At 40.8% G+C, this 257,635-nt stretch overlaps 20 protein-coding genes, 1 pseudogene and 3 gene segments (V, D, J or C); 14 read left to right on the forward strand and 10 right to left on the reverse strand.

Moving 5' to 3' along the window:
* The first annotated feature begins 5,908 nt into the window (after positions 1-5,908).
* Positions 5,909-42,018, forward strand: LOC125880038 (dedicator of cytokinesis protein 7-like). Of its 3 annotated transcripts, XM_049562247.1 has the most exons (50): positions 5,909-6,095; positions 8,170-8,257; positions 9,683-9,861; positions 10,085-10,153; positions 10,313-10,439; positions 10,925-11,137; positions 12,740-12,825; positions 12,940-13,006; positions 13,258-13,407; positions 13,571-13,651; positions 13,889-14,045; positions 14,191-14,321; positions 15,392-15,485; positions 15,606-15,768; positions 18,857-18,974; positions 20,612-20,682; positions 20,770-20,908; positions 21,031-21,132; positions 21,238-21,324; positions 21,518-21,749; positions 24,295-24,459; positions 24,597-24,769; positions 25,564-25,665; positions 26,082-26,168; positions 27,460-27,555; positions 27,714-27,854; positions 28,059-28,172; positions 28,285-28,455; positions 28,566-28,705; positions 29,846-30,015; positions 30,149-30,300; positions 30,604-30,786; positions 31,128-31,254; positions 31,368-31,452; positions 32,872-32,968; positions 33,054-33,188; positions 33,407-33,559; positions 34,595-34,753; positions 34,845-34,945; positions 35,033-35,225; positions 35,355-35,498; positions 35,641-35,772; positions 35,871-35,885; positions 37,369-37,494; positions 37,583-37,672; positions 37,771-38,007; positions 38,356-38,499; positions 38,671-38,777; positions 38,874-39,047; positions 40,593-42,018. In XM_049562247.1, exons 1-50 carry the CDS (start codon positions 6,046-6,048, stop codon positions 40,633-40,635), a joined length of 6,360 nt encoding a protein of 2,119 aa, XP_049418204.1. In that variant the 5' UTR covers positions 5,909-6,045; the 3' UTR covers positions 40,636-42,018. The 3 variants fall into 3 exon arrangements, with proteins under 3 accessions (XP_049418204.1, XP_049418205.1, XP_049418206.1); XM_049562248.1 differs by lacking the exon at positions 26,082-26,168; XM_049562249.1 differs by lacking the exon at positions 25,564-25,665.
* angptl8 (angiopoietin like 8) lies at positions 16,434-18,129 on the reverse strand. Its single transcript, XM_049562274.1, has 4 exons — positions 17,644-18,129; positions 17,009-17,152; positions 16,783-16,893; positions 16,434-16,701 (listed from the first exon to the last, which is right to left on the reverse strand). The coding sequence occupies exons 1-4, from the start codon at positions 17,947-17,949 to the stop codon at positions 16,684-16,686; spliced, it is 579 nt and encodes a 192-aa protein (XP_049418231.1). The 5' UTR covers positions 17,950-18,129; the 3' UTR covers positions 16,434-16,683.
* A 4,681-nt stretch (positions 42,019-46,699) lies between the features above and the next one.
* kank2 (KN motif and ankyrin repeat domains 2) lies at positions 46,700-69,777 on the forward strand. 4 transcript variants are annotated; one of them, XM_049561384.1, is made up of 13 exons: positions 46,700-46,816; positions 53,795-53,879; positions 59,894-59,976; positions 60,271-61,635; positions 61,781-61,990; positions 62,089-62,197; positions 62,798-63,391; positions 63,474-63,561; positions 64,676-64,895; positions 65,121-65,263; positions 65,436-65,636; positions 65,773-65,871; positions 68,265-69,777. In XM_049561384.1, the coding sequence occupies exons 3-13, from the start codon at positions 59,940-59,942 to the stop codon at positions 68,319-68,321; spliced, it is 3,123 nt and encodes a 1,040-aa protein (XP_049417341.1). In that variant the 5' UTR covers positions 46,700-46,816; positions 53,795-53,879; positions 59,894-59,939; the 3' UTR covers positions 68,322-69,777. The 4 variants fall into 4 exon arrangements, with proteins under 4 accessions (XP_049417341.1, XP_049417342.1, XP_049417344.1 ...); XM_049561385.1 differs by lacking the exon at positions 46,700-46,816 and adding an exon at positions 51,965-52,100; XM_049561387.1 differs by lacking the exon at positions 46,700-46,816 and adding an exon at positions 52,161-52,179.
* A 3,684-nt stretch (positions 69,778-73,461) lies between these two features.
* On the forward strand, positions 73,462-86,184 carry LOC125879846 (hemoglobin embryonic subunit alpha-like). Its single transcript, XM_049561947.1, has 4 exons — positions 73,462-73,466; positions 85,439-85,555; positions 85,643-85,850; positions 86,008-86,184. Exons 2-4 carry the CDS (start codon positions 85,458-85,460, stop codon positions 86,134-86,136), a joined length of 435 nt encoding a protein of 144 aa, XP_049417904.1. The 5' UTR covers positions 73,462-73,466; positions 85,439-85,457; the 3' UTR covers positions 86,137-86,184.
* Positions 73,462-89,948, forward strand: LOC125879844 (hemoglobin embryonic subunit alpha-like). The gene is made up of 4 exons (XM_049561946.1): positions 73,462-73,466; positions 89,204-89,320; positions 89,408-89,615; positions 89,772-89,948. Exons 2-4 carry the CDS (start codon positions 89,223-89,225, stop codon positions 89,898-89,900), a joined length of 435 nt encoding a protein of 144 aa, XP_049417903.1. The 5' UTR covers positions 73,462-73,466; positions 89,204-89,222; the 3' UTR covers positions 89,901-89,948.
* LOC125879841 (hemoglobin embryonic subunit alpha-like) lies at positions 75,670-80,447 on the forward strand. Of its 3 annotated transcripts, none has more exons than XM_049561944.1 (3): positions 75,670-76,627; positions 79,950-80,157; positions 80,315-80,447. In XM_049561944.1, exons 1-3 carry the CDS (start codon positions 76,530-76,532, stop codon positions 80,441-80,443), a joined length of 435 nt encoding a protein of 144 aa, XP_049417901.1. In that variant the 5' UTR covers positions 75,670-76,529; the 3' UTR covers positions 80,444-80,447. The 3 variants fall into 3 exon arrangements, with proteins under 3 accessions (XP_049417901.1, XP_049417900.1, XP_049417899.1); XM_049561943.1 differs by lacking the exon at positions 79,950-80,157 and adding an exon at positions 76,715-76,922 and having other exon boundaries at positions 76,418-76,627; XM_049561942.1 differs by lacking the exons at positions 79,950-80,157; positions 80,315-80,447 and adding exons at positions 76,715-76,922; positions 77,080-77,270 and having other exon boundaries at positions 76,450-76,627.
* Positions 77,991-78,963, reverse strand: LOC125879839 (hemoglobin subunit beta-2-like). The gene is made up of 3 exons (XM_049561940.1): positions 78,658-78,963; positions 78,236-78,458; positions 77,991-78,142 (listed from the first exon to the last, which is right to left on the reverse strand). Exons 1-3 carry the CDS (start codon positions 78,747-78,749, stop codon positions 78,014-78,016), a joined length of 444 nt encoding a protein of 147 aa, XP_049417897.1. The 5' UTR covers positions 78,750-78,963; the 3' UTR covers positions 77,991-78,013.
* LOC125879840 (hemoglobin subunit beta-2) lies at positions 81,739-83,128 on the reverse strand. Its single transcript, XM_049561941.1, has 3 exons — positions 82,398-83,128; positions 81,975-82,197; positions 81,739-81,881 (listed from the first exon to the last, which is right to left on the reverse strand). Exons 1-3 carry the CDS (start codon positions 82,487-82,489, stop codon positions 81,753-81,755), a joined length of 444 nt encoding a protein of 147 aa, XP_049417898.1. The 5' UTR covers positions 82,490-83,128; the 3' UTR covers positions 81,739-81,752.
* Positions 87,448-88,891, reverse strand: LOC125879838 (hemoglobin subunit beta-2-like). Its single transcript, XM_049561938.1, has 3 exons — positions 88,116-88,891; positions 87,693-87,915; positions 87,448-87,599 (listed from the first exon to the last, which is right to left on the reverse strand). Exons 1-3 carry the CDS (start codon positions 88,205-88,207, stop codon positions 87,471-87,473), a joined length of 444 nt encoding a protein of 147 aa, XP_049417895.1. The 5' UTR covers positions 88,208-88,891; the 3' UTR covers positions 87,448-87,470.
* A 3,526-nt stretch (positions 89,949-93,474) lies between the features above and the next one.
* LOC125879837 (hemoglobin subunit beta-2-like) lies at positions 93,475-94,781 on the reverse strand. Its single transcript, XM_049561937.1, has 3 exons — positions 94,144-94,781; positions 93,720-93,942; positions 93,475-93,626 (listed from the first exon to the last, which is right to left on the reverse strand). The coding sequence occupies exons 1-3, from the start codon at positions 94,233-94,235 to the stop codon at positions 93,498-93,500; spliced, it is 444 nt and encodes a 147-aa protein (XP_049417894.1). The 5' UTR covers positions 94,236-94,781; the 3' UTR covers positions 93,475-93,497.
* A 122-nt stretch (positions 94,782-94,903) lies between these two features.
* On the forward strand, positions 94,904-95,832 carry LOC125879843 (hemoglobin embryonic subunit alpha-like). The gene is made up of 3 exons (XM_049561945.1): positions 94,904-95,251; positions 95,339-95,546; positions 95,704-95,832. The coding sequence occupies exons 1-3, from the start codon at positions 95,154-95,156 to the stop codon at positions 95,830-95,832; spliced, it is 435 nt and encodes a 144-aa protein (XP_049417902.1). The 5' UTR covers positions 94,904-95,153.
* A 7,101-nt stretch (positions 95,833-102,933) lies between these two features.
* Positions 102,934-103,828, reverse strand: LOC125879836 (hemoglobin subunit beta-2-like). The gene is made up of 3 exons (XM_049561936.1): positions 103,573-103,828; positions 103,179-103,401; positions 102,934-103,085 (listed from the first exon to the last, which is right to left on the reverse strand). Exons 1-3 carry the CDS (start codon positions 103,662-103,664, stop codon positions 102,957-102,959), a joined length of 444 nt encoding a protein of 147 aa, XP_049417893.1. The 5' UTR covers positions 103,665-103,828; the 3' UTR covers positions 102,934-102,956.
* A 5,236-nt stretch (positions 103,829-109,064) lies between these two features.
* Positions 109,065-109,908, forward strand: LOC125879847 (hemoglobin subunit alpha-1-like). The gene is made up of 3 exons (XM_049561948.1): positions 109,065-109,223; positions 109,310-109,517; positions 109,689-109,908. Exons 1-3 carry the CDS (start codon positions 109,129-109,131, stop codon positions 109,815-109,817), a joined length of 432 nt encoding a protein of 143 aa, XP_049417905.1. The 5' UTR covers positions 109,065-109,128; the 3' UTR covers positions 109,818-109,908.
* A 1,354-nt stretch (positions 109,909-111,262) lies between these two features.
* Positions 111,263-112,086, reverse strand: LOC125879835 (hemoglobin subunit beta-2-like). The gene is made up of 3 exons (XM_049561935.1): positions 111,927-112,086; positions 111,580-111,802; positions 111,263-111,490 (listed from the first exon to the last, which is right to left on the reverse strand). The coding sequence occupies exons 1-3, from the start codon at positions 112,016-112,018 to the stop codon at positions 111,362-111,364; spliced, it is 444 nt and encodes a 147-aa protein (XP_049417892.1). The 5' UTR covers positions 112,019-112,086; the 3' UTR covers positions 111,263-111,361.
* Positions 112,087-115,578: 3,492 nt separating this feature from the next.
* Positions 115,579-134,577, forward strand: nprl3 (NPR3-like, GATOR1 complex subunit). 2 transcript variants are annotated; one of them, XM_049561933.1, is made up of 14 exons: positions 115,579-116,048; positions 117,316-117,385; positions 122,918-122,956; positions 123,722-123,854; positions 126,873-126,947; positions 128,586-128,739; positions 128,908-128,989; positions 129,088-129,225; positions 130,894-131,050; positions 131,571-131,677; positions 131,976-132,105; positions 132,696-132,885; positions 132,981-133,173; positions 134,218-134,577. In XM_049561933.1, exons 1-14 carry the CDS (start codon positions 115,853-115,855, stop codon positions 134,381-134,383), a joined length of 1,830 nt encoding a protein of 609 aa, XP_049417890.1. In that variant the 5' UTR covers positions 115,579-115,852; the 3' UTR covers positions 134,384-134,577. The 2 variants fall into 2 exon arrangements, with proteins under 2 accessions (XP_049417890.1, XP_049417891.1); XM_049561934.1 differs by lacking the exon at positions 122,918-122,956.
* Positions 134,578-135,307: 730 nt separating this feature from the next.
* On the reverse strand, positions 135,308-137,917 carry mpg (N-methylpurine DNA glycosylase). Its single transcript, XM_049561210.1, has 3 exons — positions 137,430-137,917; positions 136,654-136,858; positions 135,308-136,470 (listed from the first exon to the last, which is right to left on the reverse strand). Exons 1-3 carry the CDS (start codon positions 137,694-137,696, stop codon positions 136,019-136,021), a joined length of 924 nt encoding a protein of 307 aa, XP_049417167.1. The 5' UTR covers positions 137,697-137,917; the 3' UTR covers positions 135,308-136,018.
* A 14,833-nt stretch (positions 137,918-152,750) lies between these two features.
* rhbdf1a (rhomboid 5 homolog 1a (Drosophila)) lies at positions 152,751-194,904 on the forward strand. Of its 3 annotated transcripts, none has more exons than XM_049560879.1 (19): positions 152,751-153,169; positions 180,019-180,163; positions 180,282-180,421; positions 180,945-181,052; positions 182,991-183,204; positions 183,533-183,739; positions 184,191-184,313; positions 184,443-184,606; positions 185,678-185,929; positions 186,028-186,139; positions 186,259-186,333; positions 186,457-186,618; positions 186,725-186,825; positions 186,920-186,983; positions 188,498-188,592; positions 188,701-188,776; positions 188,932-189,032; positions 192,871-193,024; positions 193,947-194,904. In XM_049560879.1, the coding sequence occupies exons 2-19, from the start codon at positions 180,047-180,049 to the stop codon at positions 194,364-194,366; spliced, it is 2,685 nt and encodes an 894-aa protein (XP_049416836.1). In that variant the 5' UTR covers positions 152,751-153,169; positions 180,019-180,046; the 3' UTR covers positions 194,367-194,904. The 3 variants fall into 3 exon arrangements, with proteins under 3 accessions (XP_049416836.1, XP_049416837.1, XP_049416839.1); XM_049560880.1 differs by having other exon boundaries at positions 180,948-181,052; positions 193,947-194,903; XM_049560882.1 differs by lacking the exon at positions 180,945-181,052 and having other exon boundaries at positions 152,752-153,169; positions 193,947-194,895.
* A 244-nt stretch (positions 194,905-195,148) lies between these two features.
* Positions 195,149-201,136, reverse strand: aanat2 (arylalkylamine N-acetyltransferase 2). The gene is made up of 3 exons (XM_049560883.1): positions 196,410-201,136; positions 196,016-196,170; positions 195,149-195,912 (listed from the first exon to the last, which is right to left on the reverse strand). The coding sequence occupies exons 1-3, from the start codon at positions 196,573-196,575 to the stop codon at positions 195,607-195,609; spliced, it is 627 nt and encodes a 208-aa protein (XP_049416840.1). The 5' UTR covers positions 196,576-201,136; the 3' UTR covers positions 195,149-195,606.
* Positions 201,137-206,208: 5,072 nt separating this feature from the next.
* mgrn1b (mahogunin, ring finger 1b) lies at positions 206,209-218,954 on the reverse strand. 2 transcript variants are annotated; one of them, XM_049561515.1, is made up of 17 exons: positions 218,571-218,954; positions 216,896-217,014; positions 216,672-216,760; positions 216,409-216,555; positions 215,605-215,722; positions 214,501-214,567; positions 214,252-214,295; positions 213,711-213,758; positions 213,046-213,114; positions 212,799-212,958; positions 212,602-212,711; positions 211,993-212,207; positions 210,919-211,030; positions 210,786-210,831; positions 210,573-210,677; positions 210,137-210,182; positions 206,209-208,058 (listed from the first exon to the last, which is right to left on the reverse strand). In XM_049561515.1, the coding sequence occupies exons 1-16, from the start codon at positions 218,656-218,658 to the stop codon at positions 210,142-210,144; spliced, it is 1,578 nt and encodes a 525-aa protein (XP_049417472.1). In that variant the 5' UTR covers positions 218,659-218,954; the 3' UTR covers positions 206,209-208,058; positions 210,137-210,141. The 2 variants fall into 2 exon arrangements, with proteins under 2 accessions (XP_049417472.1, XP_049417471.1); XM_049561514.1 differs by lacking the exon at positions 210,137-210,182 and having other exon boundaries at positions 218,571-218,951.
* A 2,469-nt stretch (positions 218,955-221,423) lies between these two features.
* LOC125879205 (immunoglobulin lambda-1 light chain-like) lies at positions 221,424-232,816 on the forward strand. 3 transcript variants are annotated; one of them, XM_049560877.1, is made up of 4 exons: positions 221,424-221,578; positions 221,671-221,990; positions 231,379-231,412; positions 232,274-232,810. In XM_049560877.1, the coding sequence occupies exons 1-4, from the start codon at positions 221,539-221,541 to the stop codon at positions 232,609-232,611; spliced, it is 732 nt and encodes a 243-aa protein (XP_049416834.1). In that variant the 5' UTR covers positions 221,424-221,538; the 3' UTR covers positions 232,612-232,810. The 3 variants fall into 3 exon arrangements, with proteins under 3 accessions (XP_049416834.1, XP_049416833.1, XP_049416832.1); XM_049560876.1 differs by lacking the exons at positions 221,424-221,578; positions 221,671-221,990 and adding exons at positions 226,160-226,343; positions 230,738-231,063 and having other exon boundaries at positions 232,274-232,816; XM_049560875.1 differs by lacking the exons at positions 221,424-221,578; positions 221,671-221,990 and adding exons at positions 230,560-230,652; positions 230,738-231,063 and having other exon boundaries at positions 232,274-232,816.
* Positions 232,817-237,498: 4,682 nt separating this feature from the next.
* On the forward strand, positions 237,499-242,583 carry LOC125879206 (immunoglobulin lambda-1 light chain-like; annotated as a pseudogene).
* A 799-nt stretch (positions 242,584-243,382) lies between these two features.
* Positions 243,383-243,996, forward strand: LOC125879575 (immunoglobulin lambda variable 3-21-like). The segment is given in 2 exon segments: positions 243,383-243,569; positions 243,662-243,996. Coding segments are annotated over 2 exon segments (375 nt in total).
* An 833-nt stretch (positions 243,997-244,829) lies between these two features.
* Positions 244,830-245,383, forward strand: LOC125879207 (Ig kappa chain V-VI region NQ2-6.1-like). The segment is given in 2 exon segments: positions 244,830-244,912; positions 244,998-245,383. Coding segments are annotated over 2 exon segments (372 nt in total).
* Positions 245,384-248,716: 3,333 nt separating this feature from the next.
* Positions 248,717-255,353, forward strand: LOC125879576 (T cell receptor gamma variable 4-like). The segment is given in 2 exon segments: positions 248,717-248,795; positions 255,016-255,353. Coding segments are annotated over 2 exon segments (378 nt in total).
* Positions 255,354-257,635: the final 2,282 nt, after the last annotated feature.

Consider the following 257,635-nt stretch of genomic DNA (forward strand, 5'->3'; position numbering starts at 1 on the left):
TACCACAACATCTTTAATGTTTTATCCATGCAACACTACCAGAACAGCAGAAATATGCCAGTAGTACAGCATGCGAATTACAAATTCATTATGTGCTTGAACTCTGGTTAGTAAATATATAATTAAACTTAACTTTGTAAATTGCAAAAACCCTTTAGGTCTGAATTCCTTAGCCTGGCCTTTGCTGTTCTCATCTCTATTATTCTTGTAGTATTACGTCAAAATGAATGCCTGTTGCCATTGCCCTGCGGTAAGGTAGTGGCCTTGTATGTGTGTGTGTGTGTGTGTGTGTGTGTGTATATATGTGTGTGAGACGGAGAGAGCGAGGGAGAGCAAGGGAGAGAGGGAGAGACAGTGACACTATGACAGTGTATCTGGGGGATGGGTAGGATGATTCAGCCTCAGGTCTGGTTAATTCGGTGGTCTCTCCACCAGGCCTGGCTCTTGGCAATTCAGGGTTTTTGTGGCAGCAGCAGTGAAGCAGTTATTGCTTTCAGGAAAAGATCCAAAATTAAATTAGCCTCTTTTTAAAAAGGACATTTGTTGATAATGGCAACTGGCCTAATCCAACCCCTTTATGTATTATTTGGCAATTTTCTTGTGGTCTCCCTCATGGGTTCACTCTTGCACTTTCTCTCTGTCTCTCTCCTTCTCTTTCTCTCTCTATCTTTCTCTCCCTCTGTCTGTCTGGATGTGTTGTCTCTGGGCTATTATTAGAGTAGACAGGCTGGTGGGAGGAAGTCTCTGAAGTAGACGCTCTTGTCATCTTTTTATTTATGGATTATATTCTGCTTTCCATGTGCCTTGTTTAATTCCCGGTGAACAGTTATCTGTCTTTTGTTTGTGTGTATTCAGTGCGGTATGAGATAGGTTTCATCTTTTCAGGCAACGTTTATGTGCCACATCCTTCTTATTTGACTAAGGCAAAAAAAAAAAACAAGGTGCAGGTATATATTAATATGTATATCATACGATTATATATCTTGGTGACTGGGTTCATGTGGCTTTGAGGTTGGGCGAAGCAGGACTAACCTCCTTTACAGAGACCGTGTTTTACTGAAAACCTTTTTAAATATAAAGCCGTAGTTATTAATCTTTCATCTTGTCCTGTCTGAGTTGGTATCTAGGGAGAGACCTTAAATACACAAAGCTCTTAGACATTCTCTTTGTTTTTTCTTCCTCGCTCCTCTTCCTGCTGCTTTCTTTCTATCTGACGTGAACAAAACACACAAGTGACAGACACAAAACGAATAAAATTGGTACAAGGACGCCTGCTTCTGTTAGGCTGAGCTGTTTTTAGCTCCATGAACTGTGCCAATGCCCTGACTTTTAAGAAACAATAAATAATATAGTACATATTTCCTGCATCAACCTGAAATTTTAGACCTGATTGTGCTTTGACGTAGAATTTGAAACATAATTTCTTGACAGAGATAGATAATATGGGCTGTCCAAATACAGTATGATGATGTTTCTTAGAGAAACTTGCTGGTTTAACCATTGCACTCAATTTTCTCCCCTCCATCTTCATCCCTCCTCTCCTATTTCAATCTCTTTCGCTCACTCCCTGTAGTCCAGCTCTCTCCCCATCATGGCCCTCCCCGTTTCAGTAATAGGAGACTTGAAATCAATAGCACATTAGTCTGGCCGGAAACTCTTGTGGAATTAAATATGAATGACTGAGATTGCAGCTCTACCTGCTGCCGAGAGAGATGCACGATGGCTCTTGGGGATATGGGTTTTAGTTTTTTCGTCCTTTCCCTCCAGTGAACAGTCAAGCCATTTTGTGCTGTGCTTACAGCTTTCTGGATGGCTACCTTGTTTTGTCGGAGATCGGCGTGCAGCACTGTGGACTTGGTTGTCATTTTCGCCCTCGGCACTGAACGGTGACCAGTCCGATAGCATAATTTGATAGAGCAAATGGGATCGTGGACGTCACAAAGCCGCGACAGCTCAGGAGGCAAGAAGAATCAACGGGCCACACCCATCTTGCAAACACAGCAGCAGCACCATTTAAATATGAAAGAGCTCTCTGGTTATTAGCAGATTGCATCTTACTTTTTTTTCCTCTCTCCCCCTAGTATTTCCTCCAAATACAATATGTGCTGTCTCTTTCATTAAGCTTTCAGGTTCGCTGCTCTGCACATTCATTCTGGAACTTTTTACATGCAAATTTCGTTACTTGGTAGTCTTCCATTTTCATTAACTGGTTCAATGTGTAAAGTGGAATAATTTCTTTTAACATGCTGTTTGGCTTAAAAGCATAATTTGCAAGGTGGTTGGAGAGTGCGGGCTGGTGGGAGTAAAGTAATATGAGACAAAAAGCCACTGCGTATGCTTCAGGGAATTGATCGAGGCTTGGGCACCGGTAAGCTAATACACATAGATGATATAGAGGTAGATGTATTTGCGAGCTATATTTCATCCCATCAGAGATGAAACGGTTTGTGACAGATGGAGTGATATTGTTCCCCTGAACGGCCCATGAGTGTGGCCCCTCCTGCTTTCCCTCCCTGACAGATGTAGGGGGAGGACCACAGTGCACTCTTCTTTCTTTCAATTGATTTGGGTGCTCGAGCCCTTAGGGACTGGAGGATGGTGGTGGGATGGGGGGTGGTGGTAACGGTGATGGGGTTTTAGTCGTTTCCTGCAGCACGTAACCTGTAAAAAGTCTAAAGCAAGTACTGTAAAGAAGTCATAAACATATCGTATGCATATATCTGCATACATTCAAACCCTGAGCACATTAATAGCAGTGTACAATGTGCACTGCGCCGAGTGGAGCTGGAAGGGAATATTTCCATAAATCTTGGTTAGTGAGTGACAGCATAGCATGCACCCATGCATGTAATGTAGGCAGAGGAGAAAGTGTGGCTGTGCATGCTGGTGGCTGAGTCTTACATGCTGCTTTTCAAGATACATTCAATTGATTCTTTACAGGTTATTAGTGAATAAGATGAGAGAGATAGTAGAGACTTCTTCTGTCTGATTAGCTCACTATACTGTTTTGTCTCTGGAGGAGGAGTGAATGCCAAAAGGTGTAGATTTCTGTGTCTTTAGCAATTAAGCAGATTTTAAGTAACTCGGTGATGATTACCTTTTAAACCCCCTCCCCCCAAACCCTGATTGTCGCATCAACATTTGGAGACTTAACAGCTGTCTTGTAGCAGATGTGTCCTGTTGCTACACCTCACTCTCTGTCCCTGGAGGGGAAAGGTCAAGACAGGGGTGGAGGTCGAGGCAGAGATTCTCCTGAAGACGCTACATGTTGATGCTTTGAGGGAGGAAAAAACAAATGAGCATCTGCCTGCCCCCTTGTATGTGACACCACCACAGGACAGAGATTAGAATTAGCATTATTGATTACAATATTCAGTGTGGTGCAATTCCTCTGTTCTGCTTTAAAAGCAGCGGAACAAGGAAGACTGAGAATGTGCAATATTTATTTTTATATATACATAAATATACATAAATACATATATGTATCACATAATGTTGCAGGAAACCATTACTATTTTTAAACAGTTAGTGCGTGTATATTTTTCCTATTAATTGTATTTCCTTTTCATCCTGGAGATAGATGGTGAGTTTGTCCTTCCTTTTTGAGGAGTTAATGTTGTTAAAGTTTTTACTGCTGGCGGAGTAATGTCCTGGAAGCAGACCCCAGTAAAAAAAGTGGTTAATGATTTTAATAGGACTCCCTGGTGGGGTGGGAGAGAGGGGACGTGCCCTGGCCACAGGCGCGTGGCGGCGGAGCAGGTGGATGACGGGCAGCTGAGTAGTGGGCTCCAGGGGGAGGGGGGCTTCCATTTTGGAGGACTCTTGGGGTTGAGAGAAACCCTGAAAAAAAGGCAACCCCATCTGGAACTGAGGTGGGGGCTCTGGTGTGAAAGAGATCTAGTGGGTGGTGTCTGACACTCTCTCTTTTGTTCTTTGGTAACACAGCAGTGATGGTGGTGGTGGTGGGGGCTCTCGTTGCCGTGGGGGCTGGGCGCTCGAACAATAGTGCCGATCTAGGAATTGAAAGCCTTCGATGAACAGAAAGGCGAGGAAGCAGGCAGGGAAGGTGCAGACAGAAGGATAAAGCAGGCATGGGTTCAGCCCACTTATAGTAGGTGGGTTTTCCAACTATGCAAGGACGTTGCAATGTCACACACAAACAAACACACAATCACATACTATGTGTGTGTGTATATATATATATATATATATATATATATATATGTTGTGTAGTTACATTGTATATGTCTGAGAGGTATGTACACTTCATACATACATATTAATAAACAAATTATGGACCATTGCACAATAAATTTTAATTTCCTGAACCTTGGAGCAAAAGAAAAATACAAGATGAGTTTGGGCATTGTGATGGAAGTGTGCCTGTAGCAGGGAGAGATGGAGAGTAAGCTTCATTTATTTTCATTAGCAGTGTCCATGCCCGCTGCGAGCTCTGATGCCGCTCTGACTGCTGTTCCATGCATAAACATACATCCCTGAGATGCCTGTCCTTGCTCAGCTACAGCCAAGCCTCAGTCACGCAAGGTTAATTTTACCTCCGTCTCCCTTCTTTTTATTTTTCCACATCCCCTCCTATACAATTCCTGCCATTCATCAGCCATCTCACAGAGGACGGCCGAGTACCTGCAGCAGCTCTCCAGGGTGCTGAATAGGACGACTGTGGGGTAGAAGGAGTGAGCAGTGGGGGGGAGGGCTGCTGCAGCGAGCATTGCTATATTAATTCCTCATAGTAGACATGGGGGTATGGAGTGATTGCAGGCAGGGAGGAGGGAGACGTAGACCTGCCATTACAATAAACTGACAAGTCCTCCATTAGTGGGAAGACTCACTGACAGTGTCATTCGTCATTTGCTCAAACAGAGAAAGGGCCCTGTCAAACATACAGTTTCTGATGTTTTACCCACCCTAAGGAGCATCATTTCACGGCTACTTGTTTTATAACTGAAAAATATTTCACATCAGTTGTCCCACTGATCTGACTTCCAATCTCTATCAGGCAGGAGGCCAGTAAACAAAGCTGCAGCTATTTCTTGTGTCCGTGTAGAGGTCAAATTCTAGGACTGAATCTTAAACAATCACTGATGAGGCCAGGCTTTCTTTCTTCTCCAATCATGGTGAACAGCCCCACCTGCTGGTGTGAGGTGGCAACAACAAGCTCTGTTGTCTTGTAGAGACATGATGTACTGCAAGCAGTCCTCTAGATGCTGCTGTTGTGCATTTGTTTTCTAATTAGATTAAAGTTGACATCAACAATTAGGCCTATCAATGTGAACTAAAGCTAACGGTAAAATGTGAAATGTCAAATCCAATGCCACTAAATAGGACGTTTTACACCAATTGTTTTTAGTGTCAAGTCAGTGTCAGTGTCAAAGTGGAGTAATCATCTCTAAAACATGACACTGAGAGTGACTGAGAGCTTAAAACGTATCTGTCCTGCTTCCTTAATTCTACACAGAAATGAAACCAGTGAAACCCTAAACTGAGGTGGATATGAGCCGCTTGCAGGTCGCTGTAAACCGGTCAGGTGAGATTTCTGCATGAACAGATGGTGGATCTAGTCAGCCAGTGCAACCTGGTCAAATGATTGGGGAGGAATAGTAGGACCGGAAGTAGGGTAATGACTTCCATTGCAGTGTGGCATTTAAATATATTAATACGCTGATTTGAAATTGCTAATATCTGTAAAATGGCACTGTGAACAACATGCCACAAAACTAGTGTCAATGTAATGTGTGTAACTGAATAAAGAGTTAATAATGAAAGCGAATCTGATTTTACGTAGTGTTTTATTTTGAAGTGACACCGGATGTAGTGCATGTAAAATGGCGGACTTGACGCTAACTCCCGGCTCCCAGCCGCTAGGAGGAACAAGGAGGGATCCATGCCCAGTCCCAGCGTGGAGAAGGAAGCGGTCTGAGAGAGAGTCCGCATCCCTACACGACAAGACGGGACGTAGCCAAGGCGCAGCAGGAGGGGAGTACTTTCAGTTTGACTTCGAGGAGTTTCTTTACATGGGGACGAGAAATGACATCTACGGCGAGCGAAAGGAGGGCGTTTGCTCATAAAATCAACCGGTGAGACAGTAACTGAAGTTATTGTTTAACAGCTACAGTTGTGCCGCTCGCGCTGCGTGAGAGTGACCTGCTGGACAGACGGCACATATAGCCAGTATGCTAGGATTTAAGGTATCATTCCCTATAAACCGGTTAGTGTAAACACAACTTTACTTTTCTGTTATTAAACTAATGTTAATTGAAGCAGTTTGCGCTCGTGTAAACGGTCTCCGGCTCTTTGAAGAGTTTACTAGCATGTTTTGTGTGCGTTAACGTAGCGTCGCCAGAGCATTGCCATCAACAATGATTGAGCTACTTAACGATAACATTAACACGCTCATGGCTAATCTGCTGACTCAGTTTTGCCGTTTGTGAGTATTAAAGTATAGTAACACCGACTTTAATGTCTCACACACACATTAAAATAGCACCAAGTTACATTCATCATGATGTTTTGTTCTTGTGTCGTGTGAACGCCTCGCAGCGTTATTGTAGCAACCTGTTTCCACATGTTGTAAACTGGTTTGCCCTCCTCGTGAAAGGGTATAACGTTAGTACTGCACGGACTGGATATCTAGCATGTTATTGTACTGAATAAATATTGATCAGGTTCCAGGAGAAATCGTAAAGGCATGCCACATCTGTCAACTGGCTCTTTGAATAGCATGCTTTAATCGCCCTTGAGTGTGTGTGGAAGTATGTGCAGCCAAGTGCCTCCCTGTTTGATGCAATAGACCTCTTTATAAATGGGGCTCCTTCAAAACACATCGACACAGTTCATTTAATGAAAAACAGCTTAGTATTGCAGTATCTGCTATCTTCTCCAGTAGCTTGTGAGAAAACAAATAAGATGGCAGATTCTTATCATCACCTCTTAGTGAATATCTTCTCACCCTGATGAAAACCTTGCTGAAATCATGTCTGCACAGCAGTTATTATAAACTTAAGACCAGGCTCCATCTCATGGTGACATTATTTTAATTCGTATATTGCACTATTGGTAGCCTGTCACTTTGTTTAATACTCCTTGTTGGTTATCAGTAAAATGCCATGTAGGGATATTAGCTATATTGACCATTCTCCCACTGCATTCCCCAAGTCCTGTATGTCCTTTTCCTAGTGGGACCCAGACCATTGTTTGGTGCAGGATGCAGGAAAGGGTGGGAAGGGGTGTTCTGGCTATTGCCCTTGCAGTCGATAGCTTTCCTTTTTCCTGTTTCAGATTGAAGGCTGCAGAAACTGTTTCCACATCTTCAGATGATAGTGCACATAAAAAGTTAAACATGCAAAAAAAAGGTTGCTATGTCATCATCAGGAAGTCTTGCTACATCTTGGAGATGGGAGTCGAGGTCATAGGTCTTCATGTCTGTCTGATGGAATGAAGGCATGAACCATAGCTATGTAATCATGAGGACCATGGTTTGGGAAATGTTGAAGCCTTTGCAGCTGTGTATATGAGAGAAACAGACATTTTGTGTGGTTCTAAAGGAGCAGCTGTCTGCTGTCACTGTGAGAGGATTTTTTTTTCCTGCTTTGTCTCGCTCTTTAAGCCTCCATTTGCCGTTACTCCATAAAGGCCATGGACAGAGCTCTGGCTCCGTGCCTGCTCCCTGGAGCCAGCTCGCCACCTCTCCGTGAGATCCGCTTGAGTCCCTATTCAGAACAGCTGTTGGCCTTGAGCATCGCTACTAGTAGCACCAGAAGCTGAAAACTTCTGCTTTACAGATTGTGTAGGACATGTATCTGAAACTTGGAGGTTGAGATATGCAAGCTCAGATTGACTTGGCACTTCCCTTTTACAGTTTTAACACAGAATCTGAAAACTGTAAATGAGAATCATCAATTTAAAAAGCATTTCATTTATGCAGATATCCCCACCAAGTCTTTTTGAAGTGATTTTAGTTCTGGGATCCTTAAGTGAAGCATGCAAACAATGGCATGATTATGAGATTCATGCATTCAAATTAGTCACTTTGTATTTTGATTTATCTTGACCATTAACTGTATTTTAACAGCTAGCTTTCATGTCTGTAAACGTGTGCTTTTCTTCTCTGTTCACCAGCTAACAAATCTTTCATATCTCTTTCTTTCTCAGGACGGTAGCTGCAGAGGTCAGAAAACAAGTGTCTAGAGACTATGGCTCTCCTCAGCTGACTAAGAAACGAGGAGGCGCACACCACCCTGTGAGTCACCCTGTGTTTAACTTGCCAGAGTTTTAAGCCAGCAGGTTTAAAACTCCAATTAGCAAGGGTCAGAGGTTGATGGATGTAACTTTTTGAGTTAGGTTTAACTTTAGATACAAGGAGTGCACATGAGTGTAGTTTTAATTAGTGCTGACAAGCAGGCGTGACTTGGTTTTGAAACATGATATACCTACTCTTTGCTCACCTGTGTTGTTTAACAGCCAGGCAAGGTTTCTGCATGGATGCTCACCCAAAATAGAGTATAAGATGCTGTGTTTTGGGAAGTGTCTGCTGTCACATTACAAGGATGACGGTGGAGTTTTAAATTAGTCCAGCAGACTCTGTGGACTGTAAACCAGAAACCAGAGCAGAGACTTTTAACTCAGTGCAGTCTAGAGGTGCATGAGGGCAAAGACAATGAGTGAAAATGTTTTTTAGAATAATATTTCTGAGACAGTGTATTAAACTGTATTTTAGATAAACACCTAGTGGCTTTACATACAGTAAGTGATTGCTAGCAGCTGTGTCTGTGGCAGATTCTTTGGCTGTAACATAAACAATGGAAAGTAAATAGGTGCATCAAGATTTGAAGGATTGAGAGCCGAAAATTGACACACCATTCAAACATAACATTAAAGTTACCCTTTGGTATCTTGTAACGGTGAACATGTAAAATGTGTTACAAGTAGGAATGAAAATGATTTATCAATTAGTTGATCCGTGATACATGAAATTTAAATGATCAAAAAAAGATCTGGTTATTCAATTTAAACAATGTGTAGTCTCATATTACATTCTAGCTATCAGAGGAATGGTGAATTTTGAGAGCATGTTTCAAGTAAACAAAGAACGCAATGTAATTACTTTGATGATAAGGCAGCCATCATGGGGCCTGGAATAAGAGTGCGGTGGCGACATTGGAAAATTAAGCAAGCAAAGCAAAGCATTAGGCAGTTACATTCAGTGTGTTTCATATGTCTAGGCCTCTACATCTATATATGTTTCATAGGCTATGCTTTGCCGTTAGAGAATATGCAATATGTTGCTGTGAGCTTTGATTCAGGAAAAAAAAATGCATTTACTATTGGTTGGTATGAGCAAAGTTTTTATCTTTGGCACTGTGTTAAATGAAAAGCCCATGAACTTTTGAATTTACTTAACAGTAACTATTTTTTTGTGTTATATTCATATATATTTACAAGGCCACTGTAACTATAAGTGTTGTTTCATGACTCCCTGTCTGTTTTATTTTAATTTTCTTTGTGTCATATACAAATGTTAAACATCCCTTACCGGTCTATCATGACCTCATGCTTCCTTTTACTACTCCCTGTAAGTCCTTCTGATCCTGCTGATCAGATTAAGACCTGTCACCATGGCCATGTCACAGTTATTGGTACATAATAGTCTAATGTTGATTGACAGCTGCCCCTGACAGAGGTGGTTGAGCCGGTGGACTTTGAGGAGTATGTGAGCAGCCATGCTCCTGGGGTGGAGCCTGGCCCGCTCAGGCAGTTGATGGAGTTCCCCCAGGATGACCTGGAGCTCCTCCATCTGGACAAAGAGTGCATTACACTGGAGCCCCCACTGCCTGAGGAAGAGGAGTGAGTCTGAGTGCTAATGGGCGACACAACTCTCATACTGTAACACACACATCCCTCTCTGATTTTTACACTACCACACACACATACAGAGGATTAATATTACTGTAATGGAGGACACACTTCATCACAGATAGGAACAAAGCCTCTCTCTCTCTCTGACACTGAAAGAACATAAATATTAAAAGCATGCTTTGCTCAATTATTAATGTGTTTTTCTATGTAGCTCTCTAGATCCCAGAGTGAGAGACGCCTTGGCAGTCTACACAGATGACTGGCTCGTCATTCAGAGAAAGTAAGTGGTTTCAGCTGTCAGTGTGGTACCAGCTGAATTAACCTACAGTACATGTTTCATTAATTGTTTAATAATGTGAACCACTCTTCGCTCTTCACTGTACATGTGACTGACGGTTACATTATTACTGAGACAACTTTATTTGTGGATTTCCTGTAGATACCAGCGCTACAGTACTGTATACACACCTCACAACTCTGAGCGACAGAGGGAGAGGCAGCGAAAGCTGGTCAAACAGACCTTTGAACTGGACGAGGCTGCTGCTGCTGAGCGCCAGGATGACCAGGTAGATGGTGGTGATGTTCAAAGGACTTGTTATCGGAAACGCTGAGTGAGCAATCAGTCATTTTGGGTTCATTAAACAAATTTTATTGATCTACTGTGCACAGTAATGCCAAGTAAAAGCTTAGAGCATTATCACTTTACTGAAACTCCCATCATTTGATACCTGGGCAAAGAGATGTGGGGAATAGCCAGCCAAAGAAGCTTGAGTCTTGTTATGATGGGAAAGGCAGCATGACTTGTATTCTGCTCAGCGAATTCATCACATGGAGAATGAGTAATGGATAAATGGATATATACCTTGTCCATTATCCATTACACAGTCTCCATATGAATCATCTTAGATGGGTAATAAGGTAATGGGATCTGTAGCACATTGTCCTCATGTTTCTAAAACATCTGATGTGACCACTTAAAGGTGACATCTTTGCCTGGAAGGAAAAAAAAACACATGATCTCACCTCTTCGTTTCACTTTTATGTGCTTCAGGATGACGCAAAGCGGCGGTCGGTCAGCCTGGATGAGACTCCTCGGGGCAGCTGGGCCTCCAGTATCTTTGACCTGAAGAATTCCTCCCCAGACGCCCTCCTGCCGTCTGTGCTGGAACGTGCAGCTGCAGAGGACATGGACCGGCGTAATACTGAGGCACGTCTGCAGGGGCGCCACTGTGACCTCCTGGGCCTGTACCCTCCACCCGATGAGGTTTGTATTAATACAACTTGTATCTGCCTGTGTTGTGGAAGAGGGTGTGTTAAAGGAACATTTCATCGCCAATTTTTCACTGTTGTTACACTGAATTTGTGAGGAGGGATCCCCCTTCAGTTGCTCTTCTGAGGTTTCTACCGTTTTTTTTCCATTAGATGGGATTTTCTGGGGAGATTTTCCTTATCTGCTGTGAGAGTCCAAGGGCTGTCACATGCTGTAAAGCCTTCTGAGGCAAATTGTAGTTTATGATATTGGGCTTTTCTACATGAATGTCACACGGGGTTATAAACAAATGATCATTTTGAGGTTGAATTATTCCTTTAATGTAAACAAATCCTAACTTTATCATATAATTAAGTACTCTTTATGACTCTTTATTACTAGTTCATCTTCAATAATGCAGTTCAAGCTTAAGCTTTGCAAAGTTAATAAGGAATTCTAATAGCTGAATATACTATTACAATTTTAAAAATATAATTCAGGCTTAGTAAGCAAAGCAAAGGCAGCATAGCTGATATAGATTGTTTTTTGGCGTCATTGGGAAAAAAAAAATCCATAATAACCTTTCAGCATATTGTAATTAAAGTACTCTCTGAGAACACTAGACTTCTAAACTGCTTCTTGACTCTGTTTTGAGGCTCTAGAAAATCCAGCTCCTGTCGGGAGACTTTGACCAATCACAGTTTGTTTCAGAGAGAGGGTGTTCCTATTGCCCCTGTAGATGTGTGTGCACGTCCCATTAGATACTGAAAGCCTGATTCAATGGCAGAAAGTCCTGCAGAAAACATTGCTATTCCAGGATTGGCAACAACTACCGACACTGCAGAGCAAAGATGGACTTGTCAAAAAGAGAGTCATAAAGAGAGTCTGACAATAAATGCAATACATGTGTCAGTATCGGTGAAGCATTTCAGATATGGAGAGAAAATGGTGGCTTACACCTGCAGCTAATTCAGATTCATGTTGATGTAGCCAATGTTAACTAGAGCCTCAAATCACAGTGTCATTTAAAGAAAACAGGAAGGTAATTCACATAGAATTGCCGCTGTATAATGACACCTGAATCACGATCAGGATGATTAGAATGAATCATCTGTTGTGAGAGACCAGAGAGCTGCAGGAGGAGAGTGTATTTTCAAATTCTGCTTGTTTCGTTTTTGTTTGTTTTGTTTTTGCTGCTTTAATATGTGAGGTTATTGTCTTAACCTTCATGTAGTACCTAAGTATTACTATCTGTAATGTAAGCATTTAACAACAGAGCTTGATTGCAACTTAATCTCAGAGATCACAACTTAAAACTATACCCAGTAGAACATTTGGTTGGAAATGTTGGCAAACGTCGTCGCCATTTGTTCAGCTCAGAGTAACATTATTGAATGTTCCCATGAAATGAATGTCTATACTGTCTGCAAACCCAACCACTTCTGCACAACTGTTTGCTTTTCTTTCCTCCATGTTCTCCTTTTTGTACTCCATTCTTCTTCCTTTTTATCTGTGTACACACTATCGCTTTCCCTGCTGCTACGTTGCCATGACATCTGTGTAAATGTTATGCTGGTGTGTGTATTGTACAAGGCCGTCTTTGTGTGTGTGCGGCAGGATGAAGCAGTGGAGAGATGCTCTGTCCCTGAAGTGCCCAAGGAACACTGTGGCCAGAGGATCATGGTCAAGTGTCTGTCTCTGAAGTGAGTAACATTTAGAGTATAAGGGCTGACATTTATGTCCTTACACTCTGATTCATTTTTTGAAACATCCGCAATGCTCTCCATATCTCACTATTATATTTTATGTGTTTTCAGGTTTGAAATAGAAATCGAGCCAATATTTGGAACACTTGCTCTGTATGACGTCAAGGAAAAGAAAAAGGTAGCAGATCATTTTTTATTTGATAAAATGAGTGGTCTTCCAAAGACTTTCACTCTATAAAGCCACTTACGTAATGCTGAGCTCATGCTTAACTAATTGAATTTCCTTTGTCTCAAAAAGGTCTAAGTGGTCTTGCGGTTTAGATCACTGAGTCCAAACTGAATTAAAATCCCTTGACGTGCATTTCCATTATCATCTTTCCTTCCCCTCCCTCCGCCGTTTCCCGCTTATCTCAATCTTTCCTCCAACAGATCTCTGAAAATTTCTACTTTGACCTCAACTCGGATCAGATGAAAGGGCTGCTTAAACCCCACACGCCTCACATAGCCATCTCCACCCTGGCCCGTTCTGCCATTTTCTCCATCACATACCCTTCGGCCGATATCTTCTTGGTCATTAAGGTACTGAGAGAGCCCACTTTACTCTAAAGAGTCTGAGCTAATGTTAGTGGTATAAAACAAGTATTTATTTTTGGCTTTTAAGCTCTACTTTAATTTTAAAAACTCATGTGAAATCCTAGTATGTGATTAAAGATGTGTTAACACTTGTGTGCATGTATTTCAGCTTGAGAAAGTCCTTCAACAAGGAGACATTGGAGAGTGCTGTGAACCCTACATGGTTATGAAAGAGTCAGATTCCACCAAGGTAACGGAGCCAAAAATGTGTTTTAAACTGTTGCAATGCTCAGGGCAGGTGGCCAGCATGCACGTGGGATCCTTTTTCTGTCTAGTCATAAAAATTACTCAATTCTGTCTGGGTAAACTGCAATATTTACCCTCCTCTTTGACAGGCCAAAACTGTTGGCCGCTGCACATAATTTAATCCTGTCTTCATCTTTTGATTTCTTTCATCATATCGCATCTGCTCTCTGGCCCACTGCAGCACAAGGAGAAGCTGGAGAAGCTGCGTCTGCAGGCAGAGCAGGCGTGCAGTCGCCTCGGCCGTTTTCGCATGCCTTTTGCCTGGACGGCCATTCATCTTCTCAACATCGTCAGCAGTGTGGGAGGTCTGGATCGGTCAGACCCTGACTCAGACTCTGGTACTGCTGACCTCAGACATGTCCTCAGTTTCAGTGTCACACATGCATGTACACAGGGCATCCAGCCGGTTACAGTGACAAAACATATTGCAAAATTAACATTCATGCACATGCCTCCCTAATTTATGACTTCTCTTATTGCTAGAGCGAAAAGGTCTTGGCACATGGAATGAGAAAAGGAAGAAGGGCTTCGAGCGGATGAGTGTCGGGGATGACATGTGCAACTTTGCCACTTTCCGTCCGGCAACATTAACTGTCACCAACTTCTTTAAACAGGTCAGACTTAGTCTTATGACTCATTCATACAGTTATGCTGACTCTAATGTACTCATCATTTCACTGGTAAAACTGAGTGTCATCGCTGCAATGAAGAAAGCTAAGGAGCCGACATTACTAATGTTTTCATAACAAAAAAGTGGAGTTACACCACGTCACTGAGGAGGGAGGGGAAACCACACAAGTTAAAATGATACTACTTTAACCAATAACCTGGAAACAAAAATTAGAAGAGGCTGGACACTTGCCTTCATAAAAATGTAAGGGTAAGAAGTGGCAATTAGAAAGCTTTTTACGTCAGAGAGAATCATTACATTAGGAAAGTTAGGGAATATTTTCAAAACTATGTTTATTTTTCTAATAAAATCCATTATTTCAACATTTTATGTTTATGTTGTTCTGTTACTGTGATAAGATCAAATGCACTTTCCGCTCAACAAAGCACAAGTACTGATATCAGACAGAACAGCCAACTGTACTCTCCTTTTCCATCTTGAGTCTGACGTTGCCTCCACTTGAGCCGATTTGTGTGGAGGTGGAGGAAGGGCATTCAAATTTTCTATTCAGTCACTGGAGAACAACATATCCACCTGACTCTAACATCATTTTAAGTTCACACTGATGCGTAGCCATGCCTACATACTTGGTTTGCCGGGTTTAAGTAAAAACAAAGTACAATGCCAGGCAATACTAAGACACGTCAATTTGGAACAGCCTCGATAGCAGCGTCTATCTTTTCTAGAGTGCTTGCAGTTGTTGTTATTACTCCTCATTGGTCCCAGCATTTTGCTTCATAATGCTTGGCAACAACTTGACAGCGGCGTTCATCCCTCCTGTGGCGCTGATTGGCTAATCAGTTCCCCGTGTGGCGATTATTTGTCATTTTTTATTTTAACCGAGAAACAACTGCCTCGTGTCATGATGCAAGACAAATCAGTCACCTGGAACTCTGTGGAGTTTAGGCTGGCTGTTGTCGTTCTATTTTAGAAGTGACAGCTATTATAACTATATTATAATTTAATGTATGTAATCCCAATAGACACTCTGCTCTTCTGTTTGTTAACATGAAGGAGGGGGACAGACTGAGCGATGAGGACCTCTACAAGTATCTGGCAGATATGCGCAGACCGTCCTCTGTTCTGCGACGACTGAGGCCCGTCACAGGTAAATGCCATGAATAGTCGAGGTGTTGATGAGAAATTGTCTGAATTCATGTCGGAAGGTTTATGGAGAATTTGTGATGAATGATTTTTCTGTCTTGTTGTGACTTATTTTGTCCTTCAGCCCAGTTGAAGATTGACATCTCTCCAGCTCCAGACTCGCCTCATTATTGTCTGTCACCAGAGCTGCTGCACGTGAAGCCTTACCCTGACCTGCGTGTTCGCCCAACCAAAGATGTTCTGGAGTTCCCCGCTCGCTATGTGTACACACCACACACCACCTACAGGTGAGTGTTCACCTCTCACAGACACACACATGCGCACAGTTGACCCACAGGACAAATACACAGTTACGTTATCATTGCATGCATGGCTTACTGTGTTTGGGTATTGATTTTTGACAAAGCCATACTCGTTCTGCCTTCACCTTCATGTGTAGTTTCAAAGGGGAGCTCCGCCCAAATTAAGAATTACAGTATGTTATTTCCATGGCTGAGAAAAGCTTAATCAATATTTGTGAACATGTGCTACTCTCTCTCAAAGCTCAAACATGTACCCACATAGTCTGAACACTCCCCTGCGTGCAGTGTCATCTATAACATCTTTATCAATATACTGCCTATGGAGCATCTCCAAACTTTACACCCTATGACGTCACGAAGTAGAGTTTTTGCACTCTAGTTTTTGGATTGGGGAGAGAGTTGTTTATGTTTACTCATGTTTTTAGATAGTCTTAGATGATAGGAATAACATGTATGAATTTGCAAAGATGACAGCAAGTTCTAAATTTCAAATTGAAACTCATTTTATTGATGTCACTGTTTTGTAAAATATATAAATACAAACACAAGTTATTATCTTTAATGTGTTTTTTTCTACACACAAGCTTACAAACTATACAAGACACTTAAAAAATCTTAAATAATTAAATAACTATTTTAACGGTGAATAATTTAATAACTACAGCTCAAAGTTTACAAACTACATCAAAGTCAAGACAAACAGAAGACAAAAAAATCACAAAAATATGAGACGCAGATAAGAAACAACAAGCACATAATCAGAAGAGCACTAACAAAAACTATGTTCTGGGCATACAGTAGATCTATATCACACATTGCAGGGTTTGAAGGGAGTGCAGTGACGTTACAGAGTTGAGATCTGGGTGGACTGGGAGACTTCACCGGTGAATCTCGTATAAATTATGTCATATTTTCACTCTGGAAGAAGGAAACAAAATTGTAAGTCTAATGAAATGAAAACATTAATGAAACATTGCATGCTTCCGACAAGTGACTCACCATCTCCTGCAGTTTTGAGAGTTGCTCATTCAGTGTCTCAATATTCTCTTTATGGAACTGGGTCAAATGCTGTAAACTTTTCAAGACGTAGGAATGCTCCTCTGCTCTCTCCTAAGGAACAGGAGTATAATTAATTAGGCATTAAGTGTCAGGTGTTCAGACATGTGCTGTTGTGACAGTGTGGCTGTTTCTTGTATCTATAGAGAGACTATCATATTTCTGTTACCTGCAGCTCTTTGATGCTGCTGCTGGTGTTGACGTATGTCTCCAACTTCTTCACTTTTGTTCTCAGCGCCACCTCTTCCTGCTCCATGCCGGCCAGCCAATCTTTAGTCATCTTGGTCTCAGCCTGTTGCTTGGCCATCTGGGCCTGTCAAAAGAGCATCTGCCCATATTATCCTCTTCCCCCAGCACTGATCCCAGTGCAGCTGGCAGCTGCCTGCCCCACAGTGTGACATGCAGCTTTCTAATGACACTCTCTTATCTCAGATGAAAGACTTACATTTATCCATATACATCAGGAAGATAGATGAAAGAATCGTATGATGATTTCGTGTCTTGCAAAAGAAAACTGGGTCTGAGACACAGTATAGGCATTGTTGTGTTTAACACTTTTGTAAATCAGAAAAACGCTGCTTTGTTATGTCTGTTCAACATTTTTTCTTTCGGGAGCTGAGAATCACAGAAGTTTAATCTGGTGGGGATTTTACATACTTGAGATACTGCCTCCATCTCCCTGTGCTCCTGCATTTAGATCTGCAGTATGATTGTAGTTCTCAGTAGTTATCTTTTTTTATAATAACACAACCATTCAGCAGCACATGGGGAATCTGCTGTTTGCATATTTCTGTGTTTTCTTACCTGTAGCAACTGTATCATTTCTTTCATCTGTTTCTCCTCTTCCGCGGCCTGCTCAGTCTCCTCTCCCAGCTTTTGCAGAGTCCCCTCATGGCTTATCAGAGTCTGGCTGATTTTAGCTATCTTTGCCTCAGTGGTTTCAAAAGCATATTTCAAGGATTCGCTGAACTGTATGATACCAAACATGAGTACATTGACGTCTTCCTGTTGCACAGTGTTGTCTTCCGTCTTGCCTGTTTTCCTGAGTGGACCCACATGGGCTGCTCCTAAACCCCCAGCCAGACAAAGCAGGCACAGACCCCAGATCATCTTCAAAATATCTGTTGTTTACAAACTGTAGTCTAGTTGTCTGTTTCACTCAGCTGTTCAAAAGTTTGTGATTTTCTTCCCAGCCAGTTAAGGAAAAAGCTGGCGTTATGTAAAAGCTCAAAAATGAGAAAGAAACGCTATAACATGTATTTGTCTATCGCAGCTGTGCAGATATCAGCATCATCAGAATATCCAGTGAATGATGAATTTGGAGGGTGATCAGTGCGCCTTATATTGGATGTGTACATGCAATACTTGGTAAAACATTAGCTCAGCTGTGGTTCGATCACAGGTCTTTTCCATGGCCTTGGTCTCAGTGACCCTGCCTTGAAGTTTAACCCCTGAGGGACTCATTTTGTCATTTAGGTCACAAACACATGCGACATAAATAACAACGTGTGTCGCACTCCTGTGTTTGATACAGAAAATGTATAAAATGTACTGCATAGTAAATGTAATTTAATGTTACTTTAACAAAGTCGTCTTGTGCTGCATTGTTGCCTCTTGACAGGTGAATAAAATCAGCTGATTTAAAAGATGAACAAATGTTACCTCTGATGTTTGCCTTGGATAGGAGTAAGGTGACTTTCACCAAGCTAATCCAATACTGGGTCACACTTTTCCCATGTGCACACACTCTTATCTTTTTCTTTTTCCAAGAATAAGACTGTCAAATGTTTTCGAGGGGTTGTCAGGAACAATTGTTGCAGAGTAACGTGGTACACTGTTAACACATGTTGACAACATAACAAGCTTCAACCAGGTTGTGAAACGGTCTCCCTGCAGCTTGTTTGTTATGATTGTGACTGTTCAACTACCAGCAATGTTTCTCTAACTGTGTAATGGTTTGGGGATTTGTTAATTTCTCTCTGTCTTATTCTCTGCCCTGCCTCATTCTGCCTTTCAGGAATCTGCTCTATGTTTACCCCCAAAGTCTGAACTTCAGCAGTCGTCAGGGCTCGGTGAGAAACATCGCTGTGAAGGTTCAGTTCATGGCAGCAGAGGACCCCAGTCAAGCTCTGCCGGTGAGTCACACTCAAGGATAATAAGTGACTGCGATGTTCTGAAAATGAAACTCCAGTCACAAAGAATGGCTTGAGGCAGTGAAATAATATACGATGTATTCTTGGAAGAGTGAACTTCTTCAAAGGGGCCTTTTATTTTAGCACAGAGGGAAGCAAAGTGGAGTTACATTTTGGGATCTCTCCTTTTTTTAACTGTAACTACTTGGGGTTAATGAATATGAAATGGTTGATTCACACTATGCATTACTAGCTACAAGTGTTACTCCATCCAAAAGCTATATTTTGAGTATCAAACACTCACCCCACCCCTGTACACTTTGAAGGCAGGCATTTGTGGTTTGCTCATTTGTACATACAGAGGCTGTGGGCAGACAGCAGTGGCAAGTTGAAACAGAAAAGGTGTCAAAACATCCATAGCACCTACAACTTCTCCAACACAATCCACCTCAGGGGTGTCCCCGACCATGAATCTGATCTGTCAAATTTGGCCTTTTGTCAACTGATAGTCAAATCATTCATTTTATTTTTCTTCTTGCTGATCCTTATTCTCATTTGTGACATTAGTTTCCATTTTCCACACCAGTCAAAAGAGCTGAAACAGTCAATTAAACAAGTTGTCTTCTCGGTTTGGTGCAAGAGTTTATTTTATAAGAGGATGCACTCCATCCAGCGCTGTTTGTTTTGTGTTGGGGGTGCATGTGTAGGCACACAAAACAAACTGTGTGTAGGTGCGTCAGCAGCGTTGTCCGCATCACTGAAAGGGGTTGACCTGCAGACAGCACACATATTTTGTTTTGTACTTCTTTATTTGGCTTTTTGCCTTTTATTTGCGAGGACAGACGTAAAGGGGCGAGAGCAGGGATGACATGCAGCAAAGGGCTTTGTACATGGGACTCTCACTCTAACCACTGAGCTACTGGGCGCCCCGTGATAGAATTCTTTGCTAAGTTCGGTTCCTACTCGCTTTCTGTGGTTGTTAACAGAACTTTCAAACTTACTCCTAGAGTGAGAGATGCAAGCTGCACACAGTCGTTTCTACATGCCTCCACCCTGCTGATTTTGATGAAAACTGTTCATAAATTATTTGATATTTACTACTTTGTGAGTGCTATTTTTAATGTGAGTGCTCTGCTTAGCAACTTTACACCAAAATAGGATATATATCATGATATATTGGGAGAAACCAAGCAATTCTATATAAAATCAGACAATCAGCACCCCCGTATAGCCCCAATGGGATGATCCTTTGTTTCATTACCACATTTTCCTGCACCGTGACAATTCCACTTTGAGATTGGCAGTCGAATCAGGCTCCTTAGATCGAATCATTGAATAGTACACTTTACAGGGTCACCCTTAATCCACTTATCCTCTGTTGTCCACATGGTCAGTGTATTTAAAATTCTAAAATTTGCCGAAACACTGTAATAGCCCTCTGTCCAGTAGTTAACAAATGTTTTGAAATGAACATTATCTCCATATTCATAGATTCTGGATTTTACTGTGAAGGAGAGTCATTTTTTCTGATGGTGAAATCCTTTGAATGATTGATGAGACTACTGTGAGGATGATTATATCAAAGGATGTCTTCGTATTGGTTATGGAACTACTATATTTAACCTCTGCTATTTGACCAGGTAATTTTTGGGAAGTCGAGTTGTGCGGAGTTCATGCAAGACGCGTACACTCCCATCATCTACCATAACAAGTAAGGCTCAATCCCCTGTTTGCCTCCCACTGGAGTTTGTCCAACTTGTTTCTTCCTTAAACATTGTGTTTAACTTTTGCTCCAAAGGTCTCCTGAGTTCTACGAGGAGATGAAGATGAAGATCCCTGCCAACCTGACAGACAACCACCATCTGCTGTTCACCTTCTACCACATCAGCTGCCAGCCCAAACAGAACACCCCTCTGGAGACTCCTGTGGGCTACACCGTGAGTACTCTCCTTCAGCTGGCCCACATTGAAAACTTCCGCCCACACACTGACTTGTCTGAGAGCTCCTTCTGTTGTCTTGCCATCGCTGAGCGTTCGCGTGTCTTTCTTTCCACCGGCAGTGGATCCCTCTGATGCAGCACGGCCGACTACGCACCGGCTCCTTCAGTTTGCCTGTCTCGGTAGAAAAGCCCCCACCTAGCTACTCTGTGCTCACCCCTGACGTGAGTGTGTTTAAAAAGACTGTGTTAACATCAGTTTGGCTGCTATTGCCTACTCATTTGTGGTAGGACGGAGTGTTAAATGAGTTGGGTGTCACTCTGCGGCAGGTTCAGCTCCCAGGCATGAAGTGGGTGGATAATCACAAAGCAGTGTTCAATGTCGAGGTGACGGCCGCCTCCTCTGTTCACACTCAGGTACACAAATATGCCTTTCATACTATGGTTTCTACCTGTTCATGTGCTTTATGAAGCCCTATTGGAATTATGTTAGCATTGATAGGACAGTTTCTGAAATTTTATCAACAAAATTTTTACTGAAAAATTTCTGCCACATTAAAATTCACCCAGTTCAAGTGACACTTAATATTTTATCTTTTGTTAACTCCAGGACCCCCACCTCGATAAGTTCTTCACTCTAGTGTACGTTCTGGAGGAGTACTCCTTCCCCTTCCGCCTGAAGGACGTCATCATCACCGAGGCAAACATGGAGGGGGAGCTGAAGGCCAGCATGGCTGCACTGAGAGGGGCTCTGCTGGATACCTGCGTCAGGTTCCTGCACCAGCTGCTCAACAAGCTCATTCAGCTCATCGTCTACCCGCCGGTCATTGCGGGCCAAATTGGTGAGTGAGTTCTGAAGGACAGCTATTTGAGATTTGAAGTGCACTTCCCAGAATGAGGCTAAATGCTAACTCTGATCATTTGAGTAGATAATGTGACAATTATTAATAATGACTGTTGTTGATGGTTTGGGTAACAGAACTGTTTGATTTATGCTTGTTACTGTGAATCCTAATCCTAGTTACATTTATTCAAATATTTAAATTGTGTCAATGTTCTGGGAAGCAGTATGTGTTTTTTTTGTTTGGTTTTTTTAATGCCTCCACACTAGTGACAGCAGGTTGTTTGTCTGTCCGTCCTATTCTTGTGAACATGATATCTCAGGAACACCTTGAGGGAATTTCTTCAAATTTGGCACGAACATCCACTTGGACTCATTAATGAACTGATTCGATCTTGGTTGTCAAAGGTTAAGGTCATTGTGGCCTCACAAAACATGTTTGGTGCCCTAATTCAACACAAATGTCTTGCAGGACAAAATGATAAAGTAATGACATTGTATATCGAAAAGGTCAAAGGTCCAAATCACTGTGACATCATAATGTTCTGCAAAAACACTTTTATGGCCATTACATGACGCCATAACGTCAAGGAGTAGAAGGGGAGACATTTGGTTAGATACTAAATTAGTGACACTAATCTTGGGTTCCCACCAGACTGTGCTGATTGTAGAGATCTTCTGTGCTATCATGTTGAAGATGTGTATGTAGCATCCACGTTTCACCAAAAAATACACTTACCTTTTCTTAAATTCAAATTCTTCACTACATATAATGTATGAGTCTGGTCAGACATGGATATAAACTACAACTTTGCTGGTTGGTGAAGGCTAGGGTTGGACCATATCGTAGCCTTCATGATAATACTGACACAGTTTTTGGTATGATATGAAAAATTCATATTGTGATACCTGAGGTGTTTTGAGTTGTTGACTTATTGATGTCATACTATTACATACGGCGACAACAAGCATGGCTGAAAGCGAAATTATTACAGACTCCGCTGTGGTTCTAAAAAGAGGAGCAGCTTCATTAGTGTAGAATAAACTGTGGTGACGTTAGACCTTGGTGTCCTGAATGTTTCTCAGACTCTTTTAGCGACTTACCGCTCAGAGGGAACTCATTCAGCGGCTCCTCTGGCAGCAGCACAGCGTCTCCTCTTCTACTCTCTTGCTGTTTGCACACAGGAGTTGTCAAGTGATTTTGTCATAAACCTTTGCTAATGTAAACCCATGTGATGCTTGCAGCTCAACAAAAACTACATATATGTGAATGTGTGATATTTCTGGTATCATAACAGCCTGTCACAGGTTATTAGAGGAGAAATAAAGGTCCAGGTGGAAAAAAACAACTCAATCATTTAGGACTTTGCTAAAAGAGAAGGAAATCACCTGTTGTTTTATATATACAGATCCAAGGGTACATTTTTTGTATGTGGTAGTGAAGAAGCAAAAATCGGTGCCTGGAATTGGGCCTGTAGGCTCCCGACCTTGTCCTCAACGTTGCTTCTCAGTTGTCCTCTGATGTCAATCTGGTACCTTGGATTCAGCCAATTAATACTCAAAGAAACACTGGAGACAGGCAGAGTCCGATGCAATCGAGTTTAATGTGTTCACAAGCTTCAACACATACAACTCATGAGTCAAGCCCCAGAGAGTCTCCACCTCCTTCTGCTAATCCATCCCACTTCAATCTAAAGCTATTGGTGGCAACCTTTTTCTTTTTGTCCAATCATGAACAGGCCCATTTCTAATGGTGTATCACTTTCATTTTGAGCCTGGAATTTCCCAAATCTTCCACCCTTAGCTTTAGATTTGCTTTCACTTTATTTTTTAAAAAACATGTGAATCTTAGGGACTTTTTTATGCAGCCCCTTGTGCTCTAATGCAATATAAACCTTTAAATGTGCATCTGGTAATACAAACATTTGAGTGTGTGTGTGTGTCATCATTATACAGAACATGATAGGTTATATTGTGCTCTTTAGTGTGGATACAATGTCAGCTCATAACTCTGTATCGTGAACACTTACATGTATAACAGTGCTTTAACACATATAGATGCATTTCAATCGGCTTTATAGGCCCTTATTCAACTTATGCAGTATAACACTTTTACTTGATTAGGGAATAACTCTTTACACTACAGGAGCTGTTTAAATGTGTAATTTGTGGTAGATTTTATTTTGTTGGACTATTAATATTGCATACAGAATCTGAATTTTACTCTGAGTTACTATTGTTGTTTACAGACTAAAGAAATGAGAGATCATTTCTGTTTAGTTTTTACTGAATATTTGAAGGCAAACTTTAAAATGTTATCACTTATTTTGTTGCAATTCTATGTTCTTAAATTAATAATACTTTTTTTATTAATTTGTCATATCATCAAGAATATCATTATTGTAAAAATACCCTGAAATATTGTGAGATTGTTTTAGGGCCATATCGCCCACCCCTAGTGGAGGCATACAACTAGAAGGCAGTAATTTTAGTTTTCCCAGCAATAGTTCTGCCTCTTGCTGAGTTCACTCTAAATTTGCCCACAGTGAACCTGGGTAGGGCTGCCTTCGAAACCATGGCTTTATTGGTCAACCAGATACACAAGAACCTGGAGGGGAACCAAGACCAGCACGGTCGCAACAACCTGCTGGCATCCTACATCCACTACTGCTTCCGCCTGCCAACTGCTGAACCCACATTGCCCCCGACAGGTGAGTCACCTCTCTGAACTGTGGGCAGTCTGTATCTGTGAAGCAGAAAGACTGGCAGTCATTTGATCAGGCACATGGCTGCTGACTTGCTTATATTTCACCATGTGACATTTCTATTCGTCCATCTCCGTGAGTAGCTGGCACGCAGTCCTATGAGATGCCTATGCAGTACGCCACCATATCGAGAGCAACAGCCCGTCCAAGCAGCCTCCACCTGTCCCGCTCCAAGAGCATCAGCAACTCCAACCCAGATCTGGCCAGCACTCCAGTTTCTCCTGATGAGGAGGTGCAGAGGATCATAGGGAGCAAGGTTAGCTGCACCTGTTTTTCAAAATGTGTCATTCCTATTGGAGCTGTTTCTGTAGTTAATGTGTGTGGAACTTCTGGAAGTTATTTTGAAAGTCATAAAAGCAGTAAAATACTTGGTTCTCGTTTTAAAGCTGAGCTTTTAAAATGATATATTTCTTGGTCTTCTTATGTTTTGTTAGACATCTGCTGTGTATTGACGCTAACTTTTGTTCTCACAAGCATTTGTTGTTTAATGTGCACATTCATTTCCTTTGTAAATCGTCTCATCTCATCTTGGTAGAGTAGATTTAAAAAGAAACGGCAGCACAAAATGATCAAGTCTGTTTTATGGTACCCCTTGTGACAAATTCTCACTCTCTGTTTATCCAATATCAGTCTGTTATTTTGTTGTAATGACAGTGTCTCGGCTCTTCACAGCAGATTCAATAAGCTCAGGTTGACTGATGACTCTGTGCTGACTGTTAATGATGCTGCTTGTGTCAAAGATGCAATTATGCTTTGTGCCTCTGTCCCTTGTGTTTCATTCAGTACCTCCAGCCCTTCCTTTGTTCTCCCCTCTCCTGCCTTCTTTGCCGATTCATTCCTCCCTCTCCTACACTCCATGTCCCTTTCCTTACTTTGTGTCTTCCCGTTTTTATTCTTAAAAAAATAATGTGTGGTAAAAACCTTCCCTTTACTCACTGTGCCCTTGCCTCTTCCTGCACTGTGTGTTTGTGTATGTGTTGTGTGTGTGTGTGTGTGTGTGTGTGTGTGTGTGTGTGTGTGTGTGTGTGTGTCTCTGGTGGCTTATGGCAGGGCATTGATCGCTCCCACTCCTGGGTAAACTCTGCTTATGCCCCCGGGGGCTCCAGATCTGTGCTACGCCGAAATCCCAACTCCAGCTGTGAGCTCAAGCAGGTGCCACATCCCTCCTCCTCCTCCTCCTCCTCCTCCTCCTCCTCCTCCTCCTCCTCCTCACCTTCACCACCTCCATCCTGAACCATCTCTGATCAACACTCATGGGTCATTTCCTACCTCACCTGTCAGGCATCGTGTCTGTGACTGCTTCTGTCTGCCCCTCACTCTACTAGACATGTGCTAGCCGTCTCACCTTTTGCATCTTGTCCGTGTTTCACAATTCATCCTCTAACCGCCGACTAATACACCATATCTGTTTGTTGTGTGCGAGAGACATACTCTCTGCCTGGGGCTCGTCAGATTTCTTTCCAGAGTTCATAGAGAGTTCTCTGGCCACCCATCCATTTCCATTCACCCATTTTCACATCACTTTGTCCTCATCTCTGTGTGTTCACCTCACCGTCACTCCATGTCAGGCAAACGACCGCAGCTGCAATCGCATGTCTGCCTTTCTGGACAGCGTGGCCTTGTTTTCAGTTCCCACAAGGCAGATTACCAAGAAGGTAAAACTGGTGATAACAAACTGTAAAAGTGACATTCTTCATGACTAACAAATTTCTGATGTCCTAACATTCATCAACCCTCAGTGCCATTAACATTCATCATCACTCATGACATTTTAACAATTGTGTCTCTCTGTAAGATGGTGTGATTATTTTGTTTGTTGAAACACTGACATTTAATAGTCTTTTGTCCAAAGATTTCAGGACTCAATCTTTGGCAGATTTACTGATGAGTGTGTTAGATTTATTTTTACCATCACTTTGTTCACTTAGTAATTTATCACTTGATAAAACATTTTAATTAAGTTTTTTAATTTCAGGCTGTTTTACCTGAATTAGTGACTAACTATCAAACTATCAAAAAATTGCACTGTCATTGTTTACAAACAACAGATAAAGCTCATAGCTTGCATCTCGTAAAAACAAACACACACCAGTTAACAGAGACGGTTCACCCCCAAATCAAAAATACATTCATTTCCTCTTACCTGTAGTGCTGTTTATCAATCTAGATTGTTTTAAGGTGAGTTGCCGAGTGTTGGAGATGTCTGCCTTCTCTCAACTAAAATGGAACTAGATGGTACTCAACACCAAAAAAAAGACATTTAGAAAACTCAAAAGCGGTGTCTATTTCCAGAAATCATGACCCGGGAAATCAAGCAAATCTAAGACCTTGTTGTGAGCAGTTTCACTTGGGGGCTGTAAAATTTATACTAAACCACACCTGCGGACTGTATCAGAAGGAAGCATGCATCTACTGCTTCCTCACCTAGCATCACTTGGCCAGCTAATGTTACAGCTCAGCCAAGGAGGACGACATAATTGTTTACATCTCACACTGTCACAAGCACGAGTATTTCGTACATGAGTAGATGCACACTTCCTTCTGTGGGTGGGTGGGTGGGTGTAGTTGGGTGTAGTGTAGTTCCTACATGAAACTGCTCACAACAAGGCCTGTGGATTATCTTGAGTAAACAGGTCATGATTTCTTGAAAGAGACATTGCTGTTAAGTTTTTCAAATGTATTTTTTGGCGCTTTCAGCACCACAAGCCGAGTGTCGTCTAGTTCCATTATATTAGAGAGAAGGCAGACATCTCTACAGCTGATATCTCCAACACTCTGCAACTCACACCAAAACAACCTAGATGGATAAATAGCACTACAGGTAAGAGGAGAATTACGTATTTTGGATAATGGCATGAATAGCCACTTAAATCTTACGAGTTCATCTAGTTTCTAAAATGGTTTGCCCATGTAAGCTAAAATTAGCTCTGTGTTGGTCCCATGTAGCTGCTCCATGAGGAGCTGGCTCTGCAGTGGGTGGTCAGCACCAGCACAGTGAGGGAAGCAGCGCTGCAACAGGCCTGGTTTTTCTTCCAGCTTATGGTGAGTATGTGTTTGTACATTTATATTAATTTTACACTACGTGATTAAGAGTCTGAAGAGAACACTACAAAAACAAGCCTTATACTATAGGAACTACTGTAGCAGGACAGGTGATATTTTGATTTAATGACTATTTTTCTTATTTGCCCTTCCTTTAGACAAAGAGCATGACCCATCACTTGTTCCTGACTTCCAAATTGGACATTGCGAGGCGTCAGCGTTTTCCGGACCGCTTTGTGGATGACATTGCTGCTCTTGTGTGTGCCATCAGTGCAGACATCGCCAGTCGATACCACAAGGTACACTACAAGCAATTCAAGAAATCAACTGCTGGAAATCCATTTGTTTTCACTCAACCTTGTTTCTTAACCAATGCTTGATTATTATTGGTATCATTTAAATAAGCCAATGTACAGTGACCAGATAGCATATCTTCCTTTTTATCTTGCTCATTCCCATCCTCTTCCTCTCTCCCCTGATGAATATCTCCCTCTGTCTCTCAGGATGTGGAGCTTGTGGAGAGGTTGAATAGCAGTCTGGCCTTCTTCCTGAATGACCTGCTGTCTCTCATGGACCGGGGCTTTGTGTTCAACCTCATCCGCACCTACTACAAACAGGTGCCTCTTGCTCCACTTCCCGTTTTCCTTTCATGTCAAACACTTTAAATCCCAATCCTCCTACACATATTTCGCAACAGCTTTTACAGTCTCAAACTTATGTGTTAAACAGATTGCCAACAAGCTTCACACAGCACAGAACCCCAGCTCTCTGAATGCCCTGAGGGTGGACTTCACTCGTATCGTCTGCAGCCACGAGCACTACGTCACCCTCAACCTGCCGTGCTCCACTCTCAGCCCTCCAGCCTCCCCCTCCCCCTCCACCTCCTCCACCACCTCTCAGGTACTGGAGCAGGCTGGAAAATACAAAGCAACTGATTTAATTGGCTCCTAAATGTTTTCATACTCTTATATCCTTCTAGCTCATCTTCACCCTCCTATCTGTATCCACAGAGTTCAGCGTTTTCGAGTATGGTGCAGGATCAGGGTGTGGCCACCATGTTTGAGCTCTCCGTCCCTTTCCGCCAGCAGCACTTCCTGTCTGGCCTGCTGCTTACTGAGCTCTCTCTCATCCTTGATCCTGAAGGAGAAGGGTAGGCACTGATTAGTGTAATTTACGACGAGTTTCTTTCAGTTTCCCCGCAAGGATCATCACAGTTTGAACTTTAAAAGGACATACAGTATAGCATAAAGCAGCCAGGGCCTCAGAGTAACATTTAGCTACTGGTTTGATTCAGTTAAACAATTTTTGGGGGGTGTAATTTATAAAGCTAGTTATTTTGTATTTTTTGTCCTCAAGACTTCACATAAATGAAAAATGTCAAATCGAACTGCATAATTTCAGTGACCAGTCAAGTTTGAATATCATCATGCCAGTCATGACCAAGCGGCAACCTCTGAGGCTGAAAATTGAAGCCAATGCAGGAGTGCCAAAAACTGCAGTTCATTGAATGGCCACTTGAGGCTGGCTTCAAAACAGAGTAAAGAAATATATACCACCATGTTAAAATGCCCATCTTTACAGCAGAAATAAACATATCTATGAGCTGGTACAAAAGCAGTTTTGGTCTCTCTAGTGAATTTACCTTCATGCCACTGTACGGGGGTGACTTTTTATATATCTCACCCATTTACATTTTTTAAGGCTTAAAGTTACACATAATTAAGGGCGGACTGCTTTGAGTGACAGGCTGTCTGCCGATAGTGTCCTCGGCTTCTCAGTCAGATCCACCCCTATGGTCACCTCTGGCTCCAAAAAAACATAATGGCGACGGCCAAAATGTCAAACTCGAGGCTTCAGAATTGGTGTCCACAAACCAATGGATGCACAATAGCTACGTCCATTATTTTTACAGTCTATGCCCTGATTACATTAAATCTGGATTCCTAATGGCAGGATGTGATGCTGAGCCGCAGGCACAATGTGTTGAATGCAGTGGAATCCTGTCAAATTAGGTGCTAAAACCATCAAAGCTCCGGAGACACAAAGCAGCCGGAGTGTGTTGGAAAGTCATTTCATAAGGAAACAGCCGACAGTGGCATAACACATATTTACAGCCCAGTTTTCATCTTGTTTTTTTGTCATGTTGTGATTTTTTTGAGGGTGGAAGTGGTCATCAGAGCTTTCTAATGATCAAAAGTAGACCTTTAAGTTAGAAAATATTGAGCACCCCTGGCATAAAGTTCTGAGAACCAGATAAAATATGCTGATATACTTTTTCTGTCACCCGCAGGGTTTTCTTCCTTCATAAAAAGGCCATTAGTGCTGTCCACTCCCTGCTGTGCAGCCATGACGCAGACCCTCGTTATACTGACCCTCAGGTTAAAGCCCATGTTGCCCAGCTCTACCTGCCTCTCATCCCCATCGTCATGGAGACATTGCATCAGCTCCACGACTTCTCTGGTCAGCGGAAAACATATGCACTCCACTGATATTGTTATATCTATCCACCTTCTCTGCACATTTATTTCATTTGCCAAATGCTTTTATTTTCAGCACTATTGTACCTGAGAGTGCTTCTCTTCTTTCTTTCTAGACTCCTCGCCTGCTCGGGTCCGCCATGCCTCAGCCCACACTGACGATGCTGACCCAGACAGCGGCAACACTATCAGTCAGTCTGTTGCCATGGCGATTGCTGGCTCCCCTTTGCCGCATGTCAAAGCCAACCCGTTTGCGCTGCCCACGGTGGTGAGTGATAGCGGCAGGGGTCAGGCTGTTCCCCCGGGCCCTACACACTGACAGGTCACAGATCAGCCTCTGTGTGGGAGGCTGCTGCCTCAGCTTAACAGACGATCACTCTCGTCTCTCTCTAACTCCGCACAGACAAAAAGCGTTTACATTCTTCACCATGTTTTTGTTCTTCTCTGAAGTACAACTGCTCCTCTAAGCCTGTAGGTGGCTCTCTGTCCTTTATAGCTCTCTGTAAACAGCCATTTTGTACTGAAGCAGATTAAAAGACTGGCACTGAGTTTGTGTGTTTGTCTTCACCAGGCTGGGCGCCAGTCCAGCTCTCTGTCTGCCGAGTGCAGCAGGACTCTGCTGGTGTGTTTCCTGTGGGTGCTGAAGAATGCAGATGCTGCTCTCCTGGAGCGATGGGTGTCTGATTTGTCTGTACTGCAAATCAACCGCCTGCTGGATCTGCTGCATCTCTGTGTCTCCTGCTTTGAATACAAGGTACACTAACCTGACGGTGTCACTACCATGAGAGTCTTTTACTCCTATTGGGTGTAAAAGACTCTCATGGTCGAAACCAATTTAATCTGGACGTGCCAGAGCTACAAAACATCATCACAGATATGTCAGTTGTTGTTTCAATAAAGTTGCTTGATTTATCAGCAGTGCAGCTTGCTGTAGTTTTGTTGTTTAGTCGAGCTTGTGTAGATACACAGTTGGCTTCCTCTCATTTCTGCTGGAGGTTTTTATTTAACTGAAATTTATTTGACCAAATAATCTTCTTCTGTAATCTGTTTAATTGTTGTTTGTCCCTGTCCTGTGATATTCAATGGTTGTTGTAGGGGAAGAAAGCTCTGGAGAGGATCAACAGCCTGACGTTTAAAAAGTCTCAGGACATGAAGGCCAGACTGGAGGAGGCCATACTGGGCACCATTGGGGCTCGTCAAGAGATGGTCCGCCGCTGTCGAGGTAATTACATGAGAGCGCGGTCGCGTGTGTTTGTGTGTGTGTCAGTAGCTGTGTTTGTTTGAGGTGTTTCTAAATTGGTGTTCATGGAAACTGTTATTTGTTTACTCTTCCAGAAAGGAGTCCCTACGGCAGCCAGGAGAATGTTAGGTGGAGGAAGAATGTCACTCACTGGAAACAGAATACAGACAGAGTAGACAAGTATGTTCTTTACATTAATTGTGAAGAGATTTCGGACTTGCAATTTAAAGATATTTTCGCATAAAAATGTCTAAAAATAACCGCACCTCAGTTAAATATTTTGTCGAGTTGTGTACTTACATTATCCCAGATGTTTCCAGCGATGTTCAAACCCAGAGAAATCTGTAATTTTATTGAAGACATGTTGCATTTCACTTGGTCCCCTGTCAGTGGTGTCATATCCCCTCTATCCTCTCTAGTTGCTCGTAACTTCTGGGGAAACACAGGAAGCACCTCATGATATGTCAGAGAGGGAGGAAGAAATCATACAATGTCACAAAATTATACTCGGTAATATAAATACAGCATTGTTTTTGCAGTGCAGTAATCTAGTCGAGACCTAATACACTGATACAATATTTGAATTATGATCCAGCGGTCTACAGTTTGTTACTATGAAAAGTGGCTCATGCCAGACACGGAGCTAATGTGTATGGTAGTGTTACACACTGGTTTCCCATACATTGAGCTATTTACAGCAACACAATATAGACATTGATCGCCACATATTGGTTATCTATTTCCAGCCCTTCCTTGCCCCACTCTTGCTCTATCTCTCCATTTATCAGATCACAAATGAGACAAGCTAGATGAGCTAAGCTAGCTAGCTCACCCTCCAATACCTCTGCCTTCCACCTCCCACCTAGGAAGCTATTTTGCTGGTGTAGAGTGGACCACAGCTCTGGAGACGGACCTCCAGAACTGTGGAGGCTTGGCTGTAGCAACTCCACTTCAGCAAGCACAAACCCCAGTGCAGGGGGGCCAAAGCGAGCTAGTAGCCAGTGGCAGCACTGAGTCTAACTTCTGTAACTGAAGGAACAGTAAGGTTGCTGATGCGGTGGGGAGTCAGAGCAGTCCTGGTCCGACACCAGTGTTTATACTGGCTGAATTGGAGTTGCTACAGGCCTCTGACACAGTTCAACACGCTTTTAGAGATGATTGTTTTGACTACGAATAACAGAGCCAGGTTGCCCCACTATTGAATTCACCACATAACGTTAATGACAGTAGCTGTGTGGGTAGTTGACTCCTCTAATGCTAATGGAAAATTAGTTTGTTAATGTTTTATTAGTTGCAGCTATGTCATCAGAATGAAATGACATAACGTGACTAAACATGAACTGAGTAAATCTATAATACATTTCCTCATCTGTGAACATGATTTTCCGTCCGAGTCACGTCATATAGATTTACCATTAAAACAACAACTCCCATGATCCCATGCCATTTCACATCATCATCAAAGTCTGTCTTTGGTTATTGTTTTGATTCAGACACCCCTAGCATCAGAAATTATATATTGTGTATTTAAATCACTATCAGGGTATAATGTGCTGTGGTTTCATCCATCTGATGGTTGTAAAATAACACCTATTCCAGGACTAAAGCTGAGGTGGAGCAGGAGTCTGTGGTGGATGGGAACTTAGCGACTGAGGCCTCTCTGATAGTTCTGGACACACTGGAGATTGTAGTGAAGGTAAAGAAGTCATCATCGTCACCACACACAGTACTTTCCATTTCATGTAGGATTGGCTTGCTGTAATTTGATGTCTCTCTGTCAGACTGTGGTGGCGTCAGAGCTGAAGGAGAGTGTTCTGGGTGGAGTACTGAGAGTGCTCCTCCACAGCATGGCAGGCAACCAGAGCGCCCTCTTCCTGCAGCACTGCTTCACTACACAAAGGGCTCTGGTCTTCAAGGTACAAATGTCTCTGTTACAGTTTTTTTTTAACAATCTAATATTAATGCAGCTTGAAAAATCACAATAACACACCTGTAATTTTTCTCCATACTTGTAGTCACTCTTAAACATTGAACTATAGAGTCCTTTTAACACTTTCTAGCGGAAGCAACAAAATTATTTCAATTTATTTCTGTGATGAGTATACAAAGTGAGAGAGTGTGTTTGTGTGTGTAGTTTCCAGAGATGCTGTTTGAAGAGGACACGGAGCTTTGTGCGGACCTGTGCCTGCGTCTCCTGCGTCATTGCAGCAGTAGTGTCGGCTCTGTCAGAAGTCACGCCTCCGCCTCTCTCTACCTGCTCATGAGACAGAACTTTGAGATTGGAAATGTAAGTCTGGACATTATCAAAGATATAGTCATTGTAGAGCTTTTGTATTTTAATGTTCTTTTCATAACCAGGGACATGCCAGGGTTTCCGGTAAGTCGGGAAAATTTGTTTAAGTCCAACATATTGATTAAATATCTCAGGTCAAACTGCTTGATCAAAATAATTCCCATTTATAAAGCAATGTCCTAAATGAATGTGCAGCCAAAATCAGCAACCAAATTAGTTTAATTGCAAGTTTTGTCAGACGTTGTTTCTGACCTGTTCCTCCTCATTTCACGATGAAAAACCAACTAAGGTGGCAACTGTCACACTCTCACTCCTGTTCCTAATGGGTCATCTTTTAGATTGATGATAGCTTTAAATTTCTTGGCATACACATCTCAGACACCCTCACATGGTCAACTAACACCAACTGCATCCTCAAGAAAGCACAACAGAGACTGCATTTTCTGAGGCATCTTAACAGTTGAAATAAGTACCAAACTCCAGTGAACTTTTATCGCTGTGGTATTGAAGGTGTTCCAACATGCTGTATTACCGTGTGGTTTGGCAACCTGACTGCTCAGGACTTTAGACGGCTACAAAGGACTATAAAGACAGCAGGAAAAACCATTTGCACAGAGCTATCACAACTTCATGACAATTACTACACGTGTTGCGAAAGGAAAGCTCAAAACATGATTGAAAACACCTGCTGCCCTGCTTATGCTTTGTTCTTGCTCCTTCCATCGAAAAAATGTTACCAGAGCATCAAATCGCCACCCCTCTCAGTAAGAGCTTCTTTGATCAGACAGTTAACAGTACTTTCAGTTGTTTTTAAGCTCAATAAACAAAGATGATATTTGACTGGCATTTCTTCCATCTGCCGGGGACATTGAAATCTTTAGGACACGTGGACCAGTGGCAATTTTTTCAAATAGAAACCCTGGCCAGTAAAAAAAAATGTATCTGCAGGACACATACAGGATGTTTGAGGAATAGGTGCTGTATTAAAATTTTGAATTATAATCTGTCCTGATTTTTCCTTTGAATCAGAACTTTGCACGTGTAAAGATGCAAGTCACAATGTCCCTGTCATCGCTGGTGGGAACGTCACAAAACTTCAACGAGGAGCATCTTCGCCACTCGCTCAAGACAATCCTGACGTATGCTGAGGAAGACCTGGAGCTACGCGACACGCCCTTCCCAGAGCAGGTATGTAACAGCCTCTGTGGAAAGTCCCATCTGGAGCTGCTAGAGTGGATGAGACTTGTTTACTAATGTGCTGTGTTGCACTTTAAAAAAGGTCCAGGATCTGGTGTTCAACCTGCACATGATTCTTACTGACACTGTGAAGATGAAAGAGCATCAGCAGGATCCGGAGATGCTTATTGACCTAATGTACAGGTACTGTTATGCACATTTATAAGGCCTGCATACAACAATGAAGTGTCACAAATAAAATATGTGATATTTACTCGTTTTTTTCTCCAGGATTGCAAAAGGCTACCAGAATTCTCCCGACCTGCGTCTGACGTGGCTCCAGAACATGGCAGGAAAACACTCTGAGAGAGGGAACCATGCCGAAGCTGCCCACTGTCTGGTCCACAGCGCAGCGCTGGTGGCAGAATACCTCAACATGCTGGAGGATTGTCGCTACCTGCCAATTGGTTGTGTCACGTTTCAGGTCAGTGCATGCTGTTTTATATGAGGACTCACAAAACTGGAGCACTGCTATTGGTGAAAAAAAAAACATAACACATAAAAAAACATAAAAAGTTTTATGTTTGTTCCAACTTCTCTGTTTCTCTCTCAGAATATTTCCTCCAACGTGCTGGAAGAGTCGGCCGTATCCGATGACGTCCTGTCTCCAGAGGAGGAGGGAATCTGTGCTGGGAAGTACTTCAGCGAGTCTGGTCTGGTGGGCCTCCTGGAGCAAGCAGCTGCCTCTTTTAACATGGTACGACTCATATTCTCCAACCGCATGGTGACAGACTGTATGTTAGCACAGCGCAAGGTTACAGTATTAACATGGCTGAAGGGAGTGATATGTGATCGGGCGGTATGTGTGAAACTGGCTCTCTGTTGTGTTGTAACACCAGGCCGCCATGTATGAAGCCATAAATGAAGTGTACAAGATTCTGCTGCCCATCCACGAAGCCAACAGAGACTTCAAAAAGTTGGCCACTGTCCATGGGAAGCTGCAGGACGCCTTCAACAAAGTCTATAACCAAGTGAGTCGACAGTTTGACCCAGGGCTGTGAGTGCTTGTGAGAAAATGAGATTTATCCTGGATTCCTTCTTACATGTGTCCTTTTTTTAACTTTTCCAGAGTTCAGGATGGGAGGTAATATCTTAATTTGTTATATTGAGTATATTACATTTTAAGTAAAGCTAATTCAGCCCTGTATTTTGTATTGACAGTGTTTTCTTTCTTCCCCATTGCTTGTTGTCTCCTCCCGCTCTGTGTGAATGACTTGTTTCTGGTGAGTGATAAAAAAAAACCTTGCCTTCACACTTTGACATAGTCAAACCACTGTTGCAAAACAGTTTCCATCCCTTTTTTCCACCCTTCTACTGTGGGGAATTACATTTCAGCCCAGATATATATATTTTCTCTTTGTCTTACAACAGCTGCTCTTCTATCAGAAAATATTCTGTCATCTTTTTAAAGTAACAAGAGATATGTCAGTGTAGCCTCTTCATCTGTGTTGCTTGAAAAAATGAGCAACAGGGTGTAAAATCTAAAAAAACAAAAAACATGTAATGAGTAGGGAAGTCCTGGTTGAGGTTTTTGCTTCCAATCCTAGCACATATAATATAAAAAACAAACTCTCTTAAATCTTTTTGGCCTTGTTGCTGTCTCGAGGAAATTTCTCAAGGCTGTCTCTTTAAGAGAGTATCCTCTAGTGCACTGGTTCCCAACTGGTCCAGCCACGGGGTCCAGATTTCTCCTTGGCCATTAGTTCAAGGTCCACACAGTTAAATACATTCAGCGTCATACTTGAGTTTGCCCATGTCTTTGAGCCAGTTTGCTGTCTCTGTTAAGTAGCTGTCTGTTAGTCACTCACTCTACAGCAGAAAATAGTGCTAAAATAAAAGCTCTGTGTTGTTGTTGTTGTTGTTGTTGTTGTTGTTGTTTTTTGTTGGGTTTTTTTTGTTGGTTTTTTTTAACAAATGACACAGTTGGGAGTCACTTGCGGTCCATTCAGAATGGACCTGCGACCCACCAGTTGGGAACCACAGCTCTAGGGTTTGTTGCTTCAGTGCAGCCTTTGCCTGAGTTACCTGAAAGAACTGTATTCCACTGAGTGTTTATCGTCTGTACATCTTTTGCGCAGATTACGTTAATGAATTTCCCTTATTGGCTTATTGTCATAAACTCTGCACCACTTTCTGCCTCTCCTCTGAGCAGGGCAGTGAAACACCGTGCGCCATGAATGACAACAAAACACAAGAGACTCTTACACTGAGCTGAAATTAAATGAGTGCTCGTAACTTAAGTAAATAACAAAAATGAACAGTCTCGTAGTGCATTTTGCAGTCGTTTCTGGTGTGGTGGTGTTTCGTTGCAGGCGGGATGCAGCCTCTGCTCTTATGATTGCACTCCCAATTGCAGTCTACATAGCTCAGTATACCCAATTCCGATCAGTTAGAAAAGGCATTGATTGGCCCCAATACTGATCTTTGAGATCTGATAGACAGCAGCTTCTCTGCATCAAAAATGTTATTATTTTTCCAAGTGTTGCTTTTTTTTTTTTAGCATATTTAAACTGTCCAAGGTTCCTCAGGAAATAATCTCACGTTTTCATCCCGTCTTTAGTCTTTAGAGAATGTTCGGGACCTACTTCCGAGTGGGCTTCTATGGCTGCCGCTTTGGAGACCTGGATGAGCAAGAGTTCGTCTACAAGGAGCCATCAATCACCAAATTAGCCGAGATCTCCCACAGACTTGAGGCATGTTAACTCATCAGGATACTAATAAAGATGTCCTAGTGATTCATGGTAAAACATATTTCTAAAGATGAATCTCTTTGGTGCGCAGGAGTTCTACTCAGAGAGGTTTGGGGATGAGACGGTTGAAATCATCAAAGACTCCAACCCAGTGGACAAAAACAAACTGGATCCCAACAAGGTAGCATACATGTATTGGCACTGTGTGACTAATAATATATCAATAGAAATTTTGCAAAAGTTATAAGTGCACTGATGACTGTATTGTGCTTGTTTCAGGCCTACCTCCAGATCACCTACGTTGAACCATACTTCGACACATACGAGCTAAAGGAAAGAATCACCTACTTCGACAAGAACTACAACCTGCGTACTTTCATGTACTGCACTCCCTTCACTCTGGACGGCCGAGCCCACGGCGACCTGAATGAGCAGTACAAACGCAAAAGCATCCTCACAACGTCTCACGCCTTCCCTTACATCAAGACACGCATCAATGTTATCCACAAGGAGGAGGTAGGTGTTTGCCCTGGAGGGATTTTTGGCCGGTTTTTAAAGGGACAGAATCAAAAATACATATTTTTCCTCTTACCTGTAGTGCTGTTTATTACTCTAGATTGTTTTGGTGTGAGTTGCCGAGTGTTGGCAGATATCAGCTGTAGAGATATTAGAGTGGACACAATATCAGGCTGAAGACGACGGACACAGAGTCAAGCGAGTTTACAATTTTGTCTAATATCAATAGAATAAACAGCACTACAGATAAGAGAAGAAAATATGTATTTTTGGCTCAACTGTCTCTTTAAATTAATGTAGTGCATAAGGAAGGAAATTAAAGTATTTCTATTGTCTTTGGTTCTCCAGATCATTCTTGTTCCGATGGAGGTGGCCATTGAGGACATGCAGAAGAAGACTCAGGAGCTCGCCTTCGCCACAAACCAAGACCCTGCTGACGCCAAGATGCTGCAGATGGTGCTGCAGGGCTGCGTTGGCACCACTGTCAACCAGGTTTAGATTCTTGCAACTGATGATGTATAACCATAATGTATTAAAAATGTCCAAACTCCACATCCTGCTGGAATATTAATCCATTCCAAATGAGGGTGAAAGTCTGGGTCAGTGTTTAAAGCAGCGACAGACATTCCTCAGCAGATATGTAACAGTTTCTCCCCCTCGCAGGGCCCCCTCGAGGTGGCGCAGGTCTTTCTCTCCGACATTCCTGATGACCCGAAGCTGTTTCGCCATCACAACAAACTGCGCCTCTGCTTTAAAGATTTCACCAAGAGGTGATGACACACTCCACGGCCCAGACGCAGACTGCTGTGTAACTAATAAAAACAAACCCCCAACTGCCTGTGTCTCCTCCGCTCTTTCTCGCGCAGGTGTGAGGATGCCCTGAGGAAGAATAAAGCCCTGATTGGACCAGATCAGAAGGAGTACCACAGAGAGCTGGAGAGGAACTACAATAAACTGAAAGAAGCTCTGGGTCCTCTCATCAACCGCAAGATCCCCCAGCTATACAGAACCCTGCCAGCTCAGACTACGCAAACACAACGGTAACTTGAGACACTAAACACACACACACACACACACACACACACACTCGCCTACGCACTGACACACACAAAAATGAGCTCATGCTGCCGCTCCAACTCCATCAGACCAACAAAAGAGCAACCTAAAACCAAACTTTATCACACTCCAGGTCACAGACTCATAGACATGTGTCTGTGCGCACAAAATTCAATGAGTTAGAAACTGACACTTTCTCAAAGAGTTAACATTCATATATAAGAGAAATGCCGGTGCAGTTCTTGAGGTATTGTAGCCTGTTTGACCACGGAAACTATCACCATATGTTTTTTGTTTTCATTTGCTTTTGGCATCAGCTCTGTGTTTGCATGTGAAGGTCTGAGGACTGCTGCTTCATAATCAAAAGCAGACCTACAGTCAACAGCACCTGCCAGAGAGATGCCTTCGTACTGAGGACAAAATGTGTATTTAGGAAGTAGATGCTCTTTCAGGCTGATTAAACTAACTCTAAATAGACGCTTAAACATTATATTGACACAAAATGTCTCTTATATTGATCTGAATTAAATGATGAGGTGGTTTTAACTCAGCCTGACTCACCAGATGTTGACAGTGGCTGTAAGCCTGCTATTGGCAGACTGTTCAGGCCGGCTTTCTCTTTTCCTTCCGCTATCTGCATGTCACCATATTTACAATCCCTTTTGCTACAGGAAACAAGCTTCAAGCTGAAATGGCAAATTTTGACAAAGATTTGGATCGTGCAATAAGGCAAAGATCTACAATGGATGTAACAATTTTGAAAAGCTCATATTCCAACTCTCAGGACCGTCATGCCTGATGCTGATGCGTTTTCAGACACTTCCAGTCGGTGTTGATTTGCCACATCTTTTTACCCCGTGCCCCAATGACACTGACTGTTTTGCAAGAGCCACATGCAGCCACCAAATCAAATGTGGTCTTAACTGGTCCAGTGAGTTTGTCCAGAGCTTAAGCGTAGTTAGGCTTCACCTCTGGGGCAACAGTTATCAAATTATGTTTGTCTTCTTATCAGTAACAGTTGAGTCGCACAGCTGACATACTTTTGTCACTGTTTTTTAGCCATTTAAATTGAAAGTGCTCGCCTCCTTTTATGGGAATGGTCGCTGCATCCTGGGCTTACCGCTGTCCAACACCATTTCAGTTAGTTTAAATCAATACAAACAAGCCAGAGCATTTTATCCGCATAGCAGAATTATTATTTGTGCGTCCACACCTTCATCTATTGCTGACAGAGCTTGGAGATAGGTCTACCTCATTCTTATGCTTTGAAAAAAGATACTCATTCAAATTGATGCAGGCATGTAGAAGGACACCACAAAAAGACATTATTGACAGTTTTTGTGGTAATGCCTTCACTTCCTGTGTCAAACTTTAGGTCTAAATAACAGATAAAGTGTCACAGAATTCAATATTGATCTGATAACACCCCCAAACTGATTTCACAGGTTTTTTAGATGCATTTTTCACAAAAAAATAACCCAAAACATTTGAAGTAAAACATTCTGTATCGTCTTGCTTTTCTCCCGCAGGAACTCCTACAGTAGGTCCAGTCTCCGCAGAGTCGACTGTTAAGGTGCAGCAAACTGGAAAACAACACAGAAAAAAAAAAACAAGCTTTAGAAATTAGCCACATCTCATCCCGTCTGCTCCCCCTCCCCCCACTGTACTTCACACCAACTGTCACAAGCACACACGCACCGTCCTCTTCCTCATCTAGCTTGTTATTCTACTCACCCCCCACCCCCCCGGCCACCCAGACACGCTATAATCCCCCCACCACCACCACCACTGCCACCACACACACACTTGTCACCTTTTTTCCTGAGCCATCTCCCCCCGTTGCCACCAAGCTCACACCTCTGTAGGAGAAAACCCTGGCTGTTTATACTGGAAGGTTATCTGCACTGTAAACATCAACGTTTGGAGCAAGGCTCTGACATGTCAGTGTTTTAACCAAGCTTTCAAAAGTCGTCTCCTCACAGTAATCTCTCTGCGTTTGATCTGGGTTTAACTTAAGTTTTTACAGGACCTGAGCTGCCAAACACTTTTGCATCCAAATAGTTTGGGGCTTTCACAAGCATATCTGTCTTCCTTTGGCTTCTAGTGTTTGCTTTTGAAGAGACTGTAGTTTGTCTGTTTTGTGTCGTGGCCTTATTTAATTTGTAAGAGATATTTTCTCCTAAACTATGCCTGGTAGTAGTCACTGCCAGACTTAGTTATTAAATAGTCCCAGGGAGTTCTCTTTTGTTATCAACAGACCAAATAACTGACATTCCTTCTTCCTCAAGTCGTCACGTTTATCTGCCTATCTCTCATTATAAGAATTCATTAAAGAGCGGAGGTGGGGTTATTCTGTCCACGCTCAGGCCTCCGTCTCAGTGTGAGTCCAGCAGGAATGAACTGTAGTAACAGTTTTTGAAGAAAAGGATAATCATAGTGAGAAAAGGGCAGAATGTGATGTTTAAATGTGTTTTTTAAACTGTGAAATTCTCTTGTTATGCGCTGCAGTCACATCAGATGTTTATCGCAGAAGCACTGCCGTCGGCCAGGCCATCTCCCTCACCCACACAAATATGTTCAAACTGTGACATTAACTATCACCCTGCAGCACAATCTGATAGCCGAATTCATTTTGTCTGTGGTATAAGCCGAGTCCTCGTTTGACCGCATTTGAACTGTTGTCAAGAAGCACTCCAAATGTCTCCTAAGTGTCCAACACCCTGGTTGTGGCAGATTTATATTCATTGTAGCTATTTCTAACTACTGTATCTATTATATTGCACTATTGTAAACAAACTGCAGCACATTAACACTGTAACTACTAAAGTATCCATGCTTTTGTTATTTTATGAGGCTGGAAACTGTTTTTTTTTTTTTTTTACCAATTAGATCAGCATTTTTTTTTATTTATTTACACTGTCTTTTTTACTGTCTTCTATTAAATTTTTCTTCCTACGCCTCTGGTCAGCTTTTATTTGTGTACAGATTTGTAATATTTCCTTAAAGGTTTTAGTCTGTGCTCCTCAGTAGTGACTCCACACTGTTGGTTGACATAATTGCCCTCTGTAGTATCTGTAATGTAAAATCAAATTAACATTTCACAAGCGACGTACTGTTAGATTTCTGATTTCTATTGTAGTATAATAGAAGTTCATGTTAACAGAATCAAATGTTTTATTGTTGTGAATTAGTTTTTTGTGATCAGGGGCCTCGTAGAAAAATATCCTAACTGCTTGTCCTATCTTTCGTTAAGTTTCAAGACAGGAAAAATCTATCTTGTTGCACAAGCAATTCCTAAACTCGTGGCTTTGTCCTATCCTGTCTCTCATCTTAATCCAAGAAATCCTAACTAGAGCTTTAAATTTGAGTTTTCAATCAGCACTCATCCTATATAATAACAGTGATAATAATCTGTATTTATACAGCGCTTTTCAGAACCATTACAAAGTCAATAATTAAAACAAACAAGACGTGAAAACAACAACTTTTAAAAGAACTGATAAAGCACTTAAGTATATAAAAACAGAGTAAATAAACGACAGGTAAAATGAACTTAAAACTCAACTAAAATCAGGAAAGACTCGCTGATAACAGTATGTTTAAAGGAGGGCCTTAAAAAGAGATCACTGACTCGGCCGACCTGATTTCCTCGGGCAGACCGTTCCAGAGCCTCAGGGCCCTGACAGCAAACACTCTGTCCCCTTTAGTTTTCAGCCGGGCCCCTGGAACAGACAAAACACCTCTGCTCGAGGACCTCAAAGTACATCCTGGTGTGTCCAGCACTAAGAGCTCAGAGATATAGCTAGGAGAGAGACCATGAAGAGCCTTAATCAGTAAAATCCTAAAATCTAAAACATACTGGGAGCCAGTGTAAAGAGGCTAAAACTGGAGGGATGTGATTATGTCTCTATTAGGCTAGAAGTGTCCCATAACAAGAAAAAAATTTTGTGATATGTAAGTCCACTAGCTGAGCCCAATGCCTCCTTGTCGCCCTCTCCAGAGCCGAACATTACACGTCGATAAAATACATATATACCAATTAATACATGGATGGGGAAATTTAAAGCATCAACAAATGTTTTGAATCGGCTTTCAATTATTATAATTTGGTGGCTATGTTGGTCCCCATTCTCATTGTCATTTTCATACAGACCTTACAACAGCGCTGCAGCCATCCCTTTCATTAGTCATTTGAATTTAGGACAGGGTCTATGCCATCCTAACTCAGGATTCCTAACTTAAAAAGTCTCTAAGTTAGGATGGATCTCCAACAGCTAAATTCCTATTCCAAGACAAGACAGGATTTCTCCCTAAATGCAGTTAGAAAACATGTTTCTGTAATACCAAAAATCCTAAATGTCATCCTTAACTGAGAAGATAGGATGTTAGAGTTAGGAATATTCTGTAATGAGGCCCCAGGTCTATGGTAGATTCAGACTAACCAAAGTGAGAGCAGTGTCCGTATACTCAGCACTAGGTCAAACTTGTTTCCAGTGGGTGTTGGCCTCTGCCAGGATTGTCCCTTGACACCAATTTGGTTTGTGATATCCATGGATAGGATTTCAAGATGCAGCCGGGGGAAGGAGAGTGTCCGGTTTGAGGACCTCAGAATTGCAGCTCTGCTCTTTGCAGATGATGTGGTTCTGATGGCGTCATTGGACCGTTACCTCCAGCACACAATGGGGTCGTTTGCAGTCAAGTTTGAAGCAGTCGGGATGAGAGTCAGCACCTCCAAGTCGAAGACCATGGTTCTCTGCTGAAAAACAGTGGATTGCCCCTTCTGAGTTGGGAGAGAGTTACTGCCCCAAGTGATGGAGTTCAAGTATCTTAGGATCTTGTTCACGAGTGAGGGTGGAATGGAGCGTGAGATGGATCGGCGGTTTGTTGCGACATCGGCAGTAATAAAGAAGGAGCCGAGCCAGAAGGCAAAGCTTTCGATTAATCGGCCCACCTACAATTCCAGACCTTGCCAATAGTCATGAGCTTTGATTATTGACTGAAATAATGTGATTGAGGATATAAGTGCCCAAAATGAGTTTCCTTTGTAGGGTGGTCGGCCTCAGCCTTAGAGATTGTGTGAGGAGCTTAAACAGCCGAGGGGGAACTCGGAGACGATGGCTGCTTCTTCGCGTCGATAGGAGCCAGTTGCGGTGGTTCGAGCATCTGATCAGGATGCCTCCTTAGTGCCTATCGTTAGAGGTTTTCTAGGCATATCAAAATGGTAGAAGTCCCTGGGGTAGATCAAGAAAACACTGGAGCAATCGTATATCTCATCTGGCCTGGGAACACCTTGGCATCCCCCAGGAGGAGCTGCAAACCATTGCTGGGAAGAGGGACGTCTGGAATGCCATGCTTAGCCCCCATGACCCATCCTGGATGAGCAGAAAATGACGGATGGAAGGATGAAGACTTAATATACAGTACATGAAAAATAAACCTAAAACAGGTAAATAAAGCAAACACTGTCCTGCTCCCCTGTCTTACCTGATCTCACACGTTTACCAACTCATGTAACTTAACGCAACTTGTATAGTGATGGTAGTTAAAGTTATGTCATGCTACTTGCCACAGATTCTTAGATTAAAGAGTTCACGTCTGAGACAAAAACGTGCATGGAAAAATATATTGGTATGTGTCCGTAATATTTACCGACCTACTACCCCTGTGTCTGTTAACCAACACCTGGTAAATTTCTGTGGTGAATTACCTGCTGTTAACTACCTGATAGAACAGCTGAAAACAATTTGTGACTCACTGATTAGTTCACCTACTACAGCTTTTGGTAAACATAAAACATGCAACCTAAAAACCTCAGCACTTCAGGCCCTGTGCTAAATCTCATTGCTCTCTACACTGACACAGGCCTGCACTGTTCACTTAAGTTTGTATTACATGGTTATCAAGACAGGGCAACGATGTATTTGATCCAGATGTCTTCCTAGCCTTCCTTTTCCATACCATTAGTCTTAATTTCCTGTGGCAGTAGGATGATCCGTATTATAGCCTGCAATGTTTGTCTAATTTTACCAGATTGAAGGCCCCGCATTTATTTCCAGGTACTTCGCAAAGACTTGTGATGGATCAGTCCAGCAGAAGTGGAAGTTTTCCAGCGAACAGGATCACTCAGGTACCGATACTCAGGACTGTGGTTTAGTTGTTGTGGAGAAGTGAATAAAAATCTTACTGTAAATATTAAGTTTCAAACTGTGAATCTCAAAGTCTGTGATGAAGACTCTTGAACTATCCCTTCAAGTAAGAACTTTGAATTCATGTTGTGGAGTAATTGTACCTTGAGGTATTGATGCTTTTACTTAAGTAAGAGGTCTTAATAACAGTACAGAAGCTTCAATGGAGGCCTACAGATCCTTGGAGGTTCTTCATGTCCATAAAGAGCCATGAACATAGGCAAGGGTGTAGATTTCATAGCATCACTGAGAGGGACACGTGAAAAGGTGGGGTTGGGGGTCCAAGGCCAGAAAATTTCAGCATTAAAGACTTAATTTTCTTTAATAAAAAAGTTTTTATGCACCAATATGTGCCTTCTTTGCATTGATTTATGGTGTAAATGTTTTTAATATCGTCTTTGCTACTTTCATGTTTTACTGGGAGGGGATGAATGCACATGTTGAAATATTTAGGAGGAAGTGTTCCCTGCATCCCCTCTAAAATCTAAACCTATGGACATGGCCATAGGTTTTGGGGCTGACGGCGGCAGCAGCGCAGGGGACACCTATGGACATACACTCACTGAAGACTTTATATTCAGCTAAATCAAAGACATTAATTGATGCAGAAATGCACAAATTGATGCAGTGTAGGAATGTAGGTAATCAAGTGGGTGATGCTCAAAATTTACTTGTGGAGGACCCCCAAATATTCCATTTCATATCCTCCTGGGACCTGAACTTTTGTTTGGTACACATTTTTAATTTCTCTGAGCTATTTGGGATCGGTAGGACTCTAAGTATTAAAAACTAAATATTGTCAACAATAATTAAGTCCCAATATCCTCAAATGAGACATTGATAAAGTCCCACTGTCTTCAAACGATTAACTTACAGTTTCTTCTTCTTACTGTTGCTAAAATTGGCCAAATTTGTTGCCATATCAAACTACAAACATTATTAATCATAAATAAACAAGTTTCAACCATTAAATGTGATCAGGTTTTTGACCCTGTTCACTTTGGTGTCAGGATCTGCTGCAGACTGACTTAGCAGAAATGGCCTCCATCTTGTTTTTACATGGATTAAAGTATTGTGGTCTTACTACCACTAGATGGCACAAAAAGTGTCCACGAACGAGGACAACAGGTCTAAGTTAAGAAGAATGAAATGTGAGATCAGCTAAACCCAAAATGTGATGTCCTCATATGAGGACACAGGGTCTCAGGAGGTTAAGTGTTGCTGCCAAGTTGAAATTAAACCTATGCAACTGGATTTGAGGTCCTTGAATGGCCTTTAAAGTCATATAGTGTTGGTGGAGGTGTTTTGATTCCTTTAAAGTTCTTTCTTGTAGGTTCATTAAGAAGCATGGATCCTTGGAGGTGTATGAGGGCCTGTGAGATGACTGGAGCCCCCCTTTGAGAGGTGATGGAGGCACAGCGTGAGCTCCCAGCCCGGCCTGGCCTCGTGGCCGCTGGCCCTTTAAGAGGAGCGGGAGGGGGCGCGGAGCATCTTGGCTGCGGTGTTTTTGTCTCTCTGTCAGTGAGCGCTCCTGGGCCGAGGCGGCAGAAAGGATTTCTAGAGGGCAGGTAAGAGCAGCTAATAAGTTACAATTCCTCGGTTTGAAAACTGTCTCGGCTTCTCTGTTGTCAGACTGGTATTTTGGAGCGCTCCAGATGAGGCGCCTTCTCGGGAGTGGGACTTCTTTTGTGAAAGCGTCGGTCCTGCCCATTCCCCCCGGTCCTCTCTGTGCGAAGTAACGGGTCCTTTATCCATAAAAAAACACCCAAGCTTCAGCTATAATACTACCTGCTGCTCGGGGTAATTAGGTTTCATAATTTAACACGAGTATTTATTCAGGCTTGGAGTTAACTGAGTCTCACGGTGGCGTGTCTTTTTGTTCAGAGCATCATTGGAGGCTAACTCAGGCTGCACGGCGTCAACGAAAAACCCCATAATATCATATTAATAACAATATTTCTTTATGAACTTAAAGTGAGTCTGTCAAGTTGAAACGTGGCTTTACAGCGACCCTACATTAAATTGGGTTTGTTTATGATAACAGGAAAATAGTGCCTACAGAAGCTGTGCGTTTTCCATACAGTATCCCTGTTATATGCACCATGTACAGTCTGCATTGTTTTCACAGAGGGCTCGTGCAGAGAGGATTGTGCCACGCGACCTCAACTTTTGTCCACATTGATTACAGCAGGAGTTTGTTGCAGCGATCTTACTGTATGTTGCATTGCCAAATCTTTCCCCCATGCACACGTCATTTATGAACGAGCGACACATTTGGGTGTTTGTGTGCCTTTCATTATGAAACTTTCCCCCCTCATGCCTCACACATGATCTGTTGCAACAATCTAACCATTTTATAATTTCATTATATAAAAAATAGAAAGCTCAGTGAAGACTGGAGACTCAGGGGAGAGGGTGGGTCCGTGCATTCTGTAAGTTTTCATTACTTCCAGATGTTCGTCAGCTTCTCGTTGCCGCTTCTTGCCCTCAAATTTGCTTGTCTCGCCGCCTGTAGCCGGCCAGTGGTCACTGAGGGGAGTTTATATCCTCGGAAGATGGATGAGGATTGATGGAGTTGTTGTGTGTCAGCCGGACAGGAGGAGTGTAAAAGCACTTGAAACTCTATTTAACCTCATTTTGCTCCTCAGACTAACTGATGACCCTCACTGATGCCTCTTAATAAGCGAATTAGTTGGGTCTTAACAGGCAAAATACATGAATATGTATTTGTCTTATAATAAAACAGACAATTGTTTGTTTAATAGTGATCTTTATGTGACATAGGGCTTGTGTTTTCCTGGTTTTAACGGCTTCATAACAGTTAAGTGATGTAATTTTCTAGTTATCATATCCACATTACAGATGATTATCAAAAATCTAATCATGTAAATATTTTTGCAAAAGCACCAACAGCCCGCCCTATAATATCAAGGTAATATCGTCATCGAGATATTTGGTCAAAAATAAAGCGGTATGTAATCTTCTCCATGCCGCCCTGCCCTAATGTCTCATGGTTGACTGTCCTGATTCATCTGTAAGAGCGTCAGATGTTGTTTTGATGAAGGACATGCAGAAGTTGGCAGGATGTGGGGGTGTAGTCATCAGCCCGTTACACTGCATCATACAATACACCACTGTCCTGCTGTTGTGCAATGGGCTGTTGGCTGTATTAAATCACCTACCAGCAGATGGACAAAGATTGCAGCAGCTGCATGGCACTCAGATGGGGCTCTGTCCTGTCATTCACGTTGTTAAGCGTGCAGGTTGTTGGTTTGTAGCTCCAGTAGTTAGTCTGATATTGAGTTTACTGCAGGGTTGTTGTATTAGTTTTAGCCAGGTGTACCTAATCAGTGTTTTGAGATATATGAAGTGTAATAATAGTGAAAACTGACTCTTCCTCATGTATCTGGGGGCCCCTGGGAGTCCCCCAGACTGCAGTTTGGGAGTCTCTAGTCAGGTTTGTGTGCAGCTGGAGTTTCCTTACCCATTTTTTTTTTTTTTTTTTTTTTTTTTTTTAAAACCGAGCTGGAATGTGATTGTCTCATTACAGCTTTTGGACCCAGGGGTGCTGTTGAGGAATGCAGGGTTATAAACCCCATTTGCACACTGGGCCACACGCCGGGCATTTAAATGGTTTAGTGGGAGGCTAATGAAATTACACCACGAACCTGCATGAGATTGTCTGTCCCTGTCCAGGGTCTACCACTGATGAGCTTTTCCAGACAGGTTTACCACATGATGAATGAACTGCTCTGTTAAAACACAAGGTGCCTGCAAGTCTTTAAAAAGTCTTAAGATGGCTCAAATTAGTGCTTTGAAAGTTGTTGCCTTAAATTCCAATTTGTGAGGACTCAGTTGCCATAAACAGTTTAGGGAATTTCATTTATTTATCTTTTCTTTTCTTTTTTTGTCAAAATGAGTCCAGCTCCTCCGTGTGAAAGTCTTTAAACCTACAATACTGACTTTCTACTTTATATTTGCACTTACCTTCGGGCAAAATGTGGAGCGTAACTCACTCTAATAACCATATTCCTACATAAAACCTACCTCTGCATGGGACGTATACTATGCATTAAGATTCATAATACTTCATTGATCCCCAGGGGAAACTGGGAGACGTTACAGCTGGTCTTATATTGAAATAGGTATGCAAGAAAATAATATGTATTATGCTGCAATATATAACACAATGTGTACTTATAAATATGAAAATATAAGAAGAAATATGTGGAAAAGATTTAGAAATATTTGAAATTTGTACAAATGTGTGCGTCATACTACAATATAGAAATGCAAAAGTAGAATAAGTGAGAATTAAGAGTGTTTTGTGCAGTAAAATATTGCACAGATGAGTTATTGTTGCACAAAAATCTAAAGGGCATCAAGTCAGTAATGTGTAATTTTAAAAAAAATTGTCTTAAATTTGGTTAAAAATATAATTAAAAAGCATTATAAAGCATTAAATGTAAGTGTCTGACACCTGTAGACACCCTGAAATAATACACGGCATTAATGCTACTTTATTTTCATCACTTTAAAATAAGGAAAGTCGGGATCTATAATGTTATTAAAGGCCTTTTTCAGTGAGTATAAATGCAGTCAGGTTGTTTTTGTCTTTTTATTGTATCTGCACATACATTTAGATGAAAACAAAGTAGCAGACACCTCAACAGGTTGTCATTATTCCTGCTTTCCACCATCCGAATCAGCCTGTGCTTATCGATTTTCATACCATCACATCATCACAATTTGTTATGATGATTAAACCCAAAGTTCTTAATTGTATTAAGTTGATTAATTTATAAAGTAGGGATAAAGATACTGCTGAGTACTGCAGAAGTACCATCAGCCTGATTTGTCCAAGGCACAAAGGGTTAATACTCCTACTTGATTATATTGATTGGAGCAGCCAGTATGGCAACTTTACCGTGAACATATGGTCTAATCTGGCTTTTGAGGTTCTCAGGACAGTGATTATCTGCATAAATAATCCGCCTTGATCTCCTTTAATACATTAATCACTCAGAAAAGCAAGATGGACTTTTCTGTCCAGTAAAGTACACAAACATGTTTATGAATGTTTTCCTGGACTGTTTTATTGCATCTATGTCCACAGTCTTTTGATCAACAGCTCTCATTGAGTCAGGAAGTAATTGATTAGATCCCTGAGAGGGAACCACTTGACTCCATCGCCGCTGCAGTAAGGTTACTTCCTTTGCTTTGCTTTGCTTTGCTTTGCTGTGTTGTGCCTTTTCATCAGTTCAACAACACACACAGGCCTGAGCTTTTAACCCCAACACTGCTCTGACCGGCTCCCCACCACTCGTCTCAATGCCATCTGGACTTCATCTTCCTCCCCTCCAGACCCTGCAGTCTCCTCAAAACAGTGCAGCGCTCTGGCCTCTCTGCTCGGCATCATTCTTAATCCCCACCTCCGTAACATGCACGGGAATTCTCTCCCAAATGACCTTTTTTTTTTGTCTTTTTTTCCGGTGCCGCTCCTTGCCGCTCAACCCCACCCTTGCTCAGTTTCCTGTTGGAGGTCAGCACAATGACCAATAGCAGACTGGCGGGTGTTTACTCTGCTCCTGTTCCAGGAGTAATGGGAGCTGGCCGGCCCCTCCCCTTGGCCGTACTCTAGCCAGCACCAGACTGCTCAGCCCAGCGCCGTCTGCTCCTCCACACCACCACTCCTTAATGCAGAAAACAGGGCTTTTTGCTAAAGGGCAAAGAATCCTGGAGGGGACGTCCCACTGGGCTATGATTTCACTGTCCTGAGTTTAAAGCCCAAATTAGTCAAAAAACCACATGTCAGCCAGCAGCATAGGAACACACTGTATTGCCATGTTGATATGAGATCATCTGGCCTCGTTACACATGGTGAAGGCCCTGTCTGTCAAGCAGTGACGTACGCCCCTCAGCCACATCACGTGCGGTGACAAACGGCTGTTGTTGCTTCTACATTAAGGATTCTTTAGCTGTTCAGGGTAGAGATTTGTTGTAATTTTTTTCTGATTTATTATTCATGCCGGACCATTTGGCTGAATGAAGCCATCTGTGCTGCAGAGTGAGGAGGAGGACAAAGAAGTCTTAGTAGATAGATCAACAAGCGTGTCTCCTGTTGTGATCTTTATGTAACATTTAAAGCTCTCCTCCGTGTCTATATTAAGGCCTTTGCGGCCTGTTACTCTCAGAAGTAAAACCTCTGAACAACAATCTGCTTTATTTAGCAAGACAAAGTGCAGCTTCTCGTAGAGATTCTCTATTGTCAGACTATTTTTAGGGGTGGAATGCACCAATGATGGTAATCTTCTAGGCGGAGCCTTAAAGATTAAGAGGAAAGGTCCTTTGAAACTGTATATACTCATTGCGAGGAGTTCTTGCCGCCTATGTTATCTTTCTGATGTTCTTCCTGCGTTAACAGCAGCAGACTGCACTTGGTGTCAGCGGCAGGATTCGCAGTGATTCATACTGGTGGAGTCCAAATCTGAGAACAGTCATGGTCTTCTCATTCGAGAAGTTTCCATCTGAAACTCTCAGCAGCATTTTTTTTTCTTCTCCCCCCTCCTCCGGCAGTTTTGCCTTTCTTTTCTCACATTCCCACTCTTTTCTCTTCCCACCCTCCCTCACATACTGTACTGCACTCCTCTGCCTTCTCTCCTTCTTACCCCCCTTTTTTTTGTCTTTCTCAGTTACGCTCTCCCCTTGTTACTCTTTCTCCTGGGCTGGGAGGAAGTGACTGGGTTGTTTCTGGATCCTTTGGGAATAGAAAGATGGAGCTCCCTTTTCCTGTAACCCTTTCTTCATCAGAACTCAGACCATCGCCACACTTTTGCCACACCACTTAGCTTGGTAAGACGAGACTGGCACATGCACTGGCGAAGCAGTGATCATCTGAGAACTTCTCTGTGTTAAACAGACATTAAAAAAGGTGCATTTTTAATCATTTGCTGTCAAAATGTTGCTACTTATTAAGGGGGCGATAAATCAAAAATTTATCTTCATACCGTCAGATTTATCTTCACAAACACAGACGAATTAAAAACATCTAAATCACTTGCCGTTTATATCATCCGTGCCCTTACCTGAATAAATCAACTTAAGAGCTACAGCTGTGTTTGTTGATCTGTGGGAGTCTTCAGGCCTCGGACAGTTTTGGGAGATCTGTATGTTTTCATCTGTGCTGTGTGGGAGTCGATGGGAGTTCAAGTTGTCTCCTATAACGTTTGGTATTTGTCTTACACAGGCAGCCACATAGTTCTCTGTCTTTTTAGTCCTATCCTTTGAGAGCAGTTTTTGACGTCTATGCACGTTTCTGTAATCGGGTAGAGATGCATTTATAATGCTGTGTTATCTCACACAATTAGCCGTGCAGATCGCCGGGCATTTCTGGAGCCTCTGGGACTTTAAGATCTAGATATCAATCAGTCAGTCCTTCCCGTTTCTGTCAGTGTGTGGGTCCATAACAGCACTCTATCAACTGTTTGTTTGTTTTGAGGCAAATTTCCTTACCACACACTCATACACACACCGTTCCCCTCTCCCTCTCTCTCTCCGAGATGCCCCTCCTTGCTTTATATTAGAACCAGCTGTGGAACCAGGGGCTGAATGAATGGCTCTTTGTGATTTGGCTGTCGTTCCAGTCTAAAAGGTCTGTTTCTCCCCCTACCCCTCCACCCTCTGTGGTATTGGCATGACAACAATATGAAACAATGGACTGAACAACAGCTAATCTTGTTATCATATTATGCAAAGGTCACCCATCAGAGTTTTTAGGCTGTGAAGCCCCCCCCCCCGACAAAATGTCGACCACAGTCACACAGCAGCCTGAGTCTGAGCAGCCGGAGCAGAATGTATGAGAATCAGACGACACAGTCACGCAGCTTATCTGGTGGACACGCACGCAGAAGCTACGGCTTCAAGTCTGTGTTGCCCATGAGGGGGAACACATAAAAAGGCTCGTGAAATCAGTCTGGCTCTAAGGTGATCTGTGCAGATGATGGCTGTTCCCACAAAAACTGGGCGTGTGTGCCCGTGGATTTGGGAGTGTTAGTCGCAGAGGCAAGAAAACAGAAAACATTGCCCAATCACATGGCAGGGAGGCTCCCAGCCTTGGATTGATTAGAGAGCCTTGAATTGGAGAAAGGAATGGGGTGGGGGGGAGAGTGTTTCTAGAAAGCTGCTATGCATGGTTTCGGCTTCACCCAGGCTGCACTACAAGGAGGTCAGAGAATGATTGTCATGTCATGGGGGTATATTGTTCACATCCGGCGTGTCAGTCAAAACCACTGGAATGTTTTGGAATGTTTTTTCTGGCGTTGCACCCTGTGTTTATCGTCTTGCGGGGGCCACTCTTTTGTAACCTGTCTGTTTTTATCTCTGAGTCAACGGAGCTTCGCACCTTTTAATGGAGTTTTATTTACATCCTCTGATGACTACCTGTCTAGATATATCCTTTTATTTTCATGCGATCTGGGCTACAAGCTGCTACAGTCAAAAGCCGTGACTGCCAAAGTTCAAGTTTCCCTTATTCTCGTTTCCCACAGGTGCTGACTGTTAGAGCGCAAGAAAAGGAAGGGAGAGCAAGGAGCCTGGGGAGGAGAGATCCCGTCCTCGCGGCGCAAGCAGCTGGTATGAAGCGGAAAATAAATCCCTCTTTTCCTAATTCACAAACCATTCCCAAGCTGGAGCAGAATAGTAATCACCAAAGGCTGAGAGCGTCAGTATAGCAGTGGAAAAATCCATAAAGATCTTCTTTGGGTGGTGGGAAGAGTGGTATTTCTGACTTAGCAATACTGAGGTCTAATCCTTTGTAATGGCAATAATAATAAGGTGACTCAATGAGTGGAAGCAATGAGTTGGATAAACCTGAGAGAGCTGACCTCGAAATGAAGCCTGGCATCTTAAATTACATTTCAGGGTGGTCTCAATCCTCTGATACAGCAAAGGCACAAGAAACTATACACATGCTGTAAATCAAATCCAGTTTTTAATCCTCCAGATACATGCATGAAAAGACTTTGGTCGTAAATAAATGAATCTAAAGCTGCACAAAAACAAATGTCTCTGCTGCGGGAGGTCACAGACTTTACAATATGATGCACTTATTTACATGACATCTTACAGGACATACCACAGACGTGTAATTTGTGCTGGGTGACCTGCATCTTACCCCCCCAGGGGCTGTCTTAATCTTAATAGCAGGGAACAGAGGGAGTAGACGAGGCGATGTTAACTTCCGCTAGTATGGTATGCAGCTGTATGAGGAGGTAGGGGGGTGTAATGGGGGCAAGGCATTTGTCCTGGATGAAGCTGGCCAGGGAAAGTGGTCTGAAGAATGGCAGTGTGACGCTGGGGAAGGGCGCACACTGGTTTCTGTTCAGATGTCATCTCAAAGGAACTCTGTTTGAGAGCCGGGAGAGAGAGGGAGGAAGGTCAACCACTCCACCCCAGCCAAACACACACTCATAGTACGTACACACACTCTAACACATCTGAAACACCCAATGAGCCACTGTTGGAGAAGCAGATGTGGAGGCCTGGTGGTGTGGGTGATTTGAGGGGGTGTCGTGGGAGGAATGGCACCCACAGAGGCAGTGAGGAAAGACATCTTTTGAAGCAGAGAATATGTTGAGTTTATATGATTTGAAGGAGCAGAAAACTGCTTTCAAAGAGGAACCCAGTGGACAGTGTCAGCCGTCTCTCTTCTGCTGGGCTGGGATGTTTGGTTGCTAAACTACAGATGCTAATTATATCTCATCAACTGTCCCCTGTCAGCGCTGTCCTCCACCCTCCTGTACACACACTCAGTTTCTCACACACACACTTGACATGCTCCCTTTCTCCCAACCACCACCCTCCTCTCTGTCCTGCTCTCACTTTCTCACACATGGAGGCATATCCTGACCGCACTGTACAACGTGCAGCACATAATCAATCTAACACTTTCATTCCATACTGGAGATAAACAGACATTTACACAGCCTCGCCTCGCCTCAGATGCCTTCAATTCTTTTTTTAACATAACTTGTACTGTTATATTTGTCCGGGCAGTTCCCTTTCTTCCCTTTTTTTCACTACAAATCTAGCTTAAGTAAGCCTTAAAGGGACAGTTTGCCCCCAAATCAAAAACACATTTTTTCCCCTCTTACCCATAGTGCTATTTATGAATCTAGATGGTTTTGGTGTGAGTTGTCGAGTGTTGGAGATATAGGCCATGGAGATGTCTGCCTTCTCTCTAATATAATGGAACAAGATGGCACTCAGGTTGTGGTGCTTGATGCGCCAAAAAAATGCATCTCAAAAACTCAACCGCAATGTCTCTTTCCAGAAATCATGACATGGTTACTCAAGATAATCCACAGACCTTGTTGTGAGCAGTTTCATGTAGGGACTATTTTCTATCTACCGAACTACACCTGCCACTCGTATCACCTTGAGAGGAAAGTGTGCATCTACTCATGGACAAGAGGCTCGTGTTCCTGACAGCGGAGGTGTACTGTCAAGCCCCGTTTCCACCAAACACTTTGGGTATAATACCTTTGGAACCAAAAGTAAACCCTTCAGACATAGTACCTAGACCCCTCGGTCTGTTTAGTGTTTCCACCGCAAACAGTACCCTTATATGTGGGTGGGGTTGTTGTTACTCACTGCTCCGTCCAGCACTTGTTGTATTTCCTCATTATCGGTCTTGTTTATCGTCCACAGAACGAGGCTGCACACCAACATTTTCAGAACACAATTAAACAGGCTGCAGTGAGAGTCTCTCCATGAGATATTTAAAAATCAGGGGTTTGTGCATTTAGTCCTTCTCAGGCAAGCTTAGGGGTTTAGTGTTGCCAGAGCCCACAGGAACAACGCTCCACAACACTTTTTTTCTCAAAGTTAGGATTGAGCTATCTGCTGTCCCGGTCTAAATGATTATATATAAACACTTGAAGATCCGCTCATAACTAAAAGTGTATGTCATATAAAAACTAAAGTAATGGTCAGAGTTGTCACAGTGAAATTTAAGGTTTGTTGCTGGATTCACGTTGTCAGCTCATGCATTGAGTAACATTACAAGTTAATGTTCCACCTTAAAAGTCGCCGGCAGTCAGCCAAGTGAATTAATTTATTTTTTTCTCCTACTACAGCTGATGAAAGAAGCAGCAAAACATCCCTTCGTTGTATACTTACAGTTTACTAATAAATCTCTCCATGGTACGAACAGTGGTTACATGAGCCTCAAAACCAGCCACAACTCAGCCCTGAGCAGAGTGACCGTCCGCTACTGACCAATCAACAGACTGCAGTATTCACAGCTCCAGCTTTTAGTAGATCTAGATCTGTGTGCTAGGTACCCCAACAGAGGGGGGACCAAAAATGGGGACGGTACAGAACGGTTCCATTGGTACCATCCACAACTTTTCACAGTAGAAACGGATAAAAAAAACGTACTGAACTGAACTGAACTGTAGCCTACTGCTCGGTGGAAATGGGGCTTAAGCTAGCCAAGTGATGCTAGGTGAGCGAGGAAAAGATTCACATTTCCCTCTACACGGTGATCCAGTTGGCGGATGTAGTTTGGTGGAAAGAAAATTAAAGTTCCTACATGAAACTGCTCACAACAAGGTCTGTGGATAATCTAGAGTAAGCAAGTCATGATATCTGGAAAGACAAATTTCTGTTGAGTTGTCCAAATATATTTTTTTGGCGCTTTGAGCACCACAAGCTGAGTGCCATCTAGTTCCATTATAGTCAAGAGAAGGCAGACATCTCTACGGCTGATATCTCCAACACTCGACGACTCACACCATAACAGTCAAGACTGATAAATAGCACTGCAGGTAAAAGGGAAAATATGTGTTTTTGATTCGGGGGTGAACTGTCCCTTTAAAATTGACATGTTGGACATCTAATAAATTCTTCATTTGTAAGCTAAAACATAGTTGGCTTGGTGTCAGTCTTTCCTTATCACAATGGGCAAAGAAGTACTCTTGGTTCTGCTGTTGTTAAAATGGGTCTGAATGTGTGTGGGTACAGTATTTCCATGCCTTACAGTGAGTGGCAGTCTTGGTATGAGAGGGTGATGAAGGGGCACAGATAAGGGGAATCGCACTAGGACATTAAACTGACTACAGGACTTCAAAAATACCAAGTCAATATAGTCAGCGTTTCCAAGTGGCCTACTTTTCACAAACGAGCAAGCACTGACTAAGGTCACAAGATAGCACGAGAGCGAGTGAGAGAGAGAAAGAAAGAACTGGACTTAGAGAGGAGAGACTCAGTTTTTGCTGAAGAAAGAAAAGAAGCAGTCTTAAAGTGAAGTGAACTTAACATGCCCTAAAAAACAAACTGGAGGTTCGCAGTCCAAACTTCTGATCTTAGCTCCTTAAAGTCTAAAGTAATATAACGATGTTCGACTGGGTAATGCTGTGGATGGCTTAAACATTACATCCTCAGTTCCCACAAAGTGATGACCTAGAAAGTTAATCTTTTCCAAGCAGACACAAAGTTAGAGGCACTGGCGATGTGAGCTTTATGTTGTTTCTGGCACTGTGTTTTTCTTCGTAGGAGGAAAAAGCACAATTTTTTTGTTTATAAAGAGTCAAAAGGCCTCTGGTGTGAAAAATGTACCGAAGTTCTCAGCAGTCGACTTTGCTTTCCGTGTGGAAGTACTACTGAGCAAAGTGAATGCGGAGGGAATGAGGGAGACAGTGACCAGCTGAAACCTCCTGATCGTCAGCTGACGTTAAGAGAGGGAGAAAGCAGCAGAAAAACACAAAAAAGAAAGCAGATAAGAGAAGACCCAGGAGGGTGAAGATGTGGGGAAAATGAGGGAGAGAAAGAGGAGAGAGTGTCTGTAAACCTTAAATTGAGAGGCGCAGTTAGCGTGCACAGATGATTCCTAATAAGGTTGTAACTGGCAGTCTCAAACCTCTGTCCTGGAATTAGCTGCCAGGAAACTTTCCTCTGTAACTCCTCTTCTCCGAGCGCTGAGAACAGAAACAAACACACGCTCGACTGTGACCCATTGCGCTCCCAAAAATGAACAGATAAAATTAGACAGTCGAGCAGGAGGGTGAAGAAACACTAACACTGCTTCTGACCATTGTACCACTGAACACATTGTTCAGAAAGAGACATTATACCAAGTAATTTGAATGGACAAAAGGCGTTCCATGAGTGCTGAGAACATGATCACTGGGATTTTTGATTATGCATGTATCACTCTGCTTTAAGCCGTTAATTGTGTTTACTGCTAATTAGCCTATATTAACAGGTGTCGTAACGTTTGCACCACAAAGATGAACATATTTCCACAAGTAACATTTGAGTTACACGATGAATGTTTGTTAGAAAAGGACAAAGGTACTTCCAGGTGTGCTCACATGACATCAGCTGTACTGTCTGTTAAGTCACTGACATCACACACGCCACCAAAGCGACTGTCAACAGACTCTTATTTCACTGGTTGCACAATGAATGGAAACAGACTGCGGTAACATTTAGACCTACATAAAGTTGCAAGCTCGTGTGCAGGTCGGTTTATTTGTATCTGAGCAACAGTCTGGTCCCAGTCCAGTTACAACACTGTTTGAACTGGAGGAGCCAAATGATGATGATTAAATAAACAAACAAAAAATAATCTGTTGTCGTAACCACATGTGGGATCCATAATCGTTTTGCAAATGACAAATAAGTCTCAAGTCTTTGCACTCAAACCCCAAGCCATGACTGACTAGTCCCAAGTCATAATTTGCTCTTCACCAAATTTAATGCCATTTTTACAGCAGAGTTAATTTACAAAAATCGTGGATGCTTTTCAAAGATTGTATTTAGCTCAAGTCAAGTTTGTTAAAACAAGTGCGCAAGAATTAATCATAAAACAATAACGCTGGAATTGCACTTTCATAGCATACAGCACTATTAACCAGTACAACAGAGTTAGTTTTGTATGTTACCACCTCGTCTTGTGTTTAACTCATCTGATATTGGGCAAAAATGTGTATATCTTTCACTTCTCAAACTGGCTTAATAAGGAAAGTTATCCAGTATTTTCAGGTCAAAGGCTCACGTCCAGGTGAAGTCATGGAGTCTTGAAGTCTGAGTCAAGTTGAGTCTGAGGTCATCAGATTTGTGACCCAAGTCGTGTGACTCTAGTCCACACCTCTGCTGTTAACTAATACATTTCACTTGTAATAAACCTATATTACACAAGAGGAAGTGCTGTTATACTGAATATCATCACGGCTGTAAGTTGGTGGTAGGCATGAGGCTGCAGGCTGAACACTCAGTCTCGTGTGATGTTGCTTCAAAAATTATTGCCAGTATCCAAACCATATGAGTCCTCACATCTCTGTAGTCCATGTGCATTTTTCATTAAGGGCATTTTGACTTGTCAGCCTAGGAAAAGCACAAGTGTAAATAATAAAATTAAGGATGGCTGAATTCCATTTAGCTGCTTTGATTTCAGGGTTCTGGTGCTGTGCATGCTTGCTCGCCGTCACTCTTACTGGAACACATGAGTAATACAGAGCCATCCTTCGTGTTATTAGTAACACCTGTGCTTTTCATACTTTAACAAGTCAAAATGTCTGCTGTGAGAATGGCCTGTTTATAAGATGTCCATGTTTAACATTAACATGTCTGTCTCTTTACAGGTGAGAATTTGTGGGTGACTGTTTGAATAGCAGCCACAGGCTCATTATGGCTCAGGTGCTGCATATGGACCCCGGCTTCCCAGGTGCTGCTCTTTATTTTTTCTTTTAACTTGTGTAACTCCCCATGATAAAGAAGTTATTTTAAGATAAGTAATTACTTCTATTAAGATTTAAACTGTCGGATAACTTCCAAGTACGTATACCAGTTGACCAGTATGGTAACTGTGCCTTCCACTTTGTTCCTAATTTGCTGATTGTTTCAGAGTAAATATATAAATACACAGTCGCCCAAAGTTAATGTTTTTTTTTTCTAAAGTCTGAGCCCAAGATTAGACGTAGATATCCGTTTGTTTAAAGTTGATTTCCTTCCCCCGCAGGGAAACTCAACCCGCCTGCTCCCCCTTCCCTGCACGGCAAAGAACAGGAGGCACCCTACTCAGTGGAGACCCCCTATGGTTACCGTCTGGACCTAGACTTCCTCAAGTATGTCAATGACATAGAGAAAGGAAACACCATCAAGAAGGTGCCTATCCAACGCCGGCCGCGCTATGGCTCCCTGCCCCGTGGCTATGGCTATACTGGCTCCTGGTGGACCTCCACAGAGTCCCTGTGCTCCAACACCAGCATGGACAGCCGACACTCCTCCTTCTCTTACTGTGCTCCGGGCTACCACACGTCGCAGAGGCCAAACTTCAGCACTGCCCGGGTGGAGAAGACCCTGTTGGATGCACGCAGGAAGCTGGAGGAGGAGAAAGAGGGGCGGAGATTCTCTAACCTTGGCAGCATGCACAGCAGCGTAGCAGGCTCAAACACCTCTCTCAGCAGTGCGCACAGCTTCAACCGAGCCCATGGTGGAGGTGGATCCTTCACCCCGTTGAGTTCTGGCCTGTCCACACCAGTGACCCCAACACCAGCCCACCTGCAGCATGTCAGGGAGCAGATGGCTGCGGCCCTCAGGAAGATAAGAGAGCTGGAGGAGCAGGTGAAGACCATCCCTGTGCTGCAGGTCAAAATCTCTGTGCTGCAGGAGGAGAAACGGCAGCTCAGCGTCCAGCTAAAGAGCCAGAAGTTCCTGGGCCATAGTCTGGGATTCAACCGAGGTCGTTCCCGAGGAGAGCTCTACATCGACATTCCTGAAGAAGAGGTGAGCACTGGAGCTAAGAGCAGCAGCAAGCCAGCAGGACCTCTGTCTCCCACCACACCTGAGGGCTCCAAGCTTCAGGATTCAGGGTGTGAGATTGAGGACACGGTGATTGTGGGTGGAGCACGACCAGATGCAAAGAGGGAAGTGCGGACCATAGGAGTGGGACCAGAGGTCTTGAAAGGCAGTCGTCAGGTGGGAGTCGGGGTTCGGGAGGAGGACCTGGGGCTGCTGCCAGAGACAGAGGCTCTCAGGAATCAAGTGGGTCAACTTGAGGGCCAGCTAAAGAGGACGGTGCAGGAGTTGCACGATGCACAGCAGCAGGTCGCAGCAGTCCAGAAGGCACCTCAGGCAGAGCATCCGGTCATGGCTACCAGCATGGGCTGGCAGGAACCACAAGGCTGCAGCCTGCACACTCTGGTCAGCTTCACACAGCTGCCCCAGCAGAAAGAACAGAGAACTGTGGGAATCCAGGTGTACACACTGGAGCAGCCCACTGTGGTGGAGGTGGGCACGCTGCTCCGAGCAGAGATGTGCAGCTCCCCGTCCATTCAGCCAGCTGCTGGAGTTGTGGAGGGCCACCACAGAGGACAAGCCGAAGGTCTCTGACACTAAAATTTATAATTATAAGGCAGGATTTGCTGCATTGAAGTGACTGAAGTAGTTTGCTGTTGTTTTATTGTATTGTACATTAGATCTGTGATCAGTTAAAGCTGAAAAGTTAAAGTCTTCTTACTGTCTCACAGATGTTCCAGTTGAGTTGCCGATCGCAGTCAGCTCCAAGCAGGTGCGCGATGTCCTCAAGAGCGAGTTGTCTACTTCGGTACCTGTAGCTAGCCCTGCCATCGCCATCAGCACGTTGGGTAATCAGATTAGTTTGTTGCCCGCAAAAGAAGAAGACACGAACTTGCATGCACCCACAGAGGCTGTGCAGTCACAAGAAGGACCTAAAACAGGTAACTGGACTGAACTCTGCTCAGAACACACCTTGACCATCATCAACTTTAACCACGTCATGTTGTGACTCACTGTATAATCACTGGTGTCTTTTCAGCCTCATCTCCCCAGTCTTCTCTGAGGTCCATTATGAAGCGGAAAGCAGAAGGTGAACCAGGATCTCCCTCCACAAAGAAGAACCTACAGTTCATTGGAGTCAATGGAGGGTAGGTGTTATTTTCACCCACTGTATCCATCCAGTACACCCAACCGAGGGTGTACCGTCAGTATTAAAATAGAAGCAGGGGTGTAGCTCCACGATTTTCATATACCTCTATAAAAATAAGCAAGGGTATGTAGCAACACAGTTTTGTGATATATTATGTTATTTGTTTTTGCAAAGTGAGGATCAAGAGATGTGACTGCTAATTGAACAAATGCTGCAGGAGAGGCAGAGAAACTCTCATTGTCCTTATTGGCCTCCACCCCGCTGAGCTCAGTGCAGAAAAGAAATTAATGGTTAAGTTTAGCACAGTAGTAAACGTACAGTGCACGTTTCAGATTGGCCATGAATAAATGCTGCAGCTCCTCAAGACCCAAGTAGTGAGCAATACTTAAATATTTCATAACTCAATGCAATATTTACTCACAATCCTATAGAGCAGACTTCCCCGAAACAAAAAAAAAGATATGCAGCATGTCCAAATACCCAACATTAAAGTGACTACACGGCTGAGAAGAAATGCCGCTTATATACAGTGTTAAAACGGGTGTAAATTGCAAAGACTTTGACCTGTTTGACAGTGAAATGCGTTCTTGTCTTGCAGCTACGAGTCCACATCATCAGACGACAGCAGCAGCGAGAGCTCAGACGAGGGGAGCGACTCCAGTGAGTATCACGAAGCCAGAGAAAAACTGCCAGAGTTCGCAATCCAGCACCAGCAAATAACCCACAGCAAAGCTTCCCAGCCTCCAGAAAGCAACAGCGTACCTCAACAGACTGTCGTCAAACCACCGGCCGCCATTCCAGACTCGCAGCAGAGTCCCAACCAGCCTGCAATTGTAGACACAAGACTGCCAGACAAAGCCCCCGAGTCACCAGCACCGGCCTCCGACTCCGCTCTTACTCCTCCGTGTCCAGCAAACGACGCCGCCTCTAAAGAGAGCGTCGACCTGTCATCGGAAAAACTCGCAGTCACACAGGAGATCACCTCCACGTCATCAAGCACTGAATCCACTCCTGATCAAAGCTCCATAACGTCCTCAGTTACCAGTTCTTCATCGCTGTGTGTCACTAAAACCACTGAGCAAACATACACCGTCCAGTCAGAAACAACCGTCCCCTCCAGCCAATCAGAGCCAAAGCCAGCAGCTGAAAGCATCACACACGACACTGCCACAGCATCGACCAAGCAAATCAGGTAAATAAACACATGGTTGACAGACAGCTGATATAGTGGTACGATGAAGCATCAGTGACTGATGTCTCCTCGTCTGTCTCAGAGTGGACCTGAGTGACAGCTTGATGTCGGCTCTTCATGCCCTGCAGAAAGCCCTGGGGGAACCCAATGCCTTCAGCCAGCAGGGAGCAGTAGGTGTTCATTTAATTCACTGTATTTAACCAGACTAATCCACTCTGTATTGATTGTGCTGCTTCCCGGGAAAGCCAGGAGTGTCCTTTTTAAAAGCGATCACACTGACAACAAGCAGAAACACGACCAAGCAAAAGCACAGCTCCTCAAAAATGGATTCATCTGAAGCGTACAGTATGTAATTTTCAGCTGCTAGAGGTCGGAGCAATGCCGTCATCGCAGTCATTTTCTCCAGCAGGATTCCCTCAGTGTTTATTGTTGAGCCGAATTATCCACAGTGGTCTCTTCCTCTCCAAAACAAACAGACCAGGTGATTGAAACCGGTGAAAAGATAGACGAAAGCAGTTTCACGTTAAAAGTCACGACACCGATTGGCTCATTGCAAAGGGACTGCTACTCCAGATTTTGTTAATGTGGGCTCATTTTTCTAATAACTTAAGATCCAGATTTTCAGGAGGTTTTTAATAGAAGCCGAGTTATCCGCAGAGGTCTCTTCCTCTCTATAACATTGAATAAAGCAGTTTTAAGTTTAAAAATCTGTGTTTCTTCGATGCTGTTTGGCACAGCAGGGGCTGGAGCCAAGCTGCCACTAAAGTTTCCTCAGCTTGTTTGTCTGATAACTGAAGATCCAGACATGTGATGATTAAAATCCTTCATCCAGTTAAATATATACTTAAAATCAACAAAAATCTGAAAGTGTGTTTTAAGAATTTGGCTTAAAATTGGCTTAGAAGTCAATATATGACAGTTACTGGCAGACAACTACATCCCTGATGCTTGTGCGAAAGGGATATGGTGCCACTGACAGTCGTTTTAAGACATTTTATTGTGGAAAAGTGACATATCTTGAAGTGCACACTCAAGGTTATAGTTTTTTTCTTCAAATGTTTGAATTAGTCAAGAAGACAGTTTATTTTTGCAACTCCTGGAAGAGCAAACAATTTATTTCCCATAATGTTCCCTCTGAGTTTTGGTTTCCATCAAAACCTTTTTCTCATTTTTGATTCTGATATGCTCATCACGGTCAGTCTCCATGCCTGTGCTCTCACATTTCTCCAACAGTCCATCAAGTGTGCATGTGTCTCTAATCGTCCTCATTGTGTCTGATTTCAGAGGGCAGCCTACACCACCGTGCTGCAGGAGTGGCTGCGCGTGTCCTGTCACAAAGCAGCGGACACGGCCGTTGTCAAGGCCTATATGAACACCTTCGCCTCAGTTTCCCCTCAGCTGCTGGAGTTTGTGATCAACATGGCAGACGGCAACGGGAACACGGCGCTTCACTACACCGTCTCCCACTCCAATTTCCCTGTGGTGAAACTGCTGCTGGACACTGGTGAGCTTTGTGTGTGTGTGTATATGTGTATGAGAGAGCATTCAAACTCATAGATGACAAGTTTTCATTCCACTAAGTCAGATGTTCCAAGATTTTCCTGTACAAAATCCTCAGGTCTGAGTGTCACACAAAAACATTTGTGTCTCCAACACGTCACACATCCCTGTCACTGTTTGTGCTGCTGCCCCATCACCTGTCACACTGATTGCCCTATATACCTGACAGGCCTGTGTAATGCTGACAAGCAGAACAAGGCGGGCTACACGGCCATCATGCTGACAGCGCTGGCCGCCTTCCACTCTGACAGTGACCTTGAAACAGTCCTGCAGCTGCTGCGCACTGGGGACGTCAACGCCAAGGCCAGCCAGGTGCGCCCTCTACTGCTCATTACATCTTACTGCACCTCCTCACACAACCAAACCCACTTGAATTAAAGAGTATTTACATGTGCTTTTCAAAACTCTGCTCACTAATGTGTCTTAATGACAATTAGTTTTAAAGTTAGATCTAAGTTTAAAGATTTTAAATGCGTGTCTGTAGGCCGGTCAGACGGCGTTGATGCTAGCGGTCAGCCACGGTCGAGGGGACATGGTGCGGGCGCTTCTATCCTGCGGGGCACAGGTCAACATCCGTGATGACGATGGCTCCACAGCACTCATGTGTGCCTGCGAACACGGTCACGTGGACATTGTGCGTCAGCTGCTGTCTGTGCCGGGCTGTGATGCCACTCTCACTGACAATGTAAGCATATATTTCCTTTCTCTGTCTCTCTTTTGTTTTTGTTTTTTTGTTTGTTTTTTTTTGACAGACCCCCCCCTCAAAAAAAAACAAAAAAAAAACACACATCATCTCACCATCACCACCTCTTCTCTTACAGGACGGCAGCACTGCTCTGTCCATAGCACTGGAGGCCAGCCAGAACGACATTGCTGTGCTTCTGTATGCTCACCTCAACTTTGCGAAGCCTCCTTCTCCTGTGAGTACTGTCATATAAAGAACGACATTGACAACTGATTTGTCCACTTATTGTTGCCTTAGTAATGCCTACCATACACCAGAAGACATTAAAAAGACTAAAGAGACTTAAGTCTGACGCCCTCTAACATCTAAAGATGATGTGAGTTTTTAGTCACACCATCTAGCAGGGTCATTATTTCCAAGAATTTAATTATTCCTTCTGAGATTATTTCCCATCCTGCTCCTGGTGGATAAAATTAGGCCAGACTCCCTTTAAGAAATATGACTTATTAAGTGTCCCCAAAAACACTTAACTCTACAAACACAAGATAAAAGGTGTCTCATGTCGACAGTATTTTTGTCAATTCGGCATCAATATAGTCCTTAAATATGAACTGTATTTCCGAAAACTCTAAACATTTCTGATTTTGTCGCCTCAACTCACTACTAGCCTCTGTTGGTTACCTGTGCTATTATAGTGGGAGGAGACAGTGGGAAGGAGAGGTGAACGATTTGAAAAATTCTCACGAAAATAAGTGCTGGTTGGTGGATCAGAACGGTGACTATACTTTTCCACAGTACAAGAGAAGCATCACATTCTTACTCCTTCCTAGAGTCTCCTCCATGATTACTGTCTCTCCGGTTTGCTGTTTGTCATTTTACTTCACTATTTGCATGAGCCAAGACAAAAAACTTCTGATGATATTCAACCTATTTGAAAGTCTGAAAGTCACAACGAGAAACAGACTTAAGACAGTTTGAGTTTTTTGACCACCTTGTACCACATAATCAAGATCCCGAGAGCGTGCAACAAGGACAATGCACACTAATCAACATTTCTGTAAATGTGCCAGTGTTAGCCAGCTGGCTAATTTTCAACTGCAGTCCTTTGGAGTATAACATTCACAGGACAAAGACATAAAGACAGCATTAACTACAGCAAACAGAAATTATCAAGGTAGAACAGAAGCCATGCAAAGCAACAAGCAACAGCAGAGCACCAGTACAATACAATAACACAACAACAAACAGCCTGTTAGCACAAACAGACATGAAAGCAACACGAAGCACCATCACACAGATGTACATCATATGCAGAGCAGCAGTAGAAAGGAAACAAAGATAAAACACAACAGTCATTATGTATGGTCAAATGCACTAACACACAAGCCATGCGACAGAAAGTTAGCAATGCTGTAAGTAAAATAGATATTGCATACATACCCATGCAGAGTTGGCTGCCTAGCAACGGGCAAGCAAGTTAGCAGCATGTAAGCCAGAAATAACAACAACAGTGTTTCGGTGAGCAATGTACTGTGTTGATTAGAAATGTTCACGTCTTTAGCTTTTGTTTGACGGTGTGATAGATGTTACTCAAGCAAAACTGTCACGATTATATTCCGACACTTTAGTCTGCGACAGTAAGGTCGTCATTTAGTGTAAGGCCGGCCTGAGGCACAGTGTAACACAGGAAGTCACTCACTAAAGAAGACACAGAAAATTGGCACAAACTTGAGAAGACTAAATATCATAAATTTGATACTAAGCTGCTGATAGAAAAGAAAACATATCTGAACTTGGTATTTTTCTTCAGATTTCACATTGATTTAAATTTCACACCAGTGCTCATAAATGACGTTGACGTTTTCAACAATAATATCTTGTTTTGGGTTTTTTTCGACAGCAGTTTACAAAGCAAAACATAAAATATGATGAACAAAGTAATTTCTCTGTTGGGGAGACTTGAGGAGGAATTTAAGAGACAAAAAAAAAAGAAAAAAGAATAGCAGTCAATGAGGTTTGCTTGACAAAACATCACAGGGTCTTTTGTACGATACCTCCACAAAATCAGGCCATAAGGGTCATGTGTAATTCACCCACTTCGCCCGGAATTTAACAAACACATTTTTCTGAAGATGAAGAGAAAAGATATCTATCCGTTCTTCTAATGTGGGGGGGTTTAGGAAGCAGATATCAAAAAACCAAACATATATTTGGCAGAACGCTTTGCCTTAAAATACATACATCCGAAAAATAATATAGAAAATTGCAAAGGAAGATTAGTGTTAAGTATCTTTTTTAGTGCTGTATGAAATTCTGTCCAGAAAGGTCTAATCACTGGCCTCCTGACACCCACACTGTCTCCAGCACTTGGCGTCCCCTCCAGCAAAATGTGCTTTGTGCTTCGGTGTAATAAAAAAATGAATAAAACATTTCTACCCAAACTCATGCCACATGTGTGAGTTGCTGCATTTCAACTGAAATTTACACATACCCAGCCAGTCCTCATTCGATATTGAAAAATTACCTTCTCTATTCTTTAGTGTGGGGTTTTCTTGTTGTAAGACCTTTATAGAGTTCAGAAATTGCACCCTTATTTCCAATAATATCTTGTTTTTTAAACTTGTCTAGGTTTCCCCGAAGTCTCCTCTCTTGGGTTCCTCTCCTCCTGCCGGTGAAACAAAATAAAGCCTGCTACAGCGGATCCACAGTAACTACTCATATTACAGTGTGATTTTTTTTTTTAATTTTCATCTGTGTAATTAAGAGCAACAGTGAGTTTGTGTGTTTTGTTCTCACCCTCTATAATTTAAGTACATTATAATGTGCAGATAATTACATGACAGCTTGCACCATTGTTATCCACTGCTTTTTGTACACTGTGGTTATTTTTAAATCACAGTGTTGGTTGTGTGGTAGAATAGCTGAACATCTAGCAGCTGTACAGACATCAATCCAGTCTTGCAGTGATCCAAGTTGTTGACACTGTTTTTAGCGACACTTACAAGTCAAAACTGTTCACAAAATTTCATTTTACAGTTCATTATTATACACGTGTTGTTTTATTCCATATGAATCTCATGTTAGTTGCTTTATAGAGCGATGTGTTTTCATTGTAATGTGTACAATAGCTCTTCCACAGTAGCATCGTTACGTGTGTGACCATTACTTGGAATAACAAAAGCCACCCCTCTCATGGAAAAGTGTCCTTGCATCAAGTAGCTCATTGGTGCTACAAAAATCTAATACAGAAACACAACTTCAACAGCAGACCAATATTTATACACAAGATTTATTTACTCTAGAGTATTTTTGATATTGATTTTTTAAAATTCTGACTTAATTCAGGACCTCCAAGGATCACGGTTCTTATTTCCCGGGCTGACTTTTATGTGTCGACCACCTTTCCCAAAATAAACCCAAAGATGTATCTCTCCTATCAGCTCTGTGACACTGTATATGTGTGGTGATGATATTAGCACAGGCCTAGCATCAGCGTGATGGAAGACAGAGGTCAGCATTATTCTCTGAAGGCTACGGTACTATGGTCTTTGTATTTTTATACGTGAAGGTATTTCTGATGGTAGTGGGGAAAGATTAGAGAGTATCTGTGTTTGTAATATTCTGTGCTTTAAGATTTAACAAGACTTTGTGAAGATGACTGAGAGTACTGGTGTAGCCACCTCCACTGTGGTCGTGCTAGTAAGATTTGTCAGGGAACCAGAAAGTGACTGATTGGGGTCTTTAAAGGACGTGCCGTGCAAGATGTGAATATCAGAATAATATATGTCAATATAAACTGGTAGTTATTATGCCTACAATCAAATTCCTTGAACAAAAGTGCATAGGCTATTGATGTCAAAAGTTTCTATTACTTTTAAAAGATTTTTTCACAATTTTTCATATTCACTTCTAAGCAACTGAATTTTTATAAACTTTCGATTTTTTTTAATTTAAGTACCTATCTTTTTATACATTTAGAGTTTTTAAGCTCACACCTACTTTATGTAATCGCACAGCTCTTAAGTTTATGTTTGATGAAGGTTTATGTAAAATTCTAGACTTTGTTTCTCCTCTTCTAATTTGTGCATTTTTTTGGAAAAACAATGAATTAATAAATGTGGACCACACTGTTTCTATTGCATTTATTCAGTATTACTTGTGTTTGCATGTAATCACACCTGAATTTCCCCTCTGGAGATAAATAAATGCCTATTTTTTCTTATGATGTACAACAAGATAAACTAGAATTACCGCCTCACAGTCAAGTTGCTGTTACAGTTTACATTCATGTCCGTCCAGACTCATGTATTCGTGACAGTAAACAAAGCTTCAAATATAGATGTTGCTGCAAAGAAGCTGCAAATTGGGAAACACGGATGCTTTACACACATCTTTAACTGGGCAGCACAGACGCTATACAATCTGCACAGTCACCAATTCAGTATCTGACCACATGTCTTCCCTTCTGTTGCTGAGTTATGGCGTTGAATAATGGCCAGAGAAGTGTTTTTTGCAGAACATTATGATGTCACAGTGAAGCTGACCTTTGACCTTTTGGATATAAAATGGCATCACCTTATCACTTAACTCTATTAGACATTTGTGTTGAGTTATGGCCAGTTATGACCTTTGATCACTAAAATCTAATCATCCTTGAGTCCAAGTGGACATTTATGACACATTTAAAGAAATTCCCCTCGGGCATTTTAGAGATAGTGATTTCACAGGTAAGGGGGAATGGACAGATGGACAGACAGCCCAAAATAAAAGCGCCTCGGGCCATGGCTATCAACAGTGTGCACTAGCAAATGTGCAGCATTATAGTGAGTTCTAATAAAATGGTGTAGCTCAGCATAACAATGTGTCTCTTAGGGGTAAACATGAATTAAAGGACCTTTTTTTTTTTTTTTTTTTTTTTTTTGCATATGTTTAAGGTAAGGTAAGGTAAAATTTTAATGTCACCAAGGGGTGATTTGAGATACAGACAGTGGTCATGAGTACAACAAAACAGACAGTCTATACATAGCACACAGAATCCAGTATCTCACACTGTCAGGGGTAAATCATGGACATTAGAGGTCACTGCTGGTTAAGATAAGTGATAACAGACGGGACAAAGGACGATCTGTAACACTTGGTGCTGCATTTAGGGAGGAAAAACCTCCGCCCCGATGGAAGCGTGCGAAACTCAACATGGAGGGGATGTTGAGAGTCTGAGACAATAGGCAGAGCTTTAAAGGTGACCCTTGCTTCATACAGATACTGTAGATTATTACAACATGACCATCTTCTCCAACTTGTTCTTGTTTTTAAGGCTCAGATTATCGAACCAACAGACAATGTCAACAGAAAGAACTCACTCAGTAAAAGCAGAGCATGATTGTCCTTTCTACATCCAAACTCCTCAGCTTCCTGAAAAAGAATAAACATTAGTTTGCCTTCTTACAGACACATCAGTGTTCACATCAAAATTGACCTTTTGTCTCAGTGCCACAACAGCTGTGGCTGAACGCTGTATGTTTTTCAAGTTGTCCCTACATCCATACACACATGTTTTCCTCTACATAATATCTCAAGAAGTCCTAGAGGGAATTTCTTCAAACTTGGCACAAACGTCTGCTTGGACCTGATGATATAGGTGGTCAACGGTCACTGTGACCTCACAAAACATGCTTTAAGCCAAAGAATTCATACACTAACTATGACAACATAATAAATGCTGATGACATTTTATATTCAAAAAAAGCAAAGGTCAGCGTCACTGTGACATCATAATGTTGTGCAAAAACTCTACTCTGGCCATTATTCAATGCCACAACTCTCAACAGAAGGGGAGACATTTTGTATAGATTGTCTGTGCTGCCTGGCTGAAGACGTGTGTGAAGCATCCCTGTTTTGGAATTTGTAGCTTCTTTGCAGCAAAATCCATATTCGAAGGATTTTCACCTGTCATGGCTACATATGAGACTGGACAGACATGGATGTTAACTGTAACTTGACTGACAGTCACACAAGTGCGAGGGAGCAATCCTAGTTTTATATTTGTTTTGTAATGTTTTTTACAGACTTGAAGTCAGTTGATCCATCTTTCATTGGGCATGTTGGATTATGTCCACAAGAGGGCGCTCTAACACAAACAGTTAATTATGTTCTCTCGGTCTACATCAACACACCGTTCACATCATCATCAGGCCCCAAACCATCAAAACTGTCCCAGCTGCAGTGACCTGTTTCATGTTCATATGTACGTTTCAATTCAGTTTCATTCTTTTAACTCTCAGCAACATTATAAATGTAGGCACAAACTATTTTATTTAAGACATTCTAACGTATTTATCTTAATTTCATTCTACTTAAAAGTGTAACAAAATGCTTTAATCTTGACCAACTTCTTAAAATAAGTTTTCAACTGATAAAAACACTTAAATGTAACAAGCATCATTTTTAATGCTGAAAACTTAATTTTTAGCCAAACCCTATGAATCATTTTTTAGAGTGAGATATCAGCCGTATACAGATGTCTGCCTTCTCTTAATATAATGGAGCTAAAATGGCACTTGGCTTGTTGTGCTCAAAATGCCAAAAAATGAATAAAAAATAAATTGAAAAACTTTAACAGCAATGCCTCTTCCCAGAAATGATGACCTGGTAATCGCAAGACCTGGTTGTGAACAATTTCATCTAGGAACTACTTTCTTTCTACAAAACTGCACCCATCAACCGTATCTCTGCGCAGAAGGAGATATGCATCTACTGCTAGCTCACCCAGCACCACTGAGCTAGCTCATGTTACAGGTGTTTTATTCTAGCTCCGATTACTGTCTTAAGTGCTGCTTCATGCCTGGAAATAATTAAAATGAACAGGTTTTATGGAGGACCAGGGGTCCAGTTTCCTTCCTATGCAAAACTGCATGTGTGAAGCCAGAGAATAACCAAATGCTGTATGACTTACTGTCTGCCTCACGGTAAGTGCTCCTGCAATAAGCTGTGTGGATTGGCTGTCTTTTTCAATTTGTTGAGGGGGAATAGTTGTATGCACAACATGTAGGTGCAAGGCTATCAAAAAAATAGTATACATGATGGAAAAAAGCAATACCTGCACATGTACTCCATGCCACAAAGGTTTAATGAAGACATTTTGATCCTACTTGGATTTTCATCAGGTTAAAATTGTGTTTTGACCAAGTAGGATCTAAACATCTTGATTAAACATTTCTGGCTGTAAACTGCATTGTTATGGTGCCGACTGTTAGCCAGTTCTTCTACCATGTGTTTATGATGATGTTCAGGCAAGAATGCTGCACTGACAGTGCATACAACTCCTTTTTCCCTTTCAATGGGAAAGTTGCCATCTTCAAAGTCATGACATTCAGGCCCATCTGCTCTAAAGGTTTTCTAGTCCTTCAAAAACATCATCAGGTCCAACTGGGGAATCAGTTGGACGAGAAGCAAGAGGACTCAGCTATTTATCATGTGTCAAAAATGACTAAACAAGGAGGTAACAATAAAGAGGTAAAACTCCAGTAACATTTGGAGTATATGGAACAACCTTATTGTTAGCCTGAATCATTTTGGCTTGTGGCCTTTGCTTGTGGTCATCCACCACATGCTGAAATGCTTTGGTCTTACAATAAAGTTGCTCTGCACACAACCGTTTTATCTCTTCTGACTTTTCCCTTCTCCATGCACCTTTGAAGTGGGTGAAGTTCTGCTGCAAATCCCTAATCTGCTTCTACAATCCTCACCAGTCGTGGCCAGCAGTGTTCGCAGATGCAAACAACCCTGCCTTGGACATAGTTGGGCCGTTTTGAGGTAGCTCCTGCAAAAAAAGTAAGTACACACTGAACCTGAATCAAGGCTGTTGTTAGATGTAGAGCCAAGCTTAAACCATCACTAAAATCAAGATGAGTTGTTGCGTTGTAGCTGGCAGCGTTTGGTATGTTGACAGAGAGGAGGAGGAAGTTTGGTTTTTCCCAAACTCTGGAGTGTTTGAACAACTTGGGTGTGTTCTGAATCACATAATTTTTCTGTTTACTTCTAGTAGGTACTGCAGCTGCCCTAAAAAGTACGTACTGTTGCATGTAGTATGCACACAGTCAGGACAAGCTACTTCCTCAAAATCCTGCATAACTATGTTTTCATTATTTTACAATCACCTGAAAATAAGTATCCTGTGTCTGTTACCTTAGATGGTGTCATTATATCTACATACAGATCAGATCCTCTTCCACAGGGTCTGCCATGTCCGTAACAGACAAACCAAAGGCTACCATAGTTCTCCTTCTCACCTGGCACACAGAGGAAGTTTTAGTTGGTTGCAGTCTTCAGCCTCACCACTAGATGTCACTCAACCCTACACACTAGAACTTTAAAACACTGCAATAATGTGTACTGTTTTTTTTAAGTGTGCCCCCGTCACAGTCTCAAGAAAAACACGTATCATTGCTCCAGCTGTTTTCCTCAGACAGCTGCTTGTCTTTGGGAGGGGTCGCTGAGATAAGTTCTCCAGTGTAAGCAATGCCCCCAGTCTGCACCATGACAGTGCTGTTCAGAGGTCAAGGAGTTTTTGTTATGAGATTGTTGAGTTCATTGTGTGTCACAACTGTGTGTCTTGTCTCTATGAGGCAGGCTCTGTTCATTACAGCTTTTATTGTTGATTGTATTTCCAATTATTTTATTCTTAATATTTGTGCTTCTAACTCTGGGGTGTCAAATTCATTTTAGTTCATGGGCCAAATACAGCCCAGTTTGATCCCAGATGAGCCGGACCAATAAAAGCATTGCACAATAACCTATAAGAACCACCAGTGCCAATGTTTCCCTTTTTTGTGTAAAGAATTACAAGTTCATTCTGTAGATGTTCATCCTTCTGCATAACAGACAAACAGCCTGAGATGTCTTAAGAAAAATAAGTGCAATTTCAACAGTGTCTCACTGTGTCTCATTTTCACAGATAAGAAACAATAAATTCTGAAGACAATAAAGCCTCCACAAAAATAGCATTTTAAGGCTTGTGTGTGATTTATCCTTCAGGGATTTATCCTGGCTTCATAAGAGCAGAGGAAATCTCTTGTCACTAGGCTAATTTATACAATGTAAAATGCCAAAGGCTTGTGCTAATATTAGCATGTTGTATTGGTTCGGAAAATGTGTTTAGTATGACAGTTGTTTTGTCAGTGAAATTTGTGAGTTGTAACAGAGCCAAATTGTGTGCCATTACTTTTGTTAAATGTTGCTGTTGTCCCTGGTTTTATATGAGAAGAGGAAAAGATCACTAGCTGCTAGGCTAACTTATACAATGTAAAATGCCAAAGGCTTGTGCTAATAGCATTAGCATGTTGTATTTGTTTGGAAAATGTGTTTAGTGTGACAGTTGTTTTGTCAGTAAACCTTCTGAATTGTAATGGAGCCATATTGTGTGCCGTTACCTTCGTAAATGTTACTGTTTTCCCTGGTTTTACACGAGAAGAGGTAAAGATCACTAACTGCAAAGCTTATTTATACAATGTAAAATGCCATAGGGTTGTGCTAATAGCATTAGCATGTTGTATTTGTTTGGAAAATGTGTTTAGTATGATAGTTGTTTTGTCAGTGAACTTTGTGAGGTGTAACTGAGCCAAATTGTGTGCTGTTACCTTTGTTAAATGCTGCTGTTGTCCCTGGTTTTACATGAGTAGAGGAAAAGTCTGCTAGCTGCTAGGCTAATTTATGCAATGTAAAATACCAAAGGCTTGTGCTAATAGCATTAGCATGTTGTATTTGTTTGGAAAATTTGTTTAGTGTTACAGTTGTTTTGTCAGTGAACCTTGTGAGTTGTAACCGAGCCAAATTGTGTGCTGTTACCTTTGTTAAATGTTGCTGTTGTCCCTGGTTTTACATGAGAAGAGGAAAAGATCACTAGCTGCTAGGCTAATTTATACAATGTAAAATGCCATAGGCTTGTGCTAATAAAATTAGCATGTTGTATTTGTGGGGAAAATGTGTCCAGATAAAGACAAGCGTTTGTCTGTGAATGCTGCAAGTTATAGTGAAGCTGATTTGTGTACTTGTGTTTGAAATTGTCTCTATCAAGACATGTTTAATGTGTGTTTTGTGTGTGTTTTGAATCAACTAAACTTTATAGCACTTCACAGAAACCTCCAGCACCGACTTCTGTAGCTCCCAACTCTGCCTCCATCCAAAGGCCTCCAGCCCTAAAACAATTTCTCTGCTCATCTGATTATAATTGACAGTCAATTTCCGGATATGTAGGGCAGTAGTGTGTAACTTACACTGCACTATCAGCTGAGCGACACAGCTTATCAATTTGTTTCTTCTGTGTGGACCCACCCTGTACCAGCTGCAGGGCATTGGGTTTGATAAGCCATAGAATCGCCAAGTATGGCCTGGCAGCAGAACATGATGTTGGTAATTATGTTGGAAAGTTTTCAATAAATCTATTAGGCCCTACTACCTGATTGCAGAGCCTGGATTTGAATTCTGATTGAACTGGGACTGCTTGCTCTCTGCACGGTTGAACATTTTAAGCAGAGATCAACAACATGTGCGCACAAACACGGATGATCAGTTTGAAGCCGTAGTTAATAAATATATTGCTATTTGCTCCAGAGAAATTTTTGCAAGACCCTGAGGTCAGATATGAAAATACATGCTGCCTTATGCTTTGACTTGTTCGTATACAAGCATGCGACAGCAAATTTCTATTTTGCCCACAATTATTATGATGATGAGCATGCAATTTTGCGTTTATCTCGTGCCCGCTGCTTGGTGGACCGCCTTACAGCAGCCTATCTCGGAGGTTGTCCTGGGTGTGCCCATTCTCTGCTCCAAGCATAAAACCCCCGCGGTTTAAGCGGATCACAGCAGTAAACGCGAGTAAAATAAAGAGTCAAGATGGCCAGTCTCTCTGCAAAGGACAAGGACAGAGTCAGAGCTTTCTGGGCTAAGGTAGCTCCGAAGTCTGAGGACATCGGGGCCGAAGCTCTGGCCAGGTAAATATCACCAAAGACTATCTGCTGTTGGCTCCAGTATTTACTGATTAATGTATATACTGACTCTTTTTGTTGTCATTTACCCAGGATGCTGACGGTGTACCCGCAGACCAAGACTTACTTTGCTCACTGGAAGGACCAGAGCCCGACCTCTGCCTCTGCCAAGAAGCACGGAATTACTGTGATGGATGCGATTGGAAATGCTGTGAGCAAAATCGACGACCTGAAAGGAGGTCTTCTGACCCTCAGTGAGCTGCACGCCTTCACTCTGCGTGTGGACCCTGCCAACTTCAAGGTGCAGTGCCAAAGTCATTCAAAGATAACAGCGTGTCATGTAGATCAGGTGTCCCTCAGACATATAGGGCCTTGAGGGTTTCACACCTGCAACATGTCCATCTGGGAGCTAAAAACTTCATATATGTAACATGTGTGTGGTCGCCTTGTTTTCACAGATCATCTCCCACTGCATCCTTGTGGTCATGGCCATCATGTTTCCCAACGACTTCACCCCTGAGGTCCATGTGTCTCTGGACAAGTTCCTGGCTTGTCTGGCCCAGGCCCTGGCTGAGAAATACCGATAAACAGCAGGAGAAGATGACGGAACATGCAGCATGAGCTCAGTCCGAACATAATAAATAAATATGAATACAAAAAAAATGGTTTGTCTTTTTTTTGCAATGCTTTCTTTTATATGATGGTGTTTATCAAGAGTCAGCTGTTGTTTAGGCCTGTTCAGCAACACTGAGGGTGGAGTCCAATTAAAGTTACTCTCATGGGCATTTATGACACGGTAACAGCTGTAATAAAAATAAATAACTAGGCTAAATAAACGAATAAATAGTTAAATAAAAAAATCCCATTCACTCTGAAATAACGTATGACCGCAACTGTAAAGAAGAGTTGACATGTGCATGAGGAAACAGCCCAACATGACCACACCTTAACGATTTAAGAACAGTCCCAAAATAATGTACATAAGTCCATCCGACTTTTTATATTTTGTACAAATCTATGACGCAATCAAAAAAGGTGTTAAAGGCTGGATTGTGTCAAAATAACCCTTTCATAAACAGTTTGCAGATGCTTTTCCCATCGTTTCACAGCGTTATCTATATTTGGTTTATCATAGCTTATCATAGTTATTTAAAAAAAAAAAAAAAAAAAGAAAAAAAAAAGAAATACAAGCTTTGTTTCGTGTGTAATGATAATTACACCCCCACTGATCCAAGGATGGTCTTGTCCTGGGTTAACTAGTTTGTTTTGGACACCATCATAGACAAAGAGTTTGCTCGTTAAACTCATTGTTTTATTTGTTTCTGAGACAAAAAAAACAAAAAACAAAAGCTTTAAAAGAATTGATCAGTGATGGTCTTCTGCTGCAGCTCTCTAGTGGTACTGTCTTCCCAGGGCGTTCACCACCACTGCGATGAACTTCTGGAAAGCTGCCTGGACCTCACCAGTGAAGTCTTTACCCATTCGAGCAGCGATCACAATGGTCAGGCAGTCGGAAATGAGCTGCAACACAACAAGCACCAATGCACATCAGCAACATGAAAGATCGGTTGCTGAATAGGAATAACAAGCGTTACATTAGCTCCACCACTTTACCCTGAAATTGTCGGGGTCCACGTGCAGTTTCTCGGAGTGCAGCACGCTCAGCTCGGCATAGGTCGCCTTGATGTCGTCCATGTTCTTCACACCCCGGTCCAGACCGTGGAGGATAGTTGTTCCGTGTTTTGCAATCAGAGGATTCCCCATGATAGCAGCTGCGTTGTAGAGGTTTCCAAAGTTGCCGAAATACCTCTGAGTCCAGGGGTAGACGATCAGACACCTGAGGAAACATGCAAAAACATAAACGTTACAGGATTGGATTAGGAGACGAAATGTGTGCGCCAAGAAAATGAGCCCGTGTGACAATGAGACGCATTGTGCACAATGAGAAAACGCAATGCATCAATCCTGATCTTTAAATATAGTCGAGGGTGTCGCAAAGTGATTTCTCAAGCACAGCCTCAGTTGCAAAGACTCACCTGGAAAGAGCTGCAGGTCCCACGACCTCATACTCCATCTTGCTGAAGATGTCCTGGATGGTGGCGCGCTCGAAGTCTGTCCATTCAACCATTTTGCCTGCTCAAGGATTTTCCGTGCTGGTCAGCAAATCTCCAGCACCAGATGCAGTTTTTAAAGCAACCTGCTCCCCTCCGAGAAGCATATGATTGGGTGGGCGGCCGGTGGGCCGGACGAGTATTGTGGATTCCCAATAATGATAAGAGAAGGGTGCGTCTGCACCGCCTAGATTGTCTCTGATAGAGCAAATTGTTATCGTCTGGCCGCAGAGTTTACCCCCGGTCGGCCCCACAGGGTCCAGCCAGTCAACAAGCCAGTGTGAAACAAGGGGCCGGGATCACTAATTGTTGCTGCGAGCATCAGCCTGATATATCCACATATGACCAAGAGTAGGGCAAAATGCCAAAAAGACAAATCACGGTACAATGAGAGCTGAATTAGCCACGCGTAAAAACTGAAACCTGCCAGTCAGTGTTCAAACAGCGGGTCCCTCGGACAGCTCCCAGTGTGATGAAGATCTCAGCATCAGCACCTTGGACAGCGGTCATTAAATTGAACTGCAGAATGCTGAATGACCACCTGAATCATTTCTGTCAGTGCAAACATCAGTCACTTTTTATTTCTTCATCATCCACCATCCTCAAAATTGTGACTACTTAAGTTGGCCTACAGTGCTTGAGTAAATGTTCTTAGTTACTGTCCACCACTGCCCATGAAACTACACAGAGACATGTGGGTTTTTTTGTTTAATGATTAAGTTTATCACACTGTTAATAGGAAATTTAGAGTTGACAGGAATCGTCCAGCACCTTTAGATCATCAGTTGTCAGTGGACCTTTTAAATGTGATTTTCTACACATTACACAATGTAGATTATTTGTAAACATCATGTTAAATTCAGAGACGCCCCACAGTCATTGTGAGGGGCCCCTTTGTTTATCTCATGGAGGTGAAACGCCTTGTTGTGCATCTTATCTTGGAGGAGGTTCTGGGTGTATCAATGCTCTGTTTTGGCCATAAAAACCCTCACGGTTTGAATCCATCACGACAGTAACCAATACTCAGTCAAGATGACCAGTCTCTCTGCAAAGGACAAGGACAGAGTCAGAGCTTTCTGGGCTAAGATAGCTCCGAAGACTGAGGACATCGGGGCTGAAGCTCTGGCCAGGTAAATATGACCAAAGACTGTCTGCTGTTGGCTCCAGTATTTACTGATTAATGTATATACTGACTCTTTTTGTTGTCATTTACCCAGGATGCTGACGGTGTACCCGCAGACCAAGACTTACTTTGCTCACTGGAAGGACCAGAGCCCGACCTCTGCCTCTGCCAAGAAGCACGGAATTACTGTGATGAATGGGATTGGAGATGCTGTGAGCAAAATCGACGACCTGAAAGGAGGTCTTCTGACCCTCAGTGAGCTGCACGCCTTCACTCTGCGTGTGGACCCTGCCAACTTCAAGGTGCAGTGCCAAAGTCATTCAAAGATAACAGCATGTCATGTAGATCAGGTGTCCCTCAGACATATAGGGCCTTGAGGGTTTCACACCTGCAACATGTCCATCTGGGAGCTAAAAACTTCATATATGTAACATGTGTGTGGTCGCCTTGTTTTCACAGATCATCTCCCACTGCATCCTTGTGGTCCTGGCCATCATGTATCCCACCGACTTCACCCCTGAGGTCCATGTGTCTCTGGACAAGTTCCTGGCTTGTCTGGCCCAGGCCCTGGCTGAGAAATACCGATAAACAGCAGGAGAAGATGATGGAGCATGCAGCATGAGCTCAGTCTGAATATAATAAATAAATATGGATGAAAAAAAGGTCTTTTTTGCAATGTTTTATTTTATATGTTGGTTCATCAAGAGTCAGCTGTTGTTTAGGCCTGTTCAGCAACACTGGTTTTGGAAAAATGATGGAGAACACAGTGTTGTTGCTTAAATTCAATTAACATTTTATAAAACAAAAGTCAGTATAGAAACTCACCAGATGCAATACATGATGTTTACAGCTGTCTGCATTATGCGACAATAGGCTCTGGGTTCATACTGTGCATTATGGTTAATGCAATGTAAAAAAAAAAAAAAATCCAAATTATTGCACCTGTAATGTCACTGTTATTATAATTACAGTTACTCTCATGGTCATTTGTGACACGGTAACAGCTGCAATGAAAAAAATAGATAAAGAAGAGTTGATGTATACATAAGGAAACAAGCCAAGTGTTAGTTTAAAAAAAAAAAAAAACACGTGTGTCATGCGTATGAATAGATTACTATTATTGTTATTGTTATTATGATTAACACTGTCTGTATTGTAATAGCCTTTTTTTGTGAAGAAAATACACAGGTGAACATAACTGTTAATAAAATTGTAAAATAGTAACTAAACAATAAGTACATTTTTAAAAAGTAAATACATTAAGATTAGAAATAAAATAAAATAAGGGAGAAATCAATAAATACAATAAATAGAAATAAAAAATGTTATAGTGTTATTATAATATAATACGATACAATACAATACAATACTATATTATGTTGTAGCCTATTGTATTATATTATATTATATTTGGTCTTGTCCTGAGGTAACTCGGTTCTAATAAAGTGGGGAAACTGTAGACAAGCAAAGAAATCTTTCAGAGGACAGAAGAGCATCATGCTCATCCAACAGATCTTCTACCACTCTGATACCTCTATCATGATCGATTAGTTTCGCTTTAATCCTGGAGGGAACCTGTTGTTCCTAAATATGAAGAAGTATTAATGATTATTTTAAAGCAGTAGGTTTGATATTCAGTGATGCTGTGATGTATACACTAACAGAACAGACTGATGTTATGTGTAAGGATCATGTGTCACATTTGACCTTTTGTTCCTCTCTAAACTAAAGGTGTGTGTCTAACAGTCTCTGTGTTTGTGTACTGTCATAATTTATTTTGGACACCATCATAGAGACAGAAATTGTTTAGCTCATTGTTTTATTTTTTTCTGAGACAAAAAAAACAAAACAAAAGCTTTAAAAGAATTGATCAGTGATGGTCTTCTGCTGCAGCTCTCTAGTGGTACTGTCTTCCCAGGGCGTTCACCACCACTGCGATGAACTTCTGGAAAGCTGCCTGGACCTCACCAGTGAAGTCTTTACCCATCTGAGCAGCGATCACAATGGTCAGGCAGTCGGAAATGAGCTGCAACACAACAAGCACCAGTGCACATCAGCAACATGAAAGATCGGTTGTTGAATAGGAATAACAAGCGTTACATTAGCTCCACCACTTTACCCTGAAATTGTCGGGGTCCACGTGCAGTTTCTCGGAGTGCAGCACGCTCAGCTCGGCATAGGTCGCCTTGATGTTGTCCATGTTCTTCACACCCCGGTCCAGACCGTGGAGGATAGTTGTTCCGTGTTTTGCAATCAGAGGATTCCCCATGATAGCAGCTGCGTTGTAGAGGTTTCCAAAGTTGCCGAAATACCTCTGAGTCCAGGGGTAGACGATCAGACACCTGAGGAAACATGCAAAAACATAAACGTTACAGGGTTGGATTAGGAGACGAAATGTGTGCGCCAAGAAAATGAGCCCGTGTGACAATGAGACGCATTGTGCACAATGAGAAAACGCAATGCATCAATCCTGATCTTTAAATATAGTCGAGGGTGTCGCAAAAGTGATTTCTCAAGCACAGCCTCAGTTGCAAAGACTCACCTGGAAAGAGCTGCAGGTCCCACGACCTCATACTCCATCTTGCTGAAGATGTCCTGGATGGTGGCGCGCTCGAAGTCTGTCCATTCAACCATTTTGCCTGCTCAAGGATTTTCCGTGCTGGTCAGCAAATCTCCAGCACCAGATGCAGTTTTTAAAGCAACCTGCTCCCCTCCGAGAAGCATATGATTGGGTGGGCGGCCGGTGGGCCGGACGAGTATTGTGGATTCCCAATAATGATAAGAGAAGGGTGCGTCTGCACCGCCTAGATTGTCTCTGATAGAGCAAATTGTTATCGTCTGGCCGCAGAGTTTACCCCCGGTCGGCCCCACAGGGTCCAGCCAGTCAACAAGCCAGTGTGAAACAAGGGGCCCGGGATCACTAATTGTTGCTGCGAGCATCAGCCTGATATATCCACATATGACCAAGAGTAGGGCAAAATGCCAAAAAGACAAATCACGGTACAATGAGAGCTGAATTAGCCACGCGTAAAAGCTGAAACCTGCCAGTCAGTGTTCAAACAGCGGGTCCCTCGGACAGCTCCCAGTGTAATGAAGATCTCAGCATCAGCACCTTGGACAGCGGTCATTAAATTGAACTGCAGAATGCTGAATGACCACCTGAATCATTTCTGTCAGTGCAAACATCAGTCACTTTTTATTTCTTCATCATCCACCATCCTCAAAATTGTGACTACTTAAGTTGGCCTACAGTGCTTGAGTAAATGTTCTTAGTTACTGTCCACCACTGCCCATGAAACTACACAGAGACATGTGGGTTTTTCACACTGTTAATAGGAAATTTGGAGCTGAAAGGTATGGGTTGCCGTTTGTAAAGTGTCTCACACTGAAAATAACATCAACATTTTTCCACATTTAGCTTCAAACAATATTTAAAAAAGTATTGTGAATTTTTTAACGTCACCTTTTACCACATTTACAGCAATATTTGTTAACTTAGAAATATATTAAATAGTTAAATCTAAATATTAAATGTGGCACCTAAATGTTAAATGTTAAATCTAAATATTAAATCTAAATCTAAATCTAAATGTTAAATCTAAATGCTAAATCTAAATCTAAATATTAAATCTAAATCTAAATGCTAAATCTAAATCTAAATATTAAATCTAAATCTACATCTAAATGTTAAAACTAAATGCTAAATATAAATATAAATATAAATGCAAAATATAAATCTAACTGTTAAATCTAAATATTAAATCTAAATCTAAATGTTGAATCTAAATGCTAAATATAAATCCAAATGTTAAATGTTAAATCTAAATGTTCTGGATGAAACTAAATATTTAGCTAATATGCAAATTCACACTGCCGGTCACCGGAAGTACCAAAATAAAAGTTTGAGATGGTCAGACTGTGTTTATAGAAACAAATAACGAATTAAAACCAACTTATCGGGGGAAATGGACACTTGAACATACATTAGCGTGATAATAACTACCTAAAATAACAAGAACCGTGTTTGGAGAAATTTTATTTGATGTGTACTTTGAGTTGTTAGTGTCCCTTTGGAGGGAATCACCTTGTTGTTTACAAATACTTCCGGGTAGAAAACCAGCGGAGTTTCGCTACATATTTATATGCATATCTCACATTTTTCACGTCAATATATCACCGTTTAGACTAATCTCGTATTTGTAAAGTCTATAAACACAATGATTGAACAAACATTACTATCACGTTCTGAAATTAATAACATGGTTATTGTAGATTAGCGGGGCTAACCGTTAGCTTCTAGCACCGTTAGCAGTGTGTGTAATGACTCATTAACTCTAAACGGTCCGTGAAAAATTTTTTTTTTTTTCCAGCGGATGTCTTAGTTACAACATGGTAGAGCTAACTGGAGTAGTTTCATGTCATGTCCGACAACGGGAGGCTTTTAACAGATGACGTCCTGATGTTAACTTTGCTGCTGCTGCAGCCACTGATGCTTTCTAGACATCTTGATTTCCCAAAACTGAATAAATACCACATATAGCAACACAAAACTGCTTTGCTATCTTAATCATGTTGTAACTAAGACATCCGCTGGAAAAAAATATTTTTTTCACGGACCGTTTAAGAGTTAATGAGTCATTACAGACACTGCTAACGGTGCTAAGAGCCAACGGTTGTTAGCTTAGCTTAGGTTGTTAGTCCCTCCGAAGGGACACTGACAACTCAAAGTACACATCAAATAAAATTTCTCCAAACATGTTTCTTGTTATTTTAGGTAGTTATTACCACGCTAATGTATGTTCAAGTGTTCATTTCCCCCGATAAATTGGTTTTAATTCGTTATTTGATTCTATAAACACAGTCTGACCATCTCGAGCTTTTATTTTGGTACTTCCGGTGACCGGCAGTGTGAATTTGCATATTAGCTAAATATTTAGTTTCACCCAGAACATTTAGATTTAACATTTAACATTTAGATTTATATTTAGCATTTAGATTTAACATTTAACATTTAGATTTATATTTAGATTTAATATTTAGATATAACATTTAGATTTAGATTTAATATTTACATTTAGATTTAACATTAAGATTTAGATTTAGATTTAATATTTAGATTTAACATTTAACATTTAGGTGCCACATTTAATATTTAGATTTAACTATTTAATATATTTTTAAGTTAACAAATATTGCTGTAAATGTGGTAAAAGGTAACGTTAAAAAAATTCACAATACTTTTTTAAACATTGTTTGAAGCTAAATGTGGAAAAATGTTGATGTTATTTTCAGCGTGAGACACTTTACAAATGGCACCCCATAGAAAGGAATCGTCCAGCACCTTTAGATCATCAGTTGTCAGTGGACCTTTTAAATGTGATTTTCTACACATTACACAATGTAGATTATTTGTAAACATCATGTTAAATTCAGAGACGCCCCACAGTCATTGTGAGGGGCCCCTTTGTTTATCTCATGGAGGTGAAACGCCTTGTTGTGCATCTTATCTTGGAGGAGGTTCTGGGTGTGTCAATGCTCTGTTTTGGCCATAAAAACCCTCACGGTTTGGATCCATCATGACAGTAACCAATACTCAGTCAAGATGACCAGTCTCTCTGCAAAGGACAAGGACAGAGTCAGAGCTTTCTGGGCTAAGATAGCTCCGAAGACTGAGGACATCGGGGCCGAAGCTCTGGCCAGGTAAATATCACCAAAGACTGTCTGCTGTTGGTTCCAGTATTTACTGATTAATGTATATACTGACTCTTTTTGTTGTCATTTACCCAGGATGCTGACGGTGTACCCGCAGACCAAGACTTACTTTGCTCACTGGAAGGACCAGAGCCCGACCTCTGCCTCTGCCAAGAAGCACGGAATTACTGTGATGAATGGGATTGGAGATGCTGTGAGCAAAATCGACGACCTGAAAGGAGGTCTTCTGACCCTCAGTGAGCTGCACGCCTTCACTCTGCGTGTGGACCCTGCCAACTTCAAGGTGCAGTGCCAAAGTCATTCAAAGATAACAGCATGTCATGTAGATCAGGTGTCCCTCAGACATATAGGGCCTTGAAGGTTTCACACCTGCAACATGTCCATCTGGGAGCTAAAAACTTCATATATGTAACATGTGTGTGGTCACCTTGTTTTCACAGATCATCTCCCACTGCATCCTTGTGGTCCTGGCCATCATGTATCCCACCGACTTCACCCCTGAGGTCCATGTGTCTCTGGACAAGTTCCTGGCTTGTCTGGCCCAGGCCCTGGCTGAGAAATACCGATAAACAGCAGGAGAAGATGACGGAGCATGCAGCATGAGCTCAGTCCGAATATAATAAATAAATATGGATGAAAAAAAGGTCTTTTTTGCAATGTTTTATTTTATATGTTGGTTCATCAAGAGTCAGCTGTTGTTTAGGCCTGTTCAGCAACACTGGTTTTGGAAAAATGATGGAGAACACAGTGTTGTTGCTGAAATTCAATTAACATTTTATAAAACAAAAGTCGGTATAGAAACTCATCAGATGCAATACATGATGTTTACAGCTGTCTGCTTTATGCAACAATAGGCTCTGGGTTCATAGTGTGCATTATGGTTAATGCAATGTAAAAAAAAAAAAAAAAAAAATCCAAATTATTGCACCTGTAATGTCACTGTTATTATAATTACAGTTACTCTCATGGTCATTTGTGACACGGTAACAGCTGCAATGACAAAAATAGATAAAGAAGAGTTGATGTATACATAAGGAAACAAGCCAAGTGTTAGTTTTAAAAAAAAAGAACACGTGTGTCATGCGTATGAATAGATTACTATTATTGTTATTGTTATTATGATTAACACTGTCTGTATTGTAATAGCCTTTTTTTTGTGAAGAAAATACACAGGTGAACATAACTGTTAATAAAATTGTAAAATAGTAACTAAACAATAAGTACATTTTTAAAAAGTAAATACATTAAGACTAGAAATAAAATAAAATAAGGGAGAAATCAATAAATACAATAAATAGAAATAAAAAATGTTATCGTGTTATTACAATATAATACGATACAATACAACACAATACAATACTATATTATGTTGTAGCCTATTGTATTGTATTATATTATATTATATTATATTATATTTGGTCTTGTCCTGAGGTAACTCGGTACTAATAAAGTGGGGAAACTGTAGACAAGCAAAGAAATCTTTCAGAGGACAGAAGAGCATCATGTTCATCCAACAGATCTTCTACCACTCTGATACCTCTATCATGATCGATTAGTTTCACTTTAATCCTGGAGGGAACCTGTTGTTCCTAAATATGAAGAAGTATTAATGATTATTTTAAAGCAGTAGGTTTGATATTCAGTGATGCTGTGATGTATACACTAACAGAACAGACTGATGTTATGTGTAAGGATCATGTGTCACATTTGACCTTTTGTTCCTCTCTAAACTAAAGGTGTGTGTCTAACAGTCTCTGTGTTTGTGTACTGTCATAATTTATTTTGGACACCATCATAGAGACAGAAATTGTTTAGCTCATTGTTTTATTTTTTTCTGAGACAAAAAAACCCAAAACAAAAGCTTTAAAAGAACTGATCAGTGATGGTCTTCTGCTGCAGCTCTCTAGTGGTACTGTCTTCCCAGGGCGTTCACCACCACTGCGATGAACTTCTGGAAAGCTGCCTGGACCTCACCAGTGAAGTCTTTACCCATTCGAGCAGCGATCACAATGGTCAGGCAGTCGGAAATGAGCTGCAACACAACAAGCACCAGTGCACATCAGCAACATGAAAGATCGGTTGTTGAATAGGAATAACAAGCGTTACATTAGCTCCACCACTTTACCCTGAAATTGTCGGGGTCCACGTGCAGTTTCTCGGAGTGCAGCACGCTCAGCTCGGCATAGGTTGCCTTGATGTCGTCCATGTTCTTCACACCCCGGTCCAGACCGTGGAGGATAGTTGTTCCGTGTTTTGCAATCAGAGGATTCCCCATGATAGCAGCTGCGTTGTAGAGGTTTCCAAAGTTGCCGAAATACCTCTGAGTCCAGGGGTAGACGATCAGACACCTGAGGAAACATGCAAAAACATAAACGTTACAGGGTTGGATTAGGAGACGAAATGTGTGCGCCAAGAAAATGAGCCCGTGTGACAATGAGACGCATTGTGCACAATGAGAAAACGCAATGCATCAATCCTGATCTTTAAATATAGTCGAGGGTGTCGCAAAAGTGATTTCTCAAGCACAGCCTCAGTTGCAAAGACTCACCTGGAAAGAGCTGCAGGTCCCACGACCTCATACTCCATCTTGCTGAAGATGTCCTGGATGGTGGCGCGCTCGAAGTCTGTCCATTCAACCATTTTGCCTGCTCAAGGATTTTCCGTGCTGGTCAGCAAATCTCCAGCACCAGATGCAGTTTTTAAAGCAACCTGCTCCCCTCCGAGAAGCATATGATTGGGTGGGCGGCCGGTGGGCCGGACGAGTATTGTGGATTCCCAATAACGATAAGAGAAGGGTGCGTCTGCACCGCCTAGATTGTCTCTGATAGAGCAAATTGTTATCGTCTGGCCGCAGAGTTTACCCCCGGTCGGCCCCACAGGGTCCAGCCAGTCAACAAGCCAGTGTGAAACAAGGGGCCCGGGATCACTAATTGTTGCTGCGAGCATCAGCCTGATATATCCACATATGACCAAGAGTAGGGCAAAATGCCAAAAAGACAAATCACGGTACAATGAGAGCTGAATTAACCACGCGTAAAAACTGAAACCTGCCAGTCAGTGTTCAAACAGCGGGTCCCTCGGACAGCTCCCAGTGTAATGAAGATCTCAGCATCAGCACCTTGGACAGCGGTCATTAAATTGAACTGCAGAATGCTGAATGACCACCTGAATCATTTCTGTCAGTGCAAACATCAGTCACTTTTTATTTCTTCATCATCCACCATCCTCAAAATTGTGACTACTTAAGTTGGCCTACAGTGCTTGAGTAAATGTTCTTAGTTACTGTCCACCACTGCCCATGAAACTACACAGAGACATGTGGGTTTTTTGTTTAATGATTAAGTTTATCACACTGTTAATAGGAAATTTAGAGTTGACAGGAATCGTCCAGCACCTTTAGATCATCAGTTGTCAGTGGACCTTTTAAATGTGATTTTCTACACATTACACAATGTAGATTATTTGTAAACATCATGTTAAATTCAGAGACGCCCCACAGTCATTGTGAGGTGCCCCTTTGTTTATCTCATGGAGGTGAAACGCCTTGTTGTGCATCTTATCTTGGAGGAGGTTCTGGGTGTGTCAATGCTCTGTTTTGGCCATAAAAACCCTCACGGTTTGGATCCATCACGACAGTAACCAATACTCAGTCAAGATGACCAGTCTCTCTGCAAAGGACAAGGACAGAGTCAGAGCTTTCTGGGCTAAGATAGCTCCGAAGACTGAGGACATCGGGGCCGAAGCTCTGGCCAGGTAAATATGACCAAAGACTGTCTGCTGTTGGCTCCAGTATTTACTGATTAATGTATATACTGACTCTTTTTGTTGTCATTTACCCAGGATGCTGACGGTGTACCCGCAGACCAAGACTTACTTTGCTCACTGGAAGGACCAGAGCCCGACCTCTGCCTCTGCCAAGAAGCACGGAATTACTGTGATGAATGGGATTGGAGATGCTGTGAGCAAAATCGACGACCTGAAAGGAGGTCTTCTGACCCTCAGTGAGCTGCACGCCTTCACTCTGCGTGTGGACCCTGCCAACTTCAAGGTGCAGTGCCAAAGTCATTCAAAGATAACAGCATGTCATGTAGATCAGGTGTCCTCAGACATATAGGGCCTTGAAGGTTTCACACCTGCAACATGTCCATCTGGGAGCTAAAAACTTCATATATGTAACATGTGTGTGGTCACCTTGTTTTCACAGATCATCTCCCACTGCATCCTTGTGGTCCTGGCCATCATGTATCCCACCGACTTCACCCCTGAGGTCCATGTGTCTCTGGACAAGTTCCTGGCTTGTCTGGCCCAGGCCCTGGCTGAGAAATACCGATAAACAGCAGGAGACGATGACGGAGCATGCAGCATGAGCTCAGTCCGAACATAATAAATAAATATGGATGAAAAAAAGGTCTTTTTTGCAATGTTTTATTTTATATGTTGGTTCATCAAGAGTCAGCTGTTGTTTAGGCCTGTTCAGCAACACTGGTTTTGGAAAAATGATGGAGAACACAGTGTTGTTGCTTAAATTCAATTAACATTTTATAAAACAAAAGTCGGTATAGAAACTCATCAGATGCAATACATGATGTTTACAGCTGTCTGCTTTATGCAACAATAGGCTCTGGGTTCATAGTGTGCATTATGGTTAATGCAATGTAAAAAAAAAAAAAAAAAATCCAAATTATTGCACCTGTAATGTCATTGTTATTATAATTACAGTTACTCTCATGGTCATTTGTGACACGGTAACAGCTGCAATGAAAAAAACAGATAAAGAAGAGTTGATGTATACATAAGGAAACAAGCCAAGTGTTAGTTTTAAAAAAAAAAAAGAACACGTGTGTCATGCGTATGAATAGATTACTATTATTGTTATTGTTATTATGATTAACACTGTCTGTATTGTAATAGCCTTTTTTTTGTGAAGAAAATACACAGGTGAACATAACTGTTAATAAAATTGTAAAATAGTAACTAAACAATAAGTACATTTTTAAAAAGTAAATACATTAAGACTAGAAATAAAATAAAATAAGGGAGAAATCAATAAATACAATAAATAGAAATAAAAAATGTTATCGTGTTATTACAATATAATACAATACAATACAATACAATACAATACAATACTATATTATGTTGTAGCCTATTGTATTGTATTATATTATATTATATTATATTTGGTCTTGTCCTGAGGTAACTCGGTACTAATAAAGTGGGGAAACTGTAGACAAGCAAAGAAATCTTTCAGAGGACAGAAGAGCATCATGTTCATCCAACAGATCTTCTACCACTCTGATACCTCTATCATGATCGATTAGTAGCACTTTAATCCTGGAGGGAACCTGTTGTTCCTAAATATGAAGAAGTATTAATGATTATTTGAAAGCAGTAGGTTTGATATTCAGTGATGCTGTGACCTAATAAACGGGTCATTATATGAAAACGTGCCATTTCCCATTCTTAATGTTTGATTTTGAAAGTACTGTTTTAAAACTATTTATGACCCTTTTTGGATTAAATAGATCCTTACCTATCAGAAATAGGTGCTGTGCCATCTCGGGCTATCTTATTTTGTATTTTTTTCCACATTTAATCAACATGCATGTGTTTTGTCAACCCTGTTATGATACACCAATTAATGTTTGAAAATGTTTTTAAGGCATATTTACAACAAATCTGATATATTTTGAAGGAGAAATTTCCCCTTGTTACACTGAGTGTGATTGTACAGTGAGAATTTTGAGGTGTTTATGTTTTATCCATGGATGAATATGCTCATTTGCAATTGACACTTTCACAGTATCTTTCTTTTTGGTAAGTAACAGGGCTGACACCTCAGTAACAGGGCTGGCACCTCAGTAACAGGGTTGACAACAGTTACCATACTGATATTTTACGTTGCAGCTTTGGGTCTAATGAAGATAATGGTACATTCATAATCCTTTAATTCAACATGACTAATCAAAGAATATTTTGGAGACATATTTATTGAGAGGTTTTAGCATTTTTCAAAACATGAAAGATATTGAAAGGACAGTCACAATGAATTTGATCCACTGAACATGATTGGCCTGCTCTGAAAGTTGTATCATTTCCTGGGAGTGAAATCAGCTTCTTTTTGTGAATGTCCTGGTGAAAAGACAAGTAACTGTCCTCTTCTATTCATGATTTCTCTTAAAGTTATATAATGTTTGACAGAGGGGGACAAGCTTATTGTGTCAGCTGTTTCCACAAAAGGACATGTTAAAAAGATATTTGTTAGAAATTGTTAATGTACATAAATAACATGATATAAACCTCTCATGAATGCACACCATGTGGTCTCATGACCTTCACCACATGGCTAATAATTGCTGCCAAGAACATTTTTCGTCAACCCTATTACCATCAACCCTGTTACCATTCTAGCATAACAGGGTTGACGTAATAGGGTTAACAAAAGTATGGTTTTGCGAGTACATGAAAATATACTTTCCTTCCCAATAGTAGACATTATATACATGGTTTTTACAAGTTTCATTGCTAGCTGAGAGGGAAATTGAAAAAACTGTGCACTTGGTGACAAGTTTTTGAAATTTGGCATAGTGTAAGGTATGGGTATAAGGTTTTCAAAAACCAAGTTGGGATAGCCACAAATTTCAAAATGGCCCTCACCGGAGATTTGGATCTGCTTCAAATTGTAATGGGTTCCATGTTGGACCATGTTATACCTCTCCACCAAGTTTAACACCATGCCAAATTTCAAAAACTTGTCACAAAGTGCACAATTTTTTCAATATCCCTCTCAGCTAGCAATGAAACTTGTAAAACCATGTATATAATGTCTACTATAAGGAAAGTATATTTTCATGTACTCGCATAACCATACTTTTGTCAACCCTGTTACCATCAACCCTTTTACGCTAGAATGATAACAGGGTTGACGAAAAATGTTCTTGGCAGCCATTACTAGCCATGTGGTGAAGGTCATGAGACCACATGATGTGCATTCATTAGAGGCTTATATCATGTAATTTATGTACATTAAAAATTTCTAACAAATATCTTTTTCACATGTCCTTTTGTGGAAACAGGGCTGACACAATAAGCTTGTCTCCCTCTGTCAAACATTATATAACTCTAAGAAAAATCATAAAAAGAAGAGGACACCTATTTGTCTTTTCACCAGCATGTTCACAAAAGGAAGCTGATTTCACTCCCAGGAAATGATGCAACTTTCGGAGCAGTCCATTATCTCAGAGGGGGTGTTTTCATTAAAAGTAACAGGGTTGACGACTACCTGGCGACCCGACTAAATTGATGTTTTGTTTTGTTTTTTTTAACAACATTTTACATATATTAAGAATAAAACCCATTCATGAATAATGAAAGGACATTTGAGGCTTTATATATAAGTTTATGTTTTTATGATAGTTTGACTTTTGTGGGCCTTAATAGCTAGTAAAAGTAGAACAGTCATACTGAGTGACAGGCCATTTTTACAGCTTTTGAATGATGCTTCACACAAAAAGGTGCTTAAAACTCTGAAAACAAAATAAATACAATTTTACATTGTTTCAATGTTACAAGAGATATCATGGAAAATATATTCTAAAATGATTATAGTGTATTTATTGTTTATTGACATTTATAGCAGTTTTGTTCGAGAGACCCAGAATGGCACGTTTTCTTATAATGACCCAAACACTAACTGAACAGACTGATGTTATGTGTAAGGATCATGTGTCACATTTGACCTTTTGTTCCTCTCTAAACTAAAGGTGTGTGTCTAACAGTCTCTGTGTTTGTGTACTGTCATAATTTATTTTGGACACCATCATAGAGACAGAAATTGTTTAGCTCATTGTTTTATTTGTTTCTGAGACAAAAAAACCCAAAACAAAAGCTTTAAAAGAATTGATCAGTGATGGTCTTCTGCTGCAGCTCTCTAGTGGTACTGTCTTCCCAGGGCGTTCACCACCACTGCGATGAACTTCTGGAAAGCTGCCTGGACCTCACCAGTGAAGTCTTTACCCATTCGAGCAGCGATCACAATGGTCAGGCAGTCGGAAATGAGCTGCAACACAACAAGCACCAGTGCACATCAGCAACATGAAAGATCGGTTGTTGAATAGGAATAACAAGCGTTACATTAGCTCCACCACTTTACCCTGAAATTGTCGGGGTCCACGTGCAGTTTCTCGGAGTGCAGCACGCTCAGCTCGGCATAGGTCGCCTTGATGTTGTCCATGTTCTTCACACCCCGGTCCAGACCGTGGAGGATAGTTGTTCCGTGTTTTGCAATCAGAGGATTCCCCATGATAGCAGCTGCGTTGTAGAGGTTTCCAAAGTTGCCGAAATACCTCTGAGTCCAGGGGTAGACGATCAGACACCTGAGGAAACATGCAAAAACATAAACGTTACAGGGTTGGATTAGGAGACGAAATGTGTGCGCCAAGAAAATGAGCCCGTGTGACAATGAGACGCATTGTGCACAATGAGAAAACGCAATGCATCAATCCTGATCTTTAAATATAGTCGAGGGTGTCGCAAAAGTGATGACTCAAGCACACCCTCAGTTGGCAAAGACTCACCTGGAAAGAGCTGCAGGTCCCACGACCTCATACTCCATCTTGCTGAAGATGTCCTGGATGGTGGCGCGCTCGAAGTCTGTCCATTCAACCATTTTGCCTGCTCAAGGATTTTCCGTGCTGGTCAGCAAATCTCCAGCACCAGATGCAGCTTTTAAAGCAACCTGCTCCCCTCCGAGAAGCATATGATTGGGTGGGCGGCCGGTGGGCCGGACGAGTATTGTGGATTCCCAATAACGATAAGAGAAGGGTGCGTCTGCACCGCCTAGATTGTCTCTGATACAGCAAATTGTTATCGTCTGGCCGCAGAGTTGTTGCTGCGAGCATCAGCCTGATATATCCATATATGACCAAAAGTAGGGCAAAATACCAAAAAGACAAATCACGGTACAATAAGAGCTGAATTAGCCACGCGTAAAAGCTGAAACCTGCCAGTCAGTGTTCAAACAGCGGGTCCCTCGGACAGCTCCCAGTGTGATGAAGATCTCAGCATCAGCACCTTGGACAGCGGTCATTAAATTGAACTACAGAATGCTGAATGACCACCTGAATCATTTCTGTCACTTTTTATTTCTTCATCATCCACCATCCTCAAAATTGTGAAGTTGGCCTACAGTGCTTGAGTAAATGTTCTTAGTTACTGTCCACCACTGCCCATGAAACTACACAGAGACATGTGGGTTTTTTGTTTAATGATTAAGTTTATCACACTGTTAATAGGAAATTTAGAGTTGAAAGGAATCGTCCAGTACTTTCAGATCATCAGTTGTCAGTGGACCTTTTAAATGTGATTTTCTACACATTACACAATGTAGATTATTTGTAAACATCAAGTTAAATTCAGAGACGCCCCACAGTCATTGTGAGGGGCCCCTTTGTTTATCTCATGGAGGTGAAACGCCTTGTTGTGCATCTTATCTTGGAGGAGGTTCTGGGTGTGTCCATGCTCTGTTTTGGCCATAAAAACCCTCACGGTTTGGTTCCATCACGACAGTAACCAATACTCAGTCAAGATGACTAGTCTCTCTGCAAAGGACAAGGACAGAGTCAGAGCTTTCTGGGCTAAGATAGCTCCGAAGTCTGAGGACATCGGGGCCGAAGCTCTGGCCAGGTAAATATGACCAAAGACTGTCTGCTGTTGGTTCCAGTATTTATTGATTAATGTATATACTGACTCTTTTTGTTGTCATTTACCCAGGATGCTGACGGTGTACCCGCAGACCAAGACTTACTTTGCTCACTGGAAGGACCAGAGCCCGACCTCTGCCTCTGCCAAGAAGCACGGAATTACTGTGATGAATGGGATTGGAGATGCTGTGAGCAAAATCGACGACCTGAAAGGAGGTCTTCTGACCCTCAGTGAGCTGCACGCCTTCACTCTGCGTGTGGACCCTGCCAACTTCAAGGTGCAGTGCCAAAGTCATTCAAAGATAACAGCATGTCATGTAGATCAGGTGTCCCTCAGACATATAGGGCCTTGAAGGTTTCACACCTGCAACATGTCCATCTGGGAGCTAAAAACTTCATATATGTAACATGCGTGTGGTCGCCTTGTTTTCACAGATCATCTCCCACTGCATCCTTGTGGTCCTGGCCATCATGTATCCCACCGACTTCACCCCTGAGGTCCATGTGTCTTTGGACAAGTTCCTGGCTTGTCTGGCCCAGGCCCTGGCTGAGAAATACCGATAAACAGCAGGAGACGATGACGGAGCATGCAGCATGAGCTCAGTCCGAACATAATTAAATAAATACGAATGAAAAAAAAAGGTCTTTTTTGCAATGTTTTCTTTTATAATGTTGGTTCATCAAGAGTCAGCTGTTGTTTAGGCCTGTTCAGCAACACTGGTTTTGGAAAAATGATGGAGAACACAGTTTTGTGTCTTAAATTTAATTAATATTTTATTAAACAAAACTCGGTAAAACTCATCAGTTGTAATAAATGATGTTTACGGCTGTCAGCTTTGTGTAACAATCGGCTCTGAGTTCATAATATATATGCCGTAGGCTTGCATTGTGGATAATGCAATGTAAAAAAAAAAAAAAAAAAAAAAAGAAATCCAAATCATTACACCTGTATTAAGATAAGATAAGATACACCTTTATTGATCCGACAATTGAGAAATTCCAGTGTTACAGCAGTCAAGGGTAAAGAGTCAAATTAAAGATTTCAGTATTTAAAAAACTTTAAAAAAAACTAGGCATGCAGAAAAAAAGTACAAAAAATACAAGAAACAGCAATAGATGATGATGATGATGATAATAATAATAATAATAATAATAATAATAATGAGCAGTGGATAAAAAGTGAGCAATGGATTAAACTGAACATATTTAGTGCAAAGTGAACATTGAATGTGCAAATAAACAGCAACATGGGGGACAACAATTCTTATTGTGGAAATCCAAATGATTTCTGTATTGTCACTGTTATTATGATTACAGTTATTCTCGTGGTCATTTGTGATATGGTAACAGCTGCAATCAAAATAAATAGATGAAGAAAAGTTGATTTGTGCGTATGGAAAAAGCCAATTTTTTTGTTTAAAAAAAACACGTGTTATGCATATGAATAGATTATTGTTATTATTATTATTATTATTATTATTATTATCACTGTCGGTACTGTAATAGTAGTAGACTATTTTTCTTGTCAAGAAAATACACAGGTGAACATAACTGTGAATAAAATTGTAAAATAGTAACTAAACAAAAAGCTAATTTTTAAAAAGTAAATGCATGGTTTTTCAAGATGGCGGCGTGAGAGAGGGTCACGTTCGGGAGAGCTGGTGCGCTAACTCGCTAATTTTTCCCATTTAACCCTGCAAAAGTAGCACTCCAACCTCTTAATGGTTCATTAGCCTAACATGAACATTGACAGTTATTTTCTGAGACAGTCCGACACCATGCCACGCGAGAAAAATCAAGCTGTTGACGATGCCAACAGGCGGGCGGTGCCCACGCTGGAGCTAGCACCATAGCCGACACCGGAACAGATGCTAGCTTACTGGCACTTCGTGAAGCCGTGGATGAAATTACAGCCAACATCTCCAGAGTTATCGATGAAAAGCTAAGCCCACTGTCAGAGCTCTTAAAAATACATCGGGAGGAGCTCGACAGCCACGATAAGCGCATAACTGAAGCCGAACAGAGGATTTCGGCGCTGGAGGATACCACAGACCCGGTCGACGGAAAAATGAAAGCGCTAGAAAAGATGGTGTGTGAATTAAGTGAGCGGGCTGACGACCTGGAGAACAGGGGGCGACGTAAAAACATCCGTATCGTCGGACTTCCAGAAGAGGCTGAGGGAGAAGACCCGACTCAGTTCTTCGAGACCTGGCTCCCTGAAATCCTTCACATGGAAACGAAGTCAGGTCAAGTGAAGTTGGAGAGAGCACACCGCACACTGGCCCCAAAGCCCCCCTCCACTAAGAGACCACAGCCGGTGCTGATTAGGTTCCATAACTACCAAGATAAACAGCGTGTAATGAATGCGGCGTGGGAGATGGGACGGAAAAATCAAGTGCTGAAATATGAAGACGCGACGGTGATGATATTTCAGGACTTCTCCGCATCCGTTCTCCATAGGAGAAAGGGATACGATGGAGTGAAGAAACAGCTGAGAGCACTCGGCGCTGACTACAGGCAAATCTACCCTGCGTCTCTGAGAGTCACCTGTCGCGGATCCTCCAAGGTGTTTCACGATCCAGCCGCGGTGGAGAAGTACGTCCAGTCACTGAGGGAGACCCTCCGTGACGATGTGTGAACATTACTCTGTTAGTTTTTCATGCTGAGCAGCGGATTAGCCAGACTTTTACTTTGTGTTATAGTTAGACAATGGATATACATTGCGCTTTATCTGGAGCGCTGAGACTGTTAGCTTTGCAGGCACATTATAAGCAATATCTCCCGACCTCCCGGATAGATAGCTTTCTTTTGTTGATAGAGAACCCTTTTACTCGAGCTCCCCTAAGTTTAGGAGAAGGACAGTGTTTACATTTTATGCCAATGTTAGGCAAGGTGTGCTTTAGGTGCACTGTTTTTTGTTTTTTTTTTGTTATAACCGTTATAGTTTTATGTTCTGGTTCCATTTGGCTCACTCTGTTAACAGATTATTTTACAGGCGATATGTGTTCAGGCATTATTTTATTTCATAGTCAGTAACTATGTCAGCTTTGAAGCTATGCACTTGGAATGTGAACGGTGTTCACACACCTGTCAAACGGAAAAAGATCCTAACTTACCTTAAAAGGGAATGTGTTGACATAGCACTGTTGCAAGAAACACACTTAAATGACAGTGAACACTTGAAATTACAACAAGGAGGTTTTGGACAGGTTTATTTTTCATCTTTTACTTCAAGGAGTAGAGGTGTGGCCATCTTAATCCAGAGAAATTTACCATTCAAACTTCTAGATTGTACAAAAGACACGGCAGGTTGTTATGTGATAGTGAGAGGCGTACTTTACGGGGAAGAAATTGCTATAATGAATATTTACAACCCACCTGGATACCCAAGTGATCTCCTGACTACTTCTTTCTCTAAAGTGATAGATCTTAATATTAGAAACACGTTTATTGGAGGAGATTTTAATTGTCATTTAAATCCCATTATGGATAAATCTCCACCTGGGAAATCATCTCTTTCACCTCAAGCTAAAATTGTCTCAGCACTTTGTGAGGACCTAGATTAGATGTATGGAGAGCCCAACACGTGGCTGAGAAAGAATATACTTTTTTTCCAAATGTTTACAAGTCCTATACTAGGATTGATTATTTCTTCCTTCCAAGAATTATGCTGCAGTCAGTTATCTCTAGTTCTATAGGAAATACAGTTATTTCTGACCATGCTGCTGTGTCCGTATACTATAATTTAAGGAACCCAGTCAACCAAACTAGACACTGGAAGTTCAATCCTTCTATCCTAACAGACCATAAATTCATATCTTATTTTAGAGAGGAATTTCAGTCTTTTCTATCTGTTAACTCAGCTTCCACCAATGACCCCTCATGCTGTGGGAAACATCTAAAGCTTTTTCAAGAGGTATTATTATATCTTATATGTCCTCTAAGAGACGAAGGCAGGATGAACAAAGAAAAATCTTAGAGTCCAAACTGAAACATGCTGAGAAAGAATATGTTAAAAACTCATCTGTACAGAAGCTTAAAGAGATTTCTGCACTTAGATGCACCTTGAACTTGCTATTAACGAAAGATGCAGAAGGTAAAATCAGACTTGCTAGACAAAAAATGTACAAACATGGAGATAAAGTAGGGAGATATTTGTCATATCTGTTGAAGAAAAAAGCAGATTCCCAAATTATTTCTTCAATTACAGGCAGCCTGGGTAAACAGGCTTTCGACACCAAAACCATTAACAACACATTTAAAACTTTCCATGAAAATTTGTACAAATCTGGACTACAAACTGATGCAACTGAAAAAATGGATACTTTTTTCTCTTCACTTAACTTTCCTAGTTTATCTGTTGACCAGAAAGCATCTCTCCAAGCTCCTATATCTAAGAAGGAAGTCCTTGATGCTATTAAAGGGTTACAATCTGGTAAAGCTCCAGGCCCAGATGGATTCAGTAGTGAATTCTACAAAGAGTTCCATGATTTATTGATTGACCCTCTTCTAAATATGTTTAATGACTCTTTTAAGAAAGGCATTCTACCGCAGTCTCTGAGAGAGGCGCACATATCTTTAATTTTGAAAAAGGGCAAAATCCCAGAAGACTGTGCATCATACAGGCCCATCTCCCTGTTGAATGCTGATTTGAAACTCCTCTCTAAAATATTAGCAACAAGACTAGAAAGCTTACTCCCTATGCTTATAAAAGATGACCAAACTGGATTCATCAAAGGTCGCAATTCATACAATAATATGCGCAGATTACTAAATATAATTCAAGTTTTTCAACAGCGGTCTTTGAATGGTCTGATGCTTTTGCTAGATGCCGAGAAGGCATACGACCGCGTGGAGATGCCATACTTGTTTTACATATTACACAAATTTGGCCTGGGTGAAAATTTTATAAGCTGGGTAAAGTTACTTTATACAAATCCCCTCTCAGCAGTGCTTACAAATGGGTTGTGTTCTTCTAATTTCCAAATTTTAAGAGGTACAAGGCAAGGATGTCCCCTATCGCCCTTGCTCTTTGCCTTGGCAATTGAGCCTCTCGCTGAGGCAATCAGGACAAATGAAAACATACATGGTCTCACCATTGACACGAGACAACACAAGATTACTTTGTATGCTGATGATGTCTTGATTGTTTTGACGGTGCCTGAAGTATCTACTCCCAGCCCTTATTGAGACCATCAATATGTTTAGTACTTTTTCTGGCTACAGAATAAATTTCAGTAAATCGGAAGTAATGCCATTAGGTATTCTGAAACAAATACCCAAAACTCCATCTCCCTTTCCTTTTAAATGGTCACCAGAAGGCTTTGTATATTTAGGAATACGTATAACACTCTCCTTTGACCAACTATATAAAGCAAATTTCTCACCCATATTTGAGCGTATAAGGTTGGACCTTGAGAGATGGAACACTCTCCCAATTTCCTGGTAAGGCCATGTTGCACTGTTGAAAATGAACATTCTCCCCAGGTTACTTTACCCAATACAAATGATCCCAGTTATATTTCTCCATAAGACCATCAAACAGCTAAATAGCTGGTTTAGTTCCTTTATATGGTCTAAGAAGAAACCACGCCTAAAAATAGCCACGTTATGTCTGTCTTCCACAGAAGGAGGTGTTGATCTCCCAGACATTAGAAAATTCCAGCTTAGTGTTCATCTGTGTACTATAGCTGACTGGATGTGTAGTAAGTCCACATCTCTCTGGTTGGATGTAGAAAGTTCAGTGTCCAAATACCCTTTGAGTAATCTTTTGTTTATTAGGAAAAGTACATCTTTGAAGTCTGCTTGTACTAACCCAATTACAATTTCCACAGTTAAAGCATGGCATGCCATTAGAAAATTAGAGGGCAGATCTCAATTCACCTCTGTCTTTACTCCAATATGCGATAATCCTGATTTCCCTCCTGGAGTGATGGACAATAACTTTCGGATTTGGGTAAATAAAGGAATTTCCACAACTACTGGAAGGTTCTACCATGATGTCTTTTAGTCAGTTGAAAAGGAAATATGACATTCAACAACAGGATTTCTTTCGATATTTGCAAGTAAGAAACTTCGTCACAAAGGATACCACAATCCTTTAGTGTCAAAATATTTCACATTTAGAGAGACAGCTCTTTTTACAGAAATCTGGCAGATCTATTAGCTTATTCTATAATATCCTTAAGGGATATAACACCACAAACACTTATTTTCTGAAAGGCTTATGGGAAAAAGAACTCAAGGTTAATATAACAGATGATGGCTGGAGTGATGCTTGGAAGAGTGCAAAAACGCTGAGTGTTTGTAACCGAGTGAGAGCCATGCAACTGAAATTACTACACAGGGTCCATGTATCCCCCTCACAACGTCATAAATTTAACCTTAATTCATCTCCACTGTGCCCCAAGTGTAAAATAGAAACTGGTAGTCTTACACATTGTTTGTGGTATTGTAGAAAAGTACAGCAGTTTTGGCAGGTCATTGGGCAGGAAATTAATAAGATTCTATGTACTAATAGAAATAACGACTGCATCTGCTTCTTGGTATATCTGATTTGTCCATCACTGCCAAATTTATAAGAAAACTTTACCAAACACTTACTTTCTGTGCTAGAAAGTGTATTCTCTTAAACTGGATAATGGATAAAGTTCCATCCAAGGTTCAGTGGCAAAGGGTGACACTTGAACATGTTGCTTTGGACTATTTGACGTGTAAACTACACAGTAAAGATGATGTCTTTCGTAAAACATGGGAACCCTTTTTGTCATATATTGGTTTGAATATTTCTACCATTCTTACAAGAGGGTTTGTATCATAGCTGAGAATGCTCTGCCTCGTAAATGACATCCTTCCGCTTAATTGATATGTTTTTGTTTTTGTGTACCTTTCTTTGATCATGTGAATATATCATGCATGGCAGTGTGCACTAAGTTTATTTTACCTGCTTATTTTATTTGTATAGAAGGACTCCCGAATCTCTCGCCTGTATAAATTTGAATTTAAATGTGTATGTGAGCCAAATGTATGTTTGTTTGTATTTGTCATATGTGTTCCTGTTTTGTGTCTTGAAAATTTAATAAACATATATTTAAAAAAAAAAAAAAAAAGTAAATGCATAAAGAATAGAAATAAAATAAGGGAGAAATCAATAGATACAATAAATAGAAATACAAAACATTATAGTTATTATGACATGATACGATATATTATATTTGGTCTGGGTATTAATAAAGTGGGGAAACTGTAGACAAGCAAAGAAATCTTTCAAAGGACAGAAGAGCATCATGTTCATCCAACAGATCTTCTACCACTCTGATACCTCTATCATGATCGATTAGTAGCACTTTAATCCTGGAGGGAACCTGTTGTTCCTAAATATGAAGAAGTATTAATGATTATTTTAAAGCAATAGGTTTGATATTCAGTGATGCTGTGACCTAATAAACACTAACAGAACAGACTTTGCAGAATCAAACTGCTCTCATGTCACATTTGACCTTTTGTTCCTCTCTAAACTTAAGGTCTAAAAGTCGCTGTTTGTGTTTGTGTACTGTCATAATTTGTTTTGGACACCATCATAGACACAGAGTTTGCTCGTTTAGCTCATTGTTTTATTTGTTTCTGAGACAAAAACAAAACAAAAGCTTTAAAACAATTGATCAGTGATGGTCTTCTGCTGCAGCTCTCTAGTGGTACTGTCTTCCCAGGGCGTTCACCACCACTGCGATGAACTTCTGGAAAGCTGCCTGGACCTCACCAGTGAAGTCTTTACCCATTCGAGCAGCGATCACAATGGTCAGGCAGTCGGAAATGAGCTGCAACACAACAAGCACCAGTGCACATCAGCAACGTGAAAGATCGGTTGTTGAATAGGAATAACAAGCGTTACACTAGCTCCACCACTTTACCCTGAAATTGTCGGGGTCCACGTGCAGTTTCTCGGAGTGCAGCACGCTCAGCTCGGCATAGGTCGCCTTGATGTTGTCCATGTTCTTCACACCCCGGTCCAGACCGTGGAGGATAGTTGTTCCGTGTTTTGCAATCAGAGGATTCCCCATGATAGCAGCTGCGTTGTAGAGGTTTCCAAAGTTGCCGAAATACCTCTGAGTCCAGGGGTAGACGATCAGACACCTGAGGAAACATGCAAAAACATAAACGTTACAGGATTGGATTAGGAGACGAAATGTGTGTGCCAGGAAAATGAGCCCGTGTGACAATAAGACGCATTGTGCACAATGAGAAAACGCAATACATCAATCCTGATCTCTGTCTCAAGCACACCCTCAGTTGGCAAAGACTCACCTGGAAAGAGCTGCAGGTCCCACGACCTCATACTCCATATTGCTGAAGATGTCCTGGATGGTGCCGCGCTCGAAGTCTGTCCATACAACCATTTTGCCTCTAGTTTTTTTCTGTGCGGGTCTGCAGATCCATGCGCTCTCTTGCAACAGACGCCGCTTTTAAAGGAACCCTGCTCCCCTCCCACACGCCAGGGATTGGGTGGGCGGTGGACTTGCAATGTACTGTGTTATGGATCTGTAACAATGATAAGTGTGCGTCTGCACCGCCCAAAATGTTCTGGCACCGAAACAGTGACGGTTTCGGTGCCAAAACAACTTCCTCTGTGTGTCTACTATCAACGTGCAATTCATGTTTTCTCTTTTCTAAATGGTGCAGTTTGAAATGAGAATGGGAATCATATGCATATAGGAAATGTTACAGGGTTTGTTTTAATTCAGCAGTGCACAATAGTTGTGCCCCAGAATCAATCAATAGACCAAAATTCAAAGGAGACAGCCCTCAACTTCCAACCCAACTTTATGCCAAATCACCAGCAGAGGGCGCCTTAATAGTTCAATCGAGGAGCTAGACTTTAAGTCACCTACATACAAACTACTAACTTCCTCTGTGTCACAACATATTTTTTCTGTATGAGCTCAAAAACAGCATCAGACATCAGGTTTTCTTTTATTACTGTCTGTGATGTGTTATTCAACTGATAATGCCAAATCCCGTCTTTTAGGCTGCTGTTCTAGTTTCTCACGACTTTTAGGCGTCTAAATTGTGTATAGGTGAACTCAAGGACACTTTGCGTCGTTCGTGGGTGTGATGAGAATAGGTGGGCTTTATCTATCTATCTATCTATCTATCTATCTATCTATCTATCTATCTATCTATCTATCTGTCTGTCTGTCTCGTTTCTGCCACTATCCATTTCCAGTTTGAATTGTGCCATTAATTGCAATGAGTTTTCAAGTTTCAGGCTTTCGGGCATTCTGCTTTGAATTTATGCTCCTGTAAATCTACTTTCCTGCTTCAGTGTTATCTCTGCTTATTCAACACACATGCAGGCATGATTTAATCGTTCGTCCTCCTTTGTGTCTTTTGTTTGGGGAGATTTACCCTTTTAAATGTGCATGTGGCACCTATTCACATCAATGACACACTGATTCATTCGAATTGAATTTAAAAAAACCCCAACCTGATTTCAGTAGCTCATATGTGCCTCAACAAGATTTCTTTTCCATTTCAAAACGTATAGCACCTTCAAAACTTAGTATAAACAAGAGGTACAAGAGGTATTCATTCATTCATCTTCTAACCGCTTCATCCTCTTGAGGGTCGCGGGGGGGCTGGAGCCTATCCCAGCTGACATCGGGCGAGAGGCAGGGTACACCCTGGACAGGTCGCCAGACTATCGCAGGGCTGACACATAGAGACAAACAACCACTCACGCTCACATTCACACCTATGGACAATTTAGAGTCACCAATTAACCTAGTCCCCAGTCTGCATGTCTTTGGACTGTGGGAGGAAGCCGGAGTGCCCGGAGAGAACCCACGCTGACACGGGGAAAACATGCAAACTCCGCACAGAAGGGCTCCCACACCCGGGATCGAACCGGCAACCCTCTTGCTGTGAAGCGAGAGGGTTGCCACCGTGCCGCCCCAATCTAATCATAATAAGTCATAATATTTCCATGGTGCCCTATAGTCTACTGTGCTTTATGTTATTGATCTACTGACACGGTAGTATCCCCTTTAGTCCTCTAAGACACATCGCCCTATCCCTAACCCACATGACATGGACGCGTCCATTACGAGTACAATCTATGCATGGTTGGACAACTTGGTGAAGTCTGGGAAGTCTAATGACGTCAGTATCCCCCTGGATACTGAGATCATCTCATAGTGTGACCATAAGGAGGAGGAGACTCACATCTTTATTATGGAGGGCTTTCTGCTTGGACCTTTGATCGACGTGCTCAACCAAGAATGCAGGAAGAGGAGGTGCCCTAGAACCTACACGGTACCTGAACCCCTCGGCCGGAAGAGGCCGAGGGGCCGACGCATTTAAAACATAAGAACAACTGACTATTTGAAGACCATATTCAAAGAACCTGATTGGAGACAAATTTTAGGCAGTGGTTATATTCATTTCTTTTTTTATACTCACTCGGTCTTCAGCTGAGGTGTTTTAATTCTTAAACTTGTGTGTATTATACCTCATTTCAGCACCAGGCGCTGTCCATAGGCTGCTGAACTGGACAAAGCAGTGAAGAAAATAGATGGTCAACATCAGAGACCCCCTGTGGCCTTTAATGGAACTACAGGTTATTGCCAGCGTGGGAAACCATTCAATATAATTCTACATTACTAATTTAATTTCGATACCTATGTGTAAAGCCCTTTGGCCTTTCATAGATGTATATGTATAAATATGACGAGGTTTTGATCATTACTTTTTTGTTATCCCTCCATATGTGGAATATTTGAAGTAGGGCTATATCCCCCTGAGACCTGAACTTTTGTTTGGTGTGCATTTTTAAATTCTCCCAGCTATTTGGGCTCATTAGGACCTGATAAACATAAAAAAAACTAAACACAGTCAATGATAAGTAAGTCCGAATGTCCTAAAACAAGACAATAATAAAGTCCCAATGTCCTCAAACAAGAGAATAATAAAATCCCAATGTCCTCACAAAATGACTTAAAATGAACAGTGTCTTAGCTTGTTAATGTTGCTAAAATTGGTCAAATTTGTTGCCATATCAAACTACAAACTTTATTAAACACAGTATAAACAAATTTCAACCATAAAATTATCTCTTCATTTTCAGGGAAGTTGAGTCACCATAATGTGTTAAGCATTATCGTCATACAGTAGCCTCAGTACGTAAGTAGTGTACAGAGAGCACAGATGCAGTAAAAGACAGGAGGCAAAATATATGTTTTATTGTTTGTTGTTTATCCCTAAATAAGTTTTATTGTCTTAGAAAAATAATACATGAATCACAGCTATATTGCTCAAAACAACCAACAGAAGAGTTGAGCTAATAGTTTGTAAGACAAATACAAAACCAAAGTATACAGCTAAGTTTTACTCAAGAAGAACATGAGTTCAGTCACTGGAGCTGCCCATTGGCGGTTCCTGTTACCAGGTAGGGGAGGACCTTGGACAGCTCCCTGTGACTGCTGACAGCCGAACATGTTGTACATCTGTTATAATAATCATAGAAATCAATAATCAATAAAAAGACAAAAAATAATCAAGACAAAATAACTTTCTAATTGAACTAGGGATGCATCAATTTTGAAATTCAGGGGCAATACTGATGTTAAAAATAACAATTTGGCCGATAGTGATGTTTTTATATTGGTGTTTCTTTTGTTTTTGTTGCTGTTATTTATTTTTCTTTTGTGCCGGGGAAACACCGAAATCTACACTAAAAAAAACGAACCGTTTTAAAGTCATTCAGTCGTCCTATGAGCACAAATTCATATATTTATAAAACGACCTTTAACATCTTCAAAAATACAGGCAAAAAGCCTTTTTACTATATACTATATACATCAGAATTCCCTCTGTAATATCTATATTACAGTGCTGTGGAAACATCAACACGTGTCTCCTCCAAGCAGCTGGATTTATTCAAGTTTCTCACAACATTTTACAAGATGACATTAAACACATCATGAGAACTATAATCTACGCCCAATACCCATTTTAACTGAATGGCTTTGCTATGTAGTTCTGTTGTTGTGGCCTTATGTGATATTAGTAGTAATAGTATAAGTAAAAATAGTAAAAGGTAAATATTTAGATTTTTTTTCCCCCCATTAGTGGCGCCCCCTGTGGCTGGCACTGGATGTAACAATGGAAATCCTTGTAGGCTATTTGACGTCAATCAATGACCTCTGTGATAGCTGGAGAAGTTGGGAACTATTTGTTGTTGGCAAATAAAGGTCCTTTGTGTCAACATTTGAGAGCTCTATCACAAACATTTAGGAAGATGCTGGGGTAAAACGTGTCACAACCACACCCGGTCTCCCCTACTCATGATCATGACTCTGCTTGTATTAAAGATAGATGGACCATGTATGAGTGAGGGTGGACAGGAGGTGGACGTTCATAAGTTCAGTAGGTGGCGCTCAAGACCAAGTGGTTAGTATCTAATTATGTTGACGGCCAAAGAAATGTCCCTGAGGACATTACAAGTATCACAACCAAAATTTTATTTTATTTTTACGAATTGAGCCAACAGCAGACACACTACATTGAGGCTGACTCGGAGCACTGACGTCATAGAAGCTGGTTTCAACAACCACATTTATAACATGTGAATTTCTGTTTGATAAACTTGATTTTTCGCTGTTTTTCGAGTGCTTATGCATGACAAAGTCTCTGACAGCGATTAAAGAAAATATATTTGTAGTAAGGAAAAGAAACATTTTATTCAGGATGGGCTATTTTCAATTAATAATGTTTTTATTTGATTTTGTTGCGTCACTTCAAAGGTCAATGTTGGATCAGAGTTTGAGACATTTTAATGAGCCACTTGGATGAAAGTAGACAGATAGACCTGTCGTGAAATAGCTCTTGAAAATGAGCAGTTCAGGTTGTCAAGCGTTGAATAGATGTATTACAACAGCCGTGGAAGTGCAATTAAATAAAACAGTAAACTACAACTTTAGCCGCACTGAGCGAATCTTCCCTGAGCGAATCCACCCTTCGGCCCTCCTTCAGATAAGCAAATGTCACTGCAGCTTCACCGCGAATGACCTCAGTGTTCATGTTTATATCAAATGATAACCTAATCCTTCAGTATTAATTAATTGCAGAGCAGATTTCAAATCAATACGCCTGGGCTGACATATAACAACTTAAAATCGTATACATTAAACTTTGCAACCATGGTTGTTCTCCAAATTACACCATTTTGATTTAGATTCTACTTTTGATTTATTAAAGCATATTTTGATGATGTCCTGTACTATATTACTTTTCGGGAAAGGTGAAAATGTGCTGAACAAACAGCAAAAAAAATCCAGGTCATTAAAAAAAAAGGAATTAAATTTATCTAATGAGAACACAAAAGAAATGCGGGATGTGGTGCCAGCTGAAACCACTTGTATGACTTGTAAACTATTTAGTAGTTACAAATCTGTAACAGGTATTAAACTCGCACACAGGAGCTACATTTGCATATGAATTATAGTTTTCAATTTGTAGTCTCCCTGCCTGCTTCAGTATCACTTAGGCCTATAGACTATAGTTTAAATTCAGTGGCTCACTTGGAAATTGTTCCGCATTTTTAAAAGCATGCACGCTGACTTAATTAAATCATTTGGTTTCACGAATGAAGACATTGTGAAAATTGTTTATTAAAGACGTTTGGTTTTATCGGGTATTTCCCAGTAGTCTCCGGGGCCTCATATGCTATCTCATGCGCGCTGCAGCATCATTTTGGAATTGTTCCAAATGCTGTGCGGCCTATCTTGGAAATGGTCAGGGTGTGCCCATGCTCTGTTTCTTATATAAAAAAACTCAAGGCTGACCAAATAATTTACAGACAAGATGAGTCTCAGTGCAAAGGACAAGGAAGTGGTCAGAGCCTTCTGGGATACAGTGAAAGGCAGCTCGGAAAGCATCGGCGCCGAAGCTGTATGCAGGTAAATATGACTCTGAACCGGCTGATAAAACCTGCTCCGAAAATTAATTCATTTTTTGATGCTTTTTTTAATTTTATTTTACGCAGGATGCTGACGGTGTACCCGCAGACCAAGACTTACTTTTCTCACTGGAAGGACCAGAGCCCGACCTCTGACTCGGCCGTGAAGCACGGAATTACTGTGATGAATGGGATTGAAGATGCTGTGACCAAAATCGACGACCTGGTTGGGGGTTTTCTGACCCTAAGTGAGCTGCATGCCTTCACTCTGCGAGTGGACCCTGCCAACTTCAAGGTAGATGTACCTGATTATTAATGCGTAAAAGTCAGTGACGCACACAGTAGATGTTTGATTTTTTTTGGCCTTTTCTTCAAGATCTAATTTTTTTGTAACATGTCTTCAAAACCCATAGGTCGTGATCATTATGTACATCCTGGGTTCAATTCCAATGTCCTTTTCCCACAGCTCCTCGCCCACTGTATCATTGTGTCCATGGCCTCGGCGTACCCCGACGAATTCACCCCTGAGGTCCATGTGTCCATTGACAAGTTCCTGGCTGCCGTGGCCCGTGCCCTGTCTGAGAAATACCGATAAACAGCACGCAGGAGCAGAGGGCTTGCACTGCAGTACTGGTTTAGATGCTTTTATCAGTCTGAATGTGAATAAAAGATAAAATGCAATCAAACTCTGTGTGTGTCGGTGGTGGAGTGAATTTTCTCTGTTAAAGGTGGTTAAAAAGGTTTCAAGTCATGCCAACAGCACGCATGGCATCCACTAAGTATATCAAGTAGTAAGGCATGTTGGGGATATCTCAGCAATATTAACCCATGTATGAAATTATATAGAAAGAAAAAATAAAGAATAAAGGGTGTTTTTTAAAGCTGTTTATGAAACAGTGTTTAAAACATATTTGAATTTATCAAACTTAATACAAAAGTATAAGTAAATTTACACACATAAAACCAAAGAACACCATCTCTATTAGCACCACTACTCCCATTACAACACCAAATACACTATATTACACCAACGAATAATATACCAGCCTACATGTACTGCTCAGTGGTATTTAGATCCTTCAGACAGAGTTGCAAGCTGCAATATAAGTGAGATGAATATAAAAGTGATGAATTCAAAGCTTTTAATATCAACATCTCAGATACTCATTATGCAGAATGGTCTCTTTTTAAATGCCGTATTATTATTATTACAACATTAACAATAATAAAAAATTATATTTAATTACTGGTGTATAAAAATGCGTCATACTTTGTGAATTCCTCTCTATTTTTGTGTGCGTATAGGTTACATACACACAGAAGTACAGCGCTTAAGGTGTTTGTGCTTTACGTGATCATTTTATCCTCTATACCCCACTGCAATCCAGAGAGAGATGCTATAATAATGTAATGTAATAACGACACATTCATTCATTCATCTTCTAACCGCTTCATCCTCTTGAAGGTCGCGGGGGGGCTGGAGCCTATCCCAGCTACATCGGGCGAGAGGCAGGGCTCTCGCAGGGCTGACACATAGAGACAAACAACCATTCACGCTCACATTCACACCTATGGACAATTTAGAGTTATCAATTAACCTAGTTCCCAATCTGCATGTCTTTGGACTGTGGGAGGAAGCCGGAGTGCCCGGAGAGAACCCACGCTGACACGGGGAGAACATGCAAACTCCACACAGAAGGGCTCCCACGCCCGGGATCAAACCGGCAACCCTCTTGCTGTGAGGCGAGAGTGCTAACCACCACACCACCGTGCCGCCCATAACGACACATATGAGTTATTATATAATAATTACAGTAGGACATCACAATGTAACACTTTCAAAGTGGGCATTCAGTATGATGTATGTACTTTCAATACCTAACTGCATGATGCTGATAATTGTCACTCAAGCAAGATTTTCACTTTATATTTTGCCATTATGTCATAGCATCCTTGAATGGAATTACATCCCCCACCATCTCCTCACATGCATGAATGAATATTATGATTCAGCCATTAACACAGACGGACTCAAACTGCTGAGTATGCGTATTCTTTTATTTATTCATCCTCTGAGACATGACAAAAAAATGATTTTTTTTTTGTGATCAGCGTGTGATGGTCTTCTGCCGCAGCTCTCTAGTGGTACTGCCTTCCCAGGGCGGACACCACCACGGCCATGAACTTCTGGATAGTGGCCTGGACCTCAGCAGTGAAGGCTTTGCCCATCCGAGCAGCGAGCACAATGGTCAGGCAGTCGGAGAGGAGCTGCAACACAACAAGCATCAGAGCACATCAGCAACATTTTTTTTGAATAATCGGTCGTAACAAGAATTAGATTAGCTGCATCACTTTACCCTGAAATTGTCGGGATCCACGTGCAGTTTCTCGGAGTGCAGCACACTCAGCTCGGTATAGGTCGCCTTGATGTTGTCCATGTTCTTCACAGCCCGGTCCAGACCGTGGAGGATAGTTACTCCGTGTTTTGCAACCTGAGGATTTCCCATGATTGCGGCTGCGTTGTAGAGGTTTCCAAAGTTGCCGAAATACCTCTGAGTCCAGGGATAGACGATCAGACACCTGAGGAAACATGCAAAAACATGCATTATGTATTCGCAAAAAAGGGAAAGAAATACACATAAATGCACAAATGACTTCCCTTGCGCGTCAATTCCATGTTCAGGAAAACAGAAAGATGTCTCACCTGCAAAGAGTTGCAGGGCCAACGGCCTCATAGTCCAACTTACTGAAGAGGTCTTGGATGGTGGCACGCTCTGCATCTGACCACTGGACCATTTTGCCGGCTCTAGGTTTGTTCAACTAGTCCTGTGTTGGTGAGTTCAAGATGCAACTTATAAAAGAACCGTTTCACCCCTCCCCAAGATATGCGATTGGAATCCAATTCAATCATTGGATGAAGTAGGGAGGTGGGCCGGCCATGCATTACGGATTTGCAAAACTGATAAGGACAGGGATAATCTGCTCTGCTTAGATTATGTCCGAAACTGAGGAAATAGATATTGCTGTATGTGTCCTGCAAGTAGCCTACTTTAATCAGCATGTCTACCATGATCAGAAATAAAGGGTATGGCTGTAAAACGAATTACTATCTGAGGATGCCGTCCAATTTGATTCCATAATTATTTTATGAAACTGACCAGTTTTACATTTAAAATTCTTTGAGTATACTTTGCTTTTACTCTCAATATTGTAATTAATCTCTACAATATTAGCTACAGAAGTGCTTCTCAACCGGGGGCGCTTGAGGGAACTCCAGGGGGTCCCAAAAAGTGGGGACTTTTTATTTTCACTATTTAAGTCAGCCCGACGTGAGTGAAAGTGACATGTTATCAAATGCGTTTCACTTTAGGGACCCTTGACACAAACAGGTTGAGAAGCAATGGTCTACAGTATTAGCCATGACATCATAGCAGCTTTATATTCGACAACACCCGCCATCAGTACAACTTATATTATACAGTACAATCTAAACGATGTCATCTCAATAGCAGTGTCCACACGAGACAGTAATAAATCCAGTAGAGGGCGCTTCTATTCACCAGGAACATCTGACCACTGCATGACTGGACATGATGCCACCATCAGCTCATGGTGACCACAGTGTAATCTGTCTCACTGCGTTGAAACACCAGCAGTCAATAAGATCTTCATCAAGGTTTGCAAAATCACGACTGACAATCGCCCTTCTTGAGGCTCGGTCTAGCCTGTGCATCCATCAGATCTACAGCATGTACCCTCCACTACACCACTGCCGTTGAGCCAAAATGGCCCCAGATATGTGCTGAAAACGGCATTTGATTCACAGATCTCTCAATCAAAGTTACAATGTGGAGTCATAGGCTACTCGACGTGCATTATTCGGCAAAACTACCGTCGAGATTTGCATCCACCTGTTGTTTCAGCAAGATCAATGTCGGATGTATAAAATTCACACCGTCCAGTTAAAAGAGCACAAAATACCAGCTGGTAACAGTGTTTGATGCTCAAACGGAACCTGAGAAGTGGATGCATTATTCTGCAAAACTGATATTGTACCTGCAGAAATTTGCATCCACTTCCTTTCAAACACAGCAGTACCTTGGACAGCTCCCTCACCACCGACACACACAATTAGGACCTTGGCAACCCTATGTATTAATCACTTAGAAAATATTGAATATCATCGCTACGTCATTTGCAAGTGACGACTTAATGAGTCTCTGCATGACTTCCTGCACAGATAGGTTTGATGAATAACCATAGAGCCTATAGTGTAAGGCGCGTGCAGGCACACAGTGAGACTTTGTGAGGACATACTATGATAAATTCAAGGTGTTTCACCATTTAGGTCAATGGTATATTCAATTATTAGCCATCTCTAGTCTGAACATGCAAGAGTGCCCATGCTATTGACATTTAAAATGGTGCATATGAGAATGAAATTAATAACTCTTGGGATTCTTACCTTATTAAGTAATGTAGATAGGATAGGATAGATAATCTGGAGTATTTATTTCTGGAATAAGACAAGGTCAGATGTCCTCAGGGTCCTAGAAGGTTCATATGTCACAAGCATGTCAGAGATATAGTTGGGTGCTGAGCCACAGCATGATCATTACACAAGCAGCAAGATTTTGAAATCAACTCTCTGAGTGACAGGTAACCAGTGTAAGGATTTTAGAACTGGAGTAATATGGTCCTATTTCCTAGTTTTTGTGAGGAACCTAGCAGCAGCATTTTGACTGAGCTGGAGTTGCCTAACAACTTGTTTTTTGAAAGCCCTACACACAGGAATAAAACAGCTTTCCCAAGGCCTACATGCCTAAAGCATATCTAAAGCAGTATGTGGTATACCAAGTCCTCCACAATCAGCCAAATGTACCATCTAGCGGATATGATGTAACATGGAAAATGTTTATCAAATAGGGTTGATCATGATTATCTTTTAGATCTTTTGAATTGTTGCAGATCTGTCGGCTGCACATCCATGATGCGAACCTCCCGTTCCACTGCATCCCAAAGGTGCTCTATGTGGAGGCCACTGGAGTACAGTGAACTCACTGTCATGTTCAAGAAACCAGATTGAGATGATTTGAGCTTTGTGACATGGTGCGTTATCCTGCTAGAATAGCCATCAGAAGATGGGTACACTGTGGTCATAAAGGGATGGACACGGTCAGCAACAATACTCAGGTAGGCTGTGGTGTTTAAACCATGCTCAGTTGGTATTAAGGGGCCCAAAGTGTGCCAAGAAAATATCCCCCACACCATAACACCACCACCACCAGCCTGAACCGTTGATACAGGGCATGCTTTCATGTTGTTTACACCAAATTCTGACCCTACCATCTGAATGTTGCAGCAGAAATCCAGACTCATCAGACCAGGCAACGTTTGTCTAATCTTCTATTGTTCCGAGTTTGGTGAGCCTGTATGAATTGTAGCATCAGTTTCCTGTTGTTAGCTGACAGGAGTGGCACCTGGTGTGGTCTTCTGCTGCTGTAGTTCATCTGCTTCAAGGTTCGACGTGTCGTCCATTCAGAGATGGTCATCTGCAGACCTTAGTTGTAGGCTAATGAGTGGCTATTTGAGTTACTATTGCCTCTCTATCACCTTGAACCAGTATGGCCATTCTCAATAAGGCATTTTGGCACAGAGACCTGCTGCTCACTGGATATTTTCTCTTTTTCAGACCATCCTCTGTAAACCCTAGAGATGGTTGTGCGTGAAAATCACAGCAGATCAGCAGTTTCGGAAATACTCAGACCAGCCCGTCTGGCCCCAACAACCATGCCACGTTTAAAGTCACTTTTCTTCCCCATCATTTTTCTTCCCCATTCTGATGCTCAGGTTGAGCTTCAGCAGGTCGTCTTGACCATGTCTATTTACAATTATGCATTGAGTTGCTGCCAAGTGTTTGACTGAATAGCTATTTGTGTCAACTTTTTATCACTCAGTAAAAAAGTATTTTACTTTCCACCGGTAACCTGTTTGGTAACCATTCATTTGCTTGTTTGCCAGTTGTTGATGAAAACTTGTTAAAGTTTTGCATGTTAAACTGTATGATAGTCCTGCCATCTTGAGATGAATGGAAAAAATACTATACAAGTGGGCAGTCCGCAGGCTACGATTGCCCCTCGGGCCAGACTTCAGAAATGCAGTATGGCATCCCAAATTTGAGTTTGGGAGAGAGTTGTTCATGTTTACTAATATTTATGGACTGTCTTAGACCATAGGAATAACATGTATAAATTTTGAAAATCGGCGTAGTTCCCCTTTAAGTCAATACCATGGCTCGATGGATGGCTAGATAGACAGAAGTAGTGCCTGTTGAAGCAAGGGGGTTCTATAGCCGCACTCTTTGTTCCAGCCGGACATTTTTCCAGGTGACACAAAACAATCGCAACAGCACTACATGGCTGTGTGGTAGGAGATACTTTAAAACCAGGCCTTCCAGTTAATACCAGTTAATCTGTTTTTGTCCCGGTTTGGTATTTGTGTATGCCATACAGTAATACGCCTGCAACAAGCTAAAGGTCACTGTTCGGTCGAAGGAAACGAGGAAACAGCCATAGCTCGCGACCGACTTTACCGTGTCGCGGCTAGCTTACAGTTAGCTAGAATGCTAACATGATGTTCAACCCATTAGCCGGGTTACCAGATGACCGAAAATCCATGTACAGTCAGTCCCAAAACAGCGTGTACAAAACCGGCGACAAGACCAGCCCTATTAGCGTCATACTGGTTAGCTCTGGCAGCCGAGGGAACAAACTACTTTTCCGATACCCTTTCCAAAGAGTGGCTGACTGTCCGTCGTCTTTGACAGGTAGGCGTAGCATTAGCTAAGTTAGCATTAGCCAGAGAACTACAGTTGGTGTCCTAACGCTAACGGTAGTTACTCTTTATTCAAGGAATTAACATGCTGCCCTCATGGTCTCTCTTTTACATGACTACACACACAAAGAGGCAGGGCTGAAGTATAAATAACCACAGTATAACACAACACCCCTATGTTCCCAGGGTCCTATGTTTCCAAGGGGGCCTAGTCTAATTTTGAGAATTGAGCAGGTGTCTGTGGATGTAAACCAACACTGTAAGAGACTGGTAGGGGCTATCTTCGCAATTGAATTAGCAGAAAGCGAAGGTGGATGTGCGTTTCATATGCAGTATGACTGGTACAAATCTGTTCAGCTACTATGGATATTATTGTCGTTTAAGGTCAAGAAAACTGTCTTGCCCCCAAATTTGAGGGCGAAGGTCTCAAAGAGTAGTAGGCTGCAAGCTGTAGGTGGGTGATTTGAACATGCTGACACATAAACTGAACATATGATTTGTGGCAAAAGCATTGCTGAGAAAAAAAACACAATTAAGGTCTCCTCAAGGTGTCACACTTAGAAGATATTAAGCTGGGAAACACAGGGCCCTGGCAGCACAGATACACTCCCAAACAACAGCCCAGAAATATATTTTACCTCTGTAATTAGACTAGCACTGTAATCTGTAAAGCCACAGTTTTTAGTTAAAAGCAAATATGACGTTTGTGTCAGTATGTGTAGGGAAGGCCCACTAGTGTCCACTGTTCTTCTTTTTAAGAAACCATTTCCTGTTGTTTTGCATAGTGGAAGGCCGTTGTTGTTTCTAGGCTTACTGTAAACGCAGTTTAGCTACTTTTAAATATAGTGTCTCTTTTTGTGTGCTTGTTATTTTGTCCACACCCTGTTAAACAAAGTTATCCGAATTATATGTTCAAACTAGTAGCATGTCTGAGGTCTGACAAGTTGTTTTCATAGCAACATAAGACAAGTTGGAGGCATACCTAGTATGGCAATGGTAGGCCAAGAATGACTTTAAAACATGGGGAAATGGTATTAGCAAAGAGCAACAGTGGTCACAAATGACTTATATCAACAGAGATAAAGGCCCTCAACCACAACAAGTTGTAAGGTATAGGTTCATATAATAAAAGAGCAGAGTTTTATAACACATCTCTGACATGTTTGACATTAAGATTGTTTTTTGTGGCTCTTAAGGGGGCAACATCTCAACCAATGTGTTTTCTTGTTGGCGCTAACACTATTATTTCTGTCCACAAGCAAAACAACGGAGTCCATATGCTCTGAACACAACCGGGGATGGTCTTGAAGATCAGGATGGTGACTCAAGGTATTTTACTGGTCTTCATTTGATAATACTGGGTGTATACATTAGTTTATAGAGTAACTGTAGGTGGACACAGCCAATTCTAAGATCTGCTTGAACCACTGGCTCTTATCAGGTTTTTCCTCCCTAGCATTGGATCTCTTTTTATTTTTTTCAAAAACCTTATTGTATTTTTCAAGAGGAATTAATGAGCTGGCCCATGTGTTTTTTAACCCATGTGGTTGAGTTTCATTTATCCTTCATTTTCTTATAAAAATGCTGTATAGGGTGGCACAGTGGTACGGTGGTTAGCACAGTAAGAGCTTTCTGGATTCTAACCCGTTGGCTGGGGCTCTTCTGTGTGGAGTTTGCATGTTCTCCCCATATCAGTGTGGGTTTTCTCCGGGTTCTCTGGCTTCCTCTCACAGTCCTAAGACATACAGTTTAAGATAACTGGTGACTCTAAGGCTCAATCCAAATGTCCAGACTTCACCACACTTTGAGACTTGCAGACTTTTCGGGCGCGTGCCCAGGAAATCAGGGAGGGCTTAGGGCTGTCCAAATCCACAATTCAACCAGTCCACAAGGGGCCTAAAGCAGACTTTCTGCAGACTTCCAGAGAGTCCGCTTGGGGTGCAGACCTCAACAGACTTCACTGATTTAATTGCCTACATTTCATTGCGATACGGAGGTGACGTGGTAGTTATTTTTTTCAATAGCCGACTCAAAAAACAAAACTTATGTTTATGTAACACCCTTACTGTAGCCTAGTAAAACAATATTTCAGTCATGTAGGCCAGAAATAATATTCAGTAACATCATGACAGAGAAATATTTAGAAATATAAGTTGCAGAGGGGAATCAAAATGCATTGTATTATTGCAGCCTGCCCTATAGTTTGCATAATGCCAAATATATAGGCTAAAAATGGTAGAAAAACAACTAAAGAAGATCCTCTGATGTAACTAATAGGCCTCCCTGATTTTCTTTAGTCGTAGCTCAGTCCTTACTTACAAACATCTTTGTATTTGAAAGTCTGCAGTCTATATGTTGTACAGAAAATTATTTTGTTCACTCACAGAATAACCCTTTACATGGGATTTAAATCTTATTATCTCCAGGGACAGTTCAGCAGACAGCAGTTACAATGGTTGTAATCATTGCTCAAATGTTCGAGGGCTGTCTATCAGCTGTGTGCGGTCTCTGCCCTCATCGCGACTTTACGTGATGACGGTGAACTTGACACGGTCCGCAGGTCCAGAGATTGGACATTTGGATTCAGCCGAAATTGCCCGTAGGTGTGAAAATGAGCATGAATAGTTGTCTGTCTCCATGTGTTGGCCCTGGGATAGGCTTCAGTCCCCTGGCGACCCTTAACAGGATAAGTGGTTACGGCTAATAAATGAATGAATGAATGAAAATGCTGTATTGGTAGTGCTCCAAAACCCAAAGCTATCCCCTCACCATGTGTCTAAATGTCCTTTGAAATTTGTCATAGCACCAAGCTGCTGTTTGAATATGCTTGCTTAATTCAGCTGGTACAAAAAACAAACCTCCCATTCAGATGACTATATTTTTTGTTGGCTCCGGTAGTCAGAAAATAGGGCTCATAATAAAGAAGTTAAATACGGAGTAAAGAAGTTAAACCACATCAAACTCCTATTAAGTTAAACATGAATGTTGGGATAAGAAACTGTTGATAAGATAACAAACACAAATATGTTTAAAAAACTATAATGTAGCCACAAATAGACACTATAAAATGACCAAGAATTGTAAAAACAGGAGAGTTTCCCAAAGCATGGAAACATGGACATAATTTGAAATCCTCCCTGTTGTTGATGTCTGTTAATAAAAATAAAAACAAAATGATAATATTAGACAGAAAACCTTTCTGTCTTTCTGTTTCCAACAGCATTTAGTTTTCATCATTGGTTTCACCTTACGGATGGTAATGCTGGTCAGTTGTTGGTTGGCTGAAATTACTTTGGTCACAAGGCTGTAAGGAGCAGATAATTTAAGGTCTCTATTTATCAGTTCAGCTCACCATGCAGATAAAGCTGGCGCAACTTGGTTTTTGGGCCGCAGACTGCACATCAAACAGGCTTATCTGAGAAAAGACTACGACCTTATATGACCCTGTAGAGAGGTTGGACTGGGATACAGTACTGTACAAACAGCACAAAGAGCTTTGAGAATGAAGTATGGGATAAGTTGAAGTCATAAGGTAACAGTTTTATAAAAGCCAATATTAAGTGATTTTCAGTATTTAAGGTGAGACACCACAGGTGAAAACATAGATTTTTTATGCACTTGTTGTGAGAATTTGAGTTAACTTGCTTCCATAACTTCTTTCAGACTAGTGTAAAAAAACGTCCAAAATACCCATTTAGGTATTTATTTAAGATTAGATTTCTGTTCTGGAAATGTATGCAAAAGCACAAATTTAATTAGCTAATGCATAATTTGCAGAATTCCAATGTGTTATTTCCATGACCGAGGAGAGTTAATCAATATTTGTGAACATGAGCTACTCTCTCTCAAAGCCAAAAACCAGAGTGTCTTAAGCGTGTGATGTGAAACATCACAAACAGAAAATGTACCCATATGCTCAAAACATTACGCTGCATGCTCTCAGTCAGTTCTAGACTCTTTATACCCTATGACATAATACAGTTTCTTTATAGCACTCTAGCTTTTTGATTTTGAAGAGAGTTGTTCATGTTTACTAACATTGTTGGACTGTCTTGGACCAAAGAAATAACATTTGAATTTTGAAAATAGGTTTAGTGACCCTTTAACCATAAAATTTGAGAAAACTTATGATACAAAAAAAATGTCTTAATGTAATTTATCAATAGGGGATAAATATATCTGTTAGTTAAAAATTTTACACTAGTGTCTTATTTTTTTAACCTAAAAACGTATGGAATTTAACAATTTATGATTTATGTCTTAAAGGCCATTTGCTCAAAATTATTTTTTTCCTCATACTCCAGAAATCTCCACCTCAGTACCACTCATACACCAAACTTTCCACTTATGATCCTATCTATATTCTGAAGGGTTTTTGACACGGGGGTGTGTTCATTTATTATTCATAGTCCAATTTATTTAACATTTTATTCCTAAAAACATGGCAAAAAATGATTTTTTTTTTCTATAGCTGTTGGGAGTATTTTCTGATATATGGAGTGATAAAAAGAGATATCCAAAATTCCCTCTGTAAAATCTTTGACTAAATATGACAACAAAATGAAACAAGAATTTCGACCCAGGCTCTATGCAATATCCAAATTTTTGTTCGGGGAATCAGCACATATTCGCATATTCAAACATAAAATTTCAGAAAACTTGTAATATAAAAAATAATTGTCTTACTGTAAGTAATCAACTGCGGAAGTTTCATGGTGATATCTATTAGTTACAGATTTTACCCAGTTGACCTGGGGCGACTCCCCTTAAAGGAATTCTTCACCCCCCAAATGATCATTTAATTACTCACCTCGCGTTATGTTGACTACATGGAAAAAATGTTTCTTCACAGCGGAAATTTTAGATGAATTTGAGTAGTATAGGCTGTGTTAAACAGCAGCAAAACTATGTATTTAAACATCCTTTTACAAACTCTCACACAACTCGCACAGTATAAGTCTCATTTATCCAGTTGTATGCTCAGTACTTCCCTTACTATTTAGGGCCCTGTCTACATGTATAGAGATATTTTTTAAAACGTTATTTAAAACAAGTTAGTCTACACGACCTTTGTTTTACAGAATATCTCTGTCCACACTAGAACGCAAAAACAACTCCAAAGGCTTGTCGGTGTCGGCTGTCTTCCACAGTCTCCCCTCGTCACTAAGTTAAAAGTGTACAGGCTATCATTAGCTTTTTCAAAACACCCACTGGAGATCTCATCACCATTGATTTGCCTATGCTATAAAGACAAAGGAGCTCACTCTAAGATACTAGTGATGTTCTGGACATGCACGTTTTCCTACCACTCCCATTATTAAAATCGTCCCATCAGCTGCTGGTTCAATTGAGTCTGATCCCAAACTGCTGTTTGTGGCGGACTTTAAACCGTGGATGCTAACCAGATAACACTGCGTGCAGCAGATACTGCCGTTCGTCCATTAAGTGGTGCAGCAATACTAAGATTAAGTATAAAGTAGTCATTAGTCCAAGCAGTGCTAAAATTCGTAAACAAACTGGTAAGCTAGTCTGCTGCTGTTATTGTTTCTGGTGTATGCTCATTACACAAAGCAACAATGGTCATGCAGAAATTAAGGAGATATCCCACATACTCTGTTGTGCATGTCCACACAGATACACAATTACTATAGTTTTGAAAAATCTGCCCTTTAGAAGGCAAACAAATCTCAATTTTAGTGACCAAAAACTCAGTTTGCGATTAGGTGAGAGGCCAAAAATGCTGGTCCTAAAACACTTTTTCATAAACATTCTCACACACGGACAAGTAGCACGCCTGCACTGTTTATGGGAGACTTGGAATATACCGTTTTCATTTCATTTATTGCATTTATTTGACTCACGACCATATCACATGGTATGGAGTACAAACATTACACGCAATAATAAAACATAAAACTATTAAACTTAGACAAAGGAAGGACATTTCTCAAAAAGCTCCTAGTTTCCAAATTACTTTTGGCTTATCTGGTTATAATAACAAAATTAACTTAAAGATAGATGGACAGTTTAAATAATACTTTGGCAAATACCTTTCTCTGTTTCTCTGTAAGTCATTAAGCTCACATTCTGACGATTATCATCACAGCGCTGCAGATCCTCTGGTTACTGTCCAGCCCTTTATATCTTCCAGCAGCTGTAGGAATTCTGGTGTTATTTACTCTAAAATTACAAATAGCCTGTCTGTACTTTTGGTTTTCATGCAACAGATATGTCTCCAGTTTAAATTCTTACACTTTTGTGTGAGCCAGAGGTGAGACAAGCCACATTCATCCAGTATCTGTTTAACCTGTAAGACCCATGGTGACACATATACACCCGTATTATACAGGCTGAGCAAAAAGTTGTACATTATTTGACTTGAGTTTAGTGTGTTCACTGTCTATCAGCCTCCCCCAGTAGCCAATATACTCTTTTTTAACTCCAGTACAGAGAAGATGTCTTCATAACTCCCCAAAGGCCTCACAAATTCAAAGTAGTACTGACAAATGATCATTTTGGGTATTCCTTTAAGTGGCTGGTCAGGTATGCAGAAAGTAGCTTCACTGTGTCTTTTTGAGTACATTGTGAACATTTTTAGTTTCCCTTATGACAGTGTTTAGTTGGCACGTAAGCCCACTCAGTTATATCAGCTGGCATATGTTAATGACATTCAGGCTGAGTCAGGGTAACCTGGTAATTGGCTTGAATCAACATGCAGACCAGCATTCTCACATCACGTTATCACATGTTTGTTTGGGTTGTTTTGATGTCCATTTTTATGCATTCAGCCCGACTGTGTGTTGCATTTTCCCTTTTGTTTGCTTTTTTTCTTCTTTTTTTATGGCCCAATTCCCATTTCAGAGAACAATCTCCGCTAACTGACGAACAGTTGGTAGCAGGGTAAGACCAAATCATTCTAAACCACCTTTCCTTCGCTTAGATCACCCCTGTCTTTTTTTATCCCCTTCTTTCCTATTTTGTGTCCTATATGGATCCCCAACCCTAATCTCAGTAAAATCCTTGTAAACTATCAGTAGCAGATCCAGTGAATCAGTGCTTTGGTTAATTTGGGATTTCTGTTTTGCTTTCCTCTGTACTGTATGCCGTTTAAAAAAAAAAAGAAAGAAAAGAAAAATCCAACAGTTTAAAAAATCTAATTAAAGTTTTAATTCCCATTGATTATATTACCTCTAGCATGTAGAGTCAGCATTACAAAACAACATATAAATCAAATGCAAACTACAATAACTACACATTCTTTTTAAATTGTGTTGCAAGGTAAGTCTATAGTGTGTTTAATTTTTGTCTTGAAGTTAACACCTTGATTTTTATCCCCTTGATTGCAGCATGAGTTACTTAAGTCAAACCAGCATGTGTCTTTCACATTCTTCATTCATACAGCGACTTCACTGTTTCTGCAAGGAGACCTCCTCCTCTTTTCTCCTCTCCAGTAGCCACACAAGCTTTTTTTATTCGTACTGTTACATTACAGGCAGATGCATCTGATTAACGCAACCCCTTTCGTAGACAGGAATGTCGAAAATGTAAAACAAACAGCTAATTTAAACTCTCTGACTTGTCCCAGCTGTTTTCTGTGCTGTCACCTCTCATCCCTCATTCCACCCCGCACACTTTTCTTACCGAGGCTATTCCTCCTTCTTCAAGGTTCTCTGACATCATCCTCGCCACCATCCTGGCCACCAAATCAGACATGTGCGGGAAGAAGTTTGAACTGAAGATAGACAATGTTCGATTTGTGGGTCACCCTACTCTCCTGCAGCATCCTCCCATCATCCAGGTAAGAAGCTAAAGGGATCCTACTGAAAACATGTAAAGTCATTCTTGATGTGAGCTAAAGTTCCTAGAAATGATACTACGCCGTAGCCTGATGTGCACCTCCCCAGAAATGTAACTACACATCGCAGTGATGCAGACCTCCTGTTTATTTTTGTAGGCTGAAACTATTGCCCTCAGTGGAAATTAAGCTTTTATTTACTTTAATTAATTTAAGTCTTGTGTGTAATTTATCCTTCAGGGATTTATACTTCGGGATTTATTCTGGCTTCATATGAGCAGAGGAAATCTCCGCTAGTTGCTAGGCTAATTTCATTCATTCATCTTCTAACCGCTTCATCCTCTTGAGGGTCGCGGGGGGGCTGGAGCCTATCCCAGCTGACATCGGGCAAGAGGCAGGGTACACCCTGGACAGGTCGCCAGACTCTAGGCTAATTTATACAATGTAAAATGCCATCGGCTTGTGCTAATAACGTTAGCATGTTGTATTTGTTTGGAAAATGTGTCCAGATAAAAACAAGTGTTTGTCTGTGAATGCTGCGAGTTATCGTGAAGCTTATTTGTGTAATTGTGTTTGAAATTGTCTCCGTTAAGCCATGTTTAATGTGTGTTTTGGGTGTGTTTTGAATCAACTAAACTTGCCCAGTCAGACTAAAATGCCTCACGTAGCCACCTCAAGTGGAGGAGACTGGCCTTATCAGTAAGTAAGTAAGTTAAGTTCTGTAGTAAACTATTTGCCCCTTATAACCATGTCAGTGCTTACTCTGATCGTGTCTCTCTGGTTGGAATAAATATATTCTTTCTGGCCATGTTTGCCCCACGTGTGGGTAACATTAGGTGACATAGCTGGTGCATGTGCTTACATGCTGCATCAGCTATTTCTATGTGACTGCCCCTGCTGATTTTGACAGAATTATTCATAAATTCAGAAAAATATGCAGTGCAATGTGGAGTCGTTTGACACAACAATCAACTGTCGCCACCAGTAGCAGTAGCCTGCATGTAAGATGTTATGGGAACATTTGTAAATTATAATGTCTATCCATAGTCTGCATGTGAGATGTTCAGAGTACACCTGTAATTTGTAGCTACTTACGTTACTTATTAGTTATTACTAAATTGTATTAACAACTGGAACCACTACTCCTACACTATATTAATTTAATTAATTTTGTCGAACTAAGACTCCCCTGATATAAACTTTATCGATGAGCACTGTCTTCGTTTGTTTCGGAAAAACAATTAAGTATGATTTTTGAGGCTTTTGTCCTGCAGAATGCTGGTGTTCATTCTCCATGTTTGGGTTCTCTCTTCCTTGTTGCCAGTTGTGACCACAAGATCAACAGGAGCATGATCGGATATAGCTATTGCACCAGTGTTACAGACTCCAGTGTTATTGATTAGAGAATGTGTAATTAGAAAATTAATCAATACGAGAGTAGACAGAGTGCCTGTTTGAGAAAAATGTATAAAAGCAAAGCATTTTCATAAATCAGTCTATCATAATTAACCCTTTGAAACCTGGAGTGACAACACTTTTCTTGTGCTGCTGTCAGACGCCTTTAACAAGTATTCAAACCTTTAAACCCTGAGCAAGTTAATGCAATTTTTCTCAAAAACATGGGGGAAAATGGCAGTGAGCAACTTGGTAAGGAATATTCCAGAAATGGCAAAAAATTATTAGACAAAGAAAATTATTTTTGAAAAACTGGGGAAAAAAGACAAAACAAAGAAAAACGTATATTAATAATTATTATATATTTAAAATACTGTTCCAGAATTATTATTATTTTTTTAAAGATCTTTTTCCAGGTCATATCCTTTGTTTTTAACTTTAATTTTTTGTTTACTAATTTATTTCTTGCTAATTTTTGGGTCTTTTTTTCCTTTTGCTTTTTGCCTTCTTCACATGTTTTTGAAAGAAACCTAACCAATTTACTCAGGTTTCAAAGGGTTAAAACAACTGGAAATATGTCGTATAGACTGTAGAGGGACTGAAAACGCATTTTATTTTAGTGGCCTATCAGGCTGTGTAGTGTAATAGGCAAAAAACATTGTTTCTAATATCAGTAATGCCCAATTTATTGAGTAATAGTCCTGTCCTTATTTACACGCATTTCTGTTTTTGAACTCGTGTAGCCTGTTATGTAGATATATTAATACATTTTTGTTAAAGCAAAAAAGGCTACATGTGGGATCCATATCTTATTATCTGCAGGAACAGATGAATAGGCACTGTTCATCAGCTTATGTGACATATATATTAAAATGACAGCAGCAAAATTTAAACTTGTAGTATAGTTGAGGGCTGTCTATCAGCAGCTTGCAGTCTCTGCCCTGGCAGACTCCACGTGACAACAGCAAATACGTCACACTTCGTTCAACTGACGTCCGCGAGGGCTCAGTCTGCCAGTCCAGAGGGTAGATATGTGGATTCAGCCACCGACGTGACCACAGCCTGCTGCAGGCTCCTGCTCTGAGAAAAAAAAAAAGCCTGCAAATATGCGGGTCGCACACGAGCGAGTAGTGGTGAAAAATATTTAATATATGTATCTGACTCTAAAAGTGGTTGCAAAATGCAGTCTGGGGCCCTGTGTAAGGTCATTTCACATGTCACTATGATCCCCTATGTGGGCAGTCTAACATCAGCAGTGCCCCCTGCTGACTGTTTTTTGGTGTGAGGCTTCATTGCTGTGTTGCCAGGGTGACTTGAAAATGACAAAAACAGTGCAGTCCAATAATATATCATATAATAAGGTGTTTATGTGTGAATAACAGGAACAACTTACACTTCACATTTATTACTGTAGAGCTCAATCAACACTTCTCTGAAACAGTCTTAATAAAAATATATATTCTAGGTTTGAAGGGTTAATTTTTTGTTGCATAAAGTGGTGCTTGTGCAGCTTTTTTTTTTATATTTGTGAATTTACTCTTTGAATTAAGTTTTGATATATCATAAAGAAAGCTCCCTGTTATAATTCTTTTATAAATGTTTATTTTATGTATCTTTTCTGTGCAGGTTTCAAAGACAGATCCCTCACCTAAGAGAGAAATGCCCACGATGATCCTGTTTAATGTGGTGTTTGCACTACGGGTATGACACACCAGTCATAATTTAGGTTTTGTATTGTAATTGTTTAGCTTTTTTGCTCTACTAGCTGAAACAAGTTGTGTATAAATGTTAGAACATTACAAATGTGTATGTTTTTTAATTTTTAATCATGGTACATTAAGCCAGCTGGCTGTGGGTGGGTATATTTTGTGTTCCTTTAATCAGCGAGCACTGTGAGTGGCAAGGGTGTGTTTGAGTGATAATATTCCTGTATGCTCTATCTATGACAACATGGGAACTCAGAGGGAGTAGGGCCGATGTATTCTGCTTAATCATGCTGCCCAACGAGGTGCAGCCTGTTCCTGCCCATGCTGAGTCACTGTACCCAGTAAGCACCAGTACAGCTGGCACGGGGCAAGAAGTGCTTTGTCATGTTGTGTTGATGATATACGCCCAAGAAACTGCAGTAGTTGTACCCTTGAAATGTATATATATATAACCAAGTATATTTAACCATTTAACAATTCAAATTTTATATTATTTTCCATATCCATAATGTTTTTATATCTACCCAAGAACATGAGGGCAATGAGGGCATCTGATCTACTTAACAGTGCCAAGACATGCTGTTTGCCAGTGACTACGATTATATATTTATATTTATCTATTGTATATTGTCCACAGGAGAACAGAATATTATAAATACCTCTCAGTATAATGCAATACAACACCACCACTAATGTTCCAAAATACCAGAGGTGAGGCGAAACCTTTGTGGCACAGGCTCAATAAAAACTGAACAATAAGCTTTAGATTAATAGGAGTTATTATTGGATTATTATTTTGCATTGCATTACAAGTGATTGAACAGCTGAAACTCATAAACTATATATCTGACTTTTGATATAAGCCACATAAACAAATAAGATTAGCATTCTTTATTAAACATGCACTTAGATATTTAGCACAAGTATCTTTTAGATGATGTGTTACAGTCTTGTAAAGTTTCATTCATCTCTCAGTGACTTGCACACTGAGATCTGTAAAAGCATAAAGGTCATTTTTATATTAAAGGCTCACCCCTTTCGAGAAAAAAAATTCTTTTAAAAACACGGGAAGAAGGCAGTGAGCAATGGAAGAAGAAATGACCCCAAAAAATTACAAAGAAATGAGTAAAAAGAAAAAATGAAGACAAGAAAATTAAAAAAAAAAAAAAACAGAAAGAAGGACAGAAAGTTGAAAACAAACTAACAAAGAAATGACCTGGAAGGAATGCTTAAAAATTGTAATGATTCTGAACCATAATTTTAAAATGTATTAAAAATAATAATAATAATTATAATTTATATAATAATTTTTCCCTATTTTTTTAAATTATTATTTTCTGATTTTTTATTTTTGGCAATTTTTGAGACATTTCTCACGAAGTTGCTCTTTCCCTTTTTCCTCACATTTTTGAAAGAAATCGCCTTAATTTTCTCAGGGTTGAAAGGCGTCCGAAAGCAACACAAGAAAAGCGATGTGGCTCCAGGTTTCAAGGGGTTAACAGTTAACCAGCTGGTAATGATTGACATGAATTGAGCCACAGATTAAAGCGCAGATGTAAATGCAGTGAGCTGTATGCATATTACCAACATGTTTCTGCCAAAATGACAACACTCTCATTTTTGGCTCCTACAGGCCAACGCTGACCCGTCTGTAATCAGCTGCATGCACAACTTGTCACGCCGTATTGCCATAGCCCTGCAGCATGAAGAGCGCCGCTGTCAGTATTTGACCAGAGAGGCCAAACTGATGTTGGCTGTCCAGGATGAGATCACCACTGTGACAGAGAGTGAGAGACACATATCGCACCCTCAGGATTAACATAATTTCAGATTCATAGCATGTAATGGCATGTTTATTATAGTACCACGTGGCTTGTCAGTATGTTGTCAATATATTTTATAATTGAGATATGAAAGTGTATTCTGACAGTCTTCTCTGTTTGTCCTGATCTAAGCGGATGGAAGCCCCCAGTCCCCATTTAGACAGATTCTTCCTAAATGTAAACTAGCCAGAGACCTGAAGGAGGCTTATGACAGGTGTGTGATGAAGCACATTATACATTATCATTTTTGTTTTGGTATTTCTTTCCTTCCTTTCCTTTCTTTCCTGATGCTGATCATGTATGTTTTTGCAGCCTTTGCACGACTGGCGTGGTGCGACTACATATTAACTCCTGGCTTGAGGTGAGCTTCTGTTTACCACACAAGATCCACAGGATTGGCGGCAACTACATCCCCCCTGAGGCGCTAGAGCGCAGCCTCAAGGCTATAAGGTGTGTTTTCACTTTTTATGCACACATTAAAACATGCCTACATTATTGTATTTGGCTTTTTAGAATTACACTCAATCAGCAGTTGTGGAGTGTGATACTGAAAGTTGCCTATCATAACTGACCACAGATGCTCCACCCAACACTGCCTCTCTCAAAGCATGAACACATGTAGAATAGGGCTGCAGCTGATGATATTGATTAATCTGTTGATTATTCTCACAATTAATCAGTTGTTTAGTCTATAAAAAGTCTTCACATTGCTTCTTTTGTGCAACCAGTGGTCCAGAACCCAAAGGCTACCACACATTTACTCCGTCATACATCGTTAATTATCATAAGTGATGAAGAAAAGCTGCAAATTGTTACATGTAAGAAGCTAGAACCAGCAAATGTTTGATATTTTTGCTTGAAAAATGACTCAACTCTAATGTAGAAAGTATTACTGATATTCATTTATTACATATAAAATTGCCACATTTTAATGTACCACTCAAGAAATTAATAATATTTATATTAGTTGCTAATGTAGTTTCCTTCTTTTATGCACAGAAATACAGCATCTATTGAGGAGAGATTGTTCCCTCTGTACTCTTTTGTTCATTTAAACTCATTCATTCTTAATTAATTTATTTCTGAATGAAACCTTAAAGCAGCATCGTGTTAATTTGTTCATCTGATTTGGCTGCAAGTCGTTCAAAACTGCAAAGTGAGTCTGTAATTGTCAGCTCAGAATATGAGAGGTAGAATACCCAAAGTTGCATAAGTTGCATTGCACCTGCATTAAGTCAGCCAGCCTGCACAGGCCTGTACACGACAACTGAGTAACACAGAATTGTTACAGTTGTTTGTTTGTTTTAATCATCATTACAATGTCAACTTGTGGAATAAACACATAGTGAAAGACTGCAATATTGCACTCAGGGATTTGGTAGTTGGAAGAGAGAATCAGTAGAAAACTGCATTTAAATGTTAGTCATTTTTTGTGCCCTTTGTGTACAGTTCAGTGTTCAGTTTGTCCAGTAAAACAATGTCAGATATAATTTATCTTTCATTTAATAATCAAACATTTTGTTGTGTTTTAGTAACATACTGAAAGCAACAGAAAGGCAGAGCTGAGTACACTTTAATATCTGTTTGTTGCAAGTTATATCATTATTACGTCACATATTTGCCTCACATCGTGCGACACAACTGTTGACCCACAAGTCAACCTGAATAACAAGAAGTCTCCAAACCTTGAAACTGAGAGTCTAATCTATTGTCAGTTTGTTATGTCACAGTAGTTATGTGTTTTTAAAAGCTAAAGGCTTTGAATCGTATGAGTTTCAGTACTGAGATGTTATTCAAATTATCTGAAGAAACCAGCTGAAGTTTTGTGTGGACCATACTGCCACCTACTGGTACTTCAGCATACTGACATCAGAGTTGTGAGCAACATCTATCCATGCATGTATCTCCGTCTTTTAAAGCTGCACAAAATATACAAAGGTGAAATAAGTTCAAGTGCATTTAAGCACTTACTCTGATTTTATTCTTAATTAATCGGAGTGGTCAGTCCGTCCTCTCAGATACATAGCTGCTCTGTTGTGCAGACTCATGCTGAAGAGGATTCCACAGTAGTTTCTCTGTTGATTCAGCAGCTGTATCACATGTTGTTTGACCCTCCAGACCCTATCATGCCCTGCTGCTGCTGGAAAGTGAGAAGGAACTACTGAGCCAGCTGCCTCTGGACTGCTCGCCCGCGATGGTGCGCCTCATCAAAACATGCTCGGCGGTGAAAAACCTGCAGCAGCTCGCACAGGATGCTGACCTGGCTTTACTTCAGGTGGAGGACAGTCACTCCAGCCACATCACTACGGCATTTAAAAACACAACATGTTGTTCTCCGATCTCAAAAGCACTTATTTTAAAATTTGAAGCACTTAAATTATTAATAACTACATAAGTCATTAAGCTCAATCACAAATTAAGAGTTGCGATTGTAATTGTTTTGTATTTTAAAATCTTTATCATTTAAATTAAAGATATGAAAGGTAATGAGTGTCATTAGAGTATGTTTAACATTGAGAAGATCATGATCCCTGTAGCTGAAAAATTAGAAATAGGAAAATGAGACAAAAACAGTGCAAAAAGTGCAAGAATATTGTAAGCATGAGCTCTATTAAAAGGTTACTGTTACTGCCATCTAGTGGACAAAATGCAGTATGTACATTCGAACCAGATCTAATATCACTTAAGTCCAAGTGGTACAAGAACTTCTTATATCTTCCTTCTATCATTGTTTTCAGTTGTAAGCATTTTATTTCACATCATTAACATAACTTGCAAATAATTTTCCCTTTCAGATCTTTCAAATTGCTGCTCACTTGGTTTACTGGGGCAAAGCGATCATCATCTACCCGCTGTGTGAGAACAACGTCTACATGCTGTCTCCTCATGCCAACATCTGCCTGTGAGTGTCCGTGACGGGATGTAGCCATTACTGTAGAGCCAATGAGCCATAATATTGCTGAGCATCCATCCATGGTATTGCTTCAAAGTCAGATTTGCACTTGTAAATCACCTCAAAATGTGTCATGAAAGAATGGAATCGGTCCATTGGCAGCACTTGTAACTTTCTTCTGTATACCTTAAACTTTAAATAGCCGTTCTTTTACAACATTGTGGACCATGAGTTTAAAAAAAAAAAAGCTGTGTTAATGGAAAAGCTCACTGTTGTAGAATAATGTCTACCATCTTTCCCTGGATAGATACTCACCGTTGGCTGAACAGTTTGGACAACAGTTTCCTGGTCATGATCTACCCTCCATGTTAGCCAAGTTCTCACTTCCTGTCTCACTGGCCGAGTTCAGAAACCCCCTGGAAGCTCCTGCACAGGAGGTAGGATGATTGTACATTCATTCCGTCATTCATTTTATTTTTAGGGTCAACAAAACAAACATTGATTGATTGATGAAAAGCTCAGACAAGAAAACACCTTCACAGTTCACTTTATTCTTCAAAGTAAACTTACTTCAGAAAAATGTAAATATGAAAAGGAGGTTTCTAGTTATATATCAAATGTTTAGACTGCAGAATCATTGGCCGTGACATTGTGAAAAAATCAGACATTTTTGCACAAATGAAACAAGCGTGAGATTAGAGTATCCTTGTAAATCCCTCGCACATGTAGGCTTGTTCCTGTAAATTTAGATACTGTATTGTAAGCGCAGAACCATCTGGTGTTCTCCTCCGTTTCATCTTGTTTTGGCATAGCTGCTTGAGCGTCAGCGCTGAATTATAAATGGCAAAGTGACATAAGCTCCAGCTTCTGTAGCCTCCATTTTTCATGAGAACAAGATCAGAGCCAGGGCTCTTTCTTTTGGCTCTATTCTGAGCTCTTATGGTACCCATGGCTGATTTAAAACATTTGACCCGGTTGGGGACATGCGCTCGACGGTGATGCAGTTTGCCGCTCTGCTCCTGACCAGGCCCAGCTGATCCAGATGGTGGTGTGGATGCTCCAGCGCCGCCTGCTGATCCAGCTGCACACTTACGTCTGCCTGTTGGTACCGCCCAGCGAAGATGAGCCCGGGATGAGGGATGAAGACCCTCCGCTGGCCACCCGAGTAGGAGGCCGCAGTCTCAGTACCCCTAGCGCCCTCAGCTTCGGCTCCCCAAGTATGTCCTCACTCAGCTCTCTCCTCTGCCCAGCTCTTAGAGTTAAAACAGGCTAGTAGATAATCTATGATCGTCTTCTTGCATCCTGTGTGTAGCCAGCAGTGATGACATGACCCTCACCAGTCCCAGTATGGACAACTCCAGTGCAGAGCTACTACCTGGTGGCGACTCTCCGCTCAACAAGAGGATGACAGAGACGCTGCTCGCCAGCCTGTCAGAGCATGAGAGGCAGGTTATTCTTAACATCCCTGCTGCACAGAATCCAGAGGATCTGCGGATGTTTGCCAGGTAATTAAGACAGAAGTCTGGTACCTCTTCTTTGCTTTTTTGTCAGTGCATTAAAGGTATACTATGCAGGAATTTCCCAAGAAAGATAACACAATAGATGGACTCATACAGAAGTTATCCCTGTCATTCATCACTTAGGACATGGTAGTAGTGTGTGGTGGTGTATGTATTTGCAGAGACTCTGCTCTCTGCCTGTATTTTCTTACTTTCTTCTTATTTTGCTTTGTTTGGGTGCGGCTTGGGCACCACGCGAAGGTGAGGTTGGAGCTGTAAAGCACCTGGGGCATTTAAAGCGTTCTGTCTGTGGTGGAAACATTAAACAGATCTAGAGTTTAGGTACATGTCTGTACGGTTTATGTTCTGGTTTTAAGCTTGCTATACTGAGAGTGATGTGTTGGGTGGAAACATGGCTTTACTGCATAATATACCTTTAATTGTGTCTCAGTTTTCCACTGCCGTTTGCTTTTAAACAGTCTAACTAAAGGCGCCTTTACACTGTGCAATTTGGGCTGTCTGGGACGAACACTGACAATCGTGGGAGCTGTCAATCCATCGATATTGAGCGGTCTCACACTGAGACCAAGATTTTAGTAGACCCATCTCACACTGTGATTTGCAATAAACTTCCACGATTGCTGTTGTTGCACAGCCTAAAGGCGCCTTAACAGATGGGATGCGTTTTAGTGAGTCACCCAATGATTCATGATGTTATAAATCACTGTTAATGCTTTGTCTCTCAGGAAATAAGAAGACATTTGTGCATTGGTTTGGAAAATAAAGTCCTTTAATTGCATTCGCAGAATATTGGGAAATCTAATTGGAAAATATTGGCGGGAGAGTTGAGATCATTTGCCAGCTGTTAGTTGAGAGCATGTTTAAAATAGGAAATGTCTAGAAAGCTTCCCAATGCAGCAATCAGTGTTGTGTGCTGCCTACTGCACAGTAAGGAAAAATCTGCCCCATGGTTGATTTACACAGCTAATGACTGGATGAAACTTCAGCTCCCAAAACATTTTGTCTGCCCGTTTTGTTGATGTCTTCCAGGCTGCTGCACTATTTCCGGGGACATCACCACCTGGAGGAGATTATGTACAATGAGAACATGAGGCGCTCGCAGCTCAAGACACTGTTTGACAAGTTCCGTAGTGTCCTTGTGGTTACCAACCACGAGGACCCGATTATTTCAATCTTCCAGTCACCCATGGAGTAGCGGCACAGAGACGCTATCAGCTCTCACCGACTGGAAGAGATGTCAGCCTGAAAGCAGTTAATGGCCCACTGTGCTCACAGCTAAATGTTATTGCTCGACACTGTTTTAAAATGAACTGACAGTGACGGTTTAATGAGCGCAGATTGAGCCAAATGTTTGTTTACAATATTAAATTATTTTGTACATATCAGAAATGTCTCAAGTGCTTACTTTGAATATTGGGAAGATGGATATAGTGTGGGCTTAACTTATGGGTGTACCAATTTATTGGCCCAACAGATACCGACCCATGTTCACCTTATTGACCTGTTGTGCAGGATGACATTCACAGATGGCGGTGGCTTATGTTTTTCTGCTCTGTCACATAAGTTTTGTGCAGGCTGAAAAGCAGGTCTCAACACTAATGGCGTACCATCATCCTGGTGAAAGTAGAAAATGTGTTTGGGACGACCAGATATCTTCCCCGGGATGTCTGCGGCACAAAAGGACATGCTAAACTCACTATCGGGGAATACACCCTATTGTTTTCCTGATGATGCTACATTGTGAACAACGTATATGTGTTGAAATCAGGAGAGGGAGAGCAAGTTAACATTAGTTATCAGCAGCTGGTGGCTGAATGAACAGTTTACAGAGGTTGGATTGAGTTACATCATGATGCGTTCAAACTCTATTCAGTAAAAGTGAGTATTGGGTGAAGGTAAATTATAACCAGATCCCAGGAAGTGTGCTAGGCTTTGAAGTCTACACTGTCATGTGATGCACTATGGCCCAAAAAGGCTTATTCCCATTGATTTACATGGCAAAAGAGACGTGTAAATCAGTGGACACATTTTATTTAGTGTCACAACCCCCACTCAATGACTTCTCATGATTGGGGTTTAATCCATTTGGTCTGATAACATTTGGAAAGTCTAGAAGATTTCTGTGTTTTACTGTTGCAAAAGAGGAAATAAATAAAACAAAAACAAAATGAACAGCAACAAAACACCACCAGTATTGCCCAAATTGTTACTTCAAAAATTGGCATCGGTATCGGCCCAGAATTTCACAGTTGGTGCATCCCAAATTTAACTTCATCTTCCCGTCGCAGATGTGTTAGATCATGTGCACTGACCACAGAGGGGCACACTGAGTAATGATCATTCCAGACCTCCAGCTACCTCTCAGGAATCCCAGAGGTGGGGAGAGAAAGACGGCGAGAAAAAAGAAGACTCTAAACATCAGACAGGCTGAAGTGGAGCGTTCCAAACATCTGCGAAATCACTGAGTCACCGGGCAGAGAATTTCCCAAGTACAAATGTTTATTAAAAACCACACATGGAGGACCTAAACAAGAGACACTTAGTAATAAGTGTGGTCATTTGAGAATTGATTTCTTTGATAAATTTAGCTGTCTGAAGTTCTAATTTATCACTCTCCAATACAGTTTTGCATCAGTACCATAAACACACTGTCAATGTAAGGTGCAGATTACCAAATGGATGATAAACATTTTGTTTAATTTATGCAGATTGTAATTTAGACATTCAGCCAGTGGAGGTTATTCTACCATCTTGACTGTCTTAAGTTTTTATACAGCCTAAATGGTGCACAAAGGAAACAGATGGCAGAGTAGTTTCAGGAATACTCCTGTTAAGTCCTTCTGACATTGTGCTGTCCTGTGTCAGACTGCACATCTGAGGGACCTAAATTGTTCATTACATTTCCAGACACAGACTGTCTCTCTGCCTCTTTATTCACGACGCTAACACAGGGGTGCCCGCGAAGATAAAACCGCCAGGGCTTCTTGGCCCATTCCCCGTGGGACTCAATCCCAATGCGTGGTGCTGATACTATATCATGAGGTTCTACAGGATTTGTGTCAGGGTCCCTCTCCAGCCACACTTCTCCATCCGAGGCGAGGTCTCGCCGGTCGAAACAGCGGGGTATATTTAGAGCCTGGCACAGCTTTGAAGGCCCGTTGCAGAGCTCTTTGTCCTTCAGTTGCCGGGCTCCCTCTTTGCGTCTGGCTGCCCTCAGCTGCCTCATGACGGGCTGACCCTGCAGGGGCTCGAGGGAGCGCAGCAGCACGGCAGCACCCTCTCCTGGGAAGACAGCACACAATATGCATCAGTCAGCAAGGCTCCACTCTGTCTCCTTCCTTTTGCCATTTACCCACCAACCATAAAAACACTACTGTATGATTTAATGTGGCATATTAAACAAAAAAAATCCTCTGTATGCATGCATTCATCACAATCACATCTTCAGTGGGTAATGCTTTTTACCTTCACTAGACACGTTCATGCAGAGGTAGATGCCATAAATTGGGTACACATAGATTGTGCCGGGCTTCATGAACATGGCTGTGTTCCTTTCAGTGCGTTTGCCTCCTGCTGAGTGAGAGGCTTTGTCCTCCCCTCCTAGGTAGGCTTCAGTTTCCACTATTCTCCCTCGCAGCTCAGGGCCATCTGCACACCTGCGAACCAACACCTGCAGGGACAAGGAGCATGACAGATTATATATATTAATTTAAAAAAAAAAAAAAAAAATCTAGGAAGTCTCAATTAATGCAGACAACCATGGAAAATAAAACAAGGCAATCCCTCTTCAGGTGAAATAATGTCATGTTTTAGGATTAAATGATCAACAGAATATTAATTGGCAACACTTTTGATAACCTAAAGCCAAAATGGCAAAAAAAAAAAAATCTTGTTAAATGTGAACATTTTCTTATATTAAAGCCTTCTGTGATGGTAGATTTAATATCTTTTGGTTATGGACTGATGATCCTACTTAACCAGACATGTGAAGATGTGACTGTGGCCTCTGTGAACTTGTAGTGGGCATATTTCACTATTTGCACACCCTTTACAAACCAAATAATTGATTAATTAAGCATAGTATAATCTTAGGTTGCAGTGTTACACTGAAAGACAAGTATGTGAATGCATTTTGGATTTTTTCCCCAAGGCTGTAGCTATGGAAACACAATGCTACAGTGTTACAATGAAGAGCTGAGGAGACTGAACTGACAGATGACTTAATGGAGCAACAGTGTTACCTTGCCGAGGAATGCTTTAGCCAAACTGATGCAGGGTTGGTTGAAGAAATCCTCTCCCAGTCTGTGCTGCAGGTCAGTCCTGCTGAAATAATGGCTCCTCTCCGTCTCTGTACTTTGGGCAGGTTCACACTTCTTCTTCAGCTCGGCAGGTGAAACATTTAGTGTCAAATCCGTCCGATTATTATGTTTGTGTACTGTTTGTTCAGGTGCTGCTAATGCTGATGCTACTGTCGATGCTAGCATCTTTCTTTTTCTCCCTGCTATCATAATGACACCGCAAAACACTCGGGGATAAAGGAAAAAACAACTTCACGACACCCTCACTGTCTCCCGTGTCAGCAGCACTTTCATATATTATTTAAGCCATTTATTTTATACTTCATTTGAGTCTCGAAGTAGATTCATGTTAGCGCTAGCATTAGCATACCGGAAGTAAACGATTGTTTTGTATCTCTTAAAGGGACCGCGCACTATATTGGTTCTGGCTCATGAACGTCACTATATATGGTTTATGTAATATTTTGTATTGAAATACATATATATGTATATATATATATATATATATTTATATTTATATTCACATATAAACTTCAATGGCATATTTCAATAATCAAAAACTTAGTGGTGTTAGTGCGTTAGTGTGAGGGTCCTAGTTAAGTTTAAGTTTATTTGTACATTTAGATACAAAGAACAGAGGAAAGTAAATAAAATGATAAAAAACTGAATGTGTTCTGCATTTTAAATGTGTTCTGATTGACTGTCACCTTGGCTAGGTCTCTCATGTAAAAGAGATTGTCAATCTTAATGGGACTTCCTGGTTAAATGGTTAAATAAAGATAAATACAACATGTGCAGGTGAAGTAGAACCCAGAAAGGGATTTCCATGGTACCTCACCTAAAGGGAGGAATAAAATATGCTTAGATTTAAAGCTGCAACATGATGCAAAGTAAAATGTCAACACAATCAACACCACTGAGGAGAAATAAACAGAACACCAAAGACATCAACACTATGCAGAAACACAGCAGCCACACAGCACAATGATGATTTATACAGCTCCAAATCTTTTTGTCATTAACCCACCTTTAAGTTTCCTTTTGTACTGGGACAAGGACATAGAGTCAGTTGGGCTCCATGGTATCTCATGAATACTGTCCTCTAGGTGCACAATGTATCGGTAGGTAAAGGTTATTGGGTAACACTTTACTTGAAGGTAACTACATAAGTACATAAGTGACATGATCAACTGTCATAACTATGACATGACACGGTCATGAACCTATCATGAACTTGTCATAAACATTATGTACATGTCATAAACGTTTATGACTGCTGCCATTAAGTGTCAGTTAGTTTTTGTAATGACAAGTTGACATCGTTTGGGTTGTCTTGATTATGACAACTTGACATTAATCAAAGTGACATTACCAGAAGATGTCTTTATGTTAATGTCAAGTTGTCATGATAAGGACATCCTAAACTAATTTAATGTCAACTTGTCATGACAAAGACAACTTCTGGTAATGTCAGTTTAATTAATGTCAAGTTGTCATAATCAAGACAACCCAAACAATGTCAAGTAAACAGCACTTTGCAGTCCAACATTTTCTTAATCACAATATTCAAATGTATGGAAAAGTGGAAAACTAGAATGTAGTTTGGGTGTTATGTAGGCTATCACTCTAGATTGTTATTGTGTGTGTCACAAAAATGTCATTAAAAAAGTCATAGTATGTGGACTTTTCCTGTGTGGCCCTCATTCATTCAGTCATCATCAAATGCTTTAACTAACAGTCCATTTAGCTGTTCAGTTTCTAAAAATTTCGCATGGAGGGAATTCCCCTCAGACCCCTCTGGCTTGGATTGTAAAAGGTGTTGATTGAAAATGCCCCCTCCCACCTCCCCAGTGCTGACTACAACCCTGCTTCCTGCTACAAATAAAAGCCAAATTTGCTGATAGGTAACCCCCCCTAACAGTGGCCTTTTCCTGTCGCTGTCTTATCTTTTCAGCCTCATTTGAAAACACTCCGCTCTAATAAGAGGTTATAAATAGAGCTGGTGTGCTCATGCCTGCCTGTGCCCAGGAAGTGGATGGCGCCAGTTTGGCTCCAGGCACTGTGGGTCCATGTGGCTTTCTGGAAGACTAACAGTGTGTGACATGGTGCCATGCCACAGACCACAACTTTATCAGGAAAGCGCAAGTTTGCTGTGCTGTGTTGCATGCAGTGAGGCATACAACAGTGGATGGATCGGCCAATAGAGAGATGGGTAAATGCAGAAAAGAGGCTAATGTTTGGCTGCAAGTTACTAAACCAACTACAGCCATGAGATTAATGCACAGAAGTGTTAAAAATATTTACTCTGGACTCTTTGCCAAACATTTAGTAGTTGCAGCGAACACTGGCTCTGCACTGCTTCTTTGAGTTCATCATTCTGCAGTTATTTTTCTGTATATGTTTTGCACTTCTGGTACTGACCTCCTCAATCTCTTTCGCTTGCACAGACTTGGTCTGCTGGGAGATGGCTTTGTTCCCTGCAATGCAGGGAACAAACCTGATGGCCCTCTTCATTAGTACTGTCAGTTCCTGCTTCAGCAACATACATTGTGGATTCAAAATGCCCTTCTTTACAGCGTGGGCATTTTCTTAGTTCTGAGGTTCATCAGCCTTGTTTTTCTGCCTTCTGGACTCAAGCTTGGCAGCGTTCTTCTGCAGATCCTCCTGAGCTTTCTACAGCTGCGGCATGAGCCCTGATACATCCCTGTCTTTACTCTGGGAAGCCTTTGTGCCTCCTGCAGCTGGGTTGGTGCTTTGCTGCTGCAACTTCTTGTCTATCTCATCTACAATAATCTTATCTGGGAGAAATGGGCTGTAAGTGGATTAGATTTATCAAAAAATATGATAGCAAAAGACTGTAACAAGCTATATGTGCATTAGTGCTGGAGGGCTGTTGTTCACGCTGCTCTTAATCCAAAGTATACTTTAATCAAATTGGGTTTATTACATTTACAGTACACAGAGCATTTGAAATAAGTTACAGCTCCCCAGACCTCTAAAGAGTTTCAGAATTAGAAAACAGTAAGAGATATGATATATGAGTGTATCCTGACCGCAGGGTAAAAAAGAAAAAATCTCTCTCACTTCCACTTTTAATACTCCAAATATTATGCAGTATTTTAGTATTACATTTAGCATAAGGAATTAGGAAATATCTTCAATCTTGTGTTTATTAATTTCAATAGAATAGAAAAGACGGAAACATCAGAGCAATATTGCTATAAAAAAAAAAAAAAGTCTCTCCCCACACAGGCCTCAGTCAGATGTTTGGAGAGGTGCCAGAAAGTGCAGCATGCTGTTGAGGTGGCAGCCTGGTGTGTGTGTGAGAGTGTGTGTATGGCATTGCAGAAATAGGTGAAGGGCACGACATTGGATCGAGGGTAAGAGATTCAAAAAGCTTCATAAAAATTCCCAGCTCCAATATTTGCACGGCGAGTTATTGGATGGCATTGCAGCTGTTCTGCAGCATTTCTTATTGCTTGCTTTTATTTGCCAAAATGGAAAAAAGTTTTAAGAGTAAAATCCCTAAATCAGAATTTTTGTTTACTCACAAATAAGAATGGGATTAGAGCAGCCGTGCTGTAATTATTGACATAAAGACCTGGATGGATTTATTGAGCCAGGATATGATCCAGACAGAAATCTGCTGAGCATGTTCAGTAGAACAGTTCTGGCATGGCGTGTTGACTTTGTCATGTCTGGTGGACCAGCGAAGGCCTTTGTTTGCTTTGACTGTGTTTCTACTGCCTGTCAGCAGTGATGCTGAGGTCTGGGCAGGGCAGCTTTCATAGTTGCTGCCACTGATAATCTTAGCAGCCACAGCTTGGCTTGTAGCATTGCATTCTGGATCACTTTCAACTCCAGCAGTCACCGCAGTGATAGTGACGCCAATCAGGGACGCCAGAAACTCATCTGTGTGTGCAGATGGAGGAGCAGAATGCAGGCAGACTGAAAATATCTTACTACACCATGAGTCAGAGAATCCTATGAAGATTAAGGTTTGATCTGCTGGGTATAATATCCTCCCCTCATGCGATGTGTAGACAGGAAGTAACTGCTCGTGTTTGTTTTTGATTAAAGTTCGGATTATTTTGATTAAGAGTATGTTGATTAAAATTTACACAGTGAAAAGTTTTAATTTGATCTAACTCCTCATAAATCTGTAAATATATGCTCATAGATTTAAACAGTGGTTCCCATAGGCCACAGGCCCCACCCAGAGGGGGGCGCCAAAATTGCAACCAAGTTTCTGACATTAAAAGAAATTGAACATATCATCATTTACAGTGAGGATATTTATTATTCCAAATGCACAAAAAAAATTACTAAACCACTTTAAACACTGGATACAGATTATCGTATTGAATCTGATGTTAACGCTAGGTTACCGTGGTATCTGCCTCATACATAATGTAGCCCATTCTTCCTGTCAGGTGGGACTGTTTCCCCCTCACTGACCTCTCTCTTAAATATTCCTGACTGGCTCTGACATATCAAACAAAGAAAACTTTGGATCAGCAAAACTTTTTTTTAAGTATTTGTTTTATTTATGCCAATACTAGATCTGAAAATGGGGGTCAAGATAGGGCGCCAAATGTGTTAGCCCCTGCCCTGTTTTCAAAACTGTGACAGACTGGCATTGCTATCTTTGTTTTATATCCGGCTGTATTAAAATATTACATGAAACGTGACTGAAATGAATGGACCAAAATAATGTAACTTTTTTGTCCTGCAGTGTTTATGACGTCTTATTTTTGAGTGCAATGCAAAAGCTTTCTCTGAGTATACTGCCACTTTAAAGAAACTATAAAATTGAAAATATATAATAAAATATAATATATAAAAAATATAATGTAATATAAAATATTTATGTTCTTAAAGCTATACTTGTTTTCTGCAGTGATTTCATCCGTCATAACACATTTTTCATGATTGACAAATCCTAACTGGGTCAGGCTGTGCTGCAGCTCTTTAATAAGAGAGTCATGATTTTAAAAAAGAACCTCTCTGATGTTCTTTGTTGTAAATAAACACTGTAAACTATTAGTGGCAACGTGTCATAGCTTTTGAGCTGCTGAGATAACCACCTCTTTTATACTGAGTTTAAATTTGCATTGCTTTCATGACGCGATCGTATTTATAACAGATTTCAGTGTTAGCCATTCCATTACGAGGTGTGGCAGCACAACAACAAGCAGATTGATTTAATGATGCGAGTTTAAAAATACCAAAATATAAACATGAAGATCCTCTTTCGGTAAGCTCTGAAATGTCTTCTCAGAAACCCTTCCAGTAGCACCTTTAACTGCAATCATTTTTATGACAAGTAACAGCGAGGCTTCTTCCTCACTGAGCAAATGAGCGGCAGAGCCTGGTAGACATCTGCATCTTCAGCGTTTGATGGGATTAATTATTAATTGATGACAATTAATGATTTATGAGCTGCTTTTCTTGTTTGCTGCACAGGTGGCTGGGCTCTCACTAGGAGGGAGGAACAGAAGGATTATTCCATGTGAGTTCAGACACCTGCACAACAGAGACATGCTTATGGAGAGACAGTTCTTTTTCCACATCTGCATGTCCACAGGTTTGAACAGAACCACTGGTATATAAACACAGATGAGGGAAAAGCATTCATGCTTGTGTCTACTGTATGTATCTGTCTAGACCACATGTATAGTTTTATTGCATCAATCGAGTTGAGCGGAGTCTATTCTGCAGAGACACACTTGAAAAATAGATACAACTTTGCAGAATCTTTGGTTTAAGCCTATCAAGTAAAATAAATAAACCCACAGTCGTTTTTTATACCATGTAACATTTTCCAAGCATACACGAGAGCGTCAATAACAGGTCGAGGACTGTTTTAGTAGATCATTAAAAGACAAAAACTCAGCCCTCCATCTGTTTGGTTTATTGATTGAGCCAGCACTAAAATCTCCAGCCTCCCTGACCTTTCATGGTCCACTCTGATAACAGCTTCCTTGTCTCAGCTCACACCTGTGGCTCTCTGAGGGAGCAACCGTTGAGTCCGGTGGGGGTGGTGGTGGAGGTGGGAGGGCCGTCTGCAGGATCTCGCTGGTCTTATCACAAAAACAAGGGAGTGTTAATCTGTTCAACATGCCCACACAGCAAAAGCTTTCCTGCCCACTTTGATTTCTTTGGGAGCGTCCTTCTGCTGTGGTATTTAGCAGCAGTACAGTTGGTTTCCCTTTGCCCAGTGATACACAGTATGTGGTCTGTTATTGAATGAAAACCAGCATGTGCTGTATTTTACCTCTTTAGATCTAGCCCGATATGGATTGTGTGATCAGTGCTACAGACAAAACCTTAAGATAACAATATTTAATTTTGGTTTAGCATGTCTTTAACAGCCTGTTCTCACTCCCAGGGTGTAAAAATACACCACCTGTGTAGGGATACTCATTAGTGTCTGTATGAGACACCCAAGCCTTCAACCCACTCCAGTGTAAAACCATCTGCATCATTATTAGACGTTCAGGGCAACGGATGTTGTATAAAGAGCGCACAAGTCCACTTGTGGCATGCAGGAGGGGAGGAAGATGGGTCCAACAAGCACAGGACTCTGACCCAGGAGACTAGTGTTTGTGTCCTGTGTGGAACTAAACGTCAGTGTTGAGTTGTTTCGTCATGTCAGTCGTTAGTTACGTGAGTCAACCACGACCTAACCAAGTAGTTTTGTTGCCTAAACCTAACTGCTGACCCATTTAACGTCAAGTACGATCCTTTCCTAACCATAGACTGTATTTGGAATATGGGACGCAGCTACTGTGGCGTCAACCATTAGTTGTGGACTCCTGTTTTGAAGCCTTGAGTCTGGCATTTGGGCTGCTGCCATCTTGGTTTCGTGAAGCCAGAAGTAACCATTTGAACAAGAGGGTGGAGCTCTGGAGCAGCGAGGGGTAGATTGAGATTGTGGTAGTCAGGCCCCCAGGAGGTGTGCTTGGCTTTGAAGCCAATTTTCATACAAGCCAAACAGTGGAATTACGTCTGTCACATGATGCCATGGGGCCCAAAAAGACTGTTCCCCTTAGACTTACATAATGTCTGCAAATCAGTGGATATATTTTTTTGAGCATCACACCCCCCTGTGAAATGACTCATTTCACTATCAGAATTTGATCTCTTTGGCTGGATGACATTTGGAAAGTCTCGAAGAACTGCACAATTAAATAATCAATCCATCTATTTTCATCAGCTTATCCACTGCTGTGTCATGGGAGCAGCAGGCCAAGCATAGCACCCCAGACGCCCCTCTCCCCAGCAACGATTTCCAGCTCCTCCTGGGGGACCCCAATGTGTTCCCAGGCCAGATGAGATATATAATCCCTCCAGCATGTTCTGGGTCTAATCCAGGGCCTCCTACAAATTGGACGTGCCTGGGATGGGAGGTGCCTAGGAGGCATCCTGGTCAGATGTTTGAACCACCTCAACTGACCCCTTTTGACGTGAAGGAGCAGAGCTCTACTCCGAGCTCCCTCTGGATGTCCGAGCTCCTTACTCTATCTCTAAGGCTGAGCCCAGCCACCCCACGAAGGAAACTCATTTCGGCCACTTGTATCTATGATCTCATTCTTTCGGTCACTACCCAGAGCTCATGACCATAGGTGAAGGTTGGGACATAGATGAACCAGTAAATCGAAAGCTTTGCCTTCTGGCTCAGCTCCCTCTTCACCAGGATGGAGTAACACAGCGCCTGCATCACTGCAGAAGCTGCACCAAACCACTGATCCATCTCACGTTGCGTTCTGCCCTCACTCATAAACAAGACCCGGGGATTCTTGAACTCCCTTACTTCAAACAATAACTCTCTCCCAACCCGGGCCACGATTCAATAATTTCATACCCATTCAAGTCAGCAGACCACTATGCAGCCTGCGCTATGAGCCACAAGGTGTAGAAGAGCGCCAATCATCTGGGTAATTTTATACACAGCAGTAGAACTTTTTTTAGCTTTATGCACCACTGAGCTACCCTGGAAATCCAGAGTTCTCCCAAGAGCACAATTTGAATTTGCTCAGCGAGTCACTCTGGCAATCAGTAATGATGCTCATTACCCATGCCGTTGGAGCCGAGCTGCACCAATCACATCGGTGTATCTGATATAGGCGGGCCAGAGGCGAGCTAAACAGATGACGACAGTGCTGCGACAACGAAGTCCGGAATCAGTCAGTAAACATTGCAAGATGGCTACGGATGAACACCAGTTGTTTGAAACGCCTTTGGCTGCTACAATGAACGAGTTAAACTTGGCTTTTTCTCTAAAAGAGGAACAGAAGACGGCGCTCGAATCTTTTCTTTGCAAGAAGGACGTTTTTGCTGTTTGCCGACCGGATGCGGCAACAGTCTAATCTACCAGTTAGCTCCGCTGGTAGCTAAACACTAAGTATTGTTCTGATTGGTTGTAATGTTATCTAATTGCGTGCAGTGATATTTTCAAATGCATGTTTGGTGCCGCCCCTCGAGTTGGACCATTTTCATTACTCATAGCCAGACCCTAAATCTTTCTAGATTTGGGTCTGGATTTCCAGGCTACCACTGAGCAACTTTTACAGGAATAAATGGGGCCCTGCCTTCAATGCTGTATCCAATTCTCTTTACACATCCATTGTAGTAATGCCTTGCAGACAGGCTCTAATAAAAATTTAACCTCGTACAGTTGTTATGACCAATTTGTAACAGGCAGTAAACATGCTTAAAGTTGGGCTGTGATTTCCCCCAGCTTTTGGAGCCAGCCTCAAGTGGCCATAAGAGGAAGTGCAGTTTTTGGCACTTCTGCATTGGCTTGATTTTTCAGTACCAGAATATGCAGCTTGTTCCTAACCCTAATACCGAAAACACACCAAGCAACGGCAGGCAACCCCTTTGCAGTCATGTGAGTTGACTAACATGACTTACGGCTGACCCCTTCTACATCAAGATACACTGCAAGAGGCTGTCCCTGGCGTCATTATAGTACAAGCCCCAGCGTTAAAATATGACGAGTACGGATGAAATGAATGCCCTTAATTCTGATAGAATACACTGACATGTCTTGTTCTAGCAAAAATCACTAGACCCATAAAATCATCCTTTAAGAGACACATGCTTGTTAACAGTATTTGGGTTCTTTTGAATATTTCTCTGGTGTGGAAACCATGTCACGCATGTACAAGCAAAAACCTCTCTGTGGTCTTAACCCAGAAATGATGGCCTCCCCTCCACTTCTCTGCTTGGTTGAAGAAAGAGGAAGCCGTTTATGGACCGTCTGACAATGTCCTTTTGCTCAAACATTACCCTTGCGCTCAACCCTTTTATCTGAGTCTGATTGATGGGGCTTCAGGGGGCCCTGAGTGCTCCTACAGGTCCTGCGTTGCTTCCTAATTGCTGCCTTTGCCCCAGCTTCAACCCTCCTGTATCCCAGGGGAAACGTCACCATTAATTACTACAACTTCATGGTATATCAATCAGTGACTCCCGGTAGGCCACTGAACGGTCCTTACATAGCTGAGTACTTGTAAAAGAGTTGATGAAGTCCAATAAACTCCTGTGGTGGAAATACTGTCTTTTGCCTAGTTTAGGAGCATGTCTCTGAATCAGCTCAATTTTCAGTGTGGTGATCAGTCATGCTGGCAGGGACGAGACCCGTGGGTGCGAGACGGAGAGGAGACTTGAGCTGAGGGAAAGCTCTAGCCTTTCATACTGTGAACTACAAACAAGACCAGTTGGGACACTTGTCTGCTGTGAGCCTGCTGTGAATTTTGGTTTACCCTCACGTTTGAACTAACAAAATTCAATCTTGATGTTTCTTGCTACCAATATTACTTAATGTATGGGAGGAGAGCTGCTAATGGTGATAAGCTGTGGAGGAGCTGTGGAGGAGAGGTGTTAAAAAAAAAATTTCAAAGCTCACTTTTGACATTCTCTGTAAGTCTGTGTTGTGCAGAAGGTTTCAGTTTTGCATATTAGATAGCAATTACCTTTTGTATTTAGTGATGTACTTAATCTAGCGTGCCCGGCGAAGGGTAGTGCACAGACACTGCCCCCTTCAGTAGTGACAAACATTGCACCAGGCCCTCAGGAATGCTGCTCAGCTTTGCCTCTATTTTCCCCAGTGGCCACTAGCGGTATTGCAGCAAAAAATCCTATGCGACTCAGAAAGCATTTCCCCCATTGTTAATGAGACGTCTGTAAAAACTGTTGACAGGACTCCTCGAACCACAAACAAGGTTGATCATGACTCTTTTTATTATGAATATTTGACCCATGAAGGATTTATATATTTCAGTGAAGGTTTTAAAACTTTTGTTCAAGCAGACAAAAGCAATTTAAAAATCACTTAACATTTGCATACAGTCTCTTTCAAAATAAATGCACTACACTGCGCAGAGACATTTTTTTTCCTTCAACAACAAAAGCATGTGGTTAGGTTTAGGAAAAAAGAACAGGGTTTGGCTTTACGTGACACGAACACCGCTCTCTTGGGTTAAAGTCCGTGTTTGTTGGACCCATCCACCACCCTTCCCACCTGTCCCAGTCTGACTTTCTTTGCCTTAACTTTCATCCTTGCCCCGCCTGACACCAGCGGGCACCATTAAACTATCACGGCAACCGGCCACGTCTCACGCCGACGTTAAAGGACTCCTTTTTTCGTTGCTTTCTGACATCACGAGTCACTGCCCAAACGCCGGATTTCGACATCTTCAGAGTGAGACTGGGCTCAAATGTGGGCTTTTCTCTAGGGTGTGCATCTCTACCTCAGCCTGTACAATGTATCCATGACAATGCACAGAGCAGACCCTAGACGTAGAAAAGCCAGTGTGCTGCAGACTGCGGTACAAACCCCAACTGAGACGCATATTCTGAACACGCTGTATACATGTCCAAAAAAATTATAGTAAAACCTGAATAATATTGGCATATCTCACGTCTTGAGCGGTAATTGCTAAATTTGGAAAAAGGCCTAATTTCGGAAAATTTAAACAGAATGTGTTGTATGTATGTATACCATGTATACATTAAATTCAGAATATTGTCATTCGGAATAATAGTGGAATGTTAGTGCGCATGTCAACACAGCCAATGTCAGGTCTATGGGCCGAACAGGACCTAAGGGGCTCGAGGAACATCCAATCTTTACACAGATACCAGTCGGTATAGCGAAGATCAGATATTTCAGGGAACATAAACATAAAAAACCCCACATTTTTAAGTGGCGGGGATCTTTAATTAAAATCTGGAATTGTAATGGAGTACTTTTTAGTGTAGTATTACTACTTGCATTTGAGTTAAGGGTCTGAATACTTCTTCGTAGGTCTGTAGAAAACACCACTGAATATAAAAGTCAGGCAGTCTTATGACCCCTTGTTAACACAAACAAATCATCTGCGCCGTCAGCATAAAAACGAGACCATATTATGTCTTTCTTTATTTTAAAAGCAGAAAGTTCGGCGGTGGGTGTCTTAATCGAGACGCACATCAAAGCAACCATGAAGGAGACTTTTCCAGGAACCTGAGCGGCTTGTGCCCCGAAACCTCATCTGAGGAAAACTGCGTACTTGGTGCCCCTTGTCAGCACCTCAGAAACCTTCTGCTTCCTAACATCCATCTCTCTCCTGCAGAATATTCCCAGGTGGATCTGAGCTTTCACTGAAACCATGATGGAATGTACTGTGATGGTCTTTTCATTAGATGAAGCAGCAGCAGCAGCAGCAGCAGCAGCGTGTATTACCTGATGCAGTAAAGGGGCTCCATTTCCTCTAATGAAAATTTTCTCTTTCACAGTACAAAGCAAAGTGTGAATGTGCTGTGTTGCACTCTTGTTATTTCTTTTAGCAGATGTAATTTATTAAATGGATAATGTATTAAACACCCAGAAACAAATAACTCTGTAGAAGAACATTGCCTGTCTTTCTGTTGATAGTTTTTCTTTAATACATTTCAATGTATAGGTATGCACAGAGATAATTGCTGTGAAAATGCCTTGGCCTCAGTTTCTGCACATGCTCTCACACTGGGGAATGCCCATGAGGCTTGGGTGTGAATTAATGATTAAGACATGGCTGCAGAATCCCACGAGGACAAGTATGGGAGGAATCTCAGCAACAATGATGGGAATATAATGGCATGCCACACATGTGAATCTCATTATTGTGTGCAGTTGTGGTGGACTCATCCATCCTCCTACATCTATCCATCTCTGAGTTATTTTTACGCTTCTGCGTATGAACTAAGTAAGACAAAGCAAATCTTTCTTTTAATCAGTGGAAACAGTCAGTTGTAGACATTGTATCAATGGAACTCTGTACGGCAAGATTAAATGGTGCCAAATATCAGACAATAGAAAATTGGAATCACATATTAGACCTAGTGAGGAGCTCTATTTCATAAAGTTAGGTTATTTATCTTATAGATAAGATGCCCTTTGATTTATTTATATATATATATATATATATAAATATATATATATATTCTGTCAAGCATGATGCATATATATATATATATGTATAATTTCTGTCCTTATGGTGGCTGGCAGGATCTGGGGAGGATGATAGGAGGGGTTGAGTAGGTGGCGATCTGTGTGTGGATGTATGTATGTATGTGCACATCTGTGTATCTCTATATCTGTGTACTTATGTGCAGATGTGTAGGTATGTGCACATGTGTAGATGCGTGCATGTGTGTAGATATGTGTATGTGTACATTGTATCTATAATTCAACATTGATAGGGTTGTCTGCATCATGCTTGACAGAATCGAATTTCTGACAGAACTGTAGCGCAGACTTTCTTTTCAGTCTCCTTCGGCTCTTGAACTTCGTATTTCCCGTTTTTTTGTTTTGTTTTTGTTTTTTCATTTTGTACTGGAGCTATTATGCACATAACCCCCTTATTGTGCTATTGTCTTATAAAAATAAAAGAAAAACTTGATCTCAAATAAAAGAAAGACAAAGACAAAGCAGTAGCAGCAGATATGTAAACAGAAAGTGCTCAGGCTTAGTTTAATAGGCATCAGTCAGTCAGCCATATTACCATCAGCAGACCCAAACCCCCAGGATCATATGACACTGCTGTAATGTGCTCATTGATTTAAAGAAAACTTGTGAGATTTATATAATAGTAAACAAACAATCAGTTGCTTCATTGGCTTAGTAATAGAGCAAGACTGTATAATTTTACTGACAGTGAGCACAGGGCTCGCTGGTATCATGTGATGTCATGAGCATCATGGTGTCATGTGGCAACGTTGCATGGTTCAGCGAATAACAAACAAAAAATGGGAGAAAAATATGAAGGCTTATATGATACAAGTCCAGTAGTCCTCTGAGCTATATACACAATTTATTTATCAATACCTATGTAATTATATTAATTAATTTCAGCTTCCCAGGTTAGCTGAAATAAGATTCTCACCCGTTATTAGACAATCTATCATTTTGAGTATATCTATGACATAATCTAAGAAGTAAGTACAGGACAGACATGTTTGATGAGAGTATGCAAAGGGGAGGAGGACTGTGTCATCTCTTGCAGCTCTGGTGACCCCGTCAAGTGTGTTGACCTCAAATGAGTCAAGAGAGGTTTCTTTCTTTCTGAGTGCAAACACTTGAATTTCTATGAATTTACAGCTTCACCTGATGAAGTGGCTTATTGTTTTGTGTTCTACAGGCTCTGAAAGTACCAGCTTTTACTGGTGACTGAAAAAGTGATTCAAGATTCAAGTCACTGATAATGAAAAAAGAAAGGAGTTCAGCACTGGGTCAAGAAACTAGGTGCTTGATTGTAATAAAATCAGGTGTTCTTCAAGGAGGGCAAGCAGTTGAATAAGAATAAAAAACAGTGATCGTCCAGGTTACTTAAGCCCATGCATGGAAGGATTACTGAGTGCACCTACACTGCACATGCTCAGGGTAACCCAAAGTATAAGGAGGGCCCCCTAGCCCTCACCTGCACAATGTCACTCAAACTAACATGTACTGACCAGGAAGAGGTTCAGAATGACCACAATGAGACACAAAATGAATAAAAAAGACACTAAATTGCTTCACAGAGACACAAAACATCAACAAAGAGATGCAAAACAAAAATAAAATGTAGCTTAACAACTATAAAGTGTGTGTGTCTTGCTCCTATGTAGGAGCGATGGGGGGGTCTTTTGCATATCCGTGCCCAGGGGCCCATTGTCTCATAATCCGCTCTTGAGTTCATGGTATAGCCTCCTGAGATGCAAACTTCTGTTTGGTTTGCATTTTTAATTTCTCCTAGCTATTTGGGATCAGTAGGACCTGGTAAGTATAAAAAACTTAACTTAAAAACTTTAGGCTAAAACTTACATTTAGCCTATTGTGAATCTTTTTTAAGCACAATAATTTAATTGTTACATCCATCCCCAGCTAGTGTTACAACTCACCCCAGTACTGGGGTACGTTGTAACAATATACCTCTTCGTATTTGACATTAATTTCCATAATCTGTGATGGTGTAGTAGAGGTCAAAGTGTGTGTTATTTATAGCAGACAAATATGGGTACCACGTATCAAAATTTAAGAGCTCTAACAAAAAAACCCACTGAGTTACACTTGCTCAAACAAAAAGTGTTACAATCATGCCCGGTCTTCCCTATATACATTCATGCACAAATGCACATACACACATATACATAAACACAAAGCCACATACGCACATTTATACATAATGAAAAAATATAAACTAAAATGAATTAAATAATAAAATAAAAAAATACTACTACTACACACATATAACATACACATACATATAGGTACACATAAATGGATTCCTCCTTATGAAGATATATCATTTATAGTATAAACATACTTCTATGGGAAAGCATATCCTGACTTTATCTGCTGTCTTATTGATGTTATTTCCCATTGATTATCTTGATCTTAGTTTTGGCCTGCCTTATTTACTAGATGACATCTTATGCCATGTTATTTGTTTCATTCTTCTTGTGTTTTAATTGTGTTTATTTTTATTGCACAGCACTTTGTAACTGTGTTCTGTAAGGTGCTATGTAAGTAAAGTTTATTATTATTATTTGTTGCATTTTAACTCAATGGGACTTCCTGATTAAATAAAGGTTAAATAAAATAAATAAATGACATAATCAGTGTAGATGGAGGGAGTTAAACCCCAGTTTCAGTGCCACTCTCTGGCTGCAGATATCGCTTAGTCACCGCCGCTCACCGGGAGAAGCAGCGCCTCCCTGTGTCCGCACCGATTGGTTGGAGATCTTGACGGGCTCGCCTTCTCCACAGACCGTCTCCAGTCCAGGGCGGGGCTGACTCTCCGCCAAACTGAATTAGGCTACAACCGGCAGAAGAAAACTTACCCCGGGTCGATTCATGGAGCAGTGTGGGAATGCTCTGTCCGTAGGTGGGAAGCAGAGATCCGGACGGCGGCTATACATTTCCACCCCAGCACCTTGGACTGCCTCTGCTGCTGGTGTGATCAAGACTGGCCAGATTTAATACCACGGCACCGGGCTTGGCTTAAAAAACATCTGCGGGCTGTGGGGAAAAAAACAAGAAGCGCGTTTATTCCTGCGCCTCTGTATCAGGATGATGTGACAAATCATCTCATCTGCTGCCTGGAGGAGAAAAAAATCTGAGAAACCGGATTTGTTTTCACTGCTGGGGATCATCTGAGCCGGTTGTTAGAAGGGTAAGTTGTGTCATAATTTCGTGACTGTCTCCTGTGGTCGCCCATGCGGAAGGCAGCAGCCGGAGGAAGCGCTCACGCGTCGTGATCGAGAAGGATAAACCAGCATATATACTAGTCCATGAATTACTGGGCAACATGGGAATCCTTCACACACAGGCTGGACATAGTGAGCATAGTGAGGTTACAAGGGGCTGTGCCATCTGCGCTGCGTGTAGGAGTTTTCATAGTGAAAGTAGGCTATTTAAAGTGCTCATATAGTGTAATTGGGTCTACCTTTTAGGCCCAGTCACCTTTTAGAAAAGTGTGAAATACCCTACATATGCAAAAGATGTGAAAGTGGGATTAATGAGGTGTGAAATGAGCCTCATGTCTAAAATGAGCCACAGGCTGAGAAGCTAAATTACTTTTTTTTTTTTTACTTAAACTTGGCCAAATTCAGGAGGGATTACTTTCATTAGAAGCACACTGTATGAGCAAAAGGCTTGATGGTTTAATTTCGACATCAGGCAGCATTATCTCATGTGGCTGGAGGCTTTTGGAAGATGGCTCAATTTTGTAATGTAAGTTTGGACCTAAAGGACTATGTTGTTGACTAATCATGCAACACATCATGCATAAAGTCACACCATGACCTCAGTCATCCTCCTCCTCCTCCCACTCCTCCTCCTCCTCTTCCTACTGCTCAGCATCACCGTCCATGAAGACAGTTATGAATGTTTAAATGCGTCTGTGCATCAACAAATAGCAGCTCTGTGCTTTGCAATAATATATATGGCTACACGCAAATGTTGCATAATTCATAGTGAAAATGTGGATGAAAAAGAGCAGCGGGCAGCTTCTCATGTCGTCTCCCTGAACCCTTTGAACCTGAAAGTGTTACCTTATCCTTTAGTTCTTTGTTGTCTTTGGTATTATGGCTTTCATGAGGCGCTCACACACAGTGACTCAAAGTGACTCATGGCAGACGGTCACAAAAGGGCACAGATTCCTCAAAATCATACGCGTGGAGGGGCCACCTGAAAAAGGCTGGATTTGACTCATCAGAGGCCCAAAGCTCCAGGACAGCGGCTCGCACATTAACAAACTGCAAACTTGTTGACATCAGGAAGGTTACGCGCTCCAATGTCCTACAATACCTGGGCAGACTAAAGTGAAACCATAGACGTACTGTATTAGAAACTGCTGAGTTATTTTGGCAGACAGGACATAGTAGCACATGGCCTGGTTTGTGTGCCCAGTGTTCCTGAAACCTTATCACATGGAGGGAGGGGGATCATGGCTCTGGGTGATGTAATCGCACCAATAAAGCAGGGCTCTGATGTGTGATAGTGGCAGTCATGCTCATCCTCTGTATCTGATCCAACTGGACCCCAGAGTGAATATTCCCGATGTGTGTATGTGTGTGTGTGTGTAGATGTTTATGTGGATTCATGTGGGTACGTGATACTTGGAGGGAGCTGGGAGTAGCTCTGCTGAGGCAGGTGGACCATCCAGGCTGGCCTGTGTTGACTGGCTGGTATGTGAGTTTTTCAGGGGGCTGCTGAGGGGGCCACACTGTAGTCATGCCTGCATGACTCATGGCGCGGTATCTGTCTGTCTGTCAGTCCTGCCAAGTGCACAGTCCTGTATGACTGCATCACGGTGTTGCCTTCAAAAGAGCTACAGAGCGTGATTTTACGCTCACTGGTTTTGTTATCTACCTTCATTTATTGCCGTTCTTCAGTGGATGTTTTTGACATACATCTCAAAGCATGCCTCACTATGCGGTGGAGATAGGGGTGGGAATCCCCAGAGAGGCCTCATGATATGATATTATCATGGTACTTTAAGTCACGCTGCAATGTTATTGTGGTTTTTAACATTTTGAGATGTGCAGATTATTGCGATATTACTTTTTATTACCTTTTTTCAGCTGCAACTTATGTCCCAAAATTCAGTAGACTGAAAAAGCAGTTGTTTCAATTATTCCAGTAGGCTACGAAAAGATTAATTTGTATTTGCAAGTTAAAAAAAAGATATTTGTCATCCATGTATCCACATAAAACATTGCAATAATATGCTGCATTGATTTCTTCCCCACCCCTTAATAGAGAGGTGAAATCTCTCCCCTTTCGATGTCCCTATTTTGGAAAAAATATGAATGCTAGTCAACGGTTAAAAACATATATATATTTTTTTTAATTTTGTCTGAATTGTGCAATGAATTACATTACATTTGATCTTTGTCAATTTAAAAGATCATTTTGCAAATCAAGAAAGTCGCAGTTTGTCCAAGTACCATTGAGTTTCGACAGAGACCGCTCAGTGAGCTACATCTCTCGTCTTGCACAGAATGTCAACAATATAAATATGGCACTAATGTAATGTTATCCCACCGTTTTTGTTTCGTCCAGCAACTCCTGATCTTTTTATCAGCCTGGATGCAAAAGAACAAGCAAAACCTGTTGCTCGTGTGAATACATCACAGTACTAAACACACAGGCATCGTAGCTTTAGCCTCATTTACACGACTTTAGGATGTGTAGTGTTTCTAATTACATAGTTTCACAGTCTTGAACAGTTTTAACAGTGTCTTTAACTGCAAAATTATCTTTTAAATTGACAAACATCGTATCTGTAATATCAAAATTGAAACAGGATCAAAGAATTATTTGTCTCTCCCCCTTAACTACCGTACATATTTTCTCCAACATAAGGTCCCATGGTGGTCCACCTGAAGGAGACGGACTCCTCCTCTCTATAGCACCAGAGTGATGTTTGTCCAACATTTTTTCCTGGCCTAATCACTTCAAGATGATGCATCTACAAGCGAGACACGGTTATTTAGCCCAGAATGCTCTTTCTTTGTAGATTTGATGCTCTGCTGGTGAGGAAAAGCAGGACTACAAAGCAGTGATAGTTTTCCTGGAAGAAGCCATCTCAAATCTGAACAAGGGTGTATACTCTCTGTGATTGTTGGTCATTTTCTTCAGTCTCTGGACAGAGCTCGCTCTGAGTTCAGGCAAAATGAGCATCACTGGGCTGAGCAGTCCCATGTGTGCAGAGCAGCCCATGCTTCTCCAAATAACCTCAGGCTGTTTCTCCAAGTAACACATCTGTATCACCAGTGGAAAATATGTTTTTTTTTCTTTAAGATGACCTGAAATTAACATTTATTACTGATCTGTTACGTCTGTCTCTATCTGTTATATTTAATAGACATGTATTACTTAAAGGATTCCACTTTATCGAGCTGATAATTCTGTGTGCTTTCATTTAAACAATTATGATTTTACCATAAACTTCCCTGTTAGCAGCTTAAAGATAGTCCATATTGTATAAAAATATTACATATGAGATTTTGAACATTAATAAAGCAGCAAACAACTATTTGGTGTGTAAAGATAAAGTGGAGTAATGGTACCGTGAGCAGAGAACGAAGTCACGCTCTTTGTGCGTGTTGTAATCTGAGCTTCTCTGTTCTTTGTTGTGGTGGACAGTCGGGCCGCGCGTGCTTGTTAGTGCATGTGAGTGTGTGTGTGTGTGTGAGTGTGTGTGTGTGTGTGTGTGTGTGTCCCACTGGCTAGCTAATCACCGCTGATAATGCTGTCACAGTTTCAGAAGCGTAACACCGACCCTCCAGTCCCAACCACCATTAGCTCTGTCACCACTGTTGTCATTGTTAGCACTGCTAGCCGCTGCCATTTTGGCTGGGCCGCCCCTATGTTTGCTTGTGATGTTAGAGGTGAGAGCCATGTGTGGACAATCCCGGCCCAGACTCTGAGTTCATATATGGCACCTTTAATATTTTGGACTCTGCTTATTCGTGTACTCTTTATTGAACCTAAATGATTCTCACTTTGAAAAAAACAATTTAAATGACTTCACTATTACACACACAAGTTTTGAGCCATATATGGAAGCTTTTGGGTCTTGACTTGAATTTGCAATACATTTCTCTGGGTTCAGACAGTGCCCCCGGTCCCCTCTTTTTAAGATTTGACTGCTTTCTAAGAATGTTGAAGTGTTTGTAAACGCTTTATGAGTAGAGCTGAATTACATATTTCTCTTTGTCTGTCATCTATCTGCATTGTGTGAAAACTGCCACAGTGAGGACTGTCTCCTGGGGCACGGCGGCAGTATCTGGAGAGGTCAAACTTGTTAACCAACTTGTTCTGCTACTTTGGAGACAATACGAGTGCTGCAAATATATTGGTTACAACTGTTCCCACAGCCAAGCAAACAGCAAACAGACATTAGCGTAAAAAGCATGTCAGGTATGTTGCCTTTTTTTTTTTTTTTTTTTTTTTTTTTACACAGGATTGATGGTGAGAGAGCCCACAGGCAGCGTTTGATCTAGTTCTCACTGGTACTCGCTCAGCTCGTACCTTTTTGACTTTGATGTGGTTATACGGTTTTGACTAAGTTGTCAGGAGCAGGAACAGTGATTTTTCTCATATGTCAAATAATGTGGTATTTGTGGGAAAAAAGAAAGCGTGTTGTCTCTCTAGTGTCTGTCATGCAGATGCAGTAAGGAATGTAAGCAGATACATTCTGCCTTATTACCAGCGGTTGTGGTGCATTGCTTTAAATTACACAGGAAGTGTGGGGTTTGCTGTGCGTATGGATCCTCATACTATTGCTCCTTGTTTGTCTGCTTGCCTGCTTCCCCTGTTGACTGCTCGGTTGTGTGACTCACACCCGTTGCATCCAATTGTTCCCATCCTATGACATCTCGGCGGTGGCATGATGCAGTGGCAGCCATGACGGTGGACTCAATTGTGATGTAATGCTGTAATGCAGCAGCAGGGCTATTTCAGGTCTACCTCTGAGCCTCCAAGGCCTCCGTCTGCCAGCATGCCACCCTGCCCTTCTCTCAGTCAGCACCTCATCTGTCATGAGCCAGACAGCCATACATGAACCAGCATTCACAGAATTTACTAGAAACCTTTCATGCAAAGGTCTGGAGAAAAGTCAGAGGCATGACTGGATTGAAAATACAGGTTACCGTGATTTGTTTTCACAGTTATTTGGTTCAGGCCAACATTAGGCTGTAGCAGAGATGAAAACATCTAATTTAGGTAAGTTACAGGGTGCAGAGCTTGTGTTCCCACTGACATGGTGTCTGAGGCTGGTTAACCTCAGGACAACCCTCGTTCTCAGGGCTGTGGGAATTTTTTTCCCAGAAGGCTGGTGCTTATAGACGAGCAGCAATGGTTCCTTGAACTTTGATCTTCCTCACTGAGTGTGAAGAGCTCTCAGAGGGCGTGTCCGCAGATAACCCAATAAATATCTCTCTCTACCTGGTGCCTCGAGACAGAAATATATCAGGCATGTTGCAATGAGTGAAATCCCGTTGCAAGGGGTTTTGTTTCACAGCTCACACAAGCTTAAATAACAGCAGTTTAACTTGATGGTCAACTTGTGAAAAATGATTCTGGTCTCCGTGTTAGAATTGCACTTAGCTTTGTGCAGCTTTTGCTCTTTAGTATCCACTGGAGAGGAGTTGTCCTGCATGATAGTGATATGCATCAGTTTAAGGTAGGGCTAGGCAATATGTGAGTATTATATCGATATTATATCGATACTGTCTTAGATTTAGTATATTCTAATATTGTAAGTATTATCTTTTACGGTTATTAAAGGCTGCGTTACAGTAGAATGCTGTAATTTTCTGAGCTTGCCAGACTGTTTTGCTCTCCTGTTATTTGCTTTTACACACTTATTATTAATTATATCAACATGATTAATTATAAAAAAAATCATATTCAGAGCATTTAAACAGCAGCAAACAGTTATTTTTTGTGTAAAGTTATAGCGGAGTAGTGGCGTCCTGAGCAGAGAAGGAAGTCACATGCCCTCTGTGTGTTGTGGCCTCATCTGAACTTCTCTGTGGTTTTGTTGTGGTAAGCCGAACTGGCCTCGCGTGCATGTTGCATGTGTGTGTATTCCACTGGCTTGCAGATATGCACTACGCCCATGGGGTAGTTACTGCTGATATTGGTATGTCGTCGTGGTAGCTTAGCACCGACCCCTTGGTTCTCCCTGGTTAACATCGTTAGCTCTGTCAGCACTGTTGCCATTGTTTGGCGCTGTTTATGGAGCTTGCACCGTTAGCCGTTAGCCGAAGGCTCAGCAACCTCAGTGTTTAGAATTGTATCCAGACAACTCATATGCTCTGAATTTCCAACACAATCTCATAGAAATACATGAAATGGACATGACCTCGTAAAAAGGCATTAGGTGGTGGTGCACGAACCATGTTTAAACTATGTGAATGCAACACGAAAACAAGACCAATGCCAAATGGCATTGCAAAATCTATTATGAATGGTCGCAGCTTAGTTTTGAAAATAGTCAAAGAAAAGAAAACACTTGGTTAGGTTTAGAAACAGATTGTGGTTTGGGTTGAAATTACTACATACATAAATTGATGTACTTTGTGTAGTTACGTAGAGTTCGTAAAATCACGTCACAGCATCAACTTTTGGGTTCAAATGAGAGGTGAACAGCAGGCTCCTGGTTGAAAGTCCATGTTTGTGTGACCCATCCATCACCCTCTCACCCACACTATGCAGACGTCTTGCTGTTTATACTTAATTCATGTATCCACCTCAGAAAAAGATGGTCACTGACTTTGCATCAGCATTGTTTGTGTGTTGCCAGCATGTAATTTTAATGCATTTTGTACCCACCACCATCATGTAATGTGTTGTTAAGACTTTGTGTATTTCTACAGGACTGGGCTGGAAATTAGCATCTAGCCCCTTTAAGGGATTTTTCACAATCTTGCAACCCAAAAGTGTTGTCATTAACACACATTATCTTTAAAACTTTTCTAACATTTAAACTTATTACTTAAGAGTTTGACGGACTTAATATTCAAAGTACAACCAGAAAATCTTGCTTTAGATGTGTGTCATTGGAGACTGTCATGTAATGCGTGCAGCCTAGGCCTTAGCTGCTGTAATGACAGCACTGTGTTATCTGTTTACTTTTTCTCAGATCATTGTTAGGACCAACTTAAGGAACACCCTCACGGATACAGTATCCCAGTACTGTTACAGCGTAGATGAGAGTGCAGTTTTAAATAGGATAGCCTTCACCCCCACCCCCCACCCCTCTATCTTTGGCAGCACAGTCGGTCGTCATACCCAGAGGCTGTGAATCCTCATTGTGTACCAGACTGCAAGTTGACTGCTCCCTGAGTGGAGCTGCACACACACAGTTATATCTGGACAGTTTCAACAGTCCCACCAACATCACATACCATGCGCCAAACTCACTCCAGCAGCTTTCCCAGAAATGAGGGTGTGTTTTGGAATCCTCTGGGACTTTTCTTTTACTGGCTTTTTTTGGAAGAGGTGGGTCTTAGTCGGTTTGAATGCTCTTTTCTTCTGACAGAACTTGAACCTTTGAAGTGTTGAAATACAAGTGCTGCGAGGTGACCAAAGTCTGCCCGTGGTGCATCCTAACTCCTGTTTTGTTTTTGACTTGCACTCTTTTCATTCAAATAGATATTGGTTAATCTCTTGGACTGTGTTCAATGCTTGTCATTGACATGGAATCAAGCCAGGTGCCGCTGGCATATTTGAACACGTACCTGATCCCGTAACTCTCAACTTTCCTGTCTCTGCTGCCTCTGCTTCTCTTCACACCCGTGCCAACTTTCCCTTCCATTTGCCAGTTGACAGAGCTTGTAATACCGCGTGCCAGGGAAAATGATGTAAAGCCTCTCATTTATGGTGCCCAGTTGATCACGCCCAGTTGTAGTGAAGGCATCACGCTGGAGGCCTAAAATGTGGTGAAGCATATTCACTCAGAACTCGGCAAAAACAAACATGAACAGTAATGCAAATCAAAAGTAATTTATTCCTGGAGGCTGTCGGGGTTTGTACACCCACTCTGGGATGCAAGTTTTTTTTTGTTTCACTTCTCTCATCTTGTCTGAAGTAGACATTCTGTCTCCTCACCAGTATTACATTTCCTGATCATTTGTCACTCCAGCATGATAATATTTGCTTCTTGGCAAATCATGAGCTGAGTAAGGAAGCTTCCGATGCACTTTATTTCCACAGAAAAAGAGTCTGTGTGTTTTCTTCTCTAGTTAAATCAGTTTTTAGCCCCTCACTGGGGCCGTGACTGTCCCAGAGGACCTGCCCCAGTCTTCCCAGTTTTCCTGTGCCTTTGTTGGGAGTTTTCCACTGATCTCTTGGCCCAGCTGCATGGCTTCATTCATCCTACTTCCTCCCCCATCATCCTTGCTTTTACGTCTCCCTGATCCCAGCGTGGAGATCCTGGCCTCACCTCAGGATCTTCCCCTGGGTGCCCCCTCGCTTCCTTAGAGTAGCCTTCATCAGAGTCTCTAAAAGAAGTGAAATTGTCATTTCACCATTGAGTCTAAAATGATTACTGCTCATATAAATACAACCATTTTGAATGCAGTGCCATTCAGCCCACATATTTACCATCTGCAGAGTAACACTTGGATCTGTGTGAATGTCCCTATGATCTGAAAGGTTTTTCTGTCACAGAAATGGCGCCGCCTTGATTCTCACTTGCTTTGACACTGAGACCCAAATCTCACCTCACGCTTATCTGAATCATTGCTCCACAATCTACATTGCTCACAGCCACTGCCAAAAAGCCTTGTGGCCCACATGTGTCCCACCGCAATGGCTGAGTAACTGTCAGACCCACAGATTTCTCTTGTGGGTGGGAAATGTCAAAGACTATGTCAGAAACACACTGTTTGTGAAATTAATTTTACTCCTTTTCTCCATGTTAGTTTAAGCTGAGGGTGTGTTGTAGTTAATGTATGTCAACCCCATTGCCAGAGTAAATGTTGGCAGTGTACATTTGGCAAACCACAGGTATGTTTTACTGGTATGTTATTATTTAGCAGGTAATTTGAAATTTTATGTTTCAACAATGCTGTGATTAATGTGCAGTTATTTTTAGGCACAAAAACCACTTGCTCATGGTTAGGAAAAGATTGTGTTTTAGCTCAAAAACCCCATTTTGAGGGCATTATTGTGGCTGGAAACCCAGCAATGTCTTGAGGAAAAAACCCACTGCTTTTTCTGGCACTATCTGGAAATGCAGTGATATCTTTATAAAAACAACCACTTTTTTGTGGCCATATCCTGCCGAGAAACCCAGCAATGTCCATATAAAAAACAAACACTATTTGTGGCAATATCCTGGCTAGAAACGCAGCAATGTCTACATAAAAAACAACAGCTATTTGAGGCAATGTCCCAGCTAAAACCCAGCAATGTCTACATAAAAAACAACAGCTATTTGTGGCAATATCCCAGCTAGAAACCCAGCAATGTCCACATATAAAACAACCACTATTTGTGGCAATATCCAGCAATGTGTATGTAAAAAACAACCACTATTTGTGGCTCTATCCTGGCTAGAGATGCAGTGACATCTCTATACATGGCAATATCCTGACTAGAAACCCAGCAATGTCTATGTAAAAAACAACTGTTATTTGTGGCAATATCATGGCTAGAAACCGAGCAATGTCTACGGACAAAACAACCGTTATTTGTGGCAATATCATGGCTAGAACCCGAGCAATGTCTACATAAAAAACAACCGCAATTTGTGCCAATATCCCAGCTGGAAATGCAATGATGTCTCTGTAAAAAAAGCAACTGATATTTATGCCAATATCCTGGCTAGAAACCCAGCAATGTCTTCGTAAAAAACAACTGCTATTTGTGGCACTATCTGGGATAGAAATGCAAAGATGTCTGTAAAAAAACAACTAGAAACCCAGCAATGTCTATGTAACAAACAACCGCTATTTGTTGCATTATACCAGCTAGAAACCCAGCAATGTCTACGTAAAAAACGACCACTATTTGTGGCAACATCCCAGCTAGAAACCCAGCAATGTTTACGTAAAAAACAACTGCTTTTCATGGCAGTGTACCTGGTGGAAACACAACGACAGGTCACTAAAAAACAACCACATTTGGTGGCTAAAAAGACAGCTGAAAAGGCAACAATCACTCGCTAAAAAACAGCTGGTCTTGTTCTTTGTTGGTTATAAACAGTGATCTGCAGCTTGGCAGGCGTCATGCCGAGGTGTCACACCATCCACCATCCAGTGACATTCAGCTCATTCATGACATCACTTTAGAAACGTAGATACATATGAAACATACAAATGTAACGTATCTGTGATTTGCAGAAATGTACAATGCCAACATTTTCTTTTGGCGACTGGACTGTGTATGTGAGATTGATGTATGTGCTCTTCCCACCACATGCAGCGCTGGGAACTAGAGCACATACTGTAGCATCTGTTGGTCAGACTACTTTATTTTTCTTAAATCCTCCCCTATCAGATAAACTTTGTGCCTATAATTCATTTTAATGACGTCTCTTCTGTTTCTCTTTTATCCACATATTTGCCTGTGCATCAGATGAAAGAGATTCAAATATGGGAGCTTTATTAAAATGATCTAGTTGTTGTGCTTGGAACAAAAATGGTTTCCCCTCCCTCCAACCCAGAGGGGAACCTGAAGATTAAATAGGTCTCTGCGGCTGTTGCCTCTGCAAAAAAATAAAATAAAAATCCTCCAACCTGTGGCAGAATCAAGTTTGTACCTTAAACCCAAATAGAAAATCTGGCTCGATGTGAAAATGATATGTGACAGTGAATGTGATTTGGTGCACAAGGAGGCTGCTGGCTCAACAACCTCAATTGATATTCCCTGTCCTTGGCTTGACTCAGGCTGTGCACACCTACACATACACACTTGTAGATGCACATGCACACGCTTACCCTCCCACATGTGTACATTTATTCACAGCCCGCGGTGGTGAAAATCGATGCAGTCAATAATCTGTACTCTGGAGTCTAACAGGACTGCAAATCTTTAAGAAAAAATCATTGCCTGAGGCATTTTAGTAATTTGAGCAAGTGTATGATCTGCTGAAAGATTGAAATGATAGAAACACTAATTAGACCTTACTACGAGATTCAATCTATGAAAAAATCAGAGAGGCTTTGAATCAAATTACAAATGCAGTCAAGTGTGATTCATGTAGAAAAGGATAAATTAGTCTATCATTTAAATATTTTAATATTAGATTGAATGATTAATATCCTGTCGTTATGTAAGCTGGCCTCAACATTTTTGTTTTTCATGCCGTGTTCCTTCCTCCTTAGATTTAGGTGTGATTGTGGATGTAGAAGGCCAACAGCTGCTCTCAACTAGAGAAGACAAAAATTTGAAGAGGGGTTTTCCAACTTACTCAGTCCTCTTCGATCTCTATAAACACAGTCTTAATATGTATGCTGAATCTGCAGAAGAGGTTTTGGTATAAGAAGTGTGTCAGTTTGTTGTCTGAGTAGTGTTGACCAATCGTTTTTGAACAGCAGGTAAACAAACCATGTGTAGAGGTGGAAAGCACTGGTGGAAATGCAACCTCAGAACCCATTAGCTATCATCAGACAACGAGTTTGCTTTATATTAGCCTTCTTAAAACTTTATCTGGATTCATTTGAAGATTTGTGTTTACAGAGACTAGCCGAAATGAACTCCGCACAGAAAAGGAAGTCCAGGCCCGGATATCTGCCGCCTACACCAGATCAGCCTGAGATATAGGCCCTCGCCCCAGAGGCTTTATCGTCATCGAACAATAGCCGATGAGTCCCCTTTGACCAATTTTAAGGAAAAAAATATCACCAGTCTAGTTTATTGTGAATCGATATATATTTTTCTCTTCATTTTAACCCTTAAATCCAGTGAATTATTTACTGTAGTCACAAATAATATGATTTTGAAGTGGACTAAGTGTATTTTGGAAAATTAAATTAGGCATTTTGTTATAAGTCCTTCGTTGTCATGCTGTGGATTATTTTACCCTTTGAGAAGCTACATCTTTAAAGATATACTATGTAGGATTGTGGGTTATGGTTTTCTTGACAGACTCTGCAGTGAAAATGAAAGTAAAAGCTAACCCTAGATTCACTCTCATTTAGTGTTTCGTCTCCTGAGACCCTGCGTCCTCATTTGAGGACGTCACATTTTGGGTTTACTTGACCTTATACTTAGACCTCTTGTCCTCGTTCGTGGACACTTTTTTGTACCAGGGGCACAATACACTAATCCATGTAAAAACAAGATGGCAGCCATCTCTACCAAGTCAGCTGATCCCGACACGAAAGTGAACAAGATCTAAAACCTGATCACATTTTATGGTTGAAACGTGTTTATGTATGATTAATAATGTTTCTTAGTTTGATATGGCAACAAATTTGACCAATTTTAGCAACAGTAATAAGCTGAGGCGCTGTTAATCAGGAAGTACTCGTTTGAAGACATTGGAACTCTGTTATCATCACGTTTGAGGACGTTGGGACTTATCATTGACAATGTTTAAGAAATTAAAAATGCATACCAAACAAAAGTTCAGGTCTTCAGTTCAGGAGGATATTTGTTTTTTATTCTGGCGCAGTGTCTCTTGGATGCCTGTTACTTATAATCTAGTAACTGGTTGCCACCTTTTTATAAAGCCCTGACCTCACCTGAGCGCTGTGGGGTTACATGCCCATGAATGTCCTGAACACAGAAAATAAGAATAAAATAAGACAAGAAAATACAGACAGAGAGCAGAGGCTCTGCAGAGCAATACACAGCCACACACTTCTAGTGGGTCATAAATAATGAATGAGAGGAATTACTTCTGTATAAGGCTATATATTGATTTATTTAAATCCTGCTTAGTGTATCTTTAAAGTAATGGTATAATTTAATAAGAATTCAGTTTATCCAATCATCCCTTATCACCTCCAGGCAACCATTTAAGCGCCAACTCAGGGGTTGACTTTGTAGAGCTCTGTGTCAGGAAAAACTCAACAGCCTCCATTCTCTCCTCTGCTTGAATCCATGCTAATATGGCTAATTCCCATTGTCCCAGTGCTACAGGCCACACTTCATCTGCTCTCTTCAATAGATGTGTCAGCTTCAATGTCACACTACACTGAGATCTCGCTCTATGTGCCCGCTCTGCGCCAGCCCGGAGTGGGCGGTCGTCCTGCCTCAAACAAGGCCTATTATTTTCTGCATACGGTGACGTTTGCTTCATCATGGCCAGGGATGGGATGTGTATGTTTACACGTGCAGTGTGGATGTGTTCCTATGCATGTGAGCAAGTGTATGTTGTTTCCGTGGTTGTGTGGACCGGACGCGGAGAATGCGCCTGGTCTGCAGTGTGTTTCCTGCCTTCGTTTGCACGTCTCCCCCTCTCCTGCCCTGCTCTGTCTGCACTTCCTTCCTTCCAGCACTCCTCGGCAAAATAAGCAGTAACCTGACCTCTCTCCATGCTGGTGGTCTCCAACAGAGGATGTAAGATGACAGAGCTGATGGCTCTCCTTTGTGAAGTATTTTTAACCCGCTTGATTGATTCGATCACAAAGATAAACCTAAGCAGTTGTAATAGTAGCATGACGCTGTGTGCTGTGCTTTCTTTGTTTTTATGACACTGGATATAGCTGTGTCCATTAACCAGACGCTGATACAACTACTCTGCTAAACCGTAATGGAGTTAACTCATCTTGCGCCTCACCCTGAGTAATTATCTCAGCTGGGAATTTGCTTAGTGCGCCATTTCCATTGATGGGGGAATGAAAACTTCTCCTGCTTTTTTTGACTACGATCAGGCTGCACAATGACCCTTGTTCAGCCCGGTCCACACCAGGCCTTACAATGCAGCCTTTTGTATGCTTGATTCAGGCTGATATCATGCTGGAAACTATTTAGATGGGGATCACATGTTGTTAGGGCACACTGTTTCTGAGATTCTCCTCTTACTCACTTAAAGAGAGAATGTCAAACCTCCCGTAGACAATGTGGTGCTTGTTTGTAGTCTCAGGACACTTTTAGGAGGCTGCAAGAAAGATGCCTTACTTCCCTTTGTTGTCTAAAGCGTCCTTCATTGATAAGCCATAAATCTGAGATGTTGCGTCAAACCAGGGCAGATCAAGGGATGAGAAATACACTACAGCCCTGTCAGAAAGCCTAATGCCCGTGTTATTGATCACCTGATTATGGCGTGTAGTGCAAATTGAGCTCTTTGACATTTACGTCTTTGACAAAGGCTGTCAAATGCTTGACCATCCTTGTCTGATTTGGAAAATATATTGGGAAATACAAGTATTTCATGCTTGGAAAAGGCATGCAGATTTATGAGTCTCAGTGTCATTTGAATCAAATTAATTTCATGATAATCATTCATTGCTTGTAATTCCTCTAAACCCTGTGTGCAGAATAAATTATTAGGGCTGTACCCGACTCAGTCGATTTTGGCTGTTAAATATAAATATTTGTCTTTTCACTCTTTGTTTTCCATGTGGAGTCTGAGAGTTTGAACAGGGTTTGGCAGTTAGTTCAGGGTGACAGTGACCTTTTTAAGCAGAGATTGCACTACAGGGCCGCTATAAAGTCATTTGAAAGTACATTTTTACACAGAACTGAACAACAGCGGCATCATGCTGCTCCAGTGTGTGATTTTAGACAGCATGCTGGCATTGCGGAAGCAAAGGAGGCATGACTGGCGTGACATGTAACACAACGGTGTGAGCACTTTCTAAAATATAACGGCATAACATTCCAATAACAATAATTTACTGTCCTTACTATATAGTGGCTGTTTTCGCCCTCTGCTTGGAGGGTAAGTTGCACCAGGACCTCGTTGTTTTTCCATTTTGTGGACATTTTCGGTCACTCTTCTTTTTTGAGTTAGCTGCTGACTGCTATCAGCTTCTTTTTAAATCTCTCAGCAGTGGGTCAAACACATAACACATTGCTGAAATGTCACACTTGTCCTGTTGATGGTCCTGTGCTGCTGGCTGAGATCATGTCAGTGCTTTTACTACCTCCGCTGCCAGCTTGAAGGCGAGACAACTCTTCCCCCCATTCCACGATTGTACCTTTCATACAGAATGGTGAGGCGACATAACGGTGTGAAATCTAGATCGAAAATGTGCAACAACATGTTTTGCCGACATGAGATATCAAACAAAAGCCACTGAAGCCAATATGAAGTTTGTGTGAGCTGTAAATTCACCACCTCGAAGCACAAGGCAGACGATAACATGACTTCGGAGTCCGACCAGGCAAAACCTCTCCACCTCAGGGCAGCTGCCTCTATCTCACAGACTCATCCTAGGTCTGGGTCTGCAGCTGCCTGTACTGGAGAGCTGCGTGAAAGCAAAGAGCACTAAATCTGCAGCTAAATCTGGGGACTAAAGAAACACACTGCACAGTGACCAACAACAACAACAAAAAAATACATATGAGTGCTCGACTTGAAGAACTTCAGACAACTGAGTGGTCTCCGACTAATGATTTGAATCTTTGACTTTCAGGGTGGAGTCCTAAAAACTATAGTATTATACTGTAGACATGTGAGTCCATTGCAGAGCCAGATGTGCAGCTGCAGCCATATTTTTTATTTGGACACTGTAGCTGTTTGGTTTTAGTCTGCCACAGTTCTCTGTCACCCCCGGGGATGAGGTCAGGTCTTCTGGAGTATCACAGTCCCGTTGAATTTCATTAACTGTCCATGTTTGTCATGCCCTCTTTAGCCCAGTGTGGAGTTAGGTTTCAGGAGCTGCTGGATTTTCCCACTCTGTGGTAGGCATCACGCTTCCTTGTAGGGCACAGCTGAAGATACAGTAAGTTGAAGATAAGCTTCTGTGGTAAACAAAGAGGTTTCAGGTCTGGCAGCTGTGGTCCCAACCTCAAACTAACTGCTTATCAACAGCTTTATCCCAAAGTGGTGAAGGCCGTTTCACTGCAAGCTGATTCAACAGGGTGTTACCTGATCTAACTGAGTGGAATATTCACACAACTCCCCTGTTGTTGTATAAACCGTTTTTAGTCGTCTTGGCCTGCGAGATATATATAGCCCGCGCCGAGGGAGTTTTCACTGTCGGCCTCTTCCTCAAGATTAGAGACACAAACACAGTTCTGGACTGAGATGTGACACAGATTTACTAAGTGAGCTTTATTTTTCCACTGAAGTGAGGACAGGCTTTAACTGTCTGTTCTGAGCTGAAACAGGCCCGTTAACAATCCTGAGAACAGAGATGCTGTAGCTGAGGGGGCCCCAGCCATGTGCCCAGCAGCTCCAGTAGCGCGTATGTCGTAAATAATTCACCTGCACTGAACGACTAAATAATTCAAGTGCTGAATTAGCGACGCATGTAGTAATGTTCCACCTGTGCAGCAAAAAAGGAAGAAAACTTTTCTGCTAAACCGATGTGATATTCAGTTGGCTGATATTCTGTTTGTAAACACACTGAGTTTAAAGTAATCCTATATCTTGGTTCCTGTGTACACATCTCACCTCTCCGTCATATTGATTTCCTGTGCAGGATATTGCTGCACGTAGAAAGGCTGGGTCTTGTGCTGATAAAATAACCAGGCGCAATTTTCCAGGACCTGCATTCGTCTGGCAATATGTAAGGCTTTGTAGAGGAAGATGGGGAGAGGTGCGGGTACTACGATGGTGAATACAGATATTGCTTATAGTGGTGGTTATTTCTTGCACAGAGATAAATGGCCGCATCCAGTTCCATTAAACTAGTTTGATCTGCACAGCTTTTAAGAGGTGTAGTCATGTTTTTTTTGGGGTTTTTTTTGACAGAAAACAGCCCAGTGCCTGGAGATCTGGAGCAGGATGTTTTTCATGTTGGTCTACAGTTTCATCCAGACGTACATTTGCAATTGAGCTCTATAAATACACTGCATGCACACAGCCCGCTGCTGGGAGGCCATTTATACTTTCATGAGCTATTCATATCTCTGGCACTCGATCCTGTCATTTAGTAAACACTGTTATGACAGTGAGGGAGCCTGGCAATGGACCCGATACAAATCTGTCACTCCGGGCTGAAAGCACTGAAACTAAAAGGTTAAGTTTTCCTTGTAAAATCCCACCGAGTGCTGACAGCCTGAGCTGAGGATCTGTGAAAAAGCATGGGAAAAGGCATGAGCTGCTCCACCCTTCTTGGCCATGCATGTCAGCCACCCTTCACCAGCCGTACCTTGCCAGTCACAGCAGCCCCGCCTGCCCACCATGCCCGCCCCTCAGCGAGCTGTGACACTTGATCTTAGGGTCAGCTGCGACGGATATTTCTGCTGTCTCTCTGTGTGTGTTTTTTAATGTCGTAAGGGCTGGTTTGGTGTGACAGCCTGTCACATGTCGCTAGGGTCAATTCAGATGACGGCAGCTTTACTGGTGCTCAGTTGCACTTCACCTCACTCTCCCTGCGGCTGTTTTCTGCAGAGTATTTTCTTCCTTGTAAGATGGGCAGAGCGAGAGATAGAGAGGCTTTAAGGCCTTACTGTGGACGGCTCAATTTTATTTTTCTTGAGGAGCAGTGTGTTTAAAAGCCACGTGTTAAAGACACATGATTATCATTGTCTCCAGAGCAGCTAGAAATGAATAGAAATCTCATACTTGTATCATAGATGTAACTGCATTCAAATCAACTTCCACAACTGATTATGTCACCTGCCATTGATGTGTGCTCTGCAAAATAACACGTTTATCTTAGTGCGTGTTTCAGTCTCAGTTCCTGTTCTCTTGAACCCAAATAAAAAATATCAGTAGCTTTGTAGTTTTGTCAGCTACTTATTTCAACCCTGCTCGGAAGCACGATGTGCTATATAAAGATCAAAAGCATAGTTCTGCAAATTAATGTGCAGATGGGCCTCAGATGCCTGCACGAACTACAGAAGACACAAGCCTGTAGTGTTATTAAGTGCAAAGGATTTATGTTTAGATCATCTGCTGGGGTGAATCGCCAGAACTGTTACTTCTTCATAATGTTTCCCACATGCCTCCACCCGCTCAGGGTGACTATGTGGTCATGAGTTTCAGCTAATCGTCAGGAAATTCCATTTAAAGGAACAGCTACTGTATATTAAGGATGATTTCACAATGGCATTAGAGAAGTATTTCACTGCTGGGAAGATGGTCTTTTTATAAAACTTGCAAAAACGTTAATAAGTGGTGCTCTAGTGAAAACTGAGTAAAGTGACTGTAGCATTTATTTTTGCTCAAGAGGTAGAAAACCTACAACTACCATAATGCACGGCGCCGGTGCACTGGCGTAATGCGAACTAGTCTGTTTTTACACAGTACATAGTTCAGCATCTGGCTGGTAGCAAATGATCCCGAATTACAATCAAACAATAAGCAAATTTTCTTCTGACAACATTTTAGACAAGAAATAGACAACACGGGGACAAATCTCATATTTGATCAGTTTTATCATTTGATCTCAGTTTTTACACCCTACGTTTTTTACACAATACAGGAAACAGTATGACACCCGCTTCCTGTTCACAAATTCTTGTATTACACAAGCGGCGACAGGCTGTCTACTGATAGTGTCCTCGTTTTCTTAGTCAGATCCACCCCTCGCTCCTTCACAACTCCAACCTCTAGCTCAAATATGGTCACTTCTGGCTCCAAAAAACCAAGATGGCAACAGTTAAAATGCAGAACCCGAGGCTTCAAAATGGGAGTCCACAAACCAGTGGGTGAAGTAAAGGTAGCTACATCCATTATTTTTACAGCTAAACAGTGCAATAAATGTGTCTGAGGGCATATTAGGTGAGAAATAGGCAATGCAGCAGCAGAATCTTGGTTTGTATTTGATCGGCGATGCCTACTTTTACAGTTTGGTCTGAGTTTGAGAGGGGTGGATCTCTCTCTCTCAATCCACTTTCTATACTCTTTGTGTCCATGGTGGGGGGTATTCAAAAATGTACTAGTACAATCTGTAGTTCAAGCAACAGCCCTAGAGCCTGACATTTGCTCGATGACTCGAAACGTGTCATCAGATAAATTTGAGCTGGGAGACAAGCAGAAAGATCTGGGCAGGCAGTTCATTTACACAAACTACCTTCATTGTTATGATACAGAGCTGGTTGAAACTCTGCATAGTGTCCCTTTCAGTATGTCTGATCTAGGTGACATTTCTGTCAATAAAAAATGTTGCTTTGTATGTCTTCTTATATTGAGAAGGGGCTTCACTAAGAATGTTATATTAGTGAGAGAACAACATAGGGAGAGTGACTTGTCTGAAATGCCTGGTTTCCCTTCATTGTTTCCAGTGTCAAGCCTTGCCTCTAGCATGGAGTGAAACATAAGAAACAATGGATAGTAGGAGCATTTATAGTGAATGACTAACTGCTGGAGCATGAGGAAAACCAAACATAACCCGTTCGTGCCATTAGATTTTCAGGAAGACGGTAATCTGTTAATCTGGAACTATCTTAACGTAGCAACATCACATAATATTAAAAATAATGTTTAGGTAACAGTACAATAATGATTTGAGCCAAAGTGGTTAAAAAACGCAGAAGCAACATGCAGGAAGAGAAAGAGGATGAAAGAGGGAAAGGAGGAATGACGGCCTGGGGCGAGGAAGCGCCCTTCTCACTTCTCAGATTAATGAGGTCATTCATCATGGCGCCTGCCTGAGCACGCAAGGCAGCATTTCCTCCTGTCTACTGTCCACCCTGACTGTATAATCCCTGTTGGGAGTGAGCAGGGCCCTGCTTGGCCAGCCACCTGAGGCTTTGTCAGCTTCTATGACACAACGCTGTCAGCCACCCTCAGCACGGCTGCAGCTCGCCTGCCTCCTGTAGAGCAGCGCATAGCAGTAGAGTACACACAGTACCCGGAAACCAGCCGGCTCCTGTCCATAATGGTTAGACTTCATGTGGTTTCCTTCTCTGCCATTTCAGCTTGGTTCAGTTTCAGCCAGAGATCTTGAGGAATGTGGGTATGGCATGCACGGAGATTCGAAATGGCCCCGACACAAGAGAAGATTTCAAGAATGTTCAAATATTTTTTAAGACTCAATGTTTAATTCATGAATTATTTTTTCTGAATCACATTATGGAAGAGTCATGTGTTCATTGCAGATTAAGTTAAAAAGCCCTGTGTTCATCATTTCTCTTCACCTACTGAAGTGAATAGGGGCTGAAGATTTTAAAGAAGACATCTGCAGCAAAGATGATGGATCCAATATAAAAGAGGGAGATTACTATTTTATTTATGATGGATGTGAAACAGGAGGGCAATGCTCTCTTGCAAGCCTCTGCACATATTTGAAGCGTGAGAGCGGTCGGAGAAAACTGGTTATGTTGTGCACCATGACCACGCACAAAATGAAGCAGTAGCACGGCCCCCACCCTCTCTCAACTTTTTTCCTTTGTGCCTGTTCAAGGTGGCACTTAAGAGCTCCATCCAGTGAGCCAGTCGTCTGTTTGACTTTAAGCCTCACCTGTGGCAGCTGTTGTCATAAACCAGTGCCTTTCTCTGCATGACTGAAGACCATTACCAAGTGATTATATTAAATGATGGCATGGAAAACATCTTTGGGCTTGAGTTTGTATGCAGACGGTATTACAATAGATCACAGCTCCCCAGACGGAGAAAGAGAGTGCTGGTTATGCCTGTCAACCCCAGTCATTAAGGCCTGCTGGACGTCCCTGCACCTGGAGAGACGTCAGCTTGTCCTCTGTGTTTTGTCCGCCTGTCTGTTTTCCCCTAATAGAGAGAAGGCCTGGCGAAGCGGTGTCAGCCCCAGAATTAAAAACAATCCACGTGGGGTTGTCTCAGGTCTCGTAATCGAGTAGGAAGTGTTAGTTTCTCACAAGGACCAAACGACGGCAGGAAGCCAATCCTGCGAGGCACAGTGCAAAGTTATGGGTGTGGGTGTTTTCCCTCTTTAGATGTGAATCTTGAAGTAAAAACAAATCTTTTTGAGAAACTAGATGAAATCGCTGTGGTCCAAGGAATGTCAGCCTCAAATCAGTGCTGGGAATGTAAACACTGTGAGACTATTACATGCTTTGAATTGTTGCCATAGAACATCTCAACCAGAAAAAAGCCCAATCACCTTGAGAGGAAGATAAGACGTTGTGGTGCATTCGCTAAGCAGTTGGTCAGGCTGAATGAATTCTATAGCGTCTCACTAAGCCATTACCTTGCATCTGATTTCTTTTACCATCAAACTTGACCATGAACAGATAACATGCGCTGATATGGGAGGGCTAATCCTCCAGCCTGGATAATTGCCAAACACAAAATTCAATCAGCTCCCCTTCCCCCAAGGATATCTCTCCTTCTGAAGGACTTTCTGCCTATGAAGACTTGTCTTTCTCAGGCGGGGACCGGCCTTGAGTCCTGACTTCTCTGTGCAGTGATTTCTAATTATCACTCGATGGAGAGATGACTGACAGAGCGCTCCGCTCACAGTGAGAAATGAGTCGGTGGCTGTCAGAGCCGTGCTCGCGTCTGAGCAATGACTATGCCAACTGTTCCAGCTCAACTCCTCCTGAGACACGAGTCACAGGCCCATGCCAGTTCAGCTGCCATGTTGACTTTGGAGGAGGACAAGAGAGAAATAGGGAGAAAGACTTCCAGGGGACTTGGCTTGGCTTTACTGTCGAACGTTGGAGGTTTACCTTGGGCTGTGACCAAATGCTCTTACGACCCACTGATCGGTGGGCTAATAGAAAACCATAACAATAGCTGCATGGCTGATACCAGTACCAACACCAGTACCCTTAAAGTAATACCAAAATCAACAGAGTACGTCATTAGATACCTTTATTTCTTTACTTCGTTCAGTATCTATGAATGGAAGCGTTCAGCGGAGATCTGGTATTTTATTTTACCTGACTGTTCAAACTAGACAGTATGTTAATGTGTAAGAAAAAAAGCGGATCTGTCCAATTTGCTGTCGAAACGATACAGGAAATGAGTTCCATTTTGCATTCTACTGTCCTTTTTATTGTGAACTGCATGGTGCTTTGTTCAGTAAGATGAAAACATATATTGATTTTGTGAGAATGGAGGATGTGCAACGTCTGTGATATCTGTTCACATTGGAAAATATCTTTATCTTTATCAAGATAGTTTGTAAATGTGTGTCGGTTTCTCATATGGGTAGTTTATTTTGGGATGTTGTGTCTTTGTCTTTTTTTATGTCTTCCACATGTTTTTGTTCTGCACATGTGAGAACGGAAGATGCCGGTTATGTAAAAGTGTCTTATAATCCCACGTGGGAATGGGCAGAAATGGCAGGACACTTAAACAGATATGAATGAATGAATGAATGAATGTGTGAGATGTGAAACATGTCAAATACATCATGCTTGATTTCACCACACCACAGACTGTATGGGTTGTAGCTGTTGCAGTAGTGGGTCAATCACATGTCCCATTGAACTGAAAAACACTTGCAGTGCCTGGCTGTGGAAAAAGCATACAAATAGTAATTTCTATCAAGATCTAGATGCAAAAAAAGTTTAAATGCAGGCATCTTCTGCAGCCTACTTTAACACATCTGTTTGTTAAAGTGTATTTGGGATGATCAGAAAACATTTTTTGCTGCTGTTTGAGGTGCAGATGCAAAGTACTCACTGTCATTTAAAGCTGTGAAATAATTCAGCCACCCTCTCACTTCATTTACATAGTTTGAATGTTTTTTTTTTAGTCTGTCTGTGTGGGCTTAATCTGGCGAGCAAGTAGACAGCCGGCATCAAGAAACTATGAAGCTGTAATTGCCTGTAAATGGCAGCCACTCACACAGAGAGGCCACATGCAAGTAAGGACGAGAGGAGCTGGAGACAGTCGGCACGAAAAAAGCCTAAAGCAGGAGAAGTGTAGCGCAGGAACAATGAGAGTTGTTTAGTTTGCTTCCGCCCGTCCCTCCTTCGTTCTCTGGAGGCAGAGCAGCATCAACGTAGGATTCAGGGTAAATGGAGTTAAAGCAGGAGGGGCCAGCGCTTAAGCAATCAAACAATGTTTCGCGTGGAGGAAAATTAGGTTTCCTTCGCCGTCTGCTTTCAGTTCCAGTCTGTTCCAATCTGCAACCCTGAAGCTGATGCCCCCTCCCTTCACTGATCTGCTCTATATCAGGAGCCCCGCTGTTTGAACTAATGGTGAAAGTAATTAAATGTCGGGTGTTCTAGCCTGGGGCGAGAGAGAGGGCTGTTGTGCACAAGCAGAGATACTAGATTTGCATTTCCGTGATGTTAGTAGCTGGTCTGTGAGAGAGAGGAAGTTTGTGATGATTCTTCTTAGCGCAGATGACTTCGCAGGCTTTTTTTAACGATCTAAAAAAAAAAGTACAGCAGAGTGAAACAGAATGTGTCAAAAAATACGTCACTTTGCATCTGTTTAGTGGTCCTCGTGCACACATCTCTCTCTCTCTGTTTCCCACGCTTGGCAGCCTCTGACTCTGCTCCAGCCGGCTTTGGTCCTTGCTAATCTGGTATCATAGTCCAGACAATGTCACTGGAGGTCAGACAACATCTGATGTAAAAGCCTAATAGGCGCACAAGGACAAAACCTTGCAGGCTGACAGTGAATAAAAGATGAAGGCCCACTGTAACAACTTAGAATGCACACTGCTGTTTTATAAACATCTGATCCAGTTTTTCTGCCTCTTGTAGCACGCCTCTTGTAGCGTATGATATATTTACTATACCAGTGTCCCTCTGGGAACTGGTGGATTGAGAAATATCTGCCAACAACAGCTAGACCGTGTTTAAATATTAACACATTGGTGATGACCCCTGCTGCCCTCAGTCTGAGGTTTTCCTTCCGCCTCTGCTGGAGCCCTCTGACAACACTTCCCATCATCACTTGGGCTAAAACAGAAGCCCGCGGTGCGTTGAAATGGCAATGGGAAGCAGATGTGGTCACCAGAAACCGTGGACATTTTTTTTTTTGCCAAGGAGCTGGATGTGTAACCAGAGACGGGAGGACGTGACCTGTTGTGACTGCTCGAAATCTAAAAGCCTCTGATGCGACATTAAGACTGAGTGTGTGACGATGCCGTCTGGTGAATCAGAAATAATTTAGGGATGGGAGGTGGATTCTTCAAATTCATTTGGTTTTGTAACAGCGCCGTAGCTGAGGAGACACCCTCTTTCGCAAGTTTACACATTTGTGCTTTGCACAGAGGTGGTCACTATTTTGTAGCCTGCATTCCTCATGTCTGCAGAGTGAAAGATTGTTTTAATCAATGACGAATGCATAACTATGCATATACACATTTTTGTGGGATGCTGCTTAACCATTCAAAGTGCAAATGATGCCTGTTTGCTTCTAAAGGAGTCAATTTCCATGGGAACAGCGGGATTTAAGTAAATGACAGGAAATGAAGCAGGCCCAGAGGAGTGAGGTTAGATGGTGGGACAATAAAACGAGGTCTCCGTGATAACAAGGCTGCAGCTACAGGCAGGCTGTCTGATGGTGAGGTTTGCTCTGCTGCACCTCCTTTGGTCCCCAGGCCTCGTCATGGGAACGCATACACAGTCATTAGTCCCTGATAAATGGCTGCTGGCAGCAGAGCAACTTTAAACCGCACAGAGGGATTACATTTGATTTTAACTGTAGAATTAAGGGATTATTTTTAAGACTGCAAACTTCCTCACTCTCCAGCCGGAATATTTATTACCTTTTTTTTTTTTTTTTTTTAAATGGCTCTGTGAACTGTTTTGGGGAAGGGGTAAACAGCTGTAGGTTGTGCTCAGTGGTTTCCCCTTTATTATCTAATGAAGAGAAATATGTGAACGCCCATGCTTGAATCTTGTAAGACGCCTTAGCACCCTCTTGTGAAACAACTTTGCAGCACAAAATCACTGACAATCATGTTTACAGCTGCAAATAATACCCTTATATTTTGTGCACAAACTCACCCACAAAATGATCATTTGTATTTCACTTACTCATACCATGCAACATTGAATTTGTGAATGTAAATTGTGACTTGTTAACAAAATAAAATATCTGAACAAGCCACTGGGGGTGAACGGGTGAACTTGTTCTGGACGTGTGTTCTGGGCTAACAATAAACCAATGCCCAGTGTGCTTTATCTCTTTGGATCTGGCGATCCATTTATTCTCAATACAATATACACATGCTCACCATCACACAGAAGGGCGACAGCATCGTCCATATGTAATCACGCCAGTCTACACGCCAATACTTTATGCTTTTCGACATGCTTCCATAACACAGTCAAAAACTGTTTGCTTCCTGTTCCATACAACTGATTCCTATTACCTGGAGATATGCCCTTAACACATGAATGCTCTGCCCTGTGTTCAGTTTGATAACTGCATGTGTACCTTCTGTAAAATTACATTATGGCTCCAACAGAAGTTTTTCTTGCATGCTGCCGAGGTGAACGAAGAATCCAAAAATGGAAAAAAAAAAATTCTTGATGAACTGGAGTAAAAGGGGGCTGCGTTTAACAGCAGCAAAACTATATCACAACTTTGGTTTACAAACTATCATGCAGCTCGAAGGTTTCTTTTTAGACTTAGACTCACTTTATTTGTCCCAGAGGGAAATTCGTTTCCACTATACATTTACAGAGATCGATCAGAAATATCACAGGCACAGACATCAGAAAACATCACATGTTCATTTACAGAGGTGGACACTTTGAGTCAACGGGATCTCTTGTTCAGTGCAGCTATGGCTGCTGGGATCAGGCTCTTCCCGAGTCAAGCTTTCCTAAATTTGAGTGTTCGGTACCTGTTCTCTGAGGGTAATGGGATGAGGTATTGGTTGAGTGGGTGTGTGGTGTCCTGTTCTATTGATTTTGCAAAGTGTGTAATGGACCTGTTATTTAACTCTGTGAGGTTGGGTGTGGGAAGACCAATGATTTTGGAAGTGGTGTGTGTGACGTGTGTCAGTTTGGCCCGATTGGTGACAGAAAGCATGGTGAAGAAACATGTGGAACAGTACAGAAGGATTGGTTGAATGATGCTTTGGTACAGAAATAGCAGTAGATGGTGGGGCGACATAGAGTCCTTTGAGTTTTTGGATAGCTGACAGTCTTTGTTGGCTCCTTTTTTGTATGTCTCTGGTGTGCTGATCGAAATTGAGTTTATTGTCCAGAGTTACGCCCAGGTATTTAAAACTGTCCACTGTTTTCAACTGTTTGATTGCCAATGATGATGGGGTGCTGAGGTGAGGGGGGGATGATCATTATTTCTTTGGTTTTATTGACGTTGATATGAAGATGGTTGTCCATACACCACTGAGTGAAGTGTGTGACTGTGTTGTGATAATCCAGAGCAGAGAGATTGTCAGAGAGAAGTGCAAGAATGACTGTGTCGTCTGAATATTTCAGACAGGCTGTGGTAGGTGATGGGCTTGTGCAGGAAAGAGCTCAGCATACATCCCTGTGGATCTCCAGTGTTGATTGTGAGTACAGGGGATGTGGCTGGGCCCACCCTCACTGCTTGCAGTCTGTCAGTTAGGAAGTTGTGGATGAGATAGATCAGACGGGGGGGAATGTTGGGATGGTGCAGTTTCTGGATCAACAGGTGTTTCTGGATCGATATAAAACACTTAAGCATAAACGGTCTTGTGCACAGTGTGAGTAAAGCGCCTGTGCAAGTGTGTGTGTTTGAATTCTGATCAGTGGAATTCACTAGCAAAGTTCAAATGCATGCGCTTGTATGCTTTAAGTGAAAATGCATGTGTTTGGGAAGTACTGAGACTTGGATTAAGCTGCATGAGTTGGTAAACAGATGTTTTGATATAGTTTTGCTGTCATTAACCGTGACCCTCGTTTACTCAAATTCATCACGAGTTTTTTCCATTTTTAAAGTTCGCTGTCGAGGCATGCAAGAGAAACAGTGTTTTCTTTATAAATTCAATGTAACATGAGGTGAGTAATGACAATCAAGTGATCATTCTGTGGGTGACGTATTCCTTCAAGATTACATGTGATTCATTGGGACTCATGATAGCGTCATCTTCTTCTTCTCTGTCTGTGTAGCTGGCAGGCCTAGGGTGGGACAGAGAACATGGCTGAACCACGGCGGGAGAGTACCAGCAGCCTGCAGAGGAAGAAGCCTCCCTGGCTCAGACTGGACATTCCCACGGCTCAGATGTCACTAGATGAGCCTCCCACTTTTGTTCAGGTGTTCTTTCTCACTTGAATCCCCTTTTTGTTTTTTTTGGTTTTTTTTTTTATCACATTTGTTATTTTTGTCAAGACTTGTGTTCACACCTTTTTTCTGTGTGTCCTTTCCCGTGTAGCCGGTGAAGAGGCAGGGGTTCCTGCGCAGTATCAGCATGCCAGTGGAGACCTCTCACCTCCAGTCCCCTCCTCGCGACCTGTTTGACACCCGGCGGCCTGTCTTACAACGCCAGTCATCCATCACACAGACCATAAAGAGGTAAAGACAGGGTTTGTATATCCGCGTCTTGATATATGTGGGTTGTAGCATGCATCAAGATTGGAATATAAGGAACTTCTTTTGCAGATAAACATCCAAATGTTGTTTTTTACACCTGAAAGGTTACAGCTTGTGTTTTGAGTTTGCAGATTGTGCAAAATGCTACAGTATGATATATAAGCAGCACATGCTTATATAAGATGTATGATTTAAATGGAGGACATTAGCAGCCTGTTCCCCATGGCATGTAAAAAATAACTTTTCCATTTAACACTATTTCTGCTTTCCATACCTTTTCCTAAATTGCATGTCTGTTTCTATCATCTGCCCGGTAATAACATTCCTAATGTTGTAAATCTCAATGAAAACCAAGTCTTAACCTAACAGGCTGCTTTGCTCTGTCTGCATGATGGCTACAGCACTGTCCAGCTGCACTTTTCCTTCTCACTGCCTGTTGTTGTCTTTTCTCTTTCCTCCTCCTTCCCTCTGTCCCTTTTCCCGGCCCTGATCTGCCTGGTCACAGCAGCAGAAGGGTGCACTTTGAGCGGATTAACACGGTTCCCATTAAAGGGCAGCGGGCTGCTCGCCGCAGCATCAGGAAACACCACTCGCTCTCCAGAACCCTGCTCAGGTACGGCAGGAAGTCCCCTACCTCACAAGACGGCAGGTGTTAGGGTCAGGAATCAGGTCAGGTGTGTACTCACTTATTTACCATGAGGAAATAAGTGGGTATACTCTATACTATGCGTGTATGTGTAAGACAAGATAAACTCTGACAAATTCACAAAAGCAAAGGAAAAAAGTGACTGGGTGATAAACAAGATAAAAACACAACAAAAATAAAAGTGAGATAGAATTAAAAAATAAAATAATATAAATGCTGTATACACTATATGTCCATGATGCACAGGATAATTGTGATACACACATGACATGTAGTTAGAAGTGTGGAAGTGTGTTTATTGTAGATATATAAGAATATAAAAATATTATTGCACAGTAAGTAGGCAAATTGCACAGGAATGTTGCACAGTATAATCGTAAAGGCTAAATATAAATGATACATATTAATTCTGAATATCTGAAACAGTTTAATTCTCACAGTATCTAGAGACAGTGTTTGGTTTGTCCATTCTGGCTTACTGTAGAAACATGGTGGTGCAACACAGCGATGTATATGGACAAATACCTGCTCCCTATGTAGATATAAACGGCTCATTCTAAGGTTACAAAAACGAGATTCTTATTTTCAGGAGATTATACACCAAAGAAAACGTACTTAATTCATTAGAACCCATTTCTGCCCATATATCCCCCTAAATCCTTCACATTGGACCTTTTAATACATATTGTGTTAACTCTGGCATGATTTTGCCAGTGTTAATTTAACATTTAGATTTTTATTCACTCCAGATGTCACAAGATTTACAAGAAGAGTTGTTTCTCACTCAGCCACCAGCTGTTGCAGCTGTGAGTCATAAAGATTTCTTTTTAAATGAGTCATAAGACAACCTGAAACCAAAAGCTGTCATTTTCCTGTGGCAAATTCCTCTTTATTCAGACTTTCAGTAACAACCCAGCCCGTCAGACAGCATTCATCGCAAGAGGTTGTTGCTTCTGTGTGGCACTTGTTAGTGAGCCAGCATTTTGAGGCTGTTGAAAGGCTTCTCTAGCGGACACTGATTAGGAAAAGACAACATTCAACCATATTTATAGAAAGCAAGGTTACGAAAGGGGAAGAAAGACACACATATGCTAGAATATGAGCTATACAATCTTGTCACTGGCACATATTTTGAGAGCAGAGAAGCAGACAACCAATAAAACCGCTGACAGAGAGAGTGAGCTGAGCCAGTGAGAAATAGATTTAAACCAAACTGCAGTGAACATTCACTCTGCAGCTGGTAATTAGTGAAGAAACAGCTAGCTTGCCTGAACTCTCCTTTGAAGAATGTTTCCACTTCCACTTCCTGCCCTCGGGGTGCAGTAACATTGTTTGCTCTGGTACTTATTAAGCTTCAACTTCAACAACGTGATTGCATGTATATTCATCAAGGTCTGGTGGAGTGGGAGCAGGAATAGGACACAATTAAAAACTCAGAAATATCCCTCATTCTCTGTTAATTGGATTTTCTGTCTGCTTGTGTCAATTAGGATCAGTAGAATATGAATACAGTGGATATTATTTGCAGCATCACAACTTCAGTAAATCCCCCTCTTGCCCTCTCTTTCTTTGAACATGTAGACTTTGACAGAGTTCGCCACTTGCATTCAGTGTGTGTGTACCTGGCTACCTGTCTTTCCCACTGTGTCTGGACGTAAACATGCCCAGGCTTGTTCCCTCTACTCTGCCTGTTACTTGCACTATCTAGGGCACTTTTTTTACATCCTGGGAATAGCGGTCTTATCTGTCCCACACATGTTTGCAGACCCACTCCTCCATATACAGGGAGTTAGTGAGTGCCTCTATATTTCAAGTCTCACCGAGCCGGTTAGCATTTAAATGAAGTGTGTGTGTGTGTGTGAGTTTGGTGACCCAGAGCTGAAAGGTCAGTGTTTGTGGTGTTAGGGGAACGGCAGACTGGTTTGGGGTCAGCAAGGACGGCGATGCCACCCAGAAATGGCAGAGGAAAAGCCTACGCCACTGCAGCCTGCGCTACGGAAAGCTCAAACCACAGGTGATCCGAGAGATGGATCTGCCCAGCCAGGACAACATCTCATTAACCAGCACGGAGACTCCACCTCCTCTTTATGTGCCCTCTTCACAACATGGCATGCAGAAGGTAAAGAAATGCATGGGTTGCTTTGCTAAATGTTGTTCTTAGCTGAATCCGTATTTTTTAAACTAAATTACGTAATGCAAATGGTGGACAGTCGTGCAATTTAACCTGAAGAAAGAAACAAATGATCATTCTTTAACTGGTGTTCTTGAATATATCAACCAGGGCACCAATGACCAAACATTTTTGTCACATTTTTCTTTGTTACTTTTTAAATTGGCCTTGTTTACAGCATGTGTTCAATGTCTGTCTGTTCAAGGTAAAAGCCGGCTGTCTCTTGATAGTATTTTGCTCTTTCTAACCACCACTTCTTGAATTCATTGGTCTCCAGATTGTGGACCCGTTGGCGCGAGGGCGAGCCTTCCGTATGGTGGAGGAAGTGGATGGCTACAGTGTGCCTCAGACCCCCATCACCCCTGGAGCCGCCTCGCTTTGTTCCTTCACCAGCTCCCGCTCAGGACTCAACCGACTGCCTCGTCGACGTAAGAGGGAGTCTGTGGCAAAGATGAGCTTCAGGGCCGCAGCAGCGCTGGTCAAGGTGAGTCGGGATGGGGTGAAATCCAATGAACACATCACTTACAGATTTGAACAATGCTTGCATGAATAACATATGCTAGGTTCAAACCGAATACTTGGATGAAAGGAGTATCTGGTATGGATGATATACTTTTACAAGTACAAGTATCGTCATTGTGATGAAGAAAAGTCTTCATGTAGATAGTTGTGTTTAGTATTTTACTCTTGTACTCTTGCTCAATTCTGAGAAGGTTCTGTATTTAGTTGGTTAAATTCTTACAGATACAGACAATGGTGTACTTGGTCTTCCCTAATATATTCAATAAATATACAGGAAAATAAGTGTACCAAATCACTTGTGTGCTTGGATCTTTCTGTACTTTATTGCTACAGTATTACACCGTAATATGCTATGATAGAACGATTATAGCTATTAATACAGAAATGTTTTTGCGTGTGTTTGTGATCCCCAGGGGCGTTCGATACGGGAGAGCACTCTAAGACGAGCCCAAAGACGCAGCTTCACCCCTGCCAGCTTCATAGACGAGGACATGGTCGACTTTCCTGATGAACTGGACACATCTTTCTTTGCCAGAGTAAGACAAGACAAACAACAATGTTGTTATGCTGTCGTTTCTGTATGACTGTTTATTTTTAAATAAATAATAATTTGTATTTAAAAAACCTAAGGGATCACTTAATTCTGTCCACAATGTTCTTTCTAGGATATTCTGATGCATGAGGAGTTGTCCACGTACACAGATGAGGTGTTTGAGTCGCCGTCTGAGGCAGCCATGAAAGAGGCAGAGCCCAGCGGCAAGAAGGACGAGACAGAGCTGACAGGCAGCGCCCTAGATAAGACAGAGCTAGAGAGAAGTCATCTCATGCTGTAAGTCACTGTACCGTAGCCACAGTGTTAGTCATTCAGGCGGTGCTGATACCATCGTTTTTAAAATAATGATTCACACGATACATGTTACTGGAAAACACTTTGTCACTCTGAGATTTGCACATAATGTCAGAGTATTAACACATATACGATGATCAGCCACAATATTAAAACCACAGACAGGTGAACTGAATAACATCATCTCTTTACAATGCAATGTTCTGCTGGAAAACCTTGGGTCCTGGCATTCATGTGGATGCCACTTGACACGCACCACCCAAACACTGTTGCAGAACAAGTACACTTCCTCATGGCAACAGCACTTCCTGATGACAGTGCCTGCTCCCAGCAGTACAATGAGCCGTGCCACCCCACAAAAACTTCTCAGGAATGGCTCGAGGAACTTGGCAAAGAACTCAAGGCGTCAACTTGACCTCCAAATTTCCCAGATCCCAATCCGATGAAGCATGTGGGGGCGCCTGCCAATATCCCATCTCACAACCCACAAAACTCAGAGGTCCTGTGTCGATGCCTCAGCAGATCCTAGGCCCCACCACGGATCAGATTTGGCTTTGAGCTCTTGAGGCATGGACACAGAATCTCTGGGGTATGGACGTGTCCTGGAGATGCTCAGTCGGATTGGGATCTGGGGAATTCGTAGGCGAGGTCAATGCCTTTAGGTCTTTGTCATGTCCCTCGGGTCATTCTTGATCAGTTTTTGCCAGGGGGCCACTGCCATCAGGAAGTGCTGTTGCCATGAGGGGGTGTACTTGGTCTGCAACATGATACATGTCAAATGGCATCCACACGATTGCCAGGACCAGAGGTTGCCCAGCAGAACATTGCATTGCAACAAGATGATCAGTGTTATTCAGTTCACCTTTCTGTGGTTTTAATGCTGTGGCTGTGTAAACATTAAAAATAAGAGTTTAACGATTGTGTTTCTCAGCGCTATTGATAACCACTCTGACAAAAATATGAGTAGTATTGATCCTGTCTGTGATACAGCCAGATCATGCCTCTGAATCCTTAAAAGTAATCAAGTATCGTCTCCTTCGTTAACTCTTCCAGACCTCTGGAGCGAGGGTGGCGTAAAGCCAAAGAAGGAACTCCAGGACCGCCAAAGGTGCCCTTGCGGCAGGAGGTGGTGAGTGTTACCGGACAGCGGCGTGGGCAGCGCATCGTTGTACCTGTCAAGAAGCTTTTTGCCAGAGAGAAGAGGCCTTATGGATTGGGCATGGTAGGGAAGCTCACAAATCGAACCTACCGCAAGCGCATTGACAGCTACGTCAAGAGGCAGATAGAGGACATGGATGACCACAGGTACTGCACCTCTCCACAGATTTGACTAATGAACGCTTTCTCCTGCTTTCCTCAGTGGATGACAGTGATGGATGATAGACACTCTCTGTCTCCTCTAGGCCTTTTTTTACATACTGGATCACCTTTGTCCATTTGCTCATCACTATCCTGGCTGTATGCATCTACGGTATTGCACCAGTGGGCTTTTCCCAACATGAGACAGTTGATTCTGTGAGTAACAGCTCAGTTGTAATGACTTGTTATTAACACGCTTTTACAATATTTTCATTTCATTATGGCTCCTTTTATATTGATTGTACTCTTTGTGATTTGAATGCCTTCTGATTTAGGTTTTAAGAAACAAAGGTGTATATGAAAATGTCAAGTTTGTACAGCAGGAGAACTTTTGGATCGGGCCGGGTTCGGTGAGCGCTCTTCCCTCGATTAAAAAAAAAAAAATACAAGCAATGATTAGGTGTAAATATCTTTAAATAAATACAATGTTTTTAATTTTGTTTTGTTGTTGTTGCCCTTTTATCCATCGACAGGAAGCTCTGATCCACTTGGGGGCCAAATACTCTCCATGCATGCGGCAGGACAAACAGGTGCATGATCTTATCAGGGAAAAGAGAGCTATCGAACGCAACTCTGCCTGCTGTGTGCGGAACGATCGCTCCGGCTGCGTCCAAACCTCAGAGGAGGAATGCTCGGTGTGTAAACAAACCCAAGTCTTCTTTGTGTTCCTAGACCTTACAATTCAATGACAGATGGAGGCTGTGCACAATCCTGACCCCTTTTTTGTGGTTTCATTTCTAGAGTACTCTAGCTGTGTGGGTAAAGTGGCCGAGGCATTCCAGCACACCTCAGTTAAATGGTAAAGACAGACAGTATGGATCTGTGTGTCATCAGGATCCAAGGTAAGATACACAAATGGTTCCTCCATGGCACAATACATATTAACTGATACTGGTTGGTAAATATAATGTGTGCATGTTGTTTGTGTCATTACAGGATATGTCTAGAGCCTGCCTCAGTATCACCTCATGAATGGCCTGACGACATCAGCAAGTGGCCAGTGAGTACAGTAAAACACTGTCTGGTATTCAGGCATAAAGAGAAGGGAGATCATAGACAAGATTGTCTGAGAAGTTACATCACAGATGATCACTTAATATAATCTGACCCTGATGAAATCCTCGAAGGAATTAATCACCTTTGTTCCAGTATTTGAAAAAGTATGAAAACAAAGAAAGGCAAATCTTCTTTCCCGGTGATATGCCACTGCTGTAACTTCTCAATACAAGACAGGGAAATAAAAAATACGTATTTTCCGTCTTACCTGTAGCACTATTTATCTAGATTGTTTTGCTGTGAGTTGTCAAATGTTGGAGGTATGGGCTGTAGAGATGTCTGCCTTCTCTCGAATACAATGTGTAGCGTCTTGCCATAAGAGCTAGAATAAAACAAAAAACAATAACAAAATATTTGATTTCTTCCATAGCATAACAAACTTTAGGCACACTGGGCTAACAGCAACGTAGTATTTGTCTAGCCTAGCACACATGCTCATTTAAACTCAGAGAAAACTATTAAAATATAATTATAAAACAGCACAATATTAAACACAATATGAAATAAAATGTAGACAAACCTTGTGCCTGTATCAGCCAGGTGCTAAACAGTTACTCTCGTTATGAACATGTATTTACTCTGTAAACAACATTTGTTCAATCTTCCTCTTACTACAGGCAACAAACCCTTAGAAAGTAAGATGATCTTACTCCCTGGCTTGTACCTGTCAAAAGAAGAGCGTGCCTTTAGAATATAACCTTCACAACAAAAGCAAATTGGCAAAGGTCATTTCCATAATGGAACTAGATGGAACTCGGCTTGTGGTGCTCAAAACGCTAAAAAAATACATAAAAAACCTCAGCAATGTCTCTTTCCAGAAATCATGACCTGCGACATGTGACGTGCATCTACTACTGGCTCACCTAGCACCACTGAGCTTACTAATGTTACAGCTCAGACGAGGAGGACACCATTACATTAATGTTAATGTTTCATGCTGTCATGAGCATGAGCCTCTCGTCAATGAGTAGATGCACACTTCCTTCTGCGCAATGGGTTCGCAGGTGTAGTTCAGTAGAAAGAAAATAGTTCCCACATGACACTGGGCACAACAGGGTCTGTGGATTATCTTGAGTAACTGGGTCATGATTTCTGGAAAGAGACATTGCTGTTAAGTTTTTATTAAAAGTATTTTTTTTTGGCACTTAGAGCACCACAAGCCGAGTGTCATCTACTTCCATTATATTGAAGAGAAGGCAGACATCTCCATGGCCGATATCTCCAGCTCTCAGAAATTCACACCAATTGTCACTAGAAGGGAAAAATATATTAGATATATTATGATTATGAAATGGTACACATCCACCAGGCTCCAGTTTTGGTTTTAATTAAAAAATATGATGTCTGTTTTTATTTTGATGAATCAGGGAAGTACATCGCATTTTGGCACAGATGAAGTTTTGAAACTGTAATTTGCTGCTACAAAAATCTAAAAAATAACCCCTCTACCTCTTTAAGATTTGTACCAGGTACAACACAGGGAACCACACCAACCTGCCTCATATAGACTGTACCATCACAGGCCGACCCTGCTGCATTGGAACCAAAGGGAGGTGAGGAGAGCTAAGGAACCTACTTCAATGATAAAACTTTATTCTGGACTTATAAAGCACATGATGATGAGTTTATTAATTTGGCAATGGCTGCATGTTTCCATCAAGGTGTGAAATCACATCCCGGGAATATTGCGACTTCATGAACGGCTACTTTCATGAGGAGGCTACGCTCTGCTCTCAAGTAAGCAGCTTTCTCTTTGATCTGTTGCTATATTTAATGTGGTGTACTATTTTATGTACTTCCTAAATACCAATCTATCTTCTTTTATATGCCATTTGTGATCTTAGGACTGTATGACTGAGGAACCTTACTTAATAAGCTGTGTTCCTCCTCAGGTGCACTGCATGGACGATGTGTGTGGACTGTTGCCTTTCCTCAACCCCGAGATCCCAGATCAGTTTTACAGGCTCTGGCTCTCACTTTTTCTGCATGCTGGGTGAGTCGGTAGCTGTCAGCAAGTAGTTTTGCTTATTCTAAGATTTTTTCTTTACCTTTATTTAACTAGGAAATCCATCAAGATGGAAATCTCTTGTTTGAGGGAGACCTGACTAAGACAGCTAAATCCAGCTCAAAAAGCAGTTGCATTGCTGAGTTGCCAGGACTTAAACATGGGTTTACATTTTTCTAAGGGGACCAGATTATTTAGATGTAGTACACTCTGCAGATTAATCCAAATCCAGGGAGCAAAGCAGGAGAAGGCTTTTTTCCCCCAACTTGGTGCAAACCCTTGGAACCTGGTAAGAAAGCCTGAAGACTGCTGGAGGTCTGCATCAGGAGATGACATGTATATCATGGGAGTTTTCCCAGCATGGCCTTGCGCATAAAAATATATGAATGAAGTTGTCCATGTAGACGTAGTGATGGCCAGTCTACCAAATTATAAAGCGTACAATGACAAGTACAGGAGCTAGAGTTGGCGATATATCATGAAGCACTGTGGTGCACAGAATCTAAAAGGAGAAATGTGTAAGAGGCAGCATGCATCTAAACAACATAGCAACAAAACACTTAAAAAGTTACTCTGTACAATCTTAAGTGCTACATGTAGGCACCTGGACTTGCTTGAGTTTCTTAAAGACGTCTCACCTCTCATCCAAGTGGCTTTTCAGAACTGAAGAACCCTCTTGGATGAGAGGTGAGATGTCTTCAAGAAACTAGATGGAACTCCATGACCTGGATGACTGAGAATCTTCACCAACATCTTAGTCTGTACAAGTTTTCTTTCCCGACAAACATGTTAAAACAAGCCTTATTTAGACAATAAATATCCTTAATATCAGCTTCTTCACATCTTCAGGCTGCTGTGTCAAGTCAGCTTTGTCCCAGCCTGATATTCCAGATGAGTGTTTTCAAGGACAGTGTTTGCACTGAGCGGGGAGGAACAGGATGATTAAAAGATCAGAATCAAGGTCAGGTTTATTGGCTGTGTATGTTTGGCATATACAAGGAAATTGACTCTGGCTGTCAGTAGCTCTTTGTGTATTCATACCCACATCATGAAAAAAGAAATGCATAGAAAGATAAGAGGCATTCCGCAAATATGTAAAAGAAATAAAAGAGGACAAACAACAGCAGAGGATAAAGCATATAGTAGCGCAGGTGAGGTTATTGGTTGTCAACAATAACAATTGTCCAGCCGAGGCCAGGAAATCACCTGTGGTGTCACATTACATCACCATAGCAAATTTCAGCACATTGCATCAATTGTACCACAATCAATACAACACACACACAGGGTGCAGCAAACATTTAGTGGAGAAGAGTGCAAATAAATGCGGTTTGTCTGGAACAAAATATCCTTTGCAGATCTTTTTGTTTGCCAGTTGTACTCTGTAGTGTTTCCTTAAGAGGAGCAACTCAAACTCAGTATTGGGGGGGGGGGTGCTTATTGTCACCAATGACGGGCAAAGTTTTCCTTTGTGCAGCTTTACTGTGAAGGTCATCCAATGACTTTTGTTGGCGGCCACTATCTTTCCTGCTGTTATGATGATCCTGTCCAGCTTATGTTTGTTTTTTAACAAAGTTGAAAAGTTAAACAAAGTTTCCTTGCAAAGAGTGGTCTCTGCTGGGCTTTTCTTTAGTATAGAATTAACATCGTCTGTGAAACTCAGTTTGTCATGTGTGTTCCTACATTCTTAAAACAGTTCACAGTTTCCACAGATTGGTCACGAAGTGTAAACGATGGGGGGCAGGTTCGCATGGTTTAAAATAAGCTCCTTTGTTTTCACGCCTCCGTGCAGCGACAGCCGTTGTTGGAGGCGTTACTTTTTCGGGTTGTCCGTTCATCTGTCCATCTGTCCGCTCGCTCCTCAAACACGGTAGTCCACTTGAACTCAAAGATGGACTGACAGATTTTGGTGTTCAAAGGTCTGTGTGGCCTTGTCTGTTTCATTCTCGTTAATATTGCAAGAACACCTTGAGGGAATTTTTTCAAATTTGGCTCAAACGTCCACTTGGACTCAAGAATGAACTGATTAGATGTTGGCAGTCGAAGATCAAAGGTCAATGCGACCTCACAAAACATATTTTTGGCCATAACTTACACGCTCATTATATGTTCTAATGCTAATTATGACAACATTTCTCACATATTTCTAACAGGATAAAATGATGAAGTGATTACATTTTATCTCCAAAGGGTAAAAGGTCATCTTCACTGTGATATCATAATGTTCTGCAAAAACACTTTTCTGGCCGTTATTCAACACCATATCCCAGGAACAGAAGAGGGGATATTTGGTCTGATACTGAACTGGTGACTCTAATCTTTGGTGTCCATTTTTGAAACTTTGCTGATATTTTCACAGACATGCAACTTGAATGGTTAGCGGAGGCATACAACCATTAGGTGGTAATTCTAGTTTGAGCATTGATCAGCAGAAGGCCAGATTTACAGCAGTGTTCCAGCTTGGAGACTTGGGGAAAGTATTCAGCGACCACATTATTCATATAAAAAAGAAAGGAGCAGCTAAAGCCATGTCATCAGCATGTCTCAATAACTTAAAATTGCTGTCCTGCTGTGTCATCTCGTCGGTGTACACAAAAAATAATGATGTTTAAGTAATGCCTAAAATAGGGACGTTCCCAACAGCCGATTTCCCTGATGTTTTAAACAGAAGTTTAACACTCAGAAATCATTTAAGATAGGCCATTTGAGAAACATCATCCAATTTTTCAATAACGAAAACGTAATTTAAATGCTGCCAAAATGTGTGGCACTTAATAAAAGTAAAATGTATTTGCTGTGTATTTAATGCCTCAACTCATCGCCATTCAAAAATGCACACAGTCAGACAGTAAGTCTATCATGCATGAGTGTACACGCAAATTCACACACACACAGACACACACATGCCCCCAACTAAGCCTAAGCACCTTTCTCATTTAGCCCAGCGAGAGGACATTCTGCCGGCACGAGTGTGTGTGAAGGCTCGAACATACTTTCTGCATCTGTGGATGCGCACGTGAGTTTTAGGGAGCCTGTGATGATCAGAGCCGCTTGTTAGTCCCACATGCATATCCAAACTCCTCCTTTAAGTGTCTAATAACAAGTTTAACCAGTCAGTATTTCTAGTGTCGACTAGCAAGGGTTGCAACGTTTCATCATCTAGTTGACTAACCAAGGACATCTCTAGTTTAAAGCAGCCTTATCAGAAAGAGCAGCTTTTACACAGAGTTCATGAAACGTTGCAAAATGCAAAAATAAGTATTATGGGTGGTCCAGTAAAATAAGAGACCTTCATATGCTGATGATATAATATTGGCTGAATAAAAATATTTCACTACTGTTTAGTGCATCATCTTATTCATTCACTTCTGGCTGGAGTTGCTCTCAATTTACTTCTGTACTGTGTGTCACAAATATGTAAAATAAGAGCAGATGAAGTAATTGCAGTTCCACTGTATATTTCAAACTGATGGCACTACTTAAGCGTAGTTCAGACCTGTCAGTCAGTCAGCACAAAGAGCTGACCTCACAGTTAAGAGGAGCAGTGTTTCATCTTTATACCGTCTGTTATCTGTCTCCTGGGTAATTAAACAAAGTGCCCTTACTCCACAAACTCATTAAGCTTCACTGAGATAGAGACTGATTTTGTTGATGGGCAAAGTCATTGGTCTGCTGAGGGCTTTGCGAATTATCTTCCCCACACGTGCGGCTTTTCTCCCTCGTACACACACACACACACACACACACACACACACACACACACACACACACACACAGGCATGACATTGCACACTCATGAACACTTTGTCCATGTCTGTCCTCCCAGGATCCTTCACTGCCTGGTGTCGGTGGCTTTCCAGATGACCATCCTGAGGGACTTGGAGAAGCTGGCGGGCTGGCTGCGCATCTCAATCATTTACATTCTCAGTGGCATCACTGGCAACTTAGCTTCAGCCATCTTTTTGCCCTATAGAGCAGAGGTAATCACCAAGAAAATATCAGTGCAAAAAAAATCACAGTGCAGTCATGAGTAATAATAATATTTACTAATAATGCCACATAATGTAGAACTTTAAAGGGGCAGTTCAATCCAGGATCAAAATACATATTTTCCCTCTTACCCGTAGTGCTATTTATTAATCTAGAGTGTTTTGGTTTGAGTTGCCAAGTGTTGGAAATAACAGCCATAAAGATGTCCGCTTTCTCTCGAATATAATGGAACTAGATGGCACTTGGCTTGTGATGGTCATTTGAAAAACTCATGACCCAGTTACTCAAAATAATCCACAGTCCTTGTTGTGAGCAGTTTCATGTAGGAACTAATTTCATAATATCTAACTACACCAGCTAACTGTATCACCACGCAGCAAGACCCGTGTATGTCTCCTGCTAGCTCACCTAGCACCACTGAGCTAGCTAACCAACAGCCTAACCAAGGAGGACGCCATTAATGTGTACATTTTGCATCTTGCTCATCAATGAGTAGATGCACACTTCCTTCTGTGTGGTGATACGGTTGGCGGATGTGGTTTGGTAAAAGGAAAACATTTCCTACATGAAACTGCTTACAGCAAGGTCAGTGGATTATCTTGAGTAACCAGGTCATGAATTCTGGAAAGAGAGAGAGAGAGTTTTTCAAATGCATTTTTGGCACTTTGAGCACCACAAGCCGAGTGCCATCTAGTTCCATTATATTCAATAGAAGGCAGACATCTCTATGGCTGATATCTCCAACAATCTGCAACTCATACCAAAATATAGATTGATAAATAGCACTATCGGTAAGAAGACAAATATGCATTTTTGATTTTGTGGTGAACTGTCTCTTTAAAATCATGTTATAAATGTTAACCAACATGTTTTTGTAGGCTTACACCTGTCTCTCTGTTATCTTTGTATCAGGTGGGCCCAGCCGGCTCTCAGTTTGGGATCCTTGCCTGCCTGTTTGTGGAGCTGTTTCAGAGCTGGCAGATCCTGGCCCAGCCCTGGAGGGCCTTCACCAAGCTGCTCTGTGTGGTGCTCTTTCTCTTTGCCTTTGGGCTCCTGCCCTGGATCGACAATTTCGCCCACATTTGTGGCTTCATCTCCGGCTTCTTCCTGTCCTTCGCCTTCTTACCCTACATCAGCTTCGGCCGCATGGACCTGTACCGCAAACGCTGTCAGATCATCGTCTTCCTGCTGGTGTTTGTCGGGCTCTTTTCAGGCCTTGTGGTGCTCTTCTATGTCTACCCAATCAAGTGTGAATGGTGCGAGTTGCTCACCTGCATCCCTTTCACGGACAAATTCTGCGAGAAGTACGACCTCAACGCTCACCTCCACTGAAGTGTGGACGGCGTGAGCGCGGCAGGAAGGCATCAGGTCAAAACATGTGGACTAACAGATGATATCAGCCAGTCTGTGTGTCCACTCTGCCCCCGTGTGACTGTCCCCTTCTCTGTGAACAATGACAGTATACTTGTGTTAAGTTTTTTTACTCTGTCAGTATGAATACCTATGCCACTCATCTTAAACAACCTCCTTTAATCACCTCCCTGTTCACCGGCAGTCATTGTCACTCCTTCACTGTCCAGTGAAACAAAGGTATGGCACTTCTGAACCTCATCAAAATTCCCAGCTGCCCTTTACACGTGAGGCAGGAATTAGTGAAGCCAGCGCTGGTACAGAGAGAAGGAATATTTAATTTTTTACATTCACACTCCAGACATAGGTTTTATTATTCAGGCAACCTCATACAGAAGCAGGGACAAAAATCAAATATTGATACCTTTTGTGCCTTGTTGATAAATGTACCAACTACTGCCATATTTTTGTTACATTATGCTGAGCACTCGAATGTTTTCTTTTATTTGTTTATTGCTTCTCAAGAAGTGATGATTGTTTTGAACACGGTAGTGTTTTAGCTACCTGTCTACTCACATGTAACTGAAAACAACAGTAAAAAAAAAAAAAAATTAAAGTGGTCTGACTTTCTCTTAATTACAAGAAAACGCCTGTTGAAGATTGTTTTATTGTTTATTCAAATTATGACAAAGAAATATTCTATTGAATGCAGGCGTTTTAGTGGTTGCATTTAAGTAGCTCACTTTACAGTAAGGACCATGAATTCATAACACCTTTTCATTTATATGGTTTACAAAAATAGAACAGTATTTACATCACAACTCCAGATATAATGCTGATTTTTTTTTTTAAATGAATTGAATACATTAATACACTGATTTGTGACAAATAAATGGAGAAATAACATTAAGTTAACAAAGCCAAGATGCAAATGGTGACAGGGGAGTTTAATTTGATGTCAGCAAAGCCACTGGTTCCTCTTCTGCATTGATCCACTCTTGGTCTCTCCTCACAAAGACCTCACTCCTTGCTTAGTGGGATACTGTGCAGTGCAGACATCAGGAGGTCCTTGTAACCATTACTGAACCCAGTTCACTGGTGCACACATGGTCCCGTGCCTCTATCTGTCCATCTCCCGGCTGTGTTTTGTTAATCTTATCTGCCCTGAGTCCATGTTAGAGGTGAGTAAGTGGAAGGAGGGTGGGGTAGGGGGGTTCATGGACTAGCAGCCGCTGTTTCGCCGTGCATACGCCTGCCCAGCGAGCATGTACTCCATCTCTTGGAATTGCATGTTGGATACGGAGATGGCTGATGGTCCTTTCTCCTTGAAGCCGGCCTTGAGGTAGAAGGGCACCAGGAAGTCCTCGCAAATCAGCAGAGCTCGGCGGAGGCCCGGCACACAGCGCAGGTACTGTAAGTAGCGCCACAAGAGGATGGAGCCCTTGCCTTGCTGGCGACAGTGACGGTGTACTGACAGCACGTGGATGTGCACAGTGGGGGTGTGGGGGACATGTTGAGTCATTGCCTCCTGGAGAAAAAAAGAATACATGGCAGTAGCAAGTATGTCAAAAGCAGTCATTTGCATGGAAAAGCAAGGTTATTCATTGCACATTTTCCAAATGTTTTCATACCTGCGAAAGCCTCTCCTTGTCCCAGCCAGAGCCGATGATGAACGCTACCAGCTGTCCCTCCTCAAACCAACCCAGAGACAGCTCAGGGCACTGACCCAGGAAGTTAAGCACTTCATCCAGGGTAAGTGGACACTCGCCAGACACAGAGACAAATGCTGTGGGGTGAAAAGAACCAGTTCATGCAGTGGGTCATGTTCTGGGAGTAATGATGGATCAGGAACAGACTACAGGATGAAAGAAATATGTTCTTTTTCAAGTTAAGTTGAGTTACTGGCACTAAGATGATACTGAACACTGACAAGACATATTTATTAATCCTTCCCCACAGACAGAAAGGAAACCACAATATATTCCCTCTGTTACATACACATAAAATGTCAGGAACGTGACTTACCTTCTCTCTCAATCTCAAACACACTGATGGCATCCTGTGGCGTGAGGTTCCTGAACTCACTGGCGGGTAGTGTGTGTCGTCTCTGTCTCAGCGGGCTGACCACTCGGACGGGCGTCTTCAGGAAGAAGGGCTTGAGGAACGGTGAGCCACTGATCTGCTGTGTCATGGTATCTCAATAATACAAGACACGACTCTTGTGTCAATCTGTTTTCTTCTCTCGCAGCCTTCTGCAATATAAATTCTACACTGATGTCTTAAATGAGGCAAAGTGAGTCACACCCTGCCAGCAGAACGGTCTCTCTCTGGCTCCCTATTTGTCCAACAGCTCTGACTGTAAAGTAGCTCACTTGAGAAGGTGAGGCGCTGACCTCCGTGTCTCTCCTGCTCTCCTCTTCTGTCTCATACTGTGAAGTGGTCATCCCAAAGTAGGATAACTGTCTGTGCACGTGTCTCCAAAGTCTCTAAATCCCCTGCCTTTCAAATGCCAGACATTCTGTTGTGGAGGCATTTCTTTTGTGATTGAATTATTCATTTTTCTAATGTCTAAGTTCACAGACAGACAGCTCTGTAATTACAGCTTTCATTGTGCATATTTTAATTAGACAATTTGGATTAAGCTCAGATAGGGGTGTTGACAGCAATCATTTTTATATTTCCCATACCTTTATTTAAAACAAAAATCTGGTGTTTTCAGAGATGAACTGTATGATAAGTGTCTTTTTGTCTGATTTTATGCCAGATTGGATGAGGTTACATGTTAGGGCTGCCACGATATCAGATTTTTACTGCATGATTATCAGTAATTGGTGGCTAAAAGAGTTCATGATAACGATATTATCGTGATATCAATATCTGAGCTGTATCAGAATGTGGGATGGCGTTCTCTTACTGATAGAAGGGGAAAACATTGTCTCCTTTTTGTTTATAAGGCACTGCTCGGAAAGCTATCCTTCTACCTCACTTCTCTTTTAAAAATCAAATCCATCTCTCATCGCACACACTTAGGAATTTTTATCCCTCGAAACCCCTCATATCTATCTATCTATCTATCTATCTATCTATCTATCTATCTGATGGTGTGATGTGATGGTAGATTAGGATTACTTTTTGCCGAGCACATGTATATTGACACATGCACTCACTGTACATTCAGGTATGTGGCGTGACTGGATGTGGCGATACGCATGTTTTCCGGAGATCAAGGGCATGTAGGCTAATTTACCTGCACTGGGTAAGGGCGGAGATTTGTGTGGATTGCTGTTGGGATGATTTCATGCCCCAAAGAGGTTTAGCACGGACTAATTAATTGAGGGAGCACTTGCTTTGACTGGCCTGAGGTAAACCTGTTTACCCAGACACGTTTGACTGTCAGTGCATTATAGCAGACAACTCCTTTAAATTCAGTATAATTATATTTATTTTTTAATGCAAAGGTAATCCTTATGTCATAAACTCCCATCTAAACTATTTATTTACAGTTCATTATGGTTGTGCAAGTGTCTAGTCGTTTAAAACTGTATTCTTGGTTCATTTTACTTTTCCAAAAGCTTTTTTTCTTAAGCATCAAATAATGAAAGTTTGCACTGTATTTTTGTTTTGGTCTTATCTTATTTATTTCTCTGCAGAAAAACAGGCTTCTCACAGTCACCCAGCTTGAAGCTTAGCCCTAATATTGTTTAATTTAGCCTCAAGAGATGAAACCACAATAGAACTGTTTTCAGGATTACTGTTTCACCCCACTGCCTCCTTTTGGCCTTTACTACAGTGATGAATGGGAAATCTCCCACGTCATCTGGACAACTGGCCAATCACAAACACAAGAACATTTCTGCCCGTGAGATCATCGGATGTTAGAGGCGAGCACGTACACAGTTGCCCAGAGATTAAATCACCTTTTCTGACCTGCAGCTCTGTCAGTCTGTGTGGCCTCTGAGGGGGAGGGACTGTCTGAAATAAGTCCCCATGGCTCTTAAAACAGCAGCTTATAGCCAACTGAATGACACAGTCACGTTTTGTGAATCCCACAGACATGTTTCAGCTTTTCAGACAAGCTAATAAATTTAGTTTAGGACTTTGGCTCTCGAGCTGATAGAAGACTAAACTCTGATTTTATATGTGTACAGTATAACCTCACCCACTAACCTTCTCTGGCTTAAAGTGTCATAGACCCTAATCTCATTTACAGCATGTGTATACATACACATACACTTGCACACACATTTTCTCAGTGTATTATGTTTTTACAGGCAAGCTCGAGGTCACAGTGTAACTGAATCCTCATTAAACTTTACACCGGCCAACTACACCTGTCAGTCCAGCTGAGCTGAGAGCAACAGTCAACCAATACTGCAGGAGAATATCATTATGTATGAAATGTGACACGTTACACACTTTAGGAGTGCGTGGCAGCTAGAAAATTCATCCTGAAATGAACTGTAACACCATAGCAGCTTATTATATGTGTGCTTCAGCCACACAACATGAAGCATAACCAATGTACTCATTGCAAGATGAGACTTAATGCTATGCAGTGGATCACATACAATATTTAATATTAAGAGGTTTAACCTATTTAGAAATTACATGCTATGCCATTTATTTAACAATGTGACCATATTAAAGGGATTTATTTGCATTTATTTTTGTTTACCACAATGAAAATATAGGATCATGTGAGTCATCTATAGTTGGGTTGGAAAGAAGCAGAAACATTGGATGTCCAAAAACAATGTGTGGCCACAGGAAAGAATCGTGTGGCAAATGCAGCTGTTTTTCAGCTCTTTGAAACATGACTAACGTGACATATAACGAAAGACTTAATGGTCCAGTGTGTAGGATTTAGGTTGCAGATTGCTACCAACTGAAACTTCTCCCATGTGCCAAGCAAGCGGCGACCTGCGGGGCTAAAACATAGAGCCAACAGGAAGTGCTAAAAACTGCAGTTCTTTGAACAACCACTTGAGGCTGGCTCCAGAAGCCTGCCAGTCCCCACAGACCCCCCATGTTACAATGCCCAACTTTACAGCAGAAATAAACATGTTTACAGCCTGGTACAAAAAACAGTTTTGGTCTCTACGGCTTGTTTCACCCTTCATGACAATTGTGCAGAGGGGGATTTTTTTTTTTTTTTTATAACTCAACTGTTTCCATTTTATTAGGGCTTTAAGTTATGCATGCGGGGCTGCTTGAGCTTCTCAGTCAGACTCAGTCAACCCCTCTCACAGCACCAGCGTCTCACCCAATTATGGTCTCTTCTGGCTCCAAAAAACCAAGATGGCGACGACCATAATGCCAAACTCGAGTCTTAAAAAAAATGGGTGTTGTGTGACGTTATCATAGCTACGTCCATTATTTTTACAGTCTATGGGGCCAAGCATGTAGGAGAGCTACAGTAGCCAATGTAAATACACAAATGGCCCTATCCAGAGCCAGTGCTGTTTTATCTGTTACAGGCTACTGTAGAAACAACATGGTGGACTCTATGGATGAGGTACACCTGCATAATAACAACTTGATACTACACGCCAAGATGGTGCCTATTCAGTCCAATGGCTTTGCTCACCTGGAGTACTGCCAAACAAGTTTTTGGCCTCAGGATTTACTTCCAGGGTATGCTGCCCACTGAATATATGAACATCACACATTTTTAAAAACACATTTTCTAAATGAAAGAGATGCAGAAAAATGGATTCATGCCTTTATTTCAAGCCAACTTGACCACTGTATCGCACTTTTTACTGGTATCCCTAAAAACACCACTGAGGGACTTTAGCTCATTCAAAACTCTGCAGCTCAGCTATTAACCAGAACCAAGAGGAGAGAGCACATAAGACCAGTCTGAACTGCTCTGCAGTGGCCTCCTGTTACATTTAGAATTGATTTTAAGGTCCTCCTCCTTCTATACAAAGTTCTAAACGGGCTGGGACCAAGCTACATTGCTAACTCCACTGTTTGCCTCCACTGCACTGCAATAATCTGCTGCTGGTTTATCAGAGGTTCCCAGCAACAGCGGGAAGAAGATCGGGAATGCAGCTTTTAGCTACGGAATACACTACCTGTAGATATCAGGGAAGCTAGCTCGCTAAATATAGGCTAGTTAAGAGAAAGCTAAAAACATGTCTGTTCAGCGTAGCCTTTAACTAGCTCTGATTTTTCCGGTACAGGTCTGAAACTCTTTCTTTTTACGCTTCACGCTGCTGCAACTCCTTTAAAAATGCTATATATTACTTGATGTAATGATTCTGCAATTCTATGATTTTATGATTTCATGATTTTCTGACTTACTATGATTTATTTCATCTCATGATTATTTTTTTTTAAATGATTTTAAGATTTATGGTTTTGCGTGTGGGTGGTGGATTTGATGGAGAAAGACTGTGGGGAGTTCTTTCTGATCCACAACTGGGTGGAAGATTCCGCGGCAGCTGTGGAACGTACCCGGCACAGACAATACCCACAGTAAGGTTAACTCTTGAGAAGAAGTTCTGGGGTAGTTGGTGAGTCTGTGCCTATTGGGAATTATAGGCTCTGATTGTTAATGACATTGGAAGGCTTAAAAGGTGACACAAGAAGAAACACTATATGAGATTTCCATTAATAGGATCTCAAATCACCACCACTTTTAGATGAAAATTGTTGAATCCTTGTTTTAAACTGTTTTTAAATGTCCTTTTATATTGAATCGCCTTGTTTGTCTGTTTTAAATTCATTATGTCAATTTTCAGGTGAAGCATTCCGTGTTTATAATATCCTTATTGTGCTGCATATTTTGCATGAAAGGTGCTGTATAAATAAAGTTTTTATTATTATTATTGTTGTGGCTGTGTTAAATTGTATTGGGACTTAATGGGACTTCTGATTAGCTGTTATTTTTGGCCTGTCTAGAGACAAAGATTGTAAATGAGCTTAGTGTGTGTGTTTATATTCATCCACTTGGCTCTGACTCAGCTCTAATTAATTTAATGACAACGCAGGGTGTACTGTTTCATCATTCACCCTTCTGCTTCCAGTTTTCTGGGGGACATCGAAAGTTCTTTGTTTTCAGTACAAGTTGGTTACAGCATAAAACTGCACTTTCACAAATGGCATGCAGTGACACACTTGGAAGGCCTTTAAGGTGGAAGATTAACTGAGTGCCTGGCTTGATGGTTTTATAGCAGTCCATGGTCCATGTGTTAGTAAACTGCAGTGTGACCAAAATCCACAGCACAGATTTGGTGCCTGCTTTGCCAGCAGAGGGCACTGCTTATCCTAATAGAGGATTCATCTTTGCCAGGTTTACACACAGTATGAGATGGACTCAAACCACGTCTATGACTATAATACACGTAGGTTTAAATTTCAAATTTATATTGATGCAGCATTTATTTGTCAAAGGGGAAAAATCAAAGTTATCACAGAACATCAACCTCCAAAATCTATCTGTAAGTTACCAACAAGTAAATGTGCACTTCTCGTGTTGTGCGGCCCTCAGTCACATGCTGGCACGCTACACAGGCACTTAGTCATCAAAGCCTTGCAAAACCCTGGTACAGTATGTCATAAAAAATGTGAATATTTAAAAAATAAATAAATAAAGTCATGATGCATGATGCATGATGCAATAAAAAGTTACACCATAACATTACCTTAAAATGTCAGAAAAATGCCATAGTATAATATAAACATAAAAATATACATAAAACATAAATATTTGTCTAAAAATGTCATAGTCATGAAAAAGTAATCAAAGAAGTCATTCTATAGCATGCCAATGAAATGTAATTAAAAAACCATACTACTGTGTGCCCTGAAAATGTCATAAAAATGTCATGTATGTATGCCATAAAAATGTCATAGTATAGTATGTCATAAAGAAGTCATAGTATAGTATGCCAAAAAAGTCATAGTATATGTCATAAAAAGTGTAATAGTATAGTATGTCATAAAAAATGTCATAGTATATGTCATAAAAAGTGTAATAGTATAGTATGTCATAAAAAATGTCATAGTATATGTCATTAAAAAAGTCATACTTTAGTATGTTGTCCAAAATCATGAAAAAAGTCATAGTATAGTATGTTATCTGAAATCATGAAAAAAAAAAAAAAAATCATAGTATAGTATGTTGTTCAAAATCATGAAAAAAAGTCATGGTATACTATGTCATCCAAAAACATGAAAAAAAGTCATAGTATAGTATGTTGTTCAAAATCATGAAAAAAACGTTGTAGTATAGTATGTCGTCCAAAATCATGAAAAAAAGTCATGGTATACTATGTCATCCAAAAACATGAAAAAAAGTCATAGTATAGTATGTTGTCCAAAACCTTGAAAAAAAGTCATAGTATAGTATGTTGTCCAAAAACATGAAAAAAATCATAGTATAGTATGTGGTCAAAAATCATTTAAAAAAGTCATAGTCTAGTATGTGGTCCAAAATTATGAAAAAAGTCATAGTATGAATGTGGTCCAAAACACTGAAAAAAAGTCATAGTATAGTATGTGGTCCAAAATTATGAAAAAAATCATAGTATGAATGTGGTCCAAAACACTGAAAAAAAGTCATAGTATGAATGTGGTCCAAAATCATGAAAAAAAAGTCATAGTATAGTATGTGGTCCAAAATTATGAAAAAAGTCATAGTATAGTATGTGGTCCAAAATTATGAAAAAAGTCATAGTATGAATGTGGTCCAAAACACTGAAAAAAAGTCATAGTATAGTATGTGGTCAAAAATCATGAAAAAAGTCATAGTATAGTATGTGGTCCAAAATCATTTAAAAAAGTCATAGTATAGTATGTGGTCCAAAATTATGAAAAAAGTCATAGTATGAATGTGGTCCAAAACACTGAAAAAAAGTCATAGTATAGTATGTGGTCAAAAATCATGAAAAAAGTCATAGTATAGTATGTGGTCCAAAATCATTTAAAAAAGTCATAGTATAGTATGTCGTCCAAAATTATGAAAAAAATCATAGTATGAATGTGGTCCAAAACACTGAAAAAAAGTCATAGTATGAATGTGGTCCAAAATCATGAAAAAAAGTCATAGTACAGTATGTCGTCCAAAATCATGAAAAAAAGTCATAGTATAGTATGTGGTCAAAAATCATTTAAAAAAGTCACAGTATAGTATGTGGTCCAAAATAATGAAAAAAAGTCATAGTATAGGGGCGTCGGTAGTGTATTGGATAGTGCAGGCGCCCCATGTACAGAGGCATCGCCTCACTGCAGCAGCCACGGGCTCAAATCCGGCTCGTGGCTCTTTGCTGCATGTCAGTCCCCACTCTCTTTCTGTCTCCCCATGTCACTGTCTGCCCTGTCAATAAAGGCGAAAGGCCCATAAAAATAGCCTTAAAAAAAAAAGTCACAGTATAGTATGTGGTCCAAAATTATGAAAAAAGTCATAGTATGAATGTGGTCCAAAACACTGAAAAAAAGTCATAGTATAGTATGTGGTCCAAAATAATGAAAAAAAGTCATAGTATAGGGGCGTCGGTAGTGTATTGGATAGTGCAGGCGCCCCATGTACAGAGGCATCGCCTCACTGCAGCAGCCACGGGCTCAAATCCGGCTCGTGGCCCTTTGCTGCATGTCAGTCCCCACTCTCTTTCTGTCTCCCCATGTCACTGTCTGTCCTGTCAATAAAGGCGAAAGGCCCATAAAAATAGCCTTAAAAAAAAAAGTCATAGTATAGTATGTGGTCCAAAATTATGAAAAAAAGTCATAGTGTAGTATGTTGTCCAAAATCATGAAAAAACGTCATAGTATGTGGTCCAAAATAATGAAAAAAAAACGTTGTAGTATAGTATGTGGTCAAAAATCATGAAAAAAAAGTCATAGTATAGTATGTGGTCCAAAATTATGAAAAAAGTCATAGTATGAATGTGGTCCAAAACACTGAAAAAAAGTCATAGTATAGTATTTGGTCCAAAATAATGAAAAAAAGTCATAGTATAGTATGTGGTCCAAAATTATGAAAAAAGTCATAGTATGAATGTGGTCCAAAACACTGAAAAAAAGTCATAGTATAGTATTTGGTCCAAAATAATGAAAAAAAGTCATAGTATAGTATGTGGTCCAAAATTATGAAAAAAGTCATAGTATGAATGTGGTCCAAAACACTGAAAAAAAGTCATAGTATAGTATTTGGTCCAAAATAATGAAAAAAAGTCATAGTATAGTATGTGGTCCAAAATTATGAAAAAAGTCATAGTATGAATGTGGTCCAAAACACTGAAAAAAAGTCATAGTATAGTATTTGGTCCAAAATAATGAAAAAAAGTCATAGTATAGTATGTGGTCCAAAATTATGAAAAAAGTCATAGTATGAATGTGGTCCAAAACACTGAAAAAAAGTCATAGTATAGTATTTGGTCCAAAATAATGAAAAAAAGTCATAGTATAGTATGTGGTCCAAAATAATAAAAAAAAGTCATAGTATAGTATGTGGTCCAAAATCATGAAAAAATCATAGTATAGGGGCGTCGGTAGCGTAGTGGATAGTGCTGGCACCCCATGTACAGAGGCATCGCCTCACTGCAGCAGCCACGGGCTCAAATCCGGCTCACGGCCCTTTGCTGCATGTCAGTCCCCAATCTCTCTCTGTCTCCCCATGTCACTGTCTGTCCTGTCAATAAAGGCGAAAAACTGTCGTAGTATAGTATGTGGTCCAAAATCATGATAAAGCGTCATATCATAGAATGTCGTCCAAAATAATGAAAAAAAGTCATAGTATAGTTTTGTATGTTATGTAAAATGTCAATGTCCATTATGCCAAATAAAGTCATAGTATGGTAATGTAAGAAATGTCAGTAGAGTATGTCATAAAAAATGTCATAGTACAGTATACCAAAACATGTCGTAGTACTGTGTCATAGAGTCATAGTATAGTTTGCCAAAAAGAGTCATAGTATAGTTTGCCAAAGAGTCATAGTATAGTATGCCAAAGAGTCATAGTATAGTATGCCAAAAAGAGTCATAATATAGTTTGCCAGAGTCATAGTATAGTATGCCAAAGAGTCATAGTATGCCAAAAAGAGTCATAGTATAGTTTGCCAAAAAGAGTCATAGTATAGTTTGCCAAAGAGTCATAGTATACTTTGCCAGAGTCATAGTATGCCAAAAAGAGTCATAGTATAATTTGCCAAAAAGAGTCATAGTATAGTTTGCCAAAAAGAGTCATAGTATAGTATGCCAAAGAGTCATAGTATACTTTGCCAGAGTCATAGTATAGTATGCCAGAGTCATAGTATAGTTTGCCAAAGAGTCATAGTATAGTTAGCCAAAAAGAGTCATAGTATAGTATGCCAAAGAGTCATAGTATAGTTTGCCAAAAAGAGTCATAGTATAGTTTGCCAAAGAGTCATAGTATAGTATGCCAAAAAGAGTCATAGTATAGTTTGCCAAAAAGTCATAGTATAGTTTGCCAAAGAGTCATAATATAGTATGCCAAAAAGAGTTATAGTATAGTTTGCCAAAAAGAGTCATAGTATAGTATGCCAAAAAGAGTCATAGTATAGTTTGCCAAAGAGTCATAGTATAGTATGCTAAAAAAATGTCATACTTTAGTATGCCAAAAGAAATACCTACAAAAGGTGAATCATTATTTTTAGAAAATCCTATTAATCTCAAAGTAATGGCCTTATGTCATTATACTTAAGGTCCCAAGTTTAATCTTTGGCCATGTTCTTTATCTTAAAACATACCATGGCATATCAGTGGATATTAACAGATTTGAGTCTGCAGAATAATAAAGAACATCAGTACTGTCAGTAGCAAATAGGCATTGTGATGAATCAGAAAACAACTGGTGAAGTACTGAATCTTTGTTCTTTATTGTTATACACATGCTGCTATACACACAAGGAAAGACAGGTATTGATTTTACAGAGAGCCACAAACCACCTACTGTGGAGTTATCCTGGATACCAGGTCAATAGTGGTCAGAACAGGAACAGGAAGGCACAGTGTCAAGTTGAAATGGCACAGAAGAGGAGGAGGGGAAAAGACAAAATAACTTACTTAAAAGCAGTGAGACGTTTCAGCCTCTACAAATTCGCATGCAAATGCTAGCCCAATTACTAAAATGCAACGTTTGCACTTATTGCATTGGATGTGGTCCTTCCAATCAAATACACATTAAGAGAATCCGCTTGAACCTAAATACTAAGATTAAATGCATAATCGATACATGGCCATAACATAGTAAATGAACAGTTCAATTTCATATTGCAATAACAAGATACATTTGTCCAGTAACATGTAGATTGCGATAGAAAAAAAGGCTCTGTACATCAGCATCAAAAATCCTGTCTACGGGCTGACAACGGTTGTATATTGTAGCATTTAGAAGAACACTAATGTCCAATGCAACAAGCAGGCAGCCATATCAATTCAAGGCACATAGATCTATATGCATGGCGCTACACATACGTACAGGACCCAATTGTGTAAAGGTGTTGCAGCCACACAAACACCGGAACCCCATTTTTTTTTGCAGCTACATCACATAAGCAGACACTGGCATTGCCACAAAAAGACTGTACAGAGATCTGCCACATCTACGACAAGCACACTTACTGTGCCATAGTGAGTCGGCATACATGTAGCTGGAGCATCTATGCTTGTTGCAGGCTTTATCTATCTTTGAGTTTAGCTGTTAGGGTGTGAATCTGTAGCTCTTATCGATTATCCAAGTCTTAAATAATGTGCATGTTAACTGTATCTAGTTCCATTATTTCAATATCTGGATTTTTTTTCCTTCTATGTAATATGCAAGTATACAATTTTGGAAGTAACTACACAGGATTCTAGTACAGTTATGATACATAGATATCACATATTTTGAAATGATAAAAAAGTGACATGTAAATGTTTGCAGACAACTTAAACTCATCTCATCATAAACTCTGTTATAAGGAATGGATTATAAACGATTTTGTCGCAGAGTGCAAAATCACTTCAAATGGACACACAGATACATACTTAATATGTCCTCAAATTTCTGCTCATAACTCAAATCAACCTAGCTGTAAAAATACGTTCTCGAGTCATTAATGCATTTAACTGATGAATACAATATCTAAACACAAACTGTATTTATAAAGTCTTCTGAATTTAGTGTTTAGCAATTGGTACAGAGTTAATTTAAAGTAAGTGTGCTTAAAGCCACCGTGACAGGTGGTGAAATATCTCTGGAATCGACATTACTAGACCACAACTCTGGTCAAGACACACAACTGAACACCATCTGACAGTTAATGAAATGTTTTCAAAGCTGGGGAAACGATATCTTTTTTATAAACATCAGTCATAAAGTAAGGTACTGAGAAAATCATAACAGGAGTCAAATTTTCTTTTCTAATGTCAGAGACACTGATGGAATAGACAGTCCTCCCTTGTCCTGGTGGACTTCCTTTCAGGGCCGTCCTCGGCTCTGATCACTGAAGCAGAAAACTGGGCTGGAGGGTATAAGGAATTAGAGGGACTGGATCATCTTTGTAACGCATAAATCTGTTCTGATGGAGGGGAGGGGGGAAAGGCTGGATGAGAGTCAGGGGCTGAGGTGCTCATCTTCCATATGAAGGCTGCTCGTGGGACACAGGAGAGGCTGGCTGGAGCAGTTTGTGCTCTGACTTTTCAGGCTTTCTGTTGACTCGGATGACCCTGCAGAGGAAGCAGCAACAGATGAGCAGCACGCCTCAAAGTGACATCTCTACTCAGACTACACGGAGCCTGTTTACACCTGGTATTAACATATGAGCTTGGTGATCAGATCTCAAGTGGACATCTCTAAATACAAGTGTAAACTAGGGATGTTCCTGGCGACTAATTTCCCCGTCGACTAAATGAAAATTTTAATCAAAACACTGAGAAAACAGTCAAAATTTAGTACCATTTATTGTTAAATTTGTGAAACACTGTCCCAAAAAATATTGTGTGCATTAAGAGCCCTTTGAAGCCTTTAATCACAACCAAGTACGAGGCACTTTGCATCGTGCGGTATGAACGTGAACACGACAGCAACTCAGTCAAAAGTCTAAAATAAATAACTTGCCTCTAAAATGTGGGGCACAATAAACCTTGCACATTATCCTACAGAAATGACAGCAGTTCTTTTAAAAGTTAATAAAACAACATCTAATTTATAATGAAATTTCAGCTGAAATGAGAGGTATTTTGCGTTGCGCAGTATGAATGTAAACCCTGCACATTATATATGTGCATTCACTTAAAGTTAACAAATAATATCTCTAAAAAATCTCAAAAAATAAACTGAAGCTGAATTCATTTTCTAGATCAAAGCTCTGCCAAACCATGCTGGTTTTGTGAGAGGACATCTCTCCAATTTCCCGCTGTGCTGTTTTAAAACTCCAGTCTACTCGAGCATTACCACGGGGAGGGGGACTGCTGTCTGACGGCTCTGTAGCACCCACTAGTGGCAGGCTGCTGCATGCCAGTTAAGCTGCCTTGTACATGAATACCCAACTAATTAATCGCTTAAATGTCAAACTGCGCGCATTCCTAGTGTAAACAACCACTAGGAAGCATTATGATCCGATCACTCAAACCACTTGTGGTGGACTGGGACACTTTTGACTGCTATATCTTGTCGTGTAAACACTACTGTGTCTTAATAACACAGCCGGGAACTGCGCTCAAGTCAATTTTACACAGTGGCCAAACATGGAATTCCAACTTCCAGGTCTGTCACATGATGCCAAGGGGCCTTAAAAACCTTTTTCTTATAGACTTACATTGTGAAAGAGACAACACAACCCCCAAAGAATGACTCGGTTCAACTGGATTTGATCCACAACCTTTTTAAGTCTAGAAGAGCTGGATGATAAAATTATTTTGATCTCCATTCAAATTAGAGGAGGGCTAAATTGGAAGTTAGCTGCTTGGCCACGCTCAGCCACCATAAATTCCTAGTGTGCTTGCTCTATGGGCTCCACAATACAGAAGCTCTGGGTAATATCATACCATAGAAATTGAGGTTATTTTGGCTTTATGCACAACTGAGCAACTTTCATAGGAATAATTGGGACCCTATCTCCAACGCTGTGTCCGGATCTCTTTATAAATCCAGAGTCCTGATGTGTCCCCAACAAGGACTATGTCATGAGTGCCGGGCATGCCAGTTGTTTTGGTAACAGAACCCTAACGCTCTATAACTTGCCCATTTTACAATGAATTGGATAAAGTGTTGTGTGACTGTCCATTGTTTTGCCCGATGGAAGGAGACAGTCATGGTATCACTGCTGACAGTGATACCTCCAGCTGTACAGACACAACGGCAGTGACATGATGTGAAAGCATGCACAGGCGTCAGTGTTGATTGGCTATCATTTGTGCCGTGTAACCAATCAGAGGGGGCTGTAGGCGGGACATTGTTACAAAGCCCAGTACAGTGGGGACTGCAGGCAGGGAGGGAGACGGCTGTATCAGAGCCAAAGGAGCAAGTTTTAAAATACTGCTGTCCACTTGTGATTGGATCACTGAAACATATGTTAATACCTGGTGTACACAGGTTCATTGAGAAGTGAAAAAGGAAATGTTCTCGATAAGATAAGTCTGCATTAAAAACTGCTGTAATCATACGACACTCACTTGACAATACCTGCCGCATCTTTTAATTCTAGCTGTGATAGATGTGAATGATCATTTATGGGAAACAGGATTCAGTGAGCACAGTAGAGCTCATATGCAGAGAAGCAGAGCAGACAGGAAAGCCTACATACCACAGTTATTCCTCCATACCAATAGAGCAGGAATCGGGACCGAGAGCTGCCCAAAGTGAGGCGGTACGAAGGGACAGGACGGTAGGGAACAGAAGAGGAGTGTTAGGGAACAGAGAAGCACAACAGCACACAGGTTAGATGCAAAGCACAGGGAATCACAGCCTCATGTCTTGGATTTAAGAAAAGAAATGTTAAGAGAACCAGAACTAGAAAAAAGTTATAAACCATCAAGAACCAGATGATCTGTAGTTGACAATTCTCTTCATTCTAGGAGTCAATGCTAGACCATCTGATTTGCCAAAAGATGCCATCAGAAAGTGCAGACTGATAATGTACATGGATTTATACATAAGCGATAACATACATAGTACATATTCTGCTTCCTTTCTTTTCCTTGCTGGTTGCTGGGGCTTTAACAGTAGAGAGAAACTCTTACCTGGCAGAGACAAATCGCCCGGTGGGTCGCTCTCTGTTTTGGTCAAGCTGCTGTGCTCACTGCTGCAGTCCTGTAGGATGTCTCCTCCAGAATGCATCCTGTCCTCTGGATCACCCAGGAGAGTAAATGTTAATGAATGTAACTCTTAAAGCCAACAACTTTACCAGTGTCACATAATGAACTGTTTATTGACTGCCAAAGTAAAAAACTCACCATCATCTGGAGACAGGGACTCTGCCACGTCCTCGGTGGCTGTGGCCTGGAGTAAGAAGGAAACGAGCTGGTTAAAGATTTTATTTGCAACACAGTTAAAGTTTAAACATCAGGTGGTGGAGTGGCGGCTTACGTCAGTGGGGGCGGGGCTGCTGGACAGCAGTGTGTGTGGCTGAGCGTCAGACATCTCAGATAGCTTCTCCTCATCTTCCTCTTGAATGGGAGAGGATGGAGACCTAAGGGTGCTGTGGAGGGGGACGAGGCAAAAAATTGGTGAATACAGAAAGATACAAGTGGTAAAGGCTATTAAATCAATCACAGCTATCTACACAGACCAATTATAACCCTATCTGTAAAAATGCACTCAGTGGAGTGCACATCTCCGCGGGAGATAATCGTGGCCACTCTAGACGATGCGTGCACGGTGGAATTGTCTCTCCCAGCTCCCTTACACTTAAGATGGTAGCGAAAATAGCCATAAATGTACACACAAAATGTTAGGCTGACTGGTCCAATAATATGTGAGATTAGCTGCAGATGGACAGATACAGCACACTCAACGCATAAAAATGAAAACTCTACCTTTTAAAAAGAAATGATGTAGACTTCAAAATAAATTAAGAAAACAACTGGTTTTAGGCCAGCAGCATGTAGAAGCTGCATTCTACAATTATGTCATGACAACTGTCCCACATGAAAGAAAACCTGCAGCACCCACTAAGGCTGTAGCAGTCCGTGTATTTGTGCCGAACTGTCTGAATACACATTATGTAGACTGGTGCACATACTGCAGAATCAAAATTCATGAGGGCAAGTTCTGCCCAGAAACTTTTAACTGTATGCTACCAGCAACAGGTTCTGAGAGTAGCACAATGAGTCAGTCACACTATGGCGAGTGCAAATGAAACACCACAGCTGAAAGACCTGCCTGCAGGTTCCCCATCAGCTATAACAGCAACAAGGAGAGAGTTGTGTGTAAGATGGCATGTCAGCCTTATTCCAGTGTTTTAGGTTATGTGAAAGAAAACCCATGCGACATGCTGAGGCACATCTGACTGCATCACTAAGATGTGCTGATCACCAGGACAAGGAAACAAAAAAGCCCAAGCACAACAAGCCTGATGTAAAGTGATGGTTGTGATCTCATTTCCTGTCCTGACCTGATTTCTCACAGTACTATTTTTGTAAGCGTGTGCGTATAACGTACCTGTCAGGTGACTTGCTGACTTTGCCCTTCTGCAGACTTCCATCACTTAAATGTTCTGGGGAGCTCAGCTGTCTGCTGTCACCTCCCAGACCCCCTGAGAAATTGATCTCATCGTAGAGGGGGGCAGATGGGATGGCAGGAGACACTGACCGCAGACCATTCAGAGCTTCCAACAGCGAGATGGGTTCAAAGCCGGGAGGAACCGAGTCTGTGCTCTGCAAAGAGACGTAGACGAGGACCGTGGTGATGATGCACAGCGGATAAACAAACTGCTGCATATTCATGACAAACACTGTAAAAGAGTTTTAACTATTTCATTTAAAGATGGGTTACTGCCAGTTTAGGCGTCAGAGCTGTTAGCCATGAGTCTTTCAATTGAGCTATAAGTTTGAAAAATGTTAAGGTAAAAACTGACTTAATATTTGGACTTAAAGTTGTGAATTCCAGCTGTTCCAATACTGCACCCCTTACAATATTTTTACTGCAGAACTTCATATTGCAATAAGGATAGAAATATGTTGTGCAGCCCAAAGTCATGCCCAGTCCTCCCTTGATGTTGCTGCACATTAGCTAACTGTATCTGATTATACACAGATGTACATGACTTACTGAGTGCTCCTCATGGTCCATAGTCTGAGCCAGGACTGGGCTGAAGGACACAGGGGAAAGAGCACCGGGCTTTTTCCTCACAGCTCTGATCTGCAGCAAGGCTCTGAAGGCTGATAAGAGGAACCCAGGCTCAAATTAAACACGATAACAATGTCACACTTTAACTACTTTCCAAAAAATATTGTAACAGTTCTTACGCAGCCTGCAGATCGGACAGTTGTTGGCCTGGTAGCGCAGAGTGTCTGCGCAGGAGTTACAGAGACACAGGTGTCTGCAGGGCAGGATGAGTGTATCTCTCAGGTCAGACAGACAGACAACACACTCGTTGCTGTTGTCACTGTTCTCATCATCTGATGGCTGGAAAAAGAAATCACATCAAAAGTCACACAAATAAAACTATCACATCAATGTGACTCATTCTCAATGTAATGTTTTAAGTGAAACCTTGGTTTCTTGGTTGTTTTTGTTCTCAATCCCATAGATCTCCTGTAAGAGGTAGCTCACACGGTCCACCTGAAAAGAGATAACAGCACAAATTATCTTCCAGAAACCTATGTTCATGCACGCAACGAGGTCTAAGGGAGCTGGAAAAGCAAAATGCATGACATCTTCTATCCACTGTCTTGTTTTGTCTTCCTTTTTAATTTTTAGAGAAGTGTGATACAGAAAATAGATTCATACATCTCACTGCTGTCTTAAAATTAAAACCATCTGTTTTAACAATGTTTCACATTTAAAGACAAATTACACAAAAAACTGAATATATGTGAAATAACTTTGAGCTCCCTGAAAGTTTATATTCAACGTCTACTTCACAGCTTTGCTTTATTGCCAGACTCCCAAGGGTCTCAGCACAGATCTTTGTCTTTTCAAAAGCTGCAAATATGTATGAGGGTCACTGACGCTCTGCGTTAAACATCCTGCATTGCATCAATAACATGCTGCAGCACGAACAGTAAGTCCTTCATAATTTAATCAATTGCATTTAGGGTGATTAAGTAAATAAAAAAAAAGCCACTGATAAAAAGCAAAGTGAGGATATTCACTATACATTCAGCTTAATAATTTGCTAACTAGCAATATTGAAAGAGGAACATTCATAAACCTACGATTTGCTTCTGCTTCAGAGGCTTGACGGAGAAACTGCCATCAACGTGCTGGAGGTGAGAAACAAAACAAACATGTTTTAGCTCATGTAGAAACTTCTTTGATCCAGACTAAAAATATTTCTACTTTAATTTCAGGGTTGCCACGCCTTCTCAACAACAAATTCAAGGACTTTTAAAAGGACTTTCCAGGCCCAGTTCCTTCAAATTCAAGAAGCCAGCACAGCAGAGTTTGAGACACTTATCAAAGTTAATCACTGGTACAATAAACAAAGAATTTTATAATTAAAACTAGCAGGCTTTAGAGAAGCTCACAGATCACAATTAAAAGAGAGAAAGGCTTGAGTGTATGAACGCTTGAACGCCTAAAAATATTAAAAGAACATCCATTTTTATTCTTACACAAAATATAAATTCAAGCACCCTCAATGACCCATATCTATTAATATCTTTATAAAAAACTTTCAAGATGTTCCTTTACATTGACGAACTTTTAAGGATTTCAACGACCCATGGGAACCCCGTTATTTAGATGTATACGTACTCTTTCAAAGGCTGCCAAAAGCACGTGAGCATGTCCGAGGCAATCTTAAGAAGAACACACAATGTCCTGGTTAGTACAAATGCAAATTTAAGCTTGAAATTTAACTGTTTATACTGACAATATTAGTATAATTTCTCATGACTGTCGACCTGCTACTTTATGTTACAATTCCATAAATAGGTCTTAATGTTTGTGCAACAAGTCTCAATATGAAAGCTATCCTGTCCTGACTGTTACACAGTAACTTACCGTCCCCTTCGTCAACCACAGCTTGGATTACCATGGGAAACACTCCTCGGTCGAGGTCAAAGTTCAGCTGTAAGGGAAGAGATACATGTATTTTTTTTTCAGTTCAATGAGGCATGGTTATGTAATAGCAGCTTATAAAAACACATAAACATCTTAAAAGCAAAACTGGCATTTTTCTGTAGAAATACGGGATGGATTATACAGAAATGTACAAAGCAAATTGTTCAGTCAACCATTTTTATTTGTTACTGACTATGGTGGTGTAATTTATATGAACTCTCCTACCTCTATTTTTCAACTTCTTAAAGGTTTTTTTTTTTTTACTTTTTGCCTTTATTTGATAGGACAGTATTAAGGCATGAAAGGGGGCGAGAGAGAGGGAATGACATGCAGCGAGGGGCTGTGGGCTGGAATCGACCCTCTGGCTGCTGCAGCATGAGCACTGCCTTTGGGATGCCCACTCTACTCACTTTTTTATTATACGAGGAAGTTGGGTGTCAGTCATTGGCAGTGAGGAAAGTAACAACACTGCATTCTATTAATTTATAAAACACCTCTGGGCAAAATTCACTCAGCACTGGGTCCCAGGCTTATTTGGTCCTTGAAAATCATCATGTTAACACTGAGACTGGGAGACTGGCTCTTCAGTACTACGCACCACACAAGTGGAACAATCTGCAGAAGCTTCAAAAATAAGACAAGCTTTTCCTTTTTAATCAATTTAAATACTTTCTGACAAACTTGGAGCAGTATATGCATGTGCTCTCTGTGAACTGATGCTGTCCCTTACGCTGATGTCCTTGCCCTGTTTGTTTTATGATTCGTTGATACATGGTGTAACTTTTATGTTCCCCTATTATTGTTTTATCTGTACTACAACCAGGGCTTTCTTGTAAAAGAGAACTTCCTCTCAGTGGCCTTCCCTGTTTCAATAAAGCCTATAATAAAAAAGTCAAAGGTTGTGTTGATGCACTGATGTAGACCTCTGGCAAAAAGTGTGCTGTGTAAGTGAAAGCAGAATATTCGAAGACATAAACGAACACCGGTGGAGACTAAGTGTTGCTGTGATGTGTGACCTAGAAACAAACTGCTGCAGATACTTACATCTTCCTCTTTCCACTCGCTGAAGTCTATTTTGAAAGACGGCATGGAGAACTGCTGGCTCACGCCGCGCTTGTAATGCACAGTTTCAGAGACCAGCGATGGATTCTTTGGGCTGTACCTGCGCACAGTATGTTACAGAGAAATGTGATCAGCGTGCAGGAGGGTGAAGGAATCCTGGATGGACAGTGCACTCTGTTTTTCTAACTAGATATTTATCATTCAGGAAAATCTTTACATACTTAATATAAATTAGTGTGCCTAAAAATGGATAGACACAATGGAAATAAAGAAAAGTGAATATCATAGCACAACAGTAGTAATATCTGATCTCTATGACTCCAGAAAGAAGTATCATCTTTGTGTCTCATTTCATAATAACTGAATAACTTTGGTACGAACTATTACTTTCATCTTCTTCTAAGACTTATCTGCAGTATCCATGGCGACTGGTGGTTGCTAAGGACCCTCTGTATCTATTCTAGCCCTTGTGCTCTAAGGCCTGAATCTCACTACCCAAAAAACAGAGATTAAATGTCTCTGGCACAAGATTTTTCACTAATATGACGCTGCTGTGTCAGTTCCACTCGTCTGTTTATATGGCTCAAATCTGAACAACTGATCCTCTCACAGACAGACAGATGTGCCCTATGTTGGTTTCGCAAATGGATTCAGATGTGATTTTTAAATTTAAATAATGAAAGACAGATAAAAGTCTGATTCCAGTTGAATATTTAAGTAGCAGTTCACCCTTTGTGATGCTAATAGATAAAGCTTAATCTGAGAGTTCTGAGATCAAATTCTTACACTGCCATCCCATTGGAGAACTCCTCAAACGCTTGGCAGTAGAGGGTGATGGCCACCCGAGCATCTGCGTCAAAGGTGAACTCAACACCATACTGGACCTTTGGTTTTCCGCCTTCCTCCACCGGTGTGTCAGAGTCATCTTTATACCTGGAATCAAGAGGCGTGACACAGTTGTGACGAGTTGCCACAATGGAAACTGTTTTCGTTAAAACAGTTATTTGCTTTTAATGTAATTATATCGCAGTTGGCCTCGTTATCTTCACCTGACCAAACGCAGAGAGTCCTTCCTAATGTTCACCAGGCTCCTCAGGGTCTTCACAGGCTCATGTGGTGCAGGCGTCACATATGGAAACTAGTGAGATAACAGCAAATATGGACGATATGTGATTAGAAATAATCAACATGGTGTGATTATTACGATTACTGACAAGAAATGTAGAGCTGCGATGCTACGTTGCTGTTTTATGATTAAAATATCAGTTTTCACCTGCACTGGCCTATTTCCAAGAAAATTCAGGTCCATGTTTTCTCCAAAAAGGTATCCCTCTGGATGTGGTGTGTCAAATTTCTCTCCTCCCATGAAGAAGTGGCTCGCAAAATAATTCCCTGAGGACAAGAGAAGGAAACAATAAATAATAAAGGCACTGCGAGCAATATAAAACCTCTCTACCTGCATTGATGTGAGCAGTAACTCAGTCCATATATTGTTACTTTGAATATTATGACTCTTTTGAGCAACATGTTTAAGCTCTCGTTTAATAGTGCAGTCATTTCAGAGGCAGGAGCACAGAAGTCTTAACAAACCATAAACCCCCAAACAACTACATACAGATAGCGATATTATTATATTTTCAAATTGGCTTGGCTGTTTTTTGGCATGTAATGTAGGACTATCATTCAGATGATAAAAAGGACAATAAAGGCTGCTTGGTTGCATAAATGGGATCAATAAATACCAACAGAGGTACATCAGCACTATGCCACTGTTATTATGTCATTATGTCTGCCTAAACGTGTTGTAGCATTTTATATTTGCAGCACGTAAATTTCTATATCAAAAAAAGATTTCTGTTCAAGTGCAATCATTTTAATCACCCCTAAACAAGAAAATAACAGTGAATAAAATCAAGAGCAACGTCATTATCACCATATCAGTCCTCGTATGTGTGTACGGAAGTGCAGGAGATTATATGACCAGCTGAAAGGCCAGTTTATGGGTTTTAAACAGAGGTTTCTTGGTCTCACATTGACATATCTATCTCAGTACTAGTGTTGTCAAATCAATTGATCTATAAATGGTTATCAATATTGAATATTTTAAGTGGTTTCAATAATAATTTTCAGCAGTGCTGATACATGTTACAGTTTGCCATTTCTTGCTCTCTCTTACAGTTAATGTTTACTACAATTATTCTGCGGTTCCCCGCTGCTAACCAAGAGAAGAAAACTCGTCACGTTGTGGCTTTGTTAAATTTATCTTTGATTTAAGAAAATTAAAATGTATTTTTTCCCCATGATACTGAATGTGGATATTTTTCAAGGCATTGTATCAAAGTGAGAAATTACAGTGTACACCGTACTGTTTTCACTGATTGAAAATATCTCAATAGCAAAGTGAGAGTGTAATAAATATGTAAGACTAATTACTATTTACTTTAAACATAGCTGAAACACAACACTAACAGGAAATGGCATTTAAGCTGAAAATCCTTTGTTGCCATGGGTGTCGTGTCTCATCAGCTCTTGGAGCATCAGTTTAATGTGAATAAAACACACATGCCACTTCATTACATCCATTTTTGGAGTTAGACATTCAGTGCTTCAGTCTGCTACCATCACACTGCAATAACATAACATTAGACCCGTTTGCATTAACCTGACAGTCCTCAGCAGTAGCACAATGTAGGCTATAAAAACCACAGTAAATTTTGAAAGCTTTCTTAACATGTGAACCAGACAGACAGACAAATTTATAATCGGGTTAGCAATTCTTATCTCGCCAATAAAATTATCTGATGGCAATCAACAGAAAATAAACAGTAATTAGAGCCCAACTAACGTTAGCTAGCGTCAGCTCCGTGTGTCTATGTCTGTTCTTGCTTTAGATGATCCATGGTAATATGGAATCTGAATTCAGCCGGGAGATACTACCGATCACTTACCAGATTTCGGTGGAAATCGATAGGCCGAGTTGGCCTGGATATCGATATCCTCAACGCCAGCGATTCTGCGACTCAGAATGGACCCCATCTTTCTCTGCTGGATCGCCGATGTTAGCTACAGTTAGCTAGCAGCTTGACAGCTAACGGCGCGTCGCAGCTCCGACTGGCTCTGCCTTCAAACGAACACCAACGTCAAATCAAAGATAACATCGACCGGGTATGAACGCTGTCGTTAATTTAACATTTTTACACGCTAGGTTTTGTCGGCGGCTCTGTTGCTAATGCTAGTGCTAACAGGAAACAAATTGAGACGGGCTGTTGTTTTGCCAGAGCTGTGCAAACGTAGTAGGGAGTCAACTTGATTGGCTGTCTCCAAGCGTTCCAGCGATTCAGGGCGTTCGCTCTGTGTGTTGGGACCGCCCGGCGGGGCGGAGGTCAGCAGGGGAAGGGGTCAGGGTAAGGGCGTCGGTTCGTTTTGTATATAACTCAGAACAACTATTAAAGCGGTTTCTTATTTTTTTCCCTCATATCATTATAAAGCCTAATATGTGGCACCAGAACACACAAAAAAATTAATAACGTGCGACATAGATACAAAATATAACTAAATCTCTACCGCCTCCCCCAAAAGAATAGACGCAACAAACACCACTCTCTTTTAATTGTTCAATGTCACATTTATATCTGAAGTGTTTGTTTTGTTTCTGAAGCGCGACACTACAGGAGACGATGGTTTACTGCCCCTCAGTGGTCAAAATGAGGAACTGCATTATTAAATATATCAAATATCAACAGCAAGGTCATGTCTGCTCACACACATAATATAATAATATGAAAATACAAATAATAGTAATAATAATAACCATTATTATTATTATTATTATTATTATTATTATTTGATCATGTTAAAAAACTGAAAATAAAAAAACTACCTATAATAATAATATAATATAAAATATAATATATATTATAATTATATAATATAATATATTATATTATAATATATAATATAATAATCTAATAATAAGAATAAGAATAAGAATAATAAGAATAAGAATAATAATGTAAAACACATATTATTATTATTATTATTATTATTATTATTATTATCATTTAATGATGTTGAAAAAAATTGAAAAATTCCATATTCCGCTCTGTATTATTATTATTATTTTTTATTATGAATGATATAATAATAATGATAATAATAATAAGAATAATAATGCTGATAATGATAAATTGAAAAAAAAAGATTTATCAATAACAACAACACTCATAGTAGTAGTAATAATGATAATAATAATAATAATAATAATAATAATAATAATAATAACAACAACAACAACAACAACAACAACAATAAACCTATTATTATTATTATTATTATCATCATCATCATTTAAGGATGGCATTGAATGAAAATTGAAAACAAAATTATTCATCAATGACACTCATAGTAGTAGTAGTAATAATAATAATAATAATAATAAAATAATCATAATAATCATAATACACCTATTATTATTATTGTTATAAGTATTATTTGATGATGTTAAAAATTGAAACAAATTAAAAAATTCTGTATTCTATTCTATTATTTTTATTATCAATAATAATAACAATAATCAATAATAATAATAATAATAATGAAACAAAATAATATATAATTTGTTGTATCAACAAGAACAAGCGCTAACAACAAATCAACCCAAACAAAACACTTCATAGAAATTGTTGTTTTGTATTGCACTTTGGATGGCCTTTGCATTTTCATTTTCAATCAGTTTCCAAATACACTCCATTCTACCTTGGCCATCAATGTTCTAGCATGCTTTGACTGACTTACTCTTTGTGCTGTTTGCTCATTACAAGGTTTACATGTTAGAAAAGATGTGTTTGCATGCTTGTAATAAATGTTGTGACAGTTAGGTGGAGCTGTTGTATCAGCTTTGCAAATGCTGCAGTTTTCAACAATCATTCAATAAAAAAAAAAAAAACAGTTGAAAAAGTGTTTGTATTTATTTGTACTTGTGAAAACATCATTTAAAAGGATAATGTTCTGCAAATGTTGTCACCTTGACTAGATTGTATTTTTCTCCTGTTGTTCATCTCACTGATAATAATCCTGGACACAAAGACAACAGACAGACTTGTTTCTTTAATATTTATATTCAAAATCATAAAGCAACATTGTTATTAGGTGTTAATTTGCAATAAAAGCACAGCAGAAAGATGAATATGACTTTGCCTTGTTTTAGTTGCTCACAGTGGTTAAGACGTTAGAAAAATCAGATGACATGAGCAAATGAAACTGAGTTTTCATCCTCCATCAGTGAAGCATCACCTCTCTACTCCTCCCTCTCTTCCTTCCCAGGATGCACCTGCAGGCCTCCTCTCCTTATTTATAGCTCCATGTAAATGAAGAGGTCAAGTGTCAGCTCTCTGTAAAATCAGAGGAACTGTCTCTGACTGCAAACACACTGAGAGTTGAATCATTAACAGGTTGTAAATCAAATACAGTTTACGTCTAATGTCTGTAAATTACAATATGTACATGTGAGCAGAGCCAAAGTTTATATCCTCTAGCAGATGTCTGTTGTTGACGTATGAAAAACCTGCTCAATGATACAAATATGATCAAGCTTTCATGCATGAATTCCATCCATTAGGAACCAAACAATAGTGACATTCATCTATACTGAAGTATTTTGTGACATCATGACACTGAATTTAGTAAATCATCGTCTACACTGGGTATAATGGATAAATGAAAGAAGATGAGAGTGAGAAATGTGAGAAAGCATGCTGAGTGAGGCAAAGCTCCTCCTCCTGTCAGTCACTCTCAGTTTCAGTGTGCTATTAAATTGCTCCTCCAGCACCTCCTCTCCTCATCCTCCAAAGCCTGTGATCTGTCAGCAGTAAGCTGACTTTCCAAGTTACAAGGCCATTCTCAGCACACACTGACAACATGCTGGGGACCCTCTGCACTCTCATCACTGCTCTAACATGTAAGGAGGCTGACTTACTGCAGCTTTGACCTCATGTTGGATTCATCAGTCTGTGTGTTTCTCTTGACTCCATGTCATCTTGTTGCTTCCAGGTGTGAGTGCTGTGACGGTGGTGACACAGAAGCCTCCTGTTGTGACGCTGAGGAAAGGAGAGACAGCCACCATGGACTGTGATGTTTTTACAGATGATGGGTCTCGCTGGTATAAACAGATTCCAGGAGGAACATTTAAGTTTGTGCTGAGGAATCATCACAGCTATTCCTCTCCAAATTATGGCTCTGGTTTCTCCGCTCCCAAATTCACTTCTAGTCATTTGTCGGGTACAAAGTATCGTTTGATCATCAGCAATGTGGAGGAGGGAGACTCAGCAGTCTATCACTGTGAAACATGGAACGACTCTGTTAAACAGTTTGTATCACAGTGATTTACACTGTGACAAAAACCTCCTCACTAAACACTTCTGCTTTTCGAGACTCTGATACATCTGATAATAGAGACATCAAACAACACTCTGTGTAACAACACATTATTCGGTATTTTGTGTTTAATTTAATGATATGTGATTCATTTCTACATTAATCAAGGACAAAATATATTTTTTGAAAAAATGAAAAAACATAAGTAATTCACCAGTAATTCAATTTTAATGCAATTCAATTCATTTTTATTTATAAAGCCCAATATCACAAATCACAATTTGCCTCACAGGGCTTTACAGCATACGACATCCCTCTGTCCTTAGGACCCTCACAGCGGATAAGGAAAAACTTGACCCCAAAAAAACCCTTTTACTGGCGGAAAAAAATGGTAGAAACCTCAGGAAGAGCAACTGAGGAGGGATCCCTCTTCCAAGATGGACAGACGTGCAATGGATGTCGTACAGAACAGATCAACACAATACATTTACAATATTCCATATGACAAAATGAGACATAAAGAGAGACAGAGACAGAGAAAGAGATGCAGGACAGACAGTAATGACAATAGCTTACAACAACATTAATTTAATTAGTAATATTATAATAATAATTACAGCTATTGTGGTACAATATGTTGTAAGTATATATTAATATATGATAGTATATGTATGTGACAATAACAATATGTGTATAATAACAGTAGAAGTATGACTAATGATAACAGCAGCAGTAGGCATCATCACGCAGGACCACGGCAGCAGCGCAACCACGTCATACAATCCAGGCACCGCTGCGATATGAGGTAACCTGCCACACAATGGAGCACAAAGGCTCCAGAGAAGAAGCTGAGTTAGTGACATGCAGTAGAGCCAAGTTAGCGAGATGCAGTAACAGGACATGAGTGTTAGTAAAGGAGAGAGAGAGAGAGAGAGAGAGAAGGAGAGAAGGTGCTCTGTGTATTATAGGGGGTCCTCCGGCACACTAGGCCTAAGTCAGCCTAACTAGGGGCTGGTACAAGGCAAGCCTGAGCCAGCCTGATAATAGGAATTACAGTACTCCAGCCTTGAGGTAACAAAAGTGTGGACCAGTTTTTCTGCATCTTTTGGGACAGGATAGGCCTAATTTTTGCAATGTTACGCAGATGAAAAAACGCAGTCCGTGAGGTTTGTTTTAAATGGGAATTGGAACACAAATTTTGGTCAAATATTACTCAGAGGTTTCTTACGATAGTGCTAGAGGCCAGAGCAATGCAATCCAGAGAAACTATATCATCAGATAAAGAGTTTCTGAGTTGGTTGGTCCGAGAACAATAACTTCAGTTTTGTCTGAATTTAAAATCAGGATATGGAGCTCATCCAGGATTTTATGTCTTTAAGGCATTTTTGAAGTTTAGTTAATTAATCAGTTTCTTCTGGCTTTATTGATAAATACAATTGTGTATCATCTGCATAGCAATGGAAATTTACAGAATGATTTCTGATCATGTTACCTAAGGGAAGCATATTGTAGCAAACCCATTTTGTTTTGGTGCTTGCTGTTTCTCGTTTTGTTCACCAGAGGGCAGCTTGCATTGTTTGCAGGTCAATTTTGAAAAAACAAATATTTGCTTTAGATACATTTTTGACATGATTTCTTTAAAATATAAATTACATGAGTTGTGTTGCTATTAAGAAGATGTAATTTCATTCATTTTTATCTGTATATTTTTGCCCGTTTTGGAGATAATGGTTCCGTTTTTAAACAGTGAGATTTTATTTTGAAGACCATTACTTCCTACTTCCTTCCTGTGTTATACTGCCGAACAAAACAAAGTCACTTGACTACGGAATGAATGGTAAAACGGTAAAAGTTCAAGGTAAACAAAGGAAAATAAAACGGCAACGGCAACTTAATGATAAAAACGTCGAAGGCTGAGTGTATTTTGGCAACCCCCCGAGGAGGCATAAGGTTGGTGTGTGTTGTGCCTGTGGTGATTATTTTCTTACTTTATGATTTGTGTCAAAGGTATGCTAACTCTTTTGCCCACCTGTCTGGTGAATTGGCGGTGTATTGCTTGGTATAATGTTGAGTTGTCTGAGAAAGTACCGTGATCATTTACCATTTATTATGGACAGAAGTGGAAACAGAAATGTGATTGCTTTGTTTTCTTTGTTTTGTCAGTTCTCACGTTGGTTTATGGAGCTGGTTTTGTGGAACAGCAATAAACGTTAAAACCATCAGTCGAGTCTCTTACCATCTTTCGGAGGGTATGCTACACATATATAAAGTGAATAGAATTGGTCCAAGCACAAAACCTTGTGGAACTCCAAAACAAACTTTAGTGTGAATGGACGATTCATGGTGAACGTGAACGAACTGAAGTTGATCGGATAAATAAGATTTAATATCTACCTCTTGTGAGAGTATTAACACTGACTCAAAGGACATCAGCAGGTCTCCAAAGACAACAGGAACAACAACAAAACAAAGTGGAACAAACTGAATTGTCAATAAGCTGTGAAAACACATAAATCCTGTCATTTACGAATGAATGAAAACAGTGTTGAGTGTTGAAACTCCTCCTCCTCCACTTCTCCTCTCCTCACTGTCTTTATTAGCTAAATTTCTAAATTTGTGATTGATGGATTGTTGATGTTTTAAAAAGGAACACTGCTCATATTTTAGGTGTAAATGTGTTTGCAGATTCAAAATGCTTAACTTCTTCAGCGTGTTGGTTATACCGTCAACACAAGCAATAAATGAATCTCCTACTGTCATGCTTTGTGTTAATGATTTGACTCCTAGTTATGTGATGAATGTCCTTTGTGTATCTTCAGGCTCCAGCCTCCCTCCTCCTGTCCTGACAGTCTTCCCTCCGTCCAGTGCTGAGCTCCAGTCCAACAAAGCCTCTCTGGTCTGTCTGTCCAGTCAGTCTGTGCCTTTTGCAGATGTGAGCTGGTTGCTTGGTGGGAGTCCAGTGAGCAGTGGGATCTCTACCAGCACCGCTGTTCAGCAAGCAGACCAGACCTTCCAAATCAGCAGCTATCTGGCCGTCCAGACGTCAGACTGGAACATGGATAAGGTTTACACATGTAAAGTGTCTTTGGGCTCCCAGACTGCAGAGAAAAACATCAACAAGTCCCACTGTCCCACTGAAGAACAGTAGAGGAGCACAATGAGCATTTAACATCTGCTTCTTTACTCTTTGTGCTCTTTGCTCATTACAAGGTTTACATGTTAGAAAAGATGTGTCTGCATGCTTGTAATAAATGTTGTGACACTTAGGTGGAGGTGTTGTATCAGCTTTGCAAATGCTGCAGTTTTCAACAATCATTCAATAAAAGAAGACAAAAAACAGTTGAAAAAGTGTTTGTATTTATTTGTACTTGTGAAAACATCATTTAAAAGGACAATGTTCTGCAAATGTTGTCACCTTGACTAGATTGTATTTTTCTCCTGTTGTTCATCTCACTGATAATAATCCTGGACACAAAGACAACAGACAGACTTGTTTCTTTAATATTTATATTCAAAATCATAAAGCAACATTGTTATTAGGTGTTAATTTGCAATAAAAGCACAGCAGAAAGATGAATATGACTTTGCCTTGTTTTAGTTGCTCACAGTGGTTAAGGCGTTAGAAAAATCAGATGACATGAGCAAATGAAAGTGAGTTTTCATCCTCCATCAGTGAAGCATCACCTCTCTACTCCTCCCTCTCTTCCTTCCCAGGATGCACCTGCAGGCCTCCTCTCCTTATTTATAGCTCCATGTAAATGAAGAGGTCAAGTGTCAGCTCTCTGTAAAATCAGAGGGAACTGTCTCTGACTGCAAACACACTGAGAGTTGAATCATTAACAGGTTGTAAATCAAATACAGTTTACGTCTAATGTCTGTAAATTACAATATGTACATGTGAGCAGAGCCAAAGTTTATATCCTCTAGCAGATGTCTGTTGTTGACGTATGAAAAACCTGCTCAATGATACAAATATGATAAAGCTTTCATGCATGAATTCCATCCATTAGGAACCAAACAATAGTGACATTCATCTATACTGAAGCATTTTGTGACATCAAGACACTGAATTTAGTAAATCATCGTCTACACTGGGTATAATGGATAAATGAAAGAAGATGAGAGTAAGAAATGTGAGAAAGCATGCAGAGTGAAGCAAAGCTCCTCCTCCTGTCAGTCACTCTCAGTTTCAGTGTGCTATTAAATTGCTCCTCCAGCACCTCCTCTCCTCATCCTCCAAAGCCTGTGATCTGTCAGCAGTAAGCTGACTTTCCAAGTTACAAGGCCATTCTCAGCACACACTGACAACATGCTGGGGACCCTCTGCACTCTCATCACTGCTCTAACATGTAAGGAGGCTGACTTACTGCAGCTTTGACCTCATGTTGGATTCATCAGTCTGTGTGTTTCTCTTGACTCCATGTCATCTTGTTGTTTCCAGACGTGAGTGGTGTGACGGTGGTGACACAGAAGCCTCCTGTTGTGGCGCTGAGGAAAGGAGAGACAGCCACCATGGACTGTAACCTGGGGACTGTCACTAATTATGCAGCAGTCTGGTATAAACAGATTCCAGGAGGAGTTCCTCAGTATGTGCTGGGGTTTCGTCACAGCTGGAGCTCTGTCGACTATAGCTCTGGTTTCTCCTCTCCAAAGTTCACATCTAATCATCAGTCAACAACAGATTATCGTTTGATCATCAACAATGTGGAGGAGGGAGACTCAGCAGTCTATTACTGTGCTACATGGGACAGCTCTGTTGATGAGTACGTATCACAGTGATTTACACTGTGACAAAAACCTCCTCACTACATACTTCTGCTTTTTGACTGTTTGACACATCTTGTCTGGGAGTAAAGCCATCAGCCAATTCTTTATGTCACCTCTCTCATATATTAGAAACATATTTTAAAACTTCAAATCCCTTTGATTGGATTCTCACAAAAAGCCTCAGATCTTAGTGGTAGTAACTTACAGTATGTCATGTGTACGTTCATTAATGCAAAAATAGACAATATGCTTGCTGGTAAATGTTGACCACAAGATCTATTCCACTGTTGGACAAATCAGTGTTTACAGTAAATATTCATGTCTTTTGATGCTCATGGAAATAAACAAGTTATTAAAAGTTCTCAGCAGATTCTCATTTGCTGATCCAAACTCAGACTATGTGATAAATCTTTCTTGACAAAAATGCTCTGGTGCACATGTAGTGAGGATTGTTACACAAACATGTTTTGTATTATATTGTTATGTTGCAGTTTGTCCCTCTTCATGAACAGGTCGGTAGGTCATCTGGCAGCCAAAGTTACAAAAACTAGAAGTCACGTGCAGATAAAACACAACCAAACAAACCTCTCCATTAATATAGGGTAATAGTTAATGGGAAAAAGAGAATGTGGTTATTAGTATCAGCAAAGTTACTCAACATGGCTATATACGTATATAGTACACTAAAATAAGGTGGTACAATGAATAGGTCTACATAATATTTGATGATGAAGATAACAAAGGTACAGTGCCCTGCTAATTATTAAACAGTTTATTGTCTTTATACTACACGATAAATCTTGAGCTTCTAACATGAACCACCTATTTGTTTGTATGTTTAATTTTAAAGAGAGTAAATGTCTGATAGCACTCCAATATGTACACAAGAGAAATGTAATGATGATATGTAGTAATATGACGATTTATGGTCATGAGCAAAAGACATTATGAAACATGAGATTACTGGTACAAAATGATCTACAGATATGACACTGAATCACATTCAGAATGTTTTTCATTAATGAGTAAAAAGCTGAGTATAGTTTTGAAACTCCTCCTCCTGCACTTCTCCTCTCCTTCAGTCTCTCTCTCAGTCAGTCATTGTAAACAGTAAATATTCATGTCTTTTGACACGAATAAAAATTAACTCGTTTTGAATAATTTACGGCAGATCCTCATTTGCTGATCCAGATTCAATGAAATGACAATGTAATGGATATTTCTTGATATAAATTCAGCAGTGCAGATGTTTGTTTTGTCCTTCTTTGTGAACAGGTCAAAGGGTCACCTGACAGTCAAAACTGAAACAAACTAGAAGTGAATGTGCAGCTAAAACATGACCAAATGAAAGTCTTTCTTTTACCTGACAACATTTCATTTATATTTTATGATTCGAGATGTGTTTCCAACAGAGGAAAAGAATTAGAATAATTAAAGCTGTTTGCACATGCTGTACATACAGATATGTAGAGTGCTACAGAGTGCTTATAATCTGAGGGATCACCATGACATGTGGAGTTCCTCAGGGCACGATTATTGGGCCGCAGTTATTCAACCTGTACATCCTAATTCCATGACAATAATGGTTGTTATCACAGCTACATAGATAACACTCAGATGTTTTTAGCTCTTTCATCAAGTGACCATAGTCACTCAGACTCAGTCTATCAATGCTTAGAGAAAATCAATATTTGGAATTAAATCTATTTAAGGAAATAATGTAAAGAAGTAAAAGAGGATAGAATGAAAGTTATTGATCAGCTTGATTCCACAGCTATAAAGACAAAAACCCCATCAGAAACTTGGTGTTTAAAGCAGACTCAGATCTGAGCGTCAGCAGTGTCATCAAGGCAATGACTGAAACAACATTTTACCAAAGATCAGTAATTGGAGGTCTCATAGTAAGAAAAGTGTCATAAACATAAAGTCAACATTTGCATTTACACCATGTTATCCCCAAGACTTAACCATGTTTACTGCGCCTATTTATAACCTGAATAGTCATGTTTAACATAAAACTATACAAACATGAAGGAGTATTTATTTAGTGTGATCAGTCCTTCATGGAAAAATACTACAAAGTACAGAAACAATTCATGTGATACTAAAACTAGATTTAATACTTAGAGAACATTAACAGACTTCATAAAGCTACATGAAGATGTGTTTCTTAAGAGCAGAAGAAAAAGTTTATAATGTGAAACCACGTACATAAAGTAGCTGATTTATAAATAAAAACAGAGCTGAGTGTTGAAACTCCTCCTCCTCCACTTCTCCTCTCCTCAGTGTCTTTATAAGCTTCAGTCTGTCTTCTCCTCACACTCCAACCCTGCTCACCTCTCAGCTGGACAGTAAGGGACGTTTACACCACACACTGACAACATCAACACAGACAACATCAGTCTGTGTGTTTCTCTTGACTCCATGTCATCTTGTTGTTTCCAGGTGTGAGTGGTGTGACGGTGGTGACACAGAAGCCTCCTGTTGTGACGCTGAGGAAAGGAGAGACAGCCACCATGGACTGTAACCTGGGGACTGTGACTGATCAAGCAGTCTAGTATAAACAGATTCCAGGAGGAGTTCCTCAGTATGTGCTGAGGTTTTATCACAGCTGGAGCTCTGTAGCTTATGGCTCTGGTTTCTCTTCTCCAAAGTTCACATCTAATCATCAGTCAACAACAGATTATCGTTTGATCATCAACAATGTGGAGGAGGGAGACTCAGCAGTCTATCACTGTAAAACATGGGACAGCTCTGCTAATGAGTTCGTATCACAGTGATTTACACTGTGACAAAACACATCTGATACATGAATCTTTAGAGCTGCATCTTTAAAGTTCCTCTAAATACAGTAAATGTGATCAATAGTTTTGAGATACACAGGTTGTGATGATTGTTGAACTTCCAGATGAAGTAAATCTGACAGTAATCTGACTACAGTAATCATGTTTCATTAAGTAATCTGCTTCACAATGATTCAAAAGCCCAACACTTAATCAAAGTGCTGCTAAACAAAAGTAAATAACAATACTACAGTAACCTACAGGTCATGGACGTGAAGACATTTTAGTTTGTTTTTAAAAGTATTAGTCAAAATAATTCAGATATATAGCAAACATGTTTGCTTGCTAAGAGGAATATTGAAAAGTATGAAAACAGTGAAATAAAAAGTAAACTTTCACACTCTGGTTAGAATCCTGTTTACCTACATAATACACAACTTTGTGACAATTCTTTATAACAAACTTATAAACTAATGACAGTATGTTCATCCTGTGGTCTGTAAGATTACTTTAATAATGACATTGAAAAATGAACATAAATGAATCTGATATCACCACTGGAAGTGATAAAACTTTCACAAAAATCATCAGCAGTTATCAAATATAATTTATAGACACAGTTTATGAGCAGACGAAGCATCAGATATCTGCTGTTTGATGAGAAATGATTTAAACTGACTCATGCTGTAGTTGATGAATGAATGAAAACAGAGCTGAGTGTTGAAACTCCTCCTCCTCCACTTCTCCTCTCCTCAGTGTCTTTAAACTCTGCTGCTAGAATTCCAGCACCAATCAAGAGAACAGAGCACATTACCTCGTTCTTAAATATCTACAGTGGCTTCAAGTGACTTAATGGATAGATTATAAAATGCTGCTGTTAGTTTTTAAACGTCTCAATAATCTCAGAATATTAATGAATGAAAACAGAGTTGAGTGTTGAAACTCCTCCTCCTCCACTTCTCCTCTCCTCAGTGTCTTTATAAGCTTCAGTCTCTCTTCTCCTCACACTCCAACCCTGCTCACCTCTCAGCTGGACAGTAAGGGACGTTTATACCACACACTGACAACATGCTGGGGACCCTCTGCACTCTCATCACTGCTCTAACATGTAAGATATTCTTCTCAGTCCTTTTATAGCCCATATTTTCACACACAAACCTTTGACTCATGTATTTTTCTCTGTATGTTGACAGATGTTGATGCAGCCAAAGTGCTGACCCAGACGCCTGCTGTCCACACAGTTTCTACAGGACAACAAGTTGTTCTCAACTGCAACATTCAGAGATATGATGGAAAATATGTCCGCTGGTATAAACAGGTTCCTGGTGAAGCTCCTCAGTTTGTTCTGGAGTTTCATTATTCTAACAGTGCACTCAACTTTGGATCAGGATTCTCCTCAGACAGATTCAACTGTAAATCCACATCAAACATAGATTACCAGTTCATCATAAAGCGGACAGAGACAGGAGACTCTGCTGTCTATTACTGTAAGACATGGGATGACTCTGCTGATGAAACTGTATCACAGTGATTCACACTGTGACAAAAACCTCAGTGAGAGACTCACTGCAGATTTTATGAATTCTGATCAAAATCAAACAATTAAAATCAGTAAACATGAAGCAAAACAAGAACAGACATTAAATAAATTCCCCTAAAGAGACAAAAGTGTTTGAAACAAGTCCAGCAGTGTTTTGGAATATAATGAGACTGATGAAGTGAAGAGACGTTGACAGTGAAAGTTGGTCTCAACAGGATGTTTCAGTTCCACTCCCCTCATTAGTGAGAGTCAGGAGGTTTTTGTACAGCCATGTGTACAAACTGAATCACTGTGGTATTCGGACAAGGCACCAAGCTGATTGTGACAAGTAAGTACTTTTTAACTCATCATAAAACAGCACAGATTTTATGTTTCTCATTCAAATTAAGACAAAATGGTCAATTTACAATCTGTTAAATAAAAAGAAAGAAAGAAATATTCAACACATTGTTTGGTGAATAATAGATAAGTGGTTCTACATCTGTTTGATATCAGGCTGTGTGTCTGAAGGCAAACGATCACAATTTTTAAGTATTTTATACAAATATTCAGAAGGTTTTTTGATGGCAAAGGAGTTTTAAACATTTGGGCAACATTTACAAGATTATTTATTTTCATGACTTATGACAAGTTTTAACATTTCAAAACTCTGCATTAATTATTCTGTAAAGAGTATTTTATATTGTGATATTAATAGTAAAATATTGTTCTTGTGATATTTATTTACTTATCCTCTAACGTTCTGATATATTTTAAACTTCATGTGAATATGATTGTGGCTGTTTGAAGTATTATTTTTATTAGGTGGTTAGATAGACACCACAAAGCAAAGTGACTTCTGATATACCTGAAACTGTCACAGTGATTTAAATTATTATATTAGAATTTTAATAACATTATGTAAAGTACAGAGGGTGAATTAATGACAGTTTCCACCTTAACAATTAAAATTAACTCATGAAAAATATTTCTAAATTTGTGATTGATGGATTGTTGATGTTTTAAAAAGGAACACTGCTCATATTTTAGGTGATGATTTCTAAATGTGTTTGCAGATTCAAAATGCTTAACTTCTTCAGCGTGTTGGTTATATCCTCAACACAAGCAATAAATGAATCTCCTACTGTCATGCTTTGTGTTAATGATTTGACTCCTAGTTATGTGATGAATGTCCTTTGTGTATCTTCAGGTTGCAGCCTCCCTCCTCCTGTCCTGACAGTCTTCCCTCCGTCCAGTGCTGAGCTCCAGTCCAACAAAGCCTCTCTGGTCTGTATTTCCATTTTGCCCAGTGAATCTAAGGGTTTTGCAGATGTGAGCTGGTTGCTTGGTGGGAGTCCAGTGAGCAGTGGGATCTCTACCAGCACCGCTGTTCAGCAAGCAGACCAGACCTTCCAAATCAGCAGCTATCTGGCCGTCCAGACGTCAGACTGGAACATGGATAAGGTTTACACATGTAAAGTGTCTTTGGGCTCCCAGACTGCAGAGAAAAACATCAACAAGTCCCACTGTCCCACTGAAGAACAGTAGAGGAGCACAATGAGCATTTAACATCTGCTTCTTTACTCTTTGTGCTCTTTGCTCATTACAAAGTTTACATGTTAGAAAAGATGTGTCTGCATGCTTGTAATAAATGTTGTGACACTTAGGTGGAGGTGTTGTATCAGCTTTGCAAATGCTGCGTTTTTCAACAATCATTCAATAAAATAAGAAAAAAAAACAGTTGAAAAAGTGTTTGTATTTATTTGTACTTGTGAAAACATCATTTAAAAGGATAATGTTCTGCAAATGTTGTCACCTTGACTAGATTGTATTTTTCTCCTGTTGTTCATGTCACTGATAATAATCCTGGACACAAAGACAACAGACAGACTTGTTTCTTTAATATTTATATTCAAAATCATAAAGCAACATTGTTATTAGGTGTTAATTTGCAATAAAAGCACAGCAGAAAGATGAATATGACTTTGCCTTGTTTTAGTTGCTCACAGTTGTTAAGACGTTAGAAAAATCAGATGACATGAGCAAATGAAACTGAGTTTTCATCCTCCATCAGTGAAGCAACTCCTCCCTCTCTTCCTTCCCAGGATGCACCTGCAGGCCTCCTCTCCTTATTTATAGCTCCATGTAAATGAAGAGGTCAAGTGTCAGCTCTCTGTAAAATCAGAGGGAACTGTCTCTGACTGCAAACACACTGAGAGTTTAATCACCATTTGGTCAGTCAGGCAGTTTACGTCTCATATCTGTGAATTGCAGTACATGTGAGCAGAGCCAAAGTTTATATCCTGCAATAAATGCATCGATGTCTGTTGCTAACGTATGAAAAACCTGCTCAATGATACAAATATGATCAAGCTTTCATGCATGAATTCCATCCATTAGGAACCAAACAATAGTGACATTCATCTATACTGAAGTATTTTGTGACATCATGACACTGAATTTAGTAAATCATCGTCTACACTGGGTATAATGGATAAATGAAAGAAGATGAGAGTAAGAAATGTGAGAAAGCATGCAGAGTGAAGCAAAGCTCCTCCTCCTGTCAGTCACTCTCAGTTTCAGTGTGCTATTAAATTGCTCCTCCAGCACCTCCTCTCCTCATCCTCCAAAGCCTGTGATCTGTCAGCAGTAAGCTGACTTTCCAAGTTACAAGGCCATTCTCAGCACACACTGACAACATGCTGGGGACCCTCTGCACTCTCATCACTGCTCTAACATGTAAGGAGGCTGACTTACTGCAGCTTTGACCTCATGTTGGATTCATCAGTCTGTGTGTTTCTCTTGACTCCATGTCATCTTGTTGTTTCCAGGTGTGAGTGCTGTGACGGTGGTGACACAGAAGCCTCCTGTTGTGACGCTGAGGAAAGGAGAGACAGCCACCATGGACTGTAACCTGGGGACTGTGACTGGTTATCCAGCAGTCTGGTATAAACAGATTCCAGGAGGAGTTCCTCAGTATGTGCTGAGGTTTCGTCACAGCTGGAGCTCTGTAGAATATGGCTCTGGTTTCTCCTCTCCAAAGTTCACATCTAATCATCAGTCAACAACAGATTATCGTTTGATCATCAACAATGTGGAGGAGGGAGACTCAGCAGTCTATTACTGTAAAACATGGGACAGCTCTGCTAATGAGTACGTATCACAGTGATTTACACTGTGACAAAAACCTCCTCACTACATACTTCTGCTTTTTGAGTCTCCACTGAACACTGACTGAGTTGAAGCCACCATACACAATGCTGTTTGTTATATCTTTGTTTGTTATATATCTATACTTATTGGAGAATGTCAGAAGTTTTGGAAAAACGCTGATGACTGCAGATGAGCAAAGATATCTGTGAAGCACTCAGTTCATGTGTAACAGGTCCATCAACAGGCCCAATGTTAATATTAAAACAGCCATACCTGTCTTTAATGGCTCAACAATACATTCAGAGATCCGCAATGTGTTTTTCTTTCCTTTTTAAATCCTGTCATCCAGTGTTGTAGTAGAGGATATATGCAGGTATACAGGACACACCCACCTCTTCTTCTGGCATTTTAAAGAAGCCTCCTATCAGCCAGAAAAACAAAGGAATATATAGAAGTATACCCTCTTACTCTTCAGTAACCTACCCATCACCCACCTCATCAACTACCACTCCACCACTGCTTTTATTAAGTTGGTCCTACAAACTCAACTCAGAGTGAGCCAAGAAGTAACAACATACATGACATAACCCCTCACTCCCTTATTTGCTCCTACATACTGTCCATTTCACCCTTATCCAACCAAGGCCCCCACCTAGCTATTAAAGACACTGATGCTTTGTGGTATAAACAGATTCCAGGAGGAGTCCCTCAGTTTGACGACATTCAGATTTATATAGCTCTGTCACCAAGTGACCATAGTCCCTTAGACCAAGGGGGTAGTTTTGATTTGAGCTTTGGTGGCCACATTGAAGGTGAGCGTGCAAAGCGTGTGAGCTGAAAAAATTTGGCACTTGTTTATCGAATCAAATATCACATAAATACAGTTTTAAGATGTACAGTCAGATCAGATTATCTTGATGACAGCTTCTTTGAATAGGCACGTTTCACTGGTCACATGGCATGCATCAATGTATTATTTTATCAGTCAGCAGTCTCAGAAGCAGTCCTGCCAGGTTTTGGCACAAACAGAGCAGGAGAGGAAGAGTCACAGGTGAGGCCCAGGCTTATAAGTTACAAGTAGATATTACTATACTAGTATATAAACAAGTGGTGACTAGCATCATCAGTGTGTAGATCTATGTAATTCTATCTAAATACATCTATGTATTTCCACATGTAGTTAGTTGATAGAGTGGCTAATTGTAGCCTTTACTGTTGTGTTTATCAAAGGAAACTGCTCCAGATGGAGAAGACAGCAACGGAGAGTAGCAGTGAGATTGATGTCAGTGAACAATGTCAGCCACTCTATCAACTACTGTAAGTACACATGGAAATACACAGATGTATTTAGAATTACATAGATGTAGATCTACACACTGATGATGCTAGTCACCACTTGTTTATATACTAGTATAGTAATATCTACTTGTAACTTATAAGCCTGGGCCTCACCTGTGACTCTTCCTCTCCTGCTTTGTTTGTGCCAAAACCTGGCAGGACTGCTTCTGAGACTGTTGACTGATAAAATAACACATTGATGCATGCCATGTGACCAGTGAAACGTGCCTATTCAAAATTCCCATTTCAAACAGACATGAACCAACCAGTACATCATCAGATCAACATTTGTCACAATACTAAATCTAACTAACTACTATCACCAAGTCATTATTATTCTAGCTCACCTGTGTCCCTGTCCCTGCCTCTCCACTTTCCTCTCCTGTACCTGCACTAGTGCCTGGCACTGCTTCTGTCACCTGCATGTTGATACATGGCATATCAACAGTGAGGAAAAACATGTAGCCAGGCAATAGCTTAGTTAAGTAGGCTATTATTATTAGCCCATGATTATTGTTGACTCTGGCAATTGAGAAAACTCGGACCTCCAGCCGCCCGCCCCCGCCTTGATTAAACTCTGAAAATAAAATAAAAAAGGGAGACAGGTTTTTCCTATTTTATCTTATTTTGTTTTATTTCTCCCTCTCCTCTTGATGGAAGCGTCGGACCTCCCGCCTCCCGCTCCCGTCTCAAACACGGAGGTCTCCCTCTCCGCTGAGCACGCCCGGCCTGTTAAATAGCCTGTAACCGTAAAAACTGTGTGACACAAAGTCAGTGTTTTGGTCATTAAATAATGTCGGGCTCGGTTCGGGTTCGGACAGAAAAATGTGGCCCGTGCCGCACTCTAACACACACACACACACAAACACACGGAAAACCCGACATTATCATCAGTTTATAAAAAAACCCCGGACGCCCTGGACAGGACGTGAAAAGTGGACATGTCCGGGCAAAAGAGCACGTTTGGTCAACCTAAACTTGAGTATACTGATGTAATGAGCGAAGATAGATAACTTACGCTAACTACTGTAGCAGCTCAACTCTGCCTGCCTCTGAGGAAAAGTGCGTGCTGCACAGAGCTCCAGCTTCCAGGAAAGTGGAGGACATCTCAGCCAACGAAAATGTAGTTTTTCATTCAAGGGCGGGGCTTTGAGCTAAACTTGCTTGGATTGGATGGGGAATCCTGTCAAAGGCATTTTAGCGGTACATGAGGCGCGACTAGTGGTTAACCTTTTGTGTACCAAATGATTGGTGGGGACATTTCAGCACTTGCTGGGTATTGGTGTGGACACGACCCCACCGTCCCCACTAAAAATTACGCCAGTGCTTAGACTCACTCTGTCAATGCTTAGAACAAGTCAACAGCTGGATGCAATCAAATGTCCTTCAAATAAATAAAGACAGAAAAGAAATCATTGTTTTTGGCAACAAGGAGGAAAGAATGAATGTTACTGCAGTTTCTGATTCCAGAGCTATAAAGACAAAAACCCCAGTCAGAAAACTTGGTGTTTATTTAGACTCAGATCTGAGCTTCAGCAGCGTCATCAAGGCAAGAACTGAATCAGCATTTTATCATCTTTAAAAAAGAGCAAGATTTAGAGAAACTCATTCATGCCATAATATCCAGCAGGGTGGACCAATGTAACAGTGTCCTTTCTGATCTTCCCCAAAAGACAGTCAGACAACTTCAGCTCACTGAAAACTCTGCTGCTAGAATTCCAACACCAACCAAGAGAACAGAGCACATTACCTCGTTCTTAAATCTCTGCAGTGGCTTCAAGTGACTTAATGGATAGATTTTAAAATGCTGCTGTTAGTTTTAAATGACTCAATAATCTCAGAGCAATAATGAATGAAAACAGAGCTGAGTGCTGAAACTCCTCCTCCTCCACTTCTCCTCTCCTCAGTGTCTTTATAAGCTTCAGTCTCTCTCTCCACTCCAACCCTGCTCACCTCTCAGCTGGACAGTAAGGGACGTTTACACCACACACTGACAACATGCTGGGGACCCTCTGCACTCTCATCACTGCTCTAACATGTAAGGAGGCTGACTTACTGCAGCTTTGACCTCATGTTGGATTCATCAGTCTGTGTGTTTCTCTTGACTCCATGTCATCTTGTTGTTTCCAGGTGTGAGTGGTGTGACGGTGGTGACACAGAAGCCTCCTGTTGTGACGCTGAGGAAAGGAGAGACAGCCACCATGGACTGTAACCTGGGGACTGTGACTGATCGACAAGCGGCCTGGTATAAACAGATTCCAGGAGGAGTTCCTCAGTATGTGCTGAGGTTTTATCACACCTGGAGCTCTGTTAAATATGGCTCTGGTTTCTCCTCTCCAAAGTTCACATCTAATCATCAGTCAACATCAGATTATCGTTTGATCATCAACAATGTGGAGGAGGGAGACTCAGCAGTCTATTACTGTAAAACATGGGACGACTCTGCTAAAGAGTACGTATCACAGTGATTTACACTGTGACAAAAACCTCCTCACTACATACTTCTGCTTTTTCAGAAACTCCCACTTGTTGACTTCTGAAGTGATGATTTGCTGCAGCTAAACTCCCTAAAACTCTGTGTAACTACTCACAACTTCATTTTTTTCAAATTTCACAACATTAACTAATGAAAGTATTTATTTGTTTGTACCTAAAAATTAAAAAAAAGAATATGTAATACATCAGTAAACGCACTCCACCTACATCCTAACTATCTGATATTTTCATATTCAGGTTTTAAATCCAACTGTATTTTGCCACATATTATCTTTATGTTCACTGACACTGTTTTAGATACACAAACTATGATAATTATTTTTTTGGATCAATCCTCTGCTGCCCAGGTAGTTTATTGTTTATTTAGGATCCCCATTAGTTGTTACCACAGCAACAGCTATTCTTCCTGGGGTCCACACAACAGACAAACATTCAACATCACATTACAAGCAATTCACAATATCACAATATCAAAAACAAATGAATTAAAGAAGAGGGAATAAGTCGTCCTCTCCCATTCATGTAAGCTAAACAATACATTGTAAAAACGGATCATAATTAGTAGGCTGGTGTGTACAGTGTAACTGCCCAAAAGTACAATGCACAGTGAACTTCAATATAATATTTCACTGTAATACAATACAAATACAGGTACAGACATTTCAGTGATAATAAAATACCAATATAATCAACCTTCACATACAAATCATCATATGTTACCTAAGCTGACTTCTTTCTGAATAATTGCTGTTCTTAATTATTTTATAAAACGGATCCTACTGCTAATCTGGGTTAAATGTATTGGTAGTTTGTTCCAGTTTGACATAGCCCTGTATACTACAGTTTTCTTTAAAGCATTGCTTTTGGGTAAAGGTAATGTAAAGCGTCCCATGAGGGCATGTCTGGTGTTATAATAATGTCTGTCATTGGTGTGTGTTAGCTGTGAGTATAAGTAGCTAGGTTTTTTTAAGTCACGAATATTTCTCACATATTGGATCAGGCTGTATGCCAGTCTCTCTTCCACCTGCATCCATGACAGTCTGGCATGCATCCCGTCCACACTGTCTCTCATTGAGCAGTGAAGAGCAAGGCGGGCAGCTCTGTTTGGATGAGCTGGATCTTATTAAGCTCGCTTATTATGCAGATAGTTTGAGGAGTAGATCAAAAGCTGCACTGAAGTCCAGCAGTACTGTACCTACCATTAACTTTTTATCAATGTGTTTTAAAAAGTCATCTGTTAATTGTGTTAAAGTTGTACATGTTGAATAACCTACCTTATATGCATGCTGGAATTCTGAGTTGATATTGTTTTCCGAGAAGTACTGCTGAATCTGTTTAAATACAATACACTCCATCAGTTTGCTTAAAGCAGGTAAAATGCTAATAGGTCGACTATTTGGTCCAGTAAATAATGCCTTGCTATTTTTCGGAAGAGGAGTAACCTTTGCTATCTTCCACTTTTGTGGATAAACACCTTCATTCAGACATAAATTAAAAATATGACACAGACGCTTTGCCACAATCCTAGATGATATCTGTAGTAATTTATAATCCAGATGATCATAACCACAAGGTTTATCACATTTCAATGACAAGAGCAGTTTTTCTATTTCTACTATATTAGTATTGATAAAATCAAATTTACATTTTTTGTCATGCATAATATGTTGTTTAATTAGTGACTCAGGCAGCTTACCATTCACTGGCAACATCTGATTTCTCATTGTATCCACTTTACCTATAAAATAATCGTTAAAATAATTAGCAATATCTGGAGGTTTGGTAATAAATCCACCATCAGATTCAATAAATGAGGGAATTGTATTAATTTTATCTTTACCCATTATTTCATGAAGGGTTCTCCATAACTTTTTGCAATCACCTTTTATTTCCTCAATCTTGGATTGATAATATTTCTTTTTCTTTTGTTGATTGATTTTTGTGCAAGATTTAGAGAAACTCATTCATGCCATAATATCCAGCAGGGTGGACCAATGGAACAGTGTCCTTTCTGATCTTCCCCAAAAGACAGTCAGACAACTTCAGCTCATTGAAAACTCTGCTGCTAGAATTCCAGCACCAACCAAGAGAACAGAGCACATTACCTCGTTCTTAAATCTCTACAGTGGCTTCAAGTGACTTAATGGATAGATTATAAAATGCTGCTGTTAGTTTTTAAACGTCTCAATAATCTCAGAGCATTAATGAATGAAAACAGAGTTGAGTGTTGAAACTCCTCCTCCTCCTCCACTTCTCCTCTCCTCAGTGTCTTTATAAGCTTCAGTCTGTCTTCTCCTCACACTCCAACCCTGCTCACCTCTCAGCTGGACAGTAAGGGACGTTTACACCACACACTGAAAACATGCTGGGGACCCTCTGCACTCTCATCACTGCTCTAACATGTAAGATATTCTTCTCAGTCCTTTTATAGCCCATATTTTCACACACAAACCTTTGACTCGTGTATTTTTCTCTGTATGTTGACAGATGTTGATGCAGCCAAAGTGGTGACCCAGACGCCTGCTGTCCACAGTTTCTACAGGACAACAAGTTGTTCTCAACTGCAACATTCAGAGAGATGACAGATATGTCAGCTGGTATAAACAGGTTCCTGGTGAAGCTCCTCAGTATGTTCTGAGATTTTACCCTTCTCACAGTGCACCAGATGACTTTGGATCAGGATTCTCCTCAGACAGATTCAACTCTAAATCCTCATCAAACATAGATTACCAGTTCATCATAAAGCGGACAGAGACAGGAGACACTGCTGTCTATTACTGTGAGACATGGGATGACTCTGCTGCTGCAGCTGTATCACAGTGATTCACATTGTGACAAAAACCTCAGTGAGAGACTCACTGCAGATTTGATGAATTCTGATCAAAATCAAACAATTAAAATCAGTAAACTTGGAACAAAACAAGAACAGACATTAAATAAATCTCTTGTGAGAGACAAGAGTGTTTTTAGTGTTTTGAAATATAATGAGACTGATGAAGTGAAGAGACGTTGACAGTGAAAGTTGGTCTCAACAGGATGTTTCAGTTCCACTCCCCTCATTAGTGAGAGTCAGGAGGTTTTTGTACAGCCATGTGTACAAACTGAATCACTGTGGTATTCGGACAAGGCACCAAGCTGATTGTGACAAGTAAGTACTTTTTAACTCATCATAAAACAGCACAGATTTTATGTTTCTCATTCAAATTAAGAGAAAATGGTCAATTTATAATCTGATAAATAAAAAGAAAGAAAGAAATATTCAACACATTGTTTGGTGAATAATAGATAAGTGGTTCTACATCTGTTTGATATCAGGCTGTGTGTCTGAAGGCAAACGATCACAATTTTTAAGTATTTTATACAAATATTCAGAAGGTTTTTTGATGGCAAAGGAGTTTTAAACATTTGGGCAACATTTACAAGATTATTTATTTTCATAACTTATGACAAGATTTAACATTTCAAAACTCTGCATTAATTATTCTGTAAAGAGTATTTTATATTGTGATAATAGTAAAATATTGTTCTTGTGATATTTATTTACTTATCCTCTAACGTTCTGATATATTTAAACTTCATGTGAATATGATTGTGGCTGTTTGAAGTATTATTTATTAGGTGGTTAGATAGACACCACAAAGCAAAGTGACTTGATATACCTGAAACTGTCACAGTGATTTAAATTATTATATTAGAATTTTCATAACATTATGTAAAGTACAGAGGGTGAATTAATGACAGTTTCCACCTTAACAATTAAAATTAACTCATGAAAAATATTTCTAAATTTGTGATTGATGGATTGTTGATGTTTTCAAAAGGAACACTGCTCATATTTTAGGTGATGATTTCTAAATGTGTTTGCAGATTCAAAATGCTTAACTTCTTCAACGTGTTGGTTATATCGTCAACACAGCCAATAAATGAATCTCCTACTGTCATGCTTTGTGTTAATGATTTGACTCCTAGTTATGTGATGAATGTCCTTTGTGTATCTTCAGGCTCCAGCCTCCCTCTTCCTGTCCTGACAGTCTTCCCTCCGTCCAGTGCTGAGCTCCAGTCCAACAAAGCCTCTCTGGTCTGTCTGTCCAGTCAGTCTGTGCCTTTTGCAGATGTGAGCTGGTTGCTTGGTGGGAGTCCAGTGAGCAGTGGATCTCTACCAGCACCGCTGTTCAGCAAGCAGACCAGACCTTCCAAATCAGCAGCTATCCGCCCAGACGTCAGACTGGAACATGGATAAGGTTTACACATGTACAGTGTCTTTGGGCTCCCAGACTGCAGAGAAAAACATCAACAAGTCCCACTGTCCCACTGAAGAACAGTAGAGGAGCACAATGAGCATTTAACATCTGCTTCTTTACTCTTTGTGCTCTTTGCTCATTACAAGCTTTACATGTTAGAAAAGATGTGTCTGCATGCTTGTAATAAATGTTGTGACACTTAGGTGGAGGTGTTGTATCAGCTTTGCAAATGCTGCAGTTCTTCAACAATCATTCAATAAAAGAAAAAAAAAAAGTTGAAAAAGTGTTTGTATTTATTTGTACTTGTGAAAACATCATTTAAAAGGATAATGTTCTGCAAATGTTGTCACCTTGACTAGATTGTATTTTTCTCCTGTTGTTCATCTCACTGATAATAATCCTGGACACAAAGAACAGAGCTTGTTTCTTTAATATTTATATTCAAAATCATAAAGCAACATTGTTATTAGGTGTTAATTTGCAATAAAAGCACAGCAGAAAGATGAATATGACTTTGCCTTGTTTTAGTTGCTCACAGTGGTTAAGACGTTAGAAAAATCAGATGACATGAGCAAATGAAAGTGAGTTTTCATCCTCCATCAGTGAAGCATCACCTCTCTACTCCTCCCTCTCTTCCTTCCCAGGATGCACCTGCAGGCCTCCTCTCCTTATTTATAGCTCCATGTAAATGAAGAGGTCAAGTGTCAGCTCTCTGTAAAATCAGAGGGAACTGTCTCTGACTGCAAACACACTGAGAGTTGAATCATTAACAGGTTGTAAATCAAATACAGTTTACGTCTAATGTCTGTAAATTACAATATGTACATGTGAGCAGAGCCAAAGTTTATATCCTCTAGCAGATGTCTGTTGTTGACCTATGAAAAACCTGCTCAATGATACAAATATGATAAAGCTTTCATGCGTGAATTCCATCCATTAGGAACCAAAAAAAGTGACATTCATCTATACTGAAGTATTTTGTGACATCATGACACTGAATTTAGTAAATCATCATCTACACTGGGTATAATGGATACATTGAAGAAGATGAGAGTGAGAAATGTGAGAAAGCATGCAGAGTGAAGCAAAGCTCCTCCTCCTGTCAGTCACTCTCAGTTTCAGTGTGCTATTAAATTGCTCCTCCAGCACCTCCTCTCCTCATCCTCCAAAGCCTGTGATCTGTCAGCAGTAAGCTGACTTTCCAAGTTACAAGGCCATTCTCAGCACACACTGACAACATGCTGGGGACCCTCTGCACTCTCATCACTGCTCTAACATGTAAGGAGGCTGACTTACTGCAGCTTTGACCTCATGTTGGATTCATCAGTCTGTGTGTTTCTCTTGACTCCATGTCATCTTGTTGCTTCCAGGTGTGAGTGCTGTGACGGTGGTGACACAGAAGCCTCCTGTTGTGACGCTGAGGAAAGGAGAGACAGCCACCATGGACTGTAACCTGGGGACTGTGACTGATAAAGCAGTCTGGTATAAACAGATTCCAGGAGGAGTTCCTCAGTATGTGCTGAAGTTTTTTCACAGCTGGAGCTCTGTACAGTATGGCTCTGGTTTCTCCTCTCCAAAGTTCACATCTAATCATCAGTCAACATCAGATTATCGTTTGATCATCAACAATGTGGAGGAGGGAGACTCAGCAGTCTATTACTGTCACACATGGGACGACTCTGCTAAAGAGGAGGTATCACAGTGATTTACACTGTGACAAAAACCTCCTCACTGCATACTTCTGCTTTTTCAGAAACTCCCACTTGTTGACTTATAAAGCGATGATGTGCTGCAGCCAAACTCCCTAAAACTCAGTCTCAAACTCTACATCAGTAAACGCACTCCACCTACATCCTTACTATGTGATATTTTCATATTCAGGTTTTAAATCCAACTGTATTTTGCCACATATTATCTTTATGTTCACTGACACAGTTTTAGATACACAAACTATGACAATTATTTTTTTCAATCAATCCTCTGGTGCCCAGGTAGTGACGATTGTTACACTTCCAGCTGCAGAAACTGTGACAGTAATGTCATGACATGATTCCTGTTTCATGGGATAGACTCAGAGTCATCTGAAACATATCATAGTTTTATTTTCAGGTAAAACACCAAATGAAAATGCTGCTTTGAGCTCCTAACATATCATCTATATTCACAGATTGTTTCCAATAAATGAATCACAGGAGACATTATTAATATGGAGCATGTTCACTTGGTGAGAGGACATTTCAGAAAAGTGTGATGGAACTGAGATAAAAGATAAATAGTCATGTTTACTCTCAGTCAGTGAGTCAGTTTACTGGTAATTCATGTCAGTCATTGTTGGAATGCACATAATAGAAAGTAAATAACATCAAGGCATTGAATCAAAAGAGAAAATAAGGAAAACAAAAACACACACATGCTGTAGTTGATGAATGAATGAAAACAGAGTTCAGTGTTGAAACTCCTCCTCCTCCATTTCTCCTCTCCTCAGTGTCTTTATAAGCTTCAGTCTCTCTTCTCCTCACACTCCAACCCTGCTCACCTCTCAGCTGGACAGTAAAAGACGTTTACACCACACACTGACAACATGCTGGGGACCCTCTGCACTCTCATCACTGCTCTAACATGTAAGATATTCTTCTCAGTCCTTTTATAGCCCATATTTTCACACACAAACCTTTGACTCATGTATTTTTCTCTGTATGTTGACAGATGTTGATGCAGCCAAAGTGCTGACCCAGACGCCTGCTGTCCACACAGTTTCTACAGGACAACAAGTTGTTCTCAACTGCAACATTCAGAGAGATGACAGATATGTCAGCTGGTATAAACAGGTTCCTGGTGAAGCTCCTCAGTATGTTGTGAGTTTCTACCATAACAGCGCACTCAACTTTGGATCAGGATTCTCCTCAGACAGATTCAACTGTAAAGCCTCATCAAACATAGATTACCAGTTTATCATAAAGCGGACAGAGACAGGAGACTCTGCTGTCTATTACTGTCAGACATGGGACAGCTCTGCTTCTGCAGCTGTATCACAGTGATTCACACTGTGACAAAAACCTCAGTGAGAGACTCACTGCAGATTTTATGAATTCTGATCAGAGCCCTGGACTCTTAAATTTATATGCACCCCATTATGATGAGTCATTTATTCAAGACACATTTTTGAAGGTGTCAACAGGACGCCAAAATATTCTTATAGGGGGTGACTTTAATTTTTGCCTGGATCCTCTCCTGGATTAATCGACGCTATCAGTATCCAAAACAAAAGCAGCCAAAAGTATCATAGATCTTATGAAAGAATTCAACTTAACAGATGTGTGGAGACAAATGCACCCTCAAACACAAGATTACTCCTTCTTTTCTGGTCGCCACAACTCTTTTACTCGGATTGATTTTTTTCTGTTGTCAGCACAGTTGAATCACAGAGCAGTAGAATCTGAATATTTATCTAGAACACTGTCGGATCATTCACCTTTGACCTTGTCTATTTATATGCCAGAAAAGGCTACTAATTCATATCGGTGGCGTTTGAACCCTACCCTCCTTCAAAAACTGGACTTCTGCGAATTCATAAGAAATCACATTGGGCTATTCTGTGAGACAAACTGTGCCTGCTCTCCCAGTAGTTTCATACTATGGGATCACGCTTAAAGCTTTTTTAAAGGGACAAATAATCTCTTATACCAAAGGTATCAAAAAGAAATATATGGCAGAAATAGAAGAATTGGTAAAAGACATTTTGAATTTGGAAAGGGAGTTTCAACAATCAAAGTCTAAAGAAGTACATCAGCTGTTAGTAAATAAAAAGCTCAAATATAATACATTACATACTTACAAAATTGAAAATAATATTCTGAGAACCAAACAAAGGTATTATGAATTGGGAGAGAAAACACACAGAATATTATCTTGGCAACTAAGAAAAGAAGACAGCTCTAGGACAATTAATTCAATTCAAACTGAAACAGGCTCTGTATCATATAATACAACAGAAATTAATGACACATTCAAACAGTTTTACACATATTTATACATCAGAACCATCAGAAAACCTGAGTAAGATAAATGATTTTTTGACCATGGTTAAATTGCCCAAACTTGGCCAAGAAGACCAAGATTGTCTTGATCTGCCTTTCACACAAAGAGAAATTGAAAAGGCTCTGGGCTCATTACAGGCAAATAAGTCGCCAGGAGAGGATGGGTTTCCTCCTGAAGTTTACAGGGAATTTAAGGATTTACTTCTCCCACTTCTCATGGACGTCATTAGCCTCTAAGACTCTAAAACTCTCCCTGAATCATTCTCCACTGCCATAATTACTGTGATTCATAAAAAGAATAGAGATCCATTAAAGTGCTTCTTCATATCGGCCAATTTCATTGCTAAATACAGACTACAAATTGATTTCTAAGGCCCTGGCTGACAGACTTGGCTAATACTTGCCACAACTAATAAATCCATACCAGACTGGCTTTATTTTAAAACGCTTCTCAGCTAACAATTTATGTAGGCTCTTTAATATTATTCATTTAACAAAATTTGAAACAGAGCCCAGTATAACAGTGGCTTTAGACGCGGAGAAAGCCTTTGATAGGTTAGAGTGGCCGTATTTATTTAAAGTAATGGCCAAGTTTAGATTTGGCCCACTATTTATTAATTGGGTAAAAACTCTCTATCACAAAGCACGGGTGAAAATCAGCACCAATGGACAAGTTTCATCTATGTTTCCCTTAGGCAGATCAAGCCGACAGGGATGCCCTTTGTCTCCAGGACTTTTCGTCTTGGCAATTGAGCTTTTAGCTGAAGTAATGTACAACCAAGACTGCAATATCTGTTAATGATCCCTACCCATTCCATTACCACAGTCCTTTTTTAAAACTCTTAATAAATATGTCAGACAATTCACATGGAACTGTAAGGCACCCTGGATATCAATGGGGAAGTTAACATGGGACTATGGATTAGGGGGACTTCGACTACCCAGTTTTAAAAGCTACTATTTAGCAGCTCAAATGAGATTTATCTCATCCTTTTTTGAGGGCAGTGGCCCACCCTCTTGGACACAAATTGGGCTGCATCTCCTGAAAGAAAAGCTACACAGTGACTTCATTTATAAGCATAACTGTAGAACGGTAGCCAACAGGACAGATAACCCTGAAGCATTTGATTAAAATTTGGTATGAAGTTCACAAAAGTCTTGGATTGAAAGTGGGACTGTCACCTAAAACACCTTTAAGACAAAATGAACGTATACCCATGACTCTAAACAATAAGATTTTGGATGTATGTGTAACCCTATCTTTCAGGCAGCAAACCCCAGCGAGGTCTCTGCGTTGTGTTAGGTGAAGTATACCGGGGTGGCAGGGGAGACAGGGAAACAGGACTCAAACTGGTGGTTGAGGCGGAGCAAACTTCCCTCATTTATTGGCCTTACGAGACACAAAACAAACTGTCTTCAGTTTCCAAGGCACATATTAACACTTGAATTAAACTAAATATCAAATACAGAATAAAATAAATTTCAGCTGCCTCAGTTACAGTTACTGATTAGCCAGCTACAACACAACTAGCTCCACATGGTTAGTGCATCAGTATAAACACATTTCAACATAAAAATTACAGGAATTGTCCCATCTTTAACATGACCACTCTTGGGACTGGCATGTTTAATAAAATTATAACAGTCAGTTATGTTAATGACTTAAATAAAGTGGTTTCATTAGTACAGTGTTTGGAAACCCTCCTTGCCTTACGAGACACAAAACAAACTGTGAACTACGGTGGCTGCGGAGGGTCAAAAAGAATCAAAACTACAGTGGGCCAAAAAGGACAGAAACATAAATACCGCCCTCTGCTGGTGAACATAAACTCACTCCCTTACATATGGTATCAAAAAGGAATCCATTGTTTGAAGGACTTCTCATGTCAAGTGTCAGCTCTCTGTAAAATCAGAGGGAACTGTCTCTGACTGCAAACACACTGAGAGTTGAATCATTAACAGGTTGTAAATCAAATACAGTTTACGTCTAATGTCTGTAAATTACAATATGTACATGTGAGCAGAGCCAAAGTTTATATCCTCTAGCAGATGTCTGTTGTTGACGTATGAAAAACCTGCTCAATGATACAAATATAATAAAGCTTTCATGCATGAATTCCATCCATTAGGAACCAAACAATAGTGACATTCATCTATACTGAAGTATTTTGTGACATCATGACACTGAATTTAGTAAATCATTGTCTACACCGGGTATAATGGATAAATGAAAGAAGATGAGAGTGAGAAATGTGAGAAAGCATGCAGAGTGAAGCAAAGCTCCTCCTCCTGTCAGTCACTCTCAGTTTCAGTGTGCTATTAAATTGCTCCTCCAGCACCTCCTCTCCTCATCCTCCAAAGCCTGTGATCTGTCAGCAGTAAGCTGACTTTCCAAGTACAAGGCCATTCTCAGCACACACTGACAACATGCTGGGGACCCTCTGCACTCTCATCACTGCTCTAACATGTAAGGAGGCTGACTTACTGCAGCTTTGACCTCATGTTGGATTCATCAGTCTGTGTGTTTCTCTTGACTCCATGTCATCTTGTTGTTTCCAGGTGTGAGTGCTGTGACGGTGGTGACACAGAAGCCTCCTGTTGTGGTGCTGAGGAAAGGAGAGACAGCCACCATGGACTGTAACCTGGGGACTGGTACTGATAAAGCAGTCTGGTATAAACAGATTCCAGGAGGAGATCCTCAGTATGTGCTGAGGTTTCATCACAGCTGGAGCTCTGTTTATTATGGCTCTGGTTTCTCCTCTCCAAAGTTCACATCTAATCATCAGTCAACAACAGATTATCGTTTGATCATCAACAATGTGGAGGAGGGAGACTCAGCAGTCTATTACTGTGCTACATGGGACGGCTCCGCTAATGAGGTTGTATCACAGTGATTTACACTGTGACAAAAACCTCCTCACTACATACTTCTGCTTTTTGAGTCTCCACTGAACACTGACTGAGTTGAAGCCACCATACACAATGCTCTTTGTTATATCTTTGTTTGTTTTATATCTATACTTATTGGAGAATTTCAAAAGTTGTAATTTAATTTAACTGGTGAATGCAAAACGTTGATGACTGCAGATGACCAAAGATATCTGTGAAGCACTCAGTTCATGTGTAACAGGTCCATCAACAGGCCCAATATTAATATTAAACCAGCCATACCTGTCTTTAATGGCTCAGCTAATGAGCAAATAAAAAGTCTAGGTCTCCATGCTTTGGAAACATGCCATTATTGTCCCAGTAGCCAAGTGTAACACACCTACAGAGTGAAATGATTTCAGGTCAGTCGCTTTGACTTCTTCAGTTATGAAGTCCTTTGAGGAGCTTATTAAGAAAGAAGCTTTTAAACAGGTGGAGGATCAACTCCATCCTTCTGAGTTTGCATACAGGCCTGGTAGAGGTGTGGAGGACACTGTGGTCACCCTGTTACACTTTCTGTATGGGCATTTGGAGGGCCCCATGTCTCATGCCAGACTTTATTCATTTCGCCTCAGCATTTACAGTTTTTCTCCATTGCTTTGGCTCATTTCTTGAAACAGAAATTACGTTCTCAAAACAACACGGACAAACCTCCAAACCTCTGGGCATGTGTTCACAACAGATTTGAATTTCTCATTCCTTTCAGCAAATTGCAAATGTCTCTGTACATCTCTGCAAGTGATTAAGTACTTTTGCCTACAGTTTGCACAAGTACCAAGTGAATATATCCTGTGATCTAAGCTGACTTCTCACTTCTCAGTCAAATGGTTATTCTCTCCAAAACATGTCAGCATCATTTAAATGTGTTAATCATCACATGCAAAATGGTCCATTCAATTGTCAAAATATGTCAGGGACATAATACCATGAGTAACATCCCATTATATAACATGAATCTCTTGGAACATTTGCTAAATTGATAACTGTGATTGACAGGTGAAACTAGAACTTGAGTGATGAAGCAGGTCACAGTGATCTCCCAGGTGTATGCATGAGATCACAGCCAACCATATATATAGAGCTTGATCAGAATCAGTACAATTTTCAAACATGGAGGCAAGAGAAGAGGAAGAGAAGAGTAGAGGTAGAGTGTAGGGTGTGGTGGTAATAGGAAGAGGCCGAGAGCAAAGACACCAACCTGTGTCGGATGAAATTGGACTCTGGTGACCATGCCAACCATGGCCTCACAATGGCAGAGGCAGGTCGCAGAGTGCAACCTAATGTGCCTCCACAGTGTCATCGATCATCAAACCTTCACAGGAGCTATCACTGTCAACGATGGAATTCTAGGTTGTATCTGACAGAACGAATACTGTAATGTAAGAAATGTATTTGTTTACTGTACTCATATATTACTGTATTTTTGTACTGAGCAGACAGTAACATAACATTGCAAATGGTAATACTGTCCATTGAATTTATGTCTGTTGAAAGACAACCTCATATTGGTGGCAGAGGACGACTTTCAGTCAACAACAGGAGCAAGAAATCTGCAATAGTGACAAATAATGCCATCACACTGAGACAGATCCGCACTACAATCGCAGGCTGACAACATATTCCAAAACATCAATGCAATCAGCATCTCCACAATAAAGGGTTTTGAATACATCAGATGACATGAAGCAACTCTACAGGTACATTTGAGAGGAACTCTGATAGAGTGAAAGAGCTTGGTACCAGCATGTACATGTCATCAATAATTGTCAAATTTACAAAAACTCTGAAAATTCACCAGACAGTACATGCTACAGTTTGAAACTTCACCTAGCCCAGATACTGAACCTTTGTCCATTTAGACTCATTCCAAATTATGAAGTCAATCACTGTTTTTTCAAAACTGTAAAACTTATAAAACCTATCTCCTCCACAATTTTGCCTCAATTGACTCAAACTTGGTAGAGAGCATCATCAGACTGTCCACAAACGATCCACACAGATTTTTGATATTTGAAAAATTGAGCCACAGTGCATGAAAAATTGACTGTAAATTGTACTGTTGTATATGCCATCCAGTTCTCAAATACATTTTCAATCTTCTTGAAAGAATTTGACAAAAATTTCTGAGTCATGGTTGATGAAGGTCAAATTTCAGAATTTTATCTCAAACTGATTTTTTTACAGCATTTTGAATTTTGCTCTGTAACAATTGAGTCAATGCAAAATGGCATTTTTAAACATCAAATTTTCTCTGATGAAGCAAAACACTTATCGTTAGAAACAAATCACCAATATTTCCATGCTGTCAAGATGTAATATATGTATTTATATATTTAGATAATAGAATTTCTATTTTGATAATTTTTGAGATCTGCTTCAGCAACTGCTGCCTGGCCTGTGGCTCAGTGAGTTAGAGCTGGTTCTTTGGAAGATTGTGAGTTCGAGCCTCAGCTGTCAGAATGCTTCTAATGTTACAGTAAAATCCTATGTTCATGCATCATCTCTATGTGATTAGAGACTAGTAAAGTTGAAATAATTATGATCCCGACAGCTCATGTAAATACTTTTATCAACACTTTTGTCTCTTTATCAACACTTTCCCTATCCCTTGTCTAAAATTGCCCACAATTGCTGTGCAGCAGCATAATTTTATCTGATTTCTGAGTCTGGTACTGCTTTATGTGACTACAACGTTTTGCTTTGAAAACTATAAGTGGAAGCTGTAGCTTGTATGATACAATTATCATAATAATCCTTCTTTGAAGAATATGATATTACATATAGAAAAAGAATGAGCTGAATTTGAGCCTACCAGATGTAACCAGGTAATGCCCATGATGAGATGGTGTGCTGGCTACTTATTAAAGGATGTTTTGGCAGACTGGTCAGAGTATCTGTCTATTTTGTGGGAAACTTAAGTTTGATTCCTGTTATGGCTCCTTGTTTCACTGCAAGCAGATCTGACATTGTGTCCTTACACAGCATTTCAGTCAGCTGTTGATCGATGATGTACTTACATTTATTTTATTTTTCCAGTATTTCCTTTCAAGTACTTTGTCCCCTCTGTAGGCCTATATCCTACACCTCCCCAGTTTCAACCACTGCAGTAAAGCACACAGGCAGTATATTGAACTGGAGGAGAATACAGAACATTCCCATGTAATTTTCTGTTGCATTGTATTACAGTCTACTGTATAACTGATTTGATGTTTTGTTTACTGTATTGTAGAGAATAATGGCATTAAGAACAGACTCTCATCCTGTTTGTGGATGAGGCTGGCTTCAACCTGGCCAAAGAAGATCTAATTGTCGCCACCATCCTCCCAGGCCAGTAACATAACAATGTGTGCTGCCATTTAGAATGGCGTAGCTACATCTCAAGTCTCGATATAACAGCAAAATCCTCGCCTTCTGGATCACCTGTATTCAAATCTGGTCCCAGAAAATGAGACACCTAATTTACAATGTTTGTGCAGTACAATGTTTATGATCAGAGACTGGTTCACTGCTCACCAGAATCAATGTCACCACCATACTCGTTCCTTAATCCTATCGAGGAATTTTTCTCAGCCTGAGGTGGAAGGTATATGAGCAGCGGCTCAGAACCAGAGTCCCTGCTCCAAGCCATGGATGCCGCTTGTGGTGATGTCACACCAGATCAGTGTCATGGTACACGCACGAGATTCTTCCTTGCATCACGGAGTATTTGATGTAATTTAAACTGTCCAGACAGACAGCAGCAGGACGGCCAGAGAATGAGGATGAGGAGGCACAATGAGTTTGAGTAACACCCAGCATTACAGTACTAAGTTTCTGTTGGCAACATATAATTTTCTTGTTTTGTGTTTGATGAATTTATTCAGTATATTGTACTGTATGATTTTTTTCACTAAGATGTATACCAGTTTATGTGTGTGAATAAAAATACAATACAGTGACAATTTCATGGCAGTGTGAGTGCAGTGTGTGATGTCAGACCTCAGGCTACTGTTGAACTCATCCTTCTTTTCAGTTTGATACACAATCATTTCTGTAGACAAAACATATGAACCATGCAGTGACAATGAAGGAGACCAAGTTTGAAATTGATGAGGGATATTTCATGGACCGTCAATAATGACAAAACATCTAAGCATTTTATAGCAGTATTTACACTGAAAAGGACTCAGCATTTTGGGCACTGACTACTTGTGAGAAAATAATGTACTTTTGGCACATGAGTAAACTGTTTTGGGAGAATATGACCGCTGCAAGCCATGGTGTTTGCTGAACTGTCCATGCTATTTTGACAAATGCACCTAGAGTTTCGAGAATGTATTTTCTGCTTCAAGAAATGAGCCAAAGCAATTGAGAAAAAACTTTGCATTTTGGTGGCACTGACTACTTAAATGGCAAAAGGATTTACTTTTGGCGCATGAGTTAACTGTTTTGGGAGAGATATGACCTTTTGCAGGTTATCTATGGTGTTTTGCTGAACCATAAGACTATTTTGCAAAATGCACCTAGAGCTTTGAGAATGTAATTTCGGTTTCAAGAAATGAGCCAAAGCAATGGAGAAAAACTGTAATATACAGAGATAGGATAAGTAGTTGTTTTGATGAATAACTTTAGTATATTGATGTAATGAGCGAAGATAGATAACTTACGCTAACTACTGTAGCAGCTCAACTCTGCCTGCCTCTGAGGAAAAGTGCGTGCTGCACAGAGCTCCAGCTTCCAGGAAAGTGGAGGACATCTCAGCCAGTGAAAATGTAGTTTTTCATTCAAGGGCGGGGCTGTGAGCTAAACTTGCTTGGATTGGATGGGAAATCCTGTCACAAGCATTTTAGCGGCACATGAGGCGCGACTAGTGGTTAACCTTTTGTGTACCAAATGATTGGTGGGGACATTTCAGCACTTACTGGGTATTGGTGTGGACACGACCCCACCGTCCCCACTAAAAATTACGCCAGTGCTTAGACTCACTCTGTCAATGCTTAGAACAAGTCAACAGCTGGATGCAATCAAATTTCCTTTAAACAAAGACAGAAAAGAAATCATTGTTTTTGGCAACAAGGAGGAAAGAATGAATGTTACTGCAGTTTCTGATTCCAGAGCTATAAAGACAAAAACCCCAGTCAGAAAACTTGGTGTTTATTTAGACTCAGATCTGAGCTTCAGCAGCGTCATCAAGGCAAGAACTGAATCAGCATTTTATCATCTTTAAAAAAGAGCAAGATTTAGAGAAACTCATTCATGCCATAATATCCAGCAGGGTGGACCAATGGAACAGTGTCCTTTCTGATCTTCCCCAAAAGACAGTCAGACAACTTCAGCTCATTGAAAACTCTGCTGCTAGAATTCCAGCACCAACCAAGAGAACAGAGCACATTACCTCGTTCTTAAATCTTTACAGTGGCTTCAAGTGACTTAATGGATAGATTTTAAAATGCTGCTGTTAGTTTTAAATGACTCAATAATCTCAGAGCAATAATGAATGAAAACAGAGCTGAGTGCTGAAACTCCTCCTCCTCCACTTCTCCTCTCCTCAGTGTCTTTATAAGCTTCAGTCTCTCTTCTCCTCACACTCCAACCCTGCTCACCTCTCAGCTGGACAGTAAGGGACGTTTACACCACACACTGACAACATGCTGGGGACCCTCTGCACTCTCATCACTGCTCTAACATGTAAGGAGGCTGACTTACTGCAGCTTTGACCTCATGTTGGATTCATCAGTCTGTGTGTTTCTCTTGACTCCATGTCATCTTGTTGTTTCCAGGTGTGAGTGCTGTGACGGTGGTGACACAGAAGCCTCCTGTTGTGACGCTGAGGAAAGGAGAGACAGCCACCATGCACTGTAACCTGGGGACTGTGACTGACAGTGCTGCTTTCTGGTATAAACAGATTCCAGGAGGAGTTCCTCAGCATATACTGAGGTTCCGTCATACTTGGAGCTCTGTAGTCTATGGCTCTGGTTTCTCCTCTCCAAAGTTCACATCTAATCATCAGTCAAAAACAGATTATCGTTTGATCATCAACAATGTGGAGGAGGGAGACTCAGCAGTCTATTACTGTAAAACATGGGACAGCTCATTCAACGAGTTCGTATCACAGTGATTTACACTGTGACAAAAACCTCCTCACTAAACACTTCTGCTTTTTGAGTCTCTGACACATCTGATAATAGAACCACAAATTAACTCAGTGTAACAACACAATGTGTAACATAACATTCTTCAAACATCGAGATGCTCTTATTTGAAGCTTACATGAATCTTTAGAGCTGCATCTTTAATTGCACATAATGTCTGAGATTATCACATAAAACAGGATTTAAATGCTGCTGTGTCATGTCAGTTAACACTTTTCTTAGTCATAGAAATGTTACACAAGTTCCTCTAAATACAGTAAATGTGATCAATAGTTTTGAGATACACAGGTTGTGATGATTGTTGAACTTCCAGATGAAGTAAATCTGACAGTAATCTGACTACAGTCATGTTACATTAAGTAATCTGATTAGAATCCTGTTCACCTACATAATACACAACTTTGTGAGAATTCTTTATAATAAACTTCTAAACTAATGACAGTATGTTCATCCTGTGGTCTGTAAGATTACTTTAATAATGACACAGAGCAATAAACATAAATGAATCTGATATCACCACTGGAAGTGATAAAACTTACACAAAAATCATCAGCAGTTATCAAATATAATTTATAGACACAGTTTATGAGCAGAAGAAGCATCAGATATCTGTTGTTTGATGAGAAATGATTTAAACTGATGCATGCTGTAGTTGATGAATGAATGAAAACAGAGTTGAGTGCTGAAACTCCTCCTCCTCCTCCACTTCTCCTCTCCTCAGTGTCTTTATAAGCTTCAGTCTGTCTTCTCCTCACACTCCAACCCTGCTCACCTCTCAGCTGGACAGTAAGGGACGTTTACACCACACACTGACAACATGCTGGGGACCCTCTGCACTCTCATCACTGCTCTAACATGTAAGATATTCTTCTCAGTCCTTTTATAGCCCATATTTTCACACACAAACCTTTGACTCGTGTATTTTTCTCTGTATGTTGACAGATGTTGATGCAGCCAAAGTGCTGACCCAGACGCCTGCTGTCCACACAGTTTCTACAGGACAACAAGTTGTTCTCAACTGCAACATTCAGAGATATGATAGCCAATATGTCAGCTGGTATAAACAGGTTCCTGGTGAAGCTCCTCAGTATGTTCTGAGATTTCTTCATTCTAACAGTGCACCAGACAACTTTGGATCAGGATTCTCCTCAGACAGATTCAACTCTAAATCCTCATCAAACATAGATTACCAGTTCATCATAAAGAGGACAGAGACAGGAGACTCTGCTGTCTATCACTGTGGGACATGGGACAGCTCTGCTTCTGCAGTTGTATCACAGTGATTCACACCATGACAAAAACCTCAGTGAGAGACTCACTGCAGATTTTATGAATTCTGATCAAAATCAAACAATTTAAATCAGTAAACTTGGAACAAAAAAAGAACAGACATTAAATAAATCTCTTGTGAGAGACAAGAGTGTGTTTAGTGTTTTGGAATATAATGAGACTGATGAAGTGAAGAGACGTTGACAGTGAAAGTTGGTCTCAACAGGATGTTTCAGTTCCACTCCCCTCATTAGTGAGAGTCAGGAGGTTTTTGTACAGCCATGTGTACAAACTGAATCACTGTGGTATTCGGACAAGGCACCAAGCTGATTGTGACAAGTAAGTACTTTTTAACTCATCATAAAACAGCACAGATTTTATGTTTCTCATTCAGATTAAGAGAAAATGGGCAATTTATAATGTGATAAATAAAAAGAAAGAAATATTCAACACATTGTTTGGTGAATAATAGATAAGTGGTTCTACATCTGTTTGATATCAGGCTGTGTGTCTGAAGGCAAACGATCACAATTTTTAAGTATTTTCTACAAATATTCAGAAGGTTTTTTGATGGCAAAGGAGTTTTAAACATTTGGGCAACATTTACAAGATTATTTATTTTCATAACTTATGACAAGTTTTAACATTTCAAAACTCTGCATTAATTATTCTGTAAAGAGTATTTTATATTGTGACATTAATAGTAAAATATTGTTCTTGTGATATTTATTTACTTATCCTCTAACGTTCTGATATATTTTAAACTTCATGTGAATATGATTGTGGCTGTTTGAAGTATTATTTTATTGGTGGTTAGATAGACACCACAAAGCAAAGTGACTTCTGATATACCTGAAACTGTCACAATGATTTAAATTATTATATTAGAATTTTAATAACATTATGTAAAGTACAGAGGGTGAATTAATGACAGTTTCCACCTCAACAATAAAAATTAACTCATGAAAAATGTTTCTAA

This window comes from Epinephelus fuscoguttatus, linkage group LG19 (genome assembly GCF_011397635.1).
Source record: "Epinephelus fuscoguttatus linkage group LG19, E.fuscoguttatus.final_Chr_v1".
In the NCBI taxonomy this organism is placed as follows: Eukaryota; Metazoa; Chordata; class Actinopteri; order Perciformes; family Serranidae; genus Epinephelus; species Epinephelus fuscoguttatus.

Coding starts and splice junctions, on each gene's coding strand:
- LOC125880038 (XM_049562247.1), top strand. CDS start 6,046: ATGACATCTACGGCGAGCGAAAGGAGGGCGTTTGCTCATAAAATCAAC. Junction 13,007..13,257: donor ACGTCAAGGAAAAGAAAAAG/GTAGCAGATCAT, acceptor TTCCTCCAACAG/ATCTCTGAAAATTTCTACTT. Junction 35,499..35,640: donor CAGCTGCCTCTTTTAACATG/GTACGACTCATA, acceptor TTGTAACACCAG/GCCGCCATGTATGAAGCCAT.
- angptl8 (XM_049562274.1), bottom strand. CDS start 17,949: ATGATCTGGGGTCTGTGCCTGCTTTGTCTGGCTGGGGGTTTAGGAGCA. Junction 17,153..17,643: donor AAATGATACAGTTGCTACAG/GTAAGAAAACAC, acceptor CTCTTTTGACAG/GCCCAGATGGCCAAGCAACA. Junction 16,894..17,008: donor GCAGCATCAAAGAGCTGCAG/GTAACAGAAATA, acceptor CCTGTTCCTTAG/GAGAGAGCAGAGGAGCATTC.
- kank2 (XM_049561384.1), top strand. CDS start 59,940: ATGGCTCAGGTGCTGCATATGGACCCCGGCTTCCCAG. Junction 63,562..64,675: donor CCTTCAGCCAGCAGGGAGCA/GTAGGTGTTCAT, acceptor GTCTGATTTCAG/AGGGCAGCCTACACCACCGT. Junction 64,896..65,120: donor GAAACTGCTGCTGGACACTG/GTGAGCTTTGTG, acceptor TATACCTGACAG/GCCTGTGTAATGCTGACAAG.
- LOC125879841 (XM_049561944.1), top strand. CDS start 76,530: ATGGCCAGTCTCTCTGCAAAGGACAAGGACAGAGTCAGAGCTTTCTGG. Junction 76,628..79,949: donor GGGGCCGAAGCTCTGGCCAG/GTAAATATCACC, acceptor TCATTTACCCAG/GATGCTGACGGTGTACCCGC. Junction 80,158..80,314: donor TGGACCCTGCCAACTTCAAG/GTGCAGTGCCAA, acceptor TTGTTTTCACAG/ATCATCTCCCACTGCATCCT.
- LOC125879839 (XM_049561940.1), bottom strand. CDS start 78,749: ATGGTTGAATGGACAGACTTCGAGCGCGCCACCATCCAGGACATCTTC. Junction 78,459..78,657: donor GGACCTGCAGCTCTTTCCAG/GTGAGTCTTTGC, acceptor ATGTTTCCTCAG/GTGTCTGATCGTCTACCCCT. Junction 78,143..78,235: donor TGGACCCCGACAATTTCAGG/GTAAAGTGGTGG, acceptor GTTGTGTTGCAG/CTCATTTCCGACTGCCTGAC.
- LOC125879840 (XM_049561941.1), bottom strand. CDS start 82,489: ATGGTTGAATGGACAGACTTCGAGCGCGCCACCATCCAGGACATCTTC. Junction 82,198..82,397: donor GGACCTGCAGCTCTTTCCAG/GTGAGTCTTTGC, acceptor ATGTTTCCTCAG/GTGTCTGATCGTCTACCCCT. Junction 81,882..81,974: donor TGGACCCCGACAATTTCAGG/GTAAAGTGGTGG, acceptor GTTGTGTTGCAG/CTCATTTCCGACTGCCTGAC.
- LOC125879846 (XM_049561947.1), top strand. CDS start 85,458: ATGACCAGTCTCTCTGCAAAGGACAAGGACAGAGTCAGAGCTTTCTGG. Junction 85,556..85,642: donor GGGGCCGAAGCTCTGGCCAG/GTAAATATCACC, acceptor TCATTTACCCAG/GATGCTGACGGTGTACCCGC. Junction 85,851..86,007: donor TGGACCCTGCCAACTTCAAG/GTGCAGTGCCAA, acceptor TTGTTTTCACAG/ATCATCTCCCACTGCATCCT.
- LOC125879838 (XM_049561938.1), bottom strand. CDS start 88,207: ATGGTTGAATGGACAGACTTCGAGCGCGCCACCATCCAGGACATCTTC. Junction 87,916..88,115: donor GGACCTGCAGCTCTTTCCAG/GTGAGTCTTTGC, acceptor ATGTTTCCTCAG/GTGTCTGATCGTCTACCCCT. Junction 87,600..87,692: donor TGGACCCCGACAATTTCAGG/GTAAAGTGGTGG, acceptor GTTGTGTTGCAG/CTCATTTCCGACTGCCTGAC.
- LOC125879844 (XM_049561946.1), top strand. CDS start 89,223: ATGACCAGTCTCTCTGCAAAGGACAAGGACAGAGTCAGAGCTTTCTGG. Junction 89,321..89,407: donor GGGGCCGAAGCTCTGGCCAG/GTAAATATGACC, acceptor TCATTTACCCAG/GATGCTGACGGTGTACCCGC. Junction 89,616..89,771: donor TGGACCCTGCCAACTTCAAG/GTGCAGTGCCAA, acceptor TTGTTTTCACAG/ATCATCTCCCACTGCATCCT.
- LOC125879837 (XM_049561937.1), bottom strand. CDS start 94,235: ATGGTTGAATGGACAGACTTCGAGCGCGCCACCATCCAGGACATCTTC. Junction 93,943..94,143: donor GGACCTGCAGCTCTTTCCAG/GTGAGTCTTTGC, acceptor ATGTTTCCTCAG/GTGTCTGATCGTCTACCCCT. Junction 93,627..93,719: donor TGGACCCCGACAATTTCAGG/GTAAAGTGGTGG, acceptor GTTGTGTTGCAG/CTCATTTCCGACTGCCTGAC.
- LOC125879843 (XM_049561945.1), top strand. CDS start 95,154: ATGACTAGTCTCTCTGCAAAGGACAAGGACAGAGTCAGAGCTTTCTGG. Junction 95,252..95,338: donor GGGGCCGAAGCTCTGGCCAG/GTAAATATGACC, acceptor TCATTTACCCAG/GATGCTGACGGTGTACCCGC. Junction 95,547..95,703: donor TGGACCCTGCCAACTTCAAG/GTGCAGTGCCAA, acceptor TTGTTTTCACAG/ATCATCTCCCACTGCATCCT.
- LOC125879836 (XM_049561936.1), bottom strand. CDS start 103,664: ATGGTTGTATGGACAGACTTCGAGCGCGGCACCATCCAGGACATCTTC. Junction 103,402..103,572: donor GGACCTGCAGCTCTTTCCAG/GTGAGTCTTTGC, acceptor ATGTTTCCTCAG/GTGTCTGATCGTCTACCCCT. Junction 103,086..103,178: donor TGGACCCCGACAATTTCAGG/GTAAAGTGGTGG, acceptor GTTGTGTTGCAG/CTCATTTCCGACTGCCTGAC.
- LOC125879847 (XM_049561948.1), top strand. CDS start 109,129: ATGAGTCTCAGTGCAAAGGACAAGGAAGTGGTCAGAGCCTTCTGGGAT. Junction 109,224..109,309: donor GGCGCCGAAGCTGTATGCAG/GTAAATATGACT, acceptor TATTTTACGCAG/GATGCTGACGGTGTACCCGC. Junction 109,518..109,688: donor TGGACCCTGCCAACTTCAAG/GTAGATGTACCT, acceptor CTTTTCCCACAG/CTCCTCGCCCACTGTATCAT.
- LOC125879835 (XM_049561935.1), bottom strand. CDS start 112,018: ATGGTCCAGTGGTCAGATGCAGAGCGTGCCACCATCCAAGACCTCTTC. Junction 111,803..111,926: donor GGCCCTGCAACTCTTTGCAG/GTGAGACATCTT, acceptor ATGTTTCCTCAG/GTGTCTGATCGTCTATCCCT. Junction 111,491..111,579: donor TGGATCCCGACAATTTCAGG/GTAAAGTGATGC, acceptor GTTGTGTTGCAG/CTCCTCTCCGACTGCCTGAC.
- nprl3 (XM_049561933.1), top strand. CDS start 115,853: ATGATGTTCAACCCATTAGCCGGGTTACCAGATGACCGAAAATCCATG. Junction 117,386..122,917: donor GATCAGGATGGTGACTCAAG/GTATTTTACTGG, acceptor TTCCCATTTCAG/AGAACAATCTCCGCTAACTG. Junction 132,106..132,695: donor TGGAAGCTCCTGCACAGGAG/GTAGGATGATTG, acceptor GCTCCTGACCAG/GCCCAGCTGATCCAGATGGT.
- mpg (XM_049561210.1), bottom strand. CDS start 137,696: ATGATAGCAGGGAGAAAAAGAAAGATGCTAGCATCGACAGTAGCATCA. Junction 136,859..137,429: donor CTAAAGCATTCCTCGGCAAG/GTAACACTGTTG, acceptor TTGTCCCTGCAG/GTGTTGGTTCGCAGGTGTGC. Junction 136,471..136,653: donor CATGAACGTGTCTAGTGAAG/GTAAAAAGCATT, acceptor CTGTCTTCCCAG/GAGAGGGTGCTGCCGTGCTG.
- rhbdf1a (XM_049560879.1), top strand. CDS start 180,047: ATGGCTGAACCACGGCGGGAGAGTACCAGCAGCCTGCAGAGGAAGAAG. Junction 184,314..184,442: donor ACACATCTTTCTTTGCCAGA/GTAAGACAAGAC, acceptor TGTTCTTTCTAG/GATATTCTGATGCATGAGGA. Junction 184,607..185,677: donor GAGAGAAGTCATCTCATGCT/GTAAGTCACTGT, acceptor TAACTCTTCCAG/ACCTCTGGAGCGAGGGTGGC.
- aanat2 (XM_049560883.1), bottom strand. CDS start 196,575: ATGACACAGCAGATCAGTGGCTCACCGTTCCTCAAGCCCTTCTTCCTG. Junction 196,171..196,409: donor GTTTGAGATTGAGAGAGAAG/GTAAGTCACGTT, acceptor TTCACCCCACAG/CATTTGTCTCTGTGTCTGGC. Junction 195,913..196,015: donor ACAAGGAGAGGCTTTCGCAG/GTATGAAAACAT, acceptor TTTTTTCTCCAG/GAGGCAATGACTCAACATGT.
- mgrn1b (XM_049561514.1), bottom strand. CDS start 218,658: ATGGGGTCCATTCTGAGTCGCAGAATCGCTGGCGTTGAGGATATCGAT. Junction 216,761..216,895: donor TTGGAAATAGGCCAGTGCAG/GTGAAAACTGAT, acceptor TTATCTCACTAG/TTTCCATATGTGACGCCTGC. Junction 214,296..214,500: donor TGTGGTTGACGAAGGGGACG/GTAAGTTACTGT, acceptor GTTCTTCTTAAG/ATTGCCTCGGACATGCTCAC.
- LOC125879205 (XM_049560876.1), top strand. CDS start 226,304: ATGCTGGGGACCCTCTGCACTCTCATCACTGCTCTAACAT. Junction 231,064..231,378: donor ATGACTCTGCTGATGAAACT/GTATCACAGTGA, acceptor TGAATCACTGTG/GTATTCGGACAAGGCACCAA. Junction 231,413..232,273: donor CACCAAGCTGATTGTGACAA/GTAAGTACTTTT, acceptor GTGTATCTTCAG/GTTGCAGCCTCCCTCCTCCT.